Source organism: Dipodomys spectabilis, unplaced genomic scaffold (assembly GCF_019054845.1).
Source record: "Dipodomys spectabilis isolate Male_0828 unplaced genomic scaffold, ASM1905484v1 ptg000260l, whole genome shotgun sequence".
NCBI lineage: Eukaryota > Metazoa > Chordata > Mammalia > Rodentia > Heteromyidae > Dipodomys > Dipodomys spectabilis.
The window spans coordinates 2,288,533-2,524,464 of record NW_024870937.1 but is presented as its reverse complement, the minus strand read 5'-3'; the positions used below and the strand labels follow the sequence as shown (position 1 = coordinate 2,524,464).

Sequence of the window (235,932 nt, the reverse complement as noted above, 5' to 3'; positions counted from 1 at the left end):
ATTTTATTTCATTCTCTCAACTATTTTACAAGGTATTTATTGATACTCATTTTCTGTTGTGTTTGTGGTAGACAGAGTCTGTTTGCATTACCTGGCACCTGGCAGTGACCACTAGTATCACTACCCTGCATCAGGCAATGCCTGTTAATGCAGTGGTACACCTGCTGCCGCCATCATCTTTTCATATTATTACCTCCCAAATGTGAAGCATAAAATCCATTGATAACAAAGAGTGACTGCAAATAACTTCATTCAGACAAGAAGGATACCAGTAAAAGGCTCCTGGTACAAAGTGACCAAGTCTAGGACTGTACTCTGATTGGTTGTGCCCTATGCATATTAAATGTAACTGACCAATCAGAGAAGACCTACTGAGTCACTGAGATTTGTAGACCTGAAACTATTTTTCAATTAAGTCTGTCTCAAGGATTCCCACCCCTAACTAGAACTAGGAGGGATGGAGGTGAGGTATTCTGTTCTCTGGGATTTTGAAACAATCATGAGTTTCCTAATATCTAGTATCCATTTATCAGGTCAGCAGTGCTCTTCTATTGGAATGTTTTTCCAGAAGTCCTAGTCCCTGACTAATTACCTATTAACTAATTTTACATATTGATTATTAAATACATTAGCTTTTTTTTCTTGTAGGAGTTATTTTCATTTTATTTTCTCTGAATCACTTTTTTTTTTTTTTGTCGGTCATGGGGCTTGAACTCTGGGCCTAGGTGCTGTCCCTCAGCTCTTCAGCTCAAGGCTAGCACTCTACCACTTGAGCCACAGGGCCACTTCCAGCTTTTTCTGCTTATGTGGTGCTGAGGAATCGAACCCAGGGCCTCAGGCATGCAAGGCAAGCGCTCTACCACTGAGCCACCTTCCCAGCCCTTGAATCACATTTTTTTATTTTTTCCCACTAAATTTTTTTTCTTTCTTTCTAAAAAAAATTGTCTTTAAGCTAGGCACTGGTAGTTCACAACTATAAACCTACCTACTCAAGAGGCTGAGATCTGAGGATCATGGTTCGAAGCCAGTCTGGGCAGGAAAGTCCATGGAATTCTTATCTCCAATTAATCACACACATACATAAAAAAAAAGCTGAAAATGGAACTGCAACTCAAGAAGTAGAATGCTAGCCTTGAGCATAAAAGCTCAGGGACAGTGCTCAGACCCAGGGGGAAAAAACAGAAAGAAAGAAAGAAATTATCTTTAAGTAGTTGTACAATTCAGCCTGTCATTTTGTGAGTGCAATGCATCTTAACTAATGTCAACTTTCCATCACTCTCCCGATCTCTCCTAACCTCATCTGTCCCTCAATTTACATAGCTCTGTATATTGATTGACTGCATTTGTTTACCTTGCCTCTCCCCATTTGTCTCCTGGCCCTCTGACTTCAACAGATACACATGTTTCAGCTCCTTGATATTCAAGTACATTTCCCTGATGAGGAAAGTGTCATAGAAAGTATCGTCCTGGCTGGGTGCCAGTGGCTCACACCTGTAATCCTAGCTACTCAGGAGGCTGAGATCGGAGGATTGCGGGTCAAAGCTAGCCCGGGCAGGAAAGTCCATGAGACTCCTATCTCCAATAAACCACTCAGAAAACTGGAAGTGGCGCTGTGCCTCTAGTGGTAGAGCGCTCGCCTTGAGCTGAAGAGCTGAGGGACAGCGCCCGGGGCCATACTTCCTGTGCCTTGTTTCTGCCTCTGACCTGGGCTTGCTGTGCTTCCTTGGCTCCAGCAAGCTCTTCCTTTCTCTATCTCCCCCTAAAGTGAACTGGGCATAAGAGAACTTCAGCTGGCTGCTGCCCAAGTGAGAGCTGTCAAAGCTGGTAACAGGTCCCCCACAGCACAGTCTTCCTGAAGAGAGTCCCATCACCCCACTGGGACTGGCCCACTGCCAGTGGGGATAGGCCTGCAGGCACATAGTAGTTAGAGCACAGCTGCTGACCTTGCCTAGGACAGCTGGTTCCTAGGGCTGAGAGCATGGCTGTGACCTATTTCTGTATCCATGATAGAGAATCTGGTCGGGCTTCCATCCTAGGCCATTCAAACCACTGGTGAGGACAGAGCCCGTACTCTGTGACATGTGAGAGTAGACTTGATCCAGCCCTCCAGGAAGTTCAGCCATCCTTTTATTCCTATCTTACAGGTCCAGTTGCTCTCCTCCTTCACAGCTTCCCAGTTCCTAGGCTGTCACCCCTCAGTTCCTCCACACCCTAAAAAACAAATTTTTTGAAGCTCCATAAGTACTGAGCACTATTAGGCACCTACAATTATAGGCACATGGTACTTAGAGCTCAAAGAAGACAGACTTTCATTTATCTGCCTTTTCCTCAGCCTCCTTCCTCCATGTGCCTCTCACTCTGTTCCCGTGCAACTGGCAGGCTAACACCACCAGGGTAGATCACCCGTGGGCTGGCCTTGACCATTCCTGCCTGAAGCCCACATGGACATGTTTTCCCCTTGGTCTGAGGTCTTTCTTTCTAACCCAACGCGTTAAGATTTAAAGATCTGGGAGTTCCAGGGCTAAAACTAAAGCAGCCTCTGGGTTTTTGGCCTCCTCCAGACCAGCCCCTACAGTCTTAGCCTGCCCAGACTAGCCTACCCCCTCCCCCTTAGGCGGTGACCACAGCCTTGATGTGGGCAGCAAAAGTGTTTGCCTAAGGCAGCCTCTGGGGAAATTTACTCTGGTAGAGAATGCAAGGTTGGGGCCTGGACATGCAATATTTGGTAATAGCATCATAGTTAGATGGTAGATGGTAGATGATACCCTTTGAAGATACATTCTACCACCACCACCACCACCCTTAATAGTATGATGGGGCTCTGTCCTGAACTCATACCACCCAAGCTGAGCCATATTGTCCTTGATGAAAGGCTACTCCTTCTCTGCTGTCAGTACTTTGTCCTTGGCCAACCAGGATGGAAATTGGCACACAGGAAATTGACACACAGGAAATACTGCAGCTCCACCTTCTATAAAAGTTCTGTGAATGCTATTGTCTGTTAGATGATAGGAAATCCCTTTTTAGCCAGACACACATGGTTCATGCCTGCAATTCTACTTACTCTGGAGGCTGAGACCTGAGGATTGAGATTCAAAGCCTAATCAGATAGGAAAGTCAGTTTACCATCAAAAAGCCAGAAGTAGAGCTGTGCCTTAAGTGGTACAGCACTAGCCTTGAGGCGGGGGGAGGGGAGTAAGAGGCAGCACCCAGGCCCTGAGTTCAAACCTCAGTATGAGCACAAAAAATATAAAAAAAAATAGAAACTATGTTGAAAATAAACTATACAACTTGTGGGCGGGGATAAGCGGGGGGGGGGGGGGGGGGGGGACTAGGATAGAATGAAGGAGGAGATGACATTGTCCAAAAACAAATGTACTCATTACCTGACTTATGAAACTATAACCCAGGGCTGGGAAGGTGGCTCAGTGGTAGAGCACTTGCCTTGCATGCATGAGGCCCTGGGTTCGATTCCTCAGCACCACATAAGCAAAAAGAAAAAAAAGCCGGAAGTGGTGCTGTGGCTCAAGTGGAAGAGCACTAGCCTTGAGCTGAAGAGCTGAGGAACAGTGCCCAGGCCCAGAGTTCAGGCCCCACGACCGGACTCAAAAAAAAAAAAAGAAAAGAAACTATAACCCCTCAGTACATTACCTTTATAATAACAATGAAAAATATATTAAAAATAGATAAATTCCTTTTCAGAATTTGGTACCAGGGAAATTCTCTGCTTCATATTATTTTTCTCTTCTTACTTTGGCCTACAGGAAGCTCAGGCACTATAAGTATGTTTAATTTTTCCCGTATTTTTCATAAGATTTTGAATCCTTCTAACTGTCCTGAGTATACTTAATGTTTTTAGTAGCTGTCTGAGTCTTTTCTGGAGAAACAAATATTCTGAGTATAATTAAGGCATCACTCTGATTTAGAGAGTGCTTGCGCTACCATAGGAGCTCAGCTCTGTGGAGGCAGAATACCCTCAGAGGGCTGTGTGTGTGTGTGTCAGTGCTCTGAGTGGAGAAGATGCCAGTGGCCCTTTACTACACCTTTAAGACTGTTACAAATCCTCCCCTAAGGGCTGGGAAGGTGGCTCAGTGGTAGAGCGCTTGCCTTGCGTGCCTGAGGCCCTGGATTCGAAAAAGCCGAAAGTGGCGCTGTGGCTCAACTGGTAGAGCGCTAGCCTTGAGCTGAAGAGCTGAGGGACAGCACCCAGGCCCAGAGTTCAGGCCCATGACTGGACCCAAAAAAAACCAAAAACCAAAATACCAAATCCTCACCTAAGCCCAGAGTTTATACTCCTTAGAGCCCATCCCGGTGCCCAGGCGTGTCCACTGCCACACCTGCCTCTTCAGGCTATAGTTGAAATGCCACCACTTCCAGATGCTGACTTGATTGCAAATTCCCAGGCATTGTAGCACCATTTCCCTGTCTACACAACTGGAGACTTGGAGTCTGTGTCCTTCAGTGTGCCTGAGGCATAATCAAACTGGGATAGAGTTGAGCCTAAAAGAAGGCACTATGAGGGCTGGGAAGGTGGCTCAGAGGTAGAGTGCTTGCCTTGCATGCATGAGGCCCTGGGTTCAATTCCTCAGCACCACATAAGAAAAAAGCCGGAAGTGGCGCTGTGGCTCAAGTGGTGGAGCGCTAGCCTTGAGCTGAAGAGCTGAGGGACAGCGCCCAGGCCCAGAGTTCAGGTCCCACAACCGGACCCCCAAAAAAAAAAAAAATGGCGCTATGAGTAAAATGTACAAACAAGGTCCAGAGTTCTCCAGCACTGGCCCTTAGCCTGGATGTGGTGTCAGCATCTTCCTTTGTTTAGAGATTCTGGGTCTCTAAACCCTCCAGAGAAATAGCAGTGAAGGAAGAGAAAAAGTAAACTGCCTGAAGAGGGGGTTTCTGGCTGTGGAAACCCCTGCTAGGATCAGTCTGAACCCCAGAAAGAAAGCCTGTGCAACTGGACAAGAAGCCTGGCACACTCCTCCATGGGCTTCTCAGCATTTAGTAATCTTTTTGAGAGAGCTGGCATGGGAGGCTGTGGGAAGAGAGCTAAACTAAACAAAAGGTCTAGTTTTGAATTGTAGCCTTCTTACTTTCTTAAGCATATGACATCTCCTTTCTGAGTTTTGATTTGTTTGATAAATATAATAAATTATCATTCACATTATCATAGAAAGAATTCAAGCAGGTCACCAGGGGCTCACTCCTGTAATCCTAGCTACTCTGGAGACAGAGACCTGAGGATCATGGTTTGAAGCTAGTCCCAGCAGGAAAAGTTTATGAGACTCTTTAGCTCCAATTAACCATCAAAAAGCCAGAAGTGGAGATGTGGCTCAAGCGGTAAAGCACTATCCTTGAGTGAAAAAGCTAAAGAACAGCACCCGAGCTCTGATTTCAAATCCAAGTACTAGCACAAGAAAGAAGGAAAGAAGGGAGGGAGGAAGGGAATTTGATGTGAACATACTTCAAACAGAGAAGGAACTCACCAAGGACATATTGGTTGAATTTAGTATTAGAGAAACAGAGGAGAGGGATTGGAGGCACGGCTCAGTTGGTAGAACACCAACCAATGAGCAAAGCAAGAGGTACCAAGCTCAAATCCCAGTCTTGCAACAAAAAAGAGAAAGAAGAGAAACAGAGAGAGAGGTCTGAGTTGTATTTATCCTTGTCCCACGCAATAGGAGCCCTGTGGCCTGAGTGTCAACAATGGCTAGATCACTGGGAGACCACCACAGGGCAGATGAAGCTTGCAGTGCCAGCTGCCCCCCATACTTCACGGGCTTCCCTCTAAGGGAATCTTGTGGCTACCACCATCTCACTGTGGAGGCTACACCTTTGTCAGTCACCAAAGCTGCACCATGAAGGCACATGTCCCTGCCACCTGCCATCCCAGAATCCGAGTGACCTGTGGCCCAGTGAGCCAGGTGTGTCCCTGTTCTAGGAACTGAGTCCCACCCTTACCAGCCAGAACATGGGGACCTGTGGGCGAGGGAGGAAGGGAAGGGAAGAAGCAGGTCAGAGGTCCACACACCTGGGAAAGTTGAGCAGGCAAATTTCCCATTCGAATGACAGATTATCCGTTCTTTGTGTTGTTGTCGTCGTCATTTTGTGGTAGTACTGGGGCTTGACTTCAAGGTCTGGGGGCTGTCCCTTAGCCTTTTCACTCAAAGTTAGCACTCTACTACTTGAACCACAGCTCTATTTCTGGTTTTTGGGTAGTTGACTGCAAGGACAAGTCTCAAGTACTTTCCTGCTGGTGCTGGCTTTAAACTATGATCCTCATCTCAGCCTCTTGAGTAGCTAGGATTTCAGGTATGAGCCACTAGAACCTGGCTAGATTTTCCATTCTTAAAGCAATAGCTCGCCGGGCGCCGGTGGCTCACGCCTGTAATCCTAGCTACTCAGGAGGCTGAGATCTGAGGATCACTGTTCAAAGCCAGCCCGGGCAGGAACATCCGTGAGACTCTTATCTCCAATTAGCCACTAGAAAACTGGAAGTGGCTCTGTGGCTCAAGCGATAGAGCACTCGCCTTGAGCTGAAGAGCTCAGGGACAGCGCCCAGGCCCAGAGTTCAAGCCCCATGACCGACCAAAAAGAAAGAAAGAAAGAAAGAAATAGCTCAAATTCTATGGCTGATTTGGGGTGACACTGAGGAACATGTAAGGTGGAGCGTTGGAGCCCAAATGGAATGTGGATCTCAGACAGTAACAGCCCCATTTTCCTTTCTAACCTTCATCTCTAGCTTCCTTCATCTACACTGGAGTCACTCTTGAGGCATCATATCCTCTAGTGCTCAACCATCACAGAGACCCCCAAACTACCAGCCCTTGTGTCAAAGCCAGCTGAATTCATTTGAACTCTGGAGCTAGGCACAAGGCCACACACAAGATGACTTCAGTTGAATCCCTGGGCTGGCTTCAAGAGCTCTCATTTGGTAGTGTCAGGGGGATGTATGTCTGAAAGTAGTATGCCATAGCTCTCTGATCAAAGGGTCCCTAGTGTGAGCACTCACACAGAGGGACACTGTGCACTACAGACAAGGATCCAGGGCCACCATTCCGTATCTGTGAGTCACATTACTCATGACAACTTGAGATTCTGAGAAATTGCTGAAACTGGTGCTTGCCCTTAAGTGGAAAGATGAAGTGGATAGAGCCAAGAGACCAACCCAGAACTAGGCAAAGGTCATGGCAGCATTTGAAGGTAGTAATTAAAGATTGTTGGATTCAAGCCAGGTGCTCCTGCCTATAACCCTTGCAACTGAGGATTGTGGTTTGAAGCCCAGAAAAGTCTATGATACTGTTATCACCAAATAACCAGGAGAAAAGGTCAGAAATAGAGCTGTGGTGTAAGTGGTAGAGCACCAGCCTTGAGGGAAAGAACTAAGTTTGAGGTTGTTGCCGGATACTGGGGCTCATGTCTGTAATCCTCACTACTTAGGAGGCTGAAATCTGAGGATCGCAGTTCTAAGCCAGTCCAGGCAGGAAAATCTGTAAAACTCTGATCTCCAATTAACTACCAGAAAAAGCAGGAAGTAGAGCTTTGGCTCAAGTGGTATAGCACTAGCCTTGAGTAAAAAAGCTCAGGGACAGAGCCTAGGTCCTGCGTTCAAGCCCCAGGACTAGCAAAAATAAAAAAGGTTTGAGGTCATGAACACACACACCCCCTCCGCACCCCACCCCCATAATGCTAAGCTAAGGAGAGTGTACTTTTGACTTCCTTTGGCTTTGCATTAATAAACCTGCTCCAACTTAGCACTCCTCTTTTATCCATCCTTGAATTCATTCTCTGAAGAGACCAAAAACCTTCTAGCCCAGAGTCTTGGTAACTTGAATCCAGTGACCCCCTGGCTGACTCCCTAGGTACTGCCCATGCACTTTGCCAGCAGCCTCTCAACCTAGCCAAAGGGAATGGGACATCTTTCTGCTGGCTGTGTCAGCTCTGTGAAGCAGTTGGTTAAAATGAGTTATCTTCTATCTCAGTACAAATGAAACACTGAAGTCAGGGGACCCTAACAGGCTGTTCTAAAGACAGCTGAAACACAAAGTAAGGGCGTTCCAAGCTGGGCCCACCAGGGCTCTGCTGAGCAGTGTGGCTCTAGCGTGACTGGTGTGACCAAATGGATTTACTCCACTGAATTTGATTCCTTCCAGCTGCTGCCCCAGAGCTCTGGCATAAAAGCCAAGGTTGGCATGGGAGAGACAAGGAGAGTGGCCCAGGTGTGCTGCAAAACAATCTTGAGGCGAGCAAGCACAGGAGCACAGAGATGTTCTCTGTGCTCGGTGGGCTGGCACTCCTGGCTGGCTCCTTTCTGCTACTGAAGCTTGGCACCTTCCTCTGGGAAAGGGGCCACCTTCCGCCTGGTCCCTTTCCTTTGCCCCTTCTTGGAAACCTGTGGCAACTACAATTTCAGCTACATCCAGAAATGCTGCTCCAGGTAAGGAGTTGGCCCTTGAGGGAGGAGATGGAGGAATCCCTCTGTTACTGACCCAAGGACATTGAAGTAGGAAGAAAGAATTGGGATCAGTCATTGGGGATGGAGGGGCCAGAGATCCTGGTCTTATTACTTGCTATGGATCCTTGAGACTTAGCTTTCTCACATGTCAAAGGCAGGAATGCAGGGGGACTGGAAAAACGGAATGTAAAGACTTTGTACAGAGTACCTGAGATGGGATAAGAGGGAAGAGGCAGTAAAAGCTTACTGAAGCTGTAACACAATGGAGAAAGGTGTGTGTGTGTGTGTGTGTGTGTGTGTGTGTGTGTGTGTATGTGTGTGTGTGTGTGTGTGTGTGTGTTCTGCTCCAGGTGAATGCTGATGGGACCTGAAGGCATTTTCTGAAAAGCCACCTGACACGAGAGTTGGGAGAAATGAGACCCCACCAAAGGCACACTCAAGTAGCATCATTCAAGCAGTCTCCATACACAGCCACCTCTCGCAGTGGACAAGTGCTGTATGGAGAGGGGTAGGAAATCCACTGGCCAAGCAGAATTGTTGCCCAAAACTATGGCAGGTGGGAGAAGACGCCCACAGCAATGCTCAGCTCTCTTCTCTATCTCTGCATTTTATTATTTTATGAAATATTTTAGTGTATTATAATAATATATTGGATAACATATTAATATTGTTATTAAATATCTAGTTGAAGATCTCAGATAATTGAAATCTCCAGGCTCATAAGGCAGTGGAAAGAGCACTATCCTGAGAGTCAGGAGACCTGTGAGGTCCTGGTCTTATGTTTTTTTGGCATCTACTTTCTTTTCTTTTTCTTTTTTGTCAGTCCTGGGGCTTGAACTCAGGGCCTGAGCACTGTCCCTGAGCCTCTTTTGCTCAAGGCTAACTGGACCTCTTGAGCCACAGTGCCACTTCCAGCTTTTTCTGTTTATAAGGTACTGAGAAATCAAACCCAGGGCTTCATGCATGCTAGGCAAGCACTCTACCACTAAGCCACAATCCCAGCCCTTGGCATCTACTCTCTAACTCACTGAATGCAAACAGACATCCACTGACACTCGATGGACTCGAGTTATAGTGTGGCTTTTACTTATAGCTCTGTATAGTTGTAGACCCTGTCCACCAGCAGGCCTGATGGAGTGTAAGTGCTGGTTCCTGGCTATTTTAAATGTCCAGAGAGTAGGTTTGGCTTCTTGGGAAGTCAGTGGGGTGGTCTAAGATGGTAGAGTGTTGGGTGCAACAAGGTGGGGGATTTGTGTTAAGAGGACGGCCCCAGAGAATGTGCTTTGTCCACAGCCTGACATGCTTGTTCTCTCCAACAGCTGGCTCAGACTCATGGCAGCGTGTTCACTGTGTGGGTAGGCCCCACACCCGTCGTGGTGCTGAATGGCTTCCGGGCTGTGAAGGAAGCTCTGGTCTCCAATTCCGAACAGTTCTCTGGCAGGCCCCTGACCCCGCTCTTTCAGGACCTATTTGGAGAAAGAGGCAAGGCCGCCCCCTCCCCCATCATAGTGAAGAGCTGTCTGGACAGTCACTGTACTCAGGAACTCAGGGCTCCTTATCACATCCTTTATCAGCTCAAAAACACAAACAAAGATAAACTTATCCAGCTGGCACTAGTGGCTCACTTAATCCCAGCTACTCAGGAGGCTGAGATCTGAGGAACAAAGTTCCAAGCCAGCCTGAGCCAAAAAAGTCCATGAGACACTTACCTCAAATTAACCACCAAAAAGCTGCAAGTGGAGCTGTGTTTCAGGTGGAAGATAATCAGCCTTGAGTGGAAAAGCCAACCAAGACCACAAGGTCCTGGGCTCAATCCCCAGGATAGGTATTAAAATCAACTCAGTATCTAAATCCAATCTCAGCCCCTTGCTGGCCTGTGACCTTGCACAAGTCATCCTCACACCCCCACAGTCCCCGCCCTGGCCCATGTGCTTCTAAATTAGATGGGGATAATGCATGCTCCCCACTTCAAGGATGTGAAGATTAAGTGAGCTTATGAGAGCCCATTACAGTGTCCTGCTCAGCAAGTGCCCCAACCCCTCCCATCTCTCTCTATCTCTTCCTCCACTTCTTTCAGGGACTCCTGAAAGCAAAACAGGTTGGAGGCTGAAGGAAGGCATAGCTGAGCCCACCTTGAGGGCCCCACACTCATGGCCCACCACCTCAAAACGCCCCTTACCCAGAGCAGCAATGCAGAGCTGTTTGAGCTGCCTTCAAGGCCTGGTGGGAGCCCGGTTGTATTGGCCTGAACACTGGGAGAGTCTAGTGACTGTCCCCCATCCTCCTCCCCTGGGCTCAGGGGTAATTTGCAGCAATGGGCACACATGGCGGCAACAGAGGCGTTTCTGCCTGACAGTGCTTCGTGAGCTGGGCCTGGGCAGACGGGCACTAGAGGAGCAGCTACAGCAAGAGGCAGCAGAGCTAGCAGAGGCCTTCTGCCAGAAGCAGGGTAAGGAATGAGCTGGGACAGGCCTATACCACCCATACATGCCTCTGAACACACACACACACACACACACACACACACACACACACACACACACACACACACACACAGAACAGCCAGGGTGCTTGTGTGAGGAGGGGGAGAGGGAGGGAGGGAGGCAGGGAGGAGAGACTGGTCTATGTGTGTGAAACCTGGCAATATGAACAATGGTTTTGAGATGTATTAATAGACTGGAAATTTCTTCAGTGCTGATAGTCAGAAACGTAGGTATGCCAGCATGGTAGGAAGCCAGATGCCCTCCTTTCTGTCTGGGAAAATCTTTTCATCAACATCCACACGTCCAAGCATTAATTAAGTTTTTTGTAGCTGGAACTCACAGCCTGGGCACTGTCCCTGAGCTTTTGTGCTCAAGGTCAGCACTTAACCACTCAAGCCCCAGCCCCACTTCCAGCTTTTTGGTAGTTTATTGGAGATAAGAGTCTCACAGACATTCATGCCTGGGCTGGCTTGAACTGTGATCCTCATATCTCAGCCTCCTGAGTAGCGAGGATTACAGATGTGGGCCACCGGGCCCCCTGCTTACACCCCACAACCTTCTTCACATATTTCCCCGTCTGAAATGTTCTGGTCCACATCCCTTCCCTTCCTGTGAGGATCCACTGCTCCATCTTTCACAGCTGAAAGACTTGAGGTCCCTGCCTAAGAGGTCCTCTGAATCCCAGATACCTTAGCTCCAGCTATAAGTTACCTAGCCTTGCTTTTATTCACATAACTTACCAGTCTCTCCCACCTCTTTCTGCAAGTCCAGCATTGTCACAGAACCTGGCTCACAGAAGTGATGGAAACCTTGCAGAGAGTATAAACGTAGGATGGGAATGAACGACTAGATCGTGCATGACTATCAAAGACTGGCCATGTGCTCAGAGCAGAGTTCTGTGTGCCTTCTCCTCTGAGCTCTGCCCCTTTACTCTCAGGCAGACCCTTTGATCCTCAGGTCCTCATCAGAAGATCCACGGCCAAAGTCATTGGGGCTCTGGTGTTCGGCCACCGCTTCCTCTCGGATGAGCCAATCTTCCAGGAACTGACTCAAGCCATCAACTTCGGCCTGGCCTTTGTCAGCACCGCATGGCGCCGGGTAATGGCACTTGGGAAGTCAGGTGTGCAGGCCATGGCATGGTTGGGGCTAAGGCTGGGAGGTTGCAAAGTGGGCGAGACAGAGGCTCCTTGAGCCTGATTCTGGTTTCCTTAGGTGTCTTCTGCTAAGCAAGCTGACAAGCATGGATGCAGGGGCAGGGAATAAGAGGCAGGACGCTGCAACATCTTGGCTAGGTCTTAACACAATTACTGCTACCAGTGCTATCATTATTTGGAATTTTCTAAATGTCAGGGCTGCCTGGGTCAGAAGCCCCAGCCAACTCAGCTGCCCTGACTGATGTCTGAGTGGGCTCTGAGTAGACCTCTCTCCTCCCCCCCCCCCCCCAGCTGTATGACATGTTTCCCTGGGCCCTCCGCCACCTCCCTGGACCCCACCAGGAGATATTTAGACACCAAGAGGCTATGAAGGGCTTCATCCGCCATGAGATCATCAGACACAAGCTCAAGGCATCAGAGGCCCCCAAGGACTTCATCAACTGCTATCTGGCCCAAATCACCAAGGTGGGCCTCAACTGGCTGCAAGGGAGCAAGGATGCTGTGTTCCCAGGCTGCACCTTGTTACTAGGCTATGGTCTCAATCTTTGACTGGTCACTGTCTCAGTCTGCACGTTTATTTTTTCAAAATACCCTGAAGGGTTAGATTCAGAAAGGATTTTCCAGCTGGATGTTGGTGGTTCACGCCTATAATCCTAGCTACTCAGGAGGCTGAGATCTGTAAATCATGGTTCAATGTCAACTTTGGCAGGATAGTACATGGGACTCTGATCAATTAATCACCAAAAAGCCAGAAGTGGAGCTGTGGCTCAGGTGGTGGAATGCTAGCCTTGAGCACAACAGCTCAGGGACAAGCCCCCAGGCCTGAGTTCAAGTCCCAAGACCAGCATACAGAAAGACAGGCAGACTGACAGAAAGATGGAGGAAGGAAGGAAAGAAGAAAAGGAGAGAGGGGTAAGGGAAAGAAAAGAAAGAAGGAAAAGAAAGAAAGAAAGAAAGAGAAAGAGGAAGAAGAGAGAGGGAGGGAGGAAAGAAGAAAGAAAAGAGGAAGGAAGGAAGGGAGGGAGGAAGGAAGGAAGGAAGGAAGGAAGGAAGGAAGGAAGGAAGGAAGGAAGGAAGGAAGGAAGGAAGGAAGAAGGATTTTCATTATTTTTTCAGGCCAGGGCTGGCTCTGCAGACAGGGGTAGGCAGAGAAGAAGAGTTGGCTACTGTTTGGTTCAGAACCGCAGGAGGAGAATCCCCATGAAAAGTTGTCTGTAGCAGTCCTGAGACCCAGCCCTCTGACACCCAAAGAGTTCAACAAGGTCTTGGGACATGCTGGGCCTCAGCAGATACCGGGGCTCTGTTAGGGGGAGATAAGATCCCGAGTTGCTGCCCCAATCCACCCACTTCCCATCTCTCTCCCAGGCCTCAGACGATCCTATCTCCACATTCAACGAGGAGAACTTGATCCAAGTGGTAATTGACCTGTTTCTAGGAGGCACCGACACCACAGCCACCACTCTGCACTGGGCACTCATTTATATGGTCCATCACAGAAACATCCAGGGTGAGGGGCACTCACAGGCTGCCTAATTGTCTCATGCTGGTAATCCTCCTTAGGGCTTTGGTGGCTTATGTTCTCAGCTATGTGGTACAGCAGTACGGGGAATGTTGATAGCTCTGTGTATATGTGCCTGCATACTGGTACCAAGGCTTGAACTCAGGGCTTCATGCTTTCACTCTGATTTTTTTGCCCCTCACAGCTGGCTCTCTAATACTTGAGCCATGCCTCCAGTTCAGTTTCTTTTGCTGGTTAATTGGAGATAGAATATCCTGCCAGGCTAACTCTAAACCACCATTCTCAGATCTCAGCCTCCTGACTAGCTAGGATTAAGGCATGAGCCACTGGCAACCAGCAGATGTTGACAGTGTTGCATCGAGCTAGAAAGGGTTCAATTACCAGCCTACAGCTCACTGTGTAACCTTGAACAAGCCATTATACCTATCAAAAACAGTGAGAATCGGGCAAGCAGTAATGACTCCATGCCAACTAAGTGCCAAGCCCCAGGATGATAGCCAAAGGGTGGCTGGAGTCCACCCAGGGATAAATTAAATTCAAGTCCTGGCTCCAGTTTTGTGACCTTGGGTCTTTGTTTTTTTCTCAAGCACGAGGATCTTTGTATCTGGAGCGCCCCCACGTGGCAGGGGATGGAATCTGGGTTCTGTCCCTTTTTATAAGTACCTCCTGCAAGAGCAAGCCCTGCAAATTGTTCACAGGAAGCACGCTCTCTCCTATGGGATCAGGGATGGCAGGGTGGGGTGTCCTGGCCCAAGGGGCAGCATGGCGCGCTGGTGGCTCTGGGTTGAGAGATGGGATGCAGGCCTGGGGGAGGGGGAGTGGTGGGGGGGTGCTAGGGCACCATCTTCCCCAGACTCACACTGAGCCACCCGCAGAGAGGGTGCAGCAGGAGCTGGATGCAGTGCTGGGCAGCGCCCAGGCTGTCTGCTACGAGGATCGTGAGCGGCTGCCCTACACGCGCGCCGTCCTCCACGAGGTGCAGCGTGTCAGCAGTGTGGTGGCCGTGGGTGCGGTGCGCCAGTGCGTGACGCCCACCACGCTACATAGTTACTACGTGCCCAAGGTAAGCGGCCCTGCTCAGCCCACATCCAACCAGCACCCGCAGATAGGCCCTTCCTGCCCTTAGCTGCAGCTTCTGCCAACCCGTTATCTTGCTGTCATTCAGTCATCTGTCTGCCTATGGCATTCATATAGGGGATGTGTAATAAGACCTCACATATGCTGGGAGCTCAGGCCTGTAATCCTAACTATGCAGGAAGCTGAGATCTAAGGAACGTGGTTCAAAGTCAACCCGCACAGGAAAGTCTTTGAGATTCTTGACTTCAATTAACTACTAAAAAGCCAAAGGTGGAACTGTGGCTCAAGTGGGAAAGCGCTAACCTTGAGTGATAAAAGCCAAGGGACAGCTGAGGGTCCTGAATTCAAGCCCCAGTATGGGCGCAATTAAAACAAACAAACAGGGCTGGGAAGGTGGCTCCGTGGTAGAATGCTTGCCTTGCGTGCATGAGGCCCTGAGTTCGATTCCTCAGCACCACATAAGCAGAAAAAGCCGGAACTGGTGCTGTGGTTCAAATGGTAGAGCACTTGCCTTGAGCTGAAGAGCTGAGGGACAGCGCCCAGGCCCAGAGTTCAAGCCCCATGACCAACAAAACAACAAACAAACCCTAGTCTTCCAGCAAGCTTTAAGTAAATGGGGCTGTTACACATTATATATCCAGACACAATGGGGCTGTACTTAGCTTTGAATAGAAGCACTGCAATGATCAGTAACCATTCCAATTAGTTTATATCATATGTCCATTAACCTACTGGAGTTCAAAGCTTAAGCCATAAAGAATAATGTTTCTCATATATTTGATGCTAACTCTGACAAGCTATTGTCTATCACTTAAATATATGCACAGATTTTTAGAAACCACATAACTCAAATAGCATTAAAATAATAAATAACTACACACTAGCAATCTTAGCTCCTCAGGAGGCTGAGATCTGCAGGATCATAATTCCATAGTTCAAGGCCAGGCAGGGCAGAAAAGTTCACTAGACTCTATCTCCAAAATAAGCAGTAAAAAATACTGCTGAAAGCATGTCTGAAATTAGGGAAGCAAGCCTAGGCTCTGAATTCAAACCCCAGTATTAGAGAAAAAAAGGGAAAAATAATAAATAGCTAAAATAACAAGGGCTATCTGTCACTCTCATGACTGTTTTTAGGTCTCAGTGGCTCATAGACTGGGCTGGAGGCCACCCTTGGTTCTCTGGCATATAAGTTTCCTCATATGGTGGCTTCAAAACACGGTATCTGACCTCAGTTCATGAAAAATTAGAGAGCACCCAATAGAGAAGCTACAGTCTTTTTATAAATCAATCTCCAGTGTGAAATCCAGTCACTTTACCATAGTCCATTTGTTAGAAGTGAGAAACAAGATCCAGCCTAGTCTGGGAAGGAGATTATGTAAAGGTATGAATACCAGGAGCTAAGATTCTTTTCAGGGTATGTATGTATGTATGTATGTATGTATGTATTTAGTGCCAGTTACTGGGGCACAGTTCTTGTTTGGCTTTTTCCACTCATGGTAAACACTCTACCACTTGAGCTACATTTCTACTCACAGCTTTTTGCTGGTTACTTGGAGAAAAGAGTCTTCAACTTTTCTTCTCGGGCTGGCTTTGAACTTCAATCCTCAGATCATAACCCACTGAATACCTAGCATTACAGGTGTGTGCAACCAGCCACTTGGTTTTTCAAGGGCATTTAAAAAGTAAGGTACTGGGGCTGGGAAGGTGGCTCAGTGGTAGAGTGCTTGCCTTGCATGCATGAGGCCCTGGGTTCAATTCCTCAGCACCACATAAACAGAAAAAGCCAGAAGTGGCGCTGTGGCTCAAGTGATAGAGTGCTAGCCCTGAGCTGAAGAGCTGAGGGACAGTGCCCAGGCCCAGAGATGAGGCCCCCATGGCCGACAAAAAAAAAAAAAGGTAAGGTACCAACTGGCACATACATGAAATCTCACTCAAGAGGCTGAGATCTGAGAATCACACTTCAAAGCAGCCTGGGTAAGAAAGCCTCAGACTCTTATCTCCAACTAAGCTCACACACACACACACACACACACACACACACACACACTCACACACACAGCTGGAATTGGGGCTGGGGCTCAAGTGGTAGAGCACTAGTCTTGAGCAAAAAAAAGCGGGAAAGCTCAGCACCCTGGCTCTGAGTTCAAACCTCAGGATTGGCTCAAGAAGAGAAAAAAGAAAGAAAGAAAGAAAAAAGAAAGGAAGGAAGGAAGAGAGGAAAGAATGAAAGAAAGAAAGAAAAAGAAAGGAAGGAAGGAAGGAAGGAAGGAAGGAAGGAAGGAAGGAAGGAAGGAAGGAAGGAAGGAAAAGGTACTACAGGCATATAGGTGACAAGATTGCCATTTTAATAAAAACAAGTCACTCATCTTGTTGCTCCAGTACGGGTAACCCTATACATGTAAAGGTGTAGCTGGAGCCCCAGGAATTTTCTCAGGAAGAGGCTCTGGCTCTGTGGCGAGGCTCCAGCCTGTTCATCCTTGGAAGCCATAGTGGTACAATGTGGCACGTTAGATACAGGAGTGGTACAGAGAGAGGGTACGGAGTCCAATCTCTTCCACCATGACGGTCTTCATTCAGTGCTTACCACTGTGGTGGAAGTTAGGCCCTCCCTAAGGGCCCTACTAGGGTGCCAGTACTAATAAATGATCATACTTAAGATTCCTGCCTCAATCCATTGCTCCTTTAACAACCTCTAGATATTATGTAGACACTCCCTAAAGATAATTCCTTTGATATTGTTGTTGTGACTTAGTAAATTGCTCAAAAAAACATAGCTATAAAGTGATAAAAATCAGTTTTATCTTCATATTCCTGAGACTACAAAAGTTTTGCTCTGTCTACCACACTCACCGTCAGTTCCTATTGCTTACAGTAAGCCTATGAAGCTTTCACAAAAATGAATTGATGCAGTTGGGTGCGGGTAGCTTACAACTATAACCCTAGCTTCTCAGCAGGCTGAGATCTGAGGATTGTGGTTCAAAGCCAGCACAGGCAGGAAAGTCTATGAGACTCTTATCCCCATTTAATCACCCCAAAACTCAAAGTGGAGCTGTGGTTCAAGTGGTAGAGTTCCAGCCTCGAGCAGAAAAGGTTAAGGGACAGTGCCCAGGCCCTGAATTCAAGCACCAGCACACACACATAGATACACTAATAATAATGAATCTATGTGCTAAATGAAGATGTTTTTCATTGTTTGTTGGCCTGTCTCGTTGGCTGATACCAAATTGTCCTTGGCAATAATTGATCATCAAGTCCACAGTTTGTCAAATGTTGCCTGGAATATGTGTTCAGAAGCACAGACTCAGCTCTTCCTGCTGCTGGCACGGCAAGAGGACCTGAGCTCAGATTGTCTTAAAGTGATGTCAGATCAAGTTAAAAGAGGGGAGGGGCGCAGGAGGACCAAAGATCAGCTCTGTTTCATGCTGTTTGGGATTCAAAACTTCCTTAGAACCTATTCCTGCCAATTTGATTCTAGAAATTGCTCTGCGATAAAGACTCCAGAGGGCCTTTAGCAACCTAGAATCGATCTAGAATGTTTACAACTTGGGGGAGGGATGGCTGCTGAAAGCTGAGTCAGAGATTGTCAGTGTGTCATTAAATGGTATAGATATCCCTAAACAGTTCCCTGTCATTTCCTTAGCTGAGTGATAGCAACAATAGTGAAGGTTCCTAATACAATGGCTGCATTTCAAGCCTGTGTCAGCTCTGGCATTCAACTTGATTGAGGACTTCAAACTGTCATTTATCAAGGAGAAGCTAGCAGAGAGTTCCCAGGAGGCACCCAGCAGGCAGATGGCAGAGTCATCTTGTACAACTGGATAGACAAATGATGCTTTGAACTTGTTTCATGAAGTAAGGTCAACCACCTTGCAAAGTGGCTAGGACAGCTCTCTAGAACAGAATATACGTGATCCTGGAGGGAATATAGAATTCTGCCCAAGAGACCCTTCATGTGAAGGTAATTCTTATGAGTTGTTGGGTCTGGGCACAGTGGTTCATGCCCATAATCCCCGGTGTTGGGAAGTAATCACAGTTCCAGGCCAGCCAGGTCAAAAAAAATTTTAAATAATAATAAAGGAAAAAAATCAGGGCTGGGAAGGTGACTCAGTGGTAGAGTGCTTGCCTTGCATGCCTGAGGCCCTGGGTTCGATTCCTCAGCATCCACATAAGCAAAAAGAAAAAAGATGGATGTGGCGCTGTGGCTCAAGTGATAGAGCACTAGCCTTGAGCTGAAGAGCTGAGGGACAGCGCCCAGGCCAAGAGTTCAGGCCCCACGACCGGACCCAAAAAAAAAATTTTTTTAAAAAGAAAAGAAAAAAAATCAATGAGTTAGTAGGACTCTGTCTCAAAGAATAAGCTGGGTAAAGTGGTTCACAGCCCAAGAAACTCTGAAAAAGAACTAAAAGCAAAAAGGGCTGGAGTCCTGGGGCTTGCACTCAGGGCCTGGGCTAGCACTCTACCACTTGAGCCACAGCCCCACTTCTGGCTCTTTCTGTTTATGTGGTGCTGAGGAATTGAACCCAGGGCTTCAAGCATGCCAGACAAGCACTTTATCACTGAGCCACATTCCCAGCCCCAGCCTTTGCTTTTTGAGACCAGGACTCACTATGTAGTCCAGGTTGACTCCAGTGCTGGGAGTACAAGTAGGTGTACCACTGGCTGGCTCCTGCTAAAGTATTATTTTTTGTTATTTTTGTTTTATTTTTAAGCTCCTTTTGTCAAAGCCAAGAGTCCTATAATTAGCCATTTGATCCCCCCTGACTTAATTCTATGGTGTTTGGTCAGTGAGCCACAGGGTGGGAGGTCTTCTCAGAATCCTGGAGCTGAGGCACAGTAGCTCATGCCTGTAATCCTAGCTACTGAAGAAGCTGAGATCTGAAAATCAAGGTTCAAAGCCAGTTAGGACAGAAAAATCTGTGAGACTTTCATCTCCAATAAACCAGCAAAAAGTGTGGTGCTGTGGCTCAAGTGGTAGAGCACTCGCCTTGAGCTGAAGAGCTGAGGGGCAGCGCCCAGCCCAGAGTTCAAGCCCCATGACCCACAGAAAACAAACAAACAAACAAAATAAAAGACTTAAAAAAAAACAGCAGAAAGCCAGAAGTAGAGGTGTGGTTCAAATGGTAGAGTGCCAGTCTTGAGTGGAAAAGCCATGTAAGAGCATGAGGCCCTGAGTTTAAGGCCTTGTATTAGCATCAAAAAGAAAAAAGAAAAGGTTCTGGCACTGCGTTTCCTCTGTCCTGGGAACCCCATCCGTGCTCCACTTGGACCTACACATATTGTTTATGCCCAGTGTAGCGCCGTATGGGAAGGAGCAGAGGCCTGCAGCCTTTGGTGCCTTCCTGACCACTCACCTCACTCGAGACAGCAAGGGCTGGAATTAGGGTTACAGGAGAGATTAAGGCTATAGGAAAGATTAGCATTGGGGTGAAGGTTATATAAGGGTTGTGGTTGGGATTAGGGCAAGGATTATATTCAGGTTCTCCTCTCCCACTCCTATAGAGTCAAGAGTCGAGCTTTCTATCTCCTAGAATCCTGTGCTAGTGTGTGTGCGTGTGTGTGTGTGTGTGTGTGTGTGTGTGTGTGTGTGTGTGTGTGTAAGAAACAGACAGAGAACTAGGCTTGGACTCAGGGCATGGGTGCCATCCCTTAGGTTTTTTGCTCAAGGCTGGTACTCTACCACTTGTGCTACATCTCCATTCTGGCTTTTTAGTGATGAATTGAAGTTCATTGAAAATGAAAGTGTTCTTTTTGCTCAAGGTTAGCACTTTACCACTTGAGCCACAGCACCACTTCCAGCCTTTTCTGTTTATATGGTACTAAGGATTCAAACCCAGGGCTTCATATATGCTAGGCAAGCACTCTACTGCTAAGCCATGTTCCCAACTCAAAAGTGTCACAAACTTTGTTGCCTGGGCTGGCTTTGGACTGTGATGCATAGCTCTCAGCATCCTGTGTAGCTAGAATTACAGTTGTGAGGGGCTGGGAATGTGGCTTAGTGGTATAGTGCTTGTCCAGCATACATGAAGCCCTGGGTTCAATTCCTCAGTACCACATAAACTTAAAAAGCTGTGAGTGGCTCTGTGGCTCAAGTGGTAGAGTGCTAGCCTTGAGCACAGAGGCTCAGGGACAGTCCAGGCCCTGAGTTCAAGCCCCAGGACTGGCCCAAAAAAAAAATTACAGTTGTGAGCTTACTGGCATTGGGCTTCTACTCTACTTTTATCTGCCTTTCCAACACTCAGATTTTTGTTGTTGTTGTTGATCATTCCTTTCTCTCCACCTGTTTCTGTTTCTCTCTCAAACCTGGGCTGCCGTAAACCCATGGGCACAAAGCTCAGCCAGGAGGGAGTAGGCCTGTGGGATCTCCCCGGGGCCCCTGCAGGGTCCAGTCACTCCCACCAGCACACCAGGAGTTTCCCTGAGGTCTTCTGACCCTGGGCTGGGTTCTGGCCCCTGAAGCTCCTTGTGGGCATGTGTAGCAGCTTCTCTCTGCAGGGAACTATCATTTTGCCCAACCTTGCCTCTGTGCTGTATGACCCTGAGTGCTGGGAGAACCCTCGGCAGTTCAACCCTGGCCATTTCCTGGACAAGGATGAGAACTTCGTGGTCAATGAGGCCTTCTTGCCCTTCTCTGCAGGTATGAGGCATAGCATGGAGTCCTGCGTGGAGCCAGGACGGGAAGATGGGGACACACACAGGCCACTGCCACACTCTGACCTTCCTCCTTGACTTCCAGGACATCGGATGTGCCCTGGGGACCAGCTGGCTCGAATGGAGCTCTTCCTGATGTTTGCCACACTCCTTCGGACCTTTAGCTTCCAACTGCCAGAGGGGAGCCCGGGGCTCAGGCTGGAGTATGTCTTTGGGGGCACTCTGCAGCCCCAGCCCCAGAAGATCTGTGCACTGCCTCGCTTGAGCAGCCCCAGCCCAGACCTTACAGAGGAAGGCCTGTAGCGGGCTAGGTGTCTGGAGCCCTGCCCCCACCCCCAAACCCTTTCCTCATTCTCTCTTGGCTCCTGCAAGTTTCAAGAAGAGAAAAAGCAGGGGTTCACTGAGTTCAGCTGCTCACTGTTCCCTCTAATACAGCATCAAGGGTGATAGTGGGAAGTGGATAGCTCATTTCTTAATATAGGTTAGTTACTCTTGGTAAGGAAGGACTTTACAACTTTAAGGTTAGGTATTAAATAAGTTTATATTATTTGAGGAACCTCAAACTTGACCAGGTAGCAGTCAAATAGGCTCAGAGAAAAAGGCATAACTATAATGTGTGTAAATACTACAAATGTTCAGGATTGATGAACTAAAAATTGGGCAGTCTATTTTCTGCCATCTCCTGACCTCTTCTGGCCAAAGGGAAGAAGCTCAGGTCTCTACCTATCCAGGACAGAGAATTTATATCCCAGAAGCCCAGGTGCAGCAAATTCTTCACTAAGGACTCTCTATTTTCCCTGCAAGGATTGCCAAGACTTGAAACATTGATTCTCCAGACAAGTCTTATTTACTGCAAAAAATGATTTGCATTACATAAATTAAAATCAAAGTAAGAGACTACTACACTCCAGTTAGAATTGCATAGAAACAATACTTGGGCAATCTCAAGAATTAGAAAATGCAGAGAAACCTGAACTCTTGTATACTGTTGATGGGAATGTTAAACATAGAACCATGATGGGAAACAGCTTGGCAATTTCTTGTGAAAGCAGGCATGACACCAGCCAACATACAACCTAGTAAGCTTGCAATCTAGTCATACTAGTTGTTGGTATTTTTAACCAAAAGAAGTAAAAGTGTATGTTCTCATAAACACATATTACTTGATCTCATTTTTTTTTTTTTTGGTTGGTCGTGGGGCTTGAACTCTGGGGCCTGGGCGCTGTCCCTCAGCTCTTCAGCTCAAGGGGAGCACTCTACCGCTTGAGCCACAGTGCCACTTCCAGTTTTCGAGTGGTTTATTGGAGATAAGGGTCTCACGGATTTTCCTGCCGGGGCTAGCTTTGAACCACGATCCTCAGATCTCAGCCTCCTGAGTAGCTAGGACTACAGGCATGAGCCACCAGCGCCCGGCTTTGATCTCATTTTTATAATATTCTTGAAAAGGAAAAGTTATAGATATAGAAAACAGATAAATAGGAATGAGAGACATCAGAGAACTTCCCAGACTAGAGGAAATATTCTGATCATGTTGATGGGTACCTAACTATATATGCTTGACACAACTCATACATCTGTACACTTTCGTGTGTGTGTGTGTGTGTGTGTGTGTGTGTGTGTGTGTGTGTGTGCTGGTACTGGGGTTTAAACTTAGGGCTTGTACTCCTCCTTAGCCTTTTAACTCAGAGCTGTTGCTCTACCACTTGAGCCACCACCTTACTTCTAGCTTTTAAAAAAATGTTTGTGCCAGTCCTGGGGCTTGAACTCAGGGCCTAAGCACTGTCACTGAGCTTCTTTTGCTCAAGGCTAGCACTCTACCACTAAGCTACATTCCCAGCCCTATGTCTAGCTTTTTGCTGGTTAAATTGGAGATGAGTCTCTCAGATTTGCCTACTCAGGCTGGCTTCAAATTATGACACGGCTGTCTATTTATTTATTTTTATTTTTATTTTTTGGATCCGGTGTTGGGGCCTGGACGCTGTCCCTCAGCTCTTCAGCTTAAGGCTAGCGCTCTACCACTTGAGCCACAGTGCCACTTCTGGCTTTTTCTTTTTGCTTATGTGGTGCTGAGGAATTGAACCCAGGGCCTCAGGCATGCAAGGCAAGGGCTCTACCACTGAGCCACCTTCCCAGCCCCACAGCTGTCTATTTTTAATCCACCTTTATAATATACATATATATGTAGCATGCCTTAAAAACTGATTTTTTTTTGTCGGTCATGGGACTTGAACTCTGGGCCTGGGCAGTGTCCCTGAACTCTTCAGCTCAAGGCAAATGCTCTACCACTTGAGCCACAGCACCACTTCTGGTTTTCTCATGGTTAATTGGAGATAAGAGTCTCAACTTTTCTGCTTGGGCTGGCTTTGAACCATAATCCTTAGATGTCAGCCTGTTGAATAGCTGACCCTTGATTTCTCATGCTCTTGCTCTAATTCTATGAGGCAACCTAAGCGATGGTTTTGCTGGGCCTTTGAATTAACTAAATGCTGGATGCTCAGTCGTCTCCCCCCTCCACACACACACACTTTGTATCTGTGCTCTTTGATCTGAGCTATTCTTTGCAAGACACTTTAAAACCTTCTTGGGCTCCAAGAAAGACAAAATCAGCATCTTGTGACAGAGGTAAAACTGCCTCTCAAGAAGCAATGCTATCGGAGCTGGGAATGTGGCTTAGTGGTAGACTGCCTGCCTATCATGCATGAATCCTCAATACTGTATAAACAGAAAAAAAAAGCTGGAAGTGGCGCTGTGGCTCAAGTGCTAGAGCACTAGCCTTGAGCAAAAGAAGCTCAGGGACAGTGCCTAGGCCCTGTGTTCAAGCCCCAGGACTGGCAAAGAAAGAGGAAGAAAAAGGAGGAGGAGGAGGAGGAGGAGGAGGAGGAGGAGGAGGAGGAGGAGGAAGAGGAGGAGGAGGAGGAGGAAGAGGAGGAGGAGGAGGAGGAAGAGGAGGAGGAAGAGCAATGCCATCTTATCATCTGACAGAGAGCAGCTGGTCATCTAGGCCATATCTTGACCAGGACTGCCTTAACCTTTCTCATCCTGCCTCCCTTCAATTCTCCTTATTTAACCTGAGGTCAGTGACTGCAACCCTGAAGACATCTGAAGATGTACTGAAATCCTGTCTACCCTGGCTACCACAGAATAAATTTTGTTATTGTGGCCTATGTTTTGTATCTATTCTTGTTCTAAGCCATTCACTTTGCAGTCACTGTGGAATCCAGGAAAGATGGGGCTGATGGATGACATCTTTATGACCAGGAACAGAAACTGCTGCCCTCTCCTCTCCCAGAAGAACAGCAGACTAGCTGCCTGGAAATTTACATGTAATGACCAGGCTGTACCCTGAAGCAGGAATAATCATCTGTGTGTGTGTGTGTGTGTGTGTGTGTGTGTGTGTGTGTCCTGGGCTTGAACTCAGGGTTTAGGCACTGTTCCTGAGCTTTTTTGCTGAAGATTAGCAATTTACCACTTGAGCCACAGTCTGCTTGCAGCTTTTCTGGGAGGTAGGTAATTGGAGATATGAGTCTCACAGATGTTCCTACTGACTTCAAACCACAATCCTCATATCTCAGCCTCTTAAGCAGCTAGGATTACAGATGTTAGCCACCAGCACCCAGCAGAAGCAATCATCTTATGAGAACGAGATTGCTCCCCTCAAATCACTATATAATAATAACACCTTCACCTATAACTGGGACTGTTTATTTGTCCCCTGTCCCCAGTTATTTAAACCTATGGCTCATGTATCCATGACGATAGATAAATATGAACTAAAGTAGGCCAGATGCTGGTAGCTCATGCCTATAATCCTAGTAACTCGGGAGGCTGAGCTATGAGGATCAATGTTCAAAGCCAGTCCCAGGCATACAAATCCAAGATATTCTTCTTTCCAATTAAATACCTAAAGAAGCCAGAAGTAGAGGTATGGCTCACGTGATAAAGTGCCAGTCTTGAGCTTAAAAAAGTCAAGTAAAAGCCAGGTACAGATGATTCAAGCCTGTAATCCTAGCTACTCAGAAGGCTGAGGTCTGAGGATTGGGATTCAAAGACAGCCTGGGAAGGAGAGTCTGTGCTCTAGCTGTCAGGGACAGTGCCTAGGACCAGGACTGGCAAAAATAAAAAGCCAAATAAAAGCTTGAAGCTCTGAGTTCAAACCCTAGGACCTGCACATACACACACACCAAGATAACCTGAAGTACTGTGGCTGCCTGTCCCATCCAGTAAATCTTCCTCTCCTCTTCACCGTATCTCTTTATTTGTCATATAGAGATGAGTGGCCAGACCTAGTGTGGGACTCTAAGTCTTTGGGCCTGGAGTGTGAAAGACTCTAAGTCTTTGGGCCTGTGGGTTGCTTGAGGATTCTTCCAAATTATTTTCCCCTGTTGACACTATCATTTATGGATAGCACCGTAATACTGTTAATAATCTCTCCACTATCTCTGCTTCATTGAAGTCTGGGGATTCCATTCCAAGTCTGGCTATCTACTTAGTTGTTCCAAATTCAAGGAGACAGCTCAGTCAACATCTGTTAGGAAAATGGAGGAGAAAGGATGGAAACAGGCCAGACCGTATCTTCAACAGGCTGGACTCAATCTTCAACAGGCTAAGACTGTTTATTGGAAACAACGAGGGGCACAGCCTTCCTGTGGGTTTGTAGGCTGTGTCAGGGTGGGGGTAGGGGTGGGAGTCAAGGGTTTTATGGGGTCTGAGCAAGAAGACAGGGTTACTTGAGTTTAGTATGGAGTGTTGGGGGTGACTACACATGCGGGCAGAGAATAGGGATGTTCAAACAGCTGTCTTGCCTAGATGGTTTTGGCCTTCACGGGGTCCAGTTCCATCTTCCAATCTCTTAACCCTTTCCAGGTCTCACAGCTCAGCCTCAGAGCCTTACAGGCTAGCCCATAGTGGAATGTTTACAGCCAGGCTCAGGTTGGATTGCTGACGTATGTATGCACCTGGAAGAGGGTAGGGGGTCAATCCTTCAACATCTGTGAAAACTCTGTTTCTTGGACTGCTTGTTTTTAATGATTTCAGGTTTCCTGTCTTCAGACATCAGCTCTATAGCCACACTCAAGTTTTTGTTGGCACCTAGAACACACACACACACACACACACACACACACACACAATTATACAGTCATATATCCCTATAGAGAACTGTGAAATGTCTGATATTTTATCCTACTTGAAAAGCTAAACAAGTTAGACTGTCACAGTTGTAGCTGTGCTAATAGAAAACACAAGACTACTGGTCTAATGAAAGTCTTACAGCAAAATCAGAGTTAGATTATTAGACTTAGCTGCTGGTTCTGAGTTTCAGTTCCCATAGAGCAAGGCCAACAGGGCCAACCAGAAACAGGTTGAATTACAGGAGAGAATGTTGAGCTTAGGGCCTGGGCACTGTCCCTGAGCTTTTTTGTTCAAGGCTAGGGCACTACCAAGTGAGCCACAACTCCACTTTCAGCCACAGCCTGCCTGCCTGCCTGCCTGCCTGCCTGCCTGCCTGCCTTCCTTCCTTCCTTCCTTCCTTTCTTCCTTCCTTCCTTTTCTTTTTTGATGGTACTGAGGTTTAAACCCAGGGTTTCAAGTTCACTTGGCTGACTTGTTTAGCTGGCACTCTATCAATTAAGCAATACCTCCATCTTGCTGGTATTGGGGATTGAACTTGGGGCCTGGATACCTTCCCTTAGCTTTTTCTGCTCAAGGCTAGCATTCTATACCACTTGAGGACCCCACTCCCCCATTTAAATGAGTCTCTCAGATTTGTCTGCCTTGGCTGACTTCAAACCTGAGTTTCTCAGATCTCAGCTTCCTGATTAGCTAAGATTACAGGTGTGAACCATCAGCACATGGCTAGTTTGACTTTTTTACTAGTTATTTTGTAGATGGAGTCTCATAAACTTTTGTGTGTGTGTGTGTGTGTGTGTGCCTATTTTGGGGCTTGGATTCAGGGCCTGGGCACTGTCCCTGAGACTCTGTGTTCAAGGTTAGCTCTCTACCACCTGAGCCACAGCACCACTTCTAGCTTTGTCTGAGTAGTTTATTGGAGATAAGAGTCTCATGGACTTTTCTGCCCAGGCTGTCTTTGAACCGTGATCCTCAGATCCCAGCCTCCTGAGTAACTGGGATTACAGGCATGAGCCACCATCTCCTGGCTCATAAACTTTTTCTTCCTGACCTGGCTTCTTTAGTCCTCTGGATCTCAGTCTCCTAAGTAATTAGGATTATAAGCTTGAGCCACTGGTACCTGGCTAAGAACCACAATGTTTTATAATGAGTAAAACAAATGTCACTGTAAGGTTTTAGGTGAGGAAAGAACATGCAGGAGGAGGAAAAGGTGAAGAAAGGGAAGTTTATTGGGGTACGCTCCTGGGCGAATTCCTTGGTTGGGGATCAGAGAAGTCACACAGAGTCTGGTTGTAACAGGGTTTATATGTCCGGGGTCAGCAGGAACTTTTAGTACATAACTTGTTTTGCGAGTTTGAACAGTTTCAGGCTAGTGCCCCCGAAGGACAGGCCAATTGGTACAGGTGGTATATAATTGGGTCAGGTGGTGTGTAAGGAAGTGGCTTTTCTCAGCTGCCTCTGCTCTCCAACGGCCTGACAATCACTACCACTTTTTTTTCTTTTAAGGCCATCAGCAAATTTGGGCTTCACTCTTGAGGAGAACATTACCTTTCAAGGTTGGTAGCAAGTTACTATAAAAATTTGCTATACACTGAGCATAAGTGGCTCATGCTTGTAATCCTAGCTTACTGCAGAGGCTGAGATCTGAGGACTGCAATTGAAGCCAGCCCCGACAGAAAAGTCCATGAGACTCCTTTATCCAATTAACCAGCGAAAAATAAAATAAAATAAAATAAAAAGCCAGAAATGGAGCTGTGGCTTAAGTGGTAGAGCACAGCCTTGAGCAAAATTCTCCCAAGTTCAGATTTCCTCACTTGAGATCCAGATCCACTGCGTGTTCCACATCTACACGACCCGTGGCACATCCGTCTTGCAATGCTTATAATGCTCGCTGAGCTGTGATAATAGCCTTTGGCCTTTAGCTTCCAACTCCGGTAAAAATCAAATCCCAGTCTTCCCGCTAGGCCTTGGGGCGGCGCTCTAGCGCCCAGCACCACACTCTATGGTGCGGCTTCGCCCCGGAAGTAGTTCCGCGGTTGGAGTTGGTAAGGTCGGGCCATGGTGGGGCAGAGGCAGGGAACATGGCGTGGCGGTGCTGGGCGCAGAGCGGCTGGCGCTGCGGCCGGGCGTGGGCTCCGCCGGCGGGCACCCAGGTGTGTGAGGAGCTCCCCGCTGCCCTGGCCGCCCCGCGGCTGCTCGGACGCAGGTAATGGCCGCCACTCGGGGCGTGTGGGCGCCCGGGCTCCGGAGGTGAACCCGTGCGGGGCGGGGGCCGCCCCCTGGCCGCGCCGCCCGGGCCCCGGCCGCTTTCCTCGGACTTGGCGGGCTTCGGGCCCCGCCGGGCCCCGGGGAGCCCACAGCTCTCATCTAGGATGGGGTCGTGAACTAGTGCGGGCCACTTTTTAACCCGCTGGGGCCATACTGAAGCCGGATTGTCACCGAAGCAGGTTTGCGCCGCCGGCAGAATGACAGCTGAGATTTTATCCTCTCAGACTTGATTATTACCTTTAACGTGGAAAGCCAGGGGAGGGCCCGAGTCAGAGGCGAGCCCATGCTAAGTTCTGAGAGGCTTTCTGGTTTAGAAGTTTAGAGCGTATTTGGTTCCTTAGATACTTTGGAAAGAAAACCAGCCTAGCCTGCCTTTTGAGATGTATCGACGATCGGTGTTTGCCGACTTCTTCTTTTTAACCTAAGGACGATCTATTTCTAAATTATGAGAGAAAGAGAAACTCCTATTCGTATTGACTTTGAAATACCTTCCAGAATTTTAACCTTCCCGATTTCTGACTTGTTTGGTGTCTTTCTGGCTGGCTGAGACCGGAGGAACAGGATTTAGAGGGCAGCCTGAGCTACCCAGTGAGGCTGCATCAAAACACAAAACAACAATAAAAAGGAATTTCCTGGAGTGTTTGCAGACTTATTTCTCAGCACCACCCTAGTCGTATGAAATCAGAATTAGGAGAAGGATGGGAAGAGTGGAAGAACCTGTATTTCTCATAAGCATGCCAAGTGAATCTATCAGGCATTTTGAAAATCTTGCATGCATTGTTTCTTAACACATTTTATGGAGTTTCTGGCACTAATCTTAAACTTTTGGGGAGACAGAATGAAGTCAGGTGGAGGTGGTGATAGATTTCAGTGGTCCTGATGCTAGTGTTTATTTCAAATCGCATTTGAGATTGCATAGTGTGGGGATAGGGGTAGGGAGGATTGTCTTATTAAGAAGCAACAGATCTGGTCGCTGGTTGTGCAGGCCTGTAATCCCAACTACTCAGGAGACTGCGAAGCCAGCCAGTGCAGCAAAGTCCCCTGGTGACCCTTCTCTCCAGTTAACCACTTAAAAACTGGAAGTGGGGCTGTGGCTCAGTACAGTAGAGCACTAGCCTTGAGCAAAAGAGCTCAGGGACAACACCAGGCCAAAGTTAAGCCCCCACAACTGACCAAAAATAAAAAAAAAAGCAACAGGTGTGTTCAGTGTTTAAGATTTTAAGTACACACCAAGTACTGGTTATAGAAAGGGCAAGTAAAGTGGGTCGCTGGTGACTCATGCCTGTAATCCTAACTACTCAGGAGGCTGAGTTCTGAGGATTGCAGTTCAAAGCCAGCCCGGGCAGGAAAGTTCATGAGACTCATCTCCAATTACCTGAAAACTGGAAGTGATGCTGTGGCTCAAGTAATAGAGTGCTTGCCTTGAGCTGAAGAGCTCAGGGACAGCATCCAGGCCCAGAGTTCAAGACCCACAACTGACAATAAAAGGGAGAAAGAGAGAGAGAGGAAGGAAGGAGGAACGAATGAACTAGCCCCAGTAAAAATTGGATAAGAAAGAAAACTAGCCCCAGTAAAAATTGGATGTAAAGACCACTTGGAACTACAAAGCCTAAGAAACACATATGATGTTAAAGTTTAACACTTGATTTAAAAAATCTTGCTATTTATTTGGAAAACTTGCCATTTGTTTAATAGTTACATGGGAAAATGCAGTACACAAGGGTGTAGCTACGCCTGAAATACAGTATTTGTGCCTTGCTTCTGGAAATAGGCAATGAAAGTGAATAAAGTATGTAAGTTGTCTTCTTTATAATTTTTAGTAGGGAAGATTTGAGTTCCTATGGTTCTAAAATTAGTATGCTGGCACCGGGAAGGTGGCTCAGAGGTAGAGCACTTGCCTTGCATGCCTTGCGTTCAATTCCTCAGCACCACATAAGCAAAAAGAAAAAAGCTGGAAATGGTGTTGTGGCTCAAGTGGTAGAGCGCTAACCTTGAGCTGAAGAGCTGAGGGACAGCGCCCAGGCCCAAAGTTGAAGCCCCACAAGCAGACCAGGGTGCAGCTCAAATGTTAGAATGCTAGCCTAGACAGTGTGAGGCCCCAAGATCAATCCCCAGTACTCCCAAAACCAAAATGAAACAAAAAACTTAGGAATGCATTTGGCTGTCAGTAAATTGATAGTTGTGTAAAGAGGAACTAGCTAAGACATTTGGAGGCTAAATGACTGCCATCTTTGCTTTCATAGCCAAAAATATCAAGGTTAGTATCAAAATCCTTTAACCTTTTTCTTGGCATTAAAGATAAGTGCTTCAGCTTTTGGCATTGGTGTGTGTAGGTGAGAGATATCAATAATGATGTTTTTATTAGGTAAATAAAACCATTCCAAGAGGTTCTTGAAAAAAATTCTTCCTAAGTGTCTAAGTGATAGAACCACCCCTTGCCATGTGGCAGGCTGGAAAGTGATTTCTGAGATGTTGAACCAAGGAGTGGAGTCAATGCAGAAGAACAAGGGCTCTGTAGGCAAGTAGTAATAACAGCAGCAAACAAGCCCCTAGGAGCTATTTGAGTGTTTGAGGAAAAGTGGTGAGAGGAAAGAAGAGTATGTATGCTGAATGAATCTTTCCTAGCCACCACAAAAAAAATCAAGTCAGGGAAAAGTGTTAGAATTTAGCTTGGATTAGCTGTTGAGTGTTTACCCAGGGCTATTTATTCATAAAATGTTTACCAGGCTTTGAAGGGATCTCAGAGCAACATTATGATTGGATACATTTAGAACTTTTTTTTTTTTTTTGGGTCCGGTCGTGGGCCTGAACTCTGGGCCTGGGCGCTGACCCTCAGCTCTTCAGCTCAAGGCTAGCGCTCTACCACTTGAGCCACAGTGCCACTTCCGGCTTTTTTTCTTTTTGCTTATGTGGTGCTGAGGAATTGAACCCAGGGCCTCATGCATGCAAGGTAAGCACTCTACCACTGAGCCACCTTCCCAGCCCAAATGTAGAACTTTTTAAAGTGGGTTTTTTTCTTTCTTTGTTTTTACTGGGATTTGAATTAGTCCTTGATAGGCAGGTAAAATATATTTCTTTGACAGGAATACTTCTGGGTATTGAGGTGCACACCTGTAATCCATGCTATTTGAGAGGCAAAAATGGCTACAAGTTTGAGGTCAGTTTGGGAAGCTTATTGAGAGACATTGTCTGGAAGTAAATAAGGTTTGTGGCCATACATTAGGGACGTAGCTATAATTCTAACTATTTGGGAGGCTAAAAATGTGAAGATCAACGTTCAAGGCTAGCCCAATATATTTAGGCACAGTGGCATGCACCTGTCATGCCAAGCTGTGTTGGAGACTAATGGGTAGGATGGAAGGTCCAGGTTTGCCCAGGTGGAAAGTCCAAGATACCCAATCTCCAAAGAGGGAAGCTGGGTATATGGAGCTGAGAAGCCTAAAGTAGGCGGATTCCACACCTGGATGGAAAGGGAGACCCTATGCTAAAACTAACCAGTGAAAAAATGGGGCTGGAGGTGTGGCTCAGCAGTACTGTGTCTGCCTAGCAAGCACAAGGTCCTGAGTTCAACCCCAAATACTGCCTCCCTCCCTCCAAAAAAAAAATTCTAGAGAATGGAGTTCAGTACTTGCTTAGATGCTGTGGGCATGGGTTCAATTTCATCTCTGTCTTTCTCTCTGTGTCTCACATGTCCTAAATGTTACTTATTTGGAAGTGTAAAATCATAAAATTTGGTGGTACTGGAGTTTGAACTAGTACTTACTAGGCAAAATTTCAAGTCAAATTACCACCCATCTGTCATCATTACTATGTAATTTCTGAGAGGAGGAGCGAGGGCATTCTCGGCATGAATAGTAACAACAGCATCCTGTAGGCCATGTGAGTGAGTGTTCCAGGAACTGTTGAGTATTTGAGGAACATTGATGAGCGAACAGATGCTATGTGTTTCGTGTTGATGTTTTAAGTCATCGGTGTAATCCAGCCATAAATAGTTGCACTAGGAATAAAAGATGTTTTTATTTGACAGAGTTGGCTTTTAATGGTTTGGTAAAAAATAAAGGAGAATTATAACCTTTAAATCTTAGTGACCAAGAGAACTGTGGTCTGCCTCAAAGAATAAGGAAGTCAGAAAGTGAAGCTGTTGCCGGCACCAGTGCTTCATACCTATAATCCTAGCTACTCAGGGGGCTAAGATCTGAGGACTGTGGTTCAAAGCCAGTCCTGGCAGGAAAGTCTGTGCAACTCGTATCTCCAATTAAAAAAAACGGAAGTGGCACTGTGGCTCAAGTGGTAGAGCACTCGCCTTGAGCTAAAGAGCTCAGGGACAGCACCCAAGCCCAGAGTTCAAGCCCCATGACAGACAAGAAGAAAAAAAAGAAAGAAAGAAAGTGAAGCTGTTTGTGGGGAAAACAACAACAACAACTAAATTTCCTTTTAAATAAGCGATGGGAACATATCTAAGTAGAAATATTCAATATGTGGCTGGAAATGCAGGGATAGATTAGGATTGGAGAAACATATTTGAATTATTTAACCATGTAGAAGTCATTCTAGTACCAAAAATGAATTAAGTTATGTTTTTATTTTTATTTTATTTTGGTCATGGGGCTTGAACTCTGGGCCTGGGTGCTGTCCCTCAGCTCTTCAGCTCAAGGCTAGTGCTCTACTACTTGAGCCACAGCACCTCACTCTCTGGATTGCTCATGCATGGGACTTTATCAGTTGAGCCATAACTCCACCCTGGGTTTTTGCTAGTTATTTGGAGATGGAGTCTTTCAGATATTTTGCCTAGGCTGGCAGATCATCCAGATCTCAGCCTCTTGAGTGGCTAGGATTATAGGCATGAGCCTCTGGCTGCCAGCTAGTATAATACATTTAAATGTTGTGCTGGAATTGACTAAACTTCAAATAAGATAAACCTGATTAAAACTGATAGTTTATATGTTGTTTAGGACTGGGAATGTGGCTTAGCGGTAGAATGCTTGCCTCATATGCATGAAGCCCTGGGTTTGATTCCACAGTACCACATAAAAAGAAAAAACAGGAAGTGGCACTATGGCTCAAGTGGTAGAGCAAAAGAAGCTCAGTGACTGCGCCCACACCCTGAGTTCAAGCCCCCAGGACTGGCAAAAAAAAAAGAAAAAAAAAGGGGGGGTCTAATTTCTTTTTGGGGGGGGGTCCAGTTGTGGGGCCTGAACTCTGGGCCTGGGCGCTGTCCCTCAGCTCTTCAGCTCAAGGCTAGCGCTCTACCACTTGAGCCACAGCACCACTTCTGGTTTTTTTCTTATGTGGTGCTGAGGAATTGAACCCAGGGCCTCGAGCATGCAAGGCAAGTGCTCTACCACTGAGCCACCTTCCCAGCCCTGGGGGGGCGGGGCGGGGGGCGGGGTGTCTAATTTCTGTAAGACAAAAGATCTTATATGTGGAGAATGGATACAAACTATTTTATTGATTGATACAAAGTAATAGTCCAAACTAGTGCTCTAAAGCTGTTAGTTTGTAACTTGTCTGTTCCAGAAAAGTTGAATGTTGTTCCTTTTAATTCTCCCTACATTAGGAGTCCTGGCTCTTTTGGACTTGAGAATGCAAATAAACTGAGATGGTTATGATGCCATTCCATTTCTAATCTGATATTTGTACCTCCTACCCCATAGGTTTAACTTCGTTATTCAGCAAAAATGTGGATTCAGAAAAGCACCCAGGAAGGTGGAACCACGAAGATCAGACACAGGGTCAAGTGGGGAAGCTTACAAGAGAAGTGCTTTGATTCCTCCTGTAGAAGAAACGGTCTTTTATCCTTCTCCCTACCCCATCAGGACTCTTGTGAAACCTTTTTTCTTCACTGTTGGGGTAAGAGTTTACATCACTGGCTGTTATCAGCTTGCTGCTACTCTAGTGTTCCAGTGTTTTTGTCCTGCTTCGATTCCTTCAGAACAAGAACAGGGGTGGGTGGCTAGTGGATCAACAGCAACTGGGGTGCTAGACACATGAATTCTGATTACAGAATGAATTTAATAATTGCTTTTAGAATCTAGCCCAGTAATATGTAAGCCTCGGAGGAGAAATTTGTAGGCCTTCTGTTTTTAGTGGCACTAAGTTGGTATTTTGAATTTTAGACCTGTTAGAAACAGACCTGAAGGGTCTATAGTTAATAAAATCGGAAACAAAAAATGTTCTTGTCACCTAATGGGATTTCTGTGTGGCAGGTGAAATATCCTTGGGAAAAGAATATGGATAAATTTCTCTATTAAAATTATTTTGTAATATATTTAATTTTATGCAGTTTACAGGCTGTGCATTTGGATCAGCTGCTATTTGGCAATATGAGTCACTGAAATCCAGGGTCCAGAGTTATTTTGATGGCCTAAAAGCTGACTGGTTGGATAGCATAAGGCCACAAAAAGAAGGAGACCTCAGGAAGGAGGTAAAGATAAACATTGTTTTATTTTAATCACAATTTTTAAAGTCTTTAGAAAGTATTTTTATTTAGTGGCAACAGTCCATGCATGCATAGATGTGAAGTCAGTGTACTTAAAATTCTTCTTTAGAATCCTTTCTTTCCATGAGTATTAATGAATGTGTTATATGTTTAGGAGTATTGTACTTGACAATAATTTCAAGAGTTTGTCCCTCTACTCATATGCCTCAAAAATGACCACAGAAGCTGGGTACCAGTGCTTAATGCCTGTAATCTAAGCTCCTCTGGAGGCTGAGGTATGAGGATCACGGTTTGAAGCCAGCCCAGGCAGGAAAATCCTTCAGGCTCTTATTTCCAATTAACTACCAGAAAGCTGGAAAGGGTGCTATGGCTCAAGTGGTAGAGCACTAGCCTTGAGCAAAAAGAGCTGAGGGGCAGTGCCCAGACCCTGAGTTCAAGCCCCATGACTGACAAAAAAAAAAGACCATGGACAGTTTAAAAAATATCTGGGAGCCAGGAAGTGTGGTTGCTGAAGCCTGTAATCTTAGCTACTCACTCAGAGCTGAGATTTGAGGATCACAGTTCAAAGCAAGCCTGAGCTGAAAAATCCCCATGAGACCCTTATCTCCAATTAACTTTCAAAAAGCTGGAAGTAGAGTTGTGGCTCCAAGTGGTACAGTGCTAGCCTTGAGCAAAAGAGCTCAGGGATAGCATGTACACACACAAAAAAAGATTCATGAAGCTTTTTTCAACCATGGTTGGGCACACTGATGTGCACTTGTCACCCCAGAGATTCTGGGAAGCACAGATAGGATTGTAGTCCTAGCTGACCCGGGCATAAAATGAGACCCTTTTCCAAAAGTAATACGAAAAGAACTGGCAAAGTGGCTAATGCGGTAGAACACCTGACTAGCAAGTACAAGGCCCCAAATTCTACCACCCCTGAGAAGTACCAAAAAGAAATGGGGGGAAAATGATGGGCATAGTGGTACATGCCAGTAATCCCAGTTATTTGTAAGGGAGAAGCAAAAGGATCACAAGTTTAGGATCACAAGTTTAGGCCAATCCAGGCAAATTATCTATAAAACAACAACAACAAAACTCCAGAAGGGCTTGGTGTTTGGCTTAGGAAGTAGAATGCTTGCCCAGCATGATACATGTTCAGTCCCCTTACAGGAAAAAAAAAATTCAAGACCTTATTCCAGCCCTCTACAGTTTGAAGACCACTGTTAAACTGGCATCACCTTGTTGAATTATTTTAGATAAATACCAGAATCACAGGAAACTTAAAAAAAAAAAAAAACATAGGGTAGAACTACCAAGTCAATTTTATTTTTTACTTATCTATTTATTTTGTTGGTACTGGGATTTAAACTCAGGACTTCAAGCTTGTTCTACCCTTTGCTGATAGCTGGTTCTCTACCACTTATGCTACATTTCCAATTCTGACTTTTTACTGGTTAGAGATAAGAATCTCCAGGATTTGTCTGTCTGAGCTGGCTTTGAACTGCAATGGTCAGATCTCCTCCTTATGTAGCTAAAGTTATAGGTGTGAGCTACTAGCACCTAGCTCCAAATGGATTTTTAAAAGCCTCTTATCTGGTTGTGGGGAAGTTATAGCTCAGTGGTAGAACACTTGAGTAGTAATGCTCAAGGTCCTGGGGTTCAACCTCTAGCACCACCATCTTCTCAGTGGGATACAAGAAAGAGATGTAAATACATGGAGCATGAACATTTTCCATTTACTTTGTATGCCAACTGATGGCTGTCTTTCCTCCTGACTTTTTTTTGTTGGTGGTGGTGGGGCTTGAACTCTGGGTCTGGACTCTATCCCTGAGCTCTTCAGCTCAAGTCTAGCACTCTACCACTTGAGCCATAGCACCACTTCCAGTTTTCTGGTGGTTAATTGGAGATAAGAGTCTCACAGATTTTCCTGCCTGAGCTAGCTTTGAACCACAATCCTCAAATCTCAGCCTCCTGAGTAGCTAGGATTACAGGTGTGAGCCACTGGTGCTTGGCCTTCCTGAATTTTTAAAACAAGTTTGCTTCTAGATAAATCTTTCTTAAAAATTTTAAAGTTTTATATGTCAGTATTTATTGGGAACTGAAGCCATAGGTTAATGTGTTTCCAGCTCCATTTTTGTTTTCAAGCATCTTTGGTGTTTTTGTTTTATGACACATCAATACTGTTCCAGTTTGGAGAGAGTTGAGAGGGTTGATGTTTCCTCTCTCCCCTTACCTGTTTGTTTTTTTATTTTTATTTTTTACCAGTTCTGGGACTTGAACACAGGGCCTGGGCACTGTCCTAGAGCTTCTTTTGTTCAAGGCTGGCAGTCTACCACGTGAGGTACTGCTCCACTTCTCAATTTTTTTTGGAGAGGGGTAATTTATTGGAGATAAGAGTCTCACAGACTTTCCTGACTAGGCTAGCTTTGAACTGGATCCTCAAATCTAGATTCAAGAATAGCTAGGATTACAGGTGTGAACCACTGGCACCCAGCCCTTGTCCCCTTTTTTAATACCTATACTGGGACTTGAACTCAGGGCCTCAAATCTATTGCTTAATTTATTCACTCAAGGCTGGCACTCTATCATTGAACCACCCCTCTAATTCTGGAGTTTTTTGCTGGTTAATTAGAATAAGAATCTCTCAGATATATCTTCTCAGGCTGGCTTTGAACCCAAGATTCTCAAATCTCAGTCTTCTCAGTAGCTAGGACTATAGGTGTGAGCCAATAGTTCCTGGCTGATGTCTTCCTTACTTTCCCCCTTCCACAAATAATCTAGTCCTAGTCAGTAGAGCCTGAGAAGGAAGCCATGGGCTTTCTTTTTACTAATGAAACTTTGAAGTTCCTATCCATAGAGGAAGGATGCATTCTTCAGTTTCTGAAGAGACTCATTCCCGAAGCATGAGTCCTATTGTAGAGAGAGGCTTTATGCAGAAGAATAATTTATAGTATTTACAGGTAAAAACAGTAACAAGCAGATTTTTACTTAGTATACTATATTTTAAAAGATAGTAAAACGAATTCCATAACGCTGAGCACTGAGTCACAGGAAGTTACAGCACATCGCTGGACTGTGAAGTTCATATATATATATATATATATATATATATATATCGCATATATATATATGATATATATATATATGATATATATATATTTGTAAAAACTTATATATTATGTATACTATATATTATATATATTATCCAAGGTTATATATTTTAAAATAATAGTTAAACCAATCACAGGTTAGACTATATACAATCCATGCCTGTTTAAGAATGAAGCCTGTTTAAAAAAAAAATGCATGCCTGTAATCCAAACTACTCAAGAGACTGAGACCTGGGGTGTGTGGTTTCAGTTGAGGCTGGGCAGAAAAAATCCATGAGACAAGTGCCTCCAAAATAACTCCTAAAACAGCACTGGAGACATAGGCCACGGAGTAGAATAGTAGTCAGGCCACAAGCTAAGCAAGCATAAAGCCTTATATTCAAATCTAGTGGGGAGGGGGGCGGTAAAGGCTATAAATATAGCATAGAAAATGGAAGTCTTTGAATCTTTGTCATGTCTACTGGTACATGCCTGTAGTCCCTACCATCCGGGAAGTTGTGATACAAGGACTACTTGGGCCCAGGAGTTCATTGCCAACCTAGGAACAAAAAACAAACAAAAAACCCACAGCTGGGTGCTGGTGGCTCACACCTGTAATCACACCTATCTATTCAGGAAGCTGAGATCCAAGTATTGCAGTTTGAAGCCAGCCTGGTCATGAAAGTCCCAGAGACTCTTCTCCAATAAAACTACTCAAAAGCCAGCCGGGCACTGGTGGCTCATGCCTGTAATCCTAGCTGTTCAGGAGACTGAGATCTGAGGACCACCATTCAAAGTCAGCCTGGGCAGGAAAACCCATGAAACTCTTCTCTCCAATAAACCATTCAGAAAATTGGAAGTGGCACTATGGCTTAAGTGGTAGAGTGCCTGCCTTGAGCTGAAGAGCTGAGGGACAGCCCCCAGGCCCAGAGTACAAGCTCCACGAACGACCAAAAAAAAGCTATTCAAAAAAGCTGCAAGTGGCACTTGGCTCAAGTGTAGAGCACTGGCCTTGAGCAAAAGAAGCTCAGAGACAGTGCCTAGGCCTAGAGCAAGCCCCAGGACTGGCAAAAAAAAAAAAAGGAAAGGAAAGCCCTGGGAACCCCATTTACATCAGTATAAATGCAGTAAAGACAGTCTGAGAGATCATACACATATTAAAATTACAGAAATGAAAGCATATATACACTAATCTATAATTTTTTAACCTTGATTTTTTCCCCCCATCATAATGAAATCTGATGGTATGTCATAGATAGAATATTTTTAATTAAGGAAAATTTTATATTCAGCAATAGAGAAAAATATTTTTGTCAAACTTCAGTAGTTACATGCCACTCTACTTTACACTCATTTTCCTTTCATTCCCCTCCCCTCCCCTCCCATCACTGCATTATTGTAAAGCAGTCCCTAACTACATTTCACTCAAAGATTTCACAATGTATCCCTGACAACTTAAGATTCTTTTATCTTGTTTCTGAACCTCAATACCATTATATCTAAAAAAAAAAAATAGCAATTTTAGTACAAATTTAGTCTCATAGTTCTAGTTCATGTGAAGGCTGTCTGTGTTGCTCAGGCTCATGTCACACTCCTAGATCATGTAGTACTACCTCCACTTCACTAGTTCACCATCAGGCCCCGCACCTCAGTTAGAATTTTAAAAATAGATAGGACCTTGTTGAATAATAAGGCTGTCTTCTGATCCCCAGATCTCAGCCTCTCAAGTAGCTAGGATTACAGGCATGAACTACCGATGCCCAGCTACTGTCCCATTTTATATGTCAGAATACCAAGGGTTAAAAATAAAATATCTGACCATTGGTTTTATTTGGAGAATGTAGGATGTCTCTATTAAAAACAAAACCTAAGAACCAACCCCAAAACATGGCCTTTTCCACTCTACCACAAGGTTATTATGTCTATTGGTCATCTATAGTTTTTTTAAATGAGGGATCAAGACCACAGGCATTTCTTTCTAGCTTTCACTTTCCTAACCAGGAAGTATTTCATGTACAATGATATGCAATTCTCCTTCTGTTTTAGATTAACAAGTGGTGGAATAATCTAAGTGATGGCCAGCGGACTGTGACAGGTTTGTGTTAGCTTACATGTTTTAGCCATTCAAGGGAAGAGAAATCAAACCAAAAGGTACAGTATGCCACAGGAAATAACTTTCATACTGTACTCACCAGTGGCTTAGAAGACAGAGTATCTGTACCTATCAAGAATAATGTAGCAGTATGAGAAGTAGTGTAATTACAGCACTGGGAAGGCTGAGGCAGGAGAATCAAGAATTTAAGGCCAGCCTGGATTACAGAGAGACCCTGACTAAAGACAGAGAAAGGCCAAACACCAACATGTAGTGTGGCATAAAGATTTTTCATAATGATGAGGCCCTGGGTTCGATTCCTCAGCACCACATAAACAGAAAAAGCCAGAAGTGGCGCTGTGGCTCTAGTGGTAGCATGCTAGTCTTGAGCTGAAGAGCTCAAGGACAGCGCCCAGGCCCAGAGTTCCAGCCCCATGACTGACTAAAAAAAAAGAAACTAAAGGAGACATTGAATGAGTACCTTTTTTTTGTACACAGGATAATATAATGTATATTATATGTGTATATATATATATGCAAATATATACACACACACATTATCTCCCCACTTGGCAAAGTTGCCTACAGGGTAGTTGTCTTCCTTTTCATAGGTATAGAAATTGCCTTTAGAAGAGTTTTTTTTAAAGGTACAGCTGCGAGTAGTATGTAAGAGAGGCCTGATTTTGAGAGCCAGGTCTAGCTCCTCTTTAGCCAGGTGCTGGTGGCTCACACCTGTAATCCTAGTACTCAGGAGGCTGAGATCTGAGGATCGGTTCAGCCAGCCTGGGCAGGAAAGTGCAGGAAAGTATGTGAGACTCTTATCTCCAATAAAACACTCAGAAAACTGGAAATGGCCCTGTGGCTCAAGTGGTAGAGTGCTAGCCTTGAGCTGAAGAGCTGAGGGACAGTGCCCAGGCCCAGAGTTCAAGCCCCACAACTGACCAAAAAAAAAAGATCCTCTTTAAATGTAAGCATACAGTGCATCACTGATTATTTTGTTTTTTGTTAATTTTGATGGAAAGACAGATCTGACTCTTCAAAGTAACATTAGTGCAATATTTAGTTATTTGAGAAACTTGGAAAAGTTGATTTCTAAGTCTTTGATAATTATGCAAATAGGAAAGAAGATTTCTAGAGAATAGCAAAATATTTTTTCTCAAACAGATGTGATACTTAGAGTCTTGGTATTCTTTTCCTATACCTACCAAAGTAGAGAAACAATGTTTATTATTTTTTTCAGTCTGTTTCCTTTGTCTGAAAGGCTTAATTTTACCCACCTTGATAGCTTGGATCAGTCTTCAAGCTTATGATTGATTGACATTGCTTCCCTTAGAAAGCACTCTCTTTAGCCGGTGCTGGTGGCTCACACCTGTAATCCTACCTACTCAGTAGGTAGGATTGTAGTTCAAAAAGATTGTAGTTCAAAGCCAGCCCAGGCAGGAAAGTCTGTGAGACCTTTTTTTTTTTTGGTCTGTCGTGTAGCTTGAACTCTGGCCCTGGGCGCTGTCTCTCAGCTCAAGGCGAGCATTCTACCACCTGAGCCACAGCACCACTTCTGGTTTTCTGAGTAGTTAATTAGAGATTGTCTCATGGATTTTCCTGCCTGGGCCGACTTTGAACTATGATTTTCAGATCTCAGCCTCCTGAGTAGCTAGGATTACAGGCGTGAGCCAGTGGTACCCGGCTTGCTTTACCACTTTGAGCCACAGTACCATCAGTTTTCTGGTGGTTAATTGGAGATAAGAATCTTATGGACTTTGCTGCCCAGGCTGGCTTTGAACCTTGATGCTCAGATCTCAGCCTCCTGAGTAGCTAGGAGTACAGGCATGAGTCACTAGCACTTGGTGGTTGTCATTTTTGAGGCTAGCAGGTACAATCAAACTCCAAAGCCATAAAGTGACTATCTCTATAATCATGGAAACCTGATTTTATGGTCATAGCGAATTATCCTCAAGTATCTTTTACTCTAAAAATACCAGTCACTATGTACAACAACCTAGACCTAAAAGAGTACTGTCAGTATTAAAGATGTTCCACTTTCCCAAAGAAAACTAAAAGACTGTAGGCAACATTCACTACTGCTTATTTTCTGTGGGATAGACCTCCTGACATCCTGTCTACCTCTTTCTCCCCAGATTCAGAACTCCTCATTGGGAGGGGGCACATCACTCTTCCTTGCCTTGCTCATAACTCTCTTCCCTATCCTTTTACCAGTACTGCCTCTCTCACCATCTTTCAAAGGGTTGTAGTCATTTACCAAAGATGGCCTAATAACTGTTACAGTCTCCACTAAAATGATGGAATCAACTCAGTTAAATGCAGTGCAGCTTCATTTAATGTACTACTGAAGGAAGAAAAGGTATCTACTGAATAAACTATGTCAGATCACTAATTATACGCATCTTACAACTGATGCATCCTGACTTCAGATATTAACTAGGAAAAAAAGATCTATGAAAACAGACAGCTTCCTTTCCTCTCACATAAGAGAACCAAACCTGAGCAGACCAGGAATGCTAAGGATAACTCCACGATGTAGCAGAGATTCCACAAAGTGTATCTTTCTCAATACCTTAATAATAACAATAAAATTACATTTTAAAAGAGAGTATCACACCTACAATCCTAGCTACTCAGGAGGCTGAGATCTAAGGATCATGGTTTGAAGCCAGCCTGGCAGAAAAGTCCATGGGACAATTTTCTCCAGTAAATCATTTAGAAAAAGCCGGAAGTAGAACTATGGCTCAGATGGTAGAGTGCTAGTCTTGAATACAAAGAGGCTCAGGGAGAGTCCCCAGGCCCTAAGCCCCAGGACTTGGGGGGGGGGGAAGGGGAAGGGGAGGGCTGAAGTCAGTTCTTCCTTTTATTAAGGAAATTGAAAACATTCTTTGCCTATTGTTTAACCAGACACTTCAGTTCCTAAGTTCCTTTAATTCAACAAGTAGATAAATGCCTTTTGCAAAGAGTATGGCAATTCCAAAAAATTACCTGATTTTTGTTTTTTTTTCTTTCTGGTGCTGATGTTGGGCTTGGACTGTGGTCCTCATGTTCTCCCTTAGCTTTTTCACTAAGTTTGGTGCTCTACACTTGAGCCAGTTAGTTTTGAAGAAATGGAATAGGGTTCTGGGTGAGGGAAGTTAGCTTCTAAAACATTTGCAGTTGTCTAGGAATCCTCTTGACTTTGCCAACTTGTAACAGTTTTTAATATTTTAAAGGCACTTATTTTGTTGTTGTTGTTGGTTGTGGGGCTTGAACTCTGGACCTGGGCGCTGTCCCTGAGCTCTTCAGCTCAAGGCAAGCACTCTACCACTTGAGCCACAGCGCCACTTCCTGTTTTCTAGTGGTTTATTGGAGATAAGAATCTCACGGAGTTTCCTGCCTGAGTTGGTTTTTGAACCATGATCCTCAGATCTCAGCCTCCTGAGTAGCTAGGATTACAGGCCTGAGCCACCGGCACCCGGCTTAATTTCACTACCTTTCCTCAAATACAAAGTACACTTATGTAATTGTAGTAGAAAATCTCATTCAGGTGGACTTTAGATCAGACTTTCTTTGCTTTTATTTTTAACTTACCTAAATTATATTTTATTTTGTAGGCATAATAGCTGCAAATGTCTGTGTATTCTGTTTATGGAGAGTACCTTCTTTACAGAGGACAATGATCAGATATTTCACATCGAACCCAGCCTCAAGTAAGTTTGTTTATTTTTGTCAGTTGTGGGCCTTCAACTCATGGACTAGCTGTCCCTGAGCTCTATTGCTCAAGGCTAGTACTCTACTAGTTTGAACCCCAATGCCACTTTGTTTTCTGGGGGGTTGTGGGGGTAGGGGGAGATTGGAAGGGTTGGGTAGGGAAAACAAAGGAGGCAACAATGCTTGATAAGAAAAGTACTCATTACCTTGCCCATGTAATTGTAACCCCCTCTGTGAGGTATTTTCACAATTTGAAAAAAAAAAAGAGAAGAAAAAAAAAAGTCTCATGGACTTTCCTGCCTTTCCTTCCCCGGGCTGGCTTAGAACGGTGATCCTCAGATCTCAGACTCCTGAGTAACTAGAATTATGGGCATGAGCCACCATTGCCTGCCTCCAATTTGATTTGATTTTGAGGTAGATATAATATGGAAGAAATAATGCTATACAATCTGAGGTATTTACCAGCAATTACACGCATAGTCTGGAGAACAGACTGAACTGCTTGGGACAAGAACTTCATCTCTCTCTCTTATTGTTCTATACTGGGTGCCTGAAATATGACTTAAATATAGTAGATATATACTTTTTTTTAATGAATTAAGATCTGCAGTAAGTACAGATTTATTTCTTAGGAGGAGATTTGTGCAGCTTTATAATTGAAATTATTTATTCTGTTTCTAACTTGGTATAAGTACAAGTTGTTTTTCATTGAACTGTGAATTTCCACTGGTTGTTTACAAGTAGAAATAGTTATTAATATATATATATATATTTTTACCAATTTGGAAACTGCTGGCTTAAACAGCTTTTTTATACTTATTTAAACTCTGTGTTTGCATGTTGTGTTTAATAATAATAATGAGAAAAGTCTAAAATAGACCCTTTTTTTTTAACTTTGTGTTCCACAATTACCAGTTTTCATTTTTCTTTCTTTTATAGAGGTCCTTTGTTCTCCAATGTTGCTGTCAACATTCAGTCATTTCTCCTTATTTCACATGGCAGCAAATATGTATGTTTTGTGGAGCTTTTCTTCCAGCATAGTGAACATTCTGGGTCAGGAGCAGTTCATGGCAGTTTACCTGTCTGCAGGTAATAAGCATCTCTGAGATCATAAGCATTTCCATCTGTCTGCAGAAGGGATAAAGGGAAAGCTTAGAACCATATTCTGTACACAGTAAGTGCTCACAACATACTTGTTTCTTCACTTCTATGTAGACAAGCGTACTATTGATGGATGGCACTGTTGCCTTCTCTGCTTCTCGTTTTGTAGATTTCTGTGAGTTGTTTAGGTATGCTTGATTTTTAAGTGAGTTAAATAAAAGTTAAAGGATATGATGGAATTTAAGCATGCCATTTTTATCTCTCTGGACCTTGATTTCTTTTTCTTTTTGGCAGTCATGGAGCTTGAACTCAGGGCCTGAGCACTGTCCCTGAGCTCTTTGCTCAAGACTAGCACTCCTACCACTTTGAGCCATAGCGTCACTTCTGGTTTTCTGGAGATAAGGGTCTCACAGACTTTCCTGTGTGGGCTGGCTTCAAATCAAAGTCCTCAGATCTCAACCTCCTGAGTAGTTAGTATTACAGATGTGAGCCACCAGTGCCCGTCTTTGGACCTTGATTTCTTTAGCTGAGTTTTAAGATTTGCAGCTATTTCAGTCACCTGTGAAATAACTTCACACAAGCTCACTTCCCTAGTGTGTTCAGTTTGCAGATTGCTTTAGATGAGAGCAGTGCAATGTGATTGTCAAAAATAGAGGATGTTCCATCTATCTTTTTTGCAAGAATTCTGTTGGTGTGGGGCCACTTCCTACTTCTGGTCCTGGAGATGGCATCATCTTTGTATTTCAGTTGAAAAGTGGTTGCGCATGATTCCAGGTCGCTACTATTGCTAAGTTGATGTTGGTCAATTTTTCCTTAGAGTTACTAATAAAATTTATACATTTGCAATAGAGAGCTATTTGCAAATTTTACTTAAAACAGTACAATATAAAAATTTATTTCTAAAGTTGTACATTTAGAAAACATCTAGCTGGAGCAGGAAACTCTTGCCTGTGATCCTATCTACTTAGGAGGCCGAGATCTGAGGATTGGAATTTGAAGCCAGCTGGGGCAGGGAAGTCCATGAGACTCCAGTCCCCAGTTAACTGCCAAAAAAGCCAGAAATGGAGTGGTAGCTCAAGTGATAGAATGCTAGCCTTGAGCAAAAAAGCTTAAGAATAGTGCCCAGGCCCTGAGGTTCAAGCTTTAAGACATACAAAAAATACTATCTGGCAGTTGTTCTGTAGTGAAGAAATCTCTAGATTTGGATTAAGAACCTGTTTATACTACCAGCTAGCTGGGTGAGGTTGCAGAAATGACTACACCTTTCTGCAGATAGTGATACTTAACTTCTTGTAATAGGGTCTTATAAAAAAGAGCAAATAAAAGCACCTGCCACAAGCCCCAAGTTAAGTGCTTAATCAGTGTTGATTTCTCATGAGTACCTATCTGGTTCCTCAGAATAGAAGCTAGGCAATCCTTTTGGCCTCTAAGGTAAAATACTGTTTTTTCTCTAATACTAGTTATGTTGCTGTTTTATAGGAAGGATTTTTGTTTGTTTGTTTTTTCTTTAATGAGTCACATTGAGCTCAAATGGTATTGAAGCCAAAGGGAGCTCATGGATCACCTAATATTCTAGCCCAGAGGATTCTGGGACAGTTGATGAGTTTGAGAACTAGCTTTTTCTTCATGTCACAGAAGAAGAAAATGGTAACTGACAGGTAAAGTGGTTGCCCCACTGTCACTCAGAAAGTCCTAACAGTCTTTCTCTGAACTAGCAGGGCTGATGTGCAGGATAGTACTCATACTAGCACCTTAGAGGGATCCAGAAAGAAATCTAACATTGCTGAAACAGGAGGATTATGGGCTTCAAGGTAGCTTGAATTTTAGAGTGAGATCCTGTCTAAAAACAAATAAAAACAAAATACCCAAAAGATAAACAAAGTATTGACACTATTAAACTGTGTGGAATGGAGATTAAAAAGTGGAAAACAAGGGCTGGGAGTATAGCTCAGTGGAAGAGCCATTTGCCTAGCATGCATGAGACATGAGACTTTGGGCTCTCTCCTCCCACCACCAAAAACCAACCACACCATTTTTTAATACTTAAATTATTGAAATATGACTTATTTCTCAGGTGTTATTTCCAATTTTGTCAGTTATGTGTGTAAAGTTGCCACAGGAAGATATGGACCATCACTTGGTGCAGTAAGTATTTCTAATTTAAACAATTTCTAATGTAATTTTAAAATTAATTTTGAATTAGTTTTTAAGTTTAAAATAATTATATACTTACAAGTAGGTTGCAAAATTCATAGTTTTCTATACACCCTTCACCCTGTATCTTACAGAACCACAGTACAGTTATCAGTATAAAGAGATTAATGTTTAACTGATCTGCTTTTAATTTAAGGGTTGATACATATGTAGAACTTTCTAATTATCAGGGTATACAACTTAACCATTGGTCATTTGTATTTATATACTGGAATAGAGTACTTATCAAGAAGAGTATTTCAAAGTAGTGATGAATATCTGATCCTCATGAACCAGCACTGGAAAATTCTGGCTAATTACAGATTTGAACCTGGTGCTATTCTGTCCTGCAAAGTTGCTTCTGGGTAGGCAAGACTTGTTAGGTACTTGTGCTGGACCCTAGAGATAGTAGCAAAGATGCTCAAGATCCCTGCCCTCAGCAGTTTATATCCTGGATGCTTAAAATTTTAAATATACATATTAATATAGATATAGTGGATATTTATACTTTTTAGTTCAAAAGCAGAATTCTAGATACATAGAAATCTTTATATTTCTTTCTTTTTTTTTTTTGTCAGTCATGGGTCTTGAACTTTGGACCTGGGTGCTGTCCCTATGCTCTTCAGCACAACTCTACTGCTGTACCACTTGAGCCACAGTGCCACTTCTGGTTTTCTGGTGGTTAATTGGAGATAAGAATCTCATGGACTTTCCTGCCCAGGCTGGCTTTGAACCATGATCTTCAGATCTCAGCCTCCTGAGTAGATAGGATTACAGGCATGAGCCACCAGTGCCCAGTTATATAATATTTCTTTAAAGACAATACATTTAATTTGTACTTACATATAATGCATTCAAGTGCATTCAGATAGGAGATTTCACATTTAAAGGAATTCTAAGGACTTTCTAGAAAAAAATTTTTGTGTATGTGTCTGTTTTTTTTCTAATTTGTGTGTTCCTTGGATTTGTTCATACTTGATCTTCCTAATGAGGTCTATATCTTATCTAATGGTATGCATGCTTTCCTGTTTAAGTTAGGAATTTTTGTTTTCTACATAAAAATTGCTGTGTGTGTGTATGTGTGTGTATGTGTTCGTTTGTTCACGTTACCTACCTTATTCAGCAACTAAGCAAGCACCTTTGAAATCAATGAACACCACTAGGTGGAATCAGACTTGAAAGCAAACATCTAAGGCATGCAAAGTTGAGAAATTTTCCAGGGGACTTTGGAGTCTTGAGGGTGGGGAGACATTAGCTAGAAGGATCTAAGAGGGCATTTTCATGAATTCTTTGACAACTTTTTTTATTTTTTGACCGGTCAGGGGGCTTGAATTCTGGGCCTGGGCGCTGTCCAAGTTCTTTAGCTCAAGGCGAGTGCTCTACCACTTGAACCACAGTACCACTTCCTTTTTTTTTTAATGTTGGTTGTAGGGCTTGAACTTGGGGCCTGGGTTCTGTCATTGAGCTCTTTTGCTCAAGGTTAGCACTCTACCACTTTGAGCCACAGTACCACTTCCAGTTTTCTGGTGGATAATTGGAGATAGGAGTTTACAGACTTTTCTGCCCAGGTTGGCTTTAAACCGTAATCCTCAGATCTCAGGCTCTTGAATAGCTAGAATTACAGGCGTGAGCAACCAGTGCTTGGCTTTGTAAAGTCTTATTCTAATTTTATGGATTAAAAAGCTGAAGTCCAAAATTAATAAAATGTGGCAGCATGGAATTTGGAATTAGAGTGGGATTGAATCTCAACTTTGCCACTTATTATTGCATTATTTCTGATTTAAGTGCTTGCTTGGAAAGGCGTACATAGTAAGAAATGTATAGTTGCATTTTCTATGCACCCGTCAAAATACTCTACAGACTGAATCCAGCCAAAATCCTCTGTCCTCAAAGTAGAATAAAATAATCTTCAAGCATTAAAAAAAAATTTCTTTACCCGTGATAGGGTGTGTGTGTGTGTGTGTGTGTGTGTGTGTGTGTGTGTGTGTGTGTGTGTGTGTGTGTGTGTGTGTGTAAGAGAGGGTGTGTAAGAGAGGGTGTGTACTGGAGCTTGAACTCAGAGTCTGTCACTTAACTTTTGAGATCAAGGCTGGCAGGCTGGCACTTTACCACTTGAGTCATAGCTCCAATTCCACCTTTTTAGTTGTTAGAGACGTGTCTCAAGGACTTTCTTGTCCTGACTTTGAATTGTGTTCTACATAATTCAGTCTCTGAGTAGTTAGGATTGATTTTTATTCTGTATTATTCCCCAGCAGTCATGTCCTAGGAAGGTACTGTGAAGGGTGTCTCTTGCAAAACTACATTTTCCTAATGTGAACTCCTAGACTATAAGGAAAATGTTCACTCTCTTTATGAGACTGAATAAATTTCACCTGGATTAAGATAAAGCATAACACTTAGAAGCAATTCCATGCATGTATGTGTTTCTCTGGGAGAACTGGGAGAGCTTTGTTAGACACTGATGGATTGGTGCAGGTGCACACTTAGCACTGTATTGTAGTGTAGTTAACACTAACAGCTGGTGGTTCTATACCTTACTGTCCTGTAACATGGCTGTGACAAGCCCTGGCAATGTGAACCTTTGAGACACATGGGCCACAGGGATTGTGCGTGGAGTTTGCCATTCTCTCAGCGTTTGTTCTTTTGTAGTCTGGTGCCATCATGACGGTGCTTGCAGCAGTCTGCACTAAAATCCCAGATGGAAGGCTGGCCATCATCTTCCTCCCTATGTTCACCTTCACAGCAGGGAACGTAAGTACCTTGGGGGAGGGCCAGGGACAGTAGTGTTTGTACAGTGACTTAATGTCAGTGTTGGAGGAATCAGAGTTGTACCATTTCTGTTCTCTCTTGCTGGCTTTTTCAGGCCCTAAAAGCCATTATCGCCATGGATACGGCAGGAATGATCCTGGGATGGAAATTTTTTGATCATGCAGCACATCTTGGGGGAGCCCTCTTTGGAATGTAAGTGTGAGCAGAAATGATTGTTGAACTGCTCCCTGGGACCCCTGCTTGCCCTCTTCCCTGGCTTGTCTCTTCTCACTAGTGCCGTGCAGACAGGCCAAGCTTGTGGAGTCATTGCTTTGTAGTATGTGTACAGGAAGGATAGTACTGAGCATCTTTTACATTTAGTACTGAGCTATTGAGTACATGGTACTATTGCTCCTCCAGTTTTACTGATGGGAAACAGGCTTAGGACCAAACACATGTTTATCCATAGTCCTGGCCACCCCAGCATAACAGATTGAACAAAAGCAGCATATGGTCACAGCATTTCCATTTGTGTTCAGGTGTGGGTTTTTGCATAAAATGTGGAAGTTGAACAGCAGCTTTATCCTGGAAATTTCCCAGAACTCTGGAGCCCATCTGATAGCCTCCAGCAGCATAGTTGACTATTAGATGGCTCCTTCTACTATTGGCCTATCTTGCCTTATATAAATGTTGCTTTTGCCCTTTGTTTAAAAGTTTTATGATGCCAGTGGCCTGTAATTCTAGCTACTCAGGAGGCTGAGATCTGAGGATCATGGTTCAAAGCCAGGCTAGACAGGAAAGTCCATGAGACTCTTATCTCCAGTTAACCATCAGAAAACTGAAAGTGGGGGCTGGGAAGGTGGCTCAGTGGTAGAGCGCTTGCCTTGCATGCTCAAGGCCCTGGGTTCAATTCCTCAGCACCACATAAGCAAAAAGAAAAAAGCCGGAAGTGGCGCTGTGACTTAAGTGGTAGAGCGCTAGCCTTGAGCTGAAGAGCTGAGGGACAGTGCCTAGGCCCAGAGTTCAGGCCCCACAACTGGACCCAAAAAAAAAAAAAAGAAAGAAAACTGAAAGTGGTGCTGTGGCTCAAAATGGTAGAGTGAAAGATCTCAAGGACAGCACCCAGACCCCAAATTTAAGCTCCACAGGTGACAAAAAAAAGTTTCATGACAATGTAAAACTTTCCTAATTAAAACAGAATAGAAAAATCTATTCATAAGTCAAACAGTTTTGCCTATTAGGTGGTGGAACTAAATGCCATTATACCATTTATAATTTTCATGATTACAAAATAGTGCATGTGAGTTCCAGCTTTAGCTTTACGGCAACACATTATAAATAGTAGGAAATGACCTGCTATTAAGTATGAGAAACAGATAATGAAAAAAGGTCTTTTCTGTGAGCTCTCATGTATGTGTATCAGGATACTCTTATTTCTCCAGCAAGTTTCTCTTCTAATCTCTAATTAGATGGCCATTTTCAGTTTTGAAAGTAATTGGATCAAATATAATTTAAAGCCGAAGATCTAAAGGTAGAGGAATCCTTTCTCTTTGTTGTTTGTTAATTTCAACTCCATTTCATTTACTCTATCTAAATCATATCCAGAAGTTATCTTTTCTATCATCTTTAAAATTAATTGGAGCCAGGTACCAGTGGCTTATGTTTGTAATCCAAGCTGCTCAGGAATCTGAGATCTGAATATCATGGTTTAAAGCCAGCCCATGCAGGAAAGTCAGTGAGACTCTGATCTCTAATCAGTCTCCCCAAAGCCAGAAGTGGAGCTATGGCTTCAAAACACACTAGCCTTGAATGAAAAAGCTCAAGAAGAGTGCCCAGACCCTGAGTTCATGTCCCAGTACTGGCGTGCGTACACGCGAGCACACACGAGAGTCAGGTACAAATCAAGCCCTTCATAAATACACCTTGAGAATATTTTGAAAATTTTGAAATTTTAGCCTGCTACTCTGATATCAGTTTAAATGAAATAGAGCATTTTAAAAATTAGGTGTTGGGAAAAGTGATGATGAACAGACTCTGATGTCTGCCTCAAGGAGTATGGAGTCTGGGGCTGCAGGGAAGCAGAAGTACAGGTTGCACGAGTAGAAACTTTGTGAGTTGCTGTTACGCCTGTGCCTCCAAGATCCATGCCAGCCTTCCCTGTGCTCCCCTGAAGGGTGGCAGACATCCTGAGGTCCCCTGCAGCCTGTGCTGTCCCACTCAGTGCTGCCTTCCTCCGTGCCTGGCTGCTCCCTCTGGTGGCAGGGTGCACAGTAGTTAGAGCCCAGGTCTCTGTGGCAGGTTTGAGTCTTAGTCTGATGATTCCTACTCACAGTGCCTGAGAAGTTAATGTCCTACAGCTCTCAAAGCTTGTTTCCTTTGCTTATTGTCTCAGTTAGGCAAGCTTTGCCAAGGCATGAGGATTGGAACAGCATTCATGGGGACTGGAAAAGAATTTGGATCCTTAGACCTTGCTGTGTGTAGCACGGAGGAAGATGATAGGAGACATGTCCTCCATTCCAGCTGTCATTAGTAAATTCCATTGACATCTCTTAGGCTTTGCAGCAGTCTGAGCTGGGATAGAAGGTATTACTAGCACCTTGGGAAAATTATTTTCTTTTGAACTAGGCTTCCTCAGGCCTCCACTGGGAAAGCTGTACTGATCCTTCAAGGCAGGGATGAGTCCAAAGTAGCAGAACTTCTGCCTCAAATATACAAAACCCAGTTCAAGCTCCAGTACTACAAGAAGCAGTATAAAATTTTCATGTAGTTGCATTCACCCATTGGCCTATCCTACTTCAGCCTTTTATATGCTCTGCATATTAAAGCTAATTCATTTATCTATTAGCAAGTAAATAATCATCTATTTGATGTTTTGGCTGTGCTGGGAAGTGATCCCAGGGCCTCCCACAAGTGCTGTACCACTGAGCTATACCCGGACCCTAATCATCTATTTTAATAAGCTACATAGTAAATATCAGTGGCACTGAATTTTAAAACTGTCAACTTGATATATCATGATGGTACTTATATTTTTATGTCAGACTGCTTGAATATCAGATCTCATTTGTTTTTCTTTTCTCCAGATGGTATATTACTTATGGGCATGAACTCATTTGGAAGAACAGGGAGCCTCTAGTGAAAATCTGGCATGAAATGAGGACTAATGGCCCCAAGAAAGGAGGTGGCTCTAAGTAAAGCCAGGGCTGGCCAGTACTGGTGCAATGACCTGTCTGCTGGGAGCTCCGGGAGTGCCTGCCGTGAGGGACCACGGCCTCGCTCCTGCCCAGAGGACACCCGGCAGCCAGCCTCCCACGCACTGCAAACTGCCCTCCAGTGTACATTGTCTCAGAAAGCGAATTATGGCACAGTTGTGAAATAAAGGTTTATATCTCTAGTTTGTAAACAGAGGGTATGTCTTACCTTTCAGAGCACTGGTGCTACTCCAGCAGCTTGTTTTTTGGTTGTTGGATGTGACAGGCCTGATAGCAACTTAGAAGCCTTTGGGTCTGACATACTCCTTTCCTTGTTCAGTTGACAGTAAAATGTTGAGAGTCTTCTCTCTGGCATAGCCTGAAATAACAACTGCAGTATTTTCTAAATGTTCCAGAGAAAGGTAGTGTTTTCTGGCACTGAGTGGCACATACAAAAGCTATTTTTAGGCTTTGCTTTCTAGGTTAAAACTGTAGCTAAATTAAGCCAGGGAAGTGACTTGGATAAATTCAGACTTGAATCTGAGCCCTGTTGCACTTTACATTTGAAACTGTGCATTCTAATTGAGGCACCCTTCTGAGATGCCAGACCATGGTAAGCTCGGCCTGCTGCAGTGAATTGAGGCCCCGATGTTAGCCTTGTTCAGGCTGGGTACACTGAGCCATCTGAGTGGCAGGGTTGGGGAGCATTGAGAGCTGTACTTCCTCAGCAAGATGGGAACCAAGTAGCCTGAGGAACATCATGTGGCTAGCTCTTAAAGTCCAGTATTTCCAGTTCGTTGTATCCTTCTCCCACCAAGCTGAAATCACCTCTGCTGTGTAATACCACTTACACTTAGCACGCATTCTTTCCTAGCAGCCCTTCTGGAAAAGATAATTTTAACCAAGCCTTTGCTTTGGATGGGGGAAGGGGACTTTGCCACAACATTTCTACACGTGTTAACAACCTTTTATTAGCTGAGGTAAGATGTTTCCAAAGATGGGACAGGAGGCTGAGTTCTCATGATGTTTACATCTTGCCACAGTCAGAACAGGAAAACAGCCAGTGAGGACATTGGCCTGTGTTCCTGCTCTGTGGCAGTGAAGGGATGTTTAGAAGTCTCTAGAAAGCTAGGAGTAGTGACCTATACCTGTAATCCAAGCACTCAGCAGGCTGAGGCAGGAGGATTAGAAGTCTGAGACCAGTCGAGGCTACACAGATTCTGTTCCCAAAAAGGTGTGTAAGGTCAAGCTTGGGAGTGTGCTTCAAGATATAGATAGAATGCCTGTTGATAGAATGCCTGTTTAGCGTTTTAGGCTTTAGCATGGGTTCAATCCCCAGCACAACAAAAAGGAAAAAAGAGAAGTATATGAATCATTCCCTCACATAAAGTCCCTCAGCACTGGAATCTTTGGACAGGGAAAAACCATGCTTCCTACAAGTGTCTGGGAGGTCCTGGGCCTCATGCTGCCTCTGCGAGGCCTGGATGCAGTTCCCTCTCCTACTAGCCCACTAGGGCAGTGAGAATTCTTAGCTTGGTTTCTCTGCCAACCCTGATCACTGCCTTCCTGACTCATGTACCATTTGAGCTGTACGGCCTCTGAAGTGAGGAGTCCCCTGAATGCCACCTGCCATTGTGTAGCCTCCCTCTGCAGTCACAGCCATAGACCTGTTGAGTCTTCCCCTCATTCAATAAATGGCAGCACATCGAGGGGTCCAGGTGCTAGGACCACCCTGTGCACACATCCCCCTTTATCACTCCAGCCCAAGGCATGGCACCACCAACTGCTGAAATGAAGCCAATTTTGGCTTCTCTGTCTCACCTCTTACTTCTAGAACCTTGCTCCACTCATGCCCAGTTTCTGAGCCTATTTGGTGCAGTTCTCATCTTCAGTCCTTGCACTGTGGAGACTTTTAGCGGGTCTGGCCTCTTAAATGTCTCGTATTTCTCCATATGGCTACCAGGAACACCTCAATCATTCCTGTGGTCAAAAAAAAAAAATTCCTGTGTGGCCACCAAAGCCACCTATCTGCACTCTGCTACTCTTTCTAATCCTTATCCATCCTCTTGCCTTACCATAGGTGTGAATCCAGCCTTCCCTTCCTGTTTGTGCAGCCTTGGCGTGGTCCAGCTTTGTGTCTGGATGCCCAGCACAGTAAACCTGTGGGCACCAGCATTACTCCTAGCACACAGCAAGGACTTACTTGTTTGATGAATAAAGAAAGAAAAGGGGTTGGGGTGTGTCTCTGTGGCAGAACACTTGTCTAAGCATGCACAAGGCCCTAGGTCCCCTCCCCAGCACTGGAAAAAATTAAAAGCTGCTTTTCTTCTCTGCAGGAGTATTGAAGACACCAACTTGATGTGCCAGGCTAACCCAGGGCCTGGTACAGAGTTCACAAAGGCATCTTGCTCTGGGCCTGGAGAGCTGGTGCATGGGGCTCCCCTAAGCACACCCCTGCCTTTTTTTTTTTTTCTCTCTTTCCATTCACCTTCTGAGAGCAGACTTCCTTGGTAGTGGTAGGAGGCTTTTTGATCTCCAGACCCCATTGGCTGTATCTGAATGGCAGTTCAATGAATGTGAATAGAAAGTATACATAGCTGCCTGGTGGGCCATGGCCTGGTCTGCTCAGTAGGCTCCTTTGCTATGATTAAAGTGATGTTTGGAGAGATGAATGGACTGACTGGTCAGGACCGTACCGCAGTCCTCTGAGATGCAGACTGGATCTTTTCCAAGTGCAAGCTTGAGAGTGCTGGCTAATTCAGCTTCAATTGTGTTATTGGCAATTGGTCTGCAATGCATACGGAGGATGAATGAGAGACTCAGCCTTCAGAGGGTGGCTAGGAAGTTGTTTCTGTCCCTGTCCTGCACTAAACTGACCTTTAGCTGGACGGTTACCCTCACTTAACTGCATTGGAACAATGGAACAATCATGCACCGAACAGTGGAGACAGGAGCCGTCTCCATCTGCGCCCGCCTCTGCGAAGCCCATTACAGGCTGGGAACTTTGGATCCAAGTTGGGCAAGACCGCGGGCGGCTTCGGGTGCCCCCTGGCGCCCGCAGGCCTTCGGTGGTGCCCGCTCTCCCCCGGCCTTCGCCCGCACCGGCTGGGGGGGAGCTGCGGAGGGCGGCGCGGCGCTTCGCCCTGCGGGGCGCACAGCCCAGGCTGGGGGGCGGCGCCGCGGCGGCGCAGGGGGCCGCGGGGGCGGGGCCGCGGGCGGGAGCGGCGCGGCCCGGAGCGCGCGGCCCGGCGCGGCGCGGCGCGGCGCGCACGGGGACCGGCATGGCGTGGCCCTGCATCAGCCGCCTGTGCTGCCTGGCGCGGCGCTGGAACCAGCTGGACCGCTCCGACGTGGCGGTGCCGCTGACCCTGCACGGCTACTCGGACCTCGAGGGCGAGGAGCCGGGCTCGGGGGGCGCCGCCGCCAGCAGGGGCCCGTCGCCGGCCGTCGTCGCCCGGGACCCCGGCCGGGACGTGCCGCTCACTCAGTACCAGCGCGACTTCGGCGTGTGGACGGCGCCCGCGGCGCCCCGAGACGCGGGAGCCCGCGATGCGGCCCAGGGACGCGGGCCGGGGGCTGGCGGCCGCAGGAGCCGCGGCGCGGCGCCCCCCGCCCGGGGCGTCTACGTGCTGCCCCTCGGCGACGCGGACGCCGCCGCAGCGACCACATCGTACAGGTATGGCCTGGCGCCGGGGGAGCCGGGGCCGGGGCGGGAGGACCGGGTGGGGAGGAGGTGGAAGAGCCCAAGTCCCGCACGACCTCGAGAGCCTCCGGCGGACTCGGAGGTCAGGTCGCGCTCCCGCCCCGACACCGCAGGCGCCGTCCAGATTGGCAGCCGCGGACCGGGAGCTCCCCGCCCGCCCGCCCTCCTCCCGGAGCCCGCTGCCGCCTCGGGCAGAGGGTCGGTCCCCAAGGCCTGCCTGGCAACCGAGCTTCCCCTTAATTTCTATGGGGCGGGAGTAGCCACACCGGGGGTGCACGGATGGACCCCCACCCCTAGGCCAGGGCCTGCCATGGGAATGTTAGGGTCCCGGCTACACCTCGACCGAGGACGGGGTTGGGGGGAGGGTGTCTGCGGGACAACTGGGGGCGTCCTCCTTCTGCACTTACAAAAGTAACACTGTAGGGGAAAAAAAATGGAACTGGGCTAACCAATATTGCCTCAACCACTTCCCAGATCGATGGTGCTAAGTCTTACTGGACTCAGTACTCATGGCTCCCTTCTCCCTGCCACTTTCCCCCACTTACTGTGGATGTCTGGCCATGTTATGGGCTGGTTTACAACATGAATCTTAATAAATGTGTTGTTTATCCTATGTGTATGTGTGTGTATATATATGTATATATATCCTAATGCTTACTCCCTTACTGGTATTTATGCAGCCTCTAAGTTGAGGCTATTAAACACTTCCATTATGGCAGGAATTTCCCCCTCAGGTTCCTTGAAGGTGGGGTGGGAGGTCAAGGATGTTTGAGCTAGCCCATTGTCCTGATGTGGGGATGGGCTGTTTACAGCACAGCCACAGGATGGGGAACGACATGCACAGTAATGGGACCCCTTAAACATACAAAACTCAAGGAAGCAAAGTGCAGAACAAGCTCCTTCACTTGTATGCCCTGATTAAGGAACTTGATGTGGCTGTGGCAGCAGGGTGTGTTTTGTACTCACTGACAGGTGCTCGTCAAGCTGCTTGGCATTTGAGTGGCACTGTTTGTGGCTGGGAAGGCAGGGCTCTTGTAGGGCAGGTGGCAGGTCTGACTACCACTGATGGGTGTGCACCTTGCAGAGTGGTGGGATTGCAGAAGGGACAGAAGCCCTCCCTGATCAGACAGGTCTAGCCCTGTACTGAGCAGCAGGGGGGTAGCAAGGGCCGTCCCTCACCCATCCAGCACAGGTTGAGCTGGAATGTGGCCGTGAGTCCTCTTAGCACTCAGATGGCATGGGTACTAGTTACCACTTTCTCCACTTAGCATACACAGGTACTAGGTTCCATGCTTGTTGTGGGGTAACTCCAAAGCCTGTTAGCCATCCCTGTTCCTCAACTGAGTGGCTAGTGCAAGATGATCCAGCTTTGACAGGCAGAGCAGGTTGAGGAACCCACCTCTTGCCTCAGAGATCAAAGGTATAGCCCCAATGGTTTCTTGAACCAGGTCCCAAAGCCAGCAGTGGAAAAGACTGAAAGATGCGAAAGGGGCCTCTGCAGAGTTCTTTCTGGTGTGTAAACTCTGCTTCTCCAGCACTTTCCTCCTCTGGAGGGTAGGAATAGCAAGAGATTGGCTGATTGGGCCTTTGCCCCCAGCTCAGGCAGACACAGAATCACTGAAGAACTTGGCTCCTTGCAGCATCATACCCACTAGCCTCTGAGACCTGGCTCAAGCAACTCCATTCTGCCTTCCATCTTGAAAGATGTACATCATCTAAGGAAGCTGCTCACAAAATTCAGAAAGCAAATGGATAGAGGGACCTCAAAGACATCCCAGAGGTGTGGCCACTCCCAAGCTACAGTTCTTGAGTCTTTATGAATCCATAGGCCTCATCCTCTCCCAAAAGAAGGGTCTTGCTTTTCCTAATCACCAAGCAAGATCAGTGTTCGTTTGCCTGGCGAATGGTCTTAGGAAGTCTTGTACTGCTAGCTGGGGTCCTGTCATGGTGGCACCTGCTAGCACCTCACTTAGACTTCTCTCTGGCTGTTCAGTACTTTGGCTGAGGCCCATGAGGTGGGTTGATAGAGGAGCGTGCTTAGAACACTGTAAGGGGTTGGCACACAGTGGGCACAACCAAGCTTATATTTTAAAATCATCTTGGCGGGAGCCATACTCTGCCTTCCTCCTTTTCTGGGCAGTCACCAGGCCCTGCTGATTTCATCTTATGTCCATTCTGTGTCCCACTAAAGTGCCTTTCTGCCAGGGTGGCCTCTTCCCGTGTGGGCCCAGGGATCTTACTAGGCCTTGGTGTTGAACCCTTCCTGCCTTGGGACAGCAGCTCAGCTCAGGTGATGGGGGACAGAAGGGCACACGCAGGGGAGGACCTGCTTCCCTAGGAGACAGAGCAGCAGATGGTTTGGGCAGCTGGTCTTTTGAATCTTGCAGTTTCAGAAGCAAAAACTACCTGACAGCCTGGCCCAGCCCTCTTCCTGGCACCCAGGGCTCCCTGAGTGCTGACAACGGATAGACACTGCCCTCCCTGTCCATGCTGACCTCCCAGCAAGGCCCCAGCTGTGTTGCTGCCAAGAAGAAAAGGCGCCTTTGTTGACCTCAGGGCTTGAGGCCAGGCCGGAGCACATCTAGCGTGGGCTGCAGAGGGGCGCGAGCAGCCCAGTGCACAGGCAAGTGCTGTACTGACCAGGCAGTCCGTGACCATGGGAACCCAGCCTTCCTGAGCTCCCTGTCTAAGCAGGGAGATTCTGATAGGATAACAAGTGGTCTGAGCTGGGTGCTGATGGCTTACACCTGCAATTATAGCTGCTCCAGGAGGCTGAGATCTGAGGTTCATGGTTCAAAGCCAGCTGAGGCAGGGAAGTTCATGGGACTCTTATTTCCAGTTAAGCACCAAAAAAGCAGAAAGTGGAGCTATGGCTCACTAGCTAGCCTTGGGCAAAAGAGCTAAGAGACAATACCTCAACCCCGGAGTTCAAGTCCCAGGACTGGCACGGAAAACAAAACAGAGGTTTGGTTGGCTCTGAACAATGAAGTCTTCCCACCAAAAGCTGCCCATAGGACATGGGACGGGGCTATAACATCTCTGTCCTTCCCTCCATGGAACTGGCTTCCCCCACGCAGATCTGCTTCCTACCTGGAGTCTCAAGAAGCTCTCAAGTCCATTCCTCAAAACGCCTAGAACCCTGCAAAAGCCAGGCCATCTTGCAGCTTTTGAGATGGCCACTATCAGTCACTCCCAAATGCATACACATTTACATATATACATGTCACATACATTCTTGAGAATGCTGACCTTTCTTAAGCCCCCTGTTATAATCAGGTACAGAGAACCTTGCTGTGCTAGGGACTGTCTAGGCTGGCACTTCCTCTAGTCATAAGTGGCCTAGCCTCTGGAGAAGTTTCAAGACTAGACAGCAGGACTTACCTGTTGCTAAGGCCCAACATACCAGAGGTTGCCATTTTGGGGGCAAATAAGGCCCAGGTGCTGAGTTCTGCCCTTACTGGGCTTGTTGTCACCTGTACCATGAAAGTAAGTTAGAGGTTAGGGCTGGCAAGGACTTCTGGCAAACACTCAGGCAAAGGGCTGGACAGGTGCGGTCTGTCTGGGCCACCTGCTCTGCCATTATTGCCTGTGTAAGGAGAATGAAGAGTCAGCTGGGCTGAAGCAGGATCGCAGCGGGGGACAGGGCCTTGCACTCCAAGGCCCTGATGACTGTGCAAGGTTATGCCTCTATTTTTCTGTTACAGGCAAGAGTTCCAGGCTTGGACCGGGGTGAAGCCCTCAAGATCCACCAAGGCAAAACCAGCTCAGGTCATCACAACCCACACTTCTGGATGGGATGGCAGCCCTGGACCAGGTTTCCAGGTTAGTCCAAGTGGGCAGGGCTGCAAGGGTTGGAGCCCCAGATATCTCTTTTACAGGATAGGGATCTAGGAGCCAGATTCTGGTAGCACCAAATGGCATTAAGATCAAGGACAGCAGTGCCTGGTCAACCTTAACAGAAAACCAAGCACTTGTCTTTAGCCAGGTGCATGTCTATAGTGTTGGCTTCTTGGTGGGCAGGGTCTCCTTCCAAAATCCCAACCCATCCAACTCACAAGTGCTGGGAGGGGACATAGCTTAGTACTGGGCCACAGGTAAAGTCTTGGGGTCCATCCCCAAATATGCATTTGTGTTGAGGGAAGGGAAGAGATTGGGTTGGTGGAAGTGAGTTCACTGATGTAACCATGTTTCACTTTTCAGGTTCCTGAAGTGAGGAAGAAATTCACGCCTAACCCGTCAGCCATCTTTCAAGCTCCAGCTCAGAGGATTCTCAATGTGTGATGGCCCTGGTTGGGTGGGCAGCAGACACCATGGCTGCCAGAGCACCGAGGAGCAGGCTCAGGGCCCTGGGCTGAGAGCCTGGCTCAGTCCTCTATCAGGAGGGGCCTGAGTGCGATGGCATGGAGGAGTGGTACAGGGAACACACCATCACCAGCTCCACTTGGCCTTGCCAACCTCATGTGAAGACTTCCTGTTAACAATTGCCATTCGGCCTCCTTGGGCTTTTACATCTCAGGAAGCTGAGGAATATGGATGTATCAGGTCCTCAGCAGAACCAGTTAAGCCCACTTTGGGTGGCTTCCCCAGGTTGCATGATAGTTTTATTCATTTTATAGCCTATGGTAACTCCAGGCAGTATCCTTGTGTCTTCCTACAATGGCTTGGGTGTTTCAGTCATGGAAGGTTATCATCTCCTAGTGACAGCATAGTGATGCTGAATCACTGGGAATGTTTCCCAAAGAAAAGTAGGGATCACGGGGCTTCAAGACAGTTTCTTCACAGCCAAGATGATCCCCATGTTTCAGCAAGCCATTTCTTGGGATGAGTGAAGTATTCAAAGTACAAGTTTCATTTACCTGTGGTGGTTTCTAAAGGGTGGACCCTGTATTTTATTACCCACTTTGTTTTAACACAGGAAAGATTAGAAGGGAACCAACATGCACAGGCCTTAGCACTGGGAGCACTGGTGCCAATGTGGCCTCATCACCAGCCCTTCCTCCACCCCTGCCTCCCTCCCCCCCTCCTGCAGTGAACCTGTGGCAAGGGTAGCTCTTCATCTTTAGAAGGCCCTTAGGTCTTAAATCCAGCCAGTGTGGCTGCCTGGCCTGCTCTGCATATCAGCCCTGCAAACATCTGAAGAGCTGATGTGTGTGGCATGGACGTCTCCAGTAAAGGAACCAACTTTGGCAGGATGGTTTCTCAGCCCGCAGGTGGCTCTTGTCTATGCAGCATGTGGCTCCTGGTGGTGGCACTCAGGTTTCAGACCCGGAAGTGAGCATTTCCTAACTCAGCGCCCCAGGTACTGGCTGAGGCAGCCACAGGCCTCCTGCACAGCAGCACAGGACACATGGGGCTGAGGGTCAGTCTGAAGCTAGACTGGAACTGCTGTGCAGGAAGGGGCCTGTCACTTCCCTTGCTGGTTTGCATGTTCCATGTTGCTGAGTGACTGCCTGCTGGGCATTTTAATGTGGGAGGTGAGCAGATTAACTGCAGTCTGACTACTAAAATGCAAAAATGTACTGTTCTGATTTCTTAATTTATGTCTTTAAGTGAATACATGAATACCTTCTCACACCTTTTTAATCCCATCTCTCAATACTAAGAACCTTAATGTAGAGGGAGATCTAAGCTGTCCTTGCTAAGGGACAGAGGTCCTGTAGGTATGTTGTGCGCATCCTCACCCAGGACCACGGGGAAAGGGCTGCCTGTGCTGCTGGTCCTGGGTGCCAGCTGTGCTTTTTGCTAGCTGTGTGCTGTGGGACCTTTGGCTTCATCTACAAGCAAAGCTGCTACCACCCAAACCTGTGGGTTTATTAGGCACTCAAGCTTGCACACAGGATGAGCACAGTAAAGCCTCCCAAGGCAGCTGCTTGAGTGATTTCTTTCCTCAGCATCTCTACCCTGGTGCCAACCAGTTTGCACCTGTGCCACAGGGCCTCAAGCCCACAGCCTCACTCAAGCCCTTCCCAGGGCCCACTGGGAAGCCCACACACTTGATGCTTTGGTTCTCTTGCCTGGGGTTGCAGGCTCCACTGCCCCTGGCTGGCACAAAACAGTCCTGCTCCTTCCTACTAGCAGCTGCAGAGCCTTCCTGCACAGGTGAAATGCTATCCAGGACCTCTGCAGTGCTGCAGACTGCCCTGCATGGACACCCCAACACCACAGCTTTCCCTGCCAGGCTCCATCAGTTACCAGGAAACCTGGCTCTTAAACCCACCTATCTGCTCCCCACTGTGCCCCACAGTAGTCTAGGACCCCAATAGCACCTGAGTCAAGTCTCAGCTGTGTGCATCCAGTCTACACCAACCTTACACAGACACTATATGCAGATGGCAGGAAATGACTGAGACTGACCACTATCTCTGAGAAGGGCATCATGGGTAGCTATTTTTTTTTTGGGGGGGGAGGGGGAAGCGGTGAGTCTGGTCGTGGGGCCTGAACTCTGGGCCTGGGCTCTATCCCTCAGCTCTTCAGCTCAAGGCTAGCGCTCTACCACTTGAGCCACAGCGCCACTTCTGGCTTTTTTCTTTTTGCTTATGTGGTGCTGAGGAATCGAACCCAGGGCCTCAGGCATGCAAGGCAAGTGCTCTACCACTGAGCCATCTTCTCAGCCCATGGGTAGCTATTTTTCATACTTTATTATACTTGCTAAAATTTCTATAAAATTTTAAGCATTTTTGTATTATATATAAGAAAGTTTTTAAAAATAAAAAGCAGGGCTGGGAGTGTGGCTCAAGTGGTAGAACACCTTCCTAGCAAGTACAAGGCCTTTTCAAACCACTCCCAGTTATTTCAAATAACTGTGAAATACTTTATAATTGTCACAAAATAGTTACATTTGGAACAATAATAAACCATCCAATCTGTTAACTAACTGTAGCCTACAGAAAGCATTCAACATGAACTGAAGTGACCACTACAGAACTGCTGCAAAGCCATAGCATGCCCGAAGGAAGTGGAAAGCTCCTTTCCCAGGTCAAGGGGGTTTGAAATCATCCAGATCAAGGTCCTGCTTCTCAGTTTCTACAGCATGGAGCTCTAGTTCAAGCAATAAACAGCAGCTTTTATGAAAAGCTAGACAGGCTCCCATAAGCCAGTGGCTTATGCTTGTAATCCTAGCTACTCAGTAGGTTTAAGAGTTCTCAGGACTGCAGTTTGAAGCCATCCCAGGCAGGAAAGACTGAGACTCTGATATCTCCCACTAGCCACCCAAAAGGCGGAAGTGGAGCTGTGGCTCAAGTGGTAGAACATGAGCCTTAAGCAAAAAAAAACCTCAAGGACTGCCCCAGACCCTGAGTTCAAGGCCCAAGACTGGCACAAGAAAAAAGAAAGAAAAAAAAAAAAAAAAGAGAGGGTCTGCTGGATGATGGAGGGCCCACTTGAGGCAGATGTGCGGGAGTCTGGCCACTCATACGGGGTTCCTTCAATCAGGGAGACCCTTTTTGTTCCTATGACATGGATCCCAGCCCTGCTGCTCTCCACACCCTGGCAGAGATAACTAGTGTTAGGGAAGACAGGGCTGAGCCTGGCTCTCTTTTCTTGCTTCCCCCAGCCTACTTGGTTTTCTCAGTGTGATCCAGTAAAGTTTGGTGTCCCAAAAAGCTACTTCCAGGTAGAAATTACTGCCTTCAGAAAACTAAAGTTTTCAGAGCCTCTCAGCTCCAGTGTTTCTCCACTGTTATTTTTTAGCCATGTGATAGCAGATGGTCGCAGCATAAGGACTGTGTCACAGAAGCAACTTCCGGACCTCAGCTTGTCCAATTTTATCTCACCAGATAAGCCAGTTTGCTTGACGGTTTCCCTCTGTCTTGGCCTGCAGGAAATGGAGCTCATTTATGCTGTATTCTTTTGCCCCCAGCTGCTTATCAGATACAATTATGTCTTGGTCAACATGCAGCACCTTCCAAGTTTTGAAAGATTTTTTTCTGTAACTATCATCTTTTATTTTGGGTAGTTGGGCAACACGTTTTGGAAGGAAGCCCCTTCCAAAGTCACAAAACCCATCACAAATACTAAAATGTTTATTGTAGACTTACACAATTAGGTTACAAATGATGATAGAAATACAGTTAAAATGTTAATACATGGAGACTGTTAAATGGGAATCTCCTTAGGTTTTCATACCTGTGCTAAATTATGAATCTGTTCTTATTTGGCTCTTCCACCCTGTAGGTCTTAGTCCTGGTGTTGACCACATCTACTCACCGGCCTATCAGCCTTGCTTGTGGCAGGTTATGTATACAATGTCTCAACCTCATGCGCTGACATAATGTACTGACATAATTATCACCGAGCCAGTAATTAATATTACTAAGCCAGAGGGATGGAGGTGTGGCCCAGCAGTATCACACCAACCTAGGAAGCTCAAAGCCCTGAGTTCAAACCCCCAGTACTGTCACATTTATATATACATGTGCCAAGAGTGTCCTAAGCTCTATCAAATAGATTTCTTCTGCATTTGTAACTTTTAGATGCTGTATTAAGGTAGATTTTATCCAGCCACCTCCCTGCTTTATTTCCCTGACACAGACATGTGTGAGAGCCATGAAACCTAAATTACACTGCTTGAATAGTTTCTTGATTCTGATTTAAAGGCTTCAACTTTTCTTCAAGCAGAATATGAGCAGGTTTCTAGTTGAGAGTAAGTTCTTTCCTTTGTCCTCCTGATATAAACCATGAGAAGCCTCGGAAGGCCCCTGCAGATCTGGACACTGCAGTGGCCCTGCTAACTGCTCTTCTGCCTACTTCTTTCTCTCCTTGGGGGTGGGGGTCGGGGGACTCTGCTTGTTTCTGAGCACTGCCGTCTCCCCTCTGGGCGTGAGCAATTGAGTAGTTATTTCTTCCACCTTAAAGGCACTCACCAGTGTTTCTGTCAAACACTTTTCAACTTGGGGAAAACCTTGGCAGAGAAGAACAGGGTTCTAGATCCACTGAGGACCAATAAGGCTGGCCTAGCTTGTCCAGGGCTGCTTCACACATAGAGAAAACAGCAGAAGGGCCCGCAGCCCACATATCTGGGGCATGACACACCTGGGCACCACTATGATTCTCCCCCCGGAGCTTCGGATTTTAGATGCTCTCTATCCCCTCCTTGCGGCATCTTGGGCATGGTCAAACCTCTTCCTGCCTTCTGCTGAGGGCCTGCCACCTTGTGATGCTGCTTTACTGCCATCATGCTCCTGGGCTCCACAGAAAAAGAATTTTGCTCAGTATACAGCCTCCAAGGACTTTGTGGTTTTGCATGGTACCACTGCCTCCTGTAACTGGCTCACCTGTGCTGAGGGCAGCCCTCCACTGCTAGGCCAAGTAGGAGAGGACCACTTGCTTACATGGAGCTTACCACTACGTCATGATAACCCCAGCCAACCAAGGGAGTGACACCGTTAGCCTGCCACATTCACTTCTACCTCCTGAGGATTCTCCCCCAGCACAGCGAGGGAGGGAGGGAGAGCCTGGTACACTGGCCTAGCCCTGCTCCTGGAGCCATAAGAGTGAAGAATGCAAGGTGACAGAGCAGGTATGACTCCATGTTCTTCCACAACCCGGAAGCAGAATCTGTCCTACAGGGTTTCATCTGCACTGGACACTGCTGGTACTCACGTGGGTAGAGGCCATAGCTTGGGTGCCACAGAAAATGACCTTCTCCAAACAAAAGAGTCACCATAGTTCAGGAACTTCAGAGAGCTTCAAAACTTGCTTTCCTAGGAGCATGTTCACTGTGTTCATGGATCCTCATTCAATATTCCCATGTGTTTGTTTGTGAGGAAGTCCAGAAAAGGAATGCTGCAAATGGCCTGGTGGATATTACTCACTGTAATCTCTTTGGGAATCCTGGTCAAACAAAACAAAACAAAAAACAACCCAAAGATGTTACCAGGTGTAATGCTGTCAGATCTATCAATTTACCAAAGGGACCATTCTCTGCACAGGCTTATGGAAGGGGATGATGACGAGTGCCAAGCAATGGTTTAGGGGGCATTTTTGGGGTATGAGTGCCAGGTACATTTTCTCTCCTGTTCCTGAATTGCCTTATATTTTGTCGAAAGATTCAGCTGACCATCAATCACAATCCTACTCGACTCAGGGTTCAAATCTCATTTCCCACTCATAGGAAAGAGAAATATTCCAACACGGAATAAAAAAATGACTAGAAAAAAAAAAAAAGAAACTTAAAGTGGGCAGCAGGATAGGAGAGAAAATGCTTGTGATTTAGTTTTAGTAGTCTGAAGAATATCAAAGTACCATTGAACTCTGGGACCATATTTCCTATCACTTAAAAAGATGGTAGAGGGGCTGGGAAGGTGGTTCAGTGGTAGAGCACTTGCCTTGCATGCATGAGGCCCTGGGTTCAATTCCTCAGCACCACATAAACAAAAAAAAAAAAAAAAAAAAGAAAAAAACTGGAAGCTGTGGCTCAAGTGGTAGAGCGCTAGTCTTGAGCTGAAGAGCTAAGGGACAGTGCCCAAGCCCAGAGTTCAGGCCCCACAACCAGACACTCCCCCTACCCCCCCCCCCCCCAAAAAAAAGATGGTAGACATAGGCCAAGTCTCCTGACTACTCAGGAAGTGATCAGGAGGATCATGGTTCAAAGCCTTAGCTAAGATAAACAGTGAGATTCTTATTACAATGAAAAGGCTGAATGTGGTGGGGCATGCCTGTAATATCAGCTATGTGGGAGGCTTTTATAAAGTAGGAGAACCAAGTAGGTCTAGGCAAGCTTGGAAAAAAAAAAAAAAAAGACCCAAAGCCGGGCAAGCACACCTATTATCCCAGCTACAGCAGTAAGTGGGGGGTGGGGGGGGGGGGTGGGGGAAGAAGGATCACAGTACAGGTAGGTACATGCTTGGAGAGGAAGCAAGATCAGTGGCTCATGCCTGTAATCCTAGTTCCTCAGGAGGCTGAGATCTGAGGAATGTGCTTCAAAGTCAGCCTGGGTAGAAAAGTCTTTGTGAAACTCTTATCTCCAATTAATCACCAAAAAGCTGGAAGTGGAGCTGTGGCTCAAGTAATAGAACATTAGCCTTGAGCAAAAAAAGCTCAGGGGCAGTGGCCAGGTCCCGAGTTTAAGCCCTAGGACACACACACACACACACACACACACACACACACACACACACACACACACACACACACACACACACACACACACACACACACACACTCTTACTCTCTCTACAAAAAAACCAAAAGGAGTAAGGATGTGGCTCGAGTGGTAGTGTCTGGCCTAGCAGTGTGAGCAGGGGGCCCAGGTCCCGAGTTTAAGCCCTAGGACACACACACACACACACACACACACACACACACACACACACACACACACACACACACACACACACACACACACACACACACACACACTCTTACTCTCTCTACAAAAAAACCAAAAGGAGTAAGGATGTGGCTCGAGTGGTAGTGTCTGGCCTAGCAGTGTGAGCAGGGGGCCATGAAAGGCACTGGCTCACTCCTGGTTTCAAGGACAATAAGCAGCAGGACTGGAACTCTTCACCCTCCTTCCTTTATTTCTCAATACTTCCACTGTCTGATGTATGAAAACGTTGCACAGTCAGTCTAACACTGTTTTAAAAGCTTCCTCATGTCCCTAGGCACTTTTATAATATGAGAAATTAATGATAGTCTTTAGCATAAAGGAAAAACAAAACAGCATTTGTTTCCTTAGAAAAGCATGGTGTGGCCTACTTACCATTTTCTCAGGCCTGAAGGCCCAGTCAGAGATAATCAGCAGAGGCTAGTGAACATAGGGCTTCAGTGCTAGAGACCTGAGTATGAATCTAAATTTTATCATTTTTCTGGAAGCAAAGAAGGTTACCCTTCAAAGCCATTTCTAAAACGGAATGAAAATAAAATGGTAAATATGTAAACACTGGCCCTAATGTCTGCCATCTAATGGGTGCTGTTACTAACTTTAATTGCATAGAGCTGCTCCATGTCCCACCCTGTAATGTGGAGGGCACAGACCTCTAGCAAAGCTTGAGCCTTCATGCCAACAGGCTTTCAGAATGACAGAACAGACTTTCGAGTCTATCTGGCTCAAGGAATGTCCCAAGCACTGACAAAAATCTGCTGAACTGATTTAACTGTAAAACATCTTTGGCAATTAAACTGCTGGGAAATAGCTGCACTTGTCAGAACATGGCTAGAGAAAGAGAAGAATACCTGTTGTGAGATGCTGCCCGGTATCCAACAGCTAGCGCCTGTCGCAAGATGTCACTCACCAGCTGCTCTGTGGCCTACAAGAGAAGATGCTGTTACTGTCAAAATGGTCACCTGCCTGCTCCTGAGGAGGACTGGCTCTGACTTCACCCTCACCCAAACGTTAAGGATCAAAAAGTCTCAACATGATTCTGAAAGACCTGAATCCTGAATTGGGCTACTACCACCTATCTCTGCTGATAGAGGGGATGCGCTAGGGAAGGAGCTGAGCTAGGATTAAGCCTGGCACAGAGACAACAGCTTCCCAACTACTGCCCAGGAACAGGATATCGTGCCTGCTTCTGTGTTGTCTTTGACAATTCCCAAACAACGAGAGCACCGAATCCTATCCTGTAGAGCACCTGAAATGGCTACAAAATATGGCTATTAAAAAATACCTTTGGGGCTGAGAATACGGCTTAGTGGCACAGCATTTGCCTAGCATGTATGAAGATCTAAGTTCGATTCCTCAGTACACCACGTAAACATAAAAGGCTGGAGGTGATGCTGCGGCTCAAGTGGTAGAGTGCTAGACTTGAGCAAAAAGCTCAGGGACAGTGCCCAGGTACTGAGTTCAAGTCCTCGAACTGGCCAAGGGAAAAAAAAAAAAAGAAAAATACTTTCACAGCTGGGGATATTGGAAGCTCAGTGGTGGCACACTTGTTTAGGGTACACAAGGCCCAGTTTCCATCTCCAACCCAGAAAAAGTATCTTCAAGAATGGTATTAGCAAAAATATTCTGGAAGATGCTTTAATACCCAGAGGAAACATGACTTAGTTAATTTAAAAACCAAAGGAAAAAAACTGAAAAAGCCAGGTGCCAGTGGCTCATGCCTGTAATTCTAGCTACTCAGGAGGCTGAAATCTGAGGATTTCGATTTGAAGCCAGCCCAGGCAGAAAAGTCTCTCCAATTAGCCACCAGAAAACCAGAAGTGGCTCAAAGTGGCAGAGCACTATCCTTGAGCACAATGATCTTAGGGTCAGCACTCAGGCCCTGAGTTCAAGCCCCAAGACAGACCAAAAGAAAAAAGAGAGAAAAAAAGGAAATTTAAACTCAAGGAAAAACAAAAACAAAACCCACAACCCTATCATCTGTGTTCCCTTTCTAAGTTTGTCCACAATTCAAAACAGCCTTGATCTACTTGGCTGGCCATGGTTCACATTCACAGTCCCTTTGTTGCCAGCAGACACCCACCTTTAAGATCATGTCCTCCACCACTGATGCATACACATTCCTGTGCAGTGCCACGGGCTGCAGGGTGATTCCAATCTGGAAAAGCAGAAAAAAGCCTTTGTTCTTATTTCTACATTAAAAACAGCTTCATTCCACCCAGGCAGACTCCTCTGACAAAAGATGTGCCTGGTTGGAAGGAGGACTCTACAAACATTCTGGACAAAACTCAATCTTGTTTCTATTCTCAAATCTCTATGGCAGGATAGCACAGTTGTGATATCCTGGGAATTTGAAAATACAAAATTCTGGAAGGCTTAGGAACCAGAGTCAAGGGCAACTACATCTTGTTCCATCTTCCCCTGTAAGTGAGTGAACACTGTCTTTCCCTTTGTATCCTGAGCAGTTGCCAGTGGCAGATGCTAAAGAGCTACTAAGTTTCATGGGGAGTGGATAAATAGCTCCCTCCCTTGAAATCAGGGTCATGTGTACCACAGCACTCACTTGGGAGCTATAGAGCTGTGGGGAAAGATCACCCACTGAAGTGTAACTTGGAAGTATTACATGAAAGTGATGAAAAGCACTGAACTGTCTGTATGGAGACATTTTTGCTTCAAGCCCATGTTCAACAAGCAACCTTTCCCATGTAATTAACCTTGCTGAGTGCTGACATGCAAAGAGGAGGCAGAGAGAGCACAGCTGGGTAACAGGTAATGCATTTCCATCACCAGGCTGCTCAATTTATGAGCACCTGGGTGTCTATGATCGGTCAACACCGCAGGCCAGATCTCCTACCTTCTGTGTGATGTCACCAACAAATTCAGAGCCTACAGTTGGTGGCAAGTAGAACTTAATTTCTTCTTGTTTCTCTTCCTGCTCTTTTTTGATGTTTGCCTTTAATGGCTCTGACAAGCTGAGGATGTCCACCTCCTCCTCATTCTCTGGTTCCCTTTTCTGAAACTGCTGCAGGTCCTCCAGTTTCCGGCAGAGGTTGTTGGCAGAGGAGAAAGATGATGGGCACTCTAAATGAGAGGTAATCAGTCTTACGACAGCTGTGGTGACCATAGGAAAGGATTTATCTCATTGAGATAGGAGACAGTGTGAGGAAGGAGCTGACCTCCTTTCCCATTGTAAGGTTCTATGATCTCCATGGTGAGAGCTAGGGCTTCCTAAGGTAGAAAGCAGACAGCATCATGTATTCTATGTGATACCACTGCCATCTAAGACAAACAGGATATCCTCAACTCCTAAGAGTCAACTCCTGACACCAAAAACCAGGCCCTGTTCCCAATAGGAGTGTCTAACTGATTTTATTTCATCTTTAAAATCTGGAAAATTTTGCGCAGTGAATAATATAAAAAGCACTTAACATGGGCAGGGATGGGAGGGGGGGAAACAGGGAAAGCAAAAGAAGGGGTGACATTGTCCCAAAAGAAATGTACTCATGGGGCTGGGAATGTGGCTTACTGGTAGAGTGCTTGTGCTTAGCATGCACCAAGCCCTGGGTTTGATTCCTCAGTACCACATAAACAGAAAAAGCTGAAGTGGTGCTGTGGCTCAAGTGGTAGAATGAATGCTAGCTCAGAGAGTACCTAGGACTGGCAAAAAACAAAAACAAAAAAAATGTACCCATTGCCTGACTTAGGAATTAGTAACCCCTCTATCTAACACTTTAACAATAAGATTATATTTTAAAAAAAAATCACAACATCCTCACCGCTCTAAGAGTAGTACTGTTTATATCTGAATGTGTACTGTGTGCCAGATTTAATAAGGACATGCGCACAAAAACAGCCACTGCCTGCCACTTCACTGATGAAAAGAGGTCCAGCCCCCAGCACAGGCTGGGCTCTCAGCACCCTGCAAGATGGCGGCAGGGCATCCGTGAATGACTTTCTGTCTTACAGATAGTCTGTGTCCATCAGGCATGTTGACAGAGAGCTCAACGTGTAACTACTGGGCTTTCCACAGAGCTTCAGGTATTTTAATTAAGTACTGCAAGAGATCAGAGAAAGGAAGGGACCTCCTATGTAGACAGGCCTCTAGGAAGCCACACCCCACCCTTCACCTCTGAGCTGCAGGCTCCCTCTGACCCGATGGTGGAGCTTATTCTTTTTGTTTTGTTTTTTTTTTCGGTTGTGGGGCTTGAACTCTGCCTGGGCGCTGTCCTTCAGCTCTTCAGCTCAAGGCTAGCGTAGTCTACCACTTGAGCCACAGAACTACTTCTGGTTTTCTGGTGGTTTATTGGAGATAAGAGTCTCATGGACTTTCCTGCCTGCGCTGGCTTTGTACCACAATCCTCAGATCATAGCCTCCTGAGTAGCTAGGATTACAGGCCTGAGCCACCAGCAGCGGGCTTTGTAGTTTATTCTTTAAGGTGATATTCAACTGCCTCTCTTCCCTAAATACATTTTCTACCCACGCTGCCAAAATCCAGCAATTGTCTATGTTCTCATTTTACCTGCAACATTATTAACTGTTCACTGTGACTCCAATGCTAGCTAACATATTTCCTAGTCAGGTTTGTAGAGAAAGTAAAAGGTAAGACACAGGCCCTATCTTCATGGAAACAGGGCATGCTTGTTCACTGGGAGTTCCTAAGGTCACAGAGGCAGAGGAAGTTACCTCTATGTGAGGAAAGGACATGGGCTAGGAGTCTCCAAGGAACAGGCAGTGCACTTTGAAGAATGATGTTGAAATGAACTGTGTGTGCCTGCTAGACAGCAAGAACTAAACAATTCTCTGCCAGAACACACACACAAAATGCTCTGGTACAAGTATCTGAAGGGGACTGGACAGTCTGGAATGTCATGGGGAGAGGTAAGTGAAGGTTCGGTTCTCCATGGCAGCTTCATCTGTAGCCAGCCAATGGTGAGCTGGGGGACTCAAGGTAGGCAAGTGTCCCCCAGGCTGCGAGGGAAACCTGGGCAGCTTGCTGGCCTACCTGGCTCACTGTCGATCTGGGTGAGCACATCCTCAATGGAGTCCCCATCATTCCGCAGGCTCTCAGGATCTGGTGGGGTATAGCCATGGCAGCGACACCAGTGAGCAATGTGCTTGGTTTTAAGGGGAGTCAAGTGGTGAAATCTTGGATTCTTCTCCAGTATCTCTTGTAAGACTTTTCTCATTGTCATTGCTCTTTGCCACTAAAAAAACAAATTGAACTATCATTAAATCTTTCAACTTAATGAGTTGTGTATTGAAGCAAGCCACTTAATATAAAAACTACCACGCTGCTGGGCAATGGTGGCTCATGACTATAATTCTAGTTATTCAGGAGGCTGAGATCTGAGGATCAGCCTGGAAAGACAAATCGGGAGTTTCTCCAATTCATCAGCAAGAAGCTAGAAATACAGGTATAGCTCAAGTAAAAGGCCAGCCGTGAGAGTTTAACTTCTATCAGCTTCCTAATTCTTCTAAGATACAACAGAAACTCCTAGGCCTGGCATTTAAGGCTCTTCACCTATATTTCCCACTCCCTTCTTCCCCAAATCAACCATAGCAATCTCTCACTGCTTCTGAAATACCCAAATAAACAGCTTCTTACAGCCTCAGCGTATCTGGCAAGGTAGCTGCTATACTAGTTTTAGAATACAAAAAAACCCTCAAGCCAGGCACTTGGTGGCTTATGCCTGTAATCCTAGCTTCTCAGGAGGCTAAGATCTGAGGATCATGGTTCAAAGCCAGTCCAGGCACTCAGCAGAGGCCCGTGCATGTAACAGACAAACAAGCTTACCTCAGCAGCTCTCCTTTTCCCAATATTCCAGCTATAATATTGCTCCACAGACTTTGCAGAAAAACAGCTGGCATCTTCACCTAGAAAGCACAAACCCGTACATCCTAAATAAAGCTGTTATGGCTTAGACCAAATTTCATTTGCAGGAAAAACTACCATGTCCCACCTCTTTATCAATGTGTGTTCCTTGCTGGATGAGTTCAAGTACAAGTACACACACAAGATTTTCTCCTTAAAAGAGAAGGCATCTCATTCCTGTATACTCAAAACAACATCTTCCTTGGGAAACTAGTTTCTTTGGTACTGCCAAGCAGCTGATGAAATAATGGGAACACATAAAAGCAGAGTAGTCTGCGCTGGGTCTAGCCCAGTGCACATGGCAGGACTGTACCTCAAGTCCTCCTCTAACTCTGTGAAATTGCCCTCTAGTAAACATACCCAACAGGGCTGTCCCCTCAGTCAGGACAACTGTGGCTACAGTGCAGCTCATTCAATTTTGCTAACAACAGGTAGTGGGCCAGCACACTTTCCTTTGGATTGCTTAAAAACTAAGGCCGTATCTTGCCTTGCCAAAGCTTAACCTTGCTTAACTTCACTTTTTCATTGTGAACTGGAGATGATACCTATTACATGAGACTGGTTAACAAGATGGTAAATGTAACGGCCCTGCACAGGACCTGGCACACTGTGGGCAAATGTTAGCTTCATATTCCATATTATTAAATATAAAAAATGCAGCTTTATTTAGATAACAATTTATAGTTATATATACAAAAGTTAAATATAGAAAGGTTCTGCAGATTGAACAGGGAAAACCTTTAAAAAAAATAGCCAAAATACTGTAATGTCTAAGACCTTTGCAATGAGTATGTATCTATTTAAACCCTCATAACTGTCAGTCAGTGTTAATTTGCAATACTAGGAATAAGTTGACACAATAACTCCAAGGAGTTCACAACTTCAAAAATGTACCCATAGATTCAATATAATTGTCTTACTTTTTGCAGTGATAAGTGGAATCTTCTTTACTACTGCTGTTAAGAGCTGCTGGATAGTCTCCAAATGGTCTATCCTGTGAAGGATGAGAGAAAGCAAAGCAGGGAGTACACATAAGTTTCTAACCACACAGACACATACATTTATAATTCCCCTTTTTGAGAGCATTAAAATTTAAAACCATAGTATGAGCATGTCTTTCCTACTAACAGAGAGCTTTCTTCATAAAGGAAGCGTGTTCTATGTTTAAAAATTATCCACAATACATTTTGGCAATACATACATATTTTATTTATATTTTAAAGTTAAAAAATTTTGCAAAGGGATTAGAAAAGTTCTTTCATAGAAATGCCTGCCTTCAGGTTATTACAGGTGATGCTTCCATCTGTCATGTTATTTAACGTGGCTAAATTTCTACTGTCCCCAGAATTTGGAGACACTTCACAGTATATGGTCAAAGGTAGGACAGTAGGAAACCTAAGGAAGCATTTGGGAGAAAAGGCAGCTGTGTAAAGTGAAGGTGGCTGTGTGGATACCTAGTCACCAAATGTGAACACTTGAGTGCTAAGGATTCACCAGGAGTTCATGTTGAGAAACTCAAGTGAAGAGAGTTCTGGAATCCCACTAGATGTTTCCAAGGCCACAAATCAAGTGCTGCCCCTAACGATCTGCAGAGACAGATCATTCCCAAGAGGCTCAGCACCACACATCCTCACCATCAGAGGCATGACTGAAGAGCATCATAAAAAGGACAAAATAAAACTCTTTAGAAAAAGACTGGAATAATTACTTAATGACATAGCTTCCCAGCTCAGAGTTTTCTTCTGTTTTCACTGTTGTCTGACCCTCCTGTGAAAGGCAGCTTGGCCCAGGAGTTTCTGGTTCAGTCTTCACTACAAGGGAAGAGCAACAAAAGAGATCTGTCAGGGCTCAGTGGCAGTAGAAGAACTCGTGCAGATAGAAACAAAGCTCTTCCACTGAAGCTCAGTGAGGAAACTGCCACTCCAGCTGCAGCGGGGACACAGCCAGGAAACCGCAATGGCTTCTGTCACCATAGCAACACAAGGACGAATTGTTAGCCTGGGTCTCAGCGGGAGCAACTCCAAGCTTAAGACAAGGCCATAAAATGATGCATTTTTACAATTTTTGTTGTTTGTTTTATACATAGGCACAGTATATTTTGTTATCACTCACCTTCCATTATTCTTTCTTAGACTTTTTTTTTTTTTGCCAGTTCTGCAGCTTGAACTCAGGGCCTAGGGGCTGTCCCTGACCTTCTTGAACCACAGCGCCACTTCAGGCATTTTCTGTTTATGTGGTACTGAGGAATCGAAACCAGGGCTTTGTGCATCCTAGGCAAACACTCAATCACTAAGCCATATTCCCAGGCCCTCTTAGACTTTTGTAATGCCAGCTGTTCTAATTTCTTTTTTTGTTTTGTTGGTCATAGGGTTTGAACTCTGGGCCTAGGTGCTGTCCCCTGAGTATTTCAGCTCAAGGAGAGTGCTGTACCACTTGAGCCACAGTGCCACTTCTGGTTTTCTGGTTGTTTATACTGGAAATGAGACTCTAATGGACTTTCTTGCCCAGGTTGGCTTTGAACGGTGATCCTCCAATCTTAGCCTCCTGAGAAGCTAGGATTATAGGCATGAGCCTCCAGCACCTGGCTCTAATTTCTAATACAACAACCTCTAGCATCATTTCTCCAATTAAGTTTATTGACTTATCCCAGTGTTCACAGACACAAAGCAGAAAGCAAAAATCAGTCTGCTGTACAACAGGCTTTCAATATTACAGATGAACACTCTTAATTTGAAAATCTCATATACAAAAGGCCCCAACATTCAAAACTGTTTAGCTCCCATATAATGTTGCAAGCAAAAAATTCAATACAACTATTTCATGAACAAAACTATTAAAAATTTTGTTTAGGGGTTGGAGGCGTGGCAAATGATAAGAGTGCCAGCCAATAAATAAGCAAAAGCATCAGATACCAAGTATGAGTCCTGGTTTCAGACTCCCCAAAATTGTATACAATAATGTGTGGAAATGTTATAATCTTCTCTGCACAACTACTGTATAATAATAAAAATAAGCAAAACAGTATAGATCTAGATATCATGATATATGTATAAGGTATACATGAAGCTCAAACCAATTCCATGTTTAGTCCAATCCCCATTTATTATATTGTACAAATAATGTATCCAAAATCTAAATATGAAATAATTTCTAGTCTCAAGAATTTTGGGTAAGGGATTTCATCCCACCTTATACTAAGCCTATTAAGACAGCAATGTTTCAATGTACATTCATCCCTTTCCTTAAGTAGTCTTCCCTGATCAAAAACTATGCTGGGTCAAGGCACCTTTGCCTCTGGGAAGCTGAGAATGTGAGTATTAAGGTTCCAGACCAGCCTGAGCAGAAGACAAGGTTCCATCTCACTTTAGGGAAGCTATATGAGATGATGCGTCCAACTACAAGGAAGCCTAAAATAAAGTTGTGGTGCAGGCATATTACCTGGTCAGGAAAAGAGACAATTCTATCTTAATAATAATTACTGAGCCAGGTACTCAACACTTATAATCCTAGCTACTCTGAAAGCTGGGATCTGGAGGATCAAAGTTTGAGGCCAGATCAGACAAAAAAATCCTCGGGTCTCCATCTCCAAAATAACCATCACAAAGCAGGACCAAAAGCATGGTTCAAATGGTAGAACACCTGCCTAACAAGTGCAAGGATCAAGTTTAATTCCTAGTACTGCTACTACAACACAATGTTTCGGCACCAGCTTCCTGACTCCACTCTCTTCCCCCAATAATCTCATCTTGTGCACTAGGAGCAAGTAACTCTGTATACAGCAGAAGTCTGTGAGATATAAATCTATGTATTCATGTACCCACCACTCAAATATGGCTTGCTGGGTTCTGCGAGTCATCCCTGACAAAGACAAAGATGGGGCTGGGAAGGTGGCTCAGTGGTAGAGCGCTTGCCTTGCATGCTCGAGGCCCTGGGTTCGATTCCTCAGCACCACATAAGCAAAAAGAAAAAAGCCGGAAGTGGCGCTGTGGCTCAAGTGGTAGAGCGCTAGCCTTGAGCTGAAGAGCTGAGGGACAGCGCCCAGGCCCAGAGTTCAGGCCCCACCACCGGACCCAAAAAAAAAAAAAAAAAAGACAAAGATGGACCTTTTGCCCATTCTGCCTAGCACCATTTTAGCTGTCAGAAGGAATAATGCAACAAACACTTGCATGTCTTCTGGTAGGTACATGCAGTCTGTTCCCAGAAGTGAAGTAGATGAAACAAAGGTAGATAGAAACTAGAAACTGCCAGACTTTTTTCCAAAATGCTCTCCATTTATAGTCCCACTAGCAGATTTATAGTCCCACTAGCAGGCAAGTTCTAGTTGCCTTTCGTACTTGCCAAAACCTGGTATTGAACCCTTTTAATTTGGTGATTCTGATGGACCACTATGGTTCTAATCTGCAGAGTAATGAAGGTGAATAATATTTTTTGATGGACGTCCTTTTCTGTGAAGTACCTGCTCAGTTTTCTGTCAATAAGAAAACAAGTTGGGCTAGGAATGTGGCTTAGTGGTAGAGTGCTTGACATGCAATTCCTCAGTACCACATAAACAGAAAAGGCTGGAAGTGGTATTGTGGCTCAAGTCGTATCCTTGAGCAAAAGAAGCTCAGGAACAGTGCCCAGGCCCTAAGTTCAAGTTGCAGGACTGGCAAAAAAAGAAAACAAGTTATTGTCAGTCTTTTTCACATTGATTTTTTTAGAAGGTATCTGTGTGTGTATTCTGGATATGACTCACATATTAGATATATGCATGACAAATACCTTAAGAGTATGTGGCTCATTTAATGTCCTCTGGGAAGTAAGGTTGCTAATGTTAATGAAGTCCAATTTATCATTTTTATGCTTATTTCTCCTATCATGTTCAAAAGGTTGTGAAGATAGCCTCATGTTTTCTTTTAGAAGTTTGACATTCCACATTTAGGCCCATGACCCAACTCAATTTAAAGTTTTTGTTTATACAGTAAAATAGGAGCCAAGGTTTTCTATTGGATATATGGATATATACATATATATCCATTTAACCTCAGACTATTTATTGAAAAGACCACCCTTTCTTTACTACTATAACTTTATAGTGTGTGTATGTGTAAATAGGCATATGTGTGCATATATATTATATACATATGCTACCTTCATGTAAGTCTTCCTCATTTCTTGCTCATTAATACTATCTTGCTATTTTAATTAATTTTTGAGAGTCTTGCTATGTGGCTTCAAACTGACTATTCTCATGCTTCCGCCTCCAGGGTGCTGGGACTATAGGTATCTACCACCAAGCCCAGTTTTAGCTATTTTAGGATTTTGCATTTCTATATGGATTTCAGACTTACCTGGACAATTCCTATATTTGCACCATCAGCACCAACAACACTGTACACTGGAACTGTACTGAGTGCATATACTGTTTTTTTTTTTTTTTTGGGTCCGGTCATGGGGCCTAAACTCTGGGCCTGGGTGCTGTCCCTCAGCTCTTCAGCTCAAGGATAGAGCTCTAACACTTGAGTCACAGCACCACTTCCGGCTTTTTTCTTTTTGCTTATGTGGTGCTGAGGAATTGAACCCAGGGCCTCATGCATGCGAGGCAAGTGCTCTACCACTGAAGCCCCAATACTGTTTTTTTTAAAGAACTGATATTTAAGTCTTCTTAATTTCTCTCTATAGAAGGAGGTTGTTTCTAAGATCTACTATTGTTTTAGTAGATTGTATGATATTTAATATATCTGGTACTTCTATAAATGTTTTCTTTAAACCTAATTTTTTTTTTTTAATTTTTTATTGTAAAGATACTATACAGAGGGTTACAGTTACATGAGCAAGGTAATGAGTACACTTCCTATTGAGCATTTAAACCTAATTTTCTAACTGGCTTACATAGAAATTCAAGTGATTTTTTTATACTGACTGACATATTATGTAATCTTGCTAATTCACTGCTAGAAGAACATATTTTCCCATTCCCTATTCTGAGACTTCAAAATAGGAGGTTGACAGGTGCTGGGGGCTTATGCCTATAACCCTAGGAAGTTAGTAGGGTGAGAAATTTGAGGGCTACTGTTTGAAGCCATTCCAGGCAGGATTTTAGCTCCAATTAATCAGCAAAAAGCTGAAAGTAGAGCTGTGGCTCAAAGGGTAGAATGATAGCCTTGAGAATTGTAGTCAAAGACAGAGCTTAGGCCCTTCCAAGCCCAGGGACTGGTGCAAAAGCAAAAACAAACAAAAAGGAATGCCAATGGCTCACACCTGCAATCCTAGCTACTCAGGAGGCTGAGATCTAAGGATTGAGGTTCAAAGCCAGTCTGGGCAGGAATGTTTGTGAGAGTCTTATCTCCAATTAGCCAGAAAACCGGAAGTTGCACTGTGGCTCAAGTGGTAAAGCACTAGTCTTGAGCTGAAGAGCTGGACAGTGCCTAGGCCCAGATTCAAGCCTCCTGGCTGACCAAAAAAAAAAGACTCCCCAGAAAGAGTTGAGACACTACAATTCTATGGGCTCAGGTCTACTCACTTTAATCTGGCATTTGAACAATTACAGACATATAAAAATAGCATTTTCATATTGTGGCAGCTCTTCTGTGAGAAATGAACATACATTCTCTAAAATTTATACCAATAGACCCCAAAGTGGAAAAACTCCTATGTCCTTCAAAAGGAGAAAAGAGAACTTTAAAAGGATATTTCTCCATTACAGACTCCTATTCAGCAATATGGAAGAATTTCAAAAATACTAATGCTGAGCAAATGAAACTAGACACAAAAGAATTTACATACTTTCTGCTTTTATTTCAATAAAGCTCAAAGACTGACCTTTGGTAACAGAAATCCAATAGTGGTTGTCTATAGGGCTGGAAATTAAGCAGGGGACAGGTCACTGACATTTCTTTATATTTTAATGAGGTGTTGATTACATGGTTTACACATGTATCCATTCATCAAATGGCATGCTTAGTATTTGCATTTCACTATGTTTTTTTTTTGTGTGTGTGTGTCGGTCGTGGGGCCAGAACTCTGGGCCTGGGTGCTGTCCCTCAACTCTTCACCTCAAGGCCAGTGCTCTACCACTTGAGCCACAGCGCCACTTCTGGCTTTTTCTGCTTATGTGGTGCTGAGGAATCAAACCCAGGCCTCATGCATGCAAGGCAAGCACTCTAACTCTGAGCCACCTTCCCAGCCCACTAAGTATTATCTTATTTCAACAAAAATCTAACACAAATGCTCTCACCTAGTCCAAAACTAAATGAATCACAATCCTTTATATAAGGCAGGACTATGACAGCTCTTACTGAGAAATTCAAATACAGACTAACACCAATTCTTTCATTTTTTTTTTTTTTTTTGGGTCCGGTTGTGGGGCCTGAACTCTGGGCCTGGGCACTGTCCCTCAGCTCTTCAGCTCAAGGCTAGCACTCTACCACTTGAGCCACAGCGCCACTTCCGGCTTTTTTCTTTTTGCTTATGTGGTGCTGAGGAATCGAACCCAAGGCCTCATGCTTGCAAGGCAAGTGCTCTACCACTGAGCCACCTTCCCAGCCCCAACACCAATTCTTTCAGAATGCAAGTGTTAGCTGTTTCTCTATACAGAGCTGATCAGTAAATAGCTTAGGCTCTGCGGGTCATACATTCTCAGACTGTGGTTCATAAAAAAATTAGTATGTAGATGAATGAAGGAGGCTATGTGCCAATTGAGCCTTACTTAAGAAAAACACATAGCAAAACACCAGCCAAACTCTGCTTTATAGGAGCTTTAGATAAGCACTTAAGTATACACAAATCTACGCCTATAATCCTAGCTACTCGGGAGGCTGAGATCTGAGGATCGCAGTTCAAAGCCAGCCAGGGCAAGCCAGGGCAAGCAACTCTTGTGAGAATCTTATCTCCAATAAACCACTAGAAAACTGGAAGTAGTGCTGTGCCTCAAGTGATAGAGTGCTCATCTTGAGCTGAAGAGCACAGGGACAGTGCCCAAGCCCAGAGTTCAAGCCCCACGACCGACAAAAAAAAAACAAAAAACCACTACACACACACACACACACACACACACACTCACACACTCACACACACACACACAAAATCATACATACGCACCTCTTCCCAAAACTCCTATGAGATCCCAGATACCTGAAAAGTAACTGGGAATGGTAGTGGACAGACATAATTCAAAGTATAACTTTACTGCTTCCTAGTCTTTTAGATTAGCAAGAATATGCTTAGTGTGTCTAAATTTGTTTCCTCATCTCCAAAATGGGTACAATGACTGTGTTAAAGAACAGGAAAAGAACTATATTCTCCCCTACCCACCCGCTTACCACCCCACACTGCAGGCTCTGAACATATGGTAGATGTGTTATAGGAGGCAAATATATTGCTCTGATCCAGAGCACTATCTTATATTGCTCTAATTTTTGGCGAGGAATACCCTCTTGCCAGTTTGTCAATGTCTAGTTCTTGCCTAAAGCTCCTTTACCACAACTATACTCTTCAGTTAGTCCCTAAAATTGGTCTACGCCCCAGACAAACCTGGAGTTTGTCTGTCTCTACTGTTCCCTTAGTCTGGCATTTCCCTTGCCCTGTCCACAGGTAAAAGACCCCAATCTTTGTACAGTCCAGTTGATGATAGATTCCCTATATCAAGTCCTGTCCACTGACAATCCTGATTACTACAACATTTCAGCAATCATTTCCCAGACAATTACTTTGCTTTGATCAATCATGGCTTGCTGTGTTCTGCAACTCTCTTCAACTTATAAATTCTGTCTCTGTATTTCCTGAATTGTCACTGTAGTAGATAAGGAGAACTTACTTGCTAAATGGCTGATTCAGAAGCTGAAAAAACTCAAAGGACTACAATTATAGCAATGTCTTGCAGAAAACTTCAGAATAAAAATACCATGAGATCTACCTACCTTTTGCAACAGCTGCTGGAGCAGAGCTAGGAACAGCTGGAGTTGGGGCTGCTACAGGCACTATGGTAGGTGACTTGCTGGTAGAAAATGACTGAACCACTAAAGGGCAAAAAAAAAAAAGGAGAGGATATAACATAGAGACCAAAATTCTTTTTAATATCTAACTCCTACATGAAAGTTGCACATTACTCTAATCTCATGGCCATAGAGATCTTAGTTATTTATACTAGCGTATAAATAACTTCAATTAAGTAAATTAAGAAAATTAAAATCTAACTAACCTAAATTCTCATAAATGTTTCAAATTTTCCTCTTCAACTCAACTTTAGAATTGTGCCAGCTATTTAGAAGCCAATGATGGCTTAAGTTTTGTTTTATCCATCTTGGTCCTGGGGCTTGATCTCAGGGCAGGTATAGTTGCTGTCCCTGAGAATTTTTTGCTCAAGGCTAGCACTCTAACACTTGAGCCACAGCTCTACATCTGGCATTTTGGTGGTTAATAGAGATAAAGAGTTCAGACTTTCCTGCCTGGGCTGGTTGGAACTACAATCCTCAGATCTCACCCTCCTGAGTAGCCATTTATAGGTGTGAGCCACCTTAAACTTTGGCTTAAGTTTTACTTTCAGTTTTAGAGTTCAAGGGCAGGCCTCAATAGCTAAGGGCAGGCTATGATGGCAAAGCCATCACCAACTAGTAGATACTGACTTTCCACAAGATGGGTCTATGTGACAGGCCCACAGTATAGAACATACCTTTATTCACTGGCATCAGTATAGTCTGTACACCTCCAGAGGTGCTTACACTGAGAGGCTTCAGTTGGCTGGGAATTGTCAGGACAGCCTGCTGGGGATTGGACTGACTGGAGTGAATCTTTAACAATCCTAAAATAAGTTAGAAAATAAGGCCAAATCTTAGGTCAGATGCTTCCTTCAAGTTTCTTACCCTCTTCATCACTCATTCCAATTTTCTCCTAGGATAAAATTCCCAAGACATTCATTCTTTCACTAAATTAAAAGCCTGGATCAGGAGAAAACGGAGGCTGCAGATTTTACAATGAAACACTGACATGACATTATGATTTACTATTAGTGTCCCTATTCCACAACCTTAAAGTAATGCAGAAAACTTTACAAATGTAGGAGTAATAAAAAGAAAAAGCTGGATGTGAGGCAGTATAGCTGTATTCCCGGCATTTGGGAGGCAAAAAGCATGAGGAGTTTGAATTTGAGACCAGACTGGGCTACAAAGCATGACTCAAAAAAGAAAAGTAGGAAATGCCACCGCAATCCTATCACAGGATGATAAGTATTAACATTTTGAAGCAGGTCTTTTCCATGTTTGTTTCCTATGTCAATTTGTTTTGTACATTGCTATGACGTATGCATTATACATTTATAAAAGTTTTTATATTCTGATGCAGAAAACTGCCACTGGCTTCTGAATTAGCTTCAGATCATTTCAGTGTACCCATCATGAGTCTGGTTCCCATCTACCGACATCATTTCCACATAGTCCCTCTATATATCTATCTTCACTTAAATCTGTCCATCTCTTAACTTTCATTTCCTATCCTAGCCCTTATTTTTCAAACATAAGATACCTCTAATATTTTTGAGTGCAATCCTCTCTTAACTTACTGTAAAGGTAATTTCCATGCTCTCATGCATTACAGAACTATGCTAGCATAGAAAAAACAATGATAAAGGGCCTTTACCATGAAAGCACAGTAGGTATAATCCACTAATTTGTGTGGTTTATATCAGAGCGTCAGAGGCCTCAACACAAAGCCCCCGAAAGAAACTGCTGGTCTGAAATACACTCTAGAATGAGGCTTTCAATGAACAGGAAAATCTTTCTTCAGAATAGAGGTACATTCAGCCATGTATTTACTGAGACTGCGTACAACAATGACCCAGTATTTTTTGTACTTTTAAAATTCTTACCTTTATCAATTATATGCTTATCAGTAAAAGTGAAAAAGAATAAGAAGCTTGTAACTACAAAATCTGTTGACTTTGTTCCACTACTTTTTTCTGTTTTCCTCTACTTTCCAGCACTATCCACTTTTACCTTTTGGTCCTTTTTTCAAAACAATTTATTTCAACATTGATTCATCTATTTTTATGGCCCAAGGGCCCACTACTACAATCTAATAGGTAGAAGTGTTTGAGGAACTTGTACTTGATATTCCCTACTCCAATACTTCTCTGTTGATCCCAAAGGATAGATAACAACATAATTATTTTCTGCCAAAAACTTCTTTCCTTCCTCCTTCCCTTCCTTTTGTGCTGGTTCAGGGGGTTGAACTCAAGGCCTCTAGGTCTCATTTGGCTTTTTCACCCATAGCTGGTTCTCTTTCAAGTTGAAGACACACAGCTGTTTGTTATATCGTCTTGAGCATCTGACACATAGTCACACTAAGTAGTATAAACAGGCTGTTAGTGGAGGCAAGCTTTTGCCCTTTGGACTTCAGAACTATAAATAACGAACTAGGGACTCTACAAAAAAAAAAAGGTGAATTGGGGATAACTATGGCAGCTATTATTTATGTAACAACTACCATAAACCAGATGGTATGCTACTCATTTATATCACTCTTTAAAACCTCCAGGGGTGGGTATTATTATTAACATCATTTCACAGATAAAAACCGAAAGAGAAGCAACTATATCTAAGGCTTCAGGATTTGTGCTGTTTTTCTCTAACATTTCTGGAGTCATTTAGCTGAGCAGAAAGATAACATTTTACCAGACTTAATGTACTCTTTGAAAGAAAAAAAAATTCTTCATGTTTTGCAATCAATTCCATCCAAAACTAATCGCTGATTAAAAAAAGAAAAATATTCAGTTCTTCCAAAAATTACATTATAAAAATTAATTATAAAAATGATGAATATATTCTAGAGTTCCAAAGGGCTCTATTATTAAAATTATTCACTATGGAAGCCATAGACTGAATAGCTGGTTGTATTTTTAGCTTGGCTTGTTTTGTTTTCTTTCTTCTTTTTCTTTAGCACTAACAATTGAACTAAGGGCTTTATGCTTTTAGTTCTTAGCCCACACTAGGCAAGTGCTCTTTCCCTTGAGACATACTCCTGAGTCCCTTTGTTTTTAGTTTGTTTTCAAACAGGATCTCAAAATTAACTTGGCCCAGGCTGGCTTGGAATCTGCTCCTCCAACTTCTATCTCCTAAGTAGCTGAGTTTACGTGTAAGCTATAAGGTCCATCTAGCCTGAATAATTTTTTTTGGTTGGTTGTAGCACTTGAACTCTGAGCCTAGACACTGTCCCTGAGCTTTTGGCTCAAGGCAAGCGCTCTACAATTTGAGCCACAGCACCACTTCTAGTTTTCTGGAGATAAGAGTCTCATAGACTTTCCTGCCTGGCTGGCTTTGAACCATGATCCTTAGATATCAGCCTCCTGAGTAGCTAGGATTACAGGTGTGAGCTACCGGCGCCTGGCTCTATCCTAAATAATTTTTAAATGGTAAATTTAAGTCTCAGACTTCAAATTTTATACACAGCTTTTTCAAATAAAAATAATTTACTTAAAAAAAACAATTATTTGGAAAATATTTCTGGGTTAATTGGTTCAATAAGGTACTCTATAAGATATTAAGACTTTCCAAAAATATTCTATCCCAATGAGAGAAACAGAGAAATAGCATGGTCTGACCTGATACTGTGGCTTTCCCAGAGATGGGGTTTGGTGTGGACACCAGGGATGTGGCACTGACGACAGTGGGGGTCGCAGTCTTGCAGGTTCCCATGGTGGCCTGGCTCACACACACTTGGGGCTGCCCAACAGTTTTCATTACAGAACCAATAGTAGACGATGAAGCAGGGGCTGTTCCTTCAGCCTGTTTATTCACACCACCAGAAATGAAGAAATCAAGATGACAGAAGTGTAACTTCCTTCAAGCAGTGACTGCCATCACACACTCAGTAAATATGAACTATCAGCTAACACCTACATATTAAATGCCAAGCCATTTGAAAAAAAGATGGCCTCTCTAATTCAGTGGTTCCTATACTTCTAGATTTCATACACCACCAAAATGAAGCAGTGTTGTAGGGTTACCACATTAAAATAATTCATCATTAGTTTTATCACCTTTTTTTTTTGTCGGTCATGGGGCCTGAACTCTGGGCCTGGGCCCTGTCCCTCAGCTATTCAGTTGAAGGCTAGCACTCTACCACTTGAGCGTCAGCCCTACTTCCGGCTTTTTCTGCTTATGTGGTGCTGAGGAATCAAACCCAGGGCCTCATGCATGTAAGGCAAGCACTCTATCACTGAGCCACCTTTCCAGCCCCTAGTTTTATCACTTTTAATGAAAGGTTACTTTGATGCCAAAAAGTGGAAGGACAGAATGAAATAATGGAACAAAATGAGCTTTGTTAAAAAACAACTATCTAGTGGCTGGGAAGGTGGCTTAGTGGTAGAGTGCTTGCCTAGAATGCATGAAGCCCTGGTTACATTCCTCAGTACCACATAAATGAAAGAAGCTGGAAGTGGTGCTGTGGCTCAAGTGGTAGAGTGCTAGCCTTGATCAAAAAGCTCAGGGACAGTGCCCAGGATGAGTTCAAGCCCCAGGACTGGCACAATAAACCAAACAACTGTCTACAAAGTGTAAATGTCTTAAGTCTGAAGTGTCATTCGAGACCTCTGCTATTTGATGGGCAATCAGGAAGAGGTCATGAAGTGTGTCATATGGTACAGCAGGAACAGGGGCAAGGCCCCAGGAACAGGGGCAAGGCAACACACAAGTGAGAAGGAAGACATTGCTTCTGCCTCTTAGATATCCTAAAAATGGGGGTGGTGGAGAAAAGGTAATGGTAAGACAATGGCACTTTATAAGACCTTTCAAGATTCAAGGCAGAGAGAGGGAAAAAATAAAAGTATTTCTTGGTATGCCGAAAGCCTAAAGGATGCAAAAAGTGGTATGCTAAGGAGGTGCAAAGTAGAGTGAAGCAGGCTACAGTTGTAGCTGTAGGTCATGAAACTTGAGGAGTAAGCAAAGAGTCAGATCATACAGATCAAGTTAGAAAAGAAACTTCAAATCTTGCTGGGAAAAATGGATATTGATATATGAAAGAATGAAGTTTGGTCCCTACCTCACACCATATGCAAAAGTAAATTCAAAATGGAGTTAAATTTAATGAAACTAAATATGAGAGGAAAACACAGTCTTAAATATTTTGGCCTTGGGGGCTGGGTTGGCATGTAGCTAGATAGTAAAGTACTTGCATAGCATGTGCAACACCCTCTGTTCAATACCTACCACTGGGGGGAGAAAAAAAAGTAACATTGGATTGGTACTGGGTCGGTCTCTATCCTCTCTCTCTTTCCTCTTTCCTTTCTCCCTCTCTTCTTCTCTCCCCCTCCGCCTCCACTCTCCCTCTCCCCCTCTCCCTCCCTCTCTCTCTGCAGGTCCTTGGACTTACATTCAGGGCCTGAACCTCTCTGTGCTCAAGGCTAGCATTCTACCACTTGAGCCACAGCTTTTTACTTCCCTGCCTGGTGTAGCTTGGCTATGATCCTCAGATCTCAGCCTCCTGAGATCTCCTGTGGCACCTGGCTAGTACTCGGTTTAACACCAAAAGACACCGTACAAGCAATAAAAGAAAAACAGATAACTTGAACTTTTGTGGTTAGAGCATATCATCAATAAAATGAAATAAACATTATCTAAAAAGCAGTGTGCTATTTGCTTGATTTATGCAACTGTAACCCCTCTGCACAATTCCTTTATAATAACAATTTTTTTTTGTTTGTTTTTGCCTGTTGTGGGGCTTGAACTCTGGTCCTGGGCACTGTTCCCTCAGCTCTTCAGCTGAAGGCGAGCGCTCTATCACTTGAACCACAGCACCACTTCTGGTTTTCCGGTGGTTTATTGGAGATAAGAGTCTCATGGACTTTCCTGCCAGGGCTGGTTTTGATCTCAGAGTCCTCAGTAGCTAGGATTACAGGCATGAGCGCCAGGCTTATAATAACAATTTTTTAAAAATTGTTTTTGTTAATTTTTTTTTAAAGAAGAGCAGTAGAGAAAAAAAGTTTGGAATTAAGAGAAAAAACCTGCAAATCTGGCATCCATCCATCCATCCATCCATCCATCCATCCATCCATCCATCTATCTATCTATCTAAAAAGACAAATAACTAAAATTGGGCAAATGATTTGATCTGAATAGATAATTTTCCAAAGATGTACAAATGGCCAATATACATATGGGATGTTTGATAGCATTACTTGTTAGGGAATTTCAAATCAAAACTACAAGATATCACTTCACTTAAAGGACAAGACAAAAGTGTTACTGGGGTTGGGGAATTAGCTCGGTGGAAAAGCACTTCCCTGGCAAGTGCAAGGACCTAAGTTCAGTTCTGGGGGGGGGGGGGGGGTAAGGGGGGAGGGGGAGGAGCTATAAAATACCCCCCCAAAAAAGACAATTAGAAAAACTGTTACAAGGACATGGAACTCACACAAATTGCTGGTGGAAATATAAAATGGTATAGCTACTTGGGAAATGGTCTGCCAGTTCCTCAAAATATTAAATACAAGTTACCATATGAACCAGCAATTTTATTGCTAGTATAAAGGTAATAGGAATGAAATTATGTTTATACAAAAAAATGAGTACATAATGTTCATAGTAGCACTTTTCCTACTGACCAAAAAGTAGAAAGCAATCCAGATGGCCATCAACTGATAGACAAAATGTGGTACATCCATAAAACTTAATGAACAATATTCATCTATAAAAAAGGAATAGACTACTGATTCATACTACAGCATGGATGAACATTAAAAATGTTATGCTAGGGCTGGGAATGTGGCTTAGTGGTAGAGTGCTTGCCTAGCATGCATGAAGCCCTGGATTGTATTCCTCAGTATCACATAAATAGAAAAACCTGGAAGTGGTGCTGTTGGTCAAGTGGTAGAGCACTAGCTTTGAGCACACAGAGACTCGAGGACAGTGCTTGACTTCAAGCTCCAGGACTGGTTAAAAAAAAAAAAAAAGTTATGCTAGGCAAAAGATGTCAGAAATAAGCCAGGTGCCAGTGACTCATGCCTGTAATTCTAGTTACTCAGGAGGTTGAGCTCTGAGGATCACAGTTCAAAGCTAGCCCAGGTAGGAAAGTCCGTGAGATTCTTATCTCTAATAAACCACTAGAAAACCGGAAGTGGCGCTGTCGCTCAAGCGGTAGAGCACTCGCCTTGAGCTGAAGAGCTGAGGGACAGCGCCCAAGCCCCCCCGGCCGACACAACAAAACAAAACAAAAACCCAAAAAGATGTCAGAAATAGAAGGATGCATGTTGTAGGACTATATTTATATGAAATATCTTAAAGAGGCCAAATCCATGAAGAAAGAATAGTCATCCTCCAGGACTGGGGAATGACTGCTAATGGTGTAAGTTTTCTTTTGGGACCAGGGAAACCTTCTGGGCTAGACAATAATGATGAGAGTTTTGCACCCCTGTGAGTATATTAAGAATTGTTGGTTTACCACTGCCCATGGGAATTTTTTTTTTTTTGGTCCAGTTGTGGGGCCTAACTCTGGGTCTGGGCGTTGTCCCTCAGCTCTTCAGCTCAAGGCTAGCGCTTTACCACTTGAGCCACAGCGCCACTTCCGGCTTTTTTCTTATGTGGTGCTGAGGAATTGAACCCAGGGCCTCAGGCATGCAAGGCAAGCGCTCTACCACTGAGCCACCTTTCCAGCCCCCATGGGAAATTTTTAAAAAAAGAAAATGGTTGTGGCTGGGAAGGTGGCTCAGTGGTAGAGCGCTTGCCTTGCATGCATGAGGCCCTGGGTTCGATTCCTCAGCACCACATAAGCAAAAAAGAAAAAAGCCAGATGTGGCACTGTGGCTCAAGTGGTAGAGCGCTAGCCTTGAGCTGAAGAGCTGAGGGACAGCGCCCAGGCCCAGAGTTCAGTCCCCACGACCAGGTTACCCCCCATCCCCCCAAAAAAAGAGAAAGAAAATGGTTTCAATTTTTAAAGATTCACTGGTATCCCTGCTAAATAGGTTCTGCAAGTTCATCTTGATTTTCTGCTTCTTGATGATTTTCTAACTTCATGCTAACTCACCTGCTGAGCAGGACCATTTGTTGAGAGGGTCACAGCTGGGGAGGTAGCTGTTGTGATAACCCCTCCTGCTACTCGCAGCATTGTGGTTCCAGGTTTTGAGAGTTGTGAAGTCGATGGCACAGTCTTCAAGGTGCTATCAGATATCTTCATTAGAGATGCCTGCCCAGCAGGAGCTGCCTGAAGAAACAAAATAGATAGAAGTAATAATAGTTCATAATTTAGTCCTTAGCCATGTTTGCGAGTACATCAATTGACAGTACATAACAAGGAATAAATTGAACTATGAGATGTTTATGTACATTTCCAACAAGTGTAAATTTTTTACCTTTGAACTACCACTGATTCAGAACAAATAAATGAATGCAATTCCAAAACCCTACTTGGTAGCAGTTTTCAAAGATACCAAGCCATCTGTTTTCAAAATAACTGAGCCCAAAACAAATGGAAGGAGAAAGGGTAAGCAAATGCAGTCATTACATTCAATGTACACAATGTAAAACTTGAAATATGTAATTTGAGGGTAGGAATGGGAGGGGGGATTGGAGGAGAACAATAGAAAGGGGGACACTGATCCAGCTGCATTATACGCGCAACCAGACTTATGGAAGTGAAACCTCTCTGTAGAATAAACAGTTTAAACATTAAAAAGTAACTGAGCCTAAAGTGCTCTAAAATGTACATAAAATCTTTACACATGAAAATAAAACCCAGGGTAGGACAGTGGTGCTCTACAGACTTAGCATTTAGGATTACAGGGTCATTCAGCAAATTACTGCCTCAATTATCTACATCAAGGCTCAGTAAAATTTTTATTTATAAAAAGAGTAAACATACATTTTTAGTTTTGCAGAGTCACTGTTTCAATTCCCCCCCCCCTTTTTTTTTTGGGTCCGCTCGTGGGGCTTGAACTCTGGACCTGGGCACTGTCCCTCAGCTCTTCAGCTCAAGGCGAGAGCTCTACTGCTTGAGCCACAGAGCCACTTTCTGTTTCAATTCCTTAATGCTACTACTATGATAGCATGAAATAAGTGTGACTGAGTTCTACAAAACCTCAAAGCTTTGGGAGTAATAAACTAATTGAAGGCATAATGTCTGAAATTAAATGCCCATCACAAGCAGATGCCATTTTTCAGTTTGAGAGTGTAAGATGTTCTAGATGGTAGAAAGCACTTGTACTTATCTATGTCACTCATTAGTCATTCTTTTCATTAACTATAAAGGGCAAATTTAGTCCTATCATAGAGATGAGATTAAGATCAGTGACTGTATCAAGCTAGTTAACTAGAGAATCATGATCAGAATCCTAAAATAATAGCCAACCACTGGAAATATAGCTCAACCATACAGCACTTGCCTAGCATGCCCAACACCCTAGGTTTGATCCCAGCACCAGCACAACCTGCAAAAACCTAGCATAAACTGAAACAGGTAAAAGACTATAAAATTCTGAAGAAAAGCGTTGAAGACACCAGAAGATGGAAAGCCCTTTCTTATGTTCATGTATTGCTAGAATATTGTGAAAATAGCTATACTAGTGAAAGCAATACACAAATTTAATGCAATGCCCATCACATTCTCAGTGTTATCCTTGGAAGAAATAATAACAAAGACCAATGGGAGAGAAAAGAAAGCCCAGAAATAAAACCACATAGCTACAATCATCTGATCTTGACAAAGGTGCCAAACCAACACTGGGAAAAAGCCTCTTCAACAAATAGTGCTGGGGAAATGGCAACTCCAGGCAGAAGACTGAAACTAGACCCTGTCTCACTCTGTACATCGAACTGGATCAAAGATCTAAATGTAGCATCTGGAATTCTGAACTATTACAAGAAGGCATAGGGGGATGCTAGAAAATATAAGCATAGGATTCCAATTTCCCAGATAAGAGCAAGAATGGAGAGAGGATTGTATCAAATTTTAAAAAATTCTGCATGTCAAAAGAAACAATGACCAGAATCAAGAACTTACATAAAGGGAGAAAATCTTCTACAGCTATCCAACAGGTAAAACCCAAAAAAATTGAACAGGAAAAAAAATCTAATTAGTAAATATACAATTTTCTCAACCATAAAGGAAATGCAAGTCAAAATTACAGCAAGATTCCATCTGACCTGTCAGAAAGGCAATTAAAAAGAAAGTAAAGGGGCTGGGAAGGTGGCTCAGTGGTAGAGCGCTTGCCTTGCATGCATGAGGCCCTAGGTTCGATTCCTCAGCACCACATAAGCAGAAAAAAAACCAAGCCAGAAGTGGCGCTGTGGCTCAAGTGGTAGAGCGCTAGCCTTGAGCTGAAGAGCTGAGGGACAGCACCCAGGCCCAGAGTTCAGGCCCCATGTTCGGACCTCCCCCTCTCCCCCCCCCCCCCCCCACAAAAAAGGAAACAGGGCTGGGAATGTGGCTTAGTGTAGAATGCAAGCATGAGGCCCTGGGTTTGACTCCTCAGTATCACATAAATAGAAAAAGGTGGAAGTGGTGTGGTGGCTCAAGTGGTAGAGCACTAGCCTTGAGCTGAAGAGCTCAGCAACAGTGCCCAGGCCCAGAGTTCAAGCCCTACAACCACCACCTCTACCACTACTACCACCAACAAAAGCAAACAAATGACATGACCAGCAAACAAGTGACCAGCACAAATGCTGGTGTGAATATGGGGGAAAATATAATGTTTATATACTGTTGATGGAATATAAACTAGTATACTAATTCTGGAAATCTCTATTTCCATAGTGAAAATATAATATGGAGGCATCTCAAAATACTAAACAGACTTATTTTATGATTCTGTAATACCAGTCTTGGGCATACATCTGAAAATCAATATACAAGATATTTGCATACCCATATTTACTGCAGCTCTGTTGACTATAACTAATCTGTGTCATGAGCAGCTGGGCTCAACAACCAAAGAATGGTGAGAGAAAAAAAATGTAATATGACCTTGCAGGAAAATGGAATAACTAGCCGTGCCAATGGCTTATGTCTGCAATCTTAGCTATTCAAGAGGTTGAGATTTGAGGATCATGCTTTGAAGCCAGAGCAGGTAGGAAAAGTCCTTGAGATTCTTATCTACAATAATCTACTCAGAAAAAGCCAGAAGTGGTGCTGTGGCTCAATTAGTAGAGTACTAGCTAGCCTTAAGCAAAAGAAGCTCAGGCCCAGAACCCAGGCCCAGAGCTCAAGCTCTGGGTTGGACACACACACACACACACACACACACACACACACACACACACACACACACACACACACACACACACACACACAGGCCCAGAGCTCAAGCTCTGGGTTGGACACACACACACACACACACACACACACACACAGGCCCAGAGCTCAAGCTCTGGGTTGGACACACACACACACACACACACACACACACACACACACACACACACACACACACACACACACACACACACACACACACACACACACACACACACACACACGGTAGCAATGTAAAACACACTAAACAGTGTTTGAGAAGGGAAAGGAGAAAGGGAGAAACAGGAATATCCTAGGAGTGAACTTGTTCAACATGTACTGTATGCATGTATGGAATTATCACAATGAAACTCACTATTACTAATGTATGCTAATTTTAAAAATGAAGTAGGGGCTGGGAAGGTGGCTCAGTGGTAGAGTGCTTGCCTTGCATGCATGAGGCCCTGGGTTCGATTCCTCAGCAGGAAAAGCTGGAAGTAGCGCTGTGGCTAAAGTAAGAGCTGAGGAACAGCTCTGGGATAGGCCCAGAGTTCAGGCCCTATGACCACCCCCCCCCCCCAAAAAAAAGTAAACTTTAAAAAAGATTTGGAGATCTAGCTACAATATCCTCCTACAGATCATGGTATCCCTTGACCAGTCAAAATTCCATCATTTCTCTTTGATGACATTACTACTCTTTATTCTAAAGAATGCTACAGCTTTTTTTCCCAGCTCTCTTTCCCAGCAGCATGGAGGGCCAACATGGCCTGGTGCCAGCCGGAACGATGAATAAACCTACCCCTTACCTGAATACCACGTGCATGGTGCTGTTTTTACTCGGCTACCTCTTTTTAAAAACCTAACATAAACGGTGCCGAAACCCGGGAAGGGCTTAAAGTCAGGGTAAGTGGGATTCCTCTCCGTTTTTTGTTTGTTTTTATTTTTCCCTATTTTGCTCTGAGGAATACCCACAGTTCTAACGGCCTTTTGCGAACCCATCTGTCTGCTGCAGACACAGCGCATTGATACCATTGCTGCCTTCACATCCACGTCCACTCTTCTCTACTCTGGTGAGTGAAACTACTCTCTATGGTTCTCAGTTGCTCAGTCTCTGTCCAGACGTGGTGCCATGCCAGAGAGCTCCTACGGCCTTTAGCCGAAAGGCCGGTCACCTCTGAAGCCGAGGACGCTTGGTTTTTGGGGCTTGGCCATTTCTCTCTAGAGGGCTCTAGGAGAAATTGGGATGCAGCTTCTGCCTGGTCAGCTCTCCTTCACTCACCAGAATGACTCTCCTACACATTTAATGGTGTGCTGCAAATCACACCCAAGCAGTGAAAACCCTTTGAGACGCCTCCTGCGCTCCCTGGAAAGCCAGAGCGCCTCATTTTTATGCCATTCTCAGATGTAGACAGGTTTTGCCACTGCAAATGTAAATGGTCAGAAGTCTGTTTACTTTCAGGTTCTCTTTGCTCTCTCTCTGCCAGTCATGTCCAGCTTTCCCTATCTCTCCCTTTCTCTTTTCTACATTTTGGCTTGTGCCCTGAAGAGTGCGCTGCAGGCTGGGTCCCGGGGACCTCCCTCTAGGTTCCCTCTCAAAGGCTAGCCAATGTAGGCTTGACCTACTTGTTCAGGGTTTCTTTGCATTTTTTCAGAAATTTGCCATCTTGGCCACAAGGTGGGTTAAGGGTTTGGCCCCATCTGACCCTTAACCTTCCACCAAGCTTACTACTCCATCTATTCTAAGGTGCCTTGCTAACAAGTTGCTCTTTTCAGCCCTGGTAACTGAAGCCCAACCATCTGATGTGTTTTGTTAGCAAAGATGTCTAAACGTTGTCAAAATTTTAGGTTTTGAGTTTTGCCTTTTTTGTTTTGTGTTGTGTATTCTAGCACTGACTACATGACTCTAAAATATTGGGCATATCTGTGCTAAGATTCTCATATCCAATGAGTTTTGTCATTTCAGAATATTTGTTGGCAATTCTTGATAAGAACCAGGTAACCTCTACTTATTCTACTTGATCTCCTTGTTGCTTTAATTGGAAATAATAAAAGGCTTTTGTGGCAAAGATTGCAGTTCAAAGCCAGCCCAGGCCGAAAAATCCCTAAGTCTCCATCTCCCAACTAACCTGCAAAGAGCCAAGCTGGAAGCAAGGCTCAAGACTCTTATCTCTAACCAGCCAAACACTGGAAGTGGTACTGTAACTCAACATGGTAAAGCACTAGCCTTGAGCAGAAGTGCTTAGGGACAGTTCCCAGGCCTTGAGTTCAAACCTTCTTGAATACCAACTGGGACAAGCCATCCCAGCAACGAGCACCTAGACTCAGCCAGTCTGGGGAACAAGGGAACATGGAAAGCAGTAAGAGGAGATGATGTCACATCAGCTACTTTGTGCCTGCCCTTTCAAAATTAACCAGAGCCGGGAGGTCAGTAGAAGTAAGAAGCCTGCCCATCCAATTTCTATACCTGTCTACCTAATAACAGTAATTTATATTCTTGTCTTTGTTTTTTTTTTTTTTTTTTGGTCTGGTCGTGGGGCCTGAACTCTGGGTCTGGGCGCTGTCCCTCAGCTCTTCAGCTCAAGGCTAGCGCTCTACCACTTGAGCCACAGCGCCACTTCCGGCTTTTTTCTTTTTGCTTATGTGGTGCTGAGGAATCGAACCCAGGGCCTCAGGCATGCAAGGCAAGCGCTCTACCACTGAGCCACCTTCTCAGCCCCATATTCTTGCCTTTGTCACCTGACTTCTCTACCTAAAGTCAGAAGTAGCTAGGGACATTTCTACCAACATTTTTAGCCCCAAGTCCTTCCTCTTGCCATTTATTTGCTCTTTAGTATTTTTTTTCCCCAGCCCCTCAATGCCTCATGAGACTTCTCCAGACTTCATCTAAGGACTCACGCCACCAAGGGACACCTGCTGCTTGCTGCCTTCTCTGGGAGGGGACCAAATTCTAGCCTTTTACCCCTAACATTAATGCCCCTTGTCAGCAGAAAGTAGCCAGAGAGAATCCACGCACTATTTCATGATTATTAAAAGGCTGGAATGTAAGGTCCGCTCCTGGATGGCGAGCAGACTCCACCTTCCTCGCAGCGAAGTCTCCACCCAGTACCTGCGTTACCTAGGCAAATGGCACATCTGGAAGAGGTCACATCTGAATTTGATGTGGCCATACCCTAGATAAAGCCTAGCCCAGGCCCAGACTCTCTTTTTCCCAGGCCCTTCCCAGGCCTTTCCCAGTGGCATGGAGGGCCAACATGGCCTGGTGCCAGCCGGAACAATGAATAAACCTACCCCTTACCTGAAGAAAAAAAAAAGCTACAGAAACAGGATGCAGAACTCTCAGTAAGTGCTATAGCACTAATTGTATCAATAGTGTGCTGCCATCTATTACGATATATCAGACTTCAGGTAAATTTTAGAAAAAAAACTTACAATTAAGCTGGGTGCTGGTGGCTCAAACCTGTAATTTTAGCTACTCAGGAAACTGAAATCTGAGCATCAAGGTTTGAAGCCAGCAAGGGTAGGTAAATCTGAGAGACCCTGTCTCTAATTAACCAACAAAAAGTCAGAAGTGTAAAAAAACCCCACAGAAGTAGAGGTGTGGCTCAAGTGCCACACTTGAGCAAAAAAGCCAAGCAAGAGCATAAAGCTCAGTATGGGAAGGCTGTGCACACATTTGCATACACACATAGTCAAGGAATCTTTGTTTCCTCTAAGGAAAAGTCATTTTTAAAAATTTTTCTCACAGATAGTGTGATTTTGTGACTGATAATTTTCGCTTTCACTATTAAATTTATACCTTGCTTTATTAACTGTATAAGAGTATATCATTTGTGTACCTGCATAAGCTTGGCTCTATGTTCTCATTCTTATCATTTTCCCAAACTTGAAATGTAATTATTTTACCTTTGACCACTATTTCATTATTTGTTCATTTAATATGAAATGTTTTGTGAATCTGCATGTCATCCTTGCATGTATCATTTGCCAAAATGAGCAGCGAGTAGCACATTGTTTATTTTCTTATGTAAACTTCTTTAAAACTTTTTGGAGGTTGTATAAAGAGAGAAGCTAAAAAATTATGTATAAAAGATACATATCACAGCATATTAGAAATATACAGGTGTGCATTCACCTGAGTAAACAAAGTGGTTTTCTGTCCAGAGATGACTTTCAGTGTCTGCTGTCCCTGTGCAGAAGATGTGCTGACTCCCAGGGTACCTTGGACCACTGACCCAGTAGTCAGTTGTTTTCCAGATGTCTGGGGTGATGGCTGGCCAACTAAAAATGTCCCCTAAGTTAGGTAAAGAAAAAAGAAAGAAACCAGAATTTGTTGAATTCAAATGAGTTGCTGATCCTTTATATCACAAGGTACCAATCAATGTTCTCCCCTTCATTTTATAATTGAGTCACTATAACGGAAGAGTATCAGTAAGTTAGAAGCATCCCCACTTCTCCAACTTTGCATAGTAGTTAGACCAATATGATGTAAACTTGAGTTTTGCAATCTAGTTCTCAAAAACTCAATTTAATCAGTCAGATAAATTATCCATCCTCTGCAAGAAGACCTGGAAAGGAAGACTTCTGTGACACAGGGAACAGCAGGAATCTGTTCTATTGTATCCAATCTAACTTCAACATAGTTTGATTTTCTTTGGTTATAGCCTTTGAAGAGCAAAATTTCAATTAGCATAGTGGAAATCTTTCTTTGGGGAAGGAAGATCTGGACAAGCCCTAAATAATATAGACTTCTAATATGGCTAAAATGTTAGTGTTGATCCCTGATCTCAAAGTAGCAAATGTAAATCAATCATAATTAAAGGTAACTGTCAGACAGGTGTAGGATTGCTAAGATTAAGCACAAGTGACCAGACCTGGGGAGTTTGCTTGAGGATGTAGGAGGTGTAAGTCAGGTGTTGGGAGATTCCTCCAGGGCTGGTGGTACTCTGGGTTCCTCCTGCTCCACCGCCACTGCTGCCTCCACTTCCTCCTCCTCCTGCGCTGCCACCACTGCTGGCTGCTGAGCTGGACTGGAGGTCTACCAATGCAGTGAGTGACAGCAATCATGAGAAGTACAAAGAAAAATCTATACAGAAAAGGCAGGCAAGCCTAAACAGACTTCTCATGTGCCATCATTCCTTTCTGCCTCCTCCTATTAACTATGACAATAAGAATGTCCTACTGGGCACTGGTGGCTCACACCTGTAATCCTAGCTATTCAGGAGGCTGAGATATAAGGATGGAGGCTCAAAGCCAGCCCATGCAGAAAGTCCCCATGCAACACTTATTTCTAATTAACCACTCAAAAACTGGAAGTGGAGCTGTGGCTCAAAGAGGCAGAGTGCTAGCCCTGAGCAAAAGAGCTCAGGGACAGTGCCCAGGCCCTGAGTTAAAGCCCCACAACAGAAAAACACACACACACACACACACAAAAACACACACACACAAAAACCCCCAAAAGATAGGACTAAAATCTAGTTATAGGTTGAGCATTGTTCTGTACACCTAAAATCCAAATTTTTTTGAGCATTAAAGAATATTAAAAAGTTTTGAATTTTAGAGCATTTGGGATTTCAAGTATTTGGATTATGGATGCTCAATTGGTAAAGTCTGCAAATATTCCAAAATACAAACTCTGATATCTACAACGCTTCTGGTCCTAAGCACATACTATAAATAAGCATATTAGCCCATACTTTCAATTGCCAGCTGACTATTCCAGCTCTCAATACAATGAAGAAAGCTGTGAGGGAAGAAGCCTGATATGGACATTTTTTAGCTCCTTTTAACTACTGTGTCTTTTTGTTTTGTTTTGTTTTTGTTGGTCATGGAGCTTGAAATCTGGGCCTGGGTGCTGTCCCTCAGCTCTTCAGCTCAAGGCAAGTGCTCTACCACTTGAGCCACAGCACCACTTCCAGTTTTCTAGTGGTTTATTGGAGATAAGAGTCTCACAAACTTTGAACCATGATCCTCAGATCTCAAGCTTCCTGAGAAGCTAGGATTACAGGCGTGAGCCACCAGTACCCCGGCTAACTACTGTGTCTTATCCTCTTTTGTTTTTCACATTCTACTTCAAAGCCTACAGAATTTACTCAATATATCGTTTTCCTTCCCACCTTATTTTTGGTGATTATTGGGAAGAGATTTCCAATGATTTATTTTGTCCTTGAGAATATCACAAAATCTAAGTAGCTTTCTGGGTAAATCTGGATACTACACTGTCCTTACCTTGCTTTTTCAACCTCCTACTACTCAGGGTAAGAATGGTAACAACCCACCAGAGAATAACAAAACAGCAACTAGTTTACTTAGCTTTAATTTGGTAGCCAAGCCCAACCAAGCTTACTCTCCAAGATCAGGCAATATTAGGTACATTCACAATGGTTTGTTAGTAGATAGGGTGTCTCTTTCAAACAAGTCTGATTGCCATGCTACTCCATTTCTGATTCAGAGAAAAATAATTGGCCTTTCCTTCTCAATAACACTCACATTGGTTCTCTCGGTTTCTTTTTTCATCTCTAAACCTAGCCAATATGTTTAAATGATGGCAAACGAAGACATTGATTCCAATTGTATTCTATCCCATTTAAGGTGAAAACAGACTTCCAGCTGAAAATGGACATTCCTTCAGGCATAACTAGAGAGTTTTCTCCTAATACAGCCTGAATTGCCATACTTCTTCAGTGTGACCCGTCCCTGATCCAAAACTGCTTAGGAAAGCCCAAAATAACAGTGGCACCTCCTAAAATGATAGTTATTTAAAAATACTTCTAGTTAGGTTATCTGTATTGTTAAGTTTGTTTTTGTTTTTTGGTGCCAATTCTGGGGCTTGAACTCAGGGCCTGGGTGCTGTCGTTGAGCTTTTTTGTTCAAGGCTAGTGTTCTATCCACTTGAGCCATAGCTCCACTTCTTGGTGATTAGTTGGAGATAAGAGTTTCACAGAACTTTCCTGCCCAGGCCGGATTCAAACAGAGATTCTATGATCTCAGCCTCTTGAGTACATAGGATTACAGGAATGAGCCACCAGTGACTAAGTGTATGTTTTAAATCTTCCAGGGCAAATGTGATTACACCACCAAAAAGAATTATAAAAATAGTTCCTAGAACAGTTAAGGACGGCCCCTTAGCCAGAGATGAACACACCTAGAAACCCAAGGACCAAATGATTTATTGATGGACTAACTAGCATTGTTGGTTGCTCGCAGGATGGCTCCTTGAGGAATCAGCAGCAGTTTTCCTTTTCCCGAAGGGTTCTTGCTGTTCGTAGTAAGGTAGAGTTTAGTGCCTGGAGGTAAATTTGCCAAATTGGCCAAATTTGTGGCTGGTAGTTGCAGTGTTGCCATCACTAAAATGGTGGAGGGGGGAGAAGAGGAAAATCTTTAAGATAACTAGAACATTAACACTCTAAAATTATATAGTAAAATAGGTTATTTAAAACATAAAAAGTATACTTAAGTTGTTCCTAGGTGCTTTTTAAGGATATTTCTTTCTTAAATATCTTGTTAACTAAAAAATAACTTCCACACCAGAAGGATTTTCTACAAATTAATTTATCTTGCATATAAGTAGGCTGATCATTGTCTTGGTTTTGCCCAGAACAATTCTAGTTTACATAGGTGTTGTTACCACTGCTAGGTGTTGAGCATGGCACACTAAGTACACACTACCACTTAAGCTGTAACATCAGATTTTCGTTACTTACATAATCACTGACATGATAACATCTATGGATAAATACACATTACCCCCATTTGTTTAAAGTTCTGTTAGTCAATATCTAGTAAGAATGGAATTTAGTGGCCTGGCACTGGTAGCTCATGCTGGTAATCCTAGCTACTCAAGAGGCTAAGATCTAAGGATCATGGTTTGAAGCTGGCCCAGATAGGAAAGCTTTTGGAACTCTCATCTCTAAACACCAAAAAAGCTGAAAGTGGAGCTGTGGTTTAAGTGGTAGAGTGCTAGCCTTAAGGACAAAAGCTCAGGGACAGTGCACAGGCCCTGAGGTCAAGCCTCAGAAAGGCACAAAGAAAGGACTGAATTTATTGATTTAAAACAACATTTCTGGCATCCCTTACTTTTAAGAACACAGACATGCTGTCAGTCAAGAAATGGCATGCATATATATATATATTATGAAATCACAATTCTCTTTCATAACTAAATACCAAATCCTGATTAGGTTTTGCTCTTATACTAAGAATTTGTCAATGTCAGTGTCAACATTGTACATGACTTATTTTATTCTCTGGCTTCTCAGCTATTTGATTTCCTTAAAAACTCCAGAGAACATTTCTTCCAAACTATCTCATGTACGTTTTTAGTTGTGTGTGTCTGTTAGTACTGCAGCCTTGTACTCTGGCTTGACTTTTTAGCTCAGGACTGGCATTCTAGCGCTTCAGCCACACCTCTACTTTACAGCTTTTGCTGGGTAAGAGTCTCATACACTTTACCACCCAGGCTTGTTTTAAACCATGATCCTCAGATCTCAGCCTCCTGAGTAGCTTTATAGCCATGAGCTATATAGCTATAGCTACCATGAGCTACCATGCTCCAGTTCCTTGGGTTTGGAGATAAAATCTTATTATGTAATCTAGATTAACCTGGAACTCCCAATTATAAGGCTTCAGCTTTCCAAGTGCTGAGGTTACAAATATGAGCTACCATGCACAGCTCTCATGCACTCACAGCTTTTTTGTTGGTTGGGCTCGAACTCAGAGCTTGGGTGCTGTCCTGAGTTCTTTCAATCAAGGCTAGTGCTCTACTACTTTTGAGCCACAGCTCTACTTCCTCATGTACTTATTTTTAATACCATACATGGACTGGACCACCACCAGCATTTGATCACTTCTAAAATCTGTTTTGGATATTTATTGCTTGCTTGCTTGCTTCCTTTCTTTCTTTTTGTCAGTCATGGGGCTTGAACTGTAGGCCTAGGCAATGTCCCTGAATTGTTCAGCTCAAGGCTAGCACTCTACCACTTGAGCCAAAGCACCACTTCTGGTTTTCTGGTAGTTTACTGGAGATAAGTCTCATAGACTTTCCTGCCCCAGCTGGCTTTGAATCATGATACTCAAATCTCAGCCTCCCGAGTAGCTAGTATTACAGGCATGAGCCACCAGTGCCCGGCTATTTACTGCTTTCTATCCCCTCTAACTTTCTGTAACAGTTATTTGGCCTCATTTAGACCTTCAATGTCTTAAGGTATTTCTTTCAGGCTATCAAAGAAACAATACATTAAGGACTAAAATAGGGCTGGGAAGGTGGCTCAGTGGTAGAGCGCTTGCCTTGCATGCATGAGGCCCTGGGTTCGATTCCTCAGCACCACATAAGCAAAAAGAAAAAAAGCCGGAAGTGGCACTGTGGCTCAAGTGGTAGAGCGCTAGCCTTGAGCTGAAGAGCTGAGGGACAGTGCCCAGGCCCAGAGTTCAGGTCCCATGACCGGAGACACAGACACAAACACACAGACACAGACACACAGACACAGACACACAGACACAGACACAGACACACACACACACACACACAGACTAAAATATATTCAAATGGTTCAAAGTTCTATTTGGTAGAAAACTCAAACATCTCAAAATGGTGGTAGCAAATGCTCATACCAGGATATTAAACCTGAAATACAACCCAATTGTGGATGAAAACATTGAGAATTATTCTTTCGACCTGAAAGAAGTGTCAGGAAATGTTTTCAATTTTTATTATACTTACACACATATAAATACAAACTACTTATAAGTAGTTTGCTTTACGTTTCATTATACATTTCTATTAAATGGAATGTTTCTGTATACTTCTGATAGCAATAGCTGATTAGACTGCCCTAATCTAATACCAAATAAAATTAGCAAAGCAAATTCTGGCAGAGATGCTGCTAACATGGTCCCCAATTAGGATCAGTTACCTGAGCCCTGGGATCCACTCTTCTGAGGTCCAGTGGCAGTGACTTGAGCCTTGGTTATGGTCTGCACTGGCTGAGCAACAATGGTTCCTCCACCTCCACTCACAATGGCTTTGGCAACTCCTTGGGTCACTACTTGCTTTGGACCAACTGCTTTGGCAACAGAAGAGCTGGTCTTGGCTACAAGGATTTGGCTACCACTGATGGCCACAGCCTGCTTTACTGTTGAGGGTAAGGCAGACCCAACAGGCACCCCAACAACCTGTTCAAAACACAGAGAAAAAGTCTGGCAGTGTTGTTTTGCACAGTGCCTTTGAGAATTCTGAAACAAAGCAGCTACTGTGTTCTAGCAAAGAACAAGGCAAAGACCTGGAGAGAACAGATAAGAGCCTAATTCAGTCCCTGAGCAAGGCTGCCTGGACAGATGTGAGACAATATTGCTCACATTTTAGCTATTATAATATTAAAATCTTAAGTACTGTTGGCTTGAACTCAAGATAGTTTTCAGAACTTTGAGTAATGAGTTTTGGGTTTTTGTTTTTTAATAGAAAATTGAGGAGATTTAGCTGGATACAGTGTGACTCATGCCTATAATCCTAGTTACTTGGAAAGCAGAGATTGGGAGGATCACAGTTTGAGGCCAATGTGGGCATAAAGTTATACATACTCTATCTTAAATAATATAGTTGGTTGTGGTGGCACACACTTGTCATTGTTAATTACAGAAAATCATAAATACAAGAATGACAGGGCAGCCTAAGCATAAATGTGAGATACTACCTGCAAAGTAATGAAAGCAAAAAGGGCTGTGAACATGATTCAAGAGGCAGAGCACCTGCCACTATTAAGTACAAGGCCCCGAATTCAAATCCCATACTACAAATATATATATATATATAAAATCAGTTCTCCAGCTAGCCCTCAAATCTTTCACCAACATAAATGAGAAGAGAACTCAGAAAGGATTTCAACTTGAGGGAAAAATGAATTGCAATTGATGAGATAAAGCCTCATTTTGTTTGTAATTTCATTACCTTCAACAACAAGGAAACAGGCTGGGAATGTGGCTCAGTGGTAGTGCTTGTCTAGCATGCGTGAAGCCCTGGGTTTGATACCTCAGTACCCCATAAACAGAAGAAAACTTGAAGTAGTGCTGTGGCTCTAGTGGTAGAACACTAGCTTTGAGCAAAAGCTCAGAGACAGTGCCCAGGCCCTGAGTTCAAGCCCCATGACAGGAAAACAAAACAAAACCAACAATGAAACTTGCTTTGTGATTACTGGCTCATGCCAGTAATCTTCACTACTCAGGATGCTGAGATCTAAGGATCTTGGTTTGAAGCCAGCTGGGGCAAATAGGAAAGACTCTTACCTCCAATTAACCAGCAAAAAGCTGGAAACAGGGTGGCTCGAATGGTAAATACTACCTAGGAGCAGAAAGCTTAGCTAAAGGTCCCGAGTTCAACCCACACAAAAAATAACAAGAAAATGAAACCTGAAAAAGATACCCTGATACTGACCAAGTAAATATTTAAGACTTTAAAAAGACAAGATTTTACTATGTATCCAGGTGACCTGGACCTTACTTATGGCCCAGGCTAGTATAGAACTCCCTCTACCCTCCAAGATCTAGGATCATGTGTAGTTTCTCCTCCCTGAACTTTTTGTTTTGGGTCTGGTCATGGGCCTGAATTCTGAGCCTGGGCGCTGTCTCTCAGCTCTTCAGCTCAAGGCTAGCGCTCTACCACTTGAGCCACAGCACCACTTCCAGCTTTTTTTTTTTTTTTGCTTATGTGGTGCTAAAGAATCGAACCCAGGGCCTCAAGCATGCAAGGCAAACGCTTTACCACTGAGCCACCTTCCCAGCCCCAAAATAACAGTAATATCTTTTTGTTTTTTTGGTTGGTCGTGGGGCTTGAACTCGGCCTGAGTGTTGTCCTGACTCAGCTCTGCAGCTCAAGGCGAGAGCCCTACCACTTGAACCACAGTGCCACTTCTGGTTTTCTGAGTTAACTGGAGATAAAAGTTTCATGACTTTTCCTGCCCAGGCTGGCTTTGAACCGCAGTCCTCAGAACCCAGCCTCCTGTAATGCAGTGTGAGCCACCAGCACCCGACTCTACATGGTTTTTTCTCTGTCTTAGCCTTATTCTCCAAAGAACAGGGAAATTTGCTATGGCACACAGCTGGGTAAGGTTATTCCTGTCATTCCTATATATTTGGAAAAAAACAAAAAACAAAAAAAACCATTCTAACCAAACTGGAACTTTTCTATACATGAACTTTTTTTTCCTATTAAGTTCCTTAAAGTTTAAAAAAAAAAAAAAGAGGGGAGTTGAGGAGCAGAAACTGTTAGTTGAATCCCAGCATTTATTCTCTCCTCCTTTCTCTCTCACTCTGTTTTTATGTTAATTTAAAATGAGGTTTGGCTATGTAGCAAAGGCTGGCCTCAAACTCACAACCCTTCTGCCTCAGTATTACAGTTGTGTGCTGCTATGCCTGGCCTCCTTCTGTCTCTGGAACAGAGAAAAGAATTCCAGTTTTTAATGGGAGCCATCCATGTAGGATAATGACTACATATCCCAACCCTCTTGTACTTCTAGGTGGCTACAGAGATGTGAGCAGAAGCAATAAGAACAACCTAGGGTTCTAACTGCCCTCAGTTCCCCTTACCCTTTTTTTTTTTTTGTTAGCCAAAACTCTGAATATGGGAGCGTGAGATGAAGTCCTTACCTCAATCCACAAACTGAAAACGGAATTTGAGAATGGCTGCACAAAAGTACAGAAATATAGATTCTTGATGACTATGTACAGAACTACCAAAACAGAACCATTACTAGTTTTTTCTATGAGACAGAAACAGACTTGAAGACTCTGTTTGGACTTCTGTCATAGCATTTGATCTTTTTAAGATAGGAATCTTTACATCTACTAATTATATCAAACAATCTATTTCATAAGCTAAATTACACATATTTTCATTTCCACAAACTAACCAAATGGCAAAGATCTTAAAAGAAAAACAATGTGCTGGACCTACCAATGCCATCATCTGATGTGCTTTCCCTTTTTGGGTCAAAGTTTCCAGTATAGTCAACTCAAGAGCCTAATAAAATATGGGTTTCTTAGTTGAGCACAGGAGGGCAACCTTTACTAGCAGAACTAATAAACCACTTCAACATGAATGCTTCCTCCCATTTTAGAACACTGAAAATGAGAAATTCTGAGTTCTATCAGGAAAAATAATTCACAACTGAATCTGGATACCACAAAGAGAAATGGGACAATGTAACCCCAAATTAGTGGGTTCTTTTGTTTTTGTGTCTTTTTTTTGTCAGTAGTAGGGCTTGACCTCTGGGCCTGGGTGCTAGCACACAACCACTTAAGCCACAGCGCCACTTCCAGTTTTCCGGTGGTTAATTGGAGATAAGAGTCTTTTTTCAGTGATTATTGGAGATTACAGTCTTATTGACTTTCCTGCTTTAAACAGTGATCCTCAGATCTCAGCCTCCTGAGTAACTAGTATTACAGGCGTGAGCCACTAGCGCCTGGCAAATTAGTTTTTTTGTTTTGTTTTGAATCCATTTAGCCTAGAACCTGAACTCATGGACCAACTCCTCTTCTCCTTCTACATTCTTCTCTGGTTCTTGTCAATTTCCCCTAGTTCTACAAAGCAGATACTCTTCTGGTTTCTTTATGCCACTCCCAGGCTTGTACTCAGGACCTGGGCACTGTCCCTGAGCTTCTTTTGCTCAAGGCTAGCACTCTACCACTTGAGCCACAGTGCCATTTCTGGCTTTTCCTTTTTACATGGTACTGAGGAACTGAACCTAGGGCTTCATGCTTGCTAGGCAAGCACTCTACCACTAAGCCAGATTTGCAGCCCTACAGAGCAGATACTTTGTTCTATATTGGTTATAAATGTTTCACACCTGTAATCCTAGCTACTCAGAAGGCTGAGATCTGAGGATCACAGTTAGAAGCCAGCCCGGGTCAGGAAAGTCAGTAAGACTAATCTCCAATAATCACAACAAAAGCCAGAAGTGGTGCTGTGGTTCAAGTGATAAAAGCACTACTGAGCACAAAGGCTCAGAGACAGTGCCCAGGTCTTGAGTTCAAGCCTTAGAACTGGAAAAAAAACGTGATGTATACCTTGATCTAGTGTTTCTATTTCTTCCTTCCTTGGGTTGTATGAATACCTTGGCAAATCAAAGTTTAGCAGCGTTAAGGTGAAAAATTCTGTGTGTGCAATTTTCCCTTGAGACATTAAAAACTATAGCCACTTGTGTTCAATACTATTTGTGGTAGTGGCACATGTGTATATACATGATTACTCACATTAGTTTCTATTTACTTAAGAGCATGGGCCCTCTACTAGGTTCTTCATAGACCATGATCTTGCCCTCTCCAAGATACCTGAAAGACAGGTCATACTATTCCCTTTCTTCTTTTTCTTCTTTTTTTGCCAGTCCTGGGGCTTGAACTCAGGGCCTGGGTATTGTTCCTGAGCCTCTTGGTGGCCTAGGCTAATGCCCTAACAATTGAGTATCAGGCTACTTCCAACTTTTTCTGAGTAGTTTACTGCAGATAAAAGTCTCATGGAGTTTTCTGCCCGAGCTGGCTTCAAACCACAATCCTCAGATCTCAGCCTCCTGAGAAGCCAGGAATACAGGTGTGAGCCACCAGCAGCGCCTGGCTATATTCCCTTTCACCAGATAAAAAAGAAAGAAAGAGAGAGAAGGGGTGGGGGGCAGACAAACTGACTAGGGTTTAGAGAGATTAAGTAATCACCTGCCCAAGTCAGAAGTAATGAGTAGCTAGTAAGACTTGCAACAAATTAATTTATGGCTCAGTCATTTTATGACTTCCCTTTTATGTTAAAGGTAACTCCTCAATTCTACTTTAATTTTCTTTAAAAGCTATGCTTCTGTTGGGCCAAGATTGAATGGAAGGAAAACTACCACTTTTTCCACCCTTCTGTTTTTGGGTGGTTTCTAGGAATGCACTTCTGCAATAGCCAGAGACAGCCTGTATTTGTAGACAGCTACCTATCTCAAGCCTGAAACATGTACTAAGTGCCCTGGATAAACAGTGACTTTTCTCATGCTCTGCTGCTGCTTTGCAATTATTGCTCTGCTTGGCTCTTCTTTTTGGGTACTCTGAAGGCTACTTCTGGCCATAAATCCAACTAACATGAATCCAACTATTTTATCTTAGTCCTATATTACCAAAATAAGTATCAATTGGATGAGACAATCAGGATTACTGATGAATGGACTGGTAAAATGCAGTGGCAAAAAAATGGGAAGTAACCTATCCCAGATCTTCTTAGCATTAATAGCAATGCCAGACTGATTCAAAACCTGAATCAATAACACCACATATCTCTAGATGAAGCAAAATAGATTAAGACAGTATGAATAGAAGTTCACATGATAACAACGGATTTACTGTAACAGAATACTAAACAACACAAGCTAGCATTGGGATACAAATGAGAATTTCTAATTTTTGGCTATAGAAACCCTAAGTTCAATTTGATGCTGTAGCTCCATGGTTTCTAAATTTGCCTATGAAAATGAGGAAAGCTAATTAAATATCCAGATTCTTATGGCCCTAGAGAAGATTCAGACCCTAGTTATCAATACTTTTATTATTTTAGTTTATTGTTGTTTATGGACTCACACCATAACCCATTAGGGCTCCAACTCACAATCCTCCTGCCTCACCCTCCCAAGTGCTAGAATTACAGACATGCACCACGACATCTGCCTTTAGTACTTTTTATATCAGCAGATGGGCCTGACCACACAATTTTGCAGATTTTAGAGCCAGCTGTAAATGTTAAGACTTTTTATATCAATCCTTATCTTTCTATTTAAACAAACACAAATTTTCTTAAGTATTTTCTAGTTTTAGAGTATTCCTCTAAAAAAAAAAAAAAATCGCTCTCCCTACACAGGCTAGCTTCTAAGTTCAAAAAAAGGACACAAAGCCTTCCTAATAATTTCAAATGCTGAGCTAATTTTACTCTGGATGGTCTAAAAATATGCTTAAGTTAGAGACAATTGATCATAAATTCACACCAGTTCTAGAATTAGAAGTCTTGAGTTGGCAGACCCGGGTTAAGGACCCTGTTATTTATTAGCTCAAGGACGCTACCTCTCCGAGCCACCGTTTTCTTGTTCATAAAATGGGAGTGAAAATATCACCTTCCAGAGTAGTGGGAAAATTAAAGGTTATGTATAAATATGAACCTGGAACACATAAACACTAAAATAATTGCTAATTGGATCTACGTACATTATAGATCTCCCAATACATTACTTCTTCCAGTAGCTCCAAACAATAAGGAAAATAAACCCTCCAAAGAGCTAGGAATTAATTATTCACCAAACAGAGCTTGGTGTATAAACTATAGCACTTCACTGTCAGAAAAAAAGTGAAATAGTAACCCCCATCTTAGATTTGAATCTGATGGAAAGACACGTCCTTGAAGTTGGTCATTCATTAACAGAGAGAAGACACAGAATCCATTTGCTTCTTGGAGTCTTCCTAGACATCCCCTCTTGTTGGGATGCTAAGGACTATAGAGTTTTAACATTACTTGACTGGCTTTTCCAAATGGGTTGTTATCCACAGATCTGGATGGACTCAGCAACCCTCACACCCTCAATCTTTTTAGCACTTGTTGGCTATTTAGACAAACAACAAGCATTTACACATTGACCTTCCTATATCCCTACCCAACCAAACCTTGGATGGCTGAATCTTCGGTGACTGGGTAGTTCCTTCTCCAGCACTTATAACCTGTTTTTGAGGGGACACAGCTATCATGTGACCTCCTTTCACAGTCACATACTGAGGAAGTGGTGACTGGCTGACAGCTCCTGTTGAGGGCACATGGGAAGCTTCCCCAGGTTCCTGTTTGATGATCACCTTGCAATAAATATAACAATAACACTGAGTAAGTATTCTACATTAGAGAGAAAATTACTACTAGAATCAGAACCTATTTATAAGAATTAATGAATAAGGGGCTGGGAAGGTGGCTCAGTGGTAGAGCGCTTGCCTTGCATGCCTGAAGCCCTGGGTTCCATTCCTCAGCACCACATAAATAAACAGAAAAAAAGCTGGAAGTGGCGCTGTGGCTCAAGTGGTAGAGCGCTAGCCTTGAGCTGAAGAGCTGAGGGACAGCGCCCAGGCCCAGAGTTCAGGCCCACGACCGGACCCCTCCCCCCCCCCCCCCCCCCAAAAAAAAAGAATTAATGAATAAAATTGGTGTATAAAGAATGACTTCACAGGAATATAGCAAAATTGTCTAAATATATTCTGTAACAGCGAAAGTAGAGACTAAATATAAGATCTGGGCTGGATCTTGTGCTTCTGTCACTTGAGAGATTGATGGCAAATGGAAACAGAAAGAAAAAAGACATAGTTGTGATCTCCAAAAAGTGCATGTCTCAGTTTAGTGAATGATCTGAGTTGAAACATAGTATATGTTGCAGAGGTCATCTTAAGCAACTCAACACACCAAAGGAAGTATTATGGCCTGGCATGAGAGGCTCACACCTGTAATTTTAACTACTCATGAGGCTAAGGTCTGAGATCAAGGTTCAAAGCCACTCCAAGCAGAAATGTCTGTGAGACTCTTAGCTCTATTTAAGCACCCAAAAACTGGAAGTACAGGTATGATTCATGTGGGTAGAATATCAGCCTTGAGCAAAAAAGCCAAGAGCTCGAGGTCCTAAGTTCAAGCCCCAGTGAAGAAAAGAAGAAAAAGAGAAGGAAAAGGAAAAGGAGGAAGATTATTAACAGGACCACATGAACTTGTGGGACAATGAAATATATACTCACTTTTGTAAAAGCTCCAAGTCCTCCAGTTATAGGGTTTGGGACTTTGAACCTTAGGGTGACTCCCAATTGGGCAAAGAGGTGGCATGGATGCGAACAAAGAATCTTCCTGCTATGTAAGTAAAAACAATTGTACAGTCAATCTGGTTAAAATGGGTGATTTCAGATAGTTTAGTCACATAATTAAAACAAACCTGTTACAAAAATAACTTAAATTAGCATATGCAAAGACAACAAGGCCAATTCAGATCCACTATAGGGAAAACGATGAAAGGAGTGACACTGACCAAGATGCAATATACTCAGAAAGTGACCCCTTTATACAACTATTTAAATTAAAAAATAAAATTTAAACAACCACTATAGTTGGTATGCCTCTAGATCATAAAGACAAAATGTAAATTTCAGAGGCAATTTGTCCTAATTAAATTTGGGAGCAAGAAACAAAGAACACTTCTTGAGCATGGAATTAAAAGATCATCAAGAATTTAAAAAACAACACTGCAAAAGTAAAATCTTCAAAGAAACTGCTACAATTCACTCATGTAACAGTATTCATTTACTGTATTTGTATAGGAAAACCACACTTTGGACCAGGAAACTAATGAAGTTCAAAACCATCTAGCATCTAAATAAGAAATGCTATGATTAGCATTAGTTGTACAAGAGAAAAGATATATCCATTCTCGGGGTTCCTCAGAGAGCAGTTTATATCTCAAAGGCTTCAATTGATGGCACTCACAACAAAAAAGATATACAGTGAAACAAACAGCAGGGAAATGTCTTTGCCAAATGGCAAGCATTTAGCAATCTGATCTGAATTAAACGAATTATATTTAGAATCCCCTCAAACTTTTTTTTTTGGTGGGTGGACCTTGAACTCAAGGCCTGGGCACTGTCCTTGAGTTTGTTTTTTTTAAAAACTGTTATTAAAAAAGTGTTGTATAGAGGAGTTACAGTTACATAAATCACATCCCTCAGCTTTTTTTGGCTAAAGGTTAGCTCTCTACTACTTGAACTATAACTCTTCTTCTAAGCCTTTTGATGGTTAATTGGAGATAAAGAGTTTAACAGACTTTCCTGCCTGGGCTGGCTTTGAAGCTTACCTCAGCCTCCTGAGTAGGTAGGCTTATAAGCATGTGCCATCAGCACTCAACTAGAATTTCAAGTTTTGAAGAACTATTTTGGGGGGGGGGGGGGGGGGTTATAGTTAAGAATTATTACCCCAGGTTCTGGTAGCTCACACCTATAATCCTAGCTATTCAGGAGGCTAAGATTTAAAGATTATGGTTCAAAGCCAGCCCAAGCAGGAAAGTCTGCGAGACTCTTATCTCCAATTAACCACTAGAAAACCAGACGTGGAGCTGTGGCACAAAGTGGTAGAATACCAACCTTGAGTTCAGGGACAGCACCCAAGCTCTGATTTGAAGCCCCACAACCAACATAAAAGAATTATTAAGGTGGTATGGTGGCTTATGCCAGTAGTTCTAGCTACTAAGGAGGATGAGACCTGGAGGACTGCAGTTCAAAGCTAACTGAGGGGCAGAATAGTTTGAGACTCCATCTCCATCCAATTAACCAGCAGTAAGTGGGGCTAGAGGTATGGCTCAAGCGGTTGACTGCCAGCAAGAAGCCAATTGGCATGAAGCCCTGAGTTCAACCTCTAGTACTTAACAATATAAATATGCAAGTAACTAAAGGGCTAACATGGAAAAGGAAATATATTTTTACTTGGGTATACAAATATAGGAAACACGAGTCATGATATAAGTTAACATTTTATAAAGAAATATTTCTAGGGGCTGGGAAGGTGGCTCAGTGGTAGAGTGCTTGCCTTGCATGCATGAGGCCCTGGGTTCGATTCCTCAGCACCACATAAGCAGAAAAAGCCAGAAGTGGCGCTGTGGCTCAAGTGGTAGAGTGCAAGCCTTGAGCTGAAGAGCTGAGGGACAGCACCCAGGCCCAGAGTTCAGGCCCCACGAGTGACCAAAAAAAAAAAAAAAGAAAAGAAAAGAAAAGAAATATTTCTAACAGTTACCTCCAGTACATAAATAAATGAGGCCACATTCTCACTATTCTAAGTTTCCAACCTGATGCTGGTGATCATCTGATAGAAGCACTAAGAAGCATTGCCTACCTATAGAAAAGGCAAAGTGAAATGGTAGAATCAGGAGTAGATGCCTCTCAAGATACTTCCTAATGAAAAAGTTCACTTTATGAAATCTGCATCATCAACTCACACACTCTTGCCAATGCTTTGCATACTGTTTTTAGAAACTAACAAAACACAAAAAATGCAGTTAAGGGTCTTACCTTGACAGTAGATGTTATAAAACTATTTCCATGAATTTTGGGGATAGGGGAAGCTGTTCCTTGAGGGACCTGAGAAGTCGTAGAGAGCTTGTTTGTAGGACTTCCTGATGAACAAGGCAGATTTTAAAATTTAGTACAAACTAAGTAAATTTATAAAATATAGTTGAATATTGGAATAAAATATAATTTGAATAATATTTTCTACTATTCTGCTCTCTTTGCCACTATTTTTTTTTTTTTTTTTGGTGCTGATCCTGGGGCTTGAACTCAGAGACTAAGTGCTATCCCTTAGCTTCTTTTTGCTCAAAGCTGGTGCCCTACCACTTGAGACTTCACACTACTTCTAGCTTTTTCTGAGTAGTTTATTGGAGATAAAATCTCATAGACTTCCCTGCCCAAATAGCTTTGAACCATGATCTGAGATCTCAGCCTTCTGAGAAACTAAGATTACAGATGTGAGCCACTGGCACCCTGCTCCACTATTTGTTTTTTAAGGGTTGAAAACTTGCAACCCTGAAACAAACAGAAAAAGCACTTTTATGGTCTTTATCTCTACAAAACTGTTCACATACTCAGCTTAAGAAGGGATAAGAGGCTAGTAAAGACAAAAAGAAGAAAAATATGGTACACATTATATACTCTATTCCCTAATACAGTAAGATACAATGTAACATAATGGTATTGGGCCAAAATGCACACATTCAAGTGAATTTAACTCCTATAGTATAGTCCCATTAGGTTAGACACATCATCTAACATTGCCCATGTGAAACATTTCACATTTCAGTTCATCTGGCCATATTTTAGAATGTGATCAATATGATTTACTTTATCAGTAGTAATAGCAAATCATGCGTAAATCAAGATTTAATCACCTATTCCACCTAACAAAACTTATCTCTATGCTTTTCCAAAACTTCAATGACCTCTATTTGACATCCTAAACATATTCAAAAAGCTACTAGGGAAACCCAAAAAGCTGTTTTTTTTTTTAAAGGAGTTCCACATAAACCATGTTAAAGTGCTTAACTTTAAAATCAAATAACCAAACAAAAAACAATTCTGAAAACATCTATTAGTATGTATCAATTCCAACAAGTCAAAAAAGGTCTCTTGAGAGGAGGGCATACACAGCTCAAGCACAGCAACTATCCTAGCAAACACAAGGACCTCCTCCCTGGGTTCAATCCCTCATAGCAAAAAAGGAAGAAGAAAGGGAAACCAGCCTCATGATCTTACAATAATTTTTTTTCTTTTTTCACTATTTCCCTTAATCAGGGGAAAATTACATTTATGAATCTAAATACAGGTTAAATGATGGGGCAAATTACATTATTTGTGAAAAAAATATTAAAGCAAACAACCCCAAACAGCACTAAGTAGTTGTATAGGGCTGTGAAGACAAAGGAGATGACATAGGAGACTTAGTCTTCCTATTAGGATTCTCTTCCCTCTCCCCGCCCCCACCTTGCCTTTTTTTTTTTTTTGCCAGTCCTGAGGCTTTAACTCAGGGCCTGGGCACTACCCCTGAGCCTCTCTGTCTTCAAGGCTAACATTCTACCACTTGAGCCACAGCACCAATTCTGGCCTTTTCTGTTTATGTAGTACTGAGGAATCGAACCCAGGGCTTCATGAATGCTAGGCAAGCATTCTACAACTAAGCCACCTTCCCACCCCCCAACTATTTCTTTAAAGGAAAATTAATTATGGGATTTAATTCCTAAAAATGGTAACTTTTACAAAGAGTAATTTTTCCCTCAAAGAAGCACTACCTACATTAATTTTATAAGTTTTTTGTCTTGTGGTGGTAGTGGGTTTTGAACTTAAACCCTGTACTTTGCTAGCAAGCACTATACAACCACTTTAGATATGCTCCCAGTCCTCAATGTTACGCTCTATATAATCTTGTTCAGAGATAGTTTTCATTCTCCTCTTGCACAAATCTCCTATTATACAGTTACATAGTTATGCTTGGATTTCACTTTAATAAAACATCAAATCATTTGGACTACACAAATACTGACCAAATACTTACCTGTACTTGTAGTAGAGGCCCCAATAACCTGCCCAGGCTTATCCATGATAATGTAAGGATTACTTATAACAGAGCTGGTCGTGCCTTGCTTCACATGGACTGGAGTGGAGGTTGGGGTTCGAGGCAGTGGTGATGGACTTGGAGTTGATATTGGAGAACCTTTATTCATTAAAAAGAGAACAGAAACAAAATTCATATAGTCTACTCGTGAACCGGTAGCTCACCCTGTAATCCTAGCTACTCAGGAGATGAAGATCTGAGAACCATGGTTTGAAGCCAGACTCGGACTCCTATCTCCAATAAACCACCAGAAAACTGGAAGTGGCACTGTAGCTCAAAGTGGTAGAGCACTAGCAATGCTAAAAAACTCAGGGACAGTGCTCAGGCCCTCAGTTTAAGCCCCAGGACTGGCAAAAAAAAAAAAAAAGACATCAACGATAAAGGTGACAAATGAAAGAGAGGCTGGGTCTGTATGCTTCAGGCACAGAGCAGCAGCAGCACAGCTAGTGCTATAGAGTAGCATGCCTCACTTTGCACCTGATTCCTGGATCAAGAGCATCAGCATCACTAGAGACTAACTAGAAATAGATTCTTAGGTTCACCCCAGGCCTACTGAATATAAACCTGCATTTTAACCAGATCTCCTAGAATGTACCTTACATTTAAAAGAGCACAACAAGGTACAACTACTAGATAAACTGTAACTGTCACAGGCAGGTCGTTATAACACTAATTATACACAAAAATACTAAAATTGTGACTAAACCCACTGAAAAATTTGGTGGAAAAATGCAAAATGCACCAGACTCAAGAAAAATCTCTGTCACTATACTAGGGCACAGGCACAATCTAGAAAGATTCATATTCCCACAAAACATTCTCAAAAGCTACTCAGGTATGGCTAAACACCTTCAATTGCCTCACTGAAATTTGTCATCTGAATTTCTCAACTTCAAATCAATCTCTCAACTTCAAACCAATTTACATGTTCAGACTATTCCCCTCTGAAACAATAAGATCAAAATTCTAACTGGCAGGTAAAACTGGGTTCTTGATCTTTCCTTAAGTACAAAGGTTTAGATATATTTCTGCTTATTTGTCTACTTGAACAGCAAAGACTCCCGTTTTCTTTCTTTCTTTAATAGCTGCATAGAAGTGCTCTCTCTGCCTGGATGTTGCAAAGTTTGGGTTCCAGTGTCAGAAAAACAAAACAACTACAACATTACTTATGTATAAAAAGAAAACAATAAGACATGTTGAAATGATTTTAAGAAGGGGTAATGTAGTAAGGGATGGTAACAGGTGGAGGGAAATGTCACAATGACCAGCCCTTCTCTTACAACTAATGAATCCATATTAAAACAAAACAAAACCACTGCTTTGACTTCCAATAATGTTTTGTTTTTGTTTTTACAAGGTACTTCAATTGAATTCAGTGCCTTGTGTTACTGGGTAGGCACTCTAAAACTTGAATCACACCACTAGCCCAACACTCCAACAATTGTAACATCCAGCTAACTTCACATATATCTTCAACACATCTTCTCACATACCTGACACAATCTTACAGCTCATGGTGATAGGTTGGAAAGATTTTCCAGGTGATTCAGGATTAGGAACCTGGCTTTGTGGCACAATTTTGCAGCTTGATGCTATTGGCTGGAAAGCAGAATTGCCATGAGAACAAAAGGTAACTTTCTGGGCTGTTGTCACTTTGGTGGGTGTTCTTTCCAATGAAGATGATAAAGAATAAAATGTAGCAGGTCTCTCAGCTTCAATGTTGGCGAGGAATCCTGTTTAGAATTTAATAAGCAAATAGTCATCAATCAATGAAACAACAGAACTTTACCACTGTGGGGAAAAAATATATTATTTATGATATATTTATATTAAGTATATTATACTACATAATATTACAGTCAATACTCATCTCAATTACTAGCTATAAAAACAACTGTTGTACTTTTTTAATTTGGCAGAAAACAAATATTAACTTTTAAACATTAACTTTTAAAGCCAAATAAAATATAAAAGGAACATACATTCATATGATCCTCCATTTTTTAAATAACAAATAAGGAAAAACTCAAAATCTAACAATGATTTTTTTTTTTTTGTGCCAGTCCTAGAGCTAGAACTTAGGGCTTAGATTCAGTCCTTCAGCTTTTGCACACAAGACTAAAACTCTACCACTTGAACCACAACAGCTCCATTTACAGCTTTTTGGTGATTAACTTGAGATAAGAGTCTCACAGACTTTCCTGCTAGGGCTGGCTTCAAACTTTGATACTCAGATCTCAGCTTCCAGAGTAGCTAGGATTACAGGTTTGAACCACCAGTGCCTGGCTACAAAATCCTAGCTTATTAATGCCTATAAAGAGAATGTACCTGAAATCTAAAAAGAAATGAGATTAAAAGCCAGGTACCAATGGCTCATGCCTATTAATTCCAGCTACTCAGGAAGCTGAGATCTGAGAATCACAGTTCAAAGCCTACCTAGGCAGTAAAGTCATTAAGACTCTACTCTAACTACCAAAAAGCAGGAAGTTGTGCTGTTCAAGTGGTAGAACACTAGCCTTGAACAAAAAAGTTCATGGACACTGCTCAGGTCCTGAGTCCAAGCATCAGAACCAGCACCCTCTCCCAAAAAAGTAAATAAAAATTGAGACCTTATAAATTAAGAAGTTCTTATAAAAGAAATATTTAGAATCATTTTTATATTGTATATGATTATATACGTGATAAAAGTGGAGCTGTGATTCAAGTAGTACAGTGCTAATCTTGTGCACAAAATCTCAGGGACAGCACTTGAAACCTGAGTTCAAGCACGCGCAGACATGCACGCACGCGCACACGCGCACGCACGCGCGCACACACACACAAAGAAAAAGACAGAATAAAAAATGGGATTACAAAATGTGAACTTATTTATAAATTTATGTTTTTATTAAATGGAAAATGTCATGGTCAAAATTTATGCCAAGGATTATTTTATTTTTAATAAAACTAGATATTTAATATTCAGGTCTCCTATTCACACGATCAGTTTAACTAGAAATTCTTCAGCAAAGGAAAAAAAAAAATCTGGTGTTTTTTGTAATGTCTACATTTTGTAAGAGCATTTACTCAGCTATTTTTGTAATATCTGTATGGGAAAGGCAACATGCCTATTCAATAAAAATTTATTTTCAGCATATTTTAGATTGCTGAAGGCAAAAATTCAGTATCATATTGCACAAATGAGAAACTGCCCAGAGAATAACTCCATAAAAGGAAAAATACTGCATTACCTTTCTCCACAGAGGCATCAGCTACTGGCTCAAGGGACTGCTTTATTGGTGAGGAAGCTTTCACGGGGGCTGGAATGGTCAAAGGTAAAGATGGAGGGGCATCAGAGATGTCTGATTCGGAGGACTGAGGATAAATGTAGTCTTCTCCAAGAGAATGCCGATGGAGTTCAACATCCACTACCTACACAATTGCAACAATTGGGCTCATGAGACTATCACCCACGTTAACAGAAAACTCAAGTCCTGACCCAGAATGAGATCTGAGAAATTTCTTGCCACATCTCAAGGCAATTTCAATCTCAATAATAAAAAGATTTTCCTAGAATACAGCCTTTGTTTTCTCTTAAAAGTTGGACCGCAGTGAAATAGATGCTGTTGTTCCACTTGCTGTTTCTATTCTTTACATCATGCATGTTCCATTCCACCAGGAGATCTCAATTGGGTTATTTTCTCAGAGAGACCTTTGCTGAGTATCTTAGCTTATACAATCTCATGTCCCCAGTGTAGTGTAACTAAAATCATCTCATCTGCTTTGTGTTTACTGTGTATTTTTCTCTTATGAAAAGCCACTAAGAATGTAACTCTTTGATGTTAAAAAATTATTCAAGCTGGGCACTGGTGGCTCACTGCTTTAATACTAGCTACTCAAGAGGCTGAGAGCTGAGGATCACGGTTCAAAGCCCCATGCCAGACAAAAATTAAAAATTAAAAAATAAATAAATAAAAATCTAAAAGCCCAGGCAGGAAAGTCCATAAGATTCTTATCTCCAATAAACCACTCAGAAAACTGGAAGTGGGGTTGTGGCTCAAGTGGTAGAGTGTAAGCCTTGAGCTGAAGAGCTGAGGGACAACACCCAGGCCCAGAGTTCAAGCCCCATGACTGACACTCACATACAAAAAAATTATTCATTTCTGTATTTCTAGTATCTTGGAATAGTGCATAGTATATAGAAGGTGCTCAATATGTTTCTTCTGATGCAATACAATTTCTCTAGACTGAGAAAGATTTAAATAGCTATGTGATTTTAATGGCAATTGTGATATGAAATACATATACCAATAGATCAAAATAAACCATGCCATGTATGATCCTGTGACATTCAGCAAAAGTGTCAAGAGTATTCAATTATGGAACCACCTGCAAATGCAGTTGGGAGTCTTGCACTATATACAAATTAACTAAAAATTAATCAAAAATCTGAAAGTCGCTGGGTACCGGTGGCCCATGCCTGTAATCCTAGCTACTCAGGAGGCTAAGATCTGAGAATCATGCCTCAAAGCTAGCCTGGGCAGGAAAAGTCCATTAACACCAGAAAACCAGAAGTGGCACTGTGGTTCAAGTGGTAGAGCACTAGCCTTGAGCTGAAGAGCTGAAGGACAGTGCCCAGGCCCAGAGTTCAAGCCCCATGACCGACAAAAATTAAAAATTAAAAATAAATAAAAATCTAAAAGTAAAAACTAAAATAATAAAACTTGTAGAAGAAAGCACAGGGGAAACGTCTCATGACAAAAAAAATCAAATGAAACTATATCAAACTAAAAGCTTTTGTGCATCAAAGGAAATAATCAATAGAATAAAAAGCAGAAATGAATCCCAAAATGGGAATAATTGTAAATCATATCAGGGATTAATATCGAGAATATTGAAAAACTTCTGAAACTCAAATAACAACAACAAAACCTAGAGGAAAAAATAGACAAATAGCTTGAGTAGCTCCCCCCAAAGAAAACAAAATAAAAGCCAATAAGCTCATTTAAAAAAAAAAAGGTTCAACATCAGTTACATAAATGCAAATCAAAACTTAAAGGTATAATTGCACAACCATTAGAATAGCTGTCTATAGAATTTTTGTTGTTGTTGTTGTTGTTGGTCGTGGGGCTTGATCTAGGCCTGGGCCCTGTCCCTCAGCTCTTTAGCTCAAGGTGAGCACTCTACCAGTTGAGCCTCAGCACCACTTCCAGTTTTCTGGTAGTTTATTGGAGATAAGAGTCTAATGGACTTTTCCTGCCCGGGCTGGCTTTGAACCCTGATCCTCAGATCTCAGCCTCCTGGTAGCTAAGATTACAGGTGTGAACCACCGGCACCCAGCTTACCTACAGATTTTTTAAAAGACAAAATACTAAGTCTTGATAAAGACAAGAATAAACTGGACCCTACAGTACAGAGTAAATAAAATGGCATAGCTGCCATGAAAAACACTGTGGTGGTTCCTCAATAATATCCAGACCACACATATATGATTTAGCAACGCCACTTCTGGATATTGAAATATAACTGAAAAAAGACATTTGTACAACTATTTATACACTCACATTCAAATAGTATTAAGGGGATTCTGACACATGCTACTCTATACCTGTAATCCCAACATTTTGCCAATACTTGGAGAGTCTGGGCAGGAGGATCTTGAGTTTGAGGCCAGCATAAGCTATATAGTGAAACTCTTTCTCAAAATAAAACCCTCAAATGGAAAAAAAGGTGTATCTTTTTTTTATGTTACCTGTTTCCAAATACTATGAGGGAAAAATACTTACTGTCTCTGCTCCGAGGGTCTGCAAGCCTGTGTAAGTTCTATCCAGCTATTGAAAGAAAAGGGAGAATATTGTATTACTCTGCATTCCCTTATAAATCCTAGATAAAATCTTATCTAAAACTGTAAGCTTTCATACCAAGGAATCTACTTTTTTTTATAATGTAAACTACCAGCTTCAATAAAAATCTGAATAAAATAAAAATCAAGTGGAGACATATAGTTATTATATCTTTAATTATACACTTAAAAAAAACTATCCCAAGGGCAATCTTAATAAAGTTTTACACAAAAGATGTTTATTGGTTCAGCATTATTTATATTACAAACTAAAACCAACATAAATATTCAGTAAAGAGTAATGGTTAAATGAATCATGGACGATCAATCTATGAAGCATTATTAAGATACTAAGATGTGTTTACAAAAACTGCAAAAAGTATTTTAAATGCCACGTTACAGAAATATACATGTAGAAATGAATTCCAGAAATAGGAGCAAGAAGTTTTTTAATTTGTTGCAAAAAAAAAAAAGAAAATAGAAATACACATGTAATAGGGTAATACAATTAACACACTGAGATTTAGTTACCAAACACTATATTGTAAAGGAGAAGTAAAAGCAATCCTAATTAATTCAAATGGATTAGCATCATGAAACAAATATTTGAAGAATAGAGCATAAACTGAAGGAAAATTAGTGTAACATCAGGTGTTTTTGTTTTGTTTGTACCAGTATTGGGGATAGAACTCAGGGCCTTGTGCTTTCACTTGGCTTTGTGGCTCAGGGCTCATGCTCTAGCACTTGAGTCAAATTTCCAAATCCTAATGGCACTGGGAGCTCTGATTTATTTATTTAGGCAGTATCAGGGATTGAAATCGACTTGAGTTTGTTAGGCAAAAGTTCTACAGCACTTAAGCCACCCCATGAGTCCTTTGGAAGTTAATACAAATAAAAGAGTTTACAATAACCTGGAAGTGAAATCCACGCATTTCGATTTATATCCTACCATTAAAAAATTGTGACTGGTGGCTCATGCCTGTAATCCTAACTACTCAAGAGGCTGAGATCATGTGGTAGAGTGCTTGCCTTGAGTTGAAGAGCTCAAAGAGCACCCAGGCCCAGAGTTCAAGCCCCATGACTGACCCCTCCCCCCAAAATTGACAGCTTTTTGGTATAATCATTGCACAGTAAGACAACAGGAATATGACTAAGTTAGGCAGAAAAGAAAAGAGAAAAATGAAGCCAAAGGTAGGTTAATAAAAACAAGATTTTAAAGGCTTTTAGGAGGGAGATGTCAAGAACATAGGGAGGGCAATTCCACCAGTCCTGAAATTTTAGTGTTCAGGAAATAAAAGCAATATAAGGTAGATTAATAGCTCTACTGAACAGATCTGGAGTTTAGTACTTAAACTGTAGGTAAAAGTAGTATTGCTAAAAAGCCATGGATAATTTTAGGCTACATTCATTTTCCTAATTTCCAGAATCAAGAAATAATGGTCTTTCTTTCATCTATAATAGCATATGCTTCATTCTTTTTTTTTGGTCAGTTGTGGGGCTTGAACGCTGAGCCTGGATGCTGTCCCTTAGCTCTTCAGCTCAAGCCTAGTGTTCTACCACCTGAGCCACAGCACTACTTCTGGTTTTCTGAGTGGTTTACTGGAGATAAAAATAAAAGTCTCATGGACTTTCCTGCCTGGGCTGACTTGGGCTGGCTTTGAACCGTGATCCTTGGATCTCAGCCTCCTGAGTAGCTAGGATTACAGGTGTGAGCCACTGGTGCCAGGATATATGTTTCATTCTTAAAACCAAATTTTTTTTTTTTTTTTTTGAGTTCGGTCGTGGGGCCTGCGCGCTGTCCCTCAGCTCTTCAGCTCAAGGCTAGCGCTCCACCACTTGAGCCACAGCGCCACTTCCCGATTTTTTCTTTTTGCTTATGTGGTGCTGAGGAATCGAACCCAGGGCCTCTGGCATGCAAAGCAAGCGCTTTACCACTGAGCCACCTTCCTAGTCCTTAAAACCAAATTTTAAGAGGGATTCTGACAAAATAAAACAGTTACCAGAAAGAAGAGAAATTAGAAAAAAAAGGCATACAAGTAATGACACAGAGCCAGGTGCTGGGAACATGCCATAATTCCAGCTTCACATAAAGTTGAAATCTGAGAACTGCAGTTAGAAGGCAACCAGGGCAGGAAAGTCCATGAGACTCATATCTCCAATTAACCACCAAAACCTGGAAGTGGAGCTATGGCTCAAAAGACAAAGACTCATATCTCCAATTAACCACCAAAACCTGGAAGTGGAGCTATGGCTCAAAAGACCAAGTACTAGCCTTGAGTGAAAAATCTAAGGAAGAAGAAAAAGAAGAAAAAAAAAAATCTAAGGAAGAGCACTCAGGCCCAAGTTTAAGTCCCAGTAATGGCACCAAGGCGGAAGGAAGGTAGAGGGAGGGAGAAGAACAAAAAATGTTGTAGAAGCAAATTTTACCTGGAGGAGAAATGACTTACAATTTCTATGAAGGCTATCACCAAATTTTTGGTTTCTAGCAAATGCTGATGGCTTATACATATATAATCCTAGCTACTCTCAGAGGTTGAGAGGCTGAGATCTAATTATCAAGGTTCAAAACTAACATGACCAGACAAATCCAAGACTTCTTTATCTCCATTTAACAAGCAAAAAGCTGGAAGCAGAGGTTTGACCTATGTGGTAGAGTGCTAGCTGGGAGTAAAAAAGCTGAGCAAGCCAGCCATTAGTGGCTCACACCTATAATCCTGGCTACTCAAGAGGCTGAGATCTAAAGAGTACAGTTCAAAGCAGGCCAGATAAGGAAGTCCAATAGACTCTGTATCTCCAATTAACCAAACAAAAAATTTGAAGTACAACAGTGGCTTAACTGAGAAGGAGTGCTAGCTGTGCGCACAAAAAAGCTCTGTACCCAAGTCCTCAGTTCAAGCCCCAAGACTGGTACAGAACAAAACAAAAACGCTGAGCAAGAGCTCAAGATGCTGAATTCAAGTCTGGTATCAGCAAGAAAAATAGTAATAAAAAATAAATTTTAGGTTCTTTTTTTTTTTTCATCCGGTCGTGGGGCCTGAACTCTGGGCATGAGTGCTGTCCCTCAGCTTTTCAGCTCAAGGCTAGCAACTCTACCACTTGAGTCACAGCACCACTTCCAGCTTTTTTCTTTTTGCTTATGTGGGGCTGAGGAATTGAACCCAGGGCCTCAGGCATGCAAGGCAAGCACTCTACCACTGAGCCACCGTCCCAGACCCAAATTTTAGGTTCTTATAAAACAATATTGTTCTATATTACTTTAGGGTCAAACTGAAAAAGATCAAAGTTCTCCCCCCCCCACCCCGTCCTGAGTTCTCTCTTGCTTAGGTTGTTTCAGCTGGTTCAACACTTGAGCTACACTTCGAGTCTGGCTTTTTGCTAATTATATTGGAGATGGAAGTCTCCCAGACTTTCCCGTCCAGGCTGGCTTTGAACTGTGATTTTCCAAATCTCTGCCTCTTGGGCAGCTATCCAGTATTACAGGTATCAGTCACTTTATTAAAGAACTTTTATTAAAGAACTTTCTAAAAACTTATTTACTAACTGGATCTTGGGAAGTACTGTCTCTGTGGTAACAGCTCAGGTAACCTCAGGTGAGGTCAAATAACTGTCAGGGATGCTGGATATGGGAATTTCATACATTCTGAGAAAATTAAATTTCATATAATACTAAAACATAAGAATATTTAATAGCTAATGTATTTACAGTATTAAATTACATTGCTATTCACTGCAGAATTTCAGAGTACAGAGATCACTATGGACTTTAATAGCCAAGAAAAGTATATAAGAACCTGAAAAATGGAAAAAATTCTAACAAGCTCTGGGATGGAGGAAAAAGTATGAATAAGACAAGGGAAGAAGGTCCAAGGCACTTGGAATGCCAAGGCTAGAGCAGAATGCTCATGCAGGCAATTAGTGCAAGATGTATATATAGGTAAAGTATATTGAGTCAAACCAGGAAGATTCCTAAACTGAGAAGGGAAGCTGAAACATGAGTAGCAGAAATTCAATTCAGTTTTCCAAGAGAGGAATAGAATAATAATTCTGCTATTTTAGGTCGACTGACGTAAAGGTGGTCTGAAGAATGGATAGCAGACTTGCAATGATGGGCCCATAGGAAAGATTAGGAAAAAATAATGGTCTTCAACTACACAAATGTTTAGAAAAGGGAAGAAACAAAGATGGCTTTGAGAACACAGATATGACAGGGAAAGTGATGATACTTCAGTAAAAATAAAAATAGGGCCAACATACAGGTGTTTAGTCACTACAAAATGAAATAATAAATTATTCTGTTTCTCTTCCTCTCCTCCCCTCTTCACCTCTATCTTTCTTTCTTTTTCAGCATTAGGGATTTAACCCTGAGTCTTGTGGTTTAAGTATTCTGCCACTTGAGCAATGCCTACAGTTCTTCTGGTTTTGAGATATGGGTCTCACTAATTCTGCCAGGGCTGACCTTAAACTCCCAGTCCTCCTGTCTCAAATTCCATATACTTTCAAATTCCATCTGTAAGAACTTCAAATGATTCCCTTTATTTTAGAAGCAAGGACTGGATTCAGTGTGACACAACGTACAGGCAGTGATCATGTAAACTGCATGGAGGAAACATTTCAGTATGTGCCAGGGTTTCATTTGTAAAGAGGTATATTTGAAGGTATATTTATAAAACAAAGAAAAAGAAACTCTACAGATGTACTCAACTTTATTTAGTTCTATTTGGGGAGCCATTAATGAGAACATGATAAACAACAAGGCCTGAGAAATCATTTGGCACATGCTAGGGACAGAATCATATGTTTCTCATCAAGTTTCATAGGCTCTCTCAGATGAACCTTGGACAGCCTATGAAGCTGATGATATCCTTTTGTATGATTGATAATTTGTATGGCCCAAGAATCAAGTCATAAGATTATCCAAAAGGAAACGGGCACTGCTGGCTCATGCTTATAATCCTAGCTAATTAGGAAGCTGCTATCTGAAATTAAGATCTGAAGCCTGGGCAGAAAAGTCCTCAAGACTCTCAGTAGGCAGCAAAAAGCATGGCTCAAGTGGTAAAGCACCAATCAAGTGAGCAAGACCTTAATTCAAGTCTTAGAACCATGGGGGGAAAATCCAAATGGCCCTTTGGTTCCTTACCCCTATACTAGGAAGACTGACTAGAAGAATGTTTTAAAAAATAATCTTAGCTGAGCCCAGGTGGCTCATACCTGTAATCCTAGCTAATTAGGGGGCTGAGATGTGAGGTTCAAAGCCAGCCTGGGCAGGAAAGCTAGAGACTATTATTTCCCCAAAAAGCTGGAAGTGGAGCTCTGGCTCAAGTAGTAGAGGGTTAGCCTAGAAGAAAAGAACCTCTGAACAACCAGGCCACACGTGCATGAACACACACACACACACACACACACACACACACAACCAGGCCACACGTGCATGAACACACACACACACACACACACACACACACACACACACCTCTGTCTTCTAACTATAAAGATTACATATATTTATTGTGCAAAAGCATCAAACAAAAAATACGGCTTTTTTTCCTTGTGAGGAAATTGTCTATAAGATCATTACTTCAGTACTTTTGTTTTTGCTTATTTAGCAGTGCTAAACATTCAATTTTACATGATAACCAATTCTACGTGCTAGGCAATTGCTCTACCCCATGCCAAACCCCAGTTCTATGTTTTTTGTAGCATTGGTGATAGAATCCAGGACCTTGTATATGCTAAGTAAGCATTCCACCACTGAGCTATCCCCTTAGTCCTATACACATATGGCTTAAGCTCTGCTTTTCATATACTCTAGTGGGTCTTCCCCACATACTGAAAAACACGTTACAAAATGATTTACAAGAATGGAATGTAGAATTTGTGAAATAGTTTGGATTACAGGCAAAGATTTGCTTCATTGTGTGTGTTAAGGGGGGGAGTGGTAATTGCATGGCTGGTTGTTTATTTATTTTGCAGCGTTGAGAATTGAATCCAAGTCCTCACCAAAATACTTGACTTATTTTACAGAAAAGTAAACAGATTTAAAAAAAAATAAAGATTTCAGTTAACTTATTCTCAAGTAATACATTGTGAGGTTTGGTTTTAAAAACTTCAATCTTCTGATTTAAGAATGAATATACATTGTACTGTACTGCAACTGCCTCTCCAACCTTCCAATATTAGAGAAGTATAGCACTGAGCAAAACATGTTCAAAAGATTATCTTGCCACTCTTCTTGGCCAATTCCCTCTGCAAACCTACACTACCTTTTTTTAGTAAACAGCTGGTGAAGGAAGATGCTTCACTTTTTTTGGAGCAATGCTTTGTTACAATACCTTCAGATTATGTATGATATCTATCCGCTTGTTCTGGCTGTCCTTAAAGTGAACTTGAACTCTGACAGGAAACTCACCCCATCCTCTTCTGGTCAAGTGGAAAGGAGGTTCTCTAGGGAAAAGAAGATACTTATTTACACATTCACCTGTGTTTACACTTTCATTCTACAGAGAAACGGTTCTTTTATCATGTCCTTTTAGAATCTCTTAGAGATCCTCATGTAAAGCTAAATCAACATGCTGAGCCCCATTAAAAATGTTAAAACAAAAAAATATTCAACTTAAAGCTACAAGAAACTTTCAATGACTGAATGCTTGGAGTTAAAATCAGTTTCATTGGGCTGGGAAGTTGGCTCAGTGGTAGAGTGCTTGCCTTGCATGCATGAGGCCCTGGGTTCGATTCCTCAGCATCACATAAGCAGAAAAAGTTGGAAGTGGCTCTGTGCCTCAAGTGGTAGAGTGCTAGCCCTGAGGTAATATAAGAGCTGAGGGATAGCACCCAGGCCCAGAATTCATAACAAAAAAAAAAAATCAATTTCATCTATGAAGCAACTAAGGAGATTGAAGAATGTCATAGTGTCATAGTGAAGTCAAATCCAATTGGGTTCACTAGCTGTGAAGAGTATGTCCCAAACCCTCAAGAGGCAAAATTAAAACATGAAAATGCTCAGTCTGAGAGTAGTAATTACATTGTCTTACCTTTCATAAGAAGACTGAAAAGAAGTATCATACACTCTTGACAATATGACCTACCCTAATAGTGACTGTGATTTTTAGGAGGTAAAGGACAACATGTGTGAATACTAACTGGCTGAAGAATTCAGACACATGTAATTTGTTGCTGAGAAAGGTTTTTGCTCATTGACTGGAGGAGGGATTCAATGAATACTTGTCAAATTTAAACTAATTTTCCTCAGCAGTGCTTCCACTCCTCCAATTTTCGAAGGTTGGAGAGGCATTTGCTGTACAGTACAATGTATACTCATTCTCAAATCAGAAGGTTGAATTTTTTTAAACCAAACTTCACAATTAATGTATTGAGAATAATTTACTGAAATCTTAATTTTTTATTTTTTATTTTTTTGTCAGTCGTGGGCACTGTCAGCACCTGGGCACTGTCCCTCAGCTCTTCAGCTTCCGTTTTTTTTCTGCTTATGTGGTTCTGAGGAATTGAACCCAAGGCCTCATGTTTGCAAGACAAGCACTGTACCACTGAGCCACCTTCCCGGCCCCCTGAAATCTTAATTTTTTAAAAATCTATTTACTTTTCTATACTTGTTTGTGGGTACTGGGGACTGAACCCAATAACTCTGGCAAACCATTAGAGTTAGTAACTGGAGCTAAAACTAAGGGCCTGACACCTTTGCTTTAGCTTTCTTCACTCTAGGCTGGCATGCTACCACTTGAGCCACAGCTCCATTTCTAGCTTTTTGCTGGCTAAATGGAAATAAAAGTCTTTTGGATTTGCTAAACTATAATCCTTAGATCTCAGCTTCCTGAGTAATCAGAATTACAGACATGCGCCACTGGCTCCGGCTCAGATTTAGAAATTTAACGAAGAGTTCTTTATAAAAAGCAATATAGCCGGGTGCTGGTGGCTCACGCCTGCAATCCTAGCTACTCAGGAGGCTGAGATCTGAGCATCGTGGTTCAGAGCCAGCCCGGGCAGGAGAGACTGTGAGACTCCTATCTCCAATAAACCACCAGAAAACCAGAAGTGGCGCTGTAGCTCAAGTGGTAGAGTGCTCGCCTTGAGCTGAAGAGCTAAGGGACAGCACCCAGGCCCAGAGTTCAAGCCCCACAACCGACAAAAAAATAAATAAATAAAAAGCAATATAACTCAGTTAATGGAAAAAATGGGGGGAAAAAGCCTTTAAGTTTAAATGTTTATGAATCCCTGATGTGGAAACTACTAAAAAGTACTTTTGATCAGCTGCACTTTTAGAAATCTAACAAGAGCCAGGCGCTGGTGGCTCATGCCTGTAATCCTAGCTACTCAGGAGGCTTACATCTGAGGATTGTAGTTCAAAGCCAGCCCAGGCAGGAAAGTCCATGAGACTCTTATCTCCAATAAACCACCAGAAAACAGGAAGTGGCACTGCGGCTCAAGTCGTAGAGCACTTACCTGAGCTAAGAGTGAGGGACACTGCCCAGGCCCAGAGTTCAAGCCCCACAACCGACAAAAAAAAAAAAGAAAAAAGAAAGAAGAAAACTATTCCAACATACAATTTATTAGGGGCAGAGCTTAAGACCAAAAACCAGATGGGTCTAACAGATTTGAATTAACAAGCACAGAGCTACAAGGTTTCAAAAAAGCACATAATAGGACATGTCCTAAGACAACAAGAACTTAAGAAGTAGAGAAAGCAACATTCATGTTAGAAACCAACGAAAGTTACTGTGCCTTGGATAGAACAAGCTAGTTGAGCACCAGCTGAGGTAAGAGAAGTAGCCATGATGATAGTAGATTTGGGCTTTTGGTCAACTTAAGATAACTTGAAACAGGACCCAAGGCCAAATACACAGTGGCTCCAAGAGGCATGGAATAAAGTAAATTTTTTAATTAATATGAATTCTATGGACAGCAATCTTGATTGTTTAAATTTCAGCAAAAATGACCATCTATACTCACTTGCAACATGCCTCAATTATACTGTCTATATGCTAAACTCTTACAAAGGATAAAATACATTATGTTCCTAATTTATACAGACAGAATGACTGTGGTCAAGAGAGACACAGGCAAAAGTACAAAGTCAGGAAAAAGGAACAATTTTTTTTTTTGGGGGGGTGTCAGTCGTGGGGCTTGAACTCTAGGCCTGGGTACTGTCCCTCAGCTCTTCAGCTCAAGGCTAGAGCTCTATCACTTGAGCCACAGCGCCACTTCCAGCATTTTCTGTTTATGTGGTGCTAAGGAATTGAACCCAGGGCCTCATGTATGCGAGGCAAGCACTCTACTGCTGAGCCACTTTCCCAGCCCCAAAAGGAATAATATTTTTAACAGGAAATTCCTCTGTAAAAAAAGGAATGTAAGACCTACCAAAGGAGAGACATTGGGCATGGAAATGCCATACCTCAAAAGACATTATTTTACCATATAAAACAGTGCTTCTCCAGAATAAAATTCCTCAGAGGTAAAAAATACTATTAATCAGTGACCAACCAGACTCAGGATTACTCCTAGTAACCTAGAATTTACTACTTCTTAGAAGTCTCAGCCGTGAGAGTGGTATCTTTCTGTAATGCCACCATGCCAGCAGTCAAGAGGCAGAGGCAAGAGGATCACCAACATGAAATTCATGATCTACATAGCAAGGCCCTGTCTCAAAAACAAACATTTTCCATTTCTAAATAGCTGTTACTGCCCACTTCCACATGGAAGATCTTCAACAAAACTAAATCAATTCTCCTAAATCTTTCCAGGATGAATTTCTGCCCCTCAAAATAGCAAATACTGTTAAAGACTTATTGACTCAAACACTGTTGTAAACACTTTTTATCTATTAACTTACAGAAAAAGTATATAATTACACTAGAAACTATGTTCCCTGACACTCAGAGAGGTTACAGCTAACTTGCCATGGTTGCACACACAAAGTAAACTGTGCAACCAGGATTAAAGGTTAAGCAACAGGCTGCAGGAGCCATGATTTACCACTGTGCTAGTCTATGTTCCAAGGTGGCAGATATCTTCCCTACCCAGATTGTCTGCTGCCGATGCACAGTAGTACTGAGCTCATTACTATGGAACTTGTACAACATAGCGTATTTTCTTGACTTGCATCCTAAAACTGCATTATCCTGCCAACAAGTAACTTATTTTCATCCTCTGGCTTTTAATTATTTGTTTTTGTGCTGGTCCTGAGACTTGACTCAGGGCCTGGGCACTGTCCCTAAGCTATTTTTTTTTTTTCTCAAGGCTAGCATTCTACTACCTGGGCAGTTAATTGGAGTCTCAGACTTTCCTGCCTGGGGTGGCTTGGAACTGTGATTCTCAGATCTCAGCCTCCTGAGTAGTTAGGAATACAGGCATGAGGCACCAACAGTTGGATGGTTTTAAAATGTAAATTACACCTTCGGCTCATAATATACTTCTACTGGACAGTGCTGCTCTAGAGAGTTCCTATATTCAAACTAAATGAAAGAGACAGATGTTTTGAAAAGCCTCACTAGGATATTCTCCAGGGGCAGAGCCATTCTAGTCCTACATACTCCATTGAACTTCCCAAGGGCAGGGAACATATATTCTTCACCTTTGCAATTGTACTCCAAATCCTGAATTGAGCACACATTCATGGATCGCCTTGTGCTTAAAAGCAAAGTTTACAATCTCAGCTTTTAGAAAGTTGGCTGAGTGGTCATGACAACTACGCAAAATTCTATAGGAATGCAATCTAACTATGTTTTTCGTCAGAAAATGTGCGATTAGATTCAAAGTACATTATAGACACATTTGTGCATTTTGGTTTTTGGTGCTTCTGAGGGTTGAACTTGTGCTTGTTAGGTGGACATTCTACTCTTAACCACATTCCCAGCCGTTTTTGACTACTTTAGGGTCTCTCATGTATGCCAACTTATACTTCCCCTTGTAGCTAGGATGACAGATGTATGCCACCCAGAGTCCAGCTACTGATTGAGATGTGGTCTCAAGTTTATGTCCAGGCTGGCCTCAAACTACAGTCTATGCAATCACTAGCTTCCAAGAAATTAGGAACATAGGCCTTAGCCATAGGTATCCAGTTTATATTTGTGATTTGATACAAAAGAATAATCCTAAATTTCAAGGGAGCTGCCAAAGCTCCCACCAGGCATAAATCCCTGGCACTTGGCTAAGAATTTCTTTTTAAAAAAATGTATATATGTATATTTGAAAGTAATAAACCATAAATTTCTTGTTAATAAAGTATGACTTCCTTAGGAAAAGACATGTGGTAGGTAATATGGTGATAGTATGATTCAATAAGACTGTGAAAATTAACTGGTTAATCATGTCCCAGTGGCTCTTTTATACCCTACTATCAGAGTGACATGGACCAGATGAACAAGTACAACAACTCTGAACAGCTATTTCAAAAATGTTTAAATGGGGGCTGGGAAGTTGGCTCAGTGGTAGAGCCCTTGCCTTGCATGCATGAGGCCCTGGGTTCGATTCCTCAGCACCACATAAACAAAAAGAAAAAAGCCAGAAGTGGCGCTGTGGCTCAAGTGGTAGAGCGCTAGCCTTGAGCTGAAGAGCTGAGGGACAGTGCCCAGGCCCAGAGTTCAGGCCCCACAACCAGACCCCCCAAAAAAAGAACGACACCACCCCATTTGTTAGGAAATGGAAAGAGTTGGAAAAAATTATATTAAGTGAAGTAAGCCTGACTCTAAGAAACATAGGTCCCATGGTTTCTCTTATCTGCAATAACTAGTATATGTCTAGGACAAACAGAAAAGGTCAAAAGCTATGTACATATGACCATATAAGATGATGTTAAGTGAAATGAACCCCAAGATAGGGACACAAGAGATTTTATCTTTCTTGGTGTTCTTTTTAACGTACTTATACTATGTGATTTTTTGTTTGTTTGTTTCTTTGTATGTTCTTCCCCGTATGTTCTTCCCACATGGTATAACCCCTGTTGTCACTGTAGTTGATTCCAGTGTCTTGCATCTTGTATATACATTTTTTCTCTTTTTTGGGTCTGGTCGTGGGGCCTCAACTCTGGGCCTGGGCGCTGTCCCTCAGCTCTTCAGTTCAAGGCTAGCGCTCTACCACTTTAGCCACAGCGCCGCTTCCAGCTTTTTTTCTTTTAGCTTATGTGGTGCTGAGGAATCGAACCCAGGGCCTCACGCATACAAGGCAAGCACTCTACCACTAAGCCACCTTCCCAGCCCTGTATATACATTTTTCTAATTTGGGAAGGGAAAATATAATATTGTCAACAGCCCTAATAAACAATTTTTTGCTGTAACTGAACCTGTTAAAGTAGGCAAAGAAGGATTCATTGAGGTAGTAACTTTTGAGTTCTGTCTTGAAGTGTAAAAAGCAGGTCTTCACAGTCATGATTTATGTTTATGTGTGTACGAGAACATGTTATATGTATATACAAAGATACAATAGAAGGAAAGATGGCATTATGTGCCAAGAAGACCCATCTAAGTCATCATGGATTTTCTGAGGAGTAGGAGATAATAACTGGTTATTTAGAGCATTTCTGAAAGCATTCACGTATCAAGTATTTACACCAAGACAGTCTTTTCAATAATAATGTCTGTAAGCCTGAAAATGAAACTGCTCCTTTATCACTTAAAACACTATTAATGGAAATAAAATAGGTACCAACACTTTCTTGAAGCCCTATCAAGTGATATTGTATTACAAAAACAAAGGAAGCTGGGTGCTGGTGGCTCAGGCCTATAATCCTAGCTACTTACAAGGCTGAGATCTGAGTATCAAGATTTGAAGCCTGGTGATATAGACAAATCCCAACTCTTGGATCTCCAATAAACCAGCAAAAAGCCAGAAACAGAGGTGAATAAACAAACAGCCAGAAGGAAGAAACCAGCTCATACTATTAAGACAGGAGAAATATGAAGGTGACAGTGTCTGCTCCAGGAGACATTAATCTACACAGCCAAAACTAAGATCTAATCCTGAGTAAATTACTAATTATACACAACTTTCCAAGGAATGTTGTGAAATTAAATCGTTCTCCTTGTACTTGTTAGGCTAAAAAGCTCATGTGCTTACCTAACTTCCACAAGGTCATTTGGCTTATAGCTAGGATGAAGGAAGAACCAAACTTTCTTGACAAAATGGTTAATGCTGGGTTCTCTACGGGACCCTCGGACATAAACCATCCATTTATGGGTTGACTGGTCGTTTTCTTCTCTCTTATCTGGAGGTATATACCTGAGGTAAAAAAGAACAACCGTGAATTTTTTTCCTTCAAAACTGTAACAAAACAAGTCCTACTTAAAAGAAGATTGGATATCACACAATGAGAAAAATGAGTCTTTGTAGCTAATCATTGTATTTTTAATTCCTGAAACTTTTTGTTGTTGTTGTTCTAAGGAGCATTACCTTAAGGTCTGTTTTAATTTTTGGCTACTGGTCTGAAATTTTAAAAACAAAAATTTGTTTTTATATTTTTATTCCTGGGTTAAAGAGCCTCTAGTTTGGGCTTTTAGGAGCTCTTTCAGGCTTTAGGGAGCCAGAACTTGGACCTCTGGCACCAAACTACTGCTACCAAGACTGCACTTGGTTCTTCCATGCCACAAAAGCCCAAGCCATTTCTACTCCTCACCACAAGAAAACCAGCATGTTAAATTCTTTAAGAGCTCTGGGCTTACTTCAATGTCTGAGGCTTCTTACTGAGGTTCCGGAGGGAAACACGGACCTGGCCTTTTTTTGTTCAACTATGCCTATGACTGTTCTTAGTAAGGCAGTTAGTTCTTCAGTGGCATTCTTGTCCAGTTGTGGCACTTTGCTCTTTCCTATAAAAGAACTAGTCTATGAATTTGATTTTCCTGAGAATATCCACAGACCAATTTGAGGAAAAGGACACATTAACAATATCCAATCTCCTCATGCATATACCTGGCATACTGCTATAATTTTTCAGTCCTTTCTTATGTCTCCAACTGAGTTTTGGATGTCTTCATGAAGGGCTAACATGTATTCTGCTTGACTTACCAAGTATATTTTTGCTGCTAAAGTAAAAGTTTACTTTATATTTTTTGTGCTAATATTGGAGCTTGAACTCCAAGCCTCGTGTTTGCTAAAGCTTTTTCACTCACAGCTGAAGGACTGCAACCACTTGAGCCACACCTCCGGTTCTAATAATATACCTTTGAAATTACTTTATTTTTCAGGGTAGGTGCTGGTAGCCCGTACCTGCAATCCTAGCTACTTGGAAGACTGAGGTCTGAGGATCATGGTTTGACTCAAGCCTGGGCAGGAAAGCCCATGAGACTTTTATTTCTAATTAAAAGCCAGAAGTGGCTCAAATGGTAGAACTCTGGTCCTGAATAAAGAAAGCTCAGGGACAGTGCTTAGGCTGAGTTCAACCCCCAAGAATGTCACAATAAATAAATAATCTTATTTTATAAATATGTATATAAAGAAATAATTTACTTTTATCAATATATTTTGATTAAATTCACCCTATTACCTTTTTTTTTTAAATGCTAATATTGGGGCTTGAACTCAGGGCCTTAGCCTTTTACTCAAGGCTACATCTCTACCACTTGAGCCACTTTTGGCTTTTTGCTGGTTAATCTGAGATGAATCTCTTTCCTGGACTTCCTGCTTAGGCTGGCAAGGAACCATGATCCTCAGATTTTAGCCTGAGTATATGGGATCATAGGCAAGAACCACCAACATTCAGTTCTAAGTACTTTTTCTTCTAATCAAAAGATTGGCAAACACATTAAGGAAGGATCTAAAGTAAGGAAGCTAGACCTCAGTTTACTTTTGAAACAACCAAGAATCTGGAAAACAGCTGCTACTATAATTTTTAGGATAAATAGTACATATACCCAAGTATTCAGGTACATGGAGAGCTACAAATGAGATCTTATCTATTTTGTTCTCCTGTCCCAATAACTTGTAAGATTCAAACCTCTTTGATTTGCCTTATAGAATCACTAAAATGGACCTAAAATTAGGTTTTGAAGAAAAATAAAACATCAAAGATCCAGGAAATAGAAATAAAGAGGGTTTTTGTTTGTGCCAGTCCTGGGGCTTGAACACAGGACCTGGGCGCTGTCCCTGAGCTGCTTCTGCTCAATGCTAGCACTCTACCACTAGAATGCTACCTCTCTACCACTAGAGCCACAGAGCCACTTCCTGCTTTTTCTGTGTATGTGGTACTGAGGAATCAAACCCAGAGCTTCATGCGTGCTAGACAAGTACTCTACCACTAAGCCACATTCCTAGCCCAAGAGGGTTTTTTTTTCCTTTAAAAAAAAAAAAAAAAATCAAACAAGCTTCACACTTAAATTCTTCCATTTTCATCAGAAAATAAAAGTTCCCCTAAAGAATTTTATTTCAGCTTTGATAGTGCCAACCACAAATAAATGGCTGATACTGAGATTGATTGTACACATGGAAGAAAAAAAAACTGTAGATTTGAAAGCTAGAGAAGCAGTACATTGAGAATTTATCACTCTGAGAGAGCTTTCAAAAACCAAATGAGAGCTGGGAACTATTGGCTCATACCTATAATCCTAGCTATTCAGGAGGCTAAGATCTGAGGATCGTGGTTCAAAGCCAGTCTGTGCTGAAAGTCTTTGTGAGACTCTTATCTTCCCTACAAGTAACCACCAAAAGAACCAGAAATGGCACTGTGGCTCAAAGTGGTAGAACACTAGCCTTGAGCAAAAGAGCTTAGGGACAGTGCCCAGGCCCTGAGTTCAAGCCCCATGACCAACAAAAAACAAAGAACAAAAAATAAAAATAAAAAGCCAAGAGATTATTATTATAGTGCCTTTCCAGCAATGTTTTTTTTTAATTTTAATAATTTTAATTCTGTGATAAAGCCAGATTGTCATGGTGGGAAGAAGGTACAAAATGTTGTAAATTCGAGGTCTGGTTCCAGCAACATTTTAGAGTGAACACCTCAATTCTTTCTACCTATGGATATTTGTGAATATAGCATAAAATAGAAGGTACAATAAGGAGGAAAGCCTCTAAATTCTAATTCGAATTCTGTTTACTGTGATTACACTAAGTAAATCTTTGGGCCATCATTTACTTTTATGTGTATGTATATATATGTACTGGTCCTGGGACTTGAACTCAGAGCCTAGGTGCTGTCCCTGAGTTTTCTGCTCAAGGCTAGCATTCTATAGCTTCTTCTGACTACTTGGGTGCTTAATTAAGAGATGAGTCTCAGACTTTCCTTCCTGGGCTGGCTTTGAACCTTGATCCTCAAATCTCAAGACTCCTGAGTAGCTAGAATTATAGGTATGAGCCACACTAGCCCCTGGCTTCATCATTTACTTTTGAAACAACTGGAAGCTTAGAAAAAGAATTCCTGAGACTGTCCTACTGCAATACCACAGTAAAGGAATAGTAATGTCAAAGTATTACTATAAATGAGACTGAAAATGGGTCAATCCAACTGTACTCACTTGGACACATTACCAACAACTATTGTTTTCTTTACAAAAAGGCGTGAGGTCTCATCTCCTGTGAGATCAGTATTCCGTTGTTCTGTTTTATGGGAGCCAGTAACATTGGAAGTATCCTAAAAAAACAAACAAAAACCCCACAATTACTATTCACTTCTATTTTATACAATGCAGACAGAAACTACACTATTATAAAAGTTATGAAAGAAAGTTCAATTTTATTACATAAACTTTATAGTACTTCTTAAAACATGAAAAACATTTACTGTAAATATTCAAGTAATTTATTTAAGTCTGTGTGCTTGAGGGAATGGGGAAGAGAAGGGATAGTGGGAGAACAATGAGGGAGGGAGTAACAATGCTCCTTACTCATGTAACTGTAACCCCTCTGTACAGCATCTTTACAATAAAATAAAATAAAAATAAATGAAAGTGTATGCTGTAGTTCCATGTATTCTTAATGGTCTGCTTATTCACATATCTGCTTTACATATGCAAATAAGGTATAAAAGGATACAAGAGAAAAACAAATACAATGGTTATCTCTGGAAAGTGGGAATGCGAATGAAGGGTTCAATAAAAAAGCTGGGAAGGTGGCTCAGTGGTAGAGTGCTTGCCTTGCATGTATGAGGCCCTGGGTTCGATTCCTCAGCACCACATAAACAGAAAAGGCCGGAAGTGGTGCTGTGGCTCAAGTAGTAGAGCACTGGTCTTAAGCCAAAGAGCTAAGGGACAGCACCCAGGCCCAGAGTTCAAGATCCACAACCAACAAAAAAATAAAAAATTTTCAAACTTCTGCAATACTTAAATTTTGCAAGAAAAAGTAAAAAATGGTTATTTTTTTTTAAAGATTATAGTAACAGACTGTCAAGGTTCTAATCCTGCTCCTTCTATGTACTAATACAGAGTCTTGGGTAGTTACTCTCTGCTACAATTTCCTCAAAAGATTTTTGTTAATAGCACCTACTTTATGATTATTTGTAGTTCTTAAGAAAGTGCCTGGGACATACTAAATGTTGATTCTATTAAATACACACACAATTATCACCCAGTATATAAAAGACATTGAATTTCTAAATCCTATGACTAGTTTGACCTAAACTATTCTTAAAACATTAATAATATTTGCTCAGAATACATACAAGTAACTCAACACTAAAGTTCTGTTTTTTGTATGGCACCATTATGAGTGACTTTAGGGGGTTTGTTTTTGCTCTTATTTTTTAATTTTTACTAATGATGACATGAATTTGTAATTAGAAAAATAAGTTTATTTTATTTTAAAAAACTGAGCACTTGATGTATGCATATACGGAAAGCAACTCAGAAATTTCCTATACTACAAACATGTGGGAAAACCAATGGTTGACTCTAATAAACACTCTATAGCCAAATACCATGTCTGAACTAGAAACTCAAACAATAAGCTAACAGGATCATATACTAATATGTCTTTCAATTCTATTTATTATTTGTCCAATTTTCTCTGGCTACTACTGTATCCTTAAAATAGCCTCACAGAGTAAAGTATTTAAGAGTCACTTCAGAGAATAAACTTGACAGAGTGAAAAGAATTCTAGCAGTCATTGAAATGCCAACACCTAAAAGTTTTTGGGATATCTACATAAAGACATCAAGGAGTTGTGCTTATACATTGGAGCCCTGAGCCCTAAAATTAGAAAAATATGGGCTTCTCAGTTCTAACCCTTTTAGGAAAATATAATTAACTTTATTAAGACCGAGTTTCTCACTCTAAAGGAAAACAGGCTATTTCCTAGTACTCCTTTGAAAATTCAATGAAAAACTCATGCATACTTAATAAATGCTAGCTCTCTTCTTTGACTCCCTCCCCTCCATCCAACTCTATACCCTTCCAGTATTTCGGCTTGGTCTCTGCTCCGTGTTGTTTGAGAGTCTTTCCTCCAAATCCACATTGCTGTTATTATCTTTGTCAGATAAGAAGTCATTGTGTTGAGATAAAGAATCACTTTCTGAATGATTAGCTGATGGTGTTTCTGATCTCTGATTGGTAGGAGAGGATGACCTCGATGGTGATTCCAAAAATTTCTTAATAGCAGGATGATTAAAAACCATTGTGTCACATGTCTTTGATCCCTAGAGAAAAAAATGAAAGTAAGCAAACTTCTAATAGTCACCAGAAGTAGGCGAAAAATTGGTATCTAAAAATCTGCATCTTTAAGATCTTGTTTAAAATCCCTAAAAGTTTCCTATATCTGTAAAAATGAAAACTAAAATCCACTGGGAGAAAAAAAAACTAATAACAATTAAGTAAAAGCCAAAGATAAGCTAGCATATACAATGCACAAAGGAGGATCATGAGTTTGAGGCCAGCCTGGAATACCTAGTGAGACCACATTAAAAAACAAAACAAAACACGAAAAGCTGTAAGATATAAGGCTTTCAGGAAGATTTGACTTTAAAACATTAAATATCACGTCATTTTACTTAAATACATTAGCATCTCTATATAAAGTATCCTTGTAAGAACTGTTAAAAATAAAAAATAGTACACAGAATGGTACCCCTATAGCAGCAACATGTAACATAAAATGCTTTAAAAATCATTAATACTTACATGTATAAAGTTCTCCCTCACACTAGTACAGATCACAAGACACTTTTTTGTATCTTAGTTACTTGTATAAAAAACATAGTGTAGCCGGGCGTTGGTGGCTACTCAGGAGGCTGATATCTGAGGATCACAGTTCAAAGCCAACTGGGACAGAATAGTCTGTAAGACTCTTATCTCCAGGAAACCACCAGAAAACTAGAAGTGGCGATGTGGCTCAGTGGTAGAGCGCTAGCCTGGACCTGAAGAGCTGAGGGACAGCGCCCAGTGTGATGAGAAAGGGAAAAGACTAAAGAAAAATTAAAGGAGAGTAATTTCAAAATATAATGCAACCATGTATGAAAACGAAACAAAACCAAACAAATAAAACACCACAGGAAGCCTCTCGGTGGACAAACCATTTTGGTAAAGGCCCTGAGTTTGTTCCAAGCAGTATCCCATCCTACAGGACAATAAACTCTAAAATCTAATAGCTTCTTCACAGCATCCTTACTCCTTACCCAACTGTCTATCTCACTCCTCAAGGTACAAGTTTACTTTTCTAGTAAGTTACTCTTTACTCGCTTCAAAAAATAAACAAAAAATATACTGCATCTCATTATGTCATGCAATGTAGTTACGTTCCTAGGATGCCCTTTTTAGAACTGTATTTTTACTTTTAAAACACTGTTTCTAAAAATATTTGTTTTGGTGAAAAGGAATCACTACTCTTTCAGAATCAAAGCCTCAAAGCAGATAAAGGTCAATAATAAAAGTTTCTCAGAACTATAAATGTGGTAATTTCTAATAAGGGATTCTTAGACTAATTATTTTAAGTAAATGAAATTAACTTAAATAAGTAATTTTTATAAGTAAAAATAATTAATGTCAGATAATAGACAAAAGCATGCTTCAATAACCTTGATAAATCCTAATCAGCACAACAAGATAAAAATCTATGTACTTCTAGACCATTAAATATCACAGATCAGAACTGCTATTGGCAAAACAAAAGACTAAATGAATAAGTTTTTTAAACAGAAATAGCTGCTTCAAATACTGCTTCATCATGAAGATGTTACCTCATGATTTCCATTATGTTGAACCTAATATGGAGCTATGTAAGAGATAAGAATCTGGCTGGGGAGGTGGGGAGGGGGAGGGGAGATGGGAAGGGATGGGAGGGGAAACAAAGGAGGAGGCAACAATGTTTGATAAGAAATGTACACATTACCTAGCCCATGTAATTGTAACCCCTCTGTACGGTATTTTCATAATAAAAATTTTAAAAAAAAAGAATCTGGCTTAGGGGCTTGCCTTTCATGCATGAGGCCCTGGGTTTGATTCCTCAGCACCACATAAGCAAAAAAACCCAGAAGCAGTTCTGTGAAGTAGGTAGAACACTAGCCTTGAGCTGAGGGACAGTACCCAGACTTAAGAGTTCAGGCCCATGACTGACCAAGAAAAGAAAAAGAAAAAGCAAAGAATCTGGCTTATATTGAATAGTTTACCCCAATCACACCAAAAATTCATATCTACCCAGAATCTGTAAATGTGATTTTTCAGAAACAGGAGTAGGGACTGTGAAAGTTGCTGAATGATAAAATGTGTGTAGGAGACCCCAAGTTTAATCACAGGCACCAAAATGAAAGCCAGGCATTACATGCTGACATAACTTACCCTTGCTTAACCAACAAATGTGGTTGGCAAGTGACTAAGAAATTATTACCTCAGAAACTTTTAGAAGACCTGCAGAAGCATAGTAGTTTGCTACAATACAGGCACGAAGTTTATCCATCATCCTTCTTGCTTCAATCAATCGCTAAAAACAAGTGTTTACATGTTACTTTAGAAAACAGCAAATCCAAGTAACATACAACTCACAAAACAAGACATGAATAAGAGCACAAATAATCAAAGAAAAACAAAGCATTTCTTACCAAGAGATTGGCAAAGATTTAAGGCTGCCACTTGATCCAGCTCCATTCCTGGCTTTTGGTGGTTAATTAGAGATTCATACTTCCAGTGAGATAAGTCTGTGAAACTCCTTCTCACAGACTTTCCTATCTAGGCAAGCTCTGAACCATTATCCTTAGATCTCGGCCTCCTGAGAAGCTAGAATTACAGGCTTGAGCCACTAGGGCCTGAGGATTTTTTTTTTCAAACTATCATTTTTTGCTGGATTGATGATTTAGGCCTGCAAATCCCATTATTCTAAAGGCTAAGGCAGAAGAATCAGGACTTTGTGACCAGCATGGTCAACTACACTGTGAGATACTGTCATTTTAAAAACAAAAGGCTGGGGCTGGGAAAGTGGCTCAGAGGTAGAGTGCTTGCCTTGCATACATGAGGCCCTGGGTTCGATTCCTCAGCAACACATAAGCAGGAAAAAAAAGGCCGGAAGCAGCACTGTGGCTCAAGTGGTAGAACACTCGCCTTGAGCTGAAGAGCTGAGGGACAGTGCCCAGGCCCAGAGTTCAGGCCCCACGACCGGACCGAAAAAATAAATAAATAAATACAAAAGGCTGGTAATCATAGCTACTTATGAGGCTCTTGAGATTAGGATTGCTGGATGCTGGTGGCTCACATCTGTAATTCTATTCAGGAGGTTGAGATCTGAGAATCGAGGTTCAAAGCCAGCCTAGGCAGGAAAGACCCTGAGACTCTTATTTCTAACAAACCATTAAAAAGCCAGAAGCATGAGCTAGGAATGTGGCTTAGTGGTAGAGTGCTTGCTTAGCATGCATGAAGCCCTGGGTTCAATTCCTAAGTACCACATAAACAGAAAAGGCTGGAAGTTGTGCTGTAGCTCAAATGGTAGAGTGCTAGCCTTAAGCAAAGGAAACGCAGAGACAATGCCTATGCCCTGACTGAGTTTAAGCCTCAGGACTGACAAAAAAAAAGCCAGAAGCAGAGCTCTGGCTCAAGTGGTACAGTGCTAGCCTTGAGCAAAAAATTCACACATGGGCTGGGAAGGTAGCTCAGTGGTAGAGTGCTTGCCTTGCATGCATGAGGCCCTGGGTTCAATTCCTCAGTACCACATACACAGAAAAAGCCGGAAGTGATGCTATGGCTCAAGTGGTAGAGCGCTAGCCTTGAGCTCAAGAGCTGAGGGACAATGCCCAGGCCCAGAGTTCAGGCTCCATCACACACTCACACACACGCCCAGGCTTCAGGCTCCATCACACACACACACACACACACACACACACACACACACACACACACACACACACACACACACACACACACACACACACACACACACACACACACACACACACACACACACACGTGGTAGAGCGCTAGCCTTGAGCTCAAGAGCTGAGGGACAATGCCCAGGCCCAGAGTTCAGGCTCCATCACACACTCACACACACACACACGCCCAGGCCCAGAGTTCAGGCTCCATCTCACACACACACACACACACACACACACACACACACGCAACCATGCCCCAATGGTAGAGCGCTAGCCTTGAGCTCAAGAGCTGAGGGACAATGCCCAGGCCCAGAGTTCAGGCCCCATGACAGACAGACAGACAGACAGACAGACAGACAGACAGACACACAGACAGACACACAGACACACAGACACAGACACAGACACACACACGGCAACCATGCCCCAAGTTTAAGCTGCAGGACCAGCATATACACATACACACACACAAAAATAACATACAACAATCATCATATACTTTTCCCCCCACAGATTTAAGTGTCTTTTTTCAATGTATTATCATTTATACCTGGTCAATGACTTCAATTTCATGTTCTTTATTTTTCATTTCAAGAGCAAATTGTTCCTTGATAATAGTCTCAATCTTCTGGACAGCAGCATCTCGAGCTACATAAGAAATATAAAGTAAGTCCAAGCCCAATTCAGTAGTTGTCTTGATTTGGTCAACAAGCAACAGAAACAAGAACAAAGCACTGAGAGGACTATTGTATCACTGTGTGACATTCCTGTAAAAATGCTGGATCTATTCACAATGAAACATCAGACAAAACCAAACCAAACGACATTCTACAGAAATAATTGGCCTGTATCATTCAATTGGTCAAGACAAAAAAGACCAAGAACAGTTTGAGGAAACTGAAAAGAAACTGAAGAGATATGACAACTAAATCTCAGTGTGACCTCAATAAATTCTGAAGGAGAAAAATCTGGTTGTAAAATACATGCCTGGGACAACTTGTCACATAATATAACAATGTTAAAATGTCTTAGTTTGGGGGCTGGGAACATGCATTAGTGGTAGAGTGCTTGCCTAGCATTCATGAAGGCCTGGGTTCAATTCCTCAATACCACATAAACAGAAAAAGCCAGAAGTGGTGCTGTTTCACAAGGGGTAGAGTGCGGGCTGGGAAGGTGGCTCAGTGGTAGAGCGCTTGCCTTGCATGCCTGAGGCCCTGGGTTCCATTCCTCAGCACCACATAAGCAAAAAAGCCGGAAGTGGCGCTGTGGCTCAAGTGGTAGAGCGCTAGCCTTGAGCTGAAGAGCTGAGGGACAGCGCCCAGGCCCAGAGTTCAGGCCCCACGACCGGACTCAAAAAAAAAAAACAAAAACAAAAAAAAAAAACCAAGGGGTAGAGTGCTAGCCTTGAGCTTAAGAAGCTCAGGGACAATGCCCAGACCCTGAGTTCAAGCCTCAGGACTGGCAAAAAAAAGTTAGTTTTGATCACTGTACTGTGGTTATATAAAAGAATGCTCTGAAGTAATATGTCTAAGATGGGTGCTGATGGCTCATGCCAGTAATCCTAGCTACTCAAGAATATCTAAGGATCACAATTCAAAGTCAGCACAAGTAGGAAAGTCCAAGAAACACATCTGCCAAATAAACACCAAAAAGATAAATAAATAAAAAAAACCTAACCAGAAATAGAGCTGTGACTCAAGTGGTAGAGCACTAGCTTTGAGCAAAAAAGCTCAAGGACAGTGCCCTGGCCTTGAGTTCAAGCACTAGGACCAGCATTAAAAAAGAAAAGAAAAACGATATGTCTAACTTTTTTCCCAAATAAATCTAGTATAGATCTTAAATGTCCCCTAAATGCCATGTGCTAAAAGTCTGGTCCTCAGCTGATGAAGCAATTGAGGTAGTGGAAACTCCAGAAGTGGCCTACTTGAAGGAAGTAGCTCACTGGGTATGAAGGGAACATTTTTCCCTAGCTCTATGGCTGGCCTGCTGACTCTTCAAGCTTTGGTTCCTGGCTGCCATTTAGTAAGCAGCCTCCTCTATTAGACTATCAGACATTCTACCAATCTGAGGATCAAAGTAAGGGAGACATGGCCTGGACTGAAACTATGAATCTAAATAAATCCAGGTGCTGGTGGCTCCCACTTGTACTCCTACTCAAGAGGCTGAGATCTGAGGATCACAGTTCAAAGCCAGCCTGGGCAAGAAAGTTGGTAAGATTTTTTTCTTTTGATGGTCCTGAGGCTTGAATTTGGGGCCTGGGTACTATTCTGGAGCTTCTTTTGCTAAAGGCTAGTACACTACAACTTAAGCCACAATGCCACTTATGGTATTTTCTCTGATTTAACTCGAGATGAGTCTCACAGACTTTATAGCACATGCTGGCTTCAAATCGCAATCCTCAGATCTCAGCCTCCTGCATAGCTAGGATTACAAGTGTAAGCCACTTAACTCCAATAAACTACGCACAAAAATCCAGAAGCAGCACTGTGGTTCAAGCAGTAGAGCAATAGTCTTGAACCTGAGAAGTTACGATACAGCACCCAGGCCCCCTGTGTTCAAGCCCTAGGACTGGCAAAATAAATAAATATTTCCTTCTTTCATTGACTTCTCAGGCATTTCATCAGTGATAGAAGACTGGCTAACACACATGTAAAAATTTAATTAAATTTAAAATTTAGTCTTTAAAAATTAGTTAATAATTTATTTTAATATAGTAAGTCACAAAACAAGTCTGATGAAACTGTGTCTATGCACATTAAAATAACATGCAATCATCACCCATAATCACCTCACATGATTATACATTATAGTCCAAATATCTTAAAAGACTATAATACAAGAACACGCAAAAATAGCTAAAACTTAGTCTGTTTCATTACTATCACTTTCACACTCTACCTGATGTGTTTCTACCAGATCTGCCTTTTTTTTTTTTTTTTTTTTGTCAGTCATGGAGCTTGAACTCTGGGCTTGGGTGCTGTCCCTGCACTCTTCAGCTCAAAAGGAGTGCTCTACCGCTTGAGCCACAGCACCACTTCCAGTTTTCTAGTGGTTTACTGGAGATAAGAGACTCACAACTTTCCTGTCCAGGCTGGCTTTGAACTATAATCTTCAGAACCAGATCTGCCTTTTTTTTTGGGGGGGGGGGTTGTGGGGGGTCCGGTCGTGGGGCCTGAACTCAGGGCCTGGGCGCTGTCCCTCAGCTCTTCAGCTCAAGGCTAGCACTCTACCACTTGAGCCACAGCGCCATTTCAGGTTTTTTTCATTTTGCTTATGGTGCTAAGGAATCGAACCCAGGGCCTCATGCATGCAAGGCAAGCACTCTACCACTGAGCCACCTTCTCAGCCCCCCAGATCTGCCTTTTATACTACCATTATGTACTTTTTTGGGGGTCACTTATGGGGCTTGAGCTCTGGGCCTGGGTGCTGTCCCTCAGCTCCGCAGCTCAAGGCTAGCACTTTACCACTTGAGCTACAGTGCCACTTCTGGTTTTTTTATGGTTAATTGGAGATAAGAGTCTCATGGCCTTTCCTGCCCAGGTTAGCTTTGAACCTCGATCCTCAGATCTCAGCCTCCTGAGTGGCTAGGATTAAGGCATGAGCCACCAGCGCCTGGCATTATGTACTATTATACGAAATACTTAACAACTCCCTCTTACAACCTCCTCTGAATTATATACACAGATGTGGAAATTAATTTCATTTCTTAAGAGAGAAGGTAAATGTAAACTAAGAAATAATTTCCTAAGGCAAGTCAATTTTTTTATTATTAGTAAGTAGTTGTACTAAGGGACAATGAGGACAATGTTTCTTGATCTATGTCATCCTTTCCTTCATTCTCCCCTTTCAAGTGACATAGTTCTTTTTTTTTTTTAATTGTGAAAATACCATACAGAGGGGTTACAATTACATGGGCAAGATAATGAGTACATTTTTTTTTCTTTTTTTTTGGGTCCGGTCGTGGGGCCTAACTCTGAGCCTGGGCACTGTCCCTCAGCTCTTCAGCTCAAGGCTAGCACTCTACCACTTGAGCCACAGCGCCACTTCTGGCTTTTTTCTTTTTGCTTATGTGGTGCTGAGGAATCGAACCCAAGGCCTCGAGCATGCAAGGCAAGCGCTCTACCACTGAGCCACCTTCCCAGCCCCAATGAGTACATTTCTTATCAAGCATTGTTGCCTCCTCCTTTGTTTCCTCTTCCCATCCCTTTCCATCTACAACCCCCGCCCTCCCCAGCATAGTTCATTTTTTTATACCATATATTTTGGGTTAGTCAATTTCTACCTGAATTCTCAATTGCTTTTTGTCGCTTATTTGGAAGGGCCACAGCTATATCTTCATAATCAGGGTCAGTTTCTTTAATTGTTCTCTTGATTCCAGACATGGTGATATTCAGTTCTTCACTGTAAAACAGTAAGTTAACAAACAAGTAACATTATGCACATAGGTAAATGCTATATAATACATAAAAGTTGATGTAGCCAGGTGCTGGTGGCTCATGCTTATAATAAGGCTGAGATCTGAGAATCCAGGTTCTAAGTCAACCTAAGGAGAAAAATTCATTAGACTTTTTTTTTTGGGGGGGTGGGGTCCGGTCGTGGCACCTGAACTCTGGGCCTGGGCGCTGTCCCTCAGCTCTTCAGCTCAAGGCTAGAGCTCTACCACCTGAGCCACAGCGCCACTTCCGGCTTTTTTTTCGTGGTGCTGAGGAAGGAACCCAGGGCCTCAGGCATGCAAGGCAAGTGCTCTACCACTGAGCCACCTTCCCAGCCCAGACTCTTATCTCCAACTAAAAAGCAAGAAGACAAAAGTAAAGATACAGTTCAAGTAGTAGAGCATCAGCCTTGAGAAAAAAAGCTAAGCAAGAGCGGGCACCGGTGGCTCACGCCACCTAGCTACTCAGGAGGCTGAGATTTGAGGATTATGGTTCAAAAGCCAGCCCGGGCAGGAAAGTAAATGAGACTATTGTCTCCAATTAACCACCAGAAAACCAGAAGTGGTGCTGTGGCTCAAGTGGTAGAATGCTAGCTTTGAACTGAAGAGCTCAGGGACAGCACCCAGGCCTAGAGTTCAAGCCCTACAACTAACACCACACAAAAAAAGCTAAGCAAGGGAGCAAAGCCCTGAGTTCAAATTTCACTACTGGCACACACATACACAAAAAGGAAAGTTGCTAAATAAAGAAAAATGGCTGAGTATGGCGACTCAAGCCTATAATCCTAGCTACTTGGGAGAATAATGTTCAAGCCCAGCTCAGGCAAAAAACAAGTTCTTGAGACTATCTCAACCAATATCTGGGGGCAGTGACAGAACACTTGATATCCTAGCTGTGAGCAAGACAATGGCTAGGGGAATGGTATGAGTCTGTCATCCCAGCAATAGCAGAAGCATAAATAGAGGGATCACAGCCTGGGAAAGCAAGAGCATGAGTGAAATCTTACCTTGAAAATCACCAGTTCTACTAGGTGGTAAGAGCACCTGCCTAGCAAGTTTGGGGCTGAGTTCAATTTCCAGTACCACCAAAACAGAAACAACCCAACAAACAAACCACAGACAACTGTGTTAGTCCATCTTAGAGATATATATGAGCACTTGATATGGGTGGGGTGATTCATTATGGAATGGTAGCTATGTAAAGCCTAGATCCAAGAGAACATTTTTTTCTCTGTTGTATTGTGTAACATCACTATGCTTCATGCATTTGTAACTATCCTAGCAATTTATTAAATGTTAGTTGATAATCATGAGTCAATTGCTATAATTTGGAAAATAAATATTTTTGGAGCACCCTAGACTCTAATTACTATCTTTCTAAAGTTAATTTTTTTTTTTTTTTAAAAAGGCAGTCTTGTTTCTTCTTTGTTCTGTAATTAAACAGAGAAAAACTCTGGTAGTTATATAAGCCTTACTCCTTCCTGAGTGCAGACGGGAGGCTGGTGGCTCACGCCTGTAATCCTAGCTACTCAGGAGGCTGAGATCTGAGGATCGAGGTTCAAAGCCAGCCTGGGCAGGGAAGTCTGTGAGACTCTTATCTCCAATAAACCACTAGAAAACTGGATGTGGTGCCGTGGCTCAAGCAGTAGAGCACTCTCGCCTTAAGCTGAAGAGCGCAGGGACAGCACCCAAGCCCAGAGTTCAAGCCCCACAACCGACGCAAAAAAAAACAAAACCTAAACCCAAACCCTCTACCTTCTACTCACAAATAAATCTCAAAACAGAGGTCAGACAATTCACCAAAGTGCTTTCTAAGTGGCCGAAAGTCTTATAGAACGTATAGGATTTTATAGGATTATCTGTAAAGCAGAGGCCACCAAGTCAAGCATCATCCTTACTTACTCATCTATAAAACTCATGATGTGTTGGAGCTGGGAATATGGCTTAATGGTAGAGTGCTTACCTAGCATGCATAAAGCCCAAGGTTCAATTCCTCAGTACCATATAAACAGAAAAAGCTGGAAATGGTACTGTGGCTCAAGTGGTAGAGTGCTAGCCTTGAGCAAAAGACGCTCAGAGACAGTGCCCAGGCCCAGAGTTCAAGGCCCAGGTCCGCAAAAAAAAAAAGCTTAAGGAAGATTCTGCTCTGAACACTCTTAAATAAACCAGGTTTGCTGCTATCTAGCAAAAACAATAAATACTAAACTACACACATGCCACATTTAAGTAAATTCTAGCTAAAGCCAGGCACATCTGCTGAGGCAGGCTCTCACAAATGACCCAGGATTAAATTACATTCAGGATTCTTCTTGCCTGGCTTTTAGATTTATGAAAAGGAAATGTGAGCAGCTGTTGGAAATTGTCAATTCAACTTTGAAACAAAATGTCCTAATGCTCTTCAGGTTTTGAACTTGTGATGGTGATGTGAACTATTTTTTTTTTAATCTGTTACTCTCACAATCTGTGAGAACAGATTTTCTCTATATTACTGGACCAAAACCAAATACGTGGATGGAAATCAAATAAACAATTTTCCAGGGCTAAGACTATTACTGTATCTATTCCTCCAACTTAAAATTTCTACCTCATCAAAACGGCCTATTATAAAACTCAAATATTGTCCATTCAACACAGAAAATGCTTTTTTCCCACAGCCTACACATGAAAATGAAAGCTTTTTTGGGGGGGCGGGGGTTTGGTCCTGGGGCTTGAACTCTGGGCCTGGGCACTGTCCCTCAGCAATTCAGGTCAAGGCTAGTGCTCTACCACTTGAGCCACAGCGCCACTTCCGGCTTTTTTCTTTTTGCTTATGTGGTACTGAGGAATCGAACCCAGGGACTCATGCATGCAAGGCAAGCGCTCTACCACTGAGTGACTTTCCCAGCCCCCAAAATGAAAGCTTTTAGGTAAATGTACCAGCCCCATTCAAACACCATAAGCAGGTACAAGTTGTTAAGAAAGGCTTAAGACCAAAAGCTTTTAATGTTTTATACTTTGAATTATATTCACTCACAACATGAACTGAGCACTGATGGCTCACACCTGTTATCCCAGCTATTCAGAAGGCTGAGGCCTAAGGATTCAAGTTAGGTTGGGCAGAAAACAAAAAAATCTTTGAGAGCCATCTCCAATTAACCATGGCTCAAGTAATAGAGTGCCAGTAATGAACAAGAAAGATGAACAAGAGCACAGCCCTGTACTACCCCCTTGACCCCCTCAAAAAAGAAGAGCCAAATCATAACATGCACCATGGTATTTTTGCATGGACATGTTTTCATTTCTCTTGGGTACATATTTTAGGGATGGGATTGCGAGATCACATGGTAATTCTGTGTTTAACTTTTTGAGAAGTTGCCAAACATTTCACAACAGCTGTATCATTTTATATTCTTACAATGTTATGTATTCTGTGGATGAGGAAGGGGGTCCTGGAACTTGAACTAGGTGCTGTCCTTGAGGGGGTTTTGTTTGTTTTTTGTTTTGGCTCAAGGTTAGTGTGCTTGAGCCATAGCTTAGCTTTTTGAGCATACACTTCCACTTTTTGTGGTACTTAGTTGGAGATAAAGAGTCAGCACTGGTGTCTCATAATCCTAGCTACTAAAGAGGCTGAGATCCGAGGCTTGCAGTTCAAAGCCAGCCAGGGCAGGAAAGCTTGTGAAACTATTATCTCTACTCAGAAAAAGCTGAAAGCGGCACTGTGGATCAAGTGGTAGAGTGCTAGCCTTGAGCAAAAGAAGCTCAGGGACAGTGCCTAGGCAGAGTTCAAGCTCCAGTACTGGCAAATAAATAAATAAATTTGAAAAAAAAAAAAAAAGATCTCACAAACTTTCAGACCATGATCCTCAGATCTCAGCCTTCTAAGTAGCTAGAATTAAATCTATGAGCCACCAATACTGGCTCCCATTGTGTATTCTTTCTGTTGTTGTTGGTTGTGGGGCTTGAACTCAGAGCCTGGGTGCTGCTGCTAAACTCTTTTTAGCTCAATGTTAGTTCTCTACCACTTTGAGCCACAACGTCCCTTCTGGTTTTCTGGTGGCTAATTGGAGGTAAGAGTCTCATGGACTTTCCTTGTCCAAGCTGGGTTTGAACTGTGATCCTCAGATCTCAGCCTCCTGAGTAGCTAGAATTATAGGCGTAAGCCACTGGCTCCCCGCTCTTATTACATATTCTTGACATACATTTGGCCAGATTATTTGGTAGTAGTGTATATGTGGGTGGTTTTTTGATTTGTTTTGTTTTGTTGTCAGTCATGGGGCCTGAACTCTGGGCCTGGGCACTGTCCCTCAGCTCTTCAGCTCAAGGCTAGTGCTCTACCACTTGAGCCATAGCATCACTTCCGGCTTTTTCTGCTTCTGTGGTGCTGAGGAATCGAACCCAGGGCCTCATGCCTGCAAGGCAAGCACTCTACCACTGAGCCACCTTTCCCAGACCCTGGTTGGTTGTTTTGAGACAGGTCTTGCCTCAAACTCATGGTCCTCAACTTACCAAGCGCTAGATTTGTAAGTGAATACCACCATGCTCACCTGTGCATATATTTTTAAACTGCTTTATTGTGATATACTGAGATATTACCAACTATACCTATATATAACATACAATAATAGTCAATTTTGCTGTAAGAAAATGGATTTCTAAGCAACATATATTTGGGAACTACCTGAGCATAATGTACATTTCACATTTGTCTTTGCATGGTTTCATCTGCAAGACACACTAGGTGAATACAGAAAAGTGTATACGCTGCTGAGTACTCTACCACTTGAACCATGCCCCTCAGTCCTTTTCTTTGCTTTAGTTTTCAGGTAGTTTCTCATGGTTTTACCCGAGGCTAGCCCTATACCTCCAGCCTCCTATGGCATCCCAAGTAGCTGTAACCACAAGTACACCACTACACCTGGCTGAGAATGAGGGTCTCACTGACCAACCTTGAGCCTTAATCTTCCCTATCTTTACCGCTGGAGTAGCTGGGATTATAGTGTTTGCCCCTGTGCCCAGTCCTTTATTGTCTGTTTCTAAATTAAGTAATACTTTACACACAGTGAGATACACGGATTTGTGTTTGTGTGTATGTCTGTGTGTGCTCGCATGTGTGTGCTGGATCTGGGGCTTGAACTCCAGACCTGGGCACTGACCCTGAGCTTTTTTGCTCCAGGATAATGCTCTACTACTTGAGCCACAGTTCCACTTCTGGCTGAATAGCTAGTATTACAGACATGACCCCCTACTACCCAGTGAATTCTGGCTTTTTAATAAGAATTTCCTGTGACTCTACACTATGTGTGTGTGTATCTAGTATTACAGACATAACCCCCTACTACTCAGTGAATTCTGGCCTTTTAGTAAGAATTTCCTGTGACTCTACACAGTGTGTGTGTGTGTGTGTGTGTGTGTGTGTGTGTGTGTGTGTGTGTGTGTGTGTGTGTGTGTGTGTGTGTGTGTGTGTATCTAGTATTACAGACATAACCCCCTACTACTCAGTGAATTCTGGCCTTTTAGTAAGAATTTCCTGTGACTCTACACAGTGTGTGTGTGTGTGTGTGTGTGTGTGTGTGTGTGTGTGTGTGTGTGTGTGTGTGTGTGTGTGTGTGTGTGTGTGTGTGTGTGTGTGTGTGTGTGTGTGTGTGTGTGTGTGTGTGTGTGTGTAGCTAGTATTACAGACATGACCCCCTACTACCCAGTGAATTCTGACCTTTTAGTAAGAATTTCCTGTGACTCTACACAGTGTGTGTGTGTGTGTGTGTGTGTGTGTGTAGCTAGTATTACAGACATGAACCCCTACTACTCAGTGAATTCTGGCCTTTTAATAAGAATTTCCTGTGACTCTACTGTGTGTGTGTGTGTGTTTGTGTCAACTTCCTAAATAGCTAGGAGCTAGGATTACAGCTGAGAGCCACCAGTGCTTGGTAATTTTCTTATTTTTAATTATACAGTTTGAAAGATTATTTTTATCTTGGAGTTTAACCAAAGTATAAGACATTAAAAGGTTTTCTTATGGTTTTGGTCTTAAACCTTTTTTAACAACTTGTACCTGCTTATGGTGTTTGAATGGAGCTGTTGAAGGCTGATGGGATGTTGGAAGGTAGTGTAACTTTTTGAAGGTAAGACCAAGTGGAAGCAAGTTATGTTATTTCATACTGGAACCCAGCACCATCCTCTTTTTATTTCCTGATGCCATATGATGACAGCTTTCCTCTGCCACAGGCTCAAAAACTAGAGCCAAATAACCATGAAATCTCTGAAACCATTAAGCCAAAATAAATCTTTCCTTCTTACAAATTATTTCATGTGTCTTGTCAAAGCAAAGAAGAGCTAACAGTGAATAAACATAACAGCATTATTTATAATGGAAAAGTAGAAAACAACCCAAATGTCCATCAATGGATGAATGGCAAAACAAAGCATGGGACATTCTTGCAAGTGTACTATGCAATAAGAAGAAATGCTAGCTGGACGCCAGTGGCTCACACCTGTAATCCTAGCTACTCAGGAGGTTGAGATTTGAAGATTGCAGTTCAAAACCAGCCTGAGCAGGAAAGTCTGTGAAACTCTTATCTCCAATTAACTACCAGAAAACCAGAAGTGGCTCTGTTGCTCAAGTGGTAGAGCACTAGCCTTGAGCTGAAGAGCTCAGGAACAGTACCCAGACCCAGAGTTCAAGCCCCACAACTGACCAAAAAGAAGAAGAAATGCTTGTAACCCAGTGGTACATATGCAAGACTGAGCTTGATCCCTAGAATGCCCATGAACACACATACACATCCCAAATAATAACAAAAACTTAGATAAATAAGAAGAAACGAAGTGCTAATACATGCTATGATATGGATGAGCCCTGAAAACAGCAATGTCAAAGAAGCCATCTGTAGTATAGTTCTATTTGTATAAAATTTCTACAACTAGACAAGTCCACAGAAAGCACCTGCTAGGAGGTTAAGAGAATTGGGACTGACCACTCCTAGATAAGGGGTTTCTTTTGGAGGATAAGAAATGTCATAGAATTTGACATAGTGATGGCTGAACAACTTTGTGACTATTACTAAAAATACCTGAATTACACACCTCACAAGTTAGGTAAGGTAGGCGTCAATGGCTTATGCTCATAATCCTGGCTACTCAGGAGACTGAGATCTGAGGATCACAGATTTGAAGCCACCTTGGAAATAAAAAGTCTTGTGGACTTTTCTGCCTTTCAACAAGCCAAAAGCCAGAAGTGGAGTTGTGGCTAAGTGGTAGAGTACTGGCTTTGAGCAGAAAAGTTCAGGGACAGCCTCAAGTCCTTGAGTTTAAGCTGAAGGACCTGCCAAGAAAAAAAAAAAAAGGCAAAAATATCCCCAATGTACTTACAACTGTGAATGAATACCACCCTCTTCCCCATCACCTTTCTTTAGGCCAAGTAATGATTCCCCTCCACAGCTCACTCTTCCATGAGCAGAATAAACCACCCTATCTAGAAAAACAAGTTCTCCTACCTCTGCAGCTTTGTAATCATCAAAGTTCACATGCTTGAACATCTCAATCACCTTCCAATGCATTCAGATTTCACCTCAACCATCTCTACTTACCAAAGCACTTATCATTTTTCAAAAGACAAATTAAATTACAACTTATACATAAGGTGAATTTTAACCTTCTAATACTCCATTGTTCTTTTTAGCAATGCTGGGGAACTAATTCAGAGCCTTGCTCAAGATTAGGCAAGGGCCCTACCACTGAACTGCACCTCACTTCTTTTTCGTACTCCTTTAGAGTAGATGATATGAAAATGATGTCATGTTTTCTGGAAAAAAAAAGTGCACTGATGTGCAGTTGCATAGAAAATATACAGAAAGAGGGGCAGGTATAAAGACTTGAGACTGGCCAATTTAAAGAAGAGACAACAAAGATTCATAAAAATCTATGGTTCAATGAAGAAACAAGCATTTCTTCCCACTGCCCTCCCCAGACTGGAGTTTGAACTCAGGGTATTTGATGGTTAGGCAGGCGCTCTATCAGTAAGCCTCATCTCCAGTCCCTTTTTACACTGGTTATTTTTGTCAGTTGTGGGGCTTGAACTCTGGGCCTGGGTGCTGTCCCTCAGTTCTTCTAGCACTCTACCACTTGAGCCACAGCACCACTTCTGGTTTTCTGCTGGTTTATTGGAGATAACCAGTCTCATGGACTTTGCTGCCCAGGCAGGCTTTGAAGTACGATCCTCAGATCTCAGCCTCTTGAGTAGCTAAGATTATAGACATGAGCCCCATGAGCCCCCAGAGCCTGGTTACATTGGTTATTTTTAGGATCTCATTTTTTACCCAGGCTGTACTTGCAGTGATCTTCCTACTGTATGCTTCATACCAAAACCTGGGCTGATGGGTGTGTATCACCACATGGCTTTTTCTTTTCCTCTCTTTTTTCTTTTTTTATTGCTTATTTTTGCAGGTACTAGACTTCAACTTAGGGCTTCCGTGCTTTTGCTTGGTTTTTTTCACTCAAGGCTGACACTCTACAACTTAAGCCATATCTTCAGTTCTGGCTTTTGTCAGTTAACTGGAGATAAAAGAAGTCTCTCAGATTTGTTTATCCAGGCTAGCTTCAAACCTTGATCCTCAGAGCTCAGCCTCCTGAGTAGCTAGAATTAGAGGTACACGCCAGAGTGTCTGGCCAAATTTTTCTGTTAAGATGGGATCTCACAAATTTATTTTTGTCCAGGGCTTGGAAGGTGGCTTAGTGGTGGAGTGTTTGCCTAGTATGCATGAAGTCCTAGGTTCGATTAGTCAGCACCACATAAACAGAAAAAGCCAGACATGGTGCTGTGGCTCAAGCGGCAGGGTACTAGTTTTGAGCAGAGCAGCTCAAGGACAAGCCCCAGAACCAAGCCTACCCTGCCCCCAAAAAGAGTATTTTTTCCTAATTCCTATGTCTTCACTTCCTTACATCCCATTCAACTAATCTGTTTCCCACCTCCCACTTCTGAAATCGTAGACAGCAGACCTCATAACTAAAACCAACAATCTGCCAAGTGCGCCGGCCAATCTTATCAAACATTACAGAAACATTTTAGTCTTCAAGAGGAACCAGTTTCCCATTTCTCCATAGACCTCCTGGTCTGATTTGCTTTTCCTTTGCTGGTACTAGGTTTTGACTGTATTTTTTTTTTTTGGCCTTTTTCTTTCAGTCTTTTTTTTTTGTACATTGCACTTGTAATTTTGCCGTTGAGCTACATCCCAGCCCTGGTACTAGGTTTTGAATTCAAGCTTCATGCTTGCTGGGATAGTGATCTACTACACTGAAGCCACACCTCCTGCCAGATTTTTGCTGGTTATTTTAGAGATGCAAGCTTGAGGACTTTTCTATGCAAGATGGCTTTGAACTACAGTTCTACAGGTCTCAAGTCTCTTGAGTAGCTAGTATACCATAAGCCACCAGGCCCTGGCATCTTTGCTCAATATTTTTCCTCTTTAAACCTTCAAATACGAGACCTGAGCCTCATTTGCTTCTCTCCCTACACTTTTTCACTAGTGCCCTACCACTTCGAGTCACTGAGACACTTTCTCCCTACACTTTCTCCCTAAGTGACTTCACCTCTTCTCATACATCTATATGATCATCCCCCAGATTGTTTTTTTTGTTTTTGTTTTTGGCAGTCATCGGGCTTGAACTCTGAGTCTGGTCACTGACTCTCAGGTCTTCAGCTCAAGGCTAGCGCTCTACCATTTGAGCCATGGCACTACTTCCAGAATTTTGTTTATGTGATGCTGAGGAATTGAACCCAGGGCCTTATGCATGCAAGGCAAGCACTCTACCACTGAGTCACCTTCCCACCCGCCCCCCCCCCAGCTTGTTTTTGTTGTACTGGTACTGGGGCTTGAACTCAGGGTCTTGACCTCTTGGTTGGCCTTTTAGCTCAAGACTAACATTCTACCGCTTAACCAACACCTTCACTTCTAGCCTTTTGCTGGTTAACTGGAGATAAAAGCCTCTTGATTTATCTGCTCCAGCTGGCTTTGAACCTTGTTCCTCAAATCTGTCTTCTGAGTAGCTAGGATTACAGGCAGGACCGACTGGTTTACTCCCAAATTCCTATCTCGAGCCCAAAGTTCCAAACTGGAACATCCAACTGCTTTTTCAACATACCAATTTCATAACTAATACGCATATCAAATTCAATTTATCCTACATAAAACTCCGAATTCTTTCCACCTCCAATTTCTCTCTTCTATTTTCATCTCAGTAAATAGCCTCACCATTTACCTTCTTAGTTGTTCCAAAGTCAAAAAAGCAAGGATTCCTCACTTCATTCCTTTTTCCCTCACCAATCCATTTCCAAGTTTTGTTAATTCGACTTCCAAAATCTTTTTTCACCCTTTTACTTTCACATCTCTACTGCCATAAGCCACTCCAAAGCAACAGAAAACAGTGTTGTGATTCCTCAGCTCCATCAAGAATTTTCCTTTATTTGGCAGTTCAATTACACTACTAAAACTTTCAAAGACTTCCCATAAAAAAATAAATTCTTGCTAGGTGACAGCAACTCGTCAAACCTGTAATCCTAGCTACTTAGGAGGCTGAGATCTGACGATCCAGGTACCGGCCAGCTAAGACAGGAAGGAGATTCTTATCTCCATTATTCACTGAAGAGCCGTAAGTGGAGAGGTGGCTCAAGTGGTAGAAAGCTAGCATTGAGCAAAAAAGCTCAGGTAAAGCACCCAGGTCCTGAGTTCAAGCCCACTAACAGGCACAAAATGCATAAAAGTAAATAAACAAGGGCTGAGAAGGTGGCTCAGTGGTAGAGCGCTTGCCTTGCATGCCTGAGGCCCTGGGTTCGATTCCTCAGCACCACATAAGCAAAAAGAAAAAAGCTGGAAGTGGCGCTGTGGCTCAAGTGGTAGAGCGCTAGCCTTGAGGTGAAGAGTTGAGGGACAGCGCCCAGGCCCTGAGTTCAGGCCCCACGACCGGACCCCCAAAAAAAAAACAAAAACAAAAAAAAGTAAATAAACAAATTACTGGGCTGGAGGTGTGGTTCAAGTGCTCAGTTCTGGTGGCTTATGCCAATGAACTCAGTTTCCTAGGTGGCTGAGATATGGGGATCGCAGTTCAAAGCTAGCCAGCCAGGAAAGTTCACAAAAAATGCATCTCCAATTAAACACCAAAAAGCCAAAGTGGAGCAGTGGCTCAAGCGGTCGGAGGCCAGCCTGAGCTAAAGTTAAGAAAGTGAATTCTGGCCTTAAAGCTCCAGCGCTGGCCCTCTCCCCCTCCCTCCCCCCAAGAAAAACGCTTAAATTTTTGGAGCAACGTGTCAAGGCTGTAGGATACTGGTAATACTTCTCCTCCTCTTCTATTTTTTAGCATCAATCCGTGCATCCTGGGAGAGTGTTCATAAGCGCTTCTCCAGTGTGCAGCAAGGTGCCTTCCACCCACGGGGGCACCCCTGCGTGGAGTCAGCCTGAGAACCCCTCACCCCTGGGGGGGAGGCGACCGCTGTCCACCCCACCCACCCTTCATCACACCGTAGACTTCTCTGAGTAAACACCCAACTTGCGGGTTGCTCTCCAACCCCCTCCGCAGGCCACCCCGGCGAGCGACCCGAAGCTCGGCCGCTATGCGGGAACCCTCCGCAAAGGGCCCCCCACCCGCGCAAACGGATCCCGCCTCCAGTCCTCCGAGGCCCGCGACCCTTGCGCACTCAGTCCCCGCCGCGGCCCGCTCCCGCCCCCGGCCCGCTCCTCCCTCCCCTCCCCCCCCCCCCCGCTCGCTCCGCGCGGCCCGCAATGGGGGAGGGGCGCGCACGTGCCCGCGCCGCCCCCGCGCAGACAAAGCCCGGGAGAGCGGGGCGCGTACCCGCCCGGTCCTTCCTGCTCCCGCGCACACTCACCTCCCTCCACTCTCCGGCTGCACCGCGATCCCGCCAGGTGCTGAGAGAGGGTCCCGGTGGAGGAGGGAGCGCGCCAAGCCCGCAGAGACGCCCCACCACGAGGACTCGACGACCCTGCAGCCGCGGAAGCGCACGGCGCGACGGAACCCGCTCGACCCGCTCCGCCCCGCACGTCAGCAGCGGGGGCGGGAGCTATAGCCACAGGGGCGCGCGCAGCCGGAGGCGGGGCTCTCCTGCTGGGGGCGTGGCCAGGGCGGGTCGGTGGGCGTGGTCACGGCCCTGGCCCTGGCCCTGGCCCTGGCCCTAGCTACTCCAGGGTAATCTGTTTGTCACCTCTTGTTTTCTTGCCTATAAGATTTGAATTTCCACATTTGTAGTTTATATCATTTCATTTTGTTTCACAGGGATGGGGATGTAGCTCAGTTGTAGTGTGCTTGCCCAATAGGTACGACGCTCTGGGTTCTATTCCCAACACCGCCTATAAAACCAAGGTCCATATTGATAGGCTTTGGATCCTTAAAGAGTAATTTTTTCCCCTTACTGGCTTTCACACTGGGGAGCTCTTGTGACTTCTTCAGTCACACTCTCTTAAATTAACCGAAGTGGGGCTGGGAAGGTGGCTCTGGTAGAATCCTTGCCTGGCATGCATGAAGCCCTGGGTTTGATTCCTCAGCACCACATAACCAGATAAAGCCAGAAGTGGCTCTGTGGCTCAAGTGGTAGGGCGTTAACCTTGAGATGAAGAGCTGAGGGACAGTGCCCAGGCGCAGAGTTCAGGCTCCAAGACCCACAAAAAAACAAAGTAACTGAAGTATGTAGCTGTAAATGGTTAGAGCAGGACAGCTGTAGAGAAGTCAGTATAGAGCCACGGTAGGAAATTGAGTTCAAAGCATGCTAACAAAAATAAAAGAAAATAGTTTAAGATTTTTTTTGAATAATGACCAAACTCTGAACCATTATTAGATCCTATTATTAAAAACAAACAAACAACCAGGCTGGGAAGGTGGCTCAGTGGTAGAGCGCTTGCCTCGCATGCATGAAGCCCTGGGTTCGATTCCTCAGCACCACATAAACAGAAGTGGCAGAAATGGCTCGGTGGCTGTAGTGGTAGAGTGCTAGCCTTGAGCTGAAGAGCTCAGAGATAGTGCCCAGGCCCAGAGTTCAAGTCCCATGACTGACAAAACAAACAAGAACAACAACAAAAAAAAACACCCCACATGACTTGGTATATTGTGCCATTAATGTGATCCACATCTATAAATATTCTTGTTTCAGTAAGATTTGGATCTATAAACATGAATGACATACAGATTTAAATTACTTTGGTTCTAGTCTCTTTGCTATTGGGTGCCTTATTTGATGGTATGCTAGGACTTGTGAATTATACATTGCTTCTATAAATATTCATGATCTTTGTTCTGAGATGCTTGAGTTATGTGTAAACAGCTGTATTTCTTCAGGGCTTTCAATTCAGAACTTTTTAGGACTTGAGAAGCATATTGCCTCGGTTAATTCACTCCATTATTGAGGCAAGACATGGTGAAGAATGGGTGTTCCGTGTGTTACAAAATTTTCTGCTGGCTTGTGAGAATATATTGTTCTGGTGTTACATAAGTGTTGAGTAATTATGATTCTTTAGAGAATTCCCCTCAACCTATATGCTTTAAGTATCTCATGAAAACTGGAGGCAGCCTGTAGGCCTCTTCTTTGTATTGGGTGTCCTGTTTGCCTTGTTTTTCATACACTTCCAGTTGTATTTCCTCAACTTAGGAAGTTGAGGGTTCCTGGGTTCAGCCTGCCCTGCCCCAAACCTTCCACAATGTAGCCTGGAGGTATCCTCAGGGTAGCTAGCTGAGGCAATCCTAGGGCTCACTTTTGTTTCTCATTTTTTTCAGGGATCACCATCTTTTGTTCCTCATCTACGTAGTCTTGTTTTAAGAATCTTGACTGTGTATTATCTCTGGAAGATGATAAATCTAATCCCTGTTACTTATCTTGATCAAAAATAGAAGTTAAGGGCTGGGAAGGTGGCTCAGTGGTAGAGCGCTTGCCTTGCATGCATGAAGCCCTGGGTTCAATTACTCAGCACCACATAAGCAGAAGGAAAAAAGCTGGAAGTGGTACTATGGCTCAAGTGGTAGCGCACTAGCCTTTAGCTGAAGAGCTGAGGGACAGCGCCCAGGCCCAGAGTTCAGGCCCCACGACCGGACCCCCCCCCCCAAAAAAAAATAGAAGTTAAGCCTTTAGTTAAAAAAAAAAAGGTTTGAGGGCTAGAAATGTGGCTTAGTGGTAGTGTTTGCCTATCATGCATGAAGCCCTGGGTTCGATTCCTCAGTACCATATAAACAGAAAAAGCTGGAAGTGGTACTGTGGCTCAAGTGGTAGAGAGCTAGCCTTGAGCAAAAGAAGCTCAGGGACAGTGTCAGGCCCTGAGTTCAAGCCCCAAGACTGGCAAGAGGAAAGAAAAGATTTGAATTCCAATTGTCCAAAAAGAATTGTATTCACTACATAACTTACTTAACTATAACCCCTCTGTAAATCACCTTTATAAAAATTAAATAAAATAAATAAATATATAATAATATAATATAATATATAATAAATTAAATAAAATTAAATTAAATAAAACAATAAAAATTAAAAGTTAAAAAAGATTTGAATTCTACTTCCAACCCAGTTTGGAAGACTATTCATTTTCCCATTGTACATGAGCTTCCACAGTAATAACAATAGTAATTATGATTTGTACATGTATGCCATCTGTGCATACCTCTGTGCTGATAGGGGTACGTTTTACAGATGTTGTAGTGGTGCAGGCCTGTAGTCCTAGCTACCTGGTAGGTTAAAGGGAGGATCACTTGAAGCCCAGGCAGGGCTGTGAAATGAGATTAGGTAAGAGGTTAGGATGAGTGCGTTGTGTTTCTTCATCTTGGGATCTAACTCTGAGGCAAGGACATAGGAATATGTCTAACTGCCCAGGAAGTTACAAGTAAAACTTCCCCTGGCCTGGTTTGGAAGGCCTCTCCATTCTAGGAGATGCCCTACACTAAGCAGACAGCGGTATATGAAATGAGTCTGAGATAATGTTACTGGTTTCCACCACTGGCAGATAGTATGCTGGAAATCCAGATTTCTCTTCACTCTCCTGCCAGACATACAGGAAGCATGATCAAGACCCATAGATGGGCCAATGGACACTGTATCAGGTCCAATTGATCCTAAAGCAGAGAGACTACATAATGTGGACTGATAGGCAGGGAAGGGATAGAAATATGGTTAAAACATCAAGATAAGCACAGCTGAGGATGCTGGCTGAACGGAGGATGCCTGCAGAGCTGAAGTGCTCTTAAATAAGTTGGTAAGAGGAGCAGGGATAGAAAAGAGCATAAGAGAGGAAACTTCAGACTCTTAGACATCATTCAAGCAACACATCCTGAACAGCCAACCATCCACAGATGAAGGCAGTGATGATCAGGAGAGAGCAAGCATATACCAACAGAGGCCAGTGAAAACCTAAATTGCAGCTCACAACCCTGCCTACAGATGTAACAGTCCATAATATCCCCCTCCCACGCACACACACATACATGCCCAACTTGCCACTGCCACCCATAGGTGGCAGAAGTCAAAGTGGGAAAGGGGGGAAGGGATCTAATAGAACTGCAACCTTGAATTGCTACCCAGTCTTTTATCCAATGGAAGTTTTAGACCAGGAGAGACTCAGGTAACTTTCACTAGCAAGTTGAAGTTTGGCCTCCTCTGCAATAGGAATAAGAGCCCATGAGTAAGTTTGCATCATCTAAAGAAAGATCTGATATATTTTTTACACAGCTGCCTACATCATGTATTTTAATAACAGATAAGCCAGGCACCAATGGGTTCACCCTTGTTATCCTAGCTACTCAGGAGACTGAGATCTCCATTCAAAACCAGCCTGTGCAGAAAAGTCTGTGAGACTTTTATCTCCAATTAATCAACAAAAACTAGGAAGTGGCAGTGTGGCTCAAGTGATACCAGCTTTGATCAGAAAAAGTCAAGAGAAAACTTGGGACCCTGAGTTCAAGGCTCAATACTAGGGGGGGTGGGGGGGCGGGTAGAAATCCCTTGGTTGAGCTTCAGTAACTCATGCCTATAATTCTAGCTACTCAGGAGGTTGAAATCTACAGATCAGTGTTCACAGCCAGCCACCCCAAAAAAGTCTGTGATACTCTTTTTTTTGTTTTTTGGGTCCGGTCGTGGGGCCTGAACTCTGGGCCTAGGCGCTGTCCCTCAGCTCTTCAGCTCAAGGCTAGTGCTCTACCACTTGAGCCATAGCGCCACTTCTGTTTTTTTTTGTCAGTTGTGGGCCTGAACTCTGGGCCTGGGCACTGTCCCTCAGCTCTTCAGCTCAAGGTTAGCCCTCTACCACTTGAGCCACAGTGCCACTTCCGGCTTTTTCTGCTTATGTGGTGCTGAAGAATTGAACCCAGGGCCTCATGTATGCAAGGCAAGCACTCTACCACTGAGCCACCTTCCCAGCCCATAGCGCCACTTTTGGCTTTTTTCTTTTTGCTTATGTGGTGCTGAAGAATCGAACCCAGGGCCTCAGGCATGCAAGGCAAGCGCTCTACCACTGAGCCACCTTCCCAGCCCCATCTGTGATGCTCTTATCTTCAATTAACTACCAAAAAAACTTCAAGTGGAGCTGTGTGACTCAAGTGGTAGAGTACGAGCCTTGAATAAAAAAGCTCAAGACCAGTGCCCAGGCCAAGTTCAAGTCCCAGGACAGGTACACACACACACACACACACACACACACACACACACACACACACACACACACACACACAAAATACAGGCTCCAGGAAAGCTGATATTGAGGCTGCAAAGGAGCCCAGTAGCAGGGGGTCTTTACACTATCAGACGGTTCCCAAGAGTTAAAGTTGGATTAGGAGGGCAACCTGAAAGCAGCAATCAAGGAAATGAGAGAAAACTCGCTCAGATACAAAGTTGTTGTTAAGTGGCCATCCAGACACTCAGGCCCAAGATGCTAGTCTCCTTCCTGGGAAGACCAATCACCTTTCTTAACAGGAATTGAGCTCCTAAAATCCATAAAGGAAACAAGTTTCCCAATCTGTTTTTTGTGGGCATTTTTTTTCTGCCAGTCCTGGGGCTTGAACACAGGGCCTGGGCACTGTCCCTGAGCTTCTTTTTGCTCAAGGCTAGCAGTCTACCATTGTGGCTCAAATCAAACCCAGGGCTTCATGCATGCTAGGCAAGCACTCTACCACTAAGCCACATTCCCAGCCCCAGGTTTCCCGATCTGAATACAGATACTAATTAGACTTAATAAGAGAGAAAGAGAGAGAGAGAGAGAGAAAGAAAGTTCTGCCAGGTACTGGTGGCTCACATCAGTAATCCTAATTATTGAAGAGGCTAAGTCTGATGAAGCTGGTTATATGCACGCTTTAGAAGACAAATCTGAGACAGTTATCTCCAATTAACCAGAAAAAGCAGGTAGTGGAACAGTGGTACAAGCAGTAGAACACTAGCCCATGGGGGCAGGGAAAACAAAACAAGAGCTTGAATTCAATAAGTTCTCTCAAAGTAGAGAGAACTGCACTTCCTAAGCCCAAGAAAATGATTAACTTAGTGCCTAGGAATTAAACTCAGGCAATTAAATGCCTCGGAATTAAACTCAGGCAATTAAAAGCCAAAGGAGGACACCCTTAGGTGAAGAACACAAAGGTACAATGTCTATGTGCCTCTGATCATATAAAATAATATTTATTGAAATGAATAAGTAAATAAGAGTAAGTGATATCCTCAAGCAAGTCTAAATAGAAACCAAATGTCTGATTGGCCTACTTGGATTTTGGTAAAATTATATCCCACTATGCCCAGCACCAGTGGCTCATACTGTAATCGTAGCTACTCAGGAGGCTGAGATCTAAGGATCATGCTTCAAAGTTAACTGGTGTAAGAAAGTCTGTGGAACTCTTATCTCCAATAAACCACTAGAAAACCAGAAGTAGCACTGTGGCTCAAGTGGTAAAGTACTAGCCTTGAGCTGAAGATCTGAGGGAGAGAATTCAGGTCCAGAGTTCAAGCCCCAGGACTGACAAAAAAGAAAAAAAATTGTATCTCATCCTTGTAGATCTTATTGGACCCTATCATAACCCAAAAGAATCATACTGTAATCATCCTAGGCTAAATATTTCTATCTCTCCTAAATTTATACGTTAAAATCCATTTCCTAATATGACAATATTTGAAATGGGGCCTTTAGGTGATGCTTAGGTCATCAGGGATGACCTAATGTAAGGGATTAGTGCCCGTTAAAGAGGCCCTAGGATTAGAGCCCAGAATTACAGGCTTACACCTGTAATCCTAGTTACTCAGTAGGCTGAGGATTGCGGTTTGAAGCCAGCCTGGTCAAGAAAAGTCTGAGAGCCTCTTATCTCCAATTAACCACAAAAAGTGGAGCTATGGCTCAACAGGTAGAGCACTAACCTTGACGAAAAGAGCTCAAGACTATTAGCTCAAGCTTCAGAGCTGACAGAAAAAAATTAAGAGGCACTGGCATACCAGGAAAGCTGCCAGACATGTTTTCATTTATGAAAAACAATGGATATTCACTCTCAAATGACACCACTTTTGCCATGTAGGAGTACCTAACACAAAGATGGCTATCTTTGAGATAGGAAAAGGAGACCTGTATCATAGAAAATAACCAGCACCTTGACCTTGGATTTCCCAGCCCCTAGCCCAATGAGAAATTTATGTTGCATGTAAACCATTGAATCTATGGCATTCTGCTCTAGTAACCTGTGCTATTTTTTGTCACCGTGACAAAATACCTGAGAAAAGCAACTGAAATGAGGAAAGGTTTATTCTGCCTCAAGATTTCAGCTGGATCCATTGCTTTAGGCCTGAGGCAAGGCAGAATGTTATGGGGGCAGAGGGCAGTGAGGAGGAAGAGACAGACAGGGAGAGGAGGATGGAAGGCAAAGAAAGAGACTGATGGTATCATTTAAGGATCTTGTGTCCTTTTCTTTTCTCCACCTAATGAAGAAGTACAAGGCAGGAAAAGTAGAAGCACACGCAAAGTTTATTTGAAAGTAAATAGAAGGTACCAGGGAAACTGAGGAAATCCTCTTAGCTGTTGGTGGGTTAGTATAAGTTCCCAAACTGTACTCCTGCCTGGGAAGGCCACCATATGCCATATGAGGTCTTGTTCACCTGCTTTCCAGGGGAAGAGGAGTAGGAAATTACGGACTTCGTGGTATCAGAGATGAAGTGGAGTCCAGAAATTGAGATTCCATTGTTAGGCTCAGGGGGGTTCCCTCTTTTATAGCTTTTGGTCCAGTCTCAGCTGTTCTGGCATCTTGTTGGGTCACTGACCATCTCACATCAAGGGGAAGGGCAAGGGTCTGCTCCAGTGTTGTCAGGGGCTTTGCTTTCTTTGGAGTCATCCCAGTTTCCGAGGGCTTTAGGGGCGTTGACACCACCGGGTCTCAGTCTCGTTTTTCCAGGGTTTTCAGGAAGAGGAAAAGGTTTAGTCTCTGCCAGGCCATTGTCTCTGTTTCCTTGTATGTCTAGTCTTCCCATTTTTTTTTTTATTGTAAAGCTACTATACAGAGGGTTACAGTTACATGAGTGAGGTTATGAGTACAGTTCCTCTTGAACATTGTTACCCCCTCCATTGTTTTCCCCCTACCATCCCCTCCCTCCCTCCCTTCCCCGAGGTTCTTTTTTTTTTTTTTTTTTTTTGATTGTGATTAAATGATTACATAATTTCAAAGTCACAAGTTCATTCTAACTTCCCTGGAGCAAATTGTCTACCACAGTCTGTAATATATAACAGTGTTCACATGTTATATACCATATTTGTGATCAGCAGCATGAGGATATTTAGTAGTGGTTCAACCAGATGAGCGGGAGTTCTTTGTTTCTTAAGTCCTGTTAGTTTTGTCGTATCACCTAACCTTTTGGATTTAGCATCCACTTATGAGGGAGACCATGTACCGTTTGTCTCTTCGTTCTTGGCTTACCTCGCTCAACATGATTCCTTCTAGCTCCATCCATTTCCCTGCAAATGCCATTATTTTGTCATTTCTAATGGCTGCATAATATTCCATTGTGTATAGATACCACAATTTTTGGATCCATTCATCTGTGGTGGGGCACCTAGGTTGTTTCCATATCCTAGCTATTGCGAACAGTGCTGCAATAAACATGGAGGTGCACGTGTCCTTGTATATTGGTTCCTGTTGTTCAGGGTAGATGCCTAGAAGTGGTATGACTGGGTCGTAAGGGAGGTCAATCTTTAGCTTTCTAAGGACTCTCCAGACTGCTTTCCAAAGTGGTTGTATAAGTGTACATTCCCACCAGCATTGTAATAGGGTTCCTCTTTCTCCACATCCCCTCCAGCATTTGTCGTTGGCTGATTTGTGGATGTGGAACATTCTGACTGGGGTAAGGTGGTATCTCAGGGTTGTCTTTATTTGCATTTCCTTCACCACCAGGGATGATGAACATTTCCTCATGTGTTTCTTTGCCATTTTTATTTCTTCATTTGAGAAGTCCCTCTTTAGTTCCCTTGCCCATTTAGTAATTGGTTTGTTAGGTTTGGGAGGGATTAGTTTCTTGAGTTCCCTGTATATACAGGATGTTAACCCCTTGTCTGATATATTGCTGGTAAATATTTTTTCCCAATTAGTTGGTTGTCTTTCTAGCTTAGTTGCGATAGATTTAGCTGTGCAGAAGCTTTTTTTAAGGTAGTCCCATTTGTCGAGTCTCTCTCCAACTTGTTGTGACCCTGGGACTCTGTTCAGGAAGTTCCTTCCTGTGCCTATTAGTTCAAGTGTCTCTCCTACTCTGTCCTGCAGTAGTTTCAGAGATTCAGGTTTAATGTTAAGATCTTTAATCCATTTTGAGTTGATGTTGGTGCATGGTGATAGGCTGGGGTCCACTTTTAGTTTTCTGCATGTGGCTGCCCAGTTTTCCCAGCACCAGCGGTTGAAGAGGCTGTGTTTCTTCCATTGTATGTCTTTGGGTCCTTTGTCGAATATCAGCTGGCTGTAGGCCTGTGGATTTATATCTGGATCTTCTATTCTGTTCCATTGGTCTTCGGGTCTGTTTTTGTGCCAGTACCATGCTGTCTTTGTGATTATAGCTCTGTAGTAGAGTTTGAAGTTCGGCATGGATAGCCCTCCCATATTGTCTTTATCCCCTAGAATTGTTTTGGCTATTCTAGGTCTTTTGTTGTTCCATATAAATTTTTGGACTGTTTTCTGTATTTCAGTGATGCACGTCATTGGGATTTTAATAGGAATTGCATTGAATTTGTATATTAGTTTTGGAAGTATCACCATCTTTACTATATTAAGTCGGCCTATCCAGGAGCATGGGAGGTCTTTCCATTTCCTAGTGTCTTCTGCAATTTCTTTCTTTAACTTTTTATAGTTCTCATTAAATAGTTCTTTTACATCTTTGGTTAGGTTAATTCTTAAATATTTTATTTTTTGGGAGGTTATTGTGAATGGAGTTGCTCCCTTTATTTCCCTCTCTTCCTGTGCGTTATCAGTGTATAGGAAGGCAACTGATTTTTGTGGGTTTATTTTGTATCCTGCTATTTTGCCGAAGTGACTTATGATTTCTAAAAGTTTGGGGATGGAGTTTTTGGGATCGTGGAGGTATAGTATCATGTCGTCTGCAAAAAGGGATAGTTTCACTTCTTCTTTCCCTATGCGGATCCCTTTAATGTCTTTTTCTTGCCTTATTGCCCTGGCTAAGGGTTCTAGGACTATGTTGAAGAGGAGTGGAGACAGTGGACATCCTTGCCTTGTTCCTGTTTTTAGGAGGATTGGTTGTAGCTTTTCCCCATTAAGTATAATATTGGCTATTGGTCTGTCATAAATGGCTTTTATTGTTTTTAGAAATGTTCCTTCTATTCCTATTTTCTCCAGAGCTTTTAGCATGAATGAATGTTGAATTTTATCAAAGGCCTTTTCTGCATCTGTGGCGATAATCATGTGATTCTTGACCTTGGCTCTGTTGATATGCTGGATTACATTTATTGACTTACGTATGTTAAACCATCCCTGTGTCTCTGGGATGAAGCCTACCTGATCATAGTGTATTATTTTTTTTATGTGTTTCTGGATTCTGTTAGCTAGAATCTTGTTAAGGATCTTTGCATCTGTGTTCATCAAGGAGATTGGCCTGTAATTCTCCTTTTTGGTTGGGTCTTTGCCTGGTTTGGGGATGAGTGTGATATTGGCTTCGTAGAATGAGTTTGGGATAGCTCCCTCCTTCTCTGTTTCTCTGAAGAGCTTGAGGAGTATGGGTATTAGTTCTTCTTTAAAGGTCTTATAGAATTCTGCTGTGAATCCATCTGGTCCTGGGCTTTTTTTTGTTGGAAGACTTTTGATAGCTTCCTGTATCTCATTATAGGATATTGGCTTATTTAATTGGTTAACTTCTTCTTTGCTCAGTTTGGGTAACTTGTATTTCTCTAAAAATGCATCCATTTCCGCCAGATTTTCTTCCTTTAGAGAGTATAGCTTTTGAAAGTAGTCTGTTAGGATTGTTTGGATATCTTGGGTACGTGTTGTGATGTTTCCCGTGGCATCCCTAATCCTATTAATATGGGTTTCCTCTCTTCTTTTTTTAATTAATCTTGCCAACGGGCCATCAATTTTGTTTATTTTTTCAAAGAACCAGCTTTTTGTTTGGTTTATTTGGTTATGGTTTTCTGATTTTCTAATTGGTTAATCTCTGCTCTCAATTTGGTTATCTGGCTTCGTCTAGTAGCTTTAGGTCCCATTTTTTCTTGTTTTTCTAGCTGTTTTAGTTGCAACATGAGATTATTTACTTGGTCTGTCTCCATTCTCTTGATGTGGGCACTGAGGGCAATAAATTTGCCCCTCAGGACTGCTTTTGCTGTGTCCCACAAGTTTCTTTGTGAGGTGTTTTCATTTTCATTGAGTTCTAGGAAATGCTTTATTTCTTCTCTGATCTCTTCTGTTACCCAGGCCTTGTTAAGGAGTGTGCTGTTCAATTTCCATGTATTAGAGAAATTTCTGCGGTATGCTTTGTTATTGAGAGCTAGCTTGATTCCACTGTGGTCAGATAGGATACAGGGGATTATGTCGGTCCCTTTGTATTTGCTTAAGTTCCTTGAATGAACTATGATATGGTCTATTTTGGAGAAAGTTCCATGAGCTGCTGAGAAGAATGTGTACTGTGTTGTTTTAGGGTGAAATACTCGGTAGATGTCAGTTAATTCCGCTTGAAGTATGGCCTCACTTAATTCGGTAGCTTCTTTGCCAATCCTCTGGTTGGTAGACCTGTCCTTTGGTGAGAGTGGCGTGTTAAAGTCTCCTAGTATTATCGTATTGGGATCTATTTTATTCTGTAAGTTTGAGAGCATTTGTTTAACATATCTGGGTGCACCGATATTTGGGGCATATAAGTTGATGATGGTTATATCCTCCTCTTGGATTGTTCCCTTTATTAATATGTAGTGTCCGTCCTTGTCTTTCTGTACTGATTTTAATGAAAAGTTTATTTTGTCAGATATCAGGATAGCTACACCTGCTTTCTTATTGGGGGAATTTGATTGGTAGATCCTTTTCCACCCCTTCACTCTGAGTTTGTTTGTATGTTTGGCTGAGAGGTGGGTCTCCTGAAGGCAACAGATGGATGGGTCTTGTTTTCTGATCCAGTCCTCAGTTCGTTTTCTTTTAATTGGCGAATTCAGCCCATTTATATTAAGAGAAAGTATAGAGAGATGCATTGTTGTCCCTGCCATTCCGTTTTCCTAAGTTTTTCTTCTTTCCTTTCCTCCTGTGCTTGCTCAGTTAGACTTTGAGTAATGCCTGTTTGGGGCAGGTCCCAGTTCCTGGTTGCTTTCTTCAGGTTGTGTCCCCGCTCTTAGAATTCTTTGTAATGCTGGCTTAATGTTTATGTATTCATTTAGTTTTTCTTTGCTATTAAAAGTTTTCAGTTCTCCATCGAATGTGAATGCTAGCTTTGCCGGGTATATCAGTCTGGGTTGGCAGTTATTGGCTCTCAGGGCTCGTATGGTGCTTTCCCAGGCTTTTCTTGCATTCATTGTTTGTGTGGAGAGATCTGCAGTGATTCTAATTTTTTTCCCGTTGTAGTATAGCTCCTTCTTCATTTTTGCTGCATGCAGGATTGTTTCCTTATTATTCAGATCCATCATTGTTACTATTATGTGCCTAGAAGTGTTTCTCCTGGGATCTTGCTTGTTGGGTGTTCGATAAGCTTTTGTGATGTAGTTAAGATGGTCGTTTTTGAGGTGGGGAAAATTTTCATTGACTATCTTGTTAAATAGGTGTTGCATTCCCTTGCTCTGGAATTCCTCACCTTCGTCCACTCCGATTATGCGAAGGTTAAATTTTTTAGCATTATCTGCTTGCTCTTGAATTTCCCTTTGGTTTAATTTGAGTGATTTTTCCATATCTGTCACTTTTTGGTCCAGTTGGTGTATTCTGTCTTCTGTATCTGACATTCTACCTTCCATTTCATTCACTCTGTTGACCGTGGCTTCTATTGTGGTTTGCATGGTGGAAATGGATCCCTTTATGGATTCAATGTTGGTTCTCAGAGTACTGATCTCACCTCTCAATGAGGTGAGATCAGTATGCATTACCTCTAATTTGGCGTTTATCTCACTTCTTACTGAGGTTTGTGCAGCTTCTATTTTTGCATCCAATTTTTGTTTGATATCCTGTATATCTTTTGATAGTTCATCCTTGTGCTCTTTCAATTTCTGATCCATTTCTCGCTTTATTTCTTGAGTCATTGCCTCCAGCAACCCTTGGATGTAGTTTTTGTCTTCCATTCCTGCTTTGCTCCCACTGGGGCTCTCCCCTGCGTGGCTGCTGGCTTTTGAGGTGAGCTTGCTGTCCTGGGTAGTGGTAAACCTTGTGATTTTTCTCTGTGATTTTCGCATGGGGGTTCAGGAGACTGCTCTTCAATCTTGTTTTGGTGTGTCTGTCTTTGCTTGGTTGCTGATTCTGTATTGGTAGAGAGAGTCTGTGCCTGATCTGGATTCTGTTGGGAGCCTATTTCCAGCTGCTATTCACTTAGGATTCTCAGCTCTCTGCTGTAGCAATTCCCGCCTTTGGAAGGGTTGAGCAGCCTAGACTGCTTGTGTTTGCTCCTGCGGGTGCTCTTGGGAAGATCAGATGCTCTGGATGCACTCTCCCAAATACTGGAGTCTGCTATGGGCTCCTGATGTGTTTTTGTTTGTTTGTTTTGGGCTGGTTGTGGGCTTGAACTCTAGGTTTGGGTGCTGTCCCTCAGCTCTTCAGCTCAGGGCTGGCACCCTACCATTTGAGCCACAGCCCCACTTCTGACCCTTTTTGCTTTGTTCAGGCGCCGGTCCCCTGGCCTGGTTCCGGCCCCAGCCTGGAGCGCGCTCGTTAGGCCTGTGCTAATGTGTATACCACCTTGGTTATGCAGCCTGGAGGACACATTTCAAATTTCTTCTACTGTTGGTAGTCTTGACCCAGGGGCACTGTTCCTGGCTTGAGCATTTAAGCTCCCTTCCAGGGGCGCTCTTGCTCTGGCCTGGCCAGCAGAGTGTGCTCCACCGGCTGGTGGAGCTCTCGAACAGTTCCCAGTTTTAGTGGGTCCTGTGGTCCGGGTGTTGGGGTAGGGAGTCTAGGTCAGGGTCTGGGGATTCCCTCCAGCTCTGGTCTCCCTTGATGGATTCCCTGTCCCCTGATGGGTACTCACCCTGTAGGTCGTCAGTTGTTGTTGCAGTCCGTCAGTTGTTGTTGCAATCCGAGTTCAGTTGGGGTGGTTGCGGGCTGGGTTGGGCGGCCCCCCGCCGGGTCGTTGCGATCGCGATTGGGCGGGTGGTCTGCGGACAGGTCCCTGATTGGGCGGGTGGTCTGCGGACAGGTCCCTTTGTGGCGCTGCTGGTGCCGGGCGGCTTTGGCGGGATGGAGCCTCTCCGCTCCGGTGGAGAGTGATGGGTGGGGTGTCTTCCCATTTTTTAAAACTGTGTGTGCATGTACATGAGTGTATGTAATATACATATATATATGTAGTTTGTGTGTATGTCTCTCTCTCTCTCTATATATATATATATTCATTTCATTTTTGGTACTTGCTAGGCAAGTGCATTGTCACTGAGCTACATCCCAGCCCAAGCCCCATTTCTCCCCACCCTCCCCACCCCACCCCTGCCTCTTTTTTTTGTCAGTCTTGGAGATTGAACTCAAGGCCTAGGCACTGTCCCTGAGCTTTTCTGCCCAAGGATAAAGCTCTACCACTTTGAGCCACAGCTCCACTTCCTCTTCCCATTTTTTGTTTCTCGCTCACAGAGACACAGCAGGGACAAATTATGTCCCTCCGAGGCCATTCTCCTCCGGACCTACTTCCTCCTACCAGTCCTACTACCCCTCTTAATTGGTGTTGTTAAAGAAAGTCTTATGATCAATCACCTCTTAAAGCCACATCTTTGGTCACTGCTTGATCGAAGACCTGGCCTCAGTATGTGAAGGGTTTTGGTATGTGTTTGTGTGCTGTTACTAGGACTTGACCTCAGGGCTTAGGTGTATTTCTGCTCAGGCTGGCTCAATATCACTTGAGCTATACCTGTGCTTCTGGCGTTTTGCAAGTTTATTGAAAATATGTCCCAGATTCATCTGCCTGGGCTGACTTTGAACTTAGATCCTGAGTGCTTAGCCACCTGAATAAGGTAGGATTACAAGTGTGAACTACTGGTGCCTAGCTTTAATATATGATGAGTCTTAGGGGTGTTAGAAGTGCACACTGACTCTTTGGTGTCCTAAAATGAACAGATACATGGGAGATATATAGGCAATTTCATCAAGGCAATTTATTTTTGTGCAAAAAGGTACAATACTATTACTCTACTCAGAGCTAGGCAGGCACACTGGGCAGGGCAGTTAGGTTTTGATTCTAGTTCAAACTGTCCCTCCTCCTTGTCAAGGAGTTAGGCTTACATTCTAAGTATAATTGATTGCCAAGATTGGAAACGGGGCTATTCTTTAATTTGTTTTTACTTTTTTTCCCCATCACAGCTGGTTAGGAATGTGGTTGGGGATGGGTGGCTGGCAGAGACAGTTGGAGAAGGTTGATTAGGTCAGTGGAAAGGTCCCACTCTAAAGGGGGTTTTATTCCTTTTAAAAATGGATAAAGAGGGGCTGGGAAGATGACTCGGTGGTAGAGCGCTTGCCTTGAGCTGAAGAGCTGAGGGACAGCGCCCAGGCCCAGAGTTCAGGCCCCACAACTGGACCCCCCCCCCCCAAAAAAAAACAATAAAAATGGATAAAGAGAGCTGGAAAGGCGGCTCAGTGGTAGAGTGCTTGCCTTGCATGCATGAGGCCCTGGGTTCGATTCCTCAGCATCACATAAATAGACCAAAGCCGGAAGTGGTGCTGTGGCTCAAGTAGTAGAGCACTAAGCTTGAGCTGAAGAGCTGAGGGTGCCCAAGCCCAGAGTTCAGGCTCCACAACTGGCCAAAAAGAAATAAACAAACCAACAACGGACAAAGATTTCTCTTTCTAATAAGCAGCACACTTGGGAGTTATAGTTTGATTCTTTTTTTTTTTGTCAGTCCTGGGGCTTGGACTTGGGGCCTGGACACTGTCCCTATGCCTTTCTGTGCTCAAAGCTAGTGCTCTACCACCAGAGCCATGTTCCCAGCCCCTATAGTTTGATTCTTTTAGCTCCTTTGATACAGACTTATCTTTTTGACTTGGCTAGCTGGTCTCAAGCAGCACATTTAGTAATTACAATTTATTCTTTTAACTCCTTCAGCCCAAGATTCATATTCCTCACATGGCTGTTGGTCCCAAACAGTACAGATAATAATAAGTACAATTGAAGTCAAAACAGCTAATAATCCCAGGAAATATCAATACCAAAAAATATCAATATACAGGGAAGAGACACTTTAGTTTGACAGAAAAAAAACTGCTTTTTCTCACAAGGGATCATTGTATATTCAAACCATAACATTGTCTAAATGTGTTACTTGTGGGTGGTCTCAGAGGTAAAGATTCCAGATCTTGGTATCTCCAACAAAGAACTGAATGAAGGCACACACAGTAAATTGGCAAAGCAGAGAGTTTGACAGAATCCAGTGCAGGTACCTAGGCCTGTAATCCTAGCTACAGAAGAAGCTGAGATCTGAGAATCCAGGCCCAAAGCCAGTCCAGGCAGATAAATATGAATCTTAGGAGTGGATTTGTTGCACGAAGATCAGGCTACTATCTCAAAGGGGTTACACTGTGCAGGTACCTTAGTTTGGAACTGGTTCAAACTGGCCTTGAGTTAGAACTGACCTCCCTTAAAACTGGCTGGGAGTTTTTCTGCCCCTAGGGATAAGCCCTAACAGCAAACTGACTATTAATTACCCCAGAGAGGAGTGGCTGTGGGAGGTACTAGGGAAGAGACAGGACTCTGGTACACCTCCTAGGCCTTGACTAGGCCAAGGTGTCTGTTTCAGTGTTCTTTCCCTGTAGGGAGCCTGCCTAAACTGGACCATGATACCCTACAAAATTTGGAGACAGAGATGGTGCCACATGTTTTCATTTATAAAAAAGAAAATGTATAGTCACCCCCAAATGACATTTTGTATAGATGTGGAGAAATTGGAACAGTCATTTTTTTCTGGATAGGGAATGTAAAAGCTGTTTTGGCAGTTTGCCAATTCCTCAAAATGTTAAACATAGAACCCAGTATTTGATTTCTAGGTAAATACTCAAGAGAAATGAAAGCATATATCCACCCAAAACTAGCAAAAACCTGTGCCTTACTGAATAGGCAATTCTGGTAGGGGAATATACATAGGTGCTGTGTGTGTGTGTGTGTGTGTGTGTGTGTGTGTGTGTGCGCGTGTGTGCATATGTGCATCTGTGTTTTCCTAGGATTGTACCCGGACCTTGCACACATTGATAAAACATACCCAGAACCTGGGCCAAGTTTGTAAAGACTTTAAAAAAGTTTATTCATTTTTAAATGGTTCTTATAAAAGTGATGTACAAAGGGGTTACAGTTACATAAGTCAAGTAATGTGTAAATTTCTTTTTGGACAATGCCACTCCATTCCTTACACTCTCCCAGTCCTCCCTCCCATTCTCACCCACAAGTTGTTAATTTTCAACATAGTGTCTAGGGAGTACCACTGTTGCATTTGCTCACCTTTTGTTTCTCTATTTCTGTGCCTCCCCCTTACTAAGAGATAAAGGGAAAGAAAACAAAAACAGAAATGAAGAAAAACCTCTTGGAGTTCATTAAAAGTTTTTTTTATTTAATTAATTTATTTTTGTGCTGGTCAAGGCCTGGTGATCTCACTTGAATTCCCTCTCCCTCTTGGCTGAAACTCTATCATGCTGAGCCACACCTCCATTTCGGGTTTTTTGTTGATTAACTGAAGAGTCTCTAGGATTTGTCTGTCCAGGCTGGCCTCAAATTGCAATCCTCAGACCTCAGGCTTCTGAGTAGCTAGGATTTCAGATGTGAGCCACTAGCACCTAGCAAGTCTACTCCTTTTTGCAATCCAATGAACTTTCACGAATCAGTATTGGTTTAAAAGAGCTATCCTATACAAATCCTATACAGATGTTTATCCCTATAAAACATATCAAAATATATAAACATCCACTTCTGTAAGTTAAAAAAATATAGTTCTGATTGTAACTAGCCCTCATTCCCAAATATGGTAAGAAGTCACTGTCTAGATTAAGCAGTTCTAAAACAAACAATGTTGCATGTCAGGTTTTAAGACCTGATTGCTATCAAGAGCACATCCTGTTGCCTCTATTGTTAGAAGTCTTATGTAAGAAAGAAAAAGTTTATGGCAAGGTCTCTATATCATCTGTGTTCTTCCCAATCTTCCAGCTTAAATGATTTTTTCTTTTTTGGTCAGTCGTGGGGCCTGAACTCTGGGTACCATCCCTCAGCTCTGAGCCACAGTGCCAATTCCGGCTTTTTCTGTTTATGTGGTGCTGAGGAATTGAACTCAGGGCCTCATGCATGCAAGGCAAGCACTCTACCACTGAGTCATCTATCCAGCCCTTAAATGATTATTCTGACTCAGCCTCCTGAGTAGCCAGGACTAAATGCATACACCACCATCTAGCTTGCTGTTATAGTCTTATCCTGCCTACATAATAGGCTATTCAATTACAGGTTTATGGACATTGCCTCATAATCAGATCTCATAGTCCTTCTAGGCGAGTTAGTGAGATTTTAGATGGGAAGACCGCTCTTATGAACTTAACTTTGGCAGGAAAGCAGGAAAGTATTCTATTTCGATAACTTCTTTTTTCTTATCCCAGCATTTCTAAAAGCTTGTTTTGTTTTGGACATTATCTGTCCTTTGATTATAAAGTACTTTATTCATAAGTTCAGAGTAAACATTCAGATTCAGTACTTCTAGTTGATCACCAGATGATGTCAAAACAGTTATAAATGTGCCCAGGAAAAAATTATTTTCATAATAAAAACACCAAAGCCCAGGAAACCACCAGGGAATGGTTCCTGTTGCTTTGTATACTTTTTACCATGGATAAGACCAACTAGAGAACTTGAGTTTGTATAAGGATGGGTTGGGGCTAGGCAAGCACCTGTGACTCACACTTCTAGTACTAGCTATGGAAGAGGCTGAGATATGAGGATCAAGGTTGGAAGCCAGCTGGGCAGGACAGTTTCTGAGACTGTTTATCCCCAATTAATCACCCACATCCGCCCCCTCCAAAACCCAGAAGTGGAGCTGTGACTCAAATGGTAGAGTGCTAGCATTGGGCAAAAAAGCTCAGGGACAGCACCCAGGCCCTGAGTTCAAACCCCAGGACTGGCACAAAACAAAGAAAAAGAAAAAAATTTGGTCTGGATGGCTGCAAATACAGGCAGTCTACTTTACAGGAAAAGTCATAATATTGATTTGAAGTGCTGTGGTTTCACTACCCCTACCATCCCAGAAAGGTTAGAAATTTTATCTTCAAATGCATGTATTCATGGTAAAGCAGGCAGCTAAAACAAGATTTTTTTTTTTTTTGGTTGTAATAACCACCAGTAGGATCCCAGGAAAACCCTTCCTAATTCCTTGCCTGATGACTATCAAAAAATAATGAGAAGCCAGGCACTGCTGGTTAATGGAATGGAATACTGGCACCAAAGAAAAGTACTTCTAATTATCCCCCAGGGCAATAACAAGGACTCTTGCTTAGCCAAATAGAATTCTCCTTAAGGGCACATGTAGAGTGTTGTGCAGGACTGTCCCTAAATGATCTTTCTGAAGAAACTCCTAATTAAGGCTTCATGTTTATGTACTGCATATCATTAATGTCATTATAACAGAATGCCTTGTGGAAATGGACATGTACAGTTAAAGTAGAACACCAACCTTGAACAGAAAAGCTAAGCAATAATATGAGGTCCTAAGTTCAAGCCCCAGCACTGCAACTAAAAACTATTATATAACCATCACTGGTCACTTCAAATTGTCTATCATGAAGGACTCCTCCCGTCAGCCTAAATCAGCTTTAAATTGTCCCCAACATCATTCCTGAGAGCCTTGGAGCTCTCCTGATCCACTGGCTCCCATGTCTTGGAGCGTACTCCCACTTTACTCTCCCTTTAGTTTCACTTCAATAAACCTGTGCAGTTCTCATTGTTCTTTGGTTTGTTCATTTGTTCAAGAGACCAAGAATCTGAGGCCTAATTGAAACACATTCTGGTAACAGTGGTATTTGAAGATGAGGCTTTGGGACCTTGTTTAGATGAGGCTGTTTGTGTGGATTCTCATGATAACTTCTTAGTTGTTGTTTTTGTTTTCTGCCAGCCTTGGAGCTTGAACTCAGGGCCTGGGCACTGTCCCTGAGCTTCTTATGCTCAAGGCTAGTGCTCAACCACTTGAGCCATAGCGCCATTTCCTGCTTTTTCTGCTTACATGATACTGAGGCTTCATGCATGCTAGGCAAGCACTCTATCACTAAGCCACATTCCCAGTCCCAACTTCATAGCTTTATAAGAAGAGAAAGAAAACCCTGTACTGGTGGCTCATGCCTGGTATATAATTTTAGATATGAAAGAGAACTTTATTTTAAAACTATTATTTCTGCCAGGATCTATGATAATAATCCTAGTTACTCAGGAGGCTGAGATCTGAGGATCCCAGTTTGAAGCCAGTCTGGGCAGTAAAGTCTGGAAGTAGAGCTGTGGCTCAAAGTTGTAGAGTATTGGGCCTTGATCACAAAAGCTCAGGGACAGTGCCAAAGTCCTGAGTTCAAATCCCATTATTGACCCAAAAGAGAAGATGAAGAAGGAGAAGGAGAAGGAGAAGGAAGAGAAAGAGGAGGAGGAGGTGGAGGAGGAGGAGGAGGAGGAGGAGGAGGAGGAGGAGAAGGAGGAGGAGGAAGAATAGGAAGAGTAGGAAGAGGAGGAAGAGGAGGAGGAGGAGGAGGAGAAGGAGGAGGAGGAAGAGTAGGAAGAGAAGGAAGAGGAGGAGGAGGAGGAGGAAGAGGAGGAGGAGGTGTTCTGCCATCTTATAATGCAGCAAAAGACCCTTAGCAGATGCCTGTGCCATGCTCTTGGTCTTTCCAGCTCCCAGAACTATAAGAAATAAGCATCTTTATAAATTTCCTAGTTCATGGTATTATACTGTAGCAAAGACAATAAACTAAAAATATTATAAACTGTCAGGAGCTGGTGGCTCATGACTTAATCCTAGCTACTCAGAAGGCTGAGATCTGAGGATTGAAGTTCAAAGCAGCTCAGGCAGGAAAGTCCATGAGGCTCTTGTCTCCAATAAACCACCAAAAGAGTTGGAAGTGGAGCTGAGACTCAAGTGGTAGTTAGCCTTGAGCAAAAGAAGCTTAGTGACAGTGCAGTGCCCAATCCCTGAGTTCATGCCTGGCACACACCCTCTCTTTCTCCCCCCCCCCCCCGCCCACCTCTGTAGATACCCATCTCTCTCTCTCTGTAGCTGAATATATAGAAAGTACGTATATATATATATATATATATATATATATATAGAGAGAGAGAGAGAGAGAGAGAGAGAGAGAGGGGGAGGGAGGGAGGGAGGGAGGGAGAGAGAGAGTGTAACGGAGAGAACTGTTAGCTGAAGGTGCTGGGAAGGTGGCTCAGTGGTAGAGCGCTTGCCTTGCATGCCTGAGGCCCTGGGTTCGATTCCTCAGCACCACATAAGAAAAAAGCCGGAAGTGGTGCTGTGGCTTAAGTGATAGAGTGCTAGCCTTGAGCTGAAGAGCTGAGGGACAGCGCCCAGGCCCAGAGTTCAGGCCCCACGACCGGACACTCCCCCGCCCCCCCCAAAAAAAAAAGAGAACTGCTAGCTGAGAAAGATCTTTTTTTCATGGTAGTGGGGCTTGAACTCTTCAGCTCAAAGCTCGTCAGCTCAAAGCAAGTGTTCTACTACTTGAGCCACAGTTTCACTTCCAGTTTTCTGGTGATTAATTGGAGATAAGAGTCTCGTGGACTTTCCTGCCTGGGCTGGCTTTGAACCCCAATCCTCAGATCTCAGCCTCCTGAGTAGCTAGGATTACAGGTGTGAGACACCAGTGCCCAGCTAGAAAGCTCATATTTGTAGCCTTACTTGTACAATGCTGATAACTATTTTACATAAAATATTTATTTATACACAATACAGGATTAAGAAGCTTTACCTCTTCTTTTTTTCTCTTTACCCACTCCCTTTTTCTACTTCTTAAAACTTTCTCTTTATATTTTAAAATTTTTTATGTAAAATACAAGCCCCTTTATTAATTTATCTGGGTAGTATTGGGTTTGAACTCAAGGCCTTTGGCTTGCTAGAGAAGCACATTACCACTCAAGCCACACCTCCAGCTTTTTGATGGTTAATTGGGAATGAATCTCACAGTCTTTTCTGCTTAGCCTGGTTTTAAATCACAATCCTCAGATCTCAGCCTCCAGAGTAACTAAGATTACAGGGGTGAACTATCAAGCCAGCTCATTACTAACTTTATTACAACTATAATTTCCAAGGGACTTGTTTATAGGTTGCCACATAAGAAGCCTATATTAATGCTATGAAATTAAGAAAATCGGGGCGGGCCTGAGTGGGAAGGGGAGAATGATGGAAGGGTAACATAGGTCAAGATGCATTGTATTTACAAATTGAGTTGTTTTTTTTTTTTTTGTCGGTCATGGGGCTTGAACTCTGGGCCTGGGCGCTGTCCCTCAGCTCTTCAGCTCAAGGCGAGCGCTCTACCACTTGAGCTACAGCGCCACTTCCGGTTTTCTGGTGGTTTATTGGAGATAGGAGTCTCACGGTCTCTCCTGCCCGGGCTGGCTTTGAACCGCGATTCTCAGATCTCAGCCTCCTGAGTAGCTAGGATTACAGGCGTGAGCCACCAGCGCCCGGCTACAAATTGAGTTGTTGAATGGTAACCCCTTAGTACAAATAATTAAATATAATAAAAATACAATAAAAAAGAAGCCTATACTAACTAGAATTAAACCAGTAAGGATTTTAGTAAAAGAAGCAAGGAGGTGCTTTTACAAGGGGAAAAGGAAACAGAGAAGGCCGGGAGAGCCATTAGATCCTCAAAGTAAATGAAAAAAGAGAAACTTGTACAGAAGTAGTCTACATTGCCATGTAGTCTAATGAAGTTTGGGAAGAGCAGAGAGCTGTGGCGCTAAAATCCATCACTGGAAGAGGCCTGTGTTTCCTATGACCAAGTGTGCCTGCCTTCGTTTCCTCACTATAGCTCAGTGGCTGGTGGGATGTGGCCTCCGGTGCAAACACAGATGGATTCCAAAACCAGCAGCTGGACATGTGGGTCATTTACGCAGTGTGGTTGGAAGTCAACCAAGCTTTCATGGCTGCCACACCATGCTAAAAAGCGATTTGGAGAAGGTCTGGTTGTTCCTGGTTGTTTTGCCTTTGCTATTTACCCAACTACGGACATTAAATTCTTATAAGGCCTGTCTTTGGTATCGTATTACCAAAATCTCAGCATAATACAGTGTGTTAAACAACAAAATATAATCTTTGGCCTGCTCTACCCTCCCAGCCACACTCCTGAGAAGCTGGACTCCCTGGACTCAGCTGGACGCTGGGAGGGCAGGACTGAGCATGGGGCTGCAGGGCATTAGTGCAGAGCCAGCCCTGTACCTGCAGCTTGCTCCTGAACTGGATACCATGTTTGAACTTACAGTCTCATGTTTGCTAGGCTGGCACTCTACCACATGAGTCCAACCTCCAGCCAAGGTTTTTGCTGGTTATTTTGGAGATGAGGAATTTTTTGAGCTTGTCTGCCTGGCTGGCTTAATAGCATGATCCTCTGGATCTCAACCTCCTGAGCAAGGATTACAGGCATGAGCCAGAGCACTCAGTTTCTTTACTTTTTTAAAGACATAAGATATTGCAATGTAGCTCAGACTGGCTTCAACCATAAAATCCTCCCTCCTATCTGCCTCCTGATTAGCTGACACCACAATGTTTTTCCACCTTGAATAGCTTGCTTACTAAAGAGGAAGAGCACGGTTCCTAGGACACCATTGCTTGACAGGGTGATATCTTACACGGGAGAGTTAAGCCAAAGATCTGTGCTCCAGGAACCATTGCACAGTCTAAGCTGGGCATGGTAGAATATACTTGTAATCCCAATACTTGGGAGGCTAAAGTAGAAAGATCTTGAATGTTAAGGATCTTGAGCAACATAACAAGACTTTGTGTCAAAACAACATAACAAACAAAAAGCCCCCAAATTAAGAAAAGTCTAATAGGGATAGGAATATAGCTCAGAGGTGGAGTACCTGCCTATCGTAGGAGAGGCTTTAGGCCTTCCCAGAACTGCAAAATCCATCCATCCATCCATCCACCCATCTCTATCCTCTTTCTTCCTTCCATTTGAAGATTTTTATTTCTTCAAAATAAAAATGCTGTATATGAGTGCTCAAAGATATGTTCCTACCAAATCTACTACAACAATTTGGACTACTATGCTTATCAAATTATGATTCAAAAATCCTGCTTTTTGTTGATGGTTGTGGGACTTGAACTCTGGACCTGTATGCGCTCCCTTGAGCAATAGCTCAAGGCTAGTGCTCTAGCACTTGAGCCACAGCACCACTTCTGTTCTTCTGAGTGGTTTATTGGAGATAAGAGTCTCATGGACTTTCCTGCCTGGGCTGGCTTTGAACTGTGATCCTCAGATCTCAGTCTGCGGAGTAGCTAGGAATTTTTTTTTTGTTGTTGGTTGTGGGGTCTGAACACTGGGCCTGGGCGCTGTCCCTCAGCTCTTCAGCTCAAGGCTAGCGCTCTACCACTACAGCACCACTTCCGGCTTTTTCTGCTTATGTGGTGCTGAGGAATCGAATCCAGGGCCTCAAGCATGCAAGGCAAGCAAGCTACCACTGAGCCACCTTTGCAGCCACCAGAGTAGCTAGGATTACAGGCGTGAGCTACTGGCACCTGGCTAAGTCCTGCTTTTTTGAGTGTGTGTGTGTGTGTGTGTGTGTGTGTGTGTGTGTAAATTTGCCAATAGCTGGGTTTGAGCACTGGGCCTCATGTTCTCAAGAGGCTTTTTTGCACATGGATGGTGCTTTGCTTGAGCCACACCTCCAGCTCTGGCATTTTAGTGTTAATTGAAAAGTCTTGAGGGTTGTCTGTCTAAGCTGTCTTTGAACTTCAATTCTAAGATCTCAGCCTCCTGACATAGGAAGAATTATAGGCATGAGCCACCAGTACCTGACAAAAGTCTTGTTTTAAATTTTTATTTATTTTTGTGCTAGTCCTGAGGCTTGAACTCAGGGACTGGCAGCTGTCCTTGAGCTTTCATGCTAAATGCTATTGATCTACCACGTGAGTTACAGCTCCATTTCTGGCTTTTTTGGTAGTTTATTGGAGATAAAAGTCCCATGGACTTTCCTGCATGGGCTGGCTTCAAATCTTGATCTTCAGATCTCAGTCTCCTGAGTAGCCTAGCAAGGACTCTGTGTGTGTGTGTGTGTGTGTGTGTGTGTGTGTGTGTGTGTACACTAAAATAGCTCTGACATAACTCAGAATTGGCACTTCATTTACTAAAGCATTCACTACAAGTTTAAAAATATTGTGAGTTTGAGACTAGCCTGGGTTACATGGTGAGCCCAGAGTCGAACAAAAAGAAATGATTTGTCCTGAGTCATAATTTATAGGCATGGAAAGATCAATGCTACTGAAAGAAAAATTTAATGTTATCCAGGTGTGGTGGTATGTATTGGTAGTTCCCATTACTCTGATTTAAGGCAGGAGGATCACTTGTACCCAGAAGTTAGCAGGAGGGAGGTGGGAGGGAAAGGGAAAGAGAGGAGGGAAGGGGGCTGCTGTGGAATGAATTAGGGCAGGATAAATATTGTCTTGTGTGTAATAATGGAAGTAGTTGGAAGTATGAGCTTGCAATCTGTGGTTTGTATATAATCACAGGCTTACTGACAAGTTGATTACTGCATCTTTAAGAACTAGCTAGGCCTGGGAAGTGTGGTCACTCCCCAGTCAGCAAAGCCCCTTAAACATGTCAAAACATCATAAAATATAGAAAGTAATTTGTTTTTTCCTGTGTGTGAGTGTGTGTGTGTGTGTGTGTGTGTGTGTGTGTGTGTGTGTGTGTGTGTGTGTGTATGTGTACTGGGGCTTGAACTCAAGGCCTCATGTTCTTGCTTGGCTTTCTCAGTCAAGGCTGGAGCTCTACCACTTGAGTCACACCTCCACTTCCAAAATTAAAAAAAACAAAAAGATCATTTAGTTTTCAAAACCCCAATGTAATGAGAAGAAAACCATTCCTTCTTATTATATTTCCATTACCAGTTAATAAACTCTAGAGAAGCCGAAGGTATGCTCTCCTTCTTTGTATTTTTAAAAAAAGAAAATCTAAATTACAAAAAGTTGTATTTACCTACTACTATGGTTTTCTAACTATAAGGTAATTATTACTTTGAATTTTTTCAATTCCTTTCCTGCTTTGCCCACCATATTTTTGTTTTGAACCAGCCTCATGGAGAAGGAACTAGTAATTATCTACTCCTCTTCTGTGTCAGAGCTGTTTATGCTTGGACACTTGATGCATTATCTCAAGTCCCTTGAAGAAGCTGGCAAGTATTTAATGACTGCATTTCTCAGAACAATGAAGTTAAGACTCAGGCACTGTTAAGAAGGGCACTAGCTTGCTCAGATCTCATCAGTCTGCACTAACCAAGACTAAGTCAAACAAAAACACCTGAATTTTTACTATTAAAAGCACTCTAGCTGGAAACCAGTGGCTCATACCTGTAATCCTAGCTACTCAGGAGGCTGGGATCTGAGGACCACGGTTCAAAGCCACCTGGAGCAGGAAAGTCCATGAGACTCTTATCTCCAATAAATCACTCAGAAAACTGGAAGTGGCACTGTGCGCTAGCCTTGAGCTGAAGAGCTGAGGGACAGTGCCCAGGCCCAGAGTTCAAGCCCCACAACCAATAAAAAAATAAATAAAAGCACACTTTCACTGGTCTCCTTTGGCTAAAATTCTAGCTATTCAAGAGGCTGAGAGCTGAGGATCGCATTTCTTTTTTTTTTTGGTCCGGTCGTGGGGCCTGAACTCTGGGCCTGGGCGCTGTCCCTCAGCTCTTCAGCTCAAGGCTAGCGCTCTACCACTTGAGCCACAGTGCCACTTCCGGCTTTTTTTTCTTTTTGCTTATGTGGTGCTGAGGAATCGAACCCAGGGCCTCAGGCATGCAAGGCAAGCGCTCTACCACTGAGCTACCTTCCCAGCCCGAGGATCGCATTTCAAAGCCAGACTGGGTAGGAAAGTCTCACCTCCAATTAATCACCATAAAGCATCCAATTAGCCACCAAGGTGTGGCCTAAGTGGCATAGCACTAGCCTTGAGCAAAAAAGCTCAGGGACAGTGCTCATTTTATTGTCATTTTATTTTGATGGTACAATTCTAAAGCTAAGCATATAAAGCTAAGCAAAATATGTGCCTATATATTTTTCTGTTTTTCACAATGTTTACTTATCCAAAGTCAAACCTTTATTCTCCAGAAAATAAGCCTACACCCTTATCTTTGCCATCAAATATTATGCTTCTTTTCTTTCAAATTTGAAATCAATTCATGTCCTTACCTCACTTAGTTTATCACCTTACAGCTGGTGCTCTACCACTTGAGCAACACCTCCTGTTCTGGCTTTTTGCTAGGTAACTGGAGAGAGTTTCTCAGATTTGTCTGTCCTGGCTAACTTTGAACTACAATCCTCAGATCTCAGCCTTGAGTAGTGAGGTTTATAAGGCATGAGCCACTTTCAACTAGCTCGTCTTTTAACTCTTTAGTTTACTACACAGGTACTTTCAAGAACTGAAAGTGGTAGTGCATATCTATAATCCCCACACTTAAGAGAGTAGCTCTGGGGCTGGGGATGTGGCTTTGTTGTAGAGTGCTTGCCTGGCATGCATGAAGTACTGGGTTCCATTCCTCAGTGCCACATAGAAATAGCCAGAAGTGGTGCTGTGGCTCAAATGGTAGAGTGTTAGCCTTGAGCAAAAGAAGCTCAAGGATAGTACCCAGGCTGAGTCTAAACCCCAGGACTGGTTTTTAAAAAAAGACAGGGAAAGAAAAGTAGCAGCTCTGGGGCCAGCCTGGGTTACAGAGTATGACCTTGATTCCAAAAAACAAACACAAATTTTGCTTTGTCTATTTTTTGATGTTTTGACATCTTTAAGAAGCTTTGCTGGCTAAGGGCTATCTAGTTCTATCTATCCCAGGGCTATCTAGTTCTAAGAGACAGTAATGATCAACTTGTCAGCAAGCCTGTGTTTACATATGGACCACAGATTGTAACTTCATACTTCCAACCACTTCCTTTATTATACCCGAAAGCCCCAATCTTCCATCTACAATTAAAATGACCATGTATAATTAAATTTTTTTTGTACAAGTGTCTTCATGTATTATGCATGAGTGTCTGTTCAGCTTTGCCTGGACTGCAAAATGGTGGATGTCATTGTTTAAGAGTGCACGTGAGGGGCTGGGAAGGTGGCTCAGTGGTAGAGCGCTTGCCTTGCATGCCTGAGGCCCTGGGTTCGATTCCTCAGCACCACATAAGCAAAAAGAAAAAAGCTAGAAGTGGCACTGTGGCTCAAGTGGTAGAGCGCTGGCCTTGAGCTGAAGAGCTGAGGGACAACGCCCAGGCCCAGAGTTCAGGCCCCACAACCGGACCCAAAAAAAAAAAAAAGAAAAGAGTACACGTGAGGGCTGGGAAGGTGGCTCAGTGGTAGAGCATTTGCCTTGCATGCATGAGGCCCTGGGTTCGATTCCTCAGCACCACATAAGCAAAAAGAAAAAAGCCGGAAGTGGCACTGTGGCTCAAGTGGTAGAGCGCTAGCCTTGAGCTGAAGAGTTGAGGGACAGCACCCACGCCCAGAGTTCAGGCCCCATGACCGGACCCAAAAAAAAAGTATTGTACACTGGTGGCTAATGCCTGTAATCCTAGCTATTCAGGAGGCTGAAAAAAGCCAGCCCCAATAAACCACCAGAAAACCAGAAGTGGCGCTGTGGCTCAAGTGGTAAAGCGCTAGCCTTGAGCTGAAGAGCTGAGGGACAGCGCCCAGGCCCAGAGTTCAAGCCCCATGACCGACAGAGGGAAAAAAAACTCCAAAAAACCAAAACTAGAACAAAACAAAAGGCTGAGATATAAGGATCATGGTTTGAAGCCAGCTGGAGCAGAAAAGGCTGCGAGACTCTTTCCTCCAATAAATTACTCAGAAGAGCTGGAAGAGGAGCTATGGCTGAAGTGGTAGAATGCTAGCCTTGACCACAAAGAGGTTCAGGGACAGCGCCCAGGCCCTTGAGTTCAAGCCCCAGGACTGGTGCGTGAACACACACACACCACAACCCCCCCTCCAAAAAAAAAAGAGTGCATGTGAGGGGGCACAGAAGTGGAGGGGCAAAGGGTAAACAAATGCAGCAGTGATACTCATTAGACAATATATGGAAAACGAGCTATACAACTTGTGGGTGAGGACTGGAGGGAAAAACTGGAAGAGAGCAAGGGAAAAGGTGACATTGTCCAAAAGGAAATGTACTCTTTATCTGACTTACATTAACCGCAACCCCCTCTGTACATCACCTTATTTTTTTGGTCATAGGTCATGAACTCTGGGCCTGGGCACTGTCCTTGAGCTCCTCAGCTCAAGGCTAGGGCTCTACCACTTGAGCCACAGCGCCACTTCTGGTCTCCTGGTGGTTAATTGGAGAGAAGGGTCTCACGGCCTTTTCTGCCTGGCGTGGCTTAGAACCATGATCCTTAGATCTCAGTAGCTAGGATTACAGGTGGGAGCCACCGGCGCCCTGCTGTACATCACTGTAACATTTTTTTTTTTTTAAAGAGTGCATGTGAGGGGAGAGACCACATGGCAAGACTAGAAGCTGGAAATGGAGCTGAAACAACTAAACCTGCCTTGTAGCCAGCCAGTCTGGTGAAACCAACCCACACAGTGAGGCCAGTGTAAATGCCCTCTAAGGGCAGGGCTCATGACTTACAGGCTTTCTAGTAGATTCTATCTCTTAAAAGTTCCACCCTCACACCTCAATAGAGTTGTGACCAAAGTCACAGCATAGTAAACACTGGGGACCAACCTTAGCAGTACCAGTCCTCAAACATCATTTCTTTCCTTATGACACTGATTTTAGTTTATTATCCTTCCAGTTATTGTAAGATCATACTAGTGAACACCCACAGATATAAATATGTATTTCCCTTTGTTCCTTCTTCTGCGCAACTACTTGGGGAAACATAGACATTTATAACAGACCACCACATTATTTTTGGTAAACAAAATTTAATACCATACAGTCAAGTAGTAATAATGGTTAAAAGGCATTTTATTAGATACAACTTTAAAAAATTTAAGCTATGCAAGAAGTATATCTAAACAAAACATATAAGTATTAATGTGCTACAAGTAAATTGATAACAATGAAATACAAAGCATTTTTTTCACTGTGAAGACTCTTTGAAAGCAAATGACATCTGGTCACCACAGGTCTGTACTAGTTTTACAGTATAGCAGGTTACACTTTGTTCAACTCTAAAAAGTATATTGTCTTAGCTCTGGAAATTCAACAGAAATTTACTACAGGGATGTGTGTTGAGGAAGGGAAGACTAGGTGCTTTTTCAAGTAAAGAAAAAGCTTACAGAGGAAAAATAGTATATAAGGATGGAACAAAATAAGGTAAGATGTAGATATTGCAAATGATGTTTATGAGAGTTTAATAATTATGACAGCTGTTTACCTGAATGTCTTAAAAAGCACCTATATATCAAAAAGTAAAAATGAAAATACAATAAAACTCCAAGCATCCAACCTTCCTTAACATTCTCATTCTGCCAAACCACACACTGGGTGCTCATTAAGGAGGAGAAATTTACTCCATAGGAAACATGAAATTTGCCTAAGGCAAGATTTAGATTGAAAAAAAAAATTGGAGTCATACTCGAGAACTAAGGTACATAAATCCAGATGCAGTTATTTTGAAAACATTAAAACAGAAATTCTTTGGAATAACAAATAAGTTATGACTTGCTGTTTCTTAAAAATTACTTATGATGATCATTTTTAGCACTATATAAGTTTAATATCTAAAGCAATCACACAAATGTAAAACTTGCATAAAAACATTAAAAAATGTCAAAAGTATGTTGAAAATGTCTCTGGAATTATCAGTTCACATCCTGGCTCAAGTGGTTTCTGGTGCCTAGCATTAGATATGACAAATATAGCTAGCTAGTCAAACCCATTTTGCCTTACAGATCAACCAAACTGCCCCATTTTGGTTACTTGGTACAGTGACTGTTTACCTACAAATAATAATGGGGTGAGGTGATGTCAACCTGGGCTTTTAACATAATGCACAATCAGTTCTAATAAGGCCAAAATTCAGTTGAGGTTAACTAGTGTCTTGAGTTTACTAAACTGAAGGCAATCCATAGGAAGCCTTAAGAGACATTATCTTATTCCTTATATCACACAAACAGCAATCTCTCCTTTTTGAAAATACTGTCTGGAGTAGATGTGTTTTCCACATATAAATCTCAAGACATAAAAGGCACACACAAACAATTCAGCCCCGCTCTTGCATGGATGGGTTCTCACAGTAATTTAAAAAATCTATTGTCATATCCAGAGAAGAGGAAAAAGAAGCACACACCTGGTTTGCATGTCGACAAAAGCAGCATAATTGAACCTTTGTCTTTCCTGAGTTTCAAAAAGGGCATTTGACAGTGTACTCATACACAATTCATATTCACTAAGAGAAAACATATCGGTTCACAGAGCATTTTCATCTTTCTAAAGATAATGAATGTCCAACCACTGACATGGGTGAAACTCCTTTAAACAAGTAAATTTACTCTAAATCATCAAATCAAAGCTGTTTATAGTTATGGCACTTTAAACACTCCAAATAATCAAAAGTGACAAGGTAATACTCTCCCTGAGTATTTATACCATCTTTCAAAAAACCTGGTTTTAAAATGAAGTAGACACTTCTATTTCAATCATCTAGGAAAAATGTTTACTGAAGATCTCATTTTTTATATGTTCAGTGAAGTAAGTAGGAATTTTACAGCAGAAAAGGAGGAAGTTAGGTCACTTTTGCAATTTGCATAAAGGAAAACATGGAAAAGGATTAAAATCCATGAAAACGCACACTCAAAAACATACTTTTCTATTGATTCACAAAACATACCTTCAAATTCTCTTTCCAACTGAGGTATTACAGTTGGGTTATACAAACTCATCTCTACCACTATTCTGTTTTCTGACAGAAACAAGTCATCATTACTATAGATTCTGGTATGTTATAAAGATTTTGACAGTATACAAGTCATCATTACTAATATTCATTTTGTATTTCCAATGGAAAAAGAACTCTAGACATGCCTCCAATGAAACCTCTTCTGGAATTGAATAAAAATGATCAAATATTTTTTGCTTTATGTGCTTTTTTTCTGATCATCACAAACTGCAAAACTTCTCAGTGTTTGTATATATAAGTGTACACAACCATACTGTCTTATCTACATATATACACATGTACATACTAACTCAGAGGCTCCTATGAGTATCACCTATTAATAAAGTCTGTCAGCTGTGGGATAACAGAATAAATATAATCTGACCCCAACTTGGCCGATATGTCCCTTTTGATAAACCCTAAAATTATACCCTAATTTTTTTTATCAAGGCTAATACAACTATTAATCAAGAACTAATTAGTAAGGGAAGATAAATAAAGTTAAAATATCAGTTGGGCAACTTTAAAAATAGCTACTTCAGTCTTTCTAGGCTTCAAGTGAAATTCTTGTTGATCTTCAACATAAATTCTACCTAGTCAATTTTATGTGGCTTAAATTATGTAAAGAACAAAACAGTATTGGTATGAGGTCTGTGTTTAAACATTCTGGATTTGGGAGTTTCATTAAAATTTGCTACATAAACACATGGCTATTAAAATACACACGAAATACAAGTTAATGCTTTTAAAACAGAAATACTAGAATCCAAATTCATCTTGACAAGTCTTTTTATATGAAGTCTCCATTTATGGGTGGATATGATCATACAAATACACATGAAAATAACAACCATCATGTGTAGAATCCTAAGCATTTACCGAACACTTAATGCATTACCTCATTTACTACACAGAATCTGAACTGAGAATACAACATTTGCTATAAAAGCATCATTCAGATGTTTCCTATAAAGGTACAAGTTTCTCCATTGTACTTACAACTGTCTTCCAACCAAAATAGTAACTTTTCTCAATTGCTTTGAGAGTTATCATAAAGTTATTTATCATATAAATTATGACGTGTAGAGTAGAAATTCTCTAAGAGAATTTTCCCTTAGAATTTAGGTTCGAATGAAACATTAAAGTTTCTCTATCTGAAACGTCTGTATCATTCACATCACATTTCTGATGAGTACCTTGGTTTTAATACAAATCCGGTGACACTATAATTATACAGTATTTGTATCATCCTTACTATGACAAGTACACAATTATAATGTGAGGGATGATGGTGACTGGGAAATCAAAATACAACAGGCTACCTGGTACATGCTCTAAATGTTGTCAATTTTATCTGTCTATCAAGAAATTACAATAGTTACTTATGTTGCAGTTTTTGCAGTTTCCATTAATTTGCCTAAGGAAAAAAGTTTACATTGCTCTCTGGAAACTTGTAAGTTTCTTCCACTGGAGTTGAAAAATCCAGACAAAAGCAGTTTATTTTATAGAACTTTGTAAATATTGAGCAATATTTTGCAAAATGGGTATAATAAATGAACTATTTCTCTTAGGAGACTAGAACTACTGCTGTTAGCTTTTCTCAGCAAAATTTAAAAGAAAAATGGACCCACTGAGATAAGTGGTCCCTGCTTTAGCCTGTTTAAAGGCAGAGATTTCATTGAAGGCAGCATAACCAGGGAAGAAGTCCTAAATCAAAGCACCAAACTAACAAGGTTGAATCCTACTAGGTTGGGGAGCAAGCCTGTCCTTGTTTACCACAAAACAATATTGTAAAATAGATTTTAACTTCTTGGTCAAGTTTAAGGAAGAAGCTTCTTAAGAGGATTTATAGATGATACATAAATACTTTAAAAGCCACAGTGGGTTACATTTTTTTCTTCCAATAATTACTTAATTTTTCTTTGGAATTAAGTCTGTAATTCTGATCCCACTTTCATGCACACTATTTTTTTTTAAAAATCTCTGCATAACTCCTCACAAAACATGTATAAGACAGCCCTTCTAAGAATGAAGTTATAATAAATCAGTATTTTGTGATACTTGAACTGCTGCTTGATATTTTTTATCAGTTTCAGAATAAAAAAACCTTCAATATAATTTGCCAGTTCAGAGATGCAGTATCAGTGATAAAGATATTTTAAAACTGATTTTCCTCTCAGGAATGCTCTCTAAGCATTTTTAGCATGAGGTGATTAACGTAAATAAAGCCTCTCAGTCATGCAGTTTTCTCTCCATATGAGACAATAACAAAAATATGCAGTCTTACACAGATAAGCATACATAACTGAAGAAATCATTGACAAATTCCTAAAAAATATGCAGACATTATTTCTTAGTCCATATAGGCTTCTTAAAAATATAAACATACATCCCAAGGCCAAGCAACAGCCACCATTATCCTTAACAACAACAATATTCTTTCAGTTATTGGAAAGGCTTTATTATAGTCTGAAGAATTGATATTTGGGGGAGAAAGGCACAGGGATTATTTTTTTACATATGGCACAAAGGAGATAAGTCAAGTTCCCAACTGGAAGTTTTTAAACGCTCTTGTCTTGGATCAGTGTGGCTTCTTGGTGAGGTATTCTGGCTTTAGAGCTTAAAGCATTTCTCATTGTATCTATGAATAGTCACACAGCCATGGTAGGACACTGGCCTGGGCATTGCAGCTACCCCTGTGATGATACTTGTTGCAGGATCATAACAGAGGATAGTGTCTGTGGCTTCTCCATTTTCCCGTCTTCCACCCAGGATATATATTTTACCATTGCACACAGACATACCACAGTTTTCCTGTTTAACCAAATACACAAAGAAGAAATTAATGGTTTAAGATAAAGCATCTGGTAACAAACTTAAAAGTAAAAATATACTCAGAGTTAACAAAAAAAAATGTGAGACATAATATACATGCTAAAACATAAGTTGGGCAAGCTCCTTTTTGTCCAACTCTTGTTCAATGTGTGAGTGCTGGATTAGTCTGCATGGTTGAAACAAGTATTAAGATAGATATGTTAGTAACTGTGGGAGTATGACAGGTATAATGGACTGGTAAGAATGATTCAACTTAATGATAACACATCTCTCATACCCCTCAATACTGAGGACTGAAGCCAGGCCTTCTAGTTCACCAGGCAAGGCACTATCACTTGAGCTATACTTCCAGTCCACTTAAAGGAAATTAAATGAAAACATCTTTGAAGGACATGACTAGCTTCTCCTACTACAATAGTTGTTACATGGCCAAGGAACAGGAACATTATTCACATTAGAGAATTAATCTCAAGTTGAATGAATGAATGAATGAGGGGATATGCAATGAAATGAAGAAAACACTGTTGTTATGCTCCAAGTATAACATTTTGCAGTTAATATCCCATACAACAGAGTTCTAAGCTAAATTTTAGTCTTGGGGCCAATAACAATTACTATAAAAAATAAATATTCTTGCAAAGATGGGAGTGATTCTTCAAAGAAAGAAAGTTCACCAAAATTTTTATATTACATAGATCTGGTGATGCTGTAAATCAGATACTCTTGCATTTACATTTCACTTTATTTCAGAAAGTTATTTTATTTACTGTCCTGGCTTCACAAAACTGACAATGAAACAGGTCTATCCAAAAATTGGTGAACAGTTCAACATGATCAGATTTGCTTATATACCTTTCACTCCGGTAGAAGAAATTCAATCTTAGTGGACTTATAGAAGGATACTATCTTATGATCTAAAAGAATGAGCTAGACACTGGTGGCTCATGTATGTAATCCTAGCTACTTTGGAGGCTGAGATCTGAAAGGTTTGAAATCAGATTAGGCTAGAAAGTGTAAGACTCTTATCTCTAATTAACCACCAAAAAGCCAGAAGTGGAGATGTGGTTCAAGTGGAGATGTGTGCTTAATTTAAGCTTGGAGCAAAAAAATTTAAGTGTCCAAGATCTGAGTTCAAGCCCAGTACCAGCAAAGGAAATACAAAAGTCTTAGAAGAATTAATGGGTACGTAAAATGCCTACATTAAGAGTTCTTAGGGGCTGGGAAGGTGGCTCAGTGGTCTAGCGCTTGCCTTGCATGCCTGAGGCCCTGGGTTCAATTCCTCAGCACCACATAAGCAAAAAAGAAAAAAGCCGGAAGTGGCGCTGTGGCACAAGTGGTAGAGCACTAGCCTTGAGCTGAAGAGCTGAGGGACAGCACCCAGGCCCAGAGTTCAGGCCCCACGACCGGACCCCCTCAAAAAAAAGTTTATGTAATATCCAGAATAATATGGTTCATTATTGTAAGTGAGTGACATTTTTATCCAGACTATGACTCACAAATTGTACCAATTATGGGCTAAACTGTAAGATTTCATCTGATGTACTATAATCATCATCTACAAATTCTCAAAATTCTAAATACAATTCTAAATAAAACATAAATATCAACAAGACATTTTTAATATTTAACTATTAAGCTCTTTCCTACTATGCACCTCATGGCATTAAAAGTGCAGGCAGATAGCAGTGGTGGCTCATGCCTGTAATCCTAGCTACTCAAAAAGCTAAAATCCAATGACTGAGGTTTGAAGTCAACCTGGGCAGAAAATTCAGAGATTCTTACCTCCAATTAACCATCAAAAAGGCAGAAGTGGAGTTGTGGCTCAAGTGGTAGAGTGCTAGCCTTGAGCTAGAAAAAAATCTCAGTGACAGTGGCCAGGCCTTGACTTCAAGCCCCAGGACTTCCCCCCCCCACTCCAAAAAAATAGGTAATCTTTCTATAAACAATTCCAATATTAGCTATAAATAATGAATACATAAACTTCTGATGTCAATGTTATCCTTTTTTTTTTTTTTGCCTGTCCTGGGGCTTGAACTCAGGGCCTGGGTACTGTTCTGAGCCTTTCTGTGCTCAAGGCTAGCACTCTACCACTTGAGCCACAGCAGCACTTCCAGCTTTTTCTGTTTATGTAGTACTGAGGATTCAAACCTAGGGTTTCATGCATGCTAGGCAACCACTCTATCTCTAAGCCACATTCCCAGCCCTAACTGTTGTTTAATTGGAGAAAATGGACCATATGTGTCCTGATGTTACTGTTATCTAGTTTTATCTCAACCTAGAAAAAATATTTTCATTGCATGCCCTGCATTATGCAGGATGCTAGCTTATTTTCCTAAGCTCTGTTATCATATACAGTTCCAAATAAACAGTAATTTTGAGCTAAAATTTATTATTTTGCTATTATTGCTGCTTGTTGTGGGGCTTGAGCTCAGGGCCTGGGCTGTCCCTGAGCGCTTCTGCTCAAGGCTAGCACTTTATCACTTTGAGCCACAGGCTACTTCCAGCTTTTTGTGGGTAACGAGATAAGAGTCTCAGACTTTCCTGCCAGGGCTGGCTTTGAACTGTGATCATCAGATCTCAGCTTCCTGAGCAGCTAGGATTAGAGGTGAGTCACCAGTGTCTGGCTTTAAAATGAATTATTCTTTAAATATTCACCCCTAAAAGTAAAAGGCAGCTTAGATTAAAACTGATTTTATTTTTTGGCTGGGGATGTGCTCAAGTGGTGCATTCTTGCTTAGTAAGTGCGAGGTCCAGAATTCAAACCTTTGCAACATCAAAAACCCTTCCCCCCAAACTGTTTTCCTCAAATGTGATATGGGAAGGATAAAAGATTTTACTCCACACTGAAACTGAAGATCATATTATGTCCATTCCGTGAGTTGAGATGCTATTCTGAATACATTACTAATTATAGCTAAATATCTCAGGGTCAATACTTTTGAAAAAAAATGGTGCAATACTCGAATGTTATTCATGGTCACTACTGTAACCATACTTCTTTTCTTTTCTTTTTTTTTGTTGGTCATGGGGCTTGAACTCTGGACTTGGGTGCTGTCCCTCAGTACTTTGGCTCAAGGCTAACGCTCTACCACTTGAGCCACAGTCCACTTCTGGTTTTCTGAGTGGTTTATTGGAGATCAGAGTCTCACGGACATTCCTGCCCAGGCTGGCTTTGAACCACAATCCTAAGATCTCAGCCTTCTGAGTAGCTAGGATTACAGGTGTGAGTCACCAGCGTCGGGCTAGGGCTAACCATATTTCTTGTAAATAAGATTAGTTTAAAATTAGGTCTCTCAGGTACGTAGTGAAGTACCTGCTTTACTTATTCAATAAGTATTTTCTGAGCATGAATAAATGAAAGATACATAATAGAGGTGTTAGAACAAACAGTATCTGTAAGAAGCCTGAATTTCAGTATGGAAAATAAAGATCAGTTCTGACCAATGTAACTTCATTTTGTTGTAATGGTGAAGTGGTCCTTGAAGTATGAGTAGAATTACAAAGAGAGAAGGCAAAAAATGCATTAAGGGTGAAAAACAGCACGAACCAAGAACATGTGTGGCTTGTTAAGAAAATAAAGACATAATTAATGTAATCAGGATAAAGTTCTAGAAAGCTGAAAAGACAAAGCAAAGGTCAGATAACAGAAGGTCTGGAATGAAGGCTGGATTCATGGTACAAGTGGTAGAGTGCTTGTTTAGCAAGTGCAAGGTTCTAAGTTCAAATGTCAGTATCACCAAACAACACCTGCCTGAAGCCAAAAATTACAATGCTGTGGTAAAACTTTTAGATTTGGTCCAGTAGGTTTTCAATCAAAGGAGAAACATAATTCAACTTGTTGGAAAATAACTGGTAGCAAAATGACTTAGCAAAGCAAGATATTAGAAAATGGAATATTTATTACAATATTATTATTTTTGTTTAGGTAAGAATTTATACAAAAGCAAGAAGAGTAGAAATGGGAAAATATAAAACTCAACACAGAATTGATATGCTAGACTGATTCAATTCAAGCAAATATGAAAAAAAATCTAATAAAGATTCTAGGTTTGGAGAGGGGAAAAAGTAAGGGTTGAAAAGGTAAATTCTAGGGGCTGGGAAGGTGGCTCAGTGGTCTAGCGTTTGCCTTGCATGCATGAGGCCCTGGGTTCGATTCCTCAGCACCACATAAGCAAAAAGAAAAAAAGCCAGAAGCGTTGCTGTGGCTCAAGCGGTAGAACACTAGCCTTGAGCTGAAGAGCTGAGGGACAGCGCCCAGGCCTAGAGTTCAGGCCCCACGACCGGACTTAAAAAAAAAAAAATATAAAGAAAAGAAAAGGTAAATGCTATTTAAGTATAACTGGGGCTTGAACTCAGGGCCTGGGTGCTGTGCTCTACCACTTGAGTTACAGCTCCACTCCCATCTTTTTTTTTTTTTTTTTTGTAGGTTATGGGTGTGAACTCTGGGCCTGAGCGCTGTCCCTCAGCTCTTCAGGTCAAGGCAAGCACTCTACCACTTGCGCTACAGTGCCACTTCCGGTTTTCTGAGTGTTATTAGAGATAAGAGTTGCAAGGACTTTCCTGCCCAGGCTGGCTTTGAACCAAGATCCTCAGATCTCAGCCTCCTGAGTAGCTAGGATTATAGGCGTGAGCCACCAGCGCCCGGCTCTACTTCCATCTTTTTTGGTAGTTTAGTGGAGATTCTCACAGACTTTTCTCTCTGGGCTGGCTTCAGAACTGTGATATTCAGATCTCAGCCTCCTCCATAGCTAGTGAAATGCCAGCACTGGCTATTAAGTCTAAAATCTTCAACACCCATATTAAGTAGGGAGGTGGAAACTGGAGTTCCACAGGAGAAAGACTCTGATGGAGATACACTGCAAGGAGATCCGCTAAGAGTCTTCAGTAATAAGTAGCAGTTGAAAACATTCAGGAATAAAGTGGATTGAGTAGGAAAAATAAAGAAACTAAGAGAGACACTATAAAGAAGAACAGTAGTAGCTGGGAATGTGGCTTAGTGGTAGAGTGCTTGCTTAGCATGCATGAAGCCCTGGTTTCAAGTCCTCAGTACCACATAAACAGAAAACGCCAGAAGTGGTGCTGTGGCTCCAGTGGTAGAACCTCAGCCTTGAGCAAAAGAAGCTCAGGGACAGTGCGTAAGCCCTGAGTTCAAGCCTCAGGATTGGCAAAACAAAAATAAAAAGACCAGTAGTAACCAGTAAGAGTGTAACATCATAGCTAGGTGTCGGGGGGAACGACAGGGGCAAGAGAAGTGTTGCTGTAGATGAAGTATGGACAAACGAGACCTTAGCACCATCATGTCTTTGTAACAAAACCATCAAATTACCTAGACTCTAACTACAGAAACAAACGTGTCTTCTCTTTTAAACTATGAAAGAGAAAAGGGATAAAGACTAGAATAGGGCCCTGAAAAAGGTTAAAAGGGGAAAAATCAACATCCCAAGTATGATGAGTACCTCACTATGGGATGGTAAAAAGGAAGTGATTTCCCTAAAGCAGTTCCTTGTAATTGAGTGGCAGAACACATGCCAATTATGTACAAGGCCCTGGATCTAACACAAAATAAAAATAAATTAATGCTAGTTCCTTGGAAGGAGTTTAAAAGAGGTATATTGTAATGAATGCTTTATGCCGAACTTTTAAAATTGTAAAATAATTCAAGTACACATGAAGTATTTAAGAGTGAAATTCCGGTGTATTAATAATGCTTGTGCACTTGATCCCTCTTAGATGAATTACTCTTCTGGACGATTTTAGGCTATTACCTGTCGGCTGAATGTATTCTGTACATGCATCCAGTAATCTTCAACTGGATCATAGCAATATATTGCTTTGGTCAGTCCACCAGCAACATAGATCAGGTTGTTTAAGGAGACAGCAGTTATACATCTCTTGGCAATTGGAATAGCTGCACGAAGTAGCCAAGAATTGGTTTCTGGGTCATAAGATTGAACCTAATAATAAAAATGTTTGGTTAAATGTCTAAATATAAATGTAAATTTACTTAATAGTCTACAAAGACATAGAAATATGATTAAAAATAAAATCTCATTAACTTTGAGAATTAAAGGAAGGTAGCTCAATAGAAAAATGGATAATTTATGAAAATTCTCAAAAAAATGCAGATTTATTGCAATCAAGCAGGGGAGAGTAAATAAAATACATACAAACTGTTTCCAGGGTGAATGGCCATCAGGTTTGCCATATGTATTTCCAATAAAATTAACAGTCTAAACTTTTTTAAAGTTTTAGGATAACTGTTTCAATCTGAATATAATTTCTTTACACTTTTAGAAGATCTTTTCTTCAGAAGATTAGTAAATCCTAAATTTAATATAATCTGAATGATTACAAATTCTGAACTAAAGAACTATAAATAAATAACTTTTGCAATAAAGTTTGACTTAGAAAAAGAACTAATAGACAAAATTCAAAATCATTTATTAGACACTAGACACCTTTTTTCCAGAATAAACATGTTTCCTGAGATTTCAGGAATTCAATGGACTACAGCTACTTTGAGCCATCCTCTGTTTACACAAGGGCTTTTTTTCCTTCTTTGTTCTAAAACTATTTTGAAAGTATGCAGAAAATGGCTCAGTTGGAAGCAGTAAAATTGAATACTGTGCTTTTTTCTTTGTTAATTCACTTGCCAACCATTTTGAGTGTGAATAACTTTTAGATTCTACAGATAACAGCAGTAAAAAATTTGAAAATGAAACTCATTTTAGAAAGGTTGTCATACTTGTTACAGGAAATTATTAAAAACTACATTAGAGTTTGAGTTTAGCAACTGAAAACTCATTGTTTTTTCCCTAAAGGAAAAGGGCACCAGATAACATTTAAATGATCCCTCATACTAAGTGACTTGCCACCTACTTGATAAACCAATTGTCTTTCTCTTTCTGTACATACTACTGGAAATTTCTTCAGGAGAACATGACTTACCTTATCAGAACAAGTATTATCATCAGGTCCTCCACCAATCACAAACAATTTGCCTACACAGCTTGTCACTGCAGGAGAGCTCACTGCTTCCTTAAGGGGAGCAACTTCAGTCCATCGATTAGAAAAGGAGTCATAACACTCTACGCTGCTAAGTCTGTTTTGCCCATCATAGCCTCCAACAACATATACCTACATATAAAATACATGGAAAAAAACCTTAATTATCAAAAGTCTGAATTTGTTTAAAGAATTAAGAAGATCTATATTTTAAAAGCCCTGGACAACGCCCCTTGTCAGCAAGAAGTAGCCAGAGATAATCAGCACCCTATTTCATGATTATTAAAAGGCTGGAATGTAAGATCTGCTCCTGGATGGCTAGCAGACTCTACCCTCCTCGCAGCAGTCTCCACCCAGTACCTGCATTACCTAGGCAACTGGCACACCTGGAAGAGGTCACATCTGCATCCACTGAGGTCACATCTGAATTTGATATGGCCACACCTTTCTCAGCCCATACCCTAGATAAGGCCTAGCCCAGGCCCAGATGTCCTCTCTCTGCTCTTTTCTAGCTCTTTCTCAGCTCTTTCCTTCTCTTCTCTTTCCCAGCTCTCTTCTCTTTCCTAGCTTGCTCTTTCCCACCTCTTTCCCAGATGCTCTCTTTTCTAGCTCTTTTCTCTCTTTTCTCGCTCTTTTCTCTGTTTCCCAGGTCTCTTTCCCAGCTCTTCCAGCTCTCTTTCCCAGGCCTTTCTCCACCGTGTGGAGGACCCAGATGGCCTGGTGCCAGCCGGAACAATGAATAAACCTACCCCTTACCTGAAAAAATAAAAAATAAAAAAATAAAAGCCCTTGACAATTATAATAAAATAAATGAAAATCTTAATTACCAAAAGTCTAAATTTTGACCTAATTAAAAAATTAAGGGATCTACCCCCTTTAAAAGCTCTTGGTAACTACAACATATTTAGCTCAAAATTTCTGAGCTTTTAAAAGATCAAATCCCCTATTTGGTATTTTACCAAATAGCCGCCTTTCAATAAAATTATAATACCACAAACATACTGTATATTTATTTACCTTACTGAGGTAAAGACTAATTGTTTTCATTCCTACCTAAGAACAAATCTTCACCCTACCTGTGGAAGTGCTATGTCTGTTGAGAATTGCATGTCAAGGATGATGAAATATTTGAAGGATTATCAAATTGTGAGATTTTTTTCCTTTCTTCCTTCCTTCTTTCTCTCTCTCTCCTCTTTATTTTCTTTCTTTCCTTCCTTTTCTTTCTCTTTCTTCTTCCTTCCTGTCTCCTTCTTTCCTTCCTTCCTTCCTTCCTTCCTTTCCTTTCTTTCTTCCTTCCTTCCTTTCTTTCATCATGGGCCTGAGTGTTATCCGCCAAGGATAATGTTCTACCACTTTGAGACACTTCCAGATTTCTTGTGGTTAATAGAAGATAAGAGTCTCACAGGTTTTACTGCCCAGCTGGCTTTGAGCCACGATCCTCACATCTCAGCCTCCTGAGTAGCTAGGATTACAGACATGAGCCACTGGTACGTGACTAAATTGCGAAATCTTTGAAGGTAGGATTTATCTTTACAGTCTCTCATAGTACCTAGAAAAGTATCTGACATAGCTAATTTTATAATATATATATATCTCAGAGCTTTCACAACATTTTTAATAAAAATTAGCATCTTTATATGATAGGTCAGCCAATTAAAAAAGACAATTATTAAGTGGCTTACAAGAGGAATAATCTATTAAGCATTATGGGACATATTAGAACCTTTTTACTTAACAAAGTTCACCAGGTTAACACATTTCTTTTAGTGAACAGTTTATCATCAACTCTTCCCACCATATCTAATTTTCCCTTATCTTCCCTCCTCTTTTCTCTCTTATACTTGGGATTGAATTCAGGGTCTTGACATGCCAAGCAAACCCTCTACCATTTGAGTCATGTCACAATTTCTTTTTTTTGTATTTTGTATTTTTCCAGAGCTGGCAAAAGCCCATCCTGGGGCTTGAACTCAGAGCCTGAGCACAGTCCCAGAATTCTTTTGCTTAAGGATAGACCTACCATTTGAGCCACAGCCCCACTTCTGGCCTTTTGGTGATTAATTGGAGATAAGAGTTTCACAGACTATCCTGCCCTGGCTGGTTTTGAACCTTGGTTCTCAGATTTCAGCCTCTTGAATCAGGATTACAGGTGTGAGCCACCTGCATCCAGCTCTTTAGCATTTTTATTAGTATATATTATTTGACAATGGGGTTTCATTATGACACTTCCATGTATGCATACAATGTTCCCCTATCAAATTTACCACCTTTCTCTTGCTCTCCCCTCCTTTCTTATATTTTAATACCTTTCACTGCTCTATTTTCATAATGCATATATAAAATACTTCAACCATATTTCCCTTATTCACCCTGTCCAAATTCACTTTTCTCTATCTGCTGGAACCTACTGTCCAGAAAACCTATTTTACTCTCCTGTCATTCTTTTTTTAGTGTATACTAACTAGATCAAAAGGTTTGGTTATAGTATTTCACACATACATATATTTTAATAAGATTAATTCACTCTACTACTATCTTTCCTAAACTTATCCCCTATTGTTCAACAGCTTTCAATAAGTTTCCTTATGCCATCTTTATGCATTGTGTTTAGTTATTATTTACTTTCCATCATTCTTTTCCTCTCATAGACAGTGCCAGTTACAATCATGTTCTCTGTCTCTCTCTGTATACATATATATGGCTATGTAGGTGTAAGTCTATGATTATGTATATTGTTTTAGATCTGATCTGGTTTTCTAATAACTATGGAGACCTACTGAATCTTCTACAGCATCTCACTTGTATTTCTTTTTGCCATGCCACCACTCTACCTCAGGGTCCACATCACTTCTTCTCAAATAGCCTCCACTCGTGTTTTCTAAACCAGAGATGAATCTTTCTATCGATGCCTAAGGATCCAAGTCAAACTTCAACTTACTATTCACATATGCATACAATTTACCTTTCTGTGCTCCTCTAATTTTCCACAGTAGACAATGCCACTTCTATTACACATTTCTCACACACTATTTACAGATTATCTATTGGTGAATCTGTGCCCCCAATGCCATGTAATTCAACTTACAAAAGGCCATGTAAAGCAGGCATTGCAGGCTCACACTTGTAATCCTAGCTACTTAAAAGACTGAAATCTGAAGATCAAGATTTGAAGTCAGTCTGGGCAGGAAAGTCTGTAAGACTTCTTCACTAACTAACTACCAAAAAAGCTACAAGTGTAGTTGTAGCTCAAGTGGTAGAGCACCAACTTTAAGCAAAAAGCTAAGGGGACAGCACCCAGGTCCTGAGTTCAAGCCCCACTTCAGGCACAAACACACACAATAAAATGGCAAAAATTCTAAAGACAATTTTATTTTGCATGTCACTAGTGAATATCCAGTTGACCTTGTCAATTTTGAATCTTAAATACCAAAACTATATATAATGTAATAGGAAGATATACCACTAGTTTTAGAAAAATATTTTATTTCCAGTATATTTATCTCAAGGACATTGTGTCACTAGCCTTGTCAATAACTACAGCAAACTCTATCAGGATCTTTAGGAATTCAATAGCTTTTGAACTATTTGGGAGGAGCTTGAGTATTTCTTCGTATAAAAGTTTTAAGAAACCTTTGTGGGGGAACCTAGGTGAAGGAAGACTGATCAGGGACTGAGTGGGAAGGATTCCAGGCAACCATCTCTGATTCAACTAGAGAGGTTTTGGGGTTTTATTGGTGGTTCTGGGTTTCATAGTAGGGCTTAAGAGGCATCCTTTTAGAAAGCTGCACTAGGGGAGCAACTGAAGATATATGTATAATAGTATATTGCTTTCACATTAACTTGTCATTAATTTGAAGTAGCTTGGAGGATGTGATGGAGGTGGTGGCAGGAAGAGGCCAACAACTCTGAGATACTGTTTGGTTCAAGTGAGGTATACTTATATGTTTAATATGTTGGGTTTAATATTAGATTTAACATTTAAAAGAGGATGCAGTTCTTCAGAAGGGTGTGGAAACTACTAGTTCATGATTCTTAGATTAATAAGGATACCCTTTGGGTTGTAAACCCAAATTTTATGTATTTTAATAATATTCATTAGCTGAGGTCAAGCATACATTTTCTTCAAAATATTTTGGCAAGTGTACTGCCATGAATTTCAAACTGTGACAACAACACATCCATTCAAAAATACAGTGTTATACTGTGATTAGAAATTTTGAATCCAAAATACTCAGAGGGAAAGTGAAATACAGAACTTAACTGTGTTATTTATTTTGAATTGTACTAGCAATAGCAATAAAAAGTGGTTTCTCTTACTTTACCAAGTAGAACAGTCATTTTGTGACGCCATCTGCCTTTATTTAGAGAGGCAACTCTTATCCAAATATTTAACTGTGAGTTATAAATCCACACATCACGGCTGTTGATTCTTCCACCTTTAAATGCAAAACAATGCATATGCAATAATATGTCACTATGCTCTACCAACAAGGGATCTATGCCACCTAGGTGTAGGTAATAAAAACATGGGATTTATTCATCTAATTTAAGAATTTGAGAATTCAGTACAATAAATGGAGGATCCTTTTACAGCTTAACAGAAATAGTTTACACAGCAGATTCTAAGTTTGCCAACTGTTATCTTGAGAAGTAACAACTAAACTGGGAGAAAGTTAAGGGATAACACTGTCCAAAAAGAAAGAAATGTACTCATTACCTGGCTTATGAAATAGTATCCCCTCTGTATAGTACCTTAATAATAATAACAATCCAATTATTTTTTAAAAAGAGAAGTAATGACAATAAGGCTCCAAATAATAAAATAGGAGTTTACAAATGAATAAGCCTGTTAGCTTATGAGTAAGGTGTCAGAAGACCATCAATAGGTCTATTCTAAAGATGCTCTACAAACCATATGAAGTACAAAATGAGCTGTGTGTTAGTATTTCATTCTGCTGATAGTAATATAATCATCTGTAAAACCAGTAAACCTAGCTTGTCAATTAACAAATTTCCAAACATACCTACATATGATAGAATTTTACAGAAAATATGATTTAAGATTAAGTTAAGAATCTTACAGAAAATTCTATTTCATAAACTTTGGGAAAATTTTTCAGAAAACATGAGTAAATTAGAGATAAGTAATATTTTTAAGTCTGCATGTTTTATAGTGACTCAAAAGATAATTTTTAAAATCATATTCTACATACATTTGAGAGCATTTAAAATATGATATGACTAAAGACTTTTCTAACAGATCCCTTGTCAATCATTCTAAACCATGTTATATATAAACTGAGTCACCTAATATGATCATATATACATTTTATTTTTTTCTCTTCTCTCTTTGTTTTCTTTCTTTCTTTTGGTGGTACTGAGAATAGAGCCCAGAACCTTGTACATGCTAGAAAAGCAATCTACCACTTGAGCTATGCACTCATCCCTCATTTTCTTTTAAGACACTATTATTTAAAACATCCAGGCTGCATAAGAATCAGAAATAGTAGCTGTTGTAATAATTATTTACCTGAAACAAGAATGTCATTCCTTAGTGCACAAACAGCATACTCTGATTTAGTAAATTCTGGAAGCTTAGCCAAAGACTTCCATTCTCCTGTGACAGGATCATAGCACTCAGTATATGGGAGATTAAATCCTCCAACTCGTTCACAGCCACCAACAACAACTATCACCTCCGAATAGCCAGTGGACCTAAAATAATTATTGTGAGAATACACAAATAATAAATTATAGCATACTCAAGATAGCTCAAAACTCTAAAAACAAACCATACAGTTAAATTCATTCTCTGAACATGTTTGTGCTCCACAGTCAGAAAGTACAGGCTGGCAATTGCTTTTGAGGCCACATACAGGAAGTTAGTAGCATTATTATTCCACAGAAAGTGTGTAGGAGTTTTACGGCTTTTTGTTTCTTTTTTTGAGAGTGTCTCCATTATAGTCAGACTGGCCTCAAACTCATAATCCTCTTTCCTCAACTGGAATTACAGGCATGTACCCACATGCACAGTGAAACTATGGGTTTTGACTTTAAAGATGTAAAAAAAAGTCCAAATACACAGTCTAACTTAACTGAAACCTTGGTATTACTATTAAGGATGCCCTTCAAATGCCATTTTACAATGATTCTTATCTATCTGTCTGTCTATTTATCTAAATACATTTGAATATATCTGAGTGTATATCTATTTCAAAGTTAAGGTATGATAATGTCTTCACCATCTCCTAGGCAGAGTCTTCTAATATAGCCCAGTCTGGACCTGAACCCTCAATGTTCCTGCTTCAGTTTCCCGAGTGTTGGGGAGGCCTGTACCTTTATGCTTGGCAAAGAATAAACATTTTCCTTTTTTCTCCAGTGCTGGCGATACAACCCAGGGCTTCAAATCTGTAGGTAAGGGCTCTACCATTGGGCTATATCCTCTGCAAATTGGGGCAGCCAAGAACAAACTTTCTAAGGTGCAGGGGATTAAAGACGGGGCCCCATGCATACTAAGCAAGCACTCAGTCACTGGGCACAGCTCCCAGTCTACTTTTCCTAACTGTAGAAAAATACTGTTATTTTCATCAAGTTGCTGGTTCTGAAAAAAGAATTCATATAGTATAACCTAAGTATCCTTTAAAGGAGTATATGAACTTTTTTCGCAATTCAAAAAATACAGAAGAGAGAAACATAAATTGGAAGCTTAGAGTAATGTGTAACCTATGAAAGATTCTGAAAAATTAAAAAAAATAAAGAGAGTAAGAAGCCCAGCACCAATAGCTGATACCTATAATCTTTTCCTTAAAGGCTCAGAGCCGAGGATTGTGGTTTAAAGCTAGACTGAGCAGGAAAATCCGTGTGACTTTTATCTCCAATTAACCACCAAAAGCCAGAAGTGAAAGTGTGGCTCAAGTGCTAGAGTACCAGCCTTAAACAAAAAAGCTCAGGGACAGTGCCCCAGGTCCTGAGCTCACGCCCTACGATGAGTACGGTCCTCCCACCCCTGCAAAATGATAAGAGACTGGAAAAAACAAATGTTTCCCCAGGATATTTTATTCATGTAGTTAAAAGACTCTCTTATGATTAAAATTTTTTTTTTACTTTTTTTGACTTAGAAGTTTTGGTCAGTGTGAGGCTAAAAAATAAACAATATAAGCAATACTGATATGTCTCTTATTCGAGCTATTTCAACTGAATCATTTTCTTATTCCATGTCAGGCATACTTTTCCCACTATAAGATCAGAAATACGTGTTACAGAAAAGAAGTTTGTTCACACAAATGCAACACAAAATTTGGAAACTAGGAAGACTCCTCAAATAATTTTGAAAGGTGATTCTGGATAATAATCAAAGGCATAAAAAAGAGTAATAAGAAAGAAGTAAAATAACCTGTTCATCATTCAGAAACTCAAAACTGAAGGCCACATGATTAAATAAAAAATGCATTAAATCAGGGCTGGGGAGGTGGCTCAGTGGTAGAATGCTTGCCTTGCATGCATGAGGCCCTGGGTTTGATTCCTCAGCACCACATAAACAAAAAGAAAAACCCAGAAGTGGTGCTGTGGCTCAAGTGGTAGAGCGCTAGCCTTGAGCTGAAGAGCTGAGGGATAGCGCCCAGGCCCCGAGTTCAGGCCCCACGACTGACAAAAAAAAAATGCATTAAATCAGTGGAATGAGACTTTACTAAAGGATACTTCCAAATTTAATATATTATCTAAAGAAATTAGAGATCAGAAGGGGGGGGGGTTAGTCAGTCTTAGAAGCAATAAGAAAATATGCAAATGAATCAAAGTATGAATACTAGGCACAGAGGCAAGGATCTGCTATATACATTCAAGTTACTGTCTAAGGGAGAGATCACCACAGCTAAGCAGACTTGAACATTTTTGATTCTTTGACAAGAATAATTTTTGTTGACTTGAGACTTCCTCAGCAGAGGGGATTAGTTGTAAAGATCTACAAACTCCTTTTGTTTGGATTCCATGTCTGTCAAATAATTTTGAATGTTTTAGCACCTTGCATATAGTAAGAGAATATGTAGGTAGATTGCCACAAAATATTTAGTCTGCTTAACATGACATTTTTGTATTGCAAATAGTTATGTATAGACCAGAAGATAAATGAATTAATTATTCTCATAGTTCTTGTTCAATATGCCCCAAATAGTTTGATCTACTTTTACTTTCTAAACCACTTGAAGACACAGTATCACTTTGGGAGGCCAGGCTATTATTCTGCAACATGCAGAATGGATTCTTTAGGGAAATAGCTGCTATTGATAATTTTTTTTTATTTTTAAAAATTAGCAATTATCTAAGAGTTTATCAGCAGTAACTAATTGATTAAAATATTGAGACACAAAGATGTTCATCATAATTTTTAAAAATCCAAAACAGCTTAAATGTGCATGGGAGTGGTGGTAATGATATAAAATCATGTACCAGGCTTCATGTCATGCAAACATGCTTATGACATATTGGTAGAAACAGAATGTGAAAATGCTTACAATTATGCAAGTGAAATAATAAATTGATGAGAGGAAACAGGGAAATAAAAGGGAACTCAGTAATAGAACACCAGCCTAACATAGATTGGGTTCCAGGAAGTCCCAGAAATACATGAAAAAAAAAAGAAAAAAACAACAATTTGGAGCAATGATACTCTTCCATGGCTGTTATCCTGGTTATTCAAGAGATTGAGATCAGGCAGATCAAAGTTACAGGCCAGCCCAGGCAAAGATATTCATGAGATTACAATCTCAACAGAAAATAGCTAGGCTTGGTGGTATACACTTGTGCTATTGTGAGAATCATAAAATAGGAGAATTGTAGTCCAGGTCAGCCTAGGCGAAACCTGAGGTGCTATCTCAAAAACAGTGTAAGCAAAGTAGACACTGGTGGCTCATGTCTATAGTCCTATAAAGCTACTCAGGAGACTAAGATCTGAGAATTGTGGTTTGAAATCAGCTCAGGTACACAAACCTAAGAGACCCTTCTCTGTAATTAATAAGGAAAAAGCTAGAAGTAGAAGCATGACTGAAACAGTAGAGTAGCAGCCATGAAACCTAGAAAGAGCTTGTGGCCCTGAGTTGAAGCCCCAGTACTGGTGTGCATGTGTGTGTGTGTACACATGCATGAACGCACACGCACACACACGCACGTGCACACACACACACACACACACACACACACACACACACACACGAGTGTTATCTTGGGGCTGGGAAGGTGGCTCATTGGTAGAGTGTTTGCCTTACATGCATGAGGCCCTGGGTTCAGATTCCTTAGTACCATATGAGCAGAAAAAGCCAGAAGTGGTGCTGTGGCTCAAGTGGTAGAACACTAGCCTTGAGCTGAAGAGTTCAGGCCCCAAGACAAAAAAAAAAGAGTGTTATCTCTTAAAGGTTTTTTGATAATATGGACAGTATACTTTGCTTATCCTCCCCTGTAAATTTTGTCTACTTTTTTTGCATCCAAGACCAAAATTTGAACTCGGTACCTGATGCTTTTGCTTACTGTGTAGCGCTCCACAAACTGAGCCACACACCATCCCCTAAATATTGTCCAATTAACAAAGTATTCCATTCCCACTCTGCCCACTTTAAGAAAGAGCAAAGAACAAAGAGGAGAAATCTACACCTACAAGATGTACACATAATGGATATGTTAAAGTGAAACCCCCTTGTACAAATAATATTGCTGGGTATCTGTTCAATCTAGGGTTTTTAGATACTCAATTTCTATTCTGTGATTCTGCTCCCATGGCCATAGGCAAATGTACAGAGAGGGTTGTGTGGTAAAATGTGAGATTGTATCTTCCCAAGAGATTCAGTCTGAGTGACTGAAGTTGAGAAATATAAATGCAAAGCCATGATTGGCTATGGTCAGCCAGACTAATGAGAGCAATTGATACAGGCATGCAGAAAAAACCGAAGAAAAAAAGTAGAGAGAAAGCACAGTTTGGTTTCAAGGTTTTTCAGTAGCCTGTTGGTTTTCTTTGAGGTCCTGTTGAATTTTTGCCCTGAGGTTACAAGCTACTGACTCCAATTATCCTCTGAACACATTTTTTTCTTTTATGTTTGAACTGATGAAACAGTTTTTGTTATTTGTAATCAGAATTCTGAACGGATTCAAAGTATTATAGAGAAACCCACAATGGCTTTCAAATTCAGTAAAAGATTCTCAATCTTCCACTTTGAAAAAGAAAACAAAAATTGTGAGGTACCATTTGTCCTCTACATAGTAGCAAAGCTTTACAAATTGAGTTGACAGAGTAGAGAAATAGGTAATTTTGTATTTCTGGGCTGAAGTATGAAACTTGGAAGGCAACTTTACCAGAATTTATAAAACTAATTTATAAAACTAATACTGTACATATCTCATGACTGAGCAATTCTACTTCTGATAATTTAGGTTATAAATGAATGCTGTATGTATTCAGATACATATTCACTGAACATTGTTTGCAATGGCAAAAAAGGCAACCTAGACACAATCTAAATATCCATCAATTGGAGATGGGTTAAATTATGGCCTGTTCATAAATGGATTATTGTACAGCTCTTAAAGATCAAAATCTGAAAATTCAGTAATACTAGCAAAAGGGAGAAGGAACTATATATGACGATACAAAACAATTTCTAAGACACGCTCTCCCAATCCCTATTTTTTAAGTTTTGGCAAGGGTTTATTTTGACATTACAGGATAAAGGTAGAAGTAGAAAAAAAAAAGGAAACATTTCTTTCCCCCAGGCAGAAGATAGCAAAAGATTTTACCAAAATACTTGTGTGTGTATACGTGTATGTATAGTCTCCTTGGGCTCAAACTTAGGGCTTGGGCACTGTCTCCGAACTTTTTGCTCAAGGCTACTGCTCTACCACTTGAGCCACAGCTGCACTTTTGGCTTTTTGGTGATTAATTGGAGATTAGGGTTTCATGGACTCTCCTATCGGGCTGGCTTTGAGCTGCAATCAACAGATCTCAGCATCTTTTTTTTTTTTGGTTGGTCATGGGGTTTGAACTCTAGGCCTGGGCTCTTCAGCTCAAGGCTAGTGCTTTACCACTTGAGCCACAGCACCACTTCTGGTTTTCTGGTGGTTTATTGGAGATAAGAGTTTCCTGGGGGGCTAGTAAGGTAGCTCAATGGTAGAGCGCTTGCCTTGCATGCATGAGGCCCTGGGTTCGATTCCTCAGCACCACATAAGCAAAAAGAAAAAAGCCGGAAGTGGCGCTGTGGCTCAAGTGGTAGAGCGCTAGCCTTGAGCTGAAGAGCTGAGGGACAGCGCCCAGACCCAGAGTTCAGGCCCTATGACCAGACCAAAAAAAAAAAAAAGAGTCTCATGGACTTTCCTGCCCTGGCTGGCTTTGAATGGAAATCCTCAGATCTCAGCCTCCTTAGTAGCTAGGATTATAGGCATGAACCACTGGCGCCCAACAGATCTCAGCATCTTGAGTAGCTAGGATCACTCCAACATACTTTTTTTTTTTTTATTTTTCCAGTCATGGGGGTTGAACTCTGGGGCCTGGGCACTGTCCCTGAGCCCTTCTGCTCATGGCTAGTGCTTGAGCCACACTGCCACTTCCAGTTTTCTAGTAGTTTATTGGAGGTAAGAGTCTCACAGACTTTCCTGCCCGGCTGGCTCTGAACCATGATCCTCAGATCTTAGCCTCCTTAGTAGCTAGGATTACGAGCCACTGGCACACAGCTTCCAACATACTTCAAAATGGTAAAATCCACAGAACTGTGGATATGATTAGTATCTTATCTGTATAAAAAAGGAGGGAAGTATGTGTACAAACATACGTGGCACACATACATACATCTACACAAAGAATATTTATAAAGGTTAAAAATACTGCAAAGAGATTCTGTGGGAGAGGAATAGTAAAGGTTCTTCATTACAACAATCTGAGTTCAAAATAATGATAATTTGAAAGTAGAGGTTCAAGTGGTAGAGTGTTATCAAAAAAGCTAAGCAAGAGTGTACAATGACATCATATTATATAGTAGAATATCCCTCTTCAGAGGGACTAGGTGCTCGGAATACTATTCTAGTTCTGGCTCTGCTTCTAACTAATTCTGAGACTAGAGTAAGGGCTTCAGTTTGATCACGTATGAGAGTTGATGGATTTGTTGTATAGTCATATTCTTAACTCCCTTACTCCTTGATCAAGTGCAACAAGAACTTGAACCTTGACCTAATGATGGAGAGAAAGGAGACTACTGGAAGAAACAAGGGCTGATTCCAACCTTGAAGTGATGGCTTATTATTCTTAGCTATCACTATTTCTCAAAGAAGTGTGGCAAAGGGCATCAAGTTTTTCTACATGTAGGAACAACTTGACACAGATGATCATTATATTGAAAGACACTTATTCAGTTTAACATAATATATGTTCTACTTGAGAAGTTCATTTTATAGCCAGTCTAGTTTTAACAAACTGAAAAATTACTGGCTGCAGTAAGAATCATTATAGTAAGGACAATTTGGATTGGCACATGATACAGAATCAAAACCAAACTATTAAGCAATCAGGAATTAAAAAATATGGCATTCAGAATGGAACGGTTAACTATAGAATTCAGTTCTTGGTGTTGAGCAGCAAACAGAAGTGAGGTACATTGGAGGTCAAATTTAACTGTCAATATGGTCAGTAGCATGACACATTAGTCAGGGACAGCAGAATAAATACCAGGTAAGATTCACAAACTGGAAAGAGGCTAGAGCGACGTCCCATCACAGGCTGTGAAATCACTTTTCTCCAGATGAAATGGTCACTTTGGGAGCTTAGCAGTTAACATTCAGAGATGGCCAGGCAACTTAAATATATATTAGACAAAACGTAAGTTCAGTTTAGGTTGGTTACTATATGATTCTCTATCAAGTTCAAAACTATTCCTGAGTCCCAGATGTACAAGTTGCCATCTAACAAAGCAGTTTATGAATACAATGCTTCCTGATCAATGAGATCCTTTAAAAAAATATGAACACTGTCCCGTCCCCCCCCTCCCCCCGGCCAAAAAAAAAAAAATGAACTGCCTCTAGGTGCTGGTGGCTCACTCCTGTAATCCTAGCTGCTCAGGACATTGAGATCTGAGGATCAAGGTTCAAAGCCAGCTGGCTTTGTGAGACTCTTATCTCCAATTAATTACCCCCAAAAGGAAAAAGCCGGAAATGGAGCTGTGGCTCAGTGGTAGAGCATCAGCCTAGAGCAAACATGCTCAGGGATAGTGCCCAAGCCATGAGTTCAAGCCCCAAGATGGGTACCAACCCCCTGCTGCAACATTTTCCATATGAAATTTTCAGTCTAGAAACAAATTTCCACTGTGTGTTAGGGACTCAGGTAAAAGTTCAAAGAAAGAGAGCAAGAAAATAGGTAATTAGGAATGCTAAGGGCACTGAAAAAAGTAGAGTATTTTAAAAAGTCACATAAAGTATACTATCTATTTTTTTTTGCAGAATTTATAATATTAAAAACATACTAAAAAGAGTCAGTATGTGTACCAGTTAGGAGCATCAACTCTGGAGCAAGAACACATTTTGAATCCTCAGTCTGCCATTTACTCAACTATGTGATCTTGAACACACTATTTTTCCAAGCCTCAGCTTATGCATCTATACAGCAGGCAAACAAGTGGGGCGCCAGTGGCTCACGCCTGTAATCCTAGCTACTCAGGAGGCTGAGATCTGAGAATTGCACTTCAAAGCCAGCCCCAGCAGGAAAGTCCATGAGACTCTTATCTCTAACCACCAGAAAACTGGAAGTGTCACTGTGACTCAAGTGGCAGAGGGCTAGCCTTGAGCTGAAGAGCTCAGGGTTCAAACCCCATGACCAACAAAATAAAACATAGCAACAGGTAAAACAAAGTATCAATTCTCAGGTCTATTCTGAGCATTAAGTGAGTTAATACATGGAATAGTATGCAGAATACTTCCTGGCACCCAAATGTTTTTTTTATTATTATTTTGCAGTATTGGAGACTGACCCAGGGCCTTGCACATGCTTGACCACCCCTCTATACTTTGAGTTCATCTTTGTGAGATAGGGTTTTGCTAACATTTTACCAGGCTGCACTTGAACCATAATCCCTTTGAACCCAGTACCTAGGATTCCTAGAGTGAGCCATATGGCTAGCCTTTAAGTTGCAATTTCTAGGAGGCATAGTTAGAGAATACCACACAGAAGCAGCAAGACTAATCTAGAATGTATAGTACTTTTCTGGACAACTTTTCCATCAAGTCAGAATCATAAAAAAGGAACTATTTTGGAATAAATGAAACTTGTTGGAAATAATCAGATGTGATGAGTGTTCCTAAATTACATCTAAGTATTAAAAGACAGTTTAGAAAGCATTTTAATAGAGGATTATTGGGATATGAATTGTTATTGATTTTAATGTAAAATATTATTTTGTCTGTTATTTTTAAGGATGCACAATCAAGTAATAAATGTAAGTAAACTAGAAAAAATATGAATGGCAAATGAAAAAGTGTTGGTAGACAAGGGTACACAGAGTAATTAAAAACATGAATGTAGATGAGATGTAAGGCAAGTCTAAGAGATGGGAACCAATTAGATAACACTCCAAAGATTAGATACAGAAGAACTACTAAATTGAAAAAGAGGATCTGGAGAAACAGGACCATCATGAGGAGAAGGATATTCCAGATGCCAATAGGAGAGTATGTTTCAAGATGGATAAGGCAATTAATGTCAGCTTCTGAAGAGAGATCAAAGTGGATCAGGACTGAAAAGAGACGAGCAAATTAAAACGGAAGAAGGTCAGTGATGACTTGATTAAGAGAAGTTTCAGTAGCGACTGGAGCAGAAGTCAGAGGAGGGAACTGTGGTTGAAGAAGTGAAGACATCACAACTTGTTCAAAGAAGTTTGAAAAATGAAAACCTGCACAAATAATACACAGAGTTCAGATTAAAAAAACTTCTGGCAATTAAGGCTAATATGAGTAACAAATATGTGTGAGAGAAGGTGATGGCTGACTTGTAAAATAAAGGATTTCTCTTTATATTCCCCATGTAATAGCCATGTAAAATAAATATCTGCCATTAATGTTAAATACTCTGCAAATTCAATGTATTACATGTTTTTTTCTTAATGGTCTTTTAAATTAATGTGATGTTTCAATCTTATTTATATAGATGTGCTTTGCTCTATGAAATGAATTGGTCCCTTTAAAAATTGGGTGTTAAGTAGGGCATGGAGGATCATGATTAATTTCTAGACACTCAAGAGGCTGAGATCTGAGGAATACAGTCAAAAGCCAGTCTGGACAGAAAAGACTGAGACTCCATTTCTTTTATTTTTTGGGAGTCCGGTTGTGGGGTCTGAACTCTGGGCCTGGGTGCTGTCCCTCAGCTCTTCAGCTCAAGGCTAGCGCTCTACCACTTGAGCCACAGTGCCACTTCCAGCTTTTTTCTTTTTGCTTATGTGGTGCTGAGGAATCGAACCCAGGGCCTCAGGCATGCAAGGCAAGCCACCTTCCCACTGAGCCACTTTCCCAGCCCCATGAAACTCCATTTCTAAAGCAACCAGCAAAAGCTGGGTTGGAGGCATGGCTCAAGTGGCAGAGTTCCAGACGACAAGCTAAAGGCCTTGAGTTCAAACCTGAGTACTGTCAAAAAAAGATGTAAAATATACTTTAGAAATCAAATAGTTAAGTCATCCCCTTTAAAAGAATGATGGGGGCCAGGTGCCAGTGGTGACTCAGGAGGCTGAGATTTGGGGACCACGATTTGAAGCCAGCCTAGGCAGAAAAGTTAGAGAGACTCTTAAATCCACGTAATCAGCAAAATGCTAGAACCTGAGAGAGAACACAAGCCCCTGATTCCAAGGCCCACTATTGGCACAAATAGAAAAAAGAATAATGATGGGACGCTAAGGGATTTTATTTAGGACATATGTTTATAACATTAATAATATTTTGATTTTGTAAGTTATAACCTTTTGTCCCTACTTTATAAGATATGTACAATGGGTAAGAATTAGCTCCATCTGGCTACAAACTTTTCTGCCTACTCCATGGGGATTCCATTTATAAAAAGAAGTGATTTTCCCTTTGGTAAGATAGTCTATGTATCCAGAAAACTCCTTGAAGAACTAATAATCACAAAACCTCAAGACTGTTAGCCTTATTTACTGTATGGGGCACAATGAGATAGGATTTCCTGTTTGGCCTGGATTTGCTATATAATCCATACTGGTTTGGATCTTAAGATCTTCCAGCCTCAGCTTCTTGAATACTCGGATTACAGGTATTCACCAGAAGGCCTGGCTTTTGCTTTTTAAATTAATAGTCATAAGCTTTGGTCTTTTGTTTTTTGTGTTGTTTGTGGGGAACTCAGGGCCTGGATGCTGTTCCTGAGCAATTTTGCTCAAGGCTAGAGCTCTCCACTTGGAGTCACAGCTCCAGTTCCACTTCCAGACTTTTGGTGATTAATTGGAGATAAGAGTCTCACAGAGTTCTTTGACTGGGCTGACTCTAAACTGTAATTCTCAGATCTCAGGATTTATAGGCATGAGAGCTGCTGGCACCTGGGTTCAATTACTTTTAACTAAAATCAGCTAACAACTTTGAAGAAAAACACGTATTAATATAACAGAATTTGTTAAACTTTTATAGTAATAATTACTCAAGGTCAGGTGTTGGTGACTTATACCTGTAATCCTAGCTACTCAGGAGGCTGAGATCTGAGGGTTGTGGTTTGAAGCCAGCCTGGGCAGGAAAAGTCCATGAACTTCTTATCTCCAATTAATCCAAAGCTGAAAATGGCACTGTGGCTCAAATGGCAGAGCACTAGCCTTGAGCGAAAAGGAACTCAGGGACAGCACCCAGGCTCAGAGTTTGAGCCCCAGGACCAGCAAAAAACAAAACAAAATAAAAAATCAACATTGTATCTAATTTATTATAATTGTATTTCTTTCTTTCTTTTTTTTTTTGTCGGTCATGGGGCCTGAGTTTTGGGCCTGAGCACTGTCCCTGAGCTCTTCAGCTCAAGGCTCGCACTCTACCACTTGAGCCACAGTGCCACTTCCAGCTTTTTCTGCTTATGTGGTACTGAGGAATCGAACCCAGGGCCTCATGCATGCAAGGCAAGCGCTCTACCACTGAGCTATCTTCCCAGCCCCCCTTATTATAATTGTAAAGTAATGAAATGGTTTTCTGAAAGTAGATCAGACTTACATTACACTACATATACACATACATATATATATATACATATATAGAGTAAAAGTAAACATTAGGCATTTATGCTTTACCATCAAGATATCTCTTTGCCCTCTTCCATTTTCTTCACATTTTGAGACAGGCACTATTCCATATTGCCCAGTCTAGTTTCCCACCTTTGATCTACCTGCCTCAGCCTTCCTATCTGTAATTTATAGGTGTATAAACAAACCACAATGACTAAGTAGGCACTTTTAATATATATTGATTACTTCAGGAATACTGTATTTAAGTTTCAATTGCAAACTCTATGAAATACACTATTATCATTTTTTATGAGGAAATGAACTTCATTCCAGAACAATGACACTCAAAATCAGAGCTAAAAATGTCATTTACTTATGCTATAGTAAATTTATAGAAAAAAAAATGGGACTGTTATGGTGAAATTGGTTTCACAACCAATTTCAACATTGAACTGTATAAGTAAACATAAAAAGACAGTAAATTTTGTTAAAAGTGCTTTCTGCCACAATACAAAACTCCAATAGCAATGTCAGAAAAATATTAAAATCATTCTCATGGTAAAAATTTCTAGTTTACTTACAATAAAGTGAAAAAAAGTATTTCTTCCACCGTTATAGTCAGGGAACTATTTTTCTATAGTTTATGAATTAAAACCTATAGTGTGCTGCAGGAATAATTATATGTTAATTATATCTGTAAACAGTTTTCTCACCTGCGTGGCCTAGTCCTTGGGGACATCATTTCATTACCAAGTATGTGGTACCGTCTTGCTTCATGTAATAACTGGTAACACTCAGGAGAATTCTGGATCAATTGGTCCACCTCAACTGTTTGAACAAAGTAGTTGGGATGCAACAGAGGGAGTCTCACATGTGTCAGGAGCTCATGTAACAATGGTCTTCTTAGATCAACAGCACGGTAGACCCAACGCATGACAGCTTCAAAAACCATCTCTTCTTTACCAATCACAAGTTCATCGCTACAAATATAATCAATGAGTTCATCTTTGTCAAGCTCAAGAAATTCTTCATGTTGGGACACGTCCTCAAAAGTCTGTAATGCAAAGGTTTTGCATTTTGTGAAGAGTGTTTTGAGTGAATGGGTGTCAGCAAAGCGTTGGATTCCTAAGCAATTACAAGGATCAAGCTGTTCCTCCAAGAACTTGGCACATGCATCACGGAGCACACTAATCTGAAAGAGGCTTGATGTTTCAAAGAGATACTGGACATTCTCTGTGGTGATCTTCACCTTTCCAGTATAAACATACTGTAGAAAACATTCCATAGCTTCAGCTAAAATGCCATTGATTTCAACCAACATTTCTCGGCTTTCCCTGTGGTCATTACAAAACATAGCTCTAAAGTAGCTACTACAGGCTGAGAGGACAGCTCTATGGCAAGGAAACTCTTTTCCTTCCACACAAATGATCACATCAGTGAATAAACGGCTGTCTCGGAATTCATTGAATATCTGGAGTATGTTTTCAGCATGGGATGATCCTGAAGAGAAGTCAAAAAACTCACGACCTGTCAGAGATTTGGGGTCCATTTCAAAAACTTTACGCTTAGTTGCTGGGGAATCACGAACCCCAAGATCCTCTCTGTTTAGTCTGCGTCCCAATATTAGTACCATTGTTACATCAGTTGACTATATAATTGTTGAGAAAAGACTGGTAGAGATCTCCTTTAAGTTGCTAAAAGGAAAGAAACGAAAACATTTTAATCTGTAAAAAAATTCAAAAAGATGTCACATGACAAATATATTTCACACACTATCTCATTTCAAGAAAAACTGATAAATGCTTACATTTTCATAATTAGAACATTAGGAAACATTTTCAATTGTTTTCTTGAAACTCTCAGCTGAAAGGACACTATGTACTTTCCAAATTACTAAAACTTTCCATCTCCCTTTTCACATAGCTGGGTTTTATTCTACTTAACTGAGCTGACTGCAAAGGTAAGTCCGAATGGTGTAAGACACCATTACAGTATAATCACAATCCTAATATAAAGTTATTATCTTAACATTGTAAGACAGAAATTTAGTTATATATCAACAAACGTTAAGAACTTACATATTGTTTGGCTAGTGTCTTTTTTTTAAAGCAATTTTTCCTAAGGAAATCATCAAGAATATGTGGAAAGATTTATTTACATAAGATGTTTAATGTGTTAACAGAGGATACTTAAAAACCTAAAGTCCCACAACAGGGAATGAGTTAATCTACACTCTGTCTTCAGGACTGAACAGTCAAGCAACCATTAAAAAGTATGTATAGGGCTGGGAAGGTGGCTCAGTGGTAGAGCGCTTGCCTTGCATGCCTGAGGCCCTGGGTTCGATTGCTCAGCACCACATAAGCAGAAAAAAAAACCAAGCCAGAAGTGGCGCTGTGGCTCAAGTGGTAGAGCGCTAGCCTTGAGCTGAAGAGCTGAGGGACAGCGCCCAGGCCCAGAGTTCAGGCCCCATGACCGGACCCAAAAAAAAAAAAAGTATGTACAGCTGAGTACTGGTGGCTCATGCTTGTAACCCTATCTACTCAGGAGGCTGAAATCTAAGGATCATGGTTGATGCTAGCCCTGCCAGAAAAGATTGTGACTCTTATCTCTAGTTGACTACCAAAAAGCCAGAAGTGGAGCTGTGGCTCAAATAGTAGAGTGCTAGCCTCGAGCAACAAACAAACAAACATACAAACAAAAAAACACTGAAGGACAGCACCCAGGTCCTGAATTCAAGCCCTGGTATCACCCCCACCCCTACCCCATGCCAAAAAAGGTATGCAGACTAATGATGTGGGAAGTATATCAGTCAGATAGTAAGTAGAAAAGCGTATCTTAAGTACATTCTAACAAAAAAGATTATACACTAATGCATATGGGGATAAAAAACCAGGAACACAACCACAAATCAAATGGTTCATTTATCTTCTGTTTTTCCCTCATATTCCCTAGTATTTCCATTATGTGGTAGTACTTTTTTAAAAAAAAAAAAAGTCTTAGCACTTGCCTTGCATGCATGAGGCCCTGGGTTCGAGATTCTTCAGCACCACATAAGCAAAAAGAAAAAAGCCGAAAGTGGTGCTGTGGCTCAAGTGGTAGAGTGCTAGCCTTGAGCTGAAGCGCTGAGGGACAGCGCCCAGGCCCAGAGTTCAGGACTCATGACCGGACCCAAAAAAAAAAAGTCTTAAGCCCTGCTTCCTTTCACCCATCCTCTTTCCTTCCATGGCTGCAAATAAGTAGCCAATGGACTTAAGCACTTGGCTATGGAGATCAACTCTCTTTGATACCAATTTAAAGGGAATTCTTTTACTTACTTTATTTTTACATCTACAGGTGATATATGATCCAAAGTGTATTAATAACTGGTTTTAAATACTTGTTATGGCAGCAATAAGGTAGCAAAAGGATATCATGGATAATTTAAAACATGAGATGCCATCCTACATAACAAGAATGAGCTTTGAGAGTTAATAATCTTAATTTAACACTGTATTTCCTGAACCCTGTCACATATTAAATCATTCTCCATTTTAAAAAATGTAAGTGACACAAAGGGAAATAAAATATAGAATAAAATCAACTCACTTTATTACATACTCTCTTTTTCATGTTATCTTTGTGCTCTTCTCAATCACTCTAATGCTTCTGATACTCTAGTGTCAAGATTCACTAGTTGTTTCCAACATTAGAAATTCCCACTGAATTTACTTATTTTTGTTGCTTCCATCAGCCGCAACAGTATACTATTATTAAAGGACTCTTCTAGGCCTAGAGTTTAGAGCATAAGATAATGCTGTTGCAGTTCTTTTATTATAGTTGCAACAAAGCACAATACCAAAATAATTTAAGGTAGCATAGACAAGAGGTCTCATATGTAGCAAATTTAAATTCTCTAGCCAACTGCTCTATTATTACAATCTTCTTTTGGTGCCAGTCCTGAACTCTGGGCCTGGGCACTGTCCATAAGTTTATTGCTCAAGGCTTGTGCTCTACCACTTGAGCCCAAAGCTCCATCAACGTTTTGGTGGTTGATTGGAATAAGCCTTTCATGCACTTCCTTCCTTGGGCTGGCTTCGGACCTAGATCCTCAGATCTCAGCTTCCTGAATAGCTAGGATTACTGGAAAGAGGTGCTGGCACCTGGCTTATATGATTAGTTTTTAAATTTACTATTACAATTTATGTAAAGAGTGCATATTTGTCTCATTGTAGGGCATCTAATTTCTTGGGTTATGGCTGTCCATGTACGTGTGCCCACATTCTCACATGCATGAGTATACACAGATAAAATTTAAAAATCTATTTATATTGCACAGAATCACTTCAAAATTCATGTTTCCATATGGAGGTAGTATCACATATATTGAACATATTTTAAATTTGAAGCTATCTCAGAAATACTTCTACACAGAGACATCTATTTCCCATAAGCAAGAAAAATCTCACTGCATCTGAATGTCAATTTCTTGTTGTTGTTAAAACTTAAGTATATAATATCACAAGTGATAAAAAAGAGAATTCTACAATTATATAAACATAGACTGATGACATATTGGTGACATATTTTATTCTGAATGCTTTCTGAATCTAGATTCAACTTATTATTAAAATAGGTGTTTGTCAGCTTCTCAAATCAGGAATTTATTCTTTATATCAGCTTCTTTGTATTTCAGGTTCAAAAAATTCACACTAGCTTTTGTAGACTTTGGGTAATGATATTAGTAGTATTCACAATAAAAATCTTGGTCTTTCTGCCTCCATCCACTGTCCTTCTCATAATGCTTAAATGAAATGCAAACAAGTAGCATGTTAGAAGAACTAAAAAAATTTTTCCTTCTATTTCCCAGTAGGGAAACATACACAAAAAGATACTTTGCTTTATTTTTTATTTTTATTTGTTTTTGGGTCCTGTCGTGGGGCCTGAGCTCTGGGCCTGGGCGTTGTCCCTCATCTCTTCAGCTCAAGGTTAGTGCTCTACCACTTGAGCCACAGCACCACTTCTGGCTTTTTGCTTTTTGCTTATGTGGTGCTGAGGAATGGAACCCAGGGCCTCAGGCATGCAAGGCAAGCGCTCTACCACTGAGCCACCTTCCCAGCCCAAGATACTTTGCTTTTACATCTAATGATCTTAGTGTATGCAGTAATAAATAAACTTAGGGGTTGCAATAAGTATTGATAAAAGTTATGGGTTTGCTTTTTTCTGTTATTTTACACCCCTTTTATCATAATTGCTTCTTCAGTTTGTTAACAGATAACATGTTCTCCACTGATTGTACCCAAGAGAAAACAGAAAAATCTGGATTAGAACACATAAAACCACATGGTATGATAGAGAATCCAACAGCAACAAGAAACTCATTTACTGCTTCATTCATAAGGAAGCCATCTCACAGAGTCTTCTCCAAGCAGGTGTGGCTGGCGACCTGGCTTTTGAGCATTTTTGCTTTTTCTAGACTTTCTAAGAATTCTACATGAACTAGTCTCCATAACAGAGAGATATAAGATCTTTCTGTTTTTAACAGGGCCAATGATTTGAACAGAGGCATCTTAGAAATGTGATGTGAAGCCAGGTGCTAGTGGCTTACATCTGTAATCTTAGCTTCTCAGGAGGCTGAGATCTGAAGATCATGGTTCAAAGCCAGCCTGGACAGGAAAGTCTGAGACTTTTATCTCCAATTAACCACCAGAAAACCAGAAGTGGTGCTGTGGCTCAAATGCTTCAGCCTTGAGCTGAAGCAGGGCCCAGAGTTCAAGCCCTGGACCACTACACCACCAACAACAACAAAAAGAAATATGATGTGAATTTGGAATCTGACTTTTGGGCTTCCATATATAATAATTTACTAGACTTTGCCTTTCTTTCTTCTTCTTCTTCTTCTTTTTTTTTTTTTGCTGGTCTTGGTGCTTGAACTCAGGGTGAAGGCACTGACCTTTGAGTCTCTCGGTGCTCAAGGCAAGCTCTCTACCACTTGAACCATAGCACCACTTACTGCTTTTTCTGTTTATGTGGTACTGAGGAATTGAAACCAGTGCTTCACGCATGCTAGGCAAGCACTCTACCTAAAAGCCACAAACCCACCCCCTGCCTTTCTATTTTATATAAATATTTTAACCACCCATGGTTAAAAATGTAAACAAAACCTTAACCATATCTCAAATATGTAATATAGGTTAAAAGTTTATCTTAAATGAACTTAACATGACAGAACAAACAGGAAACACTACAGATTGAATTCTCTTAAAATTTTTGCAAATTTAAGAGCATAATTATTACCATTAGGAAAAAGTTAAGCAATGAAAAACCTCTTTGTACAATACATGTAGGAAAATGTGTATTCCAACAAAGATAAATAAGGATTGAAAGATGTATTTAGGTTAAGTGTGATCAGACTGTCATATCACAACTGATTTATATGGAAAAAATAGCCTACATATTCTCTTTTTCTCCTTCATTTTTACAGGTGCTTTATTTCTGGAGCTATTCTCTTACTTGAAAGCAATGGTGCTTTAAAAGAGTCTTCTGGGGTGAGGTGGTATCTCAATGTTGTTTTGATTTGCATTTCTTTTATGGCTAGAGAGGTTGAGCAGTTCGTAAATCAAAACAGCACTGAGATACCACCTCACCACAGTTAGAATGGCTATAATCAAGAACTCTAATAACAATAGATGCTGGAGAAGATGTGGACAGAAGGGAACCTTATTGCATTGTTGTTGGGAGTGTAAACTTGTTCAACCACTTTGGAAAGCAGTATGGAGGTTCCTCAAAAGACTCCAGATAGAGCTCCCCTATGACCCAGCAATCCCACTTTTGGGCATTTACCCAAATGATCACAAAAAGACCACACTAAAGCTACCAGCACAACTATGTTAATTGCAGCATTATTTATCATAGCTAAGATATAGAGCCAACCCAGATGCCCCTAAGTAGATGAATGGATCAAGAAAATGTGGTATATATACACAATTCTATGCCTCCATCAGAAAGAATGACATTGCCCCATTTGTTAGGAAATGGAAAGACTTGGAAAAAATTATATTAAGTGAAGTAAGCCAGGCCCAAAGAAACATAGGTCCCATGATTTCCCTTATTTGCAATAACTAGTATATGTCTGAGTGAAGCAGAAAAGGTCAGATAAGTTGATGTTGGGGGAATGAACCCCAAGATAAGTATTCAAATGTTTTTTTGTTTTTTTTTTCCTTTCATGCAATTGTTTCTAACATATTTATAAGATGATTTCTTTGTTGCTTTGTATGTCCCTCCCCCACAGTATAACCCATGTTTTCACTGTATTTGATGTTGGTATAATTTGTGGAGAGGAAGGGAAAAAACAAATCGTTTAACTAGGGATACAGGTGGACCCATTGCAACAATGAGATGTACAAGTAATTATGTAGAAAAACAAACTTTACAACTTTGGTGGAGGGTGGGGGGAGGATCAGATGGGAAGAGGGAGGGGAGTATGGGAAGGGATGGAAAGGGGAAACAAAGAGGAGGCAACAATGATTGATAAGAAATGTACTCGTTATCTTGATCATGTAATTGTAACTCCTCTGTACGGTATTCTCACAATAAAAAAAAAAAAGTCTTCTGGTTAAAGATATTCTAGGATTTATTTCTCACAACAGAATCATAAGTGTTGTAGACCTACTTTCTAATTTTTTTTTTTTTTTTGGGTCCGGTCGTGGGGCCTGAACTCTGGGCCTGGGCACTGTCCCTCAGCTCTTCAGCTCAAGGCGGCTAACGCTCTACCACTTGAGCCACAGCACCACTTCCGGCTTTTTTCTTTTTGCTTATATGGTGCTGAGGAATCGAACCCAGGGCCTCGAGCATGCAAGGCAAGCACTCTACCACTGAGCCACCTTCCCAGCCCCCTACTTTCTAATTTTTAAATTACATGTCCTTGGCCTATGTCCCAGAATAATGAGTGGAGAAAACCTATTTTGATGTTCTGAAGAAAAGGAATTGAAGTTCTTAGAAAGGAATAAAAAATAGTGGGTAAATATTTAGTAACAAATGATTGTGACATTTATTTGAAGGACACAATGGTTCCTTGTTATTCTGACTGGTGATTAAGTGATCCCTGGTTAAAAAAAGAAAAATGGCTTAAATCACTGGATAACAATGTTTAGTTTATAAATAGTACAGGTATACCTTGCCAGCATTTGCTTGGTCAAAACTTCATTCAAAATAGTTGTCCTTTTTTTTTTTTAATTTCCACACCTAAAAGAGAGAACAGCAACATATAAATCAGATCCTCATCAGTTCATGTAGAGTTGACAGTACTTATCTCAAAACATTGTCTTAGTAAATTCCAATTATGACTGAAAGTCCATTTTTGTATAGAAAATCATTAAGGATAACACTTTTTTGAAGCAAACTAATAACTTTATGTTCTTCTACATTTTAATCTTACATATCAGCTTCTTCACTTGAAAATTGTCCTACATTAAGATTTAAGTGAAAGATGATGAAACATATCCATGACAATAAACTGTGGCACTGGGATGAAAAATAAATATACTGTGATCACTCCACTTTGGCTATCTGAAGAATCTTTTTTTTTTGGTCATGGGCTTGAACTCAGGCCCTGGGCACTGTCCCTGAGTTTTTTTTTATACTGCTTTACCACTCTGAGCCACAGCACAACTTCTGTTTTGCTGGTAATTAATTGGAAAATCTCATCACTTTCCTGCCTGGGCTAAAATTCTTAGCTCTTAGCTTCCTGAGTAACTAGGATTACAGACATGAGCCACCAGGGTCTAGCTTGTAGAATGTTTTGAAATTTATGTTTTATTCAAACCTGGTACCACTAATTTTTAATAATTCTAATAATTGTATCCATCTATAATAGTTGTATCAATTCTAATAATTCTATCAATCTCATCCAAAGTATACAACATAGTTACTATGAAGTACATAGTAGTATCAAGAATACAGAGAAATTCCCAGTTTTTGTTTGTTTTGGTCAGTCGTGGGGCTTGAACTCTGGGCCTGGGTGCTGTCCCTCAGCTCTTCAGTTCAAGGCTAGTGCTCTACCACTTTGAGTCATAATGACACTTCTGGTTTCTGGTTGGTGATAAGAGTCTCATGGACTTTCCTGCCTGGGCTGGCTTCGAGGCATGATCCTCAGATCTCAGCCTCCTGAGTAGCTAGGATTACAAGTGTGAGCCACTGGTATCTGGCTAAAACTCCTAGTTTTAAAATCCTCAATTATCTAAATTTCTATAGCAAATTTCTAAGTTTATGACATACTTATATCTCCTTTTAATATGTAAATGTATTATTTCTTCTGTTTTGTTGAACCTTATTGACTTAATCGCTATACAAATGAAACAATTCAGAAAAATTCCTCCCTCCTTTTCTTTTTTTTTCTACTTATCAGTAGAACTTGTAAATTCTTAGCAAGTTTAGGCAAATCCAAAAGTTGAAACCAACACCAAATAAAAACTACTACTATATATATTTATATATAAACATATCTACAGCAAAACTATGATTATAAGATGAATGAATCTTGTATCTTTCCTTCCTTTCAGAAGTAGGTTTAACCTGTATGTAGTTGTGGTAATGGAACATTGTAATTTGGTTAAATTAAGAGATGGGTAGTCCTAGCTAAGCATTCTTTCCCAATGAGATCCTGAGCCAATGAAAGGATTCAAGTCAATTCAAGAAACATTTATAGTCTGTCTCTGGCACTGAGATAGCAAATATTGGATTCAGATCCAATTTTAGACCCTTTAGGTCTAAGACTACAACCAACTCCAAGACTGATACTAACATGTATTTCAATTCTTAGCATTTCTCTTGAGGAAAACCAAGTACAAATTGGAAGAGAGCTTCTCATGATTCAATCTAGAATTATACCTACAGAATTGAAAGGGTAAGGCCATTCAACTAGGCATTTTCTTCAGGACTTTAGGTAGCACTCATCAAGCTAATAGGGCAAGAGACAGGGGATGTTAAGGTACAAAGTAGAAGATGAATTATGTCAGAACTGATCTACAGAGTAGCTATAAAGCAAGTTTCTTTGCCCTATTTAGAATAAAGGAATACTACACAAAGGATCAGCCTCAAGGATGATGTGAATTACTAAGGGCCTTCTGAAGACTAAATAGTACAAAACACAAGAAATGAACAAGATCCTGATTTAGCATGGCCTTTTCAACTTGTGGTAATGCATTGTCACATACTATAATGCTCTATTTTACTCCATTTTCTCAAATTTAACCATGGATAAAGAACAGGGCAGTAACAAGAAGGGCCAAGGAGGAAGAAGTTTATCTTTAAAGATACATGGTAATTGGAGCTGGGTATCACAGGGTAGCTCAGCCTGTAAACCTAGCTACCCAAGAGGTTGAGATCTGAGAATTAGACCAAAGCCAATAGATTGAGCAGGAAACTCTATTAGACTATCTCCAATTAACTAGCAAAAATTGGGAAGTGGAGCTGTGCTCAGGCGGTAGCGCACCAGCCTAGAAGGGAAAAAGCTAAGAGACAGTGACAAAAATAACACAATAACTGAAATGTAAAACTAGCAAATAATTGCAACACAGTAGAGGCTTCATTTATTTGTAGGTCTTGAGGCTTGAACTCATGACCTGAGCACTATCTCTGAGCCTCTTTGTGCTCATAGCTAGCACTTTACGATTTAAGTCACAGTGCCACTTTCAGGTTCCCAGTGGTTAATTGGAGTCTCTCCTTCCCAGTCTGGTTTCAAATCATGATCCTCAGATCCTCCAGAGTAGCTAGGATTACTGGAGTGAGTCACTGGTGTCCCACTACTCTTTATTTTTGAATAATCATTAATTTATTTTTAACTAAGTACTATGCAAAACTGTGTGTTGGTTTGGTTTTTGTCTGAGACCAGGAGCACAAACTCTATCTGACACTTTTGCTTACCGGCTGGCATTCTACTATCTGAGCCACACCTCCAGCCCCAACTGAACCACATTTTTGTTTTGTGGCTATGGGCTTGAACTGGGCACTGTCTGTGAGCTCGTTCCTTCAAGACTAGCACTCTACCACTTTGAGCCACAGCTCCATTTTGGTTTTCTGGTGGTTAACTGGAGATAGGCATCGTATGGACTCATCTGCCTAAGCTGGTTTTGAACCCTGATCCTTAGACCTCCTCCTGAGTAGCTAGGATTATAGGTGTGAGCAACCAGTGCTCAGACCAACTTTTAAAAAAAATTTTTTAAATAAAATTTTAGATATTTTCACTTGATTGTATCAAAAACTCATTAAAATTTTTTTTGATGGCCACCTTTCCTTTCTTCTTTTGGTGCTCACAATCGAACCCAGGATGTTCTACAGGTTAATAAGCACTGAACTATGACCTCAACCCTTGGGGACCACTTTTAAAAATTACAAATTTAGCCAGGTGTCAGTGGCTCACACCTGTCATCTTAGATAATCAGGAGGCTGAGATCTGAGGATTGTGGTTCCAAGCCAGCCAGGGAAGGAAAGTCTGGGAGACTCTTATCTCCAGTAAATGAGTTAATTGAAGATAAGAGTCTTAGATTTATCAGCCCTGACCGCCTGACGATTATAGGCCTAAGCCACCAGTTCCCAGGTTTCTTTTAATGCACTATTTTATTAAAAGATCTATAGACACATGACAAAATTCTGTTTCTGGTTAGCAGAATTTTTTTTTTTTTGTCAGTTGTAGAGTTTGAGCTCACTGGGCGCTGTCCCTGATATTTTTTTTTGCTCAAGGCTAGCTCTCTACCACTTTGAGCCACACAGCTCCACTTCCAGTTTTTAGGTGACTAACAGGAGATAAGGGTCCCACAGCCTTTCTTTCCCAGGCTGGCTTTGAACAGTGGTCCTCAGATCTCAGCCTCCTCTGTACCTAGGATTATAGGAGGAACCACCAGTGCCCTGGCTGTTTTTTTTTTTTATTTTGTTCCAATAACTTAAAATCTGTAAGTACACAACTATGTCATCTGACCTAATTTGAGAAGTACCACTCTAAATGTATAAAAATACGTGAAGTCAGTGATTTTTATTTACCTTTGTAAATTCAAAATCTACCGAAATAACTTTTAGAAATCTCAGTAAAGGGGCTGGGAAGGTGGCTCAGTGGTAGAGTGCTTGCCTTGCATGTATGAGGCCCTGGGTTCAATTCCTCAGCACCACAAAAGCAAAAAGAAAAAAGCCGGAAGTGGCGCTGTGGCTCAAGTGGTAAAGCGCTAGCCTTGAGCTGAAGAGCTGAGGGACAGCACCAGGCCCAGAGTTCAGGCCCACGACCGGACTCCCCCCCCCCCAAAAAAAAGAAATCTCAGTAAAGATGGGGTTAGAGGTATGGCTCAGGGGGTCGAGTGCCAGCCAGTGAGGGAAAGCACCAGAAAACTGAGTGTTTACAAAGTTTACAAGTTGCCACACAGTCTCTCTTTCATTGTTCTAGCCACAACAGAAATAAAACCACATACAGTAATATGTGCTTTGCATTTATGTACTAGAGGGAATATGTTATTTGAATCTCATTATATAGCCTACACCTAAATATTTACCTTAGAGCAAACAAGAATAAATGCAGCTGCTTACTTGATGTGTACTGGTATTTATTTTTCAAAGGCTTGACCTTTGGCTTTTAATGAAATGGCAGAAAAACAAGGAAGTAAAAAAGTGTCTTGCAAAAGCATTAAAGTTCTAAACAACTTGGACAAAAGCCAGGAAAGTTTAAGATAAAGCTGATAGCCAGCCTTAACTCAGAATAGTATTTCTTCTTCCTGTTTGGAGATTAAGTCATATGCTTTGTTAGAACAGATTTTATCAAATGGTGTGTGTGTGTGCACACATGCGTGCACACTCAAGGCCAGTGCTCTACCACTTCTAAGCTTTTTGGTGGTTCACTGGAGATAAGTCTCATAGAATTTCCTGTCTCAGCTGGCTTAGAACTGTGGTCCTCCGATCTCAGCCTCTTGAATAGCGAGAATTACATGTATGAGCCACCATTGTGATGACTTTTTTTTTTTTTCGGCTAGTCCTGGGTTTGCACTCAGGGCCTGGAAGTTGTCCCTGAGCCTCTTTGTGCTCAAGAGTAGCACTCTACCACCTGAGCCACAACTCCACTTACAGATTTTTCTGAGTAGTTTATTGGGTAAGAGTCTCACAGACTTTCTTGCCTGGGCTGGCTTTGAACCACAATCCTCAGATCTCAGACTTCTGAGTAGCTAGGATTAGAGGTATGTAAGAATCACTGGAGCTGACTTGATTTATTTTTTTAAAAGGTTAAACAATTACATTTGTATGTGTTCTCAATGAATCTATCAGCTGTTCATTCTAGTGTAGCTATCTCTGCTTGAATTTCAAATATCTATTAAGCTGTAAACTAGGCTGGGCACTGGTAATTTGTTCTGTAATCTTAGCTACTCAGAAGGCTGAGATCTGAGGATCCAGATTGGAAGCCAGTCCAGGCAGGAAAAGTCCCTAAGATTCTTATCTTCAATTAACCACCACAAAACCAGAAGTGAAGCTGTGGCTCAAAGTGGTAGAGTGCTAGCCTTGAGCGGAAGAGCTCAAACCCCACGACCAAAGGGGGAAGAAAAAAAAAAAGATTGTATCAGTAAGACTATATCAAACAATTCCTGCCCCAGCCAGGAGAGCTCCTAAAAACTGTATTATCTTCGATAAATGTCTACAGAATTACAGGAAAAGAAATTGGGGAAAACCCCAAGTGTCCCCTTAGCTCAAAAAGAGTAAAAAAAAATCACTGTCACTACTTTAGCTAAAAATGACTGACCTTCCAGATGATTGTCATTTTCCCCTTTCAAAGAACCCATTTGCAGTTCACTTCTTTAAAACTCTTAATTACCATGCTGATTAATATATTAAAATGTGTGAGGTAGGGGGCTGGGAATATGGCTTAGTTGTAGAGTGCTTGTCTAGCATGCATAAAGCCTTGGGTTGGATTCCTCAGCACCACATAGAAAAAGCCAAAAATGGCCCTGTGGCTCAAGTGGTAGAGTGCTAGCATTGAGCAAAAGCTCAGCTGAGTTCAAGCCCCAGGATGGCATGCGCGCGCGCGCGCGCGCGCGCGCACGCACACACACACACACACACACACACACACACACACACAAAGTGTGAGCTACAACTAGAATTGCCCAAACAAAACAACTCAAGCCAGGGCATATAAGATCTTTTAGGGTCTGTAACAATTTGGATGCCAGTCCTGGGTCTTTAACTCAAACTTGGGCACGGTCCCTGAGCTTTTTTGCTCAAGGATAGTGCTCTAGTACTTGTACTACAGCCCACTTCCGGCATTTTGGTTGTTAAAAGGATTATGATAAGAGTTTCAACTGACTTTCCTGCCTGGGCTGGCTTCGAACCATGATATTCAGATGTTGGTCTCTTGGGCAGCTAGGGTTACAGGCGAGAGCCACCGATGCCCGATTAATAATCTCTCTTCAAAGATACAACAGAAAGATTTTAACTGTTTAGCAAACAATTAAAAACCTCCAGGTTCTTTTCTTTTTTTTTTTAATCAATCAGTGATGGACTTCAGTGGTCCGCAGTTGTAAAGAGTAAGGCAGTGTGTCTATAAAAAGCCAGCAATGAATCATTAAAATCTACTAAAATCAACAGTTAATAGTCACTGCCCGCGGCGTGGCCCGAGGCCCTTCATAAACGTAGTTTCGTGGTTTATATTTCGCCAGCTCAGCCTGTTTACACACTCGCCGGCGGACGACTTCCTTCGCACCACCGCCGCAGATATCGCGACAGCAATTATGGGGCGCAAATGTTCCGGTTCTCGCGGGCGGGCTGCGGCGGTGGGCCCGGCGTGCCCAGAACTGCCCATTCGCTCGGGCCCCGCCGCCGCAGCCCCGGAGGCGCGGGGGGGGGGGGGGGGGGGAGTGGGAGGAGGGGGAGAAAGAGCTGGGGGCACGTGGGTAGGCACCCCTCCTCCTGCCCTCCCCCCCTCCCGCCCCTCCACTCGGCACCCGCGGCCCGAGCGCGCTCCCGCGCGTCCTCCAGATCACCTTCACGGGGGCGGGACGAACTCCTGCCGGTCCCGCCACAAGCTCCGAAGGCGCCCAATCCCCGCTGGGCTAGCAGTCCTCGCGGCCGCGTCAGGACTTAGAAGGCGGGGACACTGGGAAGTAAATTCAGACGCGGAGCCCCGGAGTGGTGGAAAGGTGGAGAGGTTAGGCGGGGTCTGCGCCGGCGGAACGCCCATCCCTCCCCCCCCACCCCCACCCCCCGCCCGCTGGCTCCCGGGGGACGGACGCCGAGGCTGGGCTCCCCGAGCAGGCCCGGTCGGCAGTCTCGGTAAACAAAGGCTGCAGGACGGCGGGGGCGGGGGTAACGGTCAGGTGACAGTGCCAAGCACATTTCGCAATCGCTTTAACGGGGCTTTTCTAGTCTGCAGCACTAGAGACCCCTACTTTGGACCAGGAGTCGCCCCCAGCCACCAGGCTGGATTTGTGGCCGTAGCACTCTCAGCACTTCTGGAGATTAAAAAAATAAAATCGGTGCCATTCGAAGCGCATCTTAAAATGCAGACACGTACCCCGGCTCGCGCGGACCTCTCCTCGCGTGCCCCCACCTGGCCCCGAGGCGGCGGCGCGACAGCACCTGCCGCGGGGACCCGCGGCCTCCCCACTGCCCCCTTCCCCGCGGCCTGCGCAGCAGTTCCGGGACCGCACTGCCGGAGGCGGGGATGTTTCTCCAACCCCCCACCGCCCACCATGCCCGCTACCGACACCCGTCGGGTGGCCTCCGGCAACGCTGGTGGCCCTGCGCCTCAGAAAAAAAAAAAAAAAAAAAAAAAAGCCCGTTAGGCCCAGCCGAAGTCCTCCCCGAGATCCTGCCGCTGGCTCCGAGAGGCTGGCGGCCGCCGCTGGCTTCCCTCCCGCAGGCACCGGGCAGTCAGGACCTCCGCTAACCCTCCGCCCCCGAGGTCCCAGGCTCAGGCCAGTTTCTCGCCTTTGGGCCGGTCCTGAGGCTGTCATTCCCGGGTACCTCTCGGCGCAGGCTGAGAGCGGTCAGCAGCAGCGAGGCCAGCAGCAGCGGGGCCAGCAGCGCAGCGCACTCTCCGGCGCCAGCGTCTCCCCCGGCCTCCAGTCACCGCAGCAGCTCACAACAAAGGAAACATGTGACCGTCCCGGCCAAAACACTGAGCGTCATGGGCCCTTAGCCAATCAGGTGGGCGTCCTCCTCCCGGGGACCATGGGAGATGTAGTTCCCATGACCAGGAGCCCGTAGGGGCCACCTGCGTTTCCCGCTATACAGGGCGGGGTGTGGAGGGGGACGCG

The 235,932-nt window shown here is 42.2% G+C and overlaps 5 protein-coding genes across 6 annotated transcripts; 3 read left to right on the top strand and 2 right to left on the bottom strand.

Annotated features, from left to right (window-relative positions):
• The first annotated feature begins 12,386 nt into the window (after window positions 1-12,386).
• Window positions 12,387-21,649, top strand: LOC122125074 (cytochrome P450 2J2-like). The gene is made up of 5 exons (XM_042699617.1): window positions 12,387-12,551; window positions 13,452-13,593; window positions 14,481-14,668; window positions 21,175-21,316; window positions 21,416-21,649. The coding sequence occupies exons 1-5, from the start codon at window positions 12,387-12,389 to the stop codon at window positions 21,631-21,633; spliced, it is 855 nt and encodes a 284-aa protein (XP_042555551.1). The 3' UTR covers window positions 21,634-21,649.
• A 6,855-nt stretch (window positions 21,650-28,504) lies between these two features.
• On the top strand, window positions 28,505-53,468 carry Parl (presenilin associated rhomboid like). The gene is made up of 10 exons (XM_042699639.1): window positions 28,505-28,663; window positions 34,380-34,575; window positions 35,009-35,149; window positions 40,285-40,333; window positions 43,927-44,022; window positions 44,963-45,112; window positions 47,199-47,269; window positions 49,967-50,068; window positions 50,181-50,278; window positions 53,149-53,468. The coding sequence occupies exons 1-10, from the start codon at window positions 28,539-28,541 to the stop codon at window positions 53,258-53,260; spliced, it is 1,140 nt and encodes a 379-aa protein (XP_042555573.1). The 5' UTR covers window positions 28,505-28,538; the 3' UTR covers window positions 53,261-53,468.
• Window positions 53,469-56,537: 3,069 nt separating this feature from the next.
• Window positions 56,538-62,478, top strand: Map6d1 (MAP6 domain containing 1). Its single transcript, XM_042699637.1, has 3 exons — window positions 56,538-56,932; window positions 60,664-60,781; window positions 61,160-62,478. Exons 1-3 carry the CDS (start codon window positions 56,538-56,540, stop codon window positions 61,238-61,240), a joined length of 594 nt encoding a protein of 197 aa, XP_042555571.1. The 3' UTR covers window positions 61,241-62,478.
• A 2,484-nt stretch (window positions 62,479-64,962) lies between these two features.
• On the bottom strand, window positions 64,963-160,971 carry Yeats2 (YEATS domain containing 2). Its single transcript, XM_042699638.1, is given in 32 exon segments — window positions 64,963-66,790; window positions 69,134-69,207; window positions 70,366-70,440; window positions 71,137-71,363; window positions 73,286-73,487; window positions 74,078-74,157; window positions 75,076-75,149; window positions 75,864-75,966; window positions 83,053-83,151; window positions 83,805-83,933; window positions 86,727-86,910; window positions 91,142-91,318; window positions 98,475-98,633; window positions 99,214-99,377; window positions 101,524-101,685; window positions 104,251-104,509; window positions 110,999-111,181; window positions 112,100-112,132; window positions 112,134-112,208; window positions 114,410-114,513; window positions 116,445-116,603; window positions 117,998-118,237; window positions 119,735-119,915; window positions 122,270-122,314; window positions 128,655-128,766; window positions 135,388-135,549; window positions 138,774-138,889; window positions 140,643-140,888; window positions 143,072-143,164; window positions 145,096-145,193; window positions 148,828-148,946; window positions 160,829-160,971. Coding segments are annotated over 31 exon segments (4,224 nt in total). The 5' UTR covers window positions 148,928-148,946; window positions 160,829-160,971; the 3' UTR covers window positions 64,963-66,681.
• A 29,716-nt stretch (window positions 160,972-190,687) lies between these two features.
• On the bottom strand, window positions 190,688-235,726 carry Klhl24 (kelch like family member 24). 2 transcript variants are annotated; one of them, XM_042699643.1, is made up of 8 exons: window positions 235,640-235,726; window positions 227,825-227,893; window positions 220,387-221,367; window positions 207,988-208,172; window positions 206,775-206,893; window positions 202,404-202,592; window positions 201,221-201,409; window positions 190,688-195,434 (listed from the first exon to the last, which is right to left on the bottom strand). In XM_042699643.1, the coding sequence occupies exons 3-8, from the start codon at window positions 221,304-221,306 to the stop codon at window positions 195,234-195,236; spliced, it is 1,803 nt and encodes a 600-aa protein (XP_042555577.1). In that variant the 5' UTR covers window positions 221,307-221,367; window positions 227,825-227,893; window positions 235,640-235,726; the 3' UTR covers window positions 190,688-195,233. The 2 variants fall into 2 exon arrangements, with proteins under 2 accessions (XP_042555577.1, XP_042555579.1); XM_042699645.1 differs by lacking the exons at window positions 227,825-227,893; window positions 235,640-235,726 and adding an exon at window positions 223,259-223,398.
• Between the last annotated feature and the right edge of the window lie 206 nt (window positions 235,727-235,932).

Excerpts from the sequence above, each read along its gene's own strand:
- LOC122125074 (XM_042699617.1), top strand. The coding sequence starts at position 12,387 with ATGTTTCCCTGGGCCCTCCGCCACCTCCCTGGACCCCACCAGGAGATA. Across the intron at positions 14,669-21,174 it reads ATAGTTACTACGTGCCCAAG|GGAACTATCATTTTGCCCAA; the intron begins GTAAGCGGCCCT and ends TTCTCTCTGCAG. Across the intron at positions 21,317-21,415 it reads CTTCTTGCCCTTCTCTGCAG|GACATCGGATGTGCCCTGGG; the intron begins GTATGAGGCATA and ends CTTGACTTCCAG.
- Parl (XM_042699639.1), top strand. The coding sequence starts at position 28,539 with ATGGCGTGGCGGTGCTGGGCGCAGAGCGGCTGGCGCTGCGGCCGGGCG. Across the intron at positions 40,334-43,926 it reads TGGCCAGCGGACTGTGACAG|GCATAATAGCTGCAAATGTC; the intron begins GTTTGTGTTAGC and ends TTTATTTTGTAG. Across the intron at positions 50,069-50,180 it reads TCACCTTCACAGCAGGGAAC|GCCCTAAAAGCCATTATCGC; the intron begins GTAAGTACCTTG and ends TGGCTTTTTCAG.
- Map6d1 (XM_042699637.1), top strand. The coding sequence starts at position 56,538 with ATGGCGTGGCCCTGCATCAGCCGCCTGTGCTGCCTGGCGCGGCGCTGG. Across the intron at positions 56,933-60,663 it reads GCAGCGACCACATCGTACAG|GCAAGAGTTCCAGGCTTGGA; the intron begins GTATGGCCTGGC and ends TTTCTGTTACAG. Across the intron at positions 60,782-61,159 it reads GCCCTGGACCAGGTTTCCAG|GTTCCTGAAGTGAGGAAGAA; the intron begins GTTAGTCCAAGT and ends TTCACTTTTCAG.
- Klhl24 (XM_042699643.1), bottom strand. The coding sequence starts at position 221,306 with ATGGTACTAATATTGGGACGCAGACTAAACAGAGAGGATCTTGGGGTT. Across the intron at positions 208,173-220,386 it reads CCAAGGACTAGGCCACGCAG|GTCCACTGGCTATTCGGAGG; the intron begins GTGAGAAAACTG and ends TAATTATTTTAG. Across the intron at positions 201,410-202,403 it reads ATAATACTTGTTCTGATAAG|GTTCAATCTTATGACCCAGA; the intron begins GTAAGTCATGTT and ends TTTTATTATTAG.